Source organism: Ochotona princeps, chromosome 1 (genome assembly GCF_030435755.1).
Source record: "Ochotona princeps isolate mOchPri1 chromosome 1, mOchPri1.hap1, whole genome shotgun sequence".
Classification (NCBI taxonomy): domain Eukaryota; kingdom Metazoa; phylum Chordata; class Mammalia; order Lagomorpha; family Ochotonidae; genus Ochotona; species Ochotona princeps.
In genome coordinates, this window is record NC_080832.1 from 50,097,429 (window position 1) to 50,385,786 (window position 288,358).

At 41.8% G+C, this 288,358-nt stretch overlaps 4 protein-coding genes and 1 long non-coding RNA gene across 8 annotated transcripts; 3 read left to right on the forward strand and 2 right to left on the reverse strand.

Annotated features, from left to right (window-relative positions):
- Positions 1 to 9,198: 9,198 nt before the first annotated feature.
- LAMA4 (laminin subunit alpha 4) lies at positions 9,199 to 147,197 on the forward strand. Of its 2 annotated transcripts, XM_004580311.3 has the most exons (38): positions 9,199 to 9,744; positions 44,800 to 44,901; positions 52,274 to 52,398; positions 58,285 to 58,365; positions 69,684 to 69,898; positions 72,209 to 72,304; positions 73,691 to 73,842; positions 76,126 to 76,236; positions 82,026 to 82,137; positions 85,305 to 85,472; positions 87,228 to 87,421; positions 92,826 to 92,942; positions 94,669 to 94,817; positions 97,667 to 97,808; positions 97,967 to 98,063; positions 103,892 to 104,008; positions 106,148 to 106,327; positions 110,073 to 110,212; positions 113,615 to 113,788; positions 114,425 to 114,570; positions 114,933 to 115,089; positions 116,283 to 116,416; positions 117,151 to 117,322; positions 119,888 to 120,019; positions 121,353 to 121,495; positions 123,233 to 123,371; positions 123,824 to 123,961; positions 125,810 to 125,943; positions 127,361 to 127,525; positions 128,315 to 128,468; positions 135,322 to 135,509; positions 136,623 to 136,812; positions 137,763 to 137,918; positions 138,661 to 138,820; positions 140,439 to 140,569; positions 141,897 to 141,990; positions 142,434 to 142,553; positions 146,533 to 147,197. In XM_004580311.3, the coding sequence occupies exons 1-38, from the start codon at positions 9,535 to 9,537 to the stop codon at positions 146,676 to 146,678; spliced, it is 5,481 nt and encodes a 1,826-aa protein (XP_004580368.2). In that variant the 5' UTR covers positions 9,199 to 9,534; the 3' UTR covers positions 146,679 to 147,197. The 2 variants fall into 2 exon arrangements, with proteins under 2 accessions (XP_004580368.2, XP_058513125.1); XM_058657142.1 differs by lacking the exons at positions 9,199 to 9,744; positions 44,800 to 44,901; positions 52,274 to 52,398; ... (1 more) ...; positions 69,684 to 69,898; positions 72,209 to 72,304 and adding an exon at positions 72,342 to 72,357 and having other exon boundaries at positions 146,533 to 147,194.
- Positions 147,198 to 166,744: 19,547 nt separating this feature from the next.
- FAM229B (family with sequence similarity 229 member B) lies at positions 166,745 to 180,360 on the reverse strand. Of its 2 annotated transcripts, none has more exons than XM_012925568.2 (5): positions 180,227 to 180,360; positions 174,633 to 174,747; positions 170,024 to 170,174; positions 168,439 to 168,577; positions 166,745 to 166,970 (listed from the first exon to the last, which is right to left on the reverse strand). In XM_012925568.2, exons 4-5 carry the CDS (start codon positions 168,561 to 168,563, stop codon positions 166,853 to 166,855), a joined length of 243 nt encoding a protein of 80 aa, XP_012781022.2. In that variant the 5' UTR covers positions 168,564 to 168,577; positions 170,024 to 170,174; positions 174,633 to 174,747; positions 180,227 to 180,360; the 3' UTR covers positions 166,745 to 166,852. The 2 variants fall into 2 exon arrangements, with proteins under 2 accessions (XP_012781022.2, XP_058513400.1); XM_058657417.1 differs by lacking the exon at positions 180,227 to 180,360 and adding an exon at positions 177,510 to 177,528.
- A 16-nt stretch (positions 180,361 to 180,376) lies between these two features.
- TUBE1 (tubulin epsilon 1) lies at positions 180,377 to 195,589 on the forward strand. 2 transcript variants are annotated; one of them, XM_004580315.3, is made up of 12 exons: positions 180,377 to 180,511; positions 180,757 to 180,830; positions 181,201 to 181,253; positions 183,304 to 183,361; positions 185,107 to 185,222; positions 186,989 to 187,110; positions 190,182 to 190,369; positions 190,596 to 190,771; positions 192,171 to 192,311; positions 193,419 to 193,559; positions 194,188 to 194,362; positions 194,673 to 195,589. In XM_004580315.3, exons 1-12 carry the CDS (start codon positions 180,487 to 180,489, stop codon positions 194,829 to 194,831), a joined length of 1,428 nt encoding a protein of 475 aa, XP_004580372.2. In that variant the 5' UTR covers positions 180,377 to 180,486; the 3' UTR covers positions 194,832 to 195,589. The 2 variants fall into 2 exon arrangements, with proteins under 2 accessions (XP_004580372.2, XP_058513278.1); XM_058657295.1 differs by lacking the exons at positions 180,377 to 180,511; positions 180,757 to 180,830; positions 181,201 to 181,253 and adding an exon at positions 182,600 to 183,190.
- A 1,047-nt stretch (positions 195,590 to 196,636) lies between these two features.
- On the reverse strand, positions 196,637 to 212,988 carry CCN6 (cellular communication network factor 6). Its single transcript, XM_058671376.1, has 5 exons — positions 212,941 to 212,988; positions 207,660 to 207,954; positions 203,424 to 203,654; positions 198,316 to 198,509; positions 196,637 to 196,993 (listed from the first exon to the last, which is right to left on the reverse strand). Exons 1-5 carry the CDS (start codon positions 212,986 to 212,988, stop codon positions 196,712 to 196,714), a joined length of 1,050 nt encoding a protein of 349 aa, XP_058527359.1. The 3' UTR covers positions 196,637 to 196,711.
- Positions 212,989 to 218,911: 5,923 nt separating this feature from the next.
- On the forward strand, positions 218,912 to 225,458 carry LOC131481651 (uncharacterized). The gene is made up of 3 exons (XR_009246478.1): positions 218,912 to 219,119; positions 220,305 to 220,455; positions 225,114 to 225,458. It is a non-coding gene; the product is annotated as an uncharacterized LOC131481651 (long non-coding RNA).
- The last annotated feature ends 62,900 nt before the right edge of the window (positions 225,459 to 288,358 follow it).

The following is a 288,358-nucleotide window of genomic DNA, read 5'->3' on the forward strand; positions in this document are numbered from 1 at the left end:
TGATTTCCAGCTTAATTCTATTGTGTTCAGAAAACATACCCAGTATGAGTTCTATGGTTTTTTTTTAATTTGCTGTATCTTGCTTTATGCCCAAGCACAGGGTCTATCCTAGAGAATGTTTCATGCACTCATGAAAAAAATGTGTATTTTGTGGCTGTGGTAGGAAATATTCTATAGATATAAATTAAATACATCTGATTAATAGTATAGGTTAGCTCTGTTGTTTGTTGATTTATTTTTGCCTAGTTAATCTGTCTACTGATGAAAGTAGAATGTTGAATTATTATTCTGCTGTAGCATATATCTCCCTTTAGATTCACTAACATTTGTTTTAAACAGCTGGGTGCCGTAGCATTGGGTGCATATACATTTACTATATTTGTATCTTCCTGTTGAGTTGATCCATTAATCATTATATAATGCCCTTCTTAGTATCTTTTAATAGTTTTTGCCTTGAGGTATATTTTGTCTGGTATCATAGTAGATACTCCTGCTCATTTTTTATTTATATTTTCATGGTTCATTAAGCTAGTTTGTATATGTTGATTGGAGAGTTTACTCCATTTACATTCAAGATTGTTAATGATAAGTAATATTTTGTCTTGCTACTCTTCAATAAATATTTCTATTTCTCATTTTGGATCTTCTTTTTGCTATTGTTAGGAAAGTTTCCTGTTTTCACATTGTTTTATTATATTAGTTTTCTTTCTCTGTTTGTGGTATAGTACATCCTTAAGTACCGTTTGTAAAACTGGGCAGGTTGTTTTGATTTTCACTATAGAAAATTTAACTCAAATTGGCAATACAAATATTTCGCAAGCTATGCAATTGGAAATTTCAAATTCTATATCTAAAGAGTAACTTTCAGGCTCTGTTTTATCCTTTTCCTCCGCTCTGTCTTAGGCTAATTTATCCAAGATATAGCATCTTTTGGGACTATCAAAGTTTATCAATTACTCCAAGAATGGCAAAATTCCTTTTACACATACAAGGAGTAAAAACTGTCTATCTATGGAAGATCTCTTCAAAGAATTAAAACTATATTTTCCAGAAGACCCTAGCAAACATTTCTCCCATTTGATTAGATGTGATGCTAAATCAATAATTTTGCCAGGTGGGATTACACTGATCCAGACTGACCCAAATGTCCTAAACCAGAACAATGAGACACAAGCAGAGATCACATAGGAAAAGAATAACTAATTCAAGAAATATACTAATTACTTAGACTCGTCTGCTAAATGTTCACTAGCAGTCTCATCAGTATCACTAGGGTCCTAGCAATGTCAGCATAAGAACAAGACTAGCAACTGCCATGAAGAACTCTGGCTATATTCAAAGAAGAGAACTTATGTTTTATGCATTAATTTCCTACTAAGAAACTATTGAATTACAATGCTAAATGTCATCATAATAACACTCTTTTAGACTCACATTGCTTAATAATTACTCAAAAGAAAAATAGCCAGCCCAGCACGATGGCCTAGCAGCTAAAGTCTTCGCCTTGAACGTGCCGGGATCCCATATGGGCACTGGTTCTAATCCCGGCAGCGCCACTTCGTGGCTTCGGATCGGTGCAGCACCGGCCATTGCACTCACTTGGGGAGTGAATCATCTGGTGGAAGATCTTCCTCTCTGTCTCTCCTCCTCTCTGTATATCTGTCTTTGTAAAAAACAAATCTTAAAAGAAAAATAGCCTTAGGAACTGGTTTAATAGAAACTGCTATCTTGTGTATTAAATAAATGTAGTATTTTAAACATTTAGGTTGAGAGAAATGTAACTAAAATCAGTGTGAGATTTCTGAGAATACAAACAACCAAAGAGGAAGAAGAAAAGAAAAAAAGCAAATGTGGGAGGAAAAGAAAGAACCACTAGTGGGTCATTTAGAAGTAATCAAAGCAGTGAAAGTAGACCCAGGGCTAACAATTAATGAAAACAAATTTGGAATGAACTTCAGTAAGGGCTGAGTAGTATTATGGATAGAAACTAATCCACAGTGATTAGACAGGCAACATTTTCCACTAGCAGAACAGCAATATGTGGTAGCTTAGAAACTCTGCAAACCATTGGTTAGAAAACACACTACGAAACATTGCTTTCTTTCCTGTCTTCATTCAGATTTAAATTCATCTCAGCTTCAACAGAACAGTGATTTTACAAACTAAGTTAACCTTCCTCCATCTGGAGCACTGGTTTTCTCTCCCTCTCTTCTCTCCTCCTAACACCCCCACACACACCCCTCCTTTCTTTCCCCCTCAAGTAAGTGAAAGTAAAATCAATATTAAAAAGAAAAAAACTAAAGCTGCAACTGAAGTCTCACATCTAATGTTAGCATCCTGAACCAAGTTGCTACCATCCTCACCTGTGTTTTTACCATAGCCTCTGAATTACTTCCTCTGTCTTCGCTCTCCTCTTGTCCTACAATCTGTCCTCCACAGATAGAATAAGTCTGATCATGTCATTCCTACGCACAGAACACTTCAAGAGCTTCCCATCTCACTCAGGGGTCTTGTGTAATCACCTCACAGGGCCCCTTACCTTTCTGGCTTTATCTGCGGCCACTCCTCACCCTCCATCCCTTCACTCCAGCCTCTTCCTCAACAAAGCAAGCAGCTTCCTCCTTTCCCTTGCCTGGTTTCTGCTCTTTCTCTGGCCTGCTCCTCAGTGCTGACAGCTGCCTGGCTTGTCCCCTCACCTTCAGACTGCTCAAACACTCTCTTGACAGTGAAGTCTCCCTGGCGAACCAGTTTCCATCTGACCATATCCAGCTAACAAATCCTATTCTTCTTACTCCACATAATTTTTGCCATAACACTTAACATTAGACATGCTCTACATTTCTCTTATAAGGTCATTCATCTCTCTCTTATCCTTGCCTCAAGTAGACTATAAATACCATGAAGGTGGGAATTTTTATGATTCCTTCTTTACCAGACATCTTAGAAAAAAGAGAGAGGCGTCTGAAAAAGTATCTGTTGAATGAACGGATAAAGAAAGATTAATAAATCTTACTTAGAGTCTTCATTATTCAGAAGATAAGGAATGTGGCAGACAATGACTTGATCATTTTTATTCTAAATGTCTGAATCTGTACCTTTGACCTTTTAGAGCCATCTCAGTTTCTCACTTATCAGAAGAGCTAGAATTTCAAACCACAGAGCACTGTGAAAATTTGAAAGACATTATAGCTTTGCCCTGTTTCTGACTTAAAAAAAAAATTAATTGATTTCCTAATCAGAGCATGTCTACCATGCAATTTTGACAAATAACTCAAGATCATACAGACTGGTCCCCATAGCTGTTCATATAGACAGGACACAACAGACTTCAACCCTCCTTCATGCCTGTTCACCCACCACAGTGACGGCAACCCTTCTCTTGACCTTTGTAGTGCTGGGAATGAGGTGGGTGTGGATGCAAAAGGTCAGTTTATAAGACCTCCCTTTGTAACACTGCCCTGTTCTTCCTAATTATTTCATTATCAGGTGCCCAGAATTCCTATCTTACATTGATCTCATCACCGAGTGAATCGGTGTTGACACCTGCTATTCTCCATTTGTTTTATTATCAGGGGCATTCACCGTTTCACCTGAGCACTGATGAAGTAATCATGCTGCTGGACCAGAAATGTTGGCCAGAGCAGAGGCAGGTCCATCAGCCTTCTTAGGACCTTGCTCTTTCAAGTGTTTCATCCACGCGGTGGGACCATTTACATCAGAGCTCCTCATCGCTGTTATTGTTCTCACGTGCTTTCTGAGCCCTCTTTGTTCCAGGACATGGCCCTTGCCCTTGAGGGACACAGAGAGTGTATGAGAAGAAGGGGTTTCCTCAGCCTCCTAGCTGATGTTTCCCATTCCATTCAGCTGAAGTCCCTACCACACAAGATGACCCTTGCCAAATGCAAGTGCAAGCACTGCAAGCTAATCACTAATATATTAACATTACACAGATATGTGGAAAAGTCTAAATGGAATATTAAGACAGACTTGTCTTATAAAAAAAAGATGGATCATGCACATGTCTAGGAGATATGTGTAAAATACTAAAATTATAGAACTTATTGATATAGATTAACAAAATCTGAATATGATATTTGCACATAAACATTTTCAGTGTCGTTTTTGTCCTGAGAAGTATAATTCCTGAAATCATTATTTCATTCATTTTGATGTCTACAATGTTCAATGTTAGTATAAATTGTGTAAATTCTGTAAATGCAATTATAAGCATGCCATTTCTGAGCTTAAATTTCTTCACTTACGAAAGGAGGGGGAGTTTTATGATTCGCTCAATGATAGCAGCAAGCAGGAGCCGTCCTCCACCATGTCTCATACTTGGGCAACAAAACAGAAGGTAAGACAGTGTCTCCTCCCGCTGTTGCTCCTTTCCTCAAAGACTGAGCGTATGCTTTGTGGATGACCATGGCAAGAATTCCTGCTGGATGAAGAGCAACAATACTACTAAAAAATGGACTGAGACCTTTTATGAACTGTTCTTTAGTGTAGCCATTATTCATACTTAGGATGCCTGAGTTCTACATCAAAGTACCTTGTTCAAGTCCATTGGCCCTTGGCTTCCTGCAAGAAAGCAACAAATGACTGATTAATCAAATATCTGATTCTCAAATGACTATTGAGAAACCTGGAGGAAGTGTCTGCTTGCAGCCTAGTCCAGTCTTGACAGTTATAGACCTTTGGGAAGTAAACCAGGTAAGCGATTTCCCTCTCAAATGAAAACATAAATAAAGTTTATTTAAAAAAATGTTTCTCACATTAGTTTTCACAGGGTTTTGTTCAACCATCAATATTTCCATGAATAATTCCTTAATGTTCATACTTGTGTCTAGTGAGAGCCTCCGCTGGAGGGAATTGCTGAGAGGTCAGCAGGAGGCTAGGAAAGTCTCTTCATCTCACACAGACTCTGAAGATATGAATGGATGGATGGATGGATGGATGGGAAGACAGGGAAAAAAATGCAGGTAGGATATGCTCAAATGAGTCTGTAATGGGAGAAGTAGCATAGTAGATAGCATATACTATTTACAAACATCCTGAACAAAAACCTTAGAAAACAAAGAGTATAAATCTTACAAGGCCCCATTCACACTTGCTGCTGCCCCTCAGACAGCCTGAACTTTGCCTAGGGTAGTTCATGCAGAAGAATCTGTCTGCAAGAAAAGGAACAGTGGTAGGTGACACCAAATTTTACATTTTCTATTCTGTGCCTTGCGTATCGGCTGGAGACTTCTAGGTAAGGGAGATTTCAGCTTGCACATGCTTCTTAGACCAATCTCATCACAAAATTTTTGTCACTAGTCCACAGTCCCCCCAACAATCCTCTCTCTAGTTATGTCAAGATTAGCACCAACAAATCCAAAATAGTATCTGACGTGACTTTCTATTTACAGCAGGGCACATGGGATGTGTTAACAACACCCTCACTAGATCGCTGGATGCTGACAACAGGCCCAATAGCCAAGCATTGAAGTTAGTATGCTGCCCTGATATTTATCTGCTGATAACTACATTAGGGAACTCATAAGGGAATTCCAGAACTTTCTTTTGATAAAGCCTCAAAAACCACCAGATCTGCTGCTGCTGCCAAAATAAAAAAAAAAAAATAGCTCAGTCTGGTAGGGAAAGCATTGGCACGGAAGTTGGAAAGTGTAGGGTCCTTGTTTTGTATTCTTTGGCTTCAGAAAAGTCATTTGACTTCTCAGCCTCTCAGCATGTCCGTGTTTCCATCTGTGCATTGGGGATGACCAGCAGCACTCTCTTGATCCATAATTAGGTAGGAGTCCCAAAAGAGACAATGGCCATAAAGGTGCCTAGTTAACCCCCATCCCAGATCCCAGGAAAGAGAATAAAACAACAAGGGGCATGATAAGAAAAAACAACACTGAATATGCTCCTCAACTATGCTTGTAGCAGAAATAAAATCCTCCTAAACACACCTTTGATGTTCTGGGAGTAGCCCTTTGGTGAGGAGATGATTCTCTTTGTTCTGTTGCCTTGTAATTTGCTCTTAGATAGTCATCAATGCCCTCTCCTTGCCCACCTGCCCTCTTGTTCTGTGATCCATTACCGTTCTGCTCATGGTTAGTCCCAGGAAGGGCCCAGTGACTGTCAGAGCTGGGAATGACTATTCTCAGCACATGGGAGGTTACCTAAGCCACAGAATAAACAAACATGGTTGCCTTCCCTCTTTAACAAGTCATTTTGTTCTTATTAAAGATTTGAAAAACAACAGAACTAACCAGCAGTTACTGAGCATAATGTGCCAGATTTTGCGAGTGTTTTCTTTACATGATTTCACTTACTACTCCTAGTTAGTGACATAGGCCTCATCAGCCCCCTTTTACGAGGAGAAAAGTGACATTCAGAGAGAATACGTTGTGTCTCCATCTCCTAGAACTGTTTTAAACAGGACCAGCATTTGAATCCTGCTTTTATTTCATGTAAAACCCCAAGCACCTGCAGACAGTGAGTGCCCTGTCACCTTATAAAAAGCAATAGTACCTGCAGAAGAAAGATGAGGTGGGCAAGCTAGGAACATCTCCTTAACCAAAAACTGGAATCCCTCAGATCCTATAGAAACACCTTCTTTCCTCAGATGTTTCTGCCGATCCTGAACACTAGCCTGCGGGCAGTGAGAACAGGCACCAGCTGAATACAGAGTACAGCCAGTGAAGAACAGCCTGTAACCCTTCAGAAGCAAAGACGATGAGTCCCAGTGTGCTGAGGTGTTTGACACTGAAGTCCTTTTACAGGAAGTGTGAGACAGGAAAGTCCAGAATTACTGCTCTCAGGGTTTAATGGTCTTCTTTCTCAATGTAAGTCTCTGAAAGAACTGCCCAAATGAAATATACATTTGTTTAAGCTCTCCAATTTAATTTAGCAGGTAGGTCTATTATTCAGGAGAATGTATATGGAAGATGATGATAACTTCACCTAATGGTTCCTAGCAATACTATTTTGTATATAATTATTTTTGTTTGAAGATTTATGTATTTATTTTGAAACTCAGACTTCTATGGCAGGGCTGGTGGGGGAGGGGGAAGGGGGAGGAGAGGGGAACAGAGCAAGAGAAGGAAAGAGTAGAGTGTTGATCCACTCTCCAGATGGTCACAACAGCCATCTATTGCAGCCAAAAGTTTCATCCAGGTCTTCCACATGAGTGGCCAAGAGATCAAGCACTTGTACCATCTTTTTTTTTTTTAAGATTTATTTATTTTATTACAAAGTCAGATATACAGAGAGGAGGAGAGACAGAGAGGAAGATCTTCCATCTGATGATTCACTCCCCAAGTGAGCACAATGGCCGGCACTTGGTGCTGCCGATCCGAAGCCAGGATCCAGGAACCTCTTCCGGGTCTCCCATGCAGGTGCAGGGTCCCAAAACACTGGGCCGTCCTCAACTGCCTTCCCAGGCCACAAGCAGGGAGCTGGATGGGAAGTGGAGCTGCCAGGATTAGAACCAGCGCCCATATGGGATCCTGGGGCATTCAAGGCGAGGATTTTAGCTGCTAGGCCACGCGGCCGGGTCCCATTTGGGCCATCTTCCACTGCTTTTCATAAGTCTTTAAAAGGCCAGTGGACTGGAGGTTGAGCAGCAGGGACACTAACCAGTGTACAAACAGGACACTGATGTCTTAGAGGTTATACCACCGTATCACAGCGCCAGCCCCTCCAAGAGCGCTGCTTGCTTCTTCCAGCATTGGTACCTTTGCATCATATTTTCTCATTTAACATCAAGGGTTTTACAATTATATATACCTGAAATGTAGTAATACTTCCATCATTTTCCCATTGCCAAGTACATATAACAATACTTACCTACATTATCACAAAGACAAAATTGTTATCAAATTTCTGGTGCACAGGAGGCACTCAAAAACCAGAAGTGTTCTTCTCTCCTGCCTCTGACTTTGGGGTGTTCAACTTGCAAGTCTCCCTCTGGTGTAGATATCAGCAGGGCCTGGAATCAGGGAGACCCAGACTCAAACCTCAGTTCACTTTCTGCCAGCTGTGTGACGTTGGGCAGATATCCTACATTCTCAGAACCTTCTCTTCTTCTATAAAAAGAAAAGAATAAATAAATAAATAACAGTCTCATACCACAGGGACACCGAGTTTCATAATATTTCATAATATTTGCCAAGTATCTGGCACAAGATAGTACAAGAATTGCAAAATAAATAGTTGCTTTGCTCTATCCTTAAATACCATGACCTGTCCCAGGCAATGGAACTAACGATTAGATTTTGAGAAAATGCTTAATTGCATGATTGTGATTTCAGACACCTAGAAATGTACCTGGATGCCATTTTCTGATGTTTTATTGGCTCATGTTTAAGATGGGCTGGGGTCTTGTGGAAACACTCCATGCTCCAACACGAAGCTAATGTCAACACAAGTACCGCTCAGCTGTAGTGGCCACTGCTCTGTCTGCTGGGGTGCCCCTGGCAAAACTGTAACCCAGCTCCTCCCAGAGTTTTGGAAAGCTTTCAGCACCCAGATGCTGTAGGCATGAGATTACAGGCCAAGAGGAAGAGGTCGAGGCTGTGGGTAGTATATTTGACAGGCTCATACACTGTGCCCCTTGTTCCAGGTCCCTCACAAAGCACCTCTTTAGGACGAAAACAAGATGTTCTTTGTAAATAAAAGTTCATGCATTTGAGTAATGAAGTCATTTTCCAGCGCTGTAGTGAGAGATATTCTTCTCCCAAGCCCCCTGGGCGTGGACTGTGGGGAGGAAGAGGGATGCCCAGCCACTCTCCGGAGAGGAGACAGGCGCACAGGAGTGCACCCAGCCGTCTGCCCCCTCCCTGGCACATGGGAAAGTTTGCGCTAGAAAGCAGGCCTCAGAGATCCTCTGCCTGGGGCTCTGGCCCGGAACCCCTTCCACCCACTCTCCTGATAACTGGCGGGCCCACATAGAAGATTTAGATAAATATGAGACATCTGACACCTGGGAGGAAGCCACTGCCATAGCTGAATATTCATCTGGCAGCCTTGGGGGTGCTGGGGGTGGGGATTGGAGTGCTTGTGGTGGAGGGAGGCGAAGGGGAGTTCCAAATTGAGCTAGGCTGGGAAAGACCCACTTTGGAAGCTTAAAAGCCAATTTGGTGGGGCAGGGCCTGGCCCATGGAAGGTGAAAGGGAGTGGTGAGGATGGGCGTGGGAAGGAAGCCAGAGCGGCGCGGTCCGCAATTCTGAACCGGACAGCCAGGGAAGAGGCGGGCTAGAGCTGGCGAGGAACTCCCGATTCCCTGCTACATCTTGCTGATGCAGGCTTCAGCCTCCGTCTCTCAGTAGGCTCGGGAGCCAGAGCCACAAGGGTGGGGGTGGGAGAGTGGAAGGAGGCGGGAGGAGACTGAGAGAGACGCTTACTCACTCTACTCAGAGTTGCTGCTGGGCTTCCTACAACTGGACTCCGCGGACCCTGGGACGGTGACCCTCGCCCGGCAGCGCCGCATACAGGAGGCAGACGAAGAGCCAGGACCGAGCGCCTCCCTGCAGGATCCCGGCTGCCATGCACGGAGGGATGGCTTGGGGCTCAGCCTGGCCATCGCTACTTCTGCCTCTGTGGCTCATTTGGGGCGCCGGCTGGTCCAGCGCGGCGTCGGGGGACGACAACACGTTTCCTTTTGACATTGAAGGGAGCTCAGCCGTGGGCAGGCAAGACCCTCCCGAGACAAGCGAGGCCCGCGTGGTTCCGGGACGCCTGCTGCCTGCTGCAGAGGTACGGTGTCCCCTCTTCGGCCGCCCCTGCCGGGCCACCTGCACCCCACCGCAGCCCCTGCCACACTCGCCCCCTCTCTCCCTTGCCCACTGCCATGAGGGTTTCAGCCGGACTAACTAGATCAACTCAGAAACTGAAAAGAGAGTTTTACTTAGTTGATTTGGACATGGTGAGCTGAAAGTTGAGGCTTTAAAATGTGTCTGTTCAGAGTGGCGAAGTGCTGGCATACTTTCCTGCTACTCCCTCACCTGGAGAGCAGCAGCTGTCAGCGCCTTTCTGACCCATTTTGTCAGGTCACAGCACCTGGTGAGAGTGTGCCCACCCCGTCGCTGGCTACTGCTCCTCGCAGTAAAACCCAGTGCTTCTTGTTGAGTTAGAAAGTCTTCTGCCCCCACGCCCCCCGCGCCTCTTTGCCTGGGCAGACTGAGTCGGTGGGAGAAGCTATTAGGAAACCGCAAAACATAATTTACAGAGAAACCTGCCATCCTATGGCAGAGTAAAACTAACCGGGGTGTGCAACTGATGATATGCTCATTCCAAGAATTGCCGTTTGAATACTTCTCAGTCGCCTTTGAGTTGCAGACACAGCCACAGTGTAGAAACTTGGTGAAGGCAGTGAATCCAGAGTGATTTAAGAGTTCCCTGAACCCAGATTGACAACAGCAAGGCCAGGGCGTGGGAGATGCTAAGAAGGAGGAAAATGAAGTCACCTAAGTTCATGGGAAAGGAAGAAGCAATTGATCTGACAGTACACACACACACACACACACACACACACACACACACACTATGGCTCCAACAACCATACAACTGAAACAGCTATGTGAGTCAACTGCATTTGCAACATGCTGGAATGTTGCTATTAATGCTACTCATTATTGGTACAACCTCAGTTCATTATTAATGATTAGAAATAACATGGTTATCCTTTACAGTAAGGCCCAACCGTGTTCCTTAAACTGAAAGGATGAGGAGACCAGAGCTTTCCCAGCTGTCATCTTGGTGCAAAATGTAACCTCCATGAGAAAAAAGGGGGCATGGCTTCTGGTGGTCCTCCTACCAGTGAGGCTACACAATGCCAAGAGAGCTTTCACTGCAGGCAGGCATTGTTCCCACCTGTTGCTTTGTTCATGGGAAGTCCCTAAATGAAATACTTGACTTAGGACAAGGATTGGCAGATAATGGATAGGAGGCCCAACTACATTTGAATATTAGGCAGGTAATGAATTTGGAACATATCTCAAATATATCCACAGTAAAGATCATTTTATTTTTCACCTGAAATTCAAATTCCAGGCATTTTGTATTTTTGTCTGTTAAATCTAAAGATAAAAGCACACAAAAATGTTGTTGGTGGTGTTCAGTGAATAATTAAGAAAATAATTGTTTGCATTTTAGGGTACCTTAAAATGGATGTTGGCACCCTTTGCAGCTTCTTATATGCCCCTCGCCCCGCATTCAGTGGAAAACTAGGCAGATGGCACAGCAAAGTTTTTAAATGTCAGGCTTTTTCAGTTGTGTGGTCCCAAGTTTAAATGTCAAACTCCTTGACCTGGGCAAGTTACAGGTGCCTGAACTACAGATAAACAATTGAGAACTAGAGAAACTTTTGTTGCTTATTTCATACCTCAGACAGTTGTGACCATGAAATGAAATAAAACATAGAGTGTTTAGCATAGCATCTGACATGGTATGAGTGGTTTATACATGTTCAGGGCTATTATTATAAAATCATGTGGATTATGAAACTAAAAGAAACGTCTATTACTTCATTTTTTAAAAATGGTACTATTTTACTTAATATTGTTCTTACTCTGTTTGTCTGTATCCTTCCAGTCTAAAATAGCGCCCTGTAGAGAGTTGAATTTGTAGTGTTAGGTTCAAAGTGTTAGTCAGTGTCTTTGGTTCAGGGAAAAAGAAAGAAGATACTAACTGTTCCGGGAAGGCTGAAGTATATGGTTTTCAAAGGGTGGGATTGAGGTAATGATGTTCCCACGGCATAGTTTTGCATAATGCCTCCAGTTAGCCTGTGGTCCCCTAGCCTTCCCAACAGCCCACAAGCAGGTTTCTCATGCTGTTTATTGCCAGTAAGTAGACGTGGAACCAAATACATTTCTGAGACTTAATAACATGGTACAACTACTTTATTGGGTGAGTGGGTAGAGGGAGAGAGAGAGAGAGAGAGAAAAAACAGACTCATTATTTATGGGAGAGGTCCAAACTGTGGAGGATATCCTAAAAATAGACCGACTTTATTTGAATTGGATTGATATGAATGATTATTCCTCGGTTCTCCTTCAAAGGGAAGGAAGAAAAATACCAAGGCAGTTGTGGGACAGTGGGAGGTGTTTGACTGATGTTCTTCCTGTGGTTTTCCCAAACTCCTTGATCGTAGACTTTTGTCCTCTGCATCTCTGGATCCTCAGCCCTGAACTCGGACATGACTCTGACCTGCTGTGGGGCTTGGTAAGAATCGAGCCACAAATACATGGGACACACACAACATAAAAGCAAAGAGGAAGTCTCTCTTTTCCTTGTAAAACAAGCCCAAGCCTCCCCAGGAGGCAAAGAATCTGAAAGAGAAACACACGGGGGTAACTCTGGGCTAGTTCAGAGAATTTTCCCACCTTCTTTGTACTTTCTGACAAGCAATTGACTGTGTACACAACAGCTGAGTTTATGAAGAGAGCAGTTGTTCAGAGTGATGAGTGTGGACCTTGGGAATCTTAGGTGTTTTGATAACAATATTCCATGTTCTAATATTTCATATTCAAGAAAGAGGTGGCTATTCATTTTATCATGCATGACTACAGCAAGTAAAACTAGGTAGATCTCTTCTTGGTCAACTAAAAATGGCAACATCACTTAAGGATACATGCAGGAGTGAAAATAAAGAGCTGCCTGAGCATCAGGGAGCCAGTATCAGCATGTTCTTGGAAAGAAAGATTCTTGCTAATTGAGGAGAAGTAGGAGTTAGACAAGGTCAAGAGTACTAGGTTAGAGACCAACCCATGGTTGCAAAGGAGCCACTCAGAAACTCAAAAATAGAGTCGGATAAGGATTCCACTTGAAGGGCCAAGTGGGAGGTGATGGAGAGACAATGATGCTATTATGCTTTGATAGATAAATGAAAAACTAAAGAAAAATCACTGACAATATTGAGCAAACTCACCTGAGAGGAGAAAACAGGGCTTTATTTCCTGACAGTGAGTTTTGCTGCTACTGCTGTGTTAACATCTGTACAGTACCCTACACTGACAAACTGACTGCCTAAGACAAGGTACTAAGAAAACTCATTTTGTGGGACACTGGGACATTTCCTCCTAACTTCATTTTAGATATGCGCTCTCATGTCCCAAGACATTGTTAGAGCATCTGCCATTAAGGGGTTATAGAATGGTTATTGTTATTCAAAGACTTTTTAGATCTCTTTATCTGTGTCTTCTCTCTCTCTCTCTCTCTCTCTCTCTCTCTCTCTCTCTCTCTTCTCTTTCTCTCTCTCTCTCTCCCTCATTTTTTCCTCTTTGTCACCTACTTTGAGATTGATCCTGAAGCACCACCTCCAGACCTTCAGTTCCTGGCCTAGACCATAATTCTATACTTGTTCCAACAATTTCACTAGGAAATTTGAACCTCTCCCATACAGCCATTTTTGTCACCTTTTCATTTGGTGAACAAATTTTAATCCTTACTGATCAATAAAATAAGCACTAAGAGTTGGAGCCAGCACTATGCCTAGTGGGTGCACAGTTCCTGCAATGCCACCATCCCATAAGGGTACTGACTTGAGTCCCAGATGCTCCGCTTCACACCCAGCTCCCTGCTGATTTACCTGGGAAAGCAGCAGAAAGTGTTCCAAATGCTTGGGCCCCTGGGAGACCCATGGGAGACATGGGAGACCCAGAAGAAACCCACTCCTGGCTTGAGGCTGGCCCAGCTCTAGCTATTGCAACAATTTGTGGAGCATATAGGTAGATGAAGATTATCACTCTGACTCTGTATTTCTCCCTCTCTCTCTCCCTGTCTCTTCCTGTCCCCCTCTCTCTCTGTAACTCTGCCTTAAAAATAAAATAAATTAAAGCACTAGGAGGACATAAGAAAGGCACAGTCCCATCCCTACCCTCAAGGGGTAAGCAATCTAAGAAAGAGAAAATATTTAGAGGCACTGTATGATCAGAGTAGATTAACATTCAGTAAGTGTGGCTACTGACTGGTGTCATGTAGATAATACGGGAAGAGGATGACCACAGAGATGGATCAGGTGCAAACAACAGCCTACACAAAATATACTGAAGAAGGACTTTAAACATATTCCAGAAGAAATGGAAGACAGTAGTTGCGGTGGCTTACAGCTTTCACTGATTCAGTACTTTCCATCTGCCAGAGAGCAGTGTAAGCATTTCCCAGGAATTGCTTTTAACCTGATAATTATTAATTTATTACACAAACATGAAAACAAGGCATAAGCTCTCTATCTGCTAAGTAGTACAACCCAAAATGAGTATGGAAATAAATTCTAATGTGTGTCTAGAAAGGGGTGACCAGTCAAGTAGAAGTGTACCTAGGAAAAATTTTAGTTTTTGGAATTCCTTTAAAGGAAGAAATTTAAAATGCCATTCTAAAACTTTCTGTGTAGTGCTTGCTATTTAACTATCAGATGTTGAATAAACTCTTAAGAATATGAATTGAGATAACATGTCCCTTCCCCCACCAAGTCTAATAACCACTTTTTAAACTATTCTTGTATTCAAAGAAAAAAAAAAGCACTTACTGATTTATACTATGTCCCATGAAACTACCTGTATTATTTAACTTAGCTCTCAGTCTTGAAAATTATGCTCATTTTAGAGGTGAAAAAACTGATGTCTGGTAATGGCAAACTGTCCAGGCTTCGAAATTCCATTCTCTTTTCCAAGTGTCCTTTCATTAACTGTGAAATTTTCTTGTATCCTGTTTTCCTTTATAATTTTATAAAGGAGGCTGAAGCCTACATTAGAACCTCTTGATTTAGGTTAACAGAGATGTCAAAAGAGCACTCCTAAAGAGTGCATACTTCACTGAACCAAAGTTGTTCTCAAATTTCTAGAAAATAAAGAATTCCATTTCCTAGAGTACAGGAGTTTTGTAGTTCAACTAGAGGAAGTGATTTTTTTTTATTAAATAAAGCAAACATTTATTAAATGGAAGTGATTTTTTAATGTAATAAAACGTAATCACCATGAATGTTACCAATTTAACCTTCTTCAAGGACACAGTTCAATGACATTAAGAATATTCACGTTGTCATACTGTTGTAAGCACTGTCTATCTTTCTAATGGAAGCCAATTAAACAAGAGTTTCCTATTCATTTCCCCACCCAGTCCCTAGCAACCAACATTTTCATTTCTGTTTCTATGCATTTGACTACTCTAGGTGTCCCATATAAACCCAGTCATGCAGCATTTGTCATTCTGTGCCTGGTTTATTTCACTTAGCATAACATCTTCAAACTTCACCCTTGTTGTAGCATCTTTCAGAATTATACTCTTTCTACAGACCGAATGCCATTCTATGGTAGGAAAAGACATTTGGGTAGCAGTTAAGATACCACTTGAAATGCCTATATCCCAAATGATACCAGATTACACTTTCCTGCATAATGCACACCCTAGGAACTGGTTGGGACCCTGCCACTCATATAGAAGACCTAGATTGAGGCTCCACAACCTGACTTCAGCTAGGCTCAACTTTGGTCCTTGTGGGTATTTAGGGAGTAAATTGTAGAATGAGAGATCTCTGTCTCTCTTTGTCCCTCTCTGTCTCACTGACTTTCAAATATATAAAATTAAAGTAAAATAAAAATTCTTTTTTGAGACAAATATATTGCATTTTATTTATACATTCATCTATCAATGGGCATAAGACAATGGGATTTTATCTACCATTTGGCTATTGTGAATAATGGTGCTATGATGTTCAAGTATTTGAGTCTGTGCTTCCAATTTTTTGGCACAAATACCCAGAAGGAAAATAGCTGGATGGTATGGAACAGAGCAAGTTCTAAAATGTATATTTTTATAGTACTTTGAAAGAAATGCATCGTATCAGTTGTGGGTCCCTAAGTAACAGGAAAGGCAAGGGCTGCCTTTTCTGAAAGGATAGCCACTTCTCAGCATTGCCAGGTCTGTGGCTATTCTGTTTGTTTGTTGTTGCTTAAGTTGATTTATTTTTGTTTATTTGAAAGGCAGAGTAGCAGAGAGATAAAGATAGAAACAAAAATGGAAAAAGAGAGAAAGAGAAATCTTCCATGCACCAATTTACTTCCACAGCTAGGACTGGACCAAGCTAAAACCATAGGCAGAAACTCCAGCAGGGTTTCCCCTTGTTGTGGGGAATTTTCATGGAAAAAGATGAAAGCTACTTCAGTTCTTGTCTCACACAAAGGAAGAATTTGCATACAGACGATTTCAGTGTGAAAAGCAAAATTTATTAAAGATAGGAAGCCTCCTGGACAGCACCGAGAGGGAAAGTTCAAGAGAGACTCCAGTCAATGGTGAAGGTGGTGTTTTTTAAATGCAATTCGAGTAAGCTGAACAATGGTTAATAATTAACAAGAGGGCAGTGACACAACCCATCAGAAGACTACAATTGTAATCCTGTCCAGTTTGTTCACGATAAAACAAAATGCCACCCAAAGGGTGTAACTGGTAACTTCATTCCATTCTCATGAAGAATTAAAAACTCAGTAAGATGGGAAGGCACTTTTGTCTTACTGAAAGTACCTGCTTGGCAGAAACAAGCACTTTGCACACTTTTAAAAGAGACTCCTCCTTTGCTCATTCCAGCAGAGAGGTGACCCTGACTCCTATTAGCCTCTCTACCTGTCATGCCATCGGAGTGGTAAGGACAGAACCAGTATCTGCGGCCTCCCAGATACATCAGCCCAAAGCTGGATTGGAAGCCATGACTGGACTGGATCGCAGTTTCTCTGATATGGGATAAGGGTGTCCTATTCAGTGGCTTAACCCCTTGCACCACATTGCTTACCCTCTGATTTTATTTTGTTTGGCTTTTTTCGGAGGAAACAAGAATTTGAAATATTACATGAAATTGCTGGCTCAGGGTTTATTTTTTGTTTGTTGCATTTTTCTTTTTTTTTTTCTTTCTTTTTTTTTTTTTTTTTTTTTTTTGTGCTTTTAATTCCCTATAGGTTAAGTGTTAAGGTTAAGTAGGTTAACATACGGGGCAGATTCAACCCAATAGTTGTGCAGCTTCTACTTCATAATAGTTTATTTTAACCTTTTACCAAAGTCATCATGTGGACTTAGGAGAAAAAGGGCATGATGTGAGTTCTGCTTCAGCTCTTTGACTTGGTTGACTTAGTTCACCATTTAGAGGCTCAGTTCCTATCACTGTAAAAGAATAGAAATGTATTTGTTTCACAACATTGTGAAATTTAAATGAATATGTGTAAGCCACCTAAAACAAAGTTAGTTCTCAGTTTTCTCATTCTGTCTCTATTTCCTTCTTTTATTATCTACCTCTGGTATTCTGGTAAAGAATTGTAGAATGTTGTTTATAGTAGTTTGTTATCTAAATATCTTTGTCCTGTAAATAATTTTGACAGAGTTACAGACAGAGCTGTCATTCGTTGATTTACACCCGAAGTGCTGCCAACAGCCTGGTTGAGACTAGAGGTGAAAGAGGGGCACTCATTCCTGTCTCCCACATGAGAGCAGGAGCCCAAGGTCCTGAGCCATCACCACAGCCCCCCAGGGGTCACAGCAGCAGGAAGCTAGAATGAGGAGCTGGAGCCAGGTGTGCCAGCTCAGGCACTCCAGTGTGGGACATGGACATTCTAACTGGCAGCTTGATGGCTAGATCAAGTGCCCAGTTTGGTTTTCAATTTTTGCATACAAAATGACTGACTGTCCAATATTGGAGGAGGGAGGGAGCAGTTTAGCTACTCTAACCATTCTGTATAGTTATTCACGAAGCTGCCTTTCCCCAACAATAGAATAATCTGAACAGTTAAAAGAAATGAATGGAGTTTTCTAAGTCTCTAGAAAGACCAGACAAAAACCTCAACACTTTTGTTATGACAAGGAAAATAAGCCTTTTTTTTTCTTTCTGCAAATTTCTAATTGGATTTGTCACAGTTTCTTGAAATAAATAATGTCAAAAATATTGCCTACATTTAGGATTTTTCTTTATTTGTAGTAATCATACTTTATAATAGGAAGAAACAATTAAGACACTTGGTTAGGAACCATTAAAATCAGATTGCCAGTGTAAGCTTTGAGCTAAAAAAAAAAATCCTTGGCTAATTATTTATTTTCTAAAACAAGTAAATCTGATAGGTTGTTGAGATATAATGACCATATAGAACAATATTTAAGTACTACTGTATTTGAAAAAGAGCAACATTTTTTTTCTTTTTCTTTTTTTTTCAGCTAGTGTGGTCAAGTTAAATTCTGGGAAATGGTTTACTAAAGGGAAGTTTAACCACAGATGTTTGTAATTCCAACTTAAGTTTCCCATCAAAGTCTTAATGAAATTCAGCTGCCAGCAGTTCGACTCTGAATCTGAATCTTTTTATCATGAGAAACTTGGGGGAAATAGCATTCCAAGGCTGAATGGTAGTGGGAAAATTTCCATATTCAAGCCCAAATCCTTTGCACAAAGTCAAAGTATATAAAGAAACTAATCCTGTTATTTAAAAAATTAAGGGAGGTATGTGCAGATGTTCTTTGTATAAATTTCAAAATGATATCTTTTCATTCCCAGGACTTTATTAGGTTTCTGTGGTGTTTTGGTGGAAATTAGAAATGCTATGTTTACCTAAATGGAGTGAAGTATCTACAGTTAGGAGTTCATGAGAACTGGTCAGTTGGCAACATCTCATTCCGTCAATTGCCTGTGCATTAGCACATGTCTTTTGCAGACTGGGTCAGGAATGCATGCCACACATCAACTAATGGAACCCCTGAGCCAGATGCAGATTAAACTATTCCCTCCCTTAGCTGCAATGGCATATAGCATTAAAGGAACTCAGAAACCTTAGGGATCAAAGAGATCTTCAGTAAGGCTTGCTTCAGGATGTAACTGCTACAGGGAATACTCTTGTCTGTGTACAAAGTGCATCTCATTATGGCTTACCGCACCAAGTAGCTTTGGAAGACCAATGTCAGTCCAGTGATTGGGTCATACAGGTAACCAACTAGAGGCAAGAGACTTGTGTAATGCTGGGATGCTAAGGCTCTAGAACCATGTAGGATCACAGTACAATTTAGGGTTTTAAGACTAAAATCAAGGCAAGACACTTCATCCACAGCAGGGCTAATCTGTGGTGACTTTCGAGTTTTGTACCCATGGTGTGTGTGAGTTTCCCATTAATAAACAGTGATGAAATTTCACAAGCTTGGCACACTGTCTTCCTGCTAATTCTGTCATGAGTCCTGGTAGTAGCAGATGGGCTCTGTCAACCCTTGCAGTCATAATTATACTACAGAGAAAAAGCTCGAACCCTTGCTGTAGACTGGGTAGGACAGAACATTAGTCAGCAAATATCTTCAGTGAAATTTCTAGAAGCCAGAATTGTCAGTGTTGAGGTGTGGGAATGCCTTAATTGTTGTTGACTTCAGGGAAGAGGGCTCTAAAACATTACTACTTAAAATGTGGTCCAAAGATGGCAGCCTCAGCATGACCTGGGCATGTGTTAGGGCTGCAGAACTGCAGATTCCTTTCCAGAGTCAGCATCTACCTTTTATTACACCTCCCAGCAGTTCATATGCACATTAAAATATGATCCTGATCTGGTCATATTTCTCCAGAGAGTATAGAATGTTGTCTGTGCTCTACACTGGGAAAATAATGAGATATGGAAGGTCCAGTTTCCCAACATGAGAACTATTAAAGCTACTCCTCCAGTGGATGCTTTCAAGTGGGACTGAGACCTGCAATAATGTACTTTTGCATCATGGTGTGTGTCTCCTTCTATATTAGACCAGGCAACCTGTACTCCTAGCTGGCACTGGGTCGCCCTGACACAACTTCAACCTTAAGACTGCATAACAGCCATAAACAACCTATGGGCCCAAACCCATTCTGGTCAGGTAACCAACTGGCTCCCAAAATCTTTTCCTTTTTAAGATTGGTTTTATTTGTTTGAAAGGCAGAGTTACAGAGAGAAAGACAGATAGGCAGGCAGAGATATCGTCTGCTAGTTCACTCCCTAAGTGACAACAACAACCAAAGCTGGGTCAGTCTGACACTGGGAGCTTTTTCCGGGTCTCCCACGTGGGTGCATCGGCCCTAGCATTGGATCATCTTCTGCTGCTTTTCCAAGTTTATTTGCACAGAGCTGGATTGGAAGTGGAGCAGCTGGAACTGAAACCATCACCCTTTTGGAATGCCAGCCCTGCAAGCAAGGGCTTTACCCTCCATGTCATGGTGCAGTGCCCTAAAATCTTTTTAACTTGAAATATTGAACGCTCAATTAAGACTTGGTGTGTCTAGGGTATTGTTATAAGCATTTTATGAGTATTATTATTTATTCTTTAGAATAATCCTATAAAAAAGGCATTAATATTAACACTGCTGAGGAAACTGTATCATACAGCAATTGAGTAACTTAAACCCAAATCCGGCTTCACATTCTTTTATATATAGACATAGACATAGACATAGATATAGATATAGATATAGATATAGATATAGATATATTTTCTTTTGAATTTTGAATTATGTGGTACATTTTTGTATAGGCTGGGGTTCTCCCCCAAACTCCCACCCCCCATCAGATTTTTCCCATTGTATTACATAGTGTAGTCCTTCATAAGGAATCATAATTCTATTAGTCTCTTATTTAAGTGTACCTCGACATTGTTGATACAGACAATGTCAGACAGTCCAGCATTCCATTGTCTACACATGTCCAACAGTTTCATTGAGAATCCATCTTTCGTCTGGATGCAGGGATGCATGTTCCATTGTACCCCCACGTCTGTATATGATAGACCCCAGTACTCCATCACTATACATCATCATAAGTGAGAAGCCATGAAACAAGGTCAAAAACCGGTATGAGTTAGAATAGCCACAACAACAACAACAACAACAACATCAGCAACAAATTATAGCACCTTGAAAAAATAACGCGTCACTGAGTAATCAACACATGAGTGACAAAAAGGAAACACAGAAGTCACTTGGGAAAAATGATGCCATGGTATAGTTCATGAGGTGGCTTCATGTTCTTAACCACTATGTTGCAATTATCACCTCATATTTGCTTCAAACTTCAGAGTACACCAGCAGTAGCTCAGCACCAAAGTTCCCAGAACTAGCCAGGAAGGTCAGAGAGCTCTTATTAGAAAACAAACCTGTAAACAACATATAACTAGTGTTATGTCTTTCCTTTAAGTGTTGAAGTACAGTCACCCACCTGCCTCTACCTTCTGTAATACTTGGAGGCTCTTCCATGGACATTAGAGGAAAAAAATATGAGATAATTTCTAAAAGTGTATATAATTGTGGGACCCCAGCTATGCTGTAACATTAATTTTTCGGTAGTATCCCAGGTCTATTTGTGGATCTACAATTCAAAATAACTTGAAAAGGTTGAGGAACAAGTTTGAACTGCAGTTTAAAAAAAAAAAGGACCCAAGGGGAAATGATTAGACAAGTGCATCAATCACAGGAAATCCTAGTGAAGGTTTAGAAAGAGTGTGCCTTTTAAAATATTTCTCTACAAATTACAATAGCAAAAGAAAGGAAACTGGGCAACGGATAGACCTCAAGACAAACTAAGGGAAACATAGGTTGATAACTCTTTTCCTAGAAATTAGCAAGTGCTGCAAAGAACAACTTGTCTGAAATAAGCGACTTATTCATTTAGCACGAGACAGGAAGAGGCTGATTCTCAAAGGCACCATTCAACACATCAGTGATTCCAATGTAATGGACCCAGGCAGTCCCTCCTCCTGGACCAGGAGAATGGCTGTGGTATTGGTCGTCTGTGGAAAGCACTGTAACGTGGAACTGGGGATGGGAGGTATATTAGAGTCCCTTGAATTCACGTACTTTATTCTCTTCTTCCTCTACCTTGCTATGTTAGCCTGTGAGGGCTGCTAATTCACTAGAACAGGTTAGGTATCCGCAGCAGGCAGAAATTTGTTTTCTCACATTTCTGGAGCAGTCTAAAAGCAAAGTGCCAGTAGGGTAAGCAGGGGAGGTTCTTCTTGCAGCGTGCTTTTGTGACCTTGCCTCTGTGCACATATACAAAGTGACTACTCTTGTATCTTCCTGATCCTATAAAGACATCAGTTTTTACCAGATTAAAATCCTTTCTCTGTGATCTCATTTAACCTTTGTTACCTTTTCAAAGGCCCTACCTCCAAATATAGTTATACTGAGCTTTTAACATATGAAATGTGATTGCATCAAATCAGTCAATAGCATTTATTAATTGGAATGTGTTCAGCAATAATTTATTTTAAATGAAGAAAAATAATGTATAACTGCACAGTAAAACTTCTGATTAAAGAAGATAATTAGTGATAACACCATTTTAAATATGATCAAAAGTAAGATTTTTTCATTAACTTTCAGTTACACATTTTTTAAAAAAGATTTATTTATTTATACTGGAAAGTCAGATAGAGAGGAAGAGAGGCAGAGAGAAAGATCTTCAATTTGCTGATTCACTCCCCAGGTGGCCACAACAGTCAGAATTGAGCCCATCTGAAGCCAGGAGCCAAGAGCCTCTTCCGGGTCTCCCACACCGGTGCAGAGTCCTAAGGCTTTTAGGCCGTCCTTAACTGCTCTGCTTTTCCAGGCCACAAGCAGGGAGATGGATGGGAAGCTGGGCCACCGGGACACAAAGTGGTGCCCATATGGAATCCCTACGCATGCAAGGCAAGCGCTTTAGCCAATAGGCTATCACATCAGGCCCAGTTACACATCTTTATAGATATGTCACCATTACCTTTATTTTTTTAATTTATTCATTAATTACATTGTATTATGTGACACAGTTTCATAGATACTGGGATTCTCCCCTTCCCTCCCCAAACCCTCCCACCATGGTGGATTCCTCCACATTGCATAACCACAGTTCAAGTTCAGTTGAGATTCCCTCATTGCAAGCATATACCAAACATAGAGTCCAGCATCTTATTGTCTAGTCAAGTTCAATGGCTTCTTAGGTAGACCCTCTCTGGTCTGAAGACAGAGCCAGCAGAGTATCATCCCGATCAATTAAAAGCTCCAACATACCATCAGCAAAAATTTACATCATTATGGAATTAATTGACATAGTAATGAGTAACCAACATGTTAAAAATCAATGCGAGTTCTTAACCACATTCTATGACCACCTCATTGACATTTCAATTTTAGTTTATACACAACATATAACATTCAAAACATAACATAACATGTTGCACATAACATCATATCATCTTAAATTAAGGCAAACATGTGGTATCTAACCTTTTGGGATTGGCTCATTTCCCTTAGCATTATGGTTTCCAGTTTGGCCCATTTGGCCACAAAGAACTGCATTTTGTTTTTTGTAATAGCTGAGTAGTATTCCATGGAGTAGATGAACCATAGCTTTCTTATGAAACAATGCTCAAGTTCCCTGGCAATAAGGGAAATCCAAATTAAAACCTCAATGAGGTTCCACCTAACGCCAGTAAGACTGGCCCACATGAATAAAAACACCAACAACACTTGTTGGTGAGGTTGCGGGAAAAGGGAACCCTACTCCACTGCTGGTGGGGCTGCAAGTTGGTACAGCCTCTATGGAAATCAGTGTGGAGAACATTCAAACAACTCAAAATCAACATACTGTATGATCCAGCAATAGCACTTCTAGGAATATATCCAGAACACCTGTTTTATGAGAAACCAACATGCACTCCTATGTTCATAGCAGCACAATCAGTAATTGCAAAAACATGGAAGCAGCCAAAATGCCCATCAGCAGAGGATTGGATAAGAAGGCTATGGTTCATCGACACCATTACCTTTAATTCTGCATTTTGAAATGTGGAGAGTATTATGTCAAGTCCTATTCTGCCACCTTGTATCATTAGGTGTCGAAGTACACCTGACTGATCTGCACTAATATCTTTTATTATAGAAAAAGCTAGTGACTATATCAGCTTCTGCCAAGTATAATACGAAGATGAATGAAATACAGCCAAAGATGTAAAATATGTACGCTAATGATGTAATACTACTAAGTTGGTATGAAAATTCTTAGAGCTTTTTTATTAAAAGGAACATTTACTCCTGGTAGGAAGTACCCTGATGACTTCATGCAAAAGCTGGCATTTAGGTTGACTCTGAGGGGAAAAATGCAAACTGGGAGCACAGGATGAGTAAAGACAGAGCTATGAGGTTTCTTTTACCAAAGAAATAGTCCCAATTTGTACTGGGCCACAAATAAGAATCAAAGCTTACAAAGCAGACAATAAACTCGATGAGGATTGTGCTTTGTCACACAAACCTGGAAACAGGCTACTGAAGTGGGAGTAGGCAGAAGGGAACCTGAAATCAAGATACTTGGGTTATACATTGGTGACTATCCAACAGAGAGCAAGAAGGACCTGTATTTGGGTGATGGCCACAGGCTGGAAAACAGAAAAGAAATGTTGGAACCACTGCCAAGGGTCTACCAAGCTGGCAAGGATGAGGGAGAAGTCCAAGACGTTGCTCGTGTTTGTAGAGATTTATTAAATTATGGGGGAGGGGGACATCTGTACAGGGACCTTTTAGCGTAAGACCTTCTAAATGAGTAGTTTTCAGGCTGAGACTCTATGGACACACCTTGGATGAGAGAGGGAGGGTGAGCAGCAAGGGGTTGTGACCCTACTGCCCTCAACCAAGCTACCCACATCTTTAATGTTCTATAGATGAATTCCATATGGAATTTCACTTTAATTTTTTCCACTCTAAAATGATTGGGAATCACTATGCTGGAGCCTCCCAAGATGATATTCTAAATAAAGCCAAGTCTCCCAAATGTTATTCTAAACCTTATTCAAACTAGGGCCTCTTGGGTATGTTCCAGAGGTACACACACCTGCCTTGGACCAGTAAACATGACTGATTACACAGAGCTGCTTAAGCTCTGAATATCTCTGTAACAGCTCCAAACACAGCCTAGAAATACTTAAACAATCAGCGCTCTCCTGAGAGATATTTTTATGCTTCCTGTTCCCTGTCCGATGGTATTTTTGGCCATATCCTAGGAAATTAGGAAATTCCACTTTTGTCTTGTCATTACCTGGGAGTGCTGAGGGAAACAACAAAGGCGTTTAAAGAGAAGGTTTGTTCAGGGTTTTTTTTTTTTTTTTTCAATTGTTCTATGACAGTGAATATCATCTCATCATAAGAGGCAAACCACAGTCTCTTATTTGCATCCTGAGCACAAAACATAACTCTCTCTTATCCCTCTCTCCAGTACGTGCTTTATTTGTAGTCAGAGGCTATTTTTACAATCTCTGAAAGACAAAGGGCTTCCATTAAGAATGTTATGTCTATGGAAATAGGGATAATGATTATAAGAGGATTTATTTTTCGCCTGAATTTTAAAACGACCCTATAAGCATTTTGTAATGTCATTATAGCAAGCTATAGATTGTTTTATTTTGCTTTAGAAAGTATATAGGATACCTAGAAAAAACTGATCTTTGGTGATGGAGGAAGGATTCCTATTCATTTCTCAATCCATAACTTGAAGAGTTTGGTTTTAATATGATATTGGGCAAATGTTTTTCACTACTGCCCAATAAACTGTTGGTTTATTGCATGACTACTAACTCAATTGGAAAGTAATTTTAATACTTACAAAGCTTTTATGATTTACCAAGTGTTTGCCTACATATTTATACTTTCTATATTCTCAAACATTAAACAAATGGTTAGTAATTTAGTTTACAAAAAAATTGATATATTGAATGACTAGCTCAGGTATAACATGTAAACTTCCTGAGATAGGAGGAAGCTTCATAAAACCTTAGACTGTTAGAATAGGAAGAGCCTAGATAACTGTGCTGCTAATGCCATTGTAAAGGAGGAAACTAAAACCAGAAGTTGAGTCACTTCCTCAATGTCCCATAGAGAATGTCTAGACATGGAGCACAACTGAGTCTCTTGGCTTTTGAGGTTACCATCTTACCCTGCTACATCATAGAGCACGGATGCCATCAAAGGAACAAATAATGGTAGTGGGCAGCACCTGTGATTTGTGTATTAGGACATCAACAGCCTGTAGAAGACTATATTCGTCATTACCGTCTTGTTGTATCTTAGGTAACCATTTGGATCTGAGAACTAGAACATTAAAAGCTCATTTGGTCTTTGGTCATTATATTTACTTCAATTTGAACTTAATTTATAATAGCATCATTCATCCCTTTTCTATCATGTCAGAAATTTTGTACTTTGGCCTCATTGGTAGCCCGTCTCTTAATTAACCTATGAGCTCAACACCTCTTCTTAGAAAGTAAGAATTCAAGTGTAATAATATTTCAGAATTTCTGGCTAGAATTTTCTGTTTGTCACATAAAAATAACACATCTTCAATCTTTTTAAAAAGGAAGGCAAAATGACATATTTTAAAAGTGAATAATAACCTTTGTGTTATAACACAATTGAAGAACTAATTTTTTAAATTCCCAGACCATAACATGTCTGCAAACCCATTCATTGAGCCATCAGTCAAGTCTCCACTGCAAGAAATTTCTCCACCATGAAGCAAAATAATTGAAACATGAGGAATTAATCAGGACAATAAAATATGCAATAGCACTGAAGTGATCTCTTTGGCTGTTGTGTCCTACTATAACATTCCTGACCTGCCTTATAACAATTCTGAGCTTAGACATCTCCATTTTTGCTTGTAGAGCCTTCCTACTATGATTTCAAAGCCTAATCATCCAGTTTTTCCACATATTTACATATTCAGATGTAAAGATACAATGCACTATGCATCTCTACTTTCAAATCAAAGATGAACTCCCAATGAAACAGTTAAATACATCTTGACAATACGATGATGGACTCTCTACCGCTGTCCATACCTACAACGTCCAGATAAACTTAAAGAGCAGAATGATGGACTTAGGACTGTTTATTAAAAACTATACTATTGTAATAATATGGGAGGAATTAGTGATGGGGAGAGAAGAGAAATCCCAAAGCCTATGGAACTGCATCATAAAATAATAACAATAAAAAAAGAAGTTTAGTATTTAACATCCTTACATTTGAATAAATAAAGGCATGTATATATGTGCTATATATATAAATAAAGACATATATATGCTATACAGTATATATATATATATATATACATATATATATATATATATATAGTATACATTTACAGGGTACCATGTAATGTTCTAGCAAATATATATACACATTCCTTGGGTAATATTTAGCCAGAATAAGTATATTTTTGTCTTAAAAAAACAAATATTCTTGGCAGAACCATAGAGCATTATGGTATAATACAGAGACTTCTCTGTGAATAACTTCTCAGAGATAACCTGAACCCACTAGGGGACAAAAAATTATGGGAACTTCAAGACAAGGGGGAGCAGGTAGTCAGCAAAACAGAAAGATCTCCCAAGGTTCATTTTCAAAACCATGGGCACGGTCATGTCTTCCTCCATCCCTAGTCTTTTTCCTACTCTTTATTGTGAGGAAGATCCTTATATTGCAAGGAAAGTAAGTAATACTGAAACCCTTGCAAAGTTGGATAACCCCAAACTGTGTTCATAGTTATTTTATAAATGAAGTACGTTTTCCTGTGGCTTGTTTTTAAACCCATAGTGTGTCAACATGTTCAGCAGAAATAGCATTTGACCTCTTTTTCTATAATACATCATTTGGTCTCAGTTACCTGAAAATTCATTGGATTCTTATTTTAGGTTGTGTTGTGTGTGTGTGTGTGTGTGTGTGTGTGTGTGTATGTGTGTTTATCTCATTATCTAATCATTTGATTACAATTTTTTTAATGTGTTAACATAAAATCATCTAGAAAAAGTGATTTTTCCTCAGTCATGAATCAGCATGAATTTCTTTTTATGTTCAGATATTCTGAGAAATTTGTAAATTTATTTTTTAATAAATAAGTAAATAAATGGTTAGTTAGTTAGTTTGATTGGAAAGGCAGCTGAGCTGATCTGAAGCCAGGAACCAGGAGCTTCCTTCCTGGTTTCCCATGCAGGTACAGGGTCCCAAGGCTTTGGGCTAACATCCTCCACTGCTTTCTCAGGCCACAAGTAGAGAGCTGGATGGGAAGTGGAGCAGCTGGGGCACAAACTGGAGCCCACATGGGAACCCAGCCAGTTGAGCCAACATGCCAGCCCAAGAAATTTGTGTATTTGAAAAAAATGAGGGAAAAATAAAACTGAGGCTTAGCTTTATATGAGAACTATTTGCTAATTGAGCTACTCAATGACTATGCTACTAAGAATAGAATGCTGAGAACTGAGTGCACCAGGCTCTTTACTTACTTCTTGATAAGCACTAAGCCAATTGAGCCAACATACAACTACTCAAAGAGCCAGTAGATCAAGTATTTCTGCCATTGTGTCCCTCTGGGTAAAATATATTGGGTAACAGAATGAATAAGAGTAAAATTAAATTATTCTCTTTTTATAATTGAGTGACATCTCCTATGTATTAATTATCACTTCTAAAATTCCTAATTATTAAATCAGAGAAGAATAACTCCTGAGATCTTGGTGCCCACAAAGAAGTAACAAGACTTCCAGCTGTGCCTCCTGCTTATTTCAGGAATCAGGACAGGCCTCCGATGTTATCTGCAGCGTGCAGAGAAATAGTGGCATACACATGTGAGTAGCAAGCCAGACACTTGCTAAGTTTGATGAACGGAATTCAATCAGTCCTTGCAAAGAAAGTTCCAGCAAGTAGAAAAAAAGCAAATCCATTTGGTGTCTTTATTGAGACCAATTACAAGTGTAGAATGCCTGCTTTGAGCAATGGAACAACAAATACAATTTTGAGCCTTTGTATCCTGTAAGCTGTCCTATTATTTCCAGCTTTCCAGCTTTCCAGCTTTACACTGTCTTCCTACACAGCCCTGCACTCCACCAAAGACCTATTCCATGTTAAAAGTAATTTCTCCCTGTCTTCACTCGCTCAGCATTTCTTTGTACCTCTCATTTTATAAAACTATTTGCTCTTTCTTCCACATATTATAGTAAGCTGCAGATTTTACATACTGCCCCAAACTTCTGCAGGCCAACAGGGTCCTTGATTCACCTTCTAGTTTCCCCAGACACTTGCTCTGGTACCTTTGATATGACTGATACTCACAAGAACAAAATTGCTTATATATTCCTATTGTTTGTTGAATGTGTGCTTTGTGCTGGCCCCAAACTTAGCCCCCAATAATACTAGTACATGGAATTGATGAACTGTCTAAATGACCACAGCAAAGACTGAAAGTCAAAACCATGTCTAGTTTTCCCTTTGTGGCATGTATAATTGTATAATTGTCCAGTCCTAAAGGATAAGGCGTTTGGGGGCTGGACATCAAGAATGACCCACGGCACCCCTACACAGCTCATTCCAGGAGTTCTACACTGCAGGCGAGAATGCCTTTTAAGCTAAAAGCTTTGTCTTTTCTACTGTATATGGAAAAATTGACTATGCTGTTTCATGGAGAAGGTCTAGCTAAGAAATGTTTATATTGGAACAAGCCCCATCTCTAAATCTGGGCTTGTTGCTGAATGGTATTTTGTTTCCTTGGATCAGGGAAGGGGTCTGGAAACATCTGTGACTGAAGTATTGTTTCAAAATCAGCACAATTTTCCCCCCTCAAAAGACAGATAACGGAATTGCTTTAAATCAAACTTTCTCAGCCTTCCCGATGCATTTCCTTTCATAATTGTGCACCGTTTTGTTGTCATTAAAATGACAGTGCAGGGACTGGGTTTGTAGCACGTCAGGCATTGTCATGTTGCCTGCAATCATTTTGTTTTCACTTCAGTCTGTGTACTTATTCTTCCTTTTTATGTGCTTACCAAAGCAGAACAGCTATTGGATCACAACAGTTATTTGGGGGAAAACATTCCACATAGCAAACAGACAACAGACTGTAAAATACTTCTGAAACTATCCTCCAGAGTCACCCTAAAACAAGAAATGTGCCAATTACTTAAGCCATTTATGAATTAAATAAAAATATTAACTAAACAATGTTCCACATAAGGAAAGAAGTTAAGGAGAAAATTTGTAGGAGGTATTTTCAAATATCATGAAACAAACAGAAATGCTGTGCACATGTTGAATCTCATTCATGTCCTAAAAATAGAAGTAGTGTGTTACAACATGACCTTATCATTAAAATTTTGCAATAGATGCTTACCATTTATTGAGAAGATGTTTTTTCCACTTTGTTTTAAATTAGCTTCCAAGGTTATAAGGAGGCAATGTTCAGAAGGATAACACATTTGTTTTGCTCTCTGCAAGCAGTTGCTGCTTGGTATATTGATGCATGAACTGTTTGAATATGTCCCTGAACCAGAGTCCCTGAACCAGGCTACCTTTCTGAAACATTTCATCCTTAATTTGAAAATCCTTTCTTCTCCATTATTTAGGTGCTTGAGACTTGGTTGAAATTGGCAAATATTTGCTAAATTAATTCTACCACCATGTTAGAACATAGGGGTAGAGTCTCATTGCCATCTGTCTTACAGAAAAAACATCAATGACAGAGTAGAAGTTGAACACACTTCCTAAATTTGGAGTTAGTCACAGTCCCTCTGTGAGATCTGTCCTCTTTTACTGTTGAAGGGAAAGGTGTTGGTTTTGCAGCTCAGTCAAAAGTCCACTAATGGTCTTTTATTAGTACAATGTATGGCCCATAGTTTTCCTGTTAGGTACAACCAGACTAATGTCAAGCTCCATATATTTTGCCTGATCAGACATCTGCTCCTGATTCATGAGGGGAAGCACCTGCACACCCTGCTGTCTATTACACAAAGGGCATCCTTTCTCAGAGTTCATTGTCAGATCCCTCCAATGGAACATGGGAGGTGTCAAGAACACAGCTGCATGTCATACAGCCAGCTTCTAATGGGAGCTGACATCTCTAATGAAAAATCTACATTATTTGCTTCAGTCTATTTCTAGCTGCACTACATAAAAACTATTAAGAACTGACACAGCAGCTATAAAGTATTGTATTTAAATTAGCTTGTCATATGCCAAGCCAAGTAATCACAGAGGTTTCATGAGCAATGTTTCTTACCGCCGTTCAATGAAACATTTACGAAACAACAGCAAGCACCCTGAGTTTGTTTCAACGTTAGCCCCACTCCAATCCTAGCTTCTACTACACTCCTCCACCCAAAAAAAATGCTTGGAGGTGGTATAAAAAGATAGTTTGATGATAATTGCACTCCCCGGTGGAATAAGGGAGACATACAGTAGACTCTCTCCAGTGAGTAGAGTTGATTCTTACCCCATGGATCCTTGGTGAAGACAGAAATGGACAGTGTAGATTCATTTGAGGCTCCAGAAGAGATATGAGCTTCAGCAATACCCCAACTATCTTCACAACCATGTTCTTCCCCCACTTCATCAAGAAGTGTGGCTTCCTAATAAGAGGAAAAAGCACTAAAGGCACTGACCTGGTCCATGTAGGGGAGTTTGGATAAGCCCCTTTGCTTTGCCAGATCTGAATCTTCCCAAACTTAAAATGAAAAGATAAGTAAAATTTAAGGTCCTCGCCAGCTGCAGCATCCTGTGATTCCATAATGCCCCAGCCTTTTTCAATACATATTTATTAAGCACCTACTGCTTGAAAATTCAGTGGCAAATCAGACACATCCGGTTTTTCTTCACAGGGAGTTAAGTCTTCCAAGGCAGAAAGACAGTTAACCAGGACCTTCAAGCGTCCTAGCTGAGCCTTATGCCTTAAACAGAGGAAAAGCTGCAGCTTGCAGAGGAGGTGCCACTTGAAACAGATAGCCTTGGCACAGACAAGTACTAAAGGAAGACTGGAACTAATCGCCACTGAACTGTTCTCTGCCCTGATTTTGGTGTCGAAGTGCACACTATTAGTTGATCATCACAACCGCTTTGGAGAACTATAAGGAGACCATTCCCACTTTTTCCAGAACAAGAAACTGAGGTATAGATTTAAACTATATGGGCAAAGACTCTCCACCCCCTAGTGTGAGAATTAAAACTGGATGTTAAATGTCTCAAATATTTCCTCTTGCAGGTTGTCTCCAATGGATACAATCACAGGGAAGTGTGTCTACTATAACGAATAGACTGCAGTGTAGCCCATCAGTGCCCATGGAAGATGAATCAGTGAGGGGTAGAAGCTAAAGTATCCCTAACGCAGGGAGAGCTGAAGAGTGGACATTGGGACTTGTGCCTAGATATACAAATGAACATTTCTTAAAATGCAAATATTGGGTTGTCATCAAGTACTGGAAATTTAAATTATTAACATGAAAGAAGTAGCATCTACCTGTGAAATGCCCTTGCTTCATTTAATTTAATATTTAATTCACTGCAGTAAATTACAGAAAAACCTGTCAAATTAATTTATTGAGATGGATTCCACCTTTTATACCAACCCTGATCTATTTTGATCCTCTAAAGATCATCTGGACAGGAAGGAAATGTAACTTTTCTCAGATTGTTACATATTATCCAAAAATTTTTCCAAATTTGTGAAGATCCATCCATCATTCAATAGCACCATTTCAACCTCCAGAAGAATAGAATTCAACTTGCTAACTCTTTATATCCCTTGTTAGTTATTTCTGAAACATGTCTTATAAGAAGCCTTTCTAGCCATGTTGCTGCCTGACTATAGAGTCTAATGAGACCTCTTAAAATTCTGTTATCACCACCAAATTAATGTTTAGAATCATTACAGTTTAAGAAAATTTTCTACATCAAGAGAGAACAATTATCTCTCAAGAACTGATTAAAGTTTTATGACATGTAAAGTTGCAAGAGGATGTTGCCAGAGACCATGGGTGTTGCTTCGGTTTCAGCTGTTTTCAGAGATTATGTCTGACAAAGACTGAGGGAGAGGGCAGGGTAAGCAGCAGAAAACACAAAAGAATGCATAACTACCCCCACCCCAACAAAGACAGGAAAGAATGGGCCATAAACAAGATGTGATTGCAAAGAAATCAAATATAAATAATCCTAAATCTTTAACCTATTTCATTTCTTGTCCACACGTCACCATGACTTCTAATATTAAATTTCATAATTTTCCAAGAAGAGCTTACCTTGCTTTTGTTTCATTTTAAATCTATCCTAATATGTTAACATTTTTTAAAAGATCCTTTGAAAACTTGGTAAAAACATATTGAAACTCTGTCAATGAGATGTTGTTTCACACATGTATTGGACCATCCAGACTTAGTCCCTGCAAGAAGAGCTAAAAGGTCATGAGCTAGTGCTGCTTGAGAGCCTTCTCCTGCAGCAGTCCTGGGAAAAAGGGGTTGATGCTTACTCTGCACCTAACAGCCACCAGATTCAAGTTCTGCCCCTCTGGCCTTATTTGGCCTCTGGAGGCTGACCCCATAGGCTACAAATCAGCTCCCCTTTGGTAGCAGGAAAGTAGTAGAAAGAAGATGTTTGCTAGTTCTGTCTGTACGCCCTTGTCTCAGTCATGTCTCATAGGCAGATCAGTAATGCATCAAGACTGTAGCTGCCACCAGCAGGCTTTCCATGGCTCTGGCTTTCCCTGGGTTGATGCAATAAATTTTCTTTGCTCCTTGTGCATTATGGCTGGAGTAACTGAAAATTTCAGTTGCAAGCCTCCCACGCTCATCCATTCCTTGCTCCCTTAACGTGCCCACACTTGTACACCACCCATCTATTCAATACTCTTCGTTCTCTTCATTTGAACCCTCTACAGCAAGTTGTGTTTCTTGCTGGGCTACTGATTGGCTGCTTCAATACTAACCACTATTCTGAAATCCATGGCATTTTTTGTTTCTTTTCATCTAGGGAAATCCTCATCCAACGTATCTACCTCAATCAGCTGCTTTAATTCACAAATTATTTACCCTTCATAAAACATAACAGAGATTATGCTCCCCAAATTAGTATAAATGCTTAGATTCTCCAATTCATACTTTATCTGCTCTGGTTGCACAATCTTTTCCTGTTTCTCCCTTCAGCTCCAGGCCATCTAGAGAAGGTAACTTGAGCCTGGCTTGGGAATAATTGGTTATGCTCTGCCAATCTAAGACCAGGGATGATCCGAGCACCTACTACCAGCTGTGTTGGTCCCTGAGGAAGCAGAATTCTCTAAGTTTAGGCCCAAACCACTTGCCTTCCTAGGAAAGAATATCACCACGAAAACCTTTTCACATGGATTTTAATAATGCATTTCCTCAGTCAGGTAAAAAATGAAATCATTGTATACCACTTTAGGAATCTTTTATCTCTGCATTTGATTAGTAAGGTCCAACTAAAGTAAGTACACACTCTGAAAGTCCTCTACTTTGCACAGGTTGACATGTAATTTTACTACTACAGTGGATAATTAGTAGAAATCACGTTAAATAGTGATCAGAACACTAGAAGAATTTAAAGCTGGTGTGTGTGTTAACTAATATGCACATAAAAATATGTGCAAGGCAGCCACATGCTATGAAGCAGCATCTTGCAACATGATGAAAAACAAAGGAAGAATGAGTTAGGTAAGGAATGTCCTATGCCTATTGTTTTAACTGTGTATAATGGTAATGTCACACGAAATGAATAACCAGGAAGCTGGGAAAATTATACACAACATCTGAATCTATTGTCAAGACCTCATTAGTCACTTCCTAGAGATGATGTGTTAGATACTTCACCAAGTCTAAATGAGGAAATCCAATATCCAGCCAACCCAAGTAGGGTCTTTTGTTTTGCTTTATGTCTTTGCTTTGTCCTATCCTTTCTTTTTTTTTTCAGAAAATATATAAACTGTCCATTTAGCACAAGAAGTATAATATTGCCAATGGAGATAAAGTCTATGTATCTTCCCTCAACCTCATTTCCTTCATTTACCCTTTACTGGCCTGATTCTTAGATTCTCCTTCATTTCTTCGTACTTTTGCTTATGAGTCTATATTTCTGTCTTATGTACTAACTAGCATTGTTTTGCATGTTTTAATTTTTCAATATAAATTATGTGTGTGTACATATACTCTATATATTTATCATACTGTCTCTCTTATGACTGGATTTTTTCTTGAATATTTTAAAGATACAGTCATGATTAAAGGGGTCTTCCTTTGTGAGATTTGTCAAATTATTCTCTAAAGTGTTTGCATAATTTGCCCTCTCTCGGCCCATTCTTTATAGATTTAAATCCATTTCTCCCACTCACACTGTCAGAATCTCTTTCCTAATCACTGTGAAAAGTTATGATGTGGAAAGGATGAATAAGACACCACCTGAATTCTAATGGAGCTCATCGTGACTGCAAGGGAGGCAAGAATATAAATTAAAAATTGTGATGGCACTATCTCACTTGTTCTTGTGAGGCACCTGCAAAGTGCCATATGAATGACTCAGTCTCAGAGAACAGTAAAGGAGTTTCCAGATGATGCAGGTGACAGTCCCTCTAGGCCTTCATGACACTAGATGCAAAAACATCAGATAGGCAGGTGTGTGGTACAAATGGGGCGGACTGGGGATTGATTGATATATGGTTTAAACAGAGTAGAGTGAGCCAATGTTGACCCAAAAGAGGTAGTTTTGGACTGTAAAAGGGAAGATTTAGGGACCGGTGAGATAACATAGCGGTTAAAGTCCTCGCCTTGAACATGCCAGGCTCCCATATGGGTGTCAGGTCTAATCTCTACAGCTCCACTTCCCATCCAGCTCCCTGTGTGGCCTAGGAAAGCAGTTAAGGATGGTCCAAAGCTTTGGGACCCTGCACCCAATGTGGGAGACCCAGAAGAAGCTCCTGGCTTCTGGCTTCGGATTGGCTCAGCTCCAGCCATTGTTGTTGCTTGGGGAGTGAATTATCAGATGGAAGATCTTCCTCTCTGTCTCTCCTCCTCTCTGTATATCTGCCTTTCTAATAAAAATAAAAATTCTTTTAAAAAAGCATGCTAAGGAATTACATTTACTAATACAAGCAATTCACAAAGAGTCAGTGGGAGACTGGGACCAGAGAGTTATGTAATAAAATTTTTAAAAATTAGTACTGATTAAAAAGAACAAATAAGACAGGAGGAAGTCTTGTGATGGGGAGAAGGGAGAATTGTAATAATACAGGAGAAAAAAGCACCAAAGTCTGAACTAAACTATGGTATTGGAAACACAGACTCATTCTAGTAACATTCAGAGGTAGAATATAAGCTCCATGAGGCCACGGCTGCAAAGGGTGGCTGGAAGTGGAAACAGTGAAACTCAGGTGGGGCCAATAAGGGAGTACAGTATGTGTAGAGCATTTAAAAACAATAACAAAGTGTAGCAAAATTCATTCTGCTTTTTCTGCAATTTTTAATTTTTTTTAATTGGAAAGTCAGATTTACAGAGAGAAAGAGAGACAAACAGAAAGGTTTTCCATCTACTGGTTCACTCCCCAAGTAGCCACAATGCCTGGAACTGAGCCCATCCGTATTCAGGACCCAGGAGCTTCTTCCAGGTCTCCCACGTGTTGAGGGTCCCAAGGCTTTGGACTGTCCTCAACTACTTTCCCAGGCCACAAACAGGGAACTGGAAGGGAAGTAAAGCAGCTGGGACATGAACTGGTACCTATATGGGATCCCAGTACATGCAAGGCAAGGACTTTAGCCAGTAGGCTACTGCACCAGGCCCTCAGTCTGCTTTTTATTATTATTACCATGTGTCGACAATTCTGAACTGTCACTGAAAAAATTCTCATCTGTGAAAAATCTCTTCTTATTTAAGTTCTAAGACATTGCTGTGGTTACTGTAGAGTTTTGATAATAGAACAAATATGTAAGCTTCAAATTAGCACATTTCAACTTTAACTTTTAAGAACAATATTTTTCAATGCAAAAATTAATTTAGAAAACTTGTAGTTCTAAATTCATCCCATCACAGGTAGGGGCTACTGGTTCAGAGTTTGAGTTTCCAAAATTCCTAGCTATTTAAGGTTATAATAGTTCAGAATAATATAAGGTTACTTTACACAGGTAGGCAAAAGACCACGCATGAAGGCTTAGAATAAACAGTGATAGCATAGTCATTGTGAAAAGGAAGGGACAGAGGCTTGAGTACTTGGATTTTGTTATTGTATCTGCAAAACATTCTCCCATCCTTGCAGAGATTACTGTTTTGGAAACATTTCAACAAATTATTGCAAAATACATTGATGAAGCAAATTATTTATTACTCTTTCAAGCACTATAATTATTATTGATATATCCATGTATAGATACATAAATTCTGTAATTTTGTATAGAAATTTAAACTCTGATTTTCATCATTTACTAAGATACAAGGATACAATGGATTTACAAGAGGCTGTAGGTTAACAGACAAACAATGTCTCTACAAATGGAGGAAGACTTGACCTACCTAGTATGGTGTCAGTAAAGAGCAAGATCAGTAATATGGAAAGTGATTTGACAATTGCGAGAATACAGAAAATGCAATTATGGAAAAAGTTAATATCATCCAGCAAAAGCATATATAGTTAGAAGGAAGTTACCCTGGACGCAACAAGCAATTTGTGGGGAGTGGCCAAAGAAAAGAAGGAATAGATGCCCATGCTCCCCTGACTCAAAAAAGAAAAAAATCTAAGAAAGAAGGATAGACAGGAGACAATCCAGAGGAGAGTTATCCTTGATATGAAGAGTGTAGAGAATTTCAGTGACAGATTTTCAACAATATTGAGTACTAGAACAAGTAAGATGGGCAAGGAAAAGTCCAAAAGACATCAGTGGACATTTCTGTCATGGAAATTTCAGGATGCAATGGAGGCAAAGGCAGACAATGGGTAGAGGCATGGAAGGAAGAATAACTGGTGCAAGTTAGTTCACTTATGAAGATCAGCTGGACAAGAAATGAAAGCTTGGAGACATTCTTGGAATTTGAAAATGAATTGTTTTGTAAATATAATTCAACATTCAAACTTCTTATTAAGAAAAAGATAACTTAGACAGACATTTGTAAAGAACTGGACCACTAAATTGTATGATCAAATTGAATCACATGGGACACCTGCTTGGGATAGCAATTAAAATGGGACTTGGGACACCTACATCTCAGAGTGTATGAGTTCAACTGCAAGCTCTGTTTTTGATTCCACCTTCCTGCTGATGCTTACCCTAGGAGGCAACAGGTGATGGTATTTGAGTACTGGGTTCCTGCCACCCATATGGGAAACCTGGATTGAATTCCAGGTTCCTTGCTTGAAACTGAGCCACTCCCAGCTCCATTTCTCCCTGTCTCAACCTTCTCTCTCCCTCTGTTTTTTATCCCTCTCTCTCCTCAAATACTTGTTTTTAAATCTCTTATAGGCGTACAACTCTCCAGTCACTTCTATTTGCACTTATAGCAATCCCTTGTGGTCTGCATTGCTTCCTTTCTTGGAAATGTGTTCATGGCATTTGCTCCAGTAAATTAAATAAAACTGAGTCAGTTTTCAGATAAAAAAAAAAAATCTGGCAGAGGCTATGTTATGTAACCATAGCTCAGAAAACGAGGAGTGAAAAGAACAATCCAGTTAAGGGGTGCAATGTGAGGAGAATCTAGAGCAGAAAGCCAGATGTTAGCAGGAGATTTATTTCAGAAAAAAGGAATGGAAAAAAAATTAAACACCGAAACCCCATTATGTAGTATCAGTGATAATCACTACTATAAACAATTGAAAATTAGTGCTTAAAACTGCTTTAAGTAACTTTTCAAGGAAAAAAATTAATGTTCAGCAATATTAATGAACATAATTATTCCAGAATCCAGCTTTTTAAAAGGAAAATCTGTATAGCTTTAAGAGTGGTTACTTCCTTGCTTGATCCTTTGAAATTATACAAATGAAAAGGCTATTTATTAGCAAAAAATTATACATATAAATATTTCAGTATGCTCCATGTCTGTTGATATCTACAATCTAAACACATGTTTGATAGATTGGATTTGGCGTTATTTGAGATCTGGGGTTAGAGCGCTGAGAATACCCCATGAGAATATCCATGCAGCCCACAAAGAATGCTAAGGATTAGCCAACAAGAGGCCTGAGGGGTACCTACTCATTTGGTAACCATCTTCTCACTATTTGCAAAATTTAGGGACCTGACTTAAGAGTGGTCAAGACAACTCTGTTCTCACTGGAATACCTCAAGTTCTGAGTCATTGTCTCTATTTCTTTGGGGATTAAATTAAGAGGTAGCATATTTTGTGAGCTGGTGCATGTGGGTCCTAAGAAGTGAGCCCAAAGGTAGCACTGAAGAGCCAACTGGGAGAAACCATCATCACAGTGTGTGTTCAACTTGTCTTCACTTTGTTATGCCAAACTTAAGAAGAAATGCCCTTCAACTGAATCAATCTCTGAAAAATGTTGAAACCACTTTCCTAATGAAGCTATGTTGAAATCACTGGCAAAATAAAAAAAAAAAAAATAACTTTTTCTGATTAAAATGTGGGGAATTTCTTTACGCAAACAAGGGCTTAGAAGTATTCCAAGGAGAGAAAATGGGTAATTCTCTCCAGATTTAAGTAAAATCAACCAGGAAGCTAGCATCATGCTAACTGCAGCACACCGTATAGTGCATTTAACTCACTTTAGCACTTTGAATGTAGGTTTATGTATAACTCTTACCTGAGAAAATAGAATGCCAAAAAATGATCAATGGTTTAATTCAGGGCTTCTTTCTATTTCAGATATTTTGGTGTTTTTTTTTTTTAACAGATGCATAAAAAATGGCCTGTGACATGCCTACTCATTCAATAAATTTGTGTCCTCAGAATTCATTATTCCCCCAGAAAAAGCTAGATTGATATTTTTCAGCAGACTAAATTGTATGGTTCCCAATTAGAAGATCTTTGCATACTCTCTGATGATCACATCTGCCCAACTTTTAAACAGATAGAAATCAGCATTGTGCAGGACCCATTGACTCTTTAAGTTAGAGCACAGGACCCTAGTGGCACTCTTAGCCTTGAATGTGCCAACAGCCCATATGGGCACCGTTTCTTATCCTGGCTGCTCCACTTCCCATTCAGCTACCTACTTGTAGCCTGGGAGAGCATCAGAGGATGGCGTAAAGCCTTGGGACCCTGCACACGCATGGCAGACCTGGAAGCTCCTGGCTCCAGTTTGGCTCAGCCCAACCATTGCAGCCACTTGGGGAGTGAACCAGTGGATGGAAGATCATTTCTCTGTCTCTCCTTTACTCTGTATATCTGCCTTTCCAACAAAAATAAGTAAATATTTAAGAAAAATGTTAGAGCAAAAAGCTTGTCTTCTAAGTGAACATCTTCCAACTTAAGGTGACTTTCATTATTTACTAAAATGAAAAACAGAACTCAGTAGAAATAAAATGAAAACTAAATTCATTATTGCTTGAAAACTAGATAATCGAAGATGTTTCTTATAAGTTTCAAAAAAGCAGAAAGATAATTTAATGCCAACTATCAAAATTGATGAATATTAATTTGGAAGATTAAAAATAGATTCTGAACATCAGTGAAAGATTTTGAAAGAATATTGATATATAAATATAGACAGCTTTCTATTTTGAACCTTGGTAAACTTAAAGTAAAAGTTGGTGAATTAAATTTTGAAAGTCTAATTCAAAAAGTAAAATGAGTTGAGTCAATATTTATAAACGTTTAGAATCTCGTTGAAGACACAATAAGGGTACTTCAGAAACTTCAGGTAAAAACAAAATTTAAAGATGTCTAATTTGGTGTAAAAATGAAATTCATACATAGCTTTTTAATAATATGCATCTTCCATGAACTTTTTTTAAACTAATCCAATTATAGTTCAGATCCTATTAGAATAGGCACCATGGTTGTAGAATCAGCTCATTATAATAGAATTTCATCATAATTAATTCACTGTTGGAGTTGAAAGTTAGAGTCCACTTCCCTGTGGGATGTAAGTATCTAATCAGAAACTCTAAAGAGTGTATCATACCCTCAGACAGCAACTTTAGATTCTTTCTAACTCTCATCAATTTTTGACACTGTTTTATTTAAGTGAGAGTTAAGATGACTTATAGCTGCGTAAATGTTACTGTCTTTAAAAAAGTCATAATTCATTATGTCTTATGAAATAATGTCAGGATTACATGATGGACCTGTGTAAATAATGTGTTCTACAGTAATAACAACACAGACTACCATTCATAGCTCCTCTAAAGTGTTAAGTGGCTCCTTATACCACACTACTTCCCTCCTCAAATTCATCTGGTTCTAATCTGTGTAAGTGTGAAATTAAGCAATGCTGTGGTTTGCATATTCTGTTGGATATCCCTGAGGTTCCATTTGGTAAAGGCTTGGTCCCCAGAGTGGCACTCTTGGAAAATAGTGGAAATTTTGGGAAGTGAGGTCTTACAGGAGGCCATTAGGTCATTAGGGGCAAGTCTCATAAGAATGTCATTTTAAAAGTCCAAGTTTGAGCAGAACTTTTATGTCTTCTTGGCTTACCAAGTACAAGAGTCTCTGCACACACTCCACCATCATGTGACTTTTGTCAAAGCCTGCATAATACTGTTCAGACTTGCAATCTCCAGAAAAAGGAGCCAAATAACCCTCTCTTTGCTTTGTAAGTATTTCCTTAATGTATTTCATTGTCGGAATAAAAACTGACTAATGCAGGCAAGTACACATACACCGATTTTTTTTTTACTCCAAATTAAACCTCACACTACTCAAAACAAAGTGAGAATTTTTATGTTATTCTTCAAAGGCAAAATATTACTCCAGTCTTAACAATAAGGCAGGAAGCAAGCTACAATAATGGAACTAGTTAATAATGAAGAGCTACAACCAGCTTACAAATGATTAAGTTCAAAGCAGTTGGTCAAAATGACGATTTGGCTAAATGCATCATTTAAAAAGTAATTATTCTCATTCAATGCTTTTTATATTAGTAACTATATATAAACATATATATAAATATAATATAAATATATATATATTTAGCATTGTTCCTACTTTTCAATTTTTTCCCTGAGATTTAAATAATTTACATTTTTTAAATTTGTTTTCATTCATTTTAGCCTGTTTTAGAATAACATCAGAGATATGATAAATACCTGAATGTTCAGGAAGAAAGGCTTGGCTAAATATAGTAAAGATACAGCAGGTAGTTGGGACCTCAAGCTTGAGAGAAAAGCAAGGGGTCTAAGTCCGGGGCCCAATTTCTAAGCTGTGTTACTTTTAGTCTAGGTATTAAATCCATGCAAGTCTCAAAGTCCCAATCTGTGAAAATGAAGATAACAGAATCTACCTCGTAGGGCTTTGGCAGAATAAGCTGAAAGGATTATACACATGATCCGCATAGTTATTTACATGTAATGGTCATGTTCAGTTAGTTAAAGGGTTGAATAAATACGTTCTCTTTTTCTGTTCATGAGGGGCAGCATGACGCAGTGAAGAAAGAATAAGATCTGGATCACTCTGAAACTCAGAGTTATATGATGCTGATCGTAATAATAAGGAAGTTCAAAAAAATTTTTTAAATGAGTATTGTGAAAAAAGCATGGATTTAAAAAAAAAACTTGCAGTTAGATAACTTATCTTTGTGCTCTACCTTTCCATGAACATTCTGAAATCCCACAGAGGTTATAATTTTTCTCCTCATGGATATCATCCTTGTTATTAATAATTTTTAAAGCCATGGACACATCTCAGATGGTTTAGATTCTCTACGTGCTAACATCATTCACACATGATTTTGTCATTGCTTGCTACAGGATAATCGTCTCATGTGGGAAAAGAGGTTTGATGAAGCATCTAAAATTTTGTAGCACAGTTACAAAATTTTATATATACAGATATACAAAAGGCTTGGGACTGAACCTAGCCCCAGCAGAGAGCAGGATGAAAAGTGGGAGTCACTGGTTTTCAGATATGCTACCTTGGACCAACCCATTCATGTCACCAAGCATTCTTTGAACCAATAATATAAAATGGCACTGTGTGATGCTTTCCAAAGCTGTTCGGATATCAGAAACTTCAGGAAGTTTTTAAAGGTGAGGATCCTTCACAATTTTTCAGCAAGCATTAAGTTATTCTAAACTACCCAATGTATTTACTTTTAAAAATATAGTTCTCTTGACTTCATCATCAGAACTTTTTGCTCAGAAGATACCCATAATAACTGTAATATGATTAGAGACCTCAGAAGCCAGCATTGTAACAGCACCAGGATAATTAGTATTAAGACTCTTTGCTCATATCCCTTCCTCTTATAACTAAAACCCTGCAGCAATGTCAGACCTCAGGGTGCAATGTTCCTGAACCATTAAATCACTTCTATGGATTATGACTAAGATACAGTTTTAAATAAAAGAAAGGCATTTTAAGGTATATCAGACATAGTAATGTTGACTATTATTTTGTGAATCTTTTTCTGAGATACATATGTGTGTATATACTTATATGTGTAACCATATCAATATTTATATCTTAGAACTATAGATAAAATACTTACATAGATACATATCTGTATACTGCATCCCAATGAAAAACATGTATGTTTACTTTGAGACAAAAGCTGCAGACATGAAATTAGGTGAGCTAAATTGAATGTTTCCTACTGTAGTTTTAGTTCCCTACTGGAAACTAAGAAAAATGTTCACCATCAATCACAAATCCCCCATCATAAATCTCAGATTTGTTCTCTCTTAGCCTTACTTTCTCTCACATTGCATGACAGAATTTCTTTGCCTTTTCTTCTTGAACAAATGTTATTATTTACTATTAAATTTTCTTCAAGTGAACACACTAAATTTCAGTTTTAGGGCACAAACTTGTGATGGTATTATACTGTGAGTGGTGCTAGTCATTCTTTTCTCTATAGAGGGAAAAAAAAGAGGAAATGATTTTGCATAGAAGTCAGAAGGACTTTAGCCAGATATAAAGAAAAATTTCCTGGTAACCAGGATAGTACAAACCACAATAGGTCAATGAGGGGTGTGGTGTGAAATCTCATATTCTGTTAGTCTGTGGAAGTATTCCAGATTCTTATCTGTCTGGGAATTCCTTAGTCATAAGCCTGTCTGGTGGGCAGGAAGTAGAATTCCAGGCAGGTGGTAACATTGCTGCCCTGCATCCCTGAGACATTCCAAAGAAACACCAAACATGTCAGGTACCCAGCCTTGTATGGCACAGGCAGTGTCACAGCGTCTCCTCACTCAAGCACTGTTAACCTCTGGAGAGGGCAGCCCACTATTGTGCAAGAGAACTGGTGCCTTGCAGGATGACTGACATTTGCATGTGCCATTTATGCATCCTTGGGTCCCGTTATCGCAGCAGGAGGAGGAAGGAAAATAATAGGTCTCTCTGAAAATTAGGAAAATACATGAAATATATGAAAGGCACACAATCAATGCTCAACTGGCCTAAGAGCTTATGTGTATGAACATCCTTAACCTTCCCTTTAAAATGTTGGGATCTGAAGGAGACATTTTTAACAACGCAAACTGATGAAGGTCTCTCCTCTAAGTTACTAGCCCACTGCCAATAATTCTGAAAGCAGAAGTCTTTATCTATTTGAAGCATAATGCAAGTCCTTACCCCAATTGTTGGGCTTCGGTTTTCTTTGGGAATGGAAAGAAACATTAAAAAAAAATCCACTCTTACCATTAGTCTAAACACTTATTTTTCCTTACAGTGATGGGAAAATGCTAGTTATTCCTATTCCTTTGGAAAGTGAAAGAAGCAGAAAAATAATTTTGTAACAAAGGAGGTAGTACAGATGTACCCAGCATCACTCAGTAACAATACAAATAATTTGTTTTAGGATGTTTTTGTAACAAAATGTTTAGATAACCTAGTAACTATATCGTCTTCATATTCTCAGAAAATATTCACCCAAAGGGATCTTTTTTTTGCAGAAATGTGATGCTGGATTCTTCCGAGCTGTGTCCGGAGAATGCTTGCCCTGTGACTGCAATGGCAACTCTGATGAATGCTCAGATGGCTCTGGAGTCTGTATGGTACGTTAGGGGCACCTGTCACCTTTCACAGATTTTGCTGACCTTTGCATCTTGGATGGGGATAAGACTCTCTTGGAAGTTTCAGCTCTGTAGGCACAAACTGTTGATTCAGTTCATTTGGTGCTTTTTTTTTTTTAAAGATTTATTCATTTTATTACAGCCAGATATACACAGAGGAGGAGAGACAGAGATCTTCCGTCCGATGATTCACTCCCCAAGTGAGCCGCAATGAGCCAATGTGCGCCGATCCGATGCCGGGAACCAGGAACCTCTTCCGGGTCTCCCACGCGGGTGCAGTGTCCCAATGCATTGGGCCGTCCTCAACTGCTTTCCCAGGCCACAAGCAGGGAGCTGGATGGGAAGTGGAGCTGCCGGGATTAGAACCGGCACCCATATGGGATCCCGGGGCTTTCAAGGCGAGGACTTTAGCCGCTAGGCCACGCCGCCGGGCCCTGTTCATTTGGTGCTTTTCAAGTTTTTTTGTTGCACACATGGTGTGAAGTACTTTGGGTGTTCCACTGTTGGTACACCAAGTACCAAGGGGCCTCCCTGGCATGTGTGTGAATGTGCATGTGCTCTGAGAGGTTTCTCTCTCACGCCCTTGGCAGCTGGGTTCCTGCTGGAGTCCACTGGTCATGGGGTTGATCTTAACACACAGAAAAGGAAACCGTGGTAATAGTGTCTTAATCCATATGGTTGGCTTCCCTCCACAGAAAATAGAAGAATAGAGCAGGTGTTGTTGAATGGTCTATTTTAGAACATAAGGCCATCAGGTCTCTAGGTGAAAATTAGTTTAAAGAAAATTTTAAATTTGAACCAAACAGCCAATGAACATGAAAGCTTTGGCCTTGAGGTCTTTGTAGTTCTGTTTTCAAGCCCACAAGAGAGATTTTTCCTTAATGGAAATGAATTTCCCAATAGAGTGTTCTTCAGTGAAGCATGATACTGATGAAGGAGTCTGAGAGGCCCTTCAGCAGGTAAGTGCTGGCTCCAAGGATCCCTTTTTCACTGAATGCAGTAGCAATCATGTGAAAATGGTTACTGGAATATTTACCAGCAGTGGCTTCAGTGAAAGTCACAGGGCACACTTTTCTGTATGAGACAGCAGGAAAATTTAATTCTTCCAAGTTCCTTTTCTAGAAAAAAGGTTTTCTAAACAACGGCCAAAGTAGTTTTGCAAGGAAACATATTTTACTACATTCTTAATTAACATAAATTTCCCTATTAGGTGGATCATTTTGACTGTAAGTATCTGTAAGTAGCCTCTGAGGTATGTGCATCAAGCTGCTGCTCATTCCGTTGCTAAGATGAAAATTAGAACATTTGTATTTATCTTAGCTTTAAAAGATTCCATTTTCCTGGGGACAGAAAATTAAAGGGCACAATGTTAAGTGCTGCTTTCTCTTGATAGTCTTTGTGTACTCCTGATATTTCTGTTTTCCCTTCCCCCAGCCTCTTAAATAACCATAACATCCAGGATGTCCTCTGTGGCCGTGTAGGCAAATGCAGCTGCCAAAGTCTACCCTTCTCTAATACTTCCATCTCCGGTTTCCTGTTATTTTAATCCCCGTGACATTTGGGGGAAAAATTCCATGGATACATTTGGACTGATAAATGTACATCTCTGATAATTTGGCCAATTAAAGGCCCATTGTTTTCTGCTTGTTTAAAATATAAGGGAGAAAGGACTGTGGAACCCACCAACCTCTGTTAGTAAAAGCAGTCCGTAACAGGGAAGGTTGAAATAACTTAAGAGATGACACACATCTTCCCGCCTCCCCGCAACCACTAGCTCCTACTAAGTCACTGCTTTTGACAATGATGCTGTCAGGGTGAGATCGCTTGTGGTTTTGTCTATGACTTTGACAGATTGTGTCCCAGTCGCTGTGGTAGGACAAACCCCTATAGATGCTTGAGTTGAGCTAGTGTGAGGCATTTGTGTGTGTGCCCATAAGAGCTGCCAGTCTTCCTGCAATTGCTTTGTTCTGAGACAGAAAATTAAAACTAAGAAAAATAGCCATTCTATTCACCTTAATAATGGTTCCCCAATCACAGCTTACACATGGGACAATTTTTCCCTCCATTTAAATAACATATGTTCTGCCTAAGAAAATAAAACAAACAAAACCCAATTCAGAAAAACATTATATGTAAAATACAAAATAAAAATCGACCACCATCCTATCCCCCAGAATTATATATATAAATGTACTTGTATTTTTGTAAATTTAATTTTTTCAATTAACTAATTTATTATTTTTTAATAATGATCATATGGCTGATCAAGGGAAGGATAAAGGTTTAGGAAAAATTGGGTGAACTCATTGCTTCTAAATTTGCTATTTCTTCTTGTTATTCCTGGGGCAAGGGGAGAAACAAAGGGGAAAACGACTCATGACTTTCCACACGTCCCAATACTCAGGGATAAGGAACCACCACCTTGCATTAATCCAGAGTCTCAATGTGTACATGTTCGAAGGGTTCTGTCCAAGTGGTTTGGACAGTTCTAAGAGGCTGCCGATTTCACTGATCCAAAGATGATGTCACCCTCCCAATGTCCATTGGCTCCATTTCCCAGTGGAACTGCATGCTGGTAATAAGTTCATTCTCCATTCATCTTTCCTCGCCCAACTTAAACTCTCTCCTCCTCTTGTTTTCCCTGCTTCAGTAAATGATAAGAATGATAAGACCATTTTGTGAGGTCCTCATACTTACAGGTCCCAGATGCTTCATTAGGTTTTATTTCCTCTTCAACATTCAATTTAGCACTGAATCCTGCCAATGCGATCTGAAAGACAATCTCCTTTCTCTACACCTTGCTCTTCCTTAATTCACTACCCGTACCTCTTTCTCTGACAGTGTCCTTCAACCCTGATTCAGACTATCTTTTGGCCATCCATTCCCCACATGGTGGTGACATCCTTCAAAAATGAGCTAAGGAAGGCATCTTTCTTGCTAAAAATTCTTCAGGTGTTTCCACTGCAAGTGCATTAAGCCCGTGAACACCTCGATTTGGTCTATCTGACACACTCTGTACCTGAACTTATTCCCGTAGTCTCTACCTGGGATTTCTTGAAGGCTAACTTAAAGGCCTTGGTCAAATGTCATCAGCTACACTGAGGTTTCTCAACTTTCTCAGGAAGGGTTTGATGTTTCCAATTCCTGTCTATGTCCCAAAATAAAAACATATTTTATATGTACCTCCATCACAGCCTTGAGCACACAATATTATTCTTTCTTTATCTCTTTGTTTCTTTAGAAGCCCATGAGTTGCTCCAAAGCAAGAACTGGATTTTTCCCCATCTAATAATAGTTAAAGCATATTGTCTATTGAAATATCAATATAATCCAGGTTTGTTAAGTGAATGAATGCATCAGTCACTAAAATAAGCTAACCAAAAGGCAAGGCCCTTTAATTTCATAACGTATAAGATTCTTAGGTCACTGCTTTATTTGGGAAGATGTGCTGGTTTGTGCTAGAGATTCATACTACAGCTCCACATTGAGTTATTGCTAAGCACTACTGCCCATCCTAGATATTTCTATCACTACTCTTGCTTCAGAGTGTGGTCTAAACCAGAAGCGCTGGTGATCTTGGGCAGCTTGTTAGAAATACACACTCTAAGGTCCCATCCCTGATGCCTGGAAACAGAATCTGCATTTTCATCAGATCCCCAGTGGCATTCATATGAGACAGAGCAATTCTCAAGCCGTGGTCTCATGAACTTTTACACACACTCTTGAATCACTGACCATCCAAAGAGTTGCATTTACAGAGACTGTATCTATGGATATTTATCACATTTAAAATTCAAACTGAAACATTTGTTATAATACCTTCATATCAATTCACTTGAAACTAGAAATGATAGCCTTGTTGCATGTCATCATATGTATGTTTTATAAAACATGCACATATTTTTCTTAAAAGAGGAATACTCTGTTGTCCAATGGACAGCTTATTTAAAACAAAGGAATGAAGTGCAGGAGAAAGAAATGAAAGATAACTACAATTCTAACATAACAGCACATAAAAAGCATCTCAAGTTTAGAAAAGGAGTTGGGGACAGAGGAAAACATATACATATTTTTACAAATTAAAAGCACATTGAATGTGTGGAAAGAAACTGAATCCTCCGATCTGCTTCCTCATCAATCTGTGATCGTGTCTTTTGTCACATAATCTTTTGATAATTGTCGATGTTCCTGGACACTTTGCACTCTTGCCTAAAGCATACTGACATGTCATACAAGGCTAGCTTGAGCTTTCGGGGCCTTTGTCCCATGGTTCTCTGGTGCTGTGACCAAGCATATGACAGACACATCTCTCGTGGGCAAGAGACGCAGCTGATGTCCTAATGTCATTCCCAGTGCTTACCTGCAGTCACGTTCAGCGGTAGCTGTCTTAACCAATAAAGCAATGAAAAATGGCTTCTTTCATTTTTCAATGGAGTTTCCCCTCAAATAATACTTGTTGAGTGCTGTCATTTTTTTCATTTTCTCTTTTTCACATGGCAGAGCATCAAAGATGAAGGGGTATTTTGCATTCTCAAAGCAAAAGGCTTTCCGAGTGATAAGTCCTGGGAACCTGTCTAGTCTAAGTCTTCATTTTACAGATAAGGGAACAGAGATGCCTGGGAGATAAGTGAGAGATCAGTGACGCACTAAAACCAAACCAGCTAGAAAAACAGAAGCTCTGGGGACCTTTTCTCCCTGCCACCAGCACTCTCCTGCCCATCTCCAGGATGTGCAGCAGTGTCTTTTTAAGGAATTTCGCAACATATCCTTTAAAAAAAGGAAGTCAATATTTGTGCTCTGAGCATTTAAGTATCAGGAGAGATTTGGTTTTTGAGGGTAGTTCCTCTCTGGAGCTGCCCTTGCAGGATTAAAGCCCTGATGAAGAATTTGAAGCATTCCCCAAGCCATAAAGGGACAGAATGAGAAATCAGCTCATCTTTTCAGCTTTATGTGCACATTATATTTCACACAAAGAATGGTCCAAGATTGTACAATGGGCCTGTTTTCTTCCATACAAATGAGCTTTATCTGTCCAACCTCAGACAAATTTGACTCCAGTCAATGAGCAGCCCTGCCAGATTGCTTATAGCTTAGGTCTGAATCATGAGGTGGTTGGGTAAGGCTCATTAGTTTTTCCTGGGATGAGAGATTGTCACCATTTTTAAGTTAGCTTTGAGTTCATTTCCTTTATGAGTATTTGCTCTAGACACTAACTGATTACCTCTTCATTATTGTGCCAACAGCTATTTCCAAAAGTTTGAGTTAGAACAAGACACAGTGTCAAAAACTATGACAGAAATATTTTAGCCTCCTACCATCTGTACTTTACTGTACAGTTTCTCATTGATCTTTCTGGAAGTGTGTACTAGTTCATAAATATTATCCTGCTAATATAATTTTAATCAAGGGCAAAAGATTGTTCATAACTAATGTCTCATCAGTGCCTGAAGAGTGTTCCTCCACATTAGGACTGCCCAGGTTATTGTTCCACATGAAGATTCCTCCCTCTTAACTCACATGCTATGCTTCATTTGAAGCTCAAATGGTTGGTAAAATAGCCTGATAGCTAAAGCAGTCATTTGATAGTGTTTGGAAGACACTTTCTCTCTAGCGATATTAGAGAAGTAGCATGACATGGGAGTTAACAATTTTTCCTCTGGCACCAGATTTCCCGAATGTGAATCTCAATCTTTGCCATCATCCAAAGACTCAACAGTTCCTGGAAATCTCCTCCGTTTGAGTGATTGGCATTGTGTTCCATCCCTATGCAATGGATCTCTCAGCACTGGATTAGCATGAATTTAAATGGAGCAAAGAATTCCAGGGAGCCCCCTGTGACTCCCCCTAGAGAGATTTTGCAGGACTTTTGGAGTGATGAACAGGCATTCCAGGCCAAAGATCAACTGGTTTTATGCCTTTTTTCCTACTACCTTAATGCAAATGAAAAACCTATGCAAATAAACCTGCTTACTGTTTCTTCTCATCTCCCTGTTTATGATACTAATTCATTATCTAAAATATTCTTTATCTACCCTCTACACCACATATGCTACAGTCTGATATGTCTTGTTCTTTCAAGTTAATAAACCTTTTCATCCCTATTGTAATGGGCAAAAATCACAGATACTATTTGCTATTTTTTCGTATCATATTCGTTCCAACTCAGTAAGTTGATAGCTGATGTTTCTGAAACATCTAGAGTTTGATCACTCTGATTATCTATCAGAATTGAAGCGAGTTCATGTCCTATTTCTGCTCCCAATTCCAGCATCCTGGAAATGCACCCTGGGTGGCACCAGGGATGACTCTAGTGCTTGTGTCCTTGCCACTCACATGGGAAATCCAGACTGAGTTCTAGGGTCCCAGCTTTTTCCTGGCTCATTTTCCCTGGGCATTTGTAAACTGAACCAGCAGAAGGGAGATCTCTGTTCTGTGTATGTGTCTGTGTGTCTGTGTGCATCTTTCCTTCTCTCCTTCTGGCTTTGAAACATACATACATACATACTTTGGACAGTATGGAAATTCCTCAATGATCTGAAAGAGTTATTTGCACATGAGAGAGTTACATGTACCCCTATGTTTATTGCAGCTCAATCTGCAATAGCTAAGTTATGGAACCAACCCAGATGTCCATTAATTAATGACTTGATAAAGAAAATGTGGTACATATGCACGATGAAATTCTTAACAAAATCTTGTCTTTTACAATGAACTGGATACAATGATGGCCATTATGCTTAGTGAAATAAACCAAATATCATGTTTTCCCTATGTGGCATCTAATATAGAACACCAAAAAAGAAAATAAAGAAATGAAATGATTGCTTTGGGATATGATTGTTATCTTTAGCCTATATTTATATGCCAGAGATCTCTCTACATTATACTTGTTGAATGTTATCATTAGTGACTAATTAAGCCTGTGACTATAGAGTAGATTAAAATTATGTCTTTGCAAAAACTGAAGAGAGGGAAGGGAGGAATGTATGGGGATGAGGAGCAAGGGCATGAAAGAAGTGTAGTTGTCTTCCCAAAACTGTTCTCGTGGAACACATGAACTCTGTTCTGTTTATATTAATTTTTTAAAAAATTAACAAGAAATCTAGAATGAGTCTGTCCACCACTTAACCACATTTATCTGCACTGGTATCAACAGAACTTTATGCTGACCAATATAGCCACACTCATCTTCACTGGTATAAATAGAACTTTGTGTTGATCAATACAGGCACACGTCATCTTTTCTGTCAGGGCTGATGTCTCCTTTGGTATGAAGTATTGCTTAGCTCCTAGATTTTCTATCTATAAAATTTCTTCTGCATTCTTGTCAATTTTCTCATTCTTTTTCTCACAGCACTGCCTGCGAAACACAACAGGAGAACATTGTGAAAAATGTCTGGATGGCTATATCAGCGATTCCATCAGGGGCCCACCTCGGTTCTGCCAGCCATGCCCCTGTCCCCTTCCTCACTTGGCCAAGTAAGTTGTAAAGGAACATGATCTTCTAATGTTTACGTCTCTTGTCAGTCCTATCCAGAATTCTGAGGTTCACCCATGATAAAATTGAATACCTCACATTGGAGGGAGACTGGAAAAGATATAGTCTAAATACACTTTGAAGGAAGAAGCATAAGCATTTACAGGATAGGCAATAAAGCTATTCCTAAAATATTGTAATGCATCCTAAAGTCAATGAAGTCACCCAAGCTGTATAAGCAGAACTATTTCATGTTTTCCTAGCTAGGTTTTCAGCTAAAGAAGTCACTATTGGTAATGCAATGGATTCATTCAAATCAAGCATTTGCAACAGTATTGTTTCTCTCCTGCCTCTCACAGAGTAGTTATTTCCCTCCATGTGGCAGGCAAGCATGTTTTCTAATCAGTTAGAACACACATAAACAGAATGAATGCTTTTAGGCGAACCAGTAATGAGAATATATGCCAGAGATATATGCCAGATTCACAGTAATGACTGCGGAAAGTAATACTTGCTTCTGGCTATTTTGACCTGATTAAGAAATTAAAGAGAATACTTTTTAATGAAATTCTTTTCAGGCATATAATAGCCATAAATACAAATGTCAAATCATGAGTGCCCATTTTATTGACTTAAAAATGACAGTATGTAGAGTTTAAATGGGGAAGTGGTGTTTGGTTTTCTAACTATCAGACAATTTTCTGACACCAACAGGTATTCTAAAATAAATTCAGCCCTAGCAGTAAGTTCACAGGCTTAGTGCAGACCTTGCAGGTTAGAAGTTCAGTTCAGTAAGATTGCCTTTGTTTAGATGCTGCATGGTCCACAGGTCATCCACACATATGCGCAGAAACTACAAAGTTGTAGATTCCCTCAGCCCATCCCTTGGGTTAAGTTTCCCTAGAGTGACTCGCAGGACTAAGAAGGTGCTATTCTCATGATTATAAGTGTATTATAGAGGATATAGACCACAGAGAGTAAAGCAGACAAATGAACAGAGAAACACAAGGAGAAGAAAGGCTGGGGAGAGGGTGCAGAGAGCTCATTCTTGCAGAAGCATTGCCCTGTCAGCTCATTTATGTAGACACAACCCAAAACTCTTCTCGCCCCCAACTTTAATGTCCAAGAGTTGTTTTTCATTTTCATGCACTTAATTGAGTGATCATCCACCTGTTAATTCATGCCCCCAGATACCCACAAAAACCTGGTGGGAAGCTGGGAGAAAGGTAAAAGCTAGGAGCCAGTAATTCAATACAAGAATCCTTTATGGTGGGGGATCCAAGTGCTTGAGCCATCACCTGCTGCCCCACAAGGGAGTAATAGCAGGAAGCTGAACTGGGGCTCAATCTATGCCCCACTCTGATGACATAACCAGTGTCTTAACCATTATTCTAAACATTGGCCTCTGGTGTTCCAGAGTTTTTCTTGAAATTTCCTTCAAAAATAATTGAGTAAACTTTTGGCCATTGGTGACTTACCTCAATCTCGAAACCCTCTGCACTCCCCAAAACTTGAGAAGAGGGTGTTGAAAGTCCCAACTCTCTAGTCATCCTAATCATATTGTTGGGTCCTCTGGGGCCAGTTTTCACTCTGAAGCTATCTGGGTGTCCACCCACCGTCACCTCATGAGCATCAGCTACTTGGAAAAGCCCCTCTTCCCCTCTTTCTCACTTCCCATGGAGTTTGATGTTAAGGAGACCAGGTTGAGATTGTGTCTCTATTTCTTGATGCCTTTATCTGCTCTGGATCTTAGTGCTTTCCCTGGTAAATCAGGTTTGGATCTGAGGATCTGCATCAGACGTGTGAGACTAGATCAGGGTGATTGCACAGAACTTCTGAGTCAGTAGCCTGCATATGTCAACTTTGCCAAACATAGAACACTGTATTTTTTCCCCATTGTTATATTTTATTTATTCTATGTCAGGCACTGTTTTAGGTGTTTGAATGTAATATCTGTATAAATGATAGCTAATCAAAGATTAAATTAAATAATGCACACACACACACAGTGACTTTTTAAAGGCCCAAATAGCTATTATTTACATATATATACGTATATATATATGCATATACACACACTCACTTACAAAGAGAAAATATAAAATATGGCAAACAGATTTTCCCTATTTTTTCCTGAATTTTAAACCAATATTGATTAATATTTCACCTAATGACTTCTGATATGTTCAAATCCTGTGACCATTGTAACAACAAAGAATTCAGACATTTTACAGCCCTCTATTTCTTTGGAAACTGTTAAGCCATCTCAGATCTTCCTTGGTGATTTTTCATGTCTGATAGTATTAATAATGTGTGCAAAATGGATGGCACTATTGGTGAGAGCAGAAAATGCAAATTAAATGTTCTGTTATTTCACCCAAGGCTGCCCTGATTTATGGGCTCCCTTTGCCTCATCTAGATATAATCTTTAATTTTTGTCCATTAATTTTCTCTCTCGAACATTAACTGCATCTGATGAGCTGTTTAGCAATCTCTGCTTTTTGTCATGGTATGGAAATTCTGTTAAATATACTTACCTTCAACTTCCTGAGATAAAGGATTTCACTCATTCGCCCTTTATAAAAGCAATAAATTCTGGTTCTGGAAGAGGAAACGGTTTCAAAAGCATCAAGGGTTGCCCTTTCAGGGCCAGTATTGTGGCAAAGCAGGTAAAGCTCCTTGGGACACCTTCATCTCACACTGGAGTGCAGGTTTAAGTCCTGCCTCCTCTGCTTCCAATTCAATGTTCTGCTAATGTGCCTGAGAAAGCTGCAAATGACGACCCAAGTCCTTGGGGTCTTGCCACACATGTGACAGATACTGATGGAATTTAGGCTCCTGGCTTTGGCCTGGCTTAACCTTAATTGTTGTGGGAACAAAGATATAGGGAGTGAAGTAATGAATGAAAGATCTCTCTTTGTCTTTCTCTCTCTGCCTTTCACATAATAAGTGTTTAAAGGGAAAAGTATCAGCATTTCTATCCATGGTGTGTGTTTGTATGTGATATTTTTCTCATTAATGGAAATAGCTCTACCTCCCCAGTTTTGGGTTAAAATTTGTGGCCTAGGACTGAATAAATTTGTTGAATCCTGTAAGGTTTTAACCTTTGATCTGGCCTCATCCTTGACTAAATTAGCAAAGCTTAAATAATGATTAGATATCTTATCAAAAATCTAATATCTGATTGCCTGTTTTAGTTTCTTTTTTTTAAGATTTATTTATTTTTATTGGAAATGCAAATTTTACACAGAGAGACAGAGACAGAAAAAGAAGTCAACTGTCTGCTGGTTTACTCTAACAACTGCAAGGCCAAAGCTAAACCTGACCAAAGCCAGGAGCCAGAAGCTTGTTTTGGGTCTCCCATGTGGGTGCAAGGGTCTAAGGACTTCACCACTCCCTGCTGCTTTCCTAGGCTACAGGCAGAGCACCAGATCAGAAGTGGAGCAGCCGGACATGAAGTAGTGCCTATATGGGATGCCAGCGCTAGCAGGCAGAGGAGTAGCCTATTGAGTCACCACATCAGCCCTTCAGTTTCTTTTTAATATTCGCATTACCGATTTCTATCAAAATGAAATGCTAGGATTTTTTTTTTTAATTTTTTTAATTCATTAATTACGTTGTATTACATGACACAATTTCATAGGTACTGGGATTTCCCCCCCCTTCACCCCAAACCCTTCCCCCATGGTGAATTCCTTCACCATGATGCATAACCACAGCTCAGGTTCCGTTGGGATTCCCTAATTACAGGCTCACACCATACAGAGTTCAGCATCCCACTGTCCAGTCAAGCTCAACGGCCTCTTAGGGAGGCCCTCTCAGGTTTGAAGGCAGAGCCAAAATGCTAGGATTTTTCAAAAAGAAACCTCATTATGTGATGGGTATTGTATAACACAGCTGTTAAGGCACTGCTTGAGATGTCTGCATCCCATAGTGTGGGGTTCAAGTCCCTTTCCTGTTTTCTGCCCAGTTTCTGCTAATACACACAGTGATTGGGACCCTGTCACCCATGTGGAAGACCTGGAGGGCATTCTGTACCCCTGAGTTTAGTCTGCATATCCCTGGCTTTTGTGGGCATTTGGGGAGCGAACCAGCAGATAGAAAATCTCTGTGTGTGTGTTGTTCTGCCTTTCAAATCAATCACTAAATTAAGTGAAGACACCCAGCATGGAATTCAAATTATACTTGAAAAGTCCATGAATTGAACCAAAGATCCAGGGTTTGGATTTCCAATTACAATAGCCATATAATAAGCAAGGAAATAATGCTTGAAAGAGGGAAACAAACAAAGGAGGAGTCTATTTTCTTTAAGTTCTCTAAGAGTTTTTTAAGTAAAGAAAAACACCCTTCTACTTGAAGAGGGACATCATAGTGCTCAGGGTGAGCTGAAAAAAGTACTTTAATTTTCCTAGTCATAAACAGCTGACCCAAGAAAATATTAAAAGCTGATGCTGATGACAAGCAAGACTGAATCCTTGACAGCCACTGTGCAGACCAGTGCCTGTTGGACTGTTCCATGGACGATGTACATTGAGTTCATTCACTTATTTTGATACTGGCCGAGCTCCATGGCTGCCTGTTGGCTATGTCAGTTGCTTCTGTTAAGGAAAATGTCATCTGAAACAGAAGAGCATCAGTTAAAGGCAAAGGGCAGCAGACAGGTCCAGCAGGTATGTCATCCCTCTAGGCTGCCAGGTGGAGCAGCCTCAGACAAAATGCACTAGAAGGAGTTTGCTCACACTCTGCCTGCTTTCCTGGCACTGTTTCTTTAAGCATACTGAGGAGGAAGCAATAAAATCAAGAGCCAGATGAATGCATTTCACTGGAGTGTTTTTACCAAACTGTTAGAGAAAATAAATTGTGGTTATTGCCTTTCACTGGGAAACACATATTGTTTTTTGACTGATTTTATAAACATCTTCAAACAAAGCAAGCACATCCATTTGCTTCCCCCAAAAGACCATTAAGGATAAAATTGCTGATACATGCAGGAACGTGAGAACAGTAGGTCACACTCCATTGATTACAGAGTACCTAAGCCAAAACTAATTTCAGAGTTTCAAGATCTCTCTCTCTTTCTGTGTCACACACACACACACACACACACACACACACACACACAAGCATCCATACAACACAAGGCTCATGTGTCAATGTGGAGAATATGGAGAATGATATTCTATTTCCCTGTCTGCAGAGTTAAGACAGTAATTATGATACTGAACAAATTTTGATTATGATACTGAACAAATGCTGCAATTCTGTACATAGCACTCCTTTCCAAGATTTGATTTGTGACTTTGAACAAGCCTAGTCAATCCCAGCGCCCTTACCTTCAGGGATGCCAGGAGGAAATTAAGGTTGCATGGAGTATATAAAGTAAAGCTTAGGACTAATCATGGCCTTTAAAAATAGAGGTCTGCTACAGAGAAATGTGGGGTAACTTTCGAATGGAGAAAGCAGTAAGGATCAGGAAGCTTTCATATAAACCTCAAATTGCAGGTGACTTTTACTTATTTTGTTTCTGGCTTTGGAATAAGTATTTTAAAATTGTATGTGAAATACATGCTCACAGGTATGTATATTATGCTATACTACAAACTGCCATTGCTTCAGACAAAAGGAAAAAAGAAGAAGAAAGAAACAGCTCTATGGAGAGATAAGTAAGAATATGTAAGAGCTGAGAAATGTCTACATTCATTTCTGTCTGAGCCTGCTGGTTCAAAATTTCTTGAAAGATAAAGACTTAATTTAAATAAAAAAAGAAAATAATCACAGCTGTTAGAGCCTTAAGGGTGATTCAGACAGAGATGATATAACCAAAAGTTAAAGCAGTCATGCCAATGATGTGTGGAATGATTGCTGCTAATGTTTGCTGACAATTCTAGTTTTGCAGAATCCTGCTACAGGAAAAGTGGAGCTGTTCGGTGTGTCTGTAAAGAAAACTATGCTGGACCTAACTGTGAAAGGTAGGCTGATAAAAAGCTTTCTGTCTCTTACATATCAGTTCTGCATTGTTCCTGTTTAATAGGTCCTGAAATGGATGTTTGGTGGTGGGGTGGAGCAGGGTGGGACACATTTCAGAAACAGCAGGAGGAACTTTCTCCAAATCCCACGCCTCAGACATGGCAGTAACAAATACACTCTCTCAGGAACCTGGCTAGGGCCGCATCTCACATTATAGGGGCTAGGAAAGAGGAAAAGGATGCATATTCTGAGAGCATTGTCTAGGAAAATTTGGTGACATTCTTTTCTTTGTTGTTGAAAATCAGTACTGCGATTAATGATCTGAAAAACAAAACAGTGCAGCTTCCTGGGTCAATCAAAAGAGAATTCTCCATAAGTAGAGCAATGACTTGAAAAAGCACCATTTGTTACTTAACCTGTTCTGAGTACCATCTGTTGCAAAGCAAAGTCCATCAGAGTGGGCACGGTCTGAATCCTTGCTTGGTATTTACACAGAATGCTTTTCTAAATTGCTCTGGGCTTTGCTCACAGATGAAAGTCCCTGGCAATTCAGAAAGTTCATCCCACTTCCAGCTGCTCACAGCTTTCTGTGATAAAATGGCTCTCCCAAAGCAGTATCCCAGAGACATCTTCATATTTCTAACAGAGATGCCTTTCAGCGTGGCCTCATCCTTGTGTTTGGAGAGCAGAAAGAAGTCTGAAGGCAAGGAAGTAGTAGTGGTGAGGAGGAACTTCTCAGATGCCTGCCCACAGGTCTGCGGGCGGTTCCCCTCCATCACAGTACACCATCCGCAACCGGGAAGGGGGCTCACAGATCCAGCCTGGCTTTAAAAGATAAGCCTGAAGTTACAATTCTGTGCAGTCCTGTTTCCACAGGACCACCATCCATCTCTGAGAGCAGTTCTGGTGCTCTTTATAGAAGCGGCAGGGTCCCTGCTTTAGAGGAAATCTCTACATGGTTATGACTATTAAATGTGCGTAAGTCTCTAAAATGGTTATAGAATTTTCCTGTTGTTGTTTTGCCATAAGAAGGAAAGTGGGACTTGCGTACCACCTAACTTCCATCCATTAGGAGGGATTGATAAAGGTGATCAGATTACCTGGGGTTGATGGATGTTTGTGACAAACTGTCCTCTCTTCACTTGGGAACACAGAAGCGGGAGGCACTTGATGTACTCATCTTCTGGCTCAGTGGGGGTCTGAACAGATTGTTAATGGGCCTGAGATGGAGCTTTTCTCTCCTGAGAGTGGGAGGATAAACTCAGTTTAGCTTGATAACAACAGCACAGCACTGCTAATGGATGTTCAATGGCTCCCAAGGGGAGAGTTAATGGCCTTAAATAGAGTCCTGCTGACCAAACTCCCCCAGAAGTGAAAAGGCCTGGGTCTTAAGGGTGCAGTCTGGAAGAACAGCAGAGAGTACAGATGAGGGCTCTGTGGCCTCTTCCATGGCATATAACAGCATGCCCAGCCCACACGTGGAACTGAGAGGACAAATCCTCCCACCCACCTTGGAAGCTCATGAGATCTGTCATTTTCCAGTAAACCTCGGTTACACCAGGTCCTTATCCTGGAAAGATCTGGAAAAGAGCACTAGTTTGGGAAATGGCCATAGTGTTTAAAAAAAAAAAAAAAAGAAAAGCTTTGACATAAACCTGGCTGACTTTGTAGCACTTTGTGATCCTCCTAGGCAAGTTACCCATCTAAGTGCCAATTTCCACTTCCACACAAAGGAACAAATGGGGACACCCATCTTATAGGCCTATAAAGCCTATGATACAACATTGTGATGCTCTGGCATCTGACACTTAATAAGTGCCCAACAAAACTTAACTGATGGCAACACAAGACGTCCTGAGCATTGTTCAACTTCTACGATGCTGGGTCACCGACTCTCAGTTTCCTTTGCTAGGCAGTATGGCTTTGGATTGCTAATTAGTATCTCCTGTACCCTGTCTCAGCACCACCACCACAATGAAAAAAAGGCTGTCTTTTGTCATTTGGCAGATGAGACAGGTGATGGGAAGATAGGATTTAAAGTTTGGCTTCAGAGTCTGGATTCCTTCTGTAGTTGAACAACCCGAACTAGTTGGAGGTGTTGCTTTAGAACTCCCAAACTGGGCCCACTCACCTGACAAACTATTGTAGTGGTAGAAGAAAGAAGATGTTTATTGCAAAATACAGAGGGAGAAATTGGGCAGCTATTGTTTCATTCCAGGACTCCCTAAGGGGTTAAGGGTGGAGGTTGCTGATACTGAAGTTGGTCTGAGAGATGCATAAGTAGCTTGTATCAAAGTTCCTGGTTGGACAGTGGTGCTGGTGATATTTCTTGGATTGGTCAGTAATGCCATGCTCTCCGGGGAATCTATGGTGTCCAGATAGACTCTAGTTTGTTGGGGAGTTACATGAAGGTGATAGTAAAACTCTGCCCAGAGCTGGAATTATTTTAAATAAACCCTTCCTAACAATACTAGCCTCCAAGGTTCTTATCTGTTACAGAAGCAAGTGACTCCTTGACTTAGTGTTTAGAAATTTCCAAGGCTAGCTGGATCACACCTTTAAGTATGTGAATTCCTTTTGATAAAAGACAGGCAAGAACACCTTGGGCTAAGGGAAACCGATAGGAGGCTGGATCCTGCATTTATATCATATGGGTTCAGTTTCATTTCCTTGTACCAAGACTGTTTTTCACAATGGAATTCGTATGAATCTTCTATTTTAAATGGTCTTTTAAAATAAATCTATTAGATGAGCTCTACTATGCAGGGAACAATTATTGATCTACAAAGAGATTGTTGTCAGGAGGCTAAGTACACCAAAGGGCTGAAAGTAAGCCTTCCTCTTTGTGGGATAAGTCCTTTGAACAACTCTCTGCCCCTTCATTCCCATGTGTGTGTGTGCTCTTTCACTCCCTACCACCTTTTACAGGAATGTACTGAGGTCTTTTACAATCCAAGGTGGAGGGGAGAGGCATGCAACTCTACTAAGACACAGGCTTGTCTTTGAGGAACATCCAAGTAGGGAGGAGACTGAAAATGAGGCATCACTAGGCAGAGAAAGAAAGAAAAAGAAACAAATGGAAAGAAAAGAAGGAGGGAGAGAGGGAGGGAGGAAGAAAGAAGGAAGGAGAGAAAGAGAGAGAGAGCAGAAGAAAGGAAGAAAATGTAAACAGAAGGACAAGCAAAGTCTATGTAAGAGCCTAGGATTTCGGTCCCATGGAGGGGCTGGCTCCTCTAGAGGATGCTTTGATTTACACTTGACCCTGTGACTCCCAGGAGAGGGTTTCTCTTGTGAGTGTCACAGTCAAGTTGTCAGGTTGTCTGAATTAAGCTTTCCATAATCCATGGTTTCAGCGTGTTTGTGAACTTGGAGCTCTCCACCAGAGTTTTTCAAAATATGCGGCTGATTTGTCTGGCTATTTCAAACAAAGGTAAAACGTAGTCTAAACCAAAAAAGATTCTGAGTCTCCCTTAACTGAGACATTATGTCATCAACTTTGGTTTTTAGATTTGTGTGTAAGGATCTCCTGAGATCTTTGGATTCCAGAATCTTTCCTTAAGCTCCCTTCCAACACTCCCTGAAAAAGAACACCTGGGGTAAGATTCAGGGATATATAATTGGACTCTTGTAAATCTGGGCTCTCCCTGCTTTGTGAAAAAGCTGCCTTATGATATTTCAACCTTCAACCCCACAGCCACTCACAAAAAAATGTTGATCACACTGCAACCTGTCAACCTCTGTGTTCTCAGAAATATTCATGGGAATTCATGGGTTCTCAGAGAGTGTTTTCTTAGTTCCATGTTTAATTTCCGATAATCTTCAGGGACAACATGGACTGAAATATGCTCAGGACTCTATAACAGAAAGACATCTACCTCAGTGCTGTGGAGAAAACAATCAAGGAGACAGTGTGTCAGTAACACATTAGAGACAGCTGGAGGCCAAGTGACATGACATCAAGGCATTGTGAGTTGGTAAGAGAAATGAGTCATCAGACAACACGGCAGGAAATGCATGCAGAACTGAAACTCGTGTTGCAAGTGGCCATCACTGCCTTCAAGACTTTTGAAGCAAAAAACTTAGAGAAAGTGCACAAATTTGGGGGACAGAATTTGGCAGGTCTCATTTTCATCTCAATGTGACCTTCCCTCTGCAACCATGGATGAATTTTAAGCCTGAGGAGTCTGAGTCTTCGAGCTGTGAAGAAATCCCATCTCATGCCATACAGCTGATGAGTTGTATTTCCAAAACCAAAACCAGGACCCTCAGTTGACAAACCTTAATGGTCTCTAAGCCTCTGTGTTCCACATTACATCCCATAGCAATTCTAATAATGTGGTAGAGTGAGGGCTGTGCTAAGATGTTTTGATAATTTTTCACATGGATCCTGTCACTTAAAGAAAACAAGAGGGACCAGGGAGCACTAACTCAAGGCAACCTGAAAACTCAACAAGAAGGGCATAACAGAATATCATTAGAAATGAGGATGATGCCAATGATACTTATCTTTTTTATTTTATAAACCTTTTCCATTTTTTATTATACTTTTGATAATCTTTACATAATTAATTAGGGTAAAAAGGTTCAAGAGCTACAGGAAAATGGGTAAGACTATTATTTCCATATTGTTTTGTTTATATATCTGAGGTAAAGGAGGATTTTAAGGGAGAAGCCCCACCCAGTCTCCCACCCACCCCAGGTCCCTGATGTAGGGCATGCTCCGAGGGTCTTGCTCAAGTGGTTTTGATAGTTCACCAGTTACTAATCGCTGCCAATCTCACCACTCCAAGCACGATGAGGTCGTTGAAGAATCCACTGATTGACACAGTCCATCATAGAGTCTCCATTTGCCCAGTTTTTCACTGCCAACATACAGCTGAGGCGGTTGATTGACTTGTTCTGTCCTCTGTCTTTTCATGGTGAGGGTTCAGAGTCCAGCATTTCAATTGGGGGAATCCCCAAAGAAACTTTGTCTGAGGTGTTCCCAGACCAGATTCTTGTATGTACTAGCAAGTACAGGGCCCGGCACAGTCCATCGCCCCGATCATCTGGTGGTTGCAATTGCTGGGTTGGTTCTGTTTCCATCCCTGTCTTCCACTGGAACCAATGGGTGTTGCAGTCCAGCCTGGTTCTGCTCAACACACACTTGGCCCTCACACAAACCAGTGGGAGCTGCAGCCTAGTCAGAGTGACCCACTATAACCCCAACCAGGCCCGTCCCACCTTGGTTTGCCAGTATGTGTGGCAGACTAGTCCAGTCTGTCCCACATCCCATTCAGCTCTCATACATGTCAATGGGTATTAAAGCTTAGTTCCATCTAACCAGCTCAACTATCCAGCCCTCATGGATGTTGTTGGGTGCCTCTCTGTCTAGCCACCCCAGCCCCTGTCCTAGTTTTAGTGCCCTCCCACGGAAGTGGTAACCCAAAAGGGAAGAGCCCACTATTTCCCTCCCAGACATCTCCCACTCCCGCATTATACACTCTCCAGGTGGTTCTGTGGTTTGACTTGACAGAATTAGCCCCCATTGCCAGCTTCTGCCACCTAATGCTGTAGCTAAGCCCAAACAACCCTTACCCACTTCAGTTGTAGTTTGCACCAGTAGGAACAATCAGCCCAGTCTGGCTTTTCCCTGATCTAGTCCACATGAGGCACACAGGTATTTTAGCCCTGTCTAGTCTGGTCTGCCCCCATCCCAGCTCATGCTCTCCAGTGGGAGTAGCTGTCCAGCAAGGGGAGAACCCCCATATTCCCCTGCTGGCTCCGCCCCCTCCCTTCCTGGTTCTCACGTGTGCTGGTTAGGTGCTGCCGTCACATCGGTACAAGCAACCTCACCTTGGCATTCCGTATTGTGAACAGCTTTTGTCACAACCGGACCTGGCTCGACCCGCACTATTCTGGTGCTCAGATTCGCCAGTGAATGACGTGAACTGATTCAGCCTGGTTTGCCCCTGACCCATGCCAAATGTATGCCAGTGGGCAACTTAGCATGGCCTGTTCTGGGCTGTTTCCTATCATGCTTCTTGCGCTTACCTGCAGGGTCTGTGTCCTGCCAGAGGAGTTGCCCAGGCTTCTCCATCAGAACCCTCCCAGTGCTAGATTTTGTGCATAGCAGGGGGTCCATTGTCCAGCCCTACTCAGTTCACCTCCTGTCCTAGCAGGAACAGTGGCTTTTCCTAACTGGACTTCAACCCAAACTGGTTCTTGCTGTTGGATGTTTCAGCCCAGCAACAGCTCATCCATGCCCACATACAGCTCACACATGGCTCAGTAGGGGGTTGAGACCTAGCCTAGTCTGTCCCACATCTCCCCTGGTCCTCCAGGACACCAGATGGTGTTAGAGTCTGGCCTGGCTTGGTGCGTTCAGTCCCAGTCCACACTTGTGCCAAGGGAAACTACAACTGTTTCCTGATCAGAACACAGCCCCCATTCTAGTCCATGTGCCCCTTGGTGGGAACCTCAACCCAGCTAGGGTTGTCCCCTTAGCTCCCCAATTGGGCCTGTTGGCAGCCATAGATCACACGCCTACCAGTGGTTGCTCTGACTCAGCTTGGCTCAGCCCCTTACCTGTCCCGGCCCTTGCCTTAGACACTGTGGCTTAGCGTTCCTGACTCATGCAGACCAGTAGGTGCAAGAGCCTATTTCAGCATGACCTGTGCTCCATCCTGGTTTCTAATTTTACTTATGGGCTAAGGTTTGCTCAGTCCTGCCCGGTCCACCCCATTCCATTACCAATTGACACATTACCCAGCTGTTGGAGCTACTTTGCCCAGCTTGTCTGACCCCCAGGTCTGGACCACAGGTTCACCAGTGGGAGCTATGACTCGCCAGGGGCATTTCCCAAGTTCCTCCACTTGATCCACTCCCAGACCCAGTTCTCATACATGCCATTGGATTTTAGGCCAGTGCCCGGTGTAGTCTGACCTTCCATTTGGCCTTGAATGAGCTGATGAACATTGCAGCCCGGCCCCCCACCACACCCTATTCAGGATGCACATTCAGGTGCTGCTGCCTTGACCAGTCCAGACTGTTGTGGGTTCCTTTACCTGTGATTGATGGCAGGCTCCTTGGTCACACCTAGCTTAGTCCATCACCACCCCATCTCTTGAACTAATCAGTGGGGCTAGAATTATCACAGGGTTTGGCCCACACATCCCCCACAGAATCTACCCCGGATATGGTTCTCTGGCTTTCTGGTTAATGTCATGACCCTGCCTAATGTGACCCGTCTCCTGATCCACCATCATTTCAGGTAATAGGATATGCTCCTGCTAGGCAGGACCCGAGTTTTAGCTTTTGCATGGACTGGTGTTCGGTGGTCAGCATTATTCAGTGATTACAAGTTCTTCAAAGGAAAAGTTACTCTGCTATTGGGAATCTTTAGGATTGATTCACATTCCAGAAGCACAGAGGGTTCAACGTGAAGCTACCTAAGCAGCAATTCAAAGAACCAAAACCCCAGAGCTCCCCAGGTGGGTGGCCAGCAAGTGGAGCCTGGCGCCAAATGGCATGCTGGCCGCCTGGAGACAGCTCACCACATGCTTGAGGTGACTGGAGTCAGGGTTCCGAGCATGGAAATACCCCGACCTGGCACCTGCCAGCAGGTTGCCGGAAGTTTCAGCCCCAAGGCCCAAGGTCACGTCCCTCCCCAATCCTGTCCCCCTCTCAATGATGGTAATGCCAATGATAATTATCTTGATGATGCCCTTAATGAGAAGAATAAAAGGATAAAGGAGAGAAAAAAGAGATAACATTCAGTAAAGCTAACTATGATGCAGGAATTTAGTCTAATTCTCTCTGAAGACACCATGTTTTTAAACTTAAGCTATCAATCTGTTGTTTGCATTGAGTTCTTGCGATTTTTCTGCTCTGTGCCCTGCCGTGCTGAATTCTTGTTCTCTAATCTTAAATGGATTTCTTACATGTTTCTCTCCTATTTTCCAGTCTTTCATGAAGAAGTAAAGAACATTTTATAGCACCTACTTCATACCAGATGCTTTCCTTTTTTTATTTAACTAATTAAGATGATTTTAAGTGACAATGACAGATATAGAGTGACATCCCTTCTGAAAAGTTTCTGTGCTTCTCATGCCAACAGTTTATGCACCTTTAATAATCAAATAACCCTAGGTGGAGAAGCAGTGGAGGAAGAGAAGAGCTTCCCAAATTCCTAAAACCACAGCTTTCCATCAAAATCGAATTTTTTCCAAAAAACGTTTCTTTGGGTTTCTACTTTGTTCAAATAATAGAATCATTAACTGAAATGACACAGTTCAAATGGCACAATATTTTCATTTGTACTATACATTTATTGGCTCAATTTTCCCAAGGTACATCAAGTCATTAAGAAATTTAGAAATGAAATTATGGAAAAAAAAATAGGGCCAGTCTATTGGGCATCAGTGCCCCAGTCCTGACTCTAAATTCAACTACTTTTATATCCTTGTTATTAACTTCTTTAAGGGCAAGATTAGACACGTAGAGAGCATTTGACTATTCAACTGTTTAACTCATTAATTTATTAATTAGTTAGCTCATTAATGCCAGACCTACAGAGTGAAAAGAGTTCTAAACCATGTGTCCCAAAAGAGGTTTGAACCCTGCAGCAGTGTACAAGTCACTTAGCTTCTTTGCATAGTAGCTTCCCTATCTAAAACTTCAGGGGCTTTATAGGAGCTATCAAGAATCAAGCCCTTTATACTTGTTCTGTAAAGTCTAAGGAATTTGAAATGTGGATTGGAACTTCAGAATTGCCTCTGAACCTTTCTCAACACTCCAAGTAAACCGAAATAGGCTTCTGCAATAACTGTGAGTCCAACTTCCAGAGCAGAAAATGTATTTTTCTTTTGTGGGAAGTGGGGGAACAATCTATGGATATCAAATACGGTGGAATTAGATGGATAAAAGAAACTGGCATCTGGCCTCTGAGCCAGTCCCTCAGAGGCAAGTTCCTTAGAGTGCAAATCTGCAGCCCTGCCTTGATATGGTAGCTCTGAGACCCATGTCAGTGGGCTGAGTCTAACAATCTCTCTTTGGTGAACTGCAGCAAATGGTACGGATTCTAGTGAGCCACAGAGCAATGAACAAAAAGGCATGTTGGTCTGGGGACCAGAAGACCTATAAATCCCATGTCAGTGACATGAAAAAGTATGAATAGCAAAACTTGCTGAAATTTCTATCTCTTTGTGGCTTGTGTAGAACTTGCATTCATCTTCATCTTCTTCACAGACTCACGATATTGTGTGTAATTATGTTTAATTCATGTCCTGTTCTTTCTGAGCATGGGCTGTGTGTTTTCCTCTTTCTGTCTCCTATGCCTTACAGAAAGTGGATATGAATCGCCCCTCTGTTGGCTGAATCTACTCATTATAGCAGTTGCAGTGCGGTCCAGGGTGGAGTGAGGCAAAGAATATTGGGGTCAAAAGGTCTAGGTTTTGCACTGTGGCCTCCTGGCTATGTGAACCTGGAAAACACACATCACTTCTTATCTTCAGAACAGCAGGCCTGGGTAGCTTCCCTCCCAGGTGCGGCAACATCCAAAGCAGCTCACAAAGGTGCAGCTTTCAGATACAACGTAAGCAAAGGGCTGGGACTAAATAGGCACCATCCTTACAACTACCCCAGAAAGCCACAGCAGCAAAGGCTGCAAGGGCACAGGCAATGTGAGGTACAGGGGTGATGTGAGGGTCCCAGAATGACACATATGGATTTTTTCATTTTCCAAATTTTCAAGTATTCAGAATTTTAATTCCCCCTACTGTAAAAGAAAGCCTTGTTTTTCTTTCTTTCTTTCTTTCTTTCTTTCTTTCTTTCTTTCTTTCTTTCTTTCTTTCTTTCTTTCTTTCTTTTTTCTTCATGCAGTGTCTTATTATTACTGGCCAGGGATTTCTGATTTCCTTGGAAAATCCTCCCTTCCTTTCTACTGCCAAGGCCAAGTCCCAGCTCATGCCCTCTACCCCAGCCCTGCATTCCCATGCCAGCCTAAAGTCCATGCCCCACTCCAAAGCCAATACTGGCATCCTTCACTTTTATCACCTTCAATAACCTTCTCTGACACTCTCTCTCCTTTTCTCTCCTGAGCCAGCATAAACTCCTTTGCCTGGCCTTAAATCCCATGCGGTATAACCACACGTTCTTTCCAGCCACTCCCTGAATCTTCATCATGCCTTCTAGACAAGGATCCACAGCAAAGCAGACGCCAGAAACAATCAGCCAGCCAACATGTGCAGTTTGACCTTGCAAAGTTTAGGCCAACCTTCAGAAATTGTGATTTCACACAAAAATACAAATCTTCACTTTCTTTTTTTTTTTCAAAAACAAGAAGATCTGGGACTATGAGTCTTTCCCTCAAGGCCATTGTGTGACAGCCAATGACTAGAGCCTAGTGACAGCTGCCCCATTCGGTGAGACCCACCTCCTTGCCATCCTGACCAGAGCCTCTCATGGCCCAAAGCACACATTTGAGTAATGTGGAAAAAGGCATTTCTTTTCCCAGGTCAAGTCAACCCCACCCAGAGTGCAACTTGGCAAGGTAAGCCAAGACTAGATGGATTTCAATCTCCACTCAACTCAGCTGGGCTCCCTCCTTATGACCCAGCTGTAGAACCATGGACACTAGGCTCTAAAATGGCTATAAAAACCACAGTCTGTCCCCAGCTTGTTTTTTGGAGTGCTCCCAGATCACTCTGCTTTCTGCTTTGTCATAGGACAGCCACCAGGAGCTAAGAGGGCTACTCGCTGCCTCTTCTTCACCTGAAGATGGAGACAATGTCTTACTCAGTTCTCAGAGGAGACTCTGGGCTGTTCTTGGACTAAGTCATTCCTGAGCCGGTCCCTTTCTGCCAGGATAGTGCTCACACTGGCTGGCTCAGGCTTAGTTACTTGGACAGTTCGTTAAAGCAAGACAGCCGGTGATGTAAACTAGGATTTCTCAATGGAGGTGTTATTAACATTTTGGCCAGGACTCTTCTTAGCTGTGCTCCACTGTTACCTCTCCTTGCATTGCATTAACACATCTTCCCCAACCACTCTATGCCAGCCATGAGCAAAAATGCCCCATAGACTCATTCCATCCAGACCCTCCTACACCTTGGCATATCACTAAATTAAGTGACCTACAACACGAGACAGACAGAGAGAGAGAGAGAGAGAGAGAGAGAGAGAGAGATGGTTCCTTACAAAGCCTGGCAGAGAATGGAAATGAGTGACATTAATGACAATCTACAAATATTCTCAATGTCTTTCTTCTCTGTAGGAAAGAGGATAGAAAGGAAGAAAAACTATGAATGTTAAATGTTTAACTTGTGGTATTCCAAATCAGGTGTGCTCCTGGTTACTATGGAAACCCCTTACTCGTTGGAAGTACCTGTAAGAAATGTGACTGCAGTGGAAATTCAGATCCCAACCTAATCTTTGAAGACTGTGATGAAGTCACTGGCCAGTGTAGGAATTGCTTGCGTAACACAACAGGATTCAAGTGTGAACGCTGTGCTCCTGGCTACTATGGAGATGCAAGGAGAGCCAAGAACTGTGCAGGTATGGTACTATAAATCCCAGTCCTCTGTCAATTCTGAGTTTAAATAAAGAATCCATCCTTGAGAAATATTTAAAGTGCTCTCCCTATCATCACTTTTCCATGACAATGTACATTCCATGAATGTGTATCCAAAACTCAGCAGGGATAGAAATTTTTATCAAGGCTTCTAATTATGATGTTGGTTCATGGGTAGGATGAGCCATCAGAAATACAAATGAATTTTGATCTTATCACCTTAAATTTTTCCAATTTATTTGTATCTTTTCATTATATTTTTCCATGAGCTTTTATTCATTCATTCATTCACTTAAAAGGCAGAACAACAAAGAAAGAGACCAAGAAAGAGAGAGAGTGCATATATGCATAAATTTGTTTCTGTCTCTTGATATACTCCCTCAAATGGCTGCAAAAGCCAGGTTTGTACCAGGCTAAAACCAGGAACCAAAACTCCATCCTGGTCTCCCACATGGGCAGCAAAGATCATCTTTCATAACCTTCCCAGGTGCATTAGCAGGAAGCTGTGTTGGAAGCAGAACAGCCAGGACTCAAGCCAACACTGTGATATGGGATGCTGGCATCACAGCACTAATTTAACCCAGTGCACTGTATTGCTAGCCCCTGTCTTTTCAATTTTGATCAAAGAAACAAATCAGACTTCTGGGGATTATCTATTGTTGACCAAGGGACTGAGTGAAATGTTTCATGGTTTGAATCATTTTTCTTATTCACGTCTTTCAGTTACATTTGGTAAAACTGACTTCAGTGAAATAGATTGACAAAAGAAAGGTAAAGAAATAACATATCTCCCCATTTCCTCACACTATAAGAAATCTCCCTGGTGGAACTTCAGTTAAACTGAGGCATACACATTTTATTCATAATTTTTCCAATCTATTTGCCATGTCGAGGGAAGCTCTTTATAAGTAAAGTTCCATTGCTTTCTTCTGAAGTCAAGGGCCAGGAAAAATGGAATGTTTCTTCCCTTTTATGTGATTTTGAGTGGATCATGAGAAGGAAAGAGATACTGTCTTCCTGTGGATAGGAATTAGAATTTAAAAGATACTAAGCTCTCCAGGAAATCCTTTCACTGACAGATTCCCATTCGAAAGGCATGATAAGTGAGGAGTTTAAAATTCGGAAAATAATACATGTACTCTACAGAAGTCATAGTGAACATAAATATGCCTGCAAAACAGCAATGCACACAGAGGCATAACACCCAGAGCAATGGTGAGTGAGAAAGGAGCATGAGTCTAGCTGGAGTAATAGAGTAGAAGGAAAGAGAGATCATTAGGAAGCATGCAGGCAAAATCAAAAACTGAAAGGTTGATCAAAACATTTACTAGGCTTACATTTCAACTAGGAAGATATAGGTCACTTTGGAATAAAAACTAATATTAGAAGGAATAAACCATGATCCTTTCTGAATGGTATGATAAATTTGTATTTTGTGAACCATTAAACAGCTGAACTGTATTAACATCCCCCTTGAAGCTAATTTTTTCATGATTATTCTGTGAAGAAAGCTAAGAGGTGGAGAAAACATTCACACTTTTATTCTAATTTATTGCTAGCATAGATAAAGGAATTCTTCTTTATTACAAAATCATTGGAACATGAACAGTCTGATAAGATCAAGTTTTTGTTTGTTACCAAAGGTATTATTGTAAATCATCAGTAGATGAATAATAGGATCTCAGATCTTTTAATTCATGTAATTATGTTCTTAGTTCTTTCTGGGGTGTTCTCCCTGGCCATTCTACCACCCCGCTGTTAGCTATCATTTGGAAGCGTGGAGTCTGTCTTGGCAAGGGTCAAACACTTGGGAGCCAAGAATTGCTCCTGGACCTCCTCACTCACTGCCCTTGGGACTACTCCCTGCTCACACCTGGCAGTGACCAACCGTGGAGTTGGATTAAACTGGAACTCCCTCTACAGTGAGAGGAGAACTTTCCATTTCAAGTTAAACACTGGGCTCTGTGCCCATTGAGTGCCTTGTGAAATTTACTAGGATTTGTTTGGAATAAAGCAGCAATACAGTCACATCAGAATCCATGGATTTGGGAGAGGAATCTTAAAAATTTGAGGTTCAAATTTTCCCCCAGGATCACCTTTAAAAAATCATATTGATCTGGGCTGAGTGAATGAGGGATAAAATCTTTATGTAATGGATTCTGTCCCATCTTAAGAAGTAGTCTCCATTGAAGAACTATACACTAATAACCACTATTTCCAGAAACCATGGAAATGTGTCCATATTTGGAGTATTAAGAAATGAATCCCTGATCTCTTGTTTTTGTTTCCCACAGTGTGCAATTGTGGGGGAGGCCCATGTGACAGCGTAACCGGAGAATGCTTGGAAGAAGGTTTTGAACTCCCTAAAGGCACGGACTGCCCAACCATAAGTAAAAATAACAGAATATGATTGACTAACCCCACTTTCTCTAATGTGCTGCAGGTGTGGGATTAAGAAATGCTATGTAGTATCACTCTCTCTACAAACTGCTTCAACCCCAGCCCTAGATTTAACCCCATCTGCACCAAAACCAAATGATTCCCACGCAAAACTATTTGATGGCCCATTCGATTCCAATTGGCACAGCTGCAGTTTTCGCTTGCATAGCTCTGTTTTATAAAATGCATTCTATCAAGTTTTTATGTTTAGCATTTACCTAAAGGCAAAAGCAGAAAGGTAATTCCCAGTGACAGAGCTCATTTTAGCTGCCTTTCCTGTATTGACTCTTAACAGCCTCAGATAATACAAATACGCAGACAATGCTTGACCACAGCTGGGAAACTGAGATATCCAGAGACAAGTAGCTTTACCCAAATCACTCCATATCTGAAGTGAGACCAAACAAAAAATATCCAATCTCTAGAAAATGGAGTTGCCATTCCCACCCCACCTTACCCCGCCAGCTTGGTTTCTGTCATCCCTGTTAATCAAATCAAGAGAAATTATACTGAAAACCAAAGTTTTGGTTTAAAAGCCTGAGACAAAAGGATCTTGATCTCCAAATTCCTCTAATAGAAAGAGATTATTTCATTGGAGAATCCAATGATTCGCACAAGTTGGGTGACATATACACAGGTGAAATAGATGATTCTCAAGCAATGTCAATGTCAGGATGATGTGCTAACCCCACATATCTCCCCCACCAACCCGATGTGCCAGCTTGGAATTCTTGCCTCGAAAGAGTTTGTAAGCAAGACTGTGTTAAATTTCAAAGAGCAAAATAACACATTAACAATGATCAACACTTTAGTCTTACTTTATCAGCTCTCTACAAGGGAACGCAATCTAAGGAAAAGAGCCAGTTGCAGGGATGGCCAAGACAGATGTCAAAACATTCTGTGCCATTCCTGAGTGTGTGACAGAACTCTACTAGACTGAGAGAAGCAGACAGGAGAAAACGGCTGCCCAGAAATTAACCAGCTCTCCTGGAAAGTGCTAGGAAAATCTAATGCCTGATAAGGATGGTGCCATCCCAGAGGGCACACCCTCTACTAAGGGAAGGTGGGCACACCTTTTGAGCTTTTTCTTTCTCGAGGCAGTACTGGATGTCACTTCAGCCTTTTCCCTACTGTGAATGTGTAATTTTCCTTAAGTTCTAAGCAGGGAGAGTACCCAAGTTAAGCTGCCTCATTTTAGGCTCTGTGTCCCTCTGAGTATAAGGACTCGTTCTGCAACCCAGAACAGAACAGATAGGTGATGACCAGGGAAGTCTGCATTGGTGATCTGAAGTGGTGTGCTACCATGCTGCTTTCTGACTTGGCCTTTTCACCTCCAGGCTGTGACAAGTGCATCTGGGATCTGACAGATGACCTGCGGCTGGCAGCACTCTCCATGGAGGAAAGTAAATCGGGGCTACTGAGCGTGTCTTCTGGGGCTGCGGCTCATAGGCATGTGAATGAAATGAACTCCACCATCCACCTCCTCAAAGTATGCAGATGTTGTGCCTCTACAGTGCTCCTACTAACTCCTCTGTGCCCTTCTTGTATCTGAGCCCCACTTTGCAAATTTTAGGATAGTCCAAACAAACTTATAACTCAAACATGCCATATGTTAACAATTGAGGAGCAGAACAGTTTTAGGAGGAGTGTGCAGAGAAATCTTCAATACCTTAATGAGGAGTAACTAATCTTTGTGTCCTACCTAGTAACGTATGCGGGAGTCCAAGCTGGCTGCTTCCTGTCTGTTCTAAGCTTTCCTTATTGGTCTCTGATCTAATTTGGGTGGGGGTGTGCTCTGGAGCAGCCCTGATGGTCATTGCAAGAGAGGGTGGGGAGCCAAAGTTGGAACTAAGTAAGGACCAGAGAAAGCTCCTCTCCAAAGTCTCAAAGGAAGTTTACTGTTCTTCTGTTTCTGAGAACTGCTCAGGGATTCTGGCTGTTGTTCTAATGACATTAGATCCTGTGAGGAAGGATCTGGGCTTCTTCCAACCCTTGTGGGAGATCCAATAGGGAATGGATGGCCTCAGAGTTCTCGGCCTCCGAAGACAGTCCAATTCCCCGTGGTCTCCTTGGCAGTTGGGATATAATCCTTGGTACCCATATTGATAATCCTTTGTGGGGATCCGGGAGTCTCCAGGGTTGGGACACAAGTCTCCTCCTATCCTCCTGCACCACTCTGGGGTCCCCCTATGACAGCATAGACTTTGAAACCAGACTGATTGTGCTGAGTTCCCAGCTCTGACGTTAACTAGCTGTGTAAGTTTGAGTACATTATTTAACCTCTTTACATTTCAGGTTCCTCATCTGGAATGGAAGATAATTATTGTACCTGACTCATGCAAGGATTGCTGAGAGAATTCACAGATTTGATATATGTAGAAAACTTAGAATAGTGCCTGGCATAGTAAATCCTCATTGCTTTTTGGAAAAGCAAATGAGTTGCCAAAATGCACAATGTGCAAATAAAAAAAAAGTCATAAAATTGTCGAGCTGGATGGTATTTTAGAGAGTTTCTATTTTACATTTAGAAATTATTCTGGGGCCTACCACAATGGCTTAATTGGCTAATCATCCCCCTGAAAGTGCTGGATCCCATGTGAGCACCAGTTTGTGTTCCAGCTGCTCCACTTCCCATCCAGCTCCCTGCTTGTGGCCTGGGAAAACAATAGAGGATGGTCCAAAGCCTTGGGACCCTGCACCCATGTAAGAGATCCAGAAGAAGCTCCTGGTTCCTGGCTTCAGATTGGCTCTGCTCCAGCCATTGCGTCCATTTTGAGAGTGAACCAGCAGATGGAAGATTTTCCTCTTTGCCTCTCCTTCATTCTGTAATTCTGCCTTTCCAATAAAAATAAATAAGTATTTTAAAGTAAATAGATAATAATAACTAAAATAATGAAATCATCCTGATCCAGGCTTACCTGTTTGAAGGCTGCACTTAGTCTCTTGACACCCAATTTCAAGGTGGGCATCAACTGACAGGAACTCATTGCCAAGACTGAAGGACTTAGCTCCAAATAATTTAAGTAGTGTTACCTTTAGACCAAACTCCTCGAATTGCAAACAAGAGGTGCAAGCAGACCAAAGTAAGCAAATTGCTCTCTTTATACCAATACAAACTCCATTTACATTGACCATGTATCCAAGGCCTGACCAAACTGAAATGTTAACGCTCAGCCTCTAGCCTTTACTGTATCTATGCACAAATTAGAAAAAGATGCCCTGGGCCCAGCTGCGTGGCCTAGCAGCTAAAGTCCTCGCCTTGAACACGCCGGGATCCCATATGGACGCTGGTTCTAGTCCCAGCAGCTCCACTTCCTATCCAGCTCCCTGCTTGTGGCCTGGGAAAGCACTCCCAAGGCCTTGGGATCCTGCACCTGCGTGGGAGATCTGCATCCTGGCTTCAGATCAGCATAGCATTGGCTGTTGCACTCACTTGGGGAGTGAATCATCAGGCGGAAGATCTTTCTCACTGTCTCTCCTCCTCTCTGTTTATCTGACTTTCCAATAAAAATAAATAAATCTTAAAAAAAAGAAAAAAAAAAAGAAAAAGATGCCCTTTCTTTCTGTCAGTCCAGTCCCAACCTCAGGCCAGAGTGACTGGCCCAATAAGTGGAAGTCCCAGAATTTTCTCCCAGTTCCCCCTGCCCTACATGACAACCCACACCGGATCAGCCACAGAGGTGCATACTCCACTTCCAGGTCTCTCACCATGTATTTTTGAAACTATTGTGCACATCAACTAATTATTTTCAAAACTCTTTTGTTTCTTCAGGCAAGATTATCAGAAAGAGAAAACCAGTATGTCCTAAGAAAGATACAAATCAACAATGCTGAGAACACAATGAGAAGTCTTATGTCTGACCTAGAGGAATTAGCTGGAAAGGTATGTATTCAGTTCCTGGGATAGCCTTCAAAGAAAGGATTTAGCTGGCATACGCCTAGCTTGTCACAAACGACCAAGGCTTAATACAGACCAGAAAAAAAATGCAGTGACCCGGGTGTCTTAAAATAAAACAAAGCTAACAAAAATAAAAATAAAGCAACGTTAACATCCGTGATCTTCAGTATCTTTTCCCATTTTGATTGGTATTCATTAAAAAGAAACAAAGAAAGAAAACTATGTTTATGAAATTTTTCTATTATTTACATCTGGTTAAATGGTTCATGTATGTTTCCATTAGAATAGTCATTCAGCTGTTTACCTTGAAATTTTACAACTAAAACCTAAAGAGTACATGCTTTATTATAATAGAATGCAAAATGTAAGTGTTTGCTAAAGGATGCCTTAAATTATAAAGACAAACAAAAGGAATCATACTAAGAAAGTAATTTCTAGTTTAGCTGGAAAGAAAAATCACTTTTGGTGATCACTTTATGCCATTGACTGAAATAAATTTCAGACAAATTACAAGGTTGAGAATACATCTCAAATTCAGAAGAAAATACAACTAAATAATTATTGCATCTGAAAAAGAAAATAATGCTACACCTAAGTACAGTGTGAAAAATTACATTAAAAAAGACAATTGATCTGATGGGATAAAATTTCAAATATCCTGTAAAAATAAAGTAATAAAAAATTCAAATGCCTGATAAAAATCACTGAGGCAAATGTGACCTATGAAAAACTCTCACAAATTAAAAAGCATCAAATATGAGCAGATTTTGTATAATACACCATTTAGTATACTTCCTAAAAGCCTAATGGAATAGTATCTATTTATCATCCATTCTATTCAAAAAAATCAGAAGACATCATATTTAACAAAATAAAATGTTTAACACCCCAATCTACATAATACTTCACCAGGTCTGGCCAGCAAATTCTGGAATTGCTGCTCTCTGGCAAGAGTCTTTAAATGTTAATTTAGCAAACTTCAAAATCATTCTGATTTCCTATAAAGCATACAGGTTTCAATAACTCTGGTATTCTCTTTTGATCTGGCTTCTTCTAATTTTAGAAGACCATGCTTCTAAAATTGTAAATTATTCTAATTGTGCCCTTGGATGTATCCCATCCCTTAAAATATATATGAAAATACTGTCTCTAGTTCCCTTGCAGTGGTGCCTTTTTCCTCAGCCATTCACACTGAATGAGTAATGGAATCTCCTAATTTTTAAAGCAAATACCAAGAAAGAAATCCTTGTGAAAATTCATTGTTGCTTCATTTTGGTGTCTTTGTTATAACTTGTCACCAGTGTCTCAATCCTTAAGGAAAATTTTCACCAAGATGAGCTCTTCCCACAACTCACACAGCCTTACTTATCCTTTGGTTGTGCAATTTTCCCACTTCCAATGTAAGTTAAATGCAGGCGTTCATGGGGAGAAAATAATGTAAGCTTGAAAGTGACATCCCAGTAGAAAAAGCTCCTGGGTGTTAAGAACAGACCACCAAAGTCGGAGCTGGATAACAAAGGTGCTAGCAACTTTCTTCCAGCTGTTTCCATCAGTTCTTGTTGAAAATACCATTCTTCTGACCATAACAACAGCTCTAACAGCGTAAGAACCTATGGAGACATTTCAAAACAAATGCCAAGAGCTGGCTTTAATGATTTCTCAAGTATCCTTCAAGCCCTTAAGCTAGAAAAGTCTACCATTGATTCTTCCAAGGATTAGGGAAAGCTTTGCCTTCGAAAGTCTTCTATCAATAATGTAACAACTAGTATTTGAGTCTAAGCAGAATGAAGGATTTTATTTTATGTTCCCATAGTGATAAAAAGCACCTCAATGTTGTTTCTTGTATTTGAAAAATAATACCTTCAATTATAAGTTGCCATCATGTGGATCTCAGGTCGTTCAAGTCTAACATATTGCATTTACCTGGAGTCACTAATTTTGTGCTAATCTGCATATCTAAGCCTTCCAGCCTTTTTGGGGGGAAATTCCACAGCTCTTTGCAGTCATCTATTTCTAGCTCACAAATAGCTGGTACTCAAAAGGGTCTCCCTGAAACCATGGCTGATCATATATGTCATGACAATAACAAAACCAAGACCCCACTCTCCATCATTTCTAAGTCAAAGTGGACAAAGCAGAGGTCGAGATAGTGGCTCTGTCCCAATTTCAGTGGTGCCCTTCACCATCTGGATCTTGAAGACCCACTGTGGATCCCTGACTCATGTAACGCAGCCTCCAGCCATGGCTCAGGAGGTGCTGCACCACCCACTCCACCTCTCCTTCTTTTCCATTTCTACTCTCCTGCTTACTTCATCAGTCACAGAAAATTTCCTGCATACAAAAATGGCCATATGATGAAAGGAAAGCAGGTCATCACCATACATCAAAAGCACACGAACCTCATCACTGCTGAAGAGGACAGATGACAATAAATACATGCTTCTATTCCAGAAGCCTTACCGAACACTTCACAAGTAATGATTTTTATGCTAAATGTTAGAAATACTAAAATGAATCTAGTGGGGAAGCCCATACAAAAGATAATGTGGCACTGCATGTGGTAATAGAGGCAAGGAGTAACTCTAAGAAAGACATGGTGAACTCTTTTAGCAGGGTACCTTTAGAAAGGGCCAATATGATTTTGTGTATTTAGGAGGACTAGGAATTTATCAGGTACTTCCAAGCAATGGAAAAATATGACAAGGCAGAGAGATGTGAAATAAAAAGATGCACTCTTGGGGGCTTGGAGATGTTTGGTCTTGAATTTGCAGAAGATTAATTGTTAGACAAAGACAAGTAAAAAATGCTGAGGTTGTTGGAGGCCAGGTCATGCTCAGAAACACGTGTATTTTCTCCTGTGAGCTCTCAGATTTGCATCTCAGGAACTTTCCCCAGTGTGTGTCAGGGTGACAGTGGAGATTGACATGCTCAGTGACCTGGGTTAGGAGACTGAGCAGTAGTCCAGACTGAGTCACTGCATGCTTTCTTGTTTTAACTTTGGAAAGGATTTTCAGTAAACAGGGATGAACTGCAGATGTGGTAAGAAACACAGCAAATGGGGAAAAACATATTCTTGGATCCAGGGTGATAGCCTAGTGACCAAATCCTTGCCTTGCAACTGTTAGGATTCCATACAGGCACTGGTTTGTGTCCTGGCAGTTCCACTTCCCTTCCAGTTCCCTGCTTATGGTCTGGGAAAGCAGTAGAGAATAGACCAAAGCTTTGGGACCCTGCACCCACATGGGAGACTCCTGAATCCTGGCTTCAGTTCAGCTCAGCTCTGACAGTTGCAGCCCCATGGGGAGTTAACCAATGGATGGAAGATCTTTCTCTCTGTCTCCCCTTCTCTCTGTAAATCTGCCTTTCCAATGAAAATAAATCTTTAAAAAAAAATTACTGATGACCAGTTGGAAGAGCAGCAAGGAAGAAAGCATTGTCTTTGGGAAAGTGATGACTAGGATTGATGGTTGACATTGGAATATTTTAGCAGGGAGCTATCTGGGGATACCCAGAGGGCAATGAGAGATCTGAGTCTGCAGCTCTGAGATAGAGAGGTATTTGGAAGTCATTAGTATGTAGCGGCTAGGTAAGTGATGCCAGCAGCTAGCACTGTACAGATTCTGAAGCAGCATATTGGTGTTCTTACTATTGCTGTGTCCAGAGTAATCTGCAATCTCTCCCTTTCTACCCACAAAGTGTTTCAGTGTCAACACTGTAGGTAATAGTTACCACCCTCATTAAATTTGATATATTTCCTTCTAATTGCTCATCTAAACTACGCTTTATATACCGTGTGACCAAAAACATTTGTCATTTTGAAAATCAATGAGGTACAAGTATAATTCACTGTGAACAGTGAGTAAATGGTTAACCCATGTGCAATAAAAACCATTAACTAGTTTATAGTTATGAGGTGAGTTTTTTTTTAATCTCAGTTCTTCTTAAAGCAAAGCATATGCATTCTTCCACGTGTTCATATCACCACTTTCCTTTCATAAAAAAAATTAGAAATTAAATGTTCAAATAAGATCTCATTGTAACTTGTAGTATATTCAGTAATGTTGCAACATTTATATATAATATACATATTTAATAAAATTTCCTTTTTTACCATTAGTTCAGGTTTTTAAAATTTTATATATGTATGTGTGTGCATAGATATACCTATATGTTATGGTGCCCCCTGGCGTTTGTCATAAGGAAGGTACAACTTATAGGTAAGAGTTCTTGCAGGTAGGATTTCTACAGAAATAGTAATAGGCTTTTCCCTCAAAGGATGAAGCCATAACAAAAACTGAGCCTTATGTTTTGCCATAATAACTTCATTTACACTGTATCAAAAATCAGCTTGTTAGAATTTTTAAGTGTTTTATGCTTGTGCTCACGTTTTTTAAAAACAAGGAGGGATGACATCAAGAAAAAGATTCCTTTTTTTATGTGCCATTTAATTTTTGCATGACCATAAATTTTGCTTTTCTGGAAAGCATTAGACCCTGCGAGATGAAGACTAGAGAGAGTGAAGTGACTCAGGACGCAGGGTGGCAGCCACGTTGTGCTCTGCCAGGTCCTCCCTGGGCTACCAGCTCAGCTTCATACAGAAGGATTGTTGGCTTTCCTGGCAAGAAAGTTCTGGCGGTGCTTACTGTGTTATCATCTCTACGTTCTCCATCCCCGTCTTAAAGCACCAAGTGTTTAGGTTACAGCTGAGAAGTGTGAACATGTCCCAGATAAAATCATAGCATAATCCTCTGTGCAGAACCCTCGATGAAGGCAGACAGAAATTTGCAATGGTCTCTTGCCTACCTTATGCACACTCTACTGTGGGTCTGCCAACACTATGTGGCAAGTTATCCTGCAGTTTATGGAGGTGTTGCTGCACTTTGTTAAAGAGGTAAGCCAAAACAACACCAGACAGGCGACTGAGCATTTGCTAACTGCCAGAAACCCTCCTCCTCTTCTTAAATACAACCATGGCTTCCTAAATGCCAAAAACAAATACAAATTTCTCATGCTAAAAATACAGGTCAGTGTCCTGGTCTTGAATACTTTTGTGCTCTCAGAGCATCCTCTGTCCTTGATCTCTCTCTCTCTCTCTCTCTCTCACACACACACACCCTTTCTGCAGAACCTCATTAAGGTTACAATTTAATATTGACATACACTACAGGAGAACTCTGAATGGGAAGCTGCCAAGTGGAGAGACTAGGATCAGCTCCGAAGAGCTCCACCTCTGTGTGCCCAATGTGCTTGAGAAATTCTTGGTACACAGTGTCGTTAGTGTTGACAGGAAGTGGAATGAAGCCCTGACAACAGCACTAGCCCATGGACCAGTTTCAGCCATTGACTGCATGGATCAAGATCTACCTACTTTCTTAACTGTCTTCTCTTAGAAGCCTTAAACTCTTTAGTCAGTGTGAGATCAAGTTAATCTTCAGATGTGGATAATTCTGTAATCTGACATCTTGAGGTAGAGTAAAAAGTCAAAGGATAAATTACATATGAAAGCTGGTTGCTTTGTATTGAACTGTGATCAATGACACAGGAAAGCATCTGACTGGACAGCATTCTGATTGTGTAGCGTTCTGAGATTCTTCACCTGGTCATACCATCAGTCCGCATGCGTGATAGCTCAATAATGTGATATGTCATAGATCCTCCATGTGCCAGGGAAATTTACATTTATGGAATCCCTTATGTCTACCCACCTCCACATATATGTATACAGCATGCTTTTCTCACAAATTTAATCTGGCCTTCATTTGGATTATTTGCAGGAAAGTCGAGCCTCACAGAAGGGGCAACTGGTTCAGAAGGAGAGCATGGATACAATCAACCATGCAACTCAGCTTGTAGAGCAAGCCCGTAACATGAGAGACAAAATCCAAGGTAAACAGACACATCCTATTCTACTTCAGCTTGATGTCAGGGAAACGTGCAAGTTCCTAGCAACGATTAAAAACAATGGCTACTGTTAGTGCTTATCATGTGCCAGGAATCTGCTGGAGTATTAGAGGTTTAACCTTATGAAGGTCTTCATCTCAAGTTTATCAGAGATTTCTGAGCTCTCATTCCTCCTCACTAACTGTGGATGTTACAGAACAGATGTAAAGGGTGACATTGTGTGCGGCCATTGACAGGCAGCTTGTGATGCTTATGTCCCATATCGAGGTGCCCGGGTTTGAGTCCCCCCTATGTTTCTGATCCAACTTCCTGCTAGTGTGTGCCATGGGAGCCAGCAGGTGATGGCTCAGGGACTTGGGTCTCTGTCACACACATGCAAAATCCAGTTTGACTTCCATGCTTCTGCCTTTGGTCTAGCCCCACGGCAACTATTGCAGGCATTTGTGGAGTGCAGCAATTCATAGCTTACTCTAACTATCTATCTATCTATTTATCTATCTATCTTTTAAATAAACAATGAAACATTCTTTTCAAAATCCATTTGGAAAAAAAGAATAAATTCTCAAATTTTTTTCAGGCATTTCATGGAGATATAATGCCAAAACACCCATCAAGCAGAAAAAAAATTGATGTTAGAGTGTCCCTACAATACAAAAACTGAAGAGAAGTCACAATTTTCTAGGCTACTTGCAAGGGCAACTATTGCCTTTAGAATGAGAGCAAGCAGTCCAAATGCTTCCTAAACTCCTTCTTAGTTATATTTCCCAAGAACTGGACTGACAGCTTTCATATAGAAGAAAAGGAGGGAAATCTTGGACAAGATTCTTTGCCTTAAAGCATGGTGAGAGATCTTGGCTTTCTTCTAAAGGTGTACTCATTTGTGCTTGACTTCTGACTTGCATTCTGCAAGCTGAACACTATCTTAAGAGTACAATGAAAGTCAGCCTTCAATTTAATAGCAGAAAATAGGATACTTCATTTGCTGTAGGATTAAGAAAATTTCCTTGAATCAGAGTATGTCAGGATCTAATATGTGTGTCTCCAAAGTTCTTATTATACTGCATGTTAAAGTTGGATGACAACACCAAGTGCATCTCAGGATACAAGGACAGTTAGAGGGACCCATGCTAAGATTTATAGTATATTTATACTGAAGTATTGGGCGTTTTCCAGGAAAAGAAATCCAAAGAACCAAAATTAGTTATTTACTACGTTTCCTGTGTTGCCTAACATACACAATCTTTAAAAACCACACCTTCTTCAAACATTCCTTACTCTTATTCTATCTAGTACTTTCACATTCACTTATGAAGTATTCTTTCCTATAGTATTTTTTAATTAATTATTTTGCATTATGTGACAGTTTCATAGGCTCTGGGAATCCCCCCCACCCCTCCTCACACCCCTCCCCCCTGGTGGATTCCTCCACCTTGATGTAGTATTACAGTTCAAATTCAATCAAGATTCTTTCCTTGCAAACATATACCAAGCAGAGAGTCCAGCTACTTATTGTCCAGATGGGTTGAACAGTTTCTTGGGGAGACCATTTCTGGTCCGAAGTTAGAGCTGGTAGAATATCATCCCAGTCAATTAAGAGTCCCAACATAACATCAACAGCAATTTGCAACATTATGGAATTGACATGGTTTTGAGTAACCGGTATGTTAAAAAAAAAAAAAAAAAAAAAAAAGCAAGTTCTTAACCACAACCTATGATTAGCTCATTGACATTTCAATTTTAGTTTATATACAGGACCGGCTGCTATATACCTTAAAATGGCTATAAGGTACCATTCAGCTGTCTCGTGTCTATTTCATTTTTTTCTATAGTATTTTAGAATTATTATTATTATTGATTTGTTCAAAAAGTAAGAATGAACTTACATGCCTAGATCACCTCAGCCAGTCAAGAAATAAATGTCCCTCTAGTCACCAAAGCCAAGACCCCAGCAGCCATTTAGAGGAAAGCATTCATTCTTGTTTTGATGACCCAAATTTTGATTCTAAGGTATTTTGTTTGGGAAGAATCTGAACCTTCTTATTTGACCCTTTAAGCATAAGAAAGGATAAAAATTTTAACTAATAAGAAAAAAGTGTAAATAGGGAACAATAGTGCCCATCAGTTTTTAACTGATTATCAATATGAAATATTACTTTTTTCTAATCTATTCCAAACATAGCTAAAAATAAAAGAAGTAAAAATTACAAATACAGCTAGAGCTGAGGAGGAAATGTCATATTTAATAGCAACAGTTAATATTTTAGACTTGATTTGAAGAAACATTGCTTATCCCTTTATAGTTTTTAAAGGCCGTCATGATTTCCCTAAAACTCTCCCAGTAATATTATGGCGTTAAAGACTTCTCAGCTTATTTTTCTTTCTTCCTTAGAATTCATGAGTGTCGAACAACACCAATGGCAAATCATTCTTCATTCCCAACCACCTCTAAAATAGCTGTTGGTGACCTTCAAGCTATTATCCATATAAAATACAACCCTTTTTCCTGGTGTGATTTATGTGACATTAGTGTTTGTTTACCCATCTTATCTGGCCAACCACATAGATCATAGTAAACCACAGACATACGATTTCATTTATGCCAGGAAGATAAAATGCCTCCTCCTGAAGCCACTGTAGGACAAGGTAGCAATTACACACCTTCTGCGGATCGAGAAGGAATGGGTGAGTCAGAACTACCCCAGCTCTGTTAGTATGTAGGCAAGCTATCTCATTTCTGTGAGCCTTAGCAGTCCCTTCAGATCTAAAATTCTCACCCCTGCTTGTGGAAGTAAGGTACAAAGACTCAGAGTCAAGTGGCCCGCTTTAGCAAGCATTTGTAGAAAGCAAATGAGTAACAACTCACCTCTTAGCATAACAAACCCGTCTTTCAGATGGAGTCTATAAAAACAATTCCAAAGACTCCTTTGGACAACTACCAACATACTCTCACTTTGAAGTGAACTTCCTTGGGTTTTTCTCCCCAGTGTGATGACTCTGGTGCTTGGACCTGCATCACCACCAGGAGACTGCCTTTGAACCGGCCTCTCTATGTCTGAGCCAGCGCTGATCTTTGCCCTCCAGCACTCACTCACTTTCATGTTTGGTGACATCATCTCTCCTTGTGTCTTCCTTCACTGTCTTCTCCCTTCCAGAAATCAACAACAAGATGCTTTATTATGGAGAGGATCAGGAGTTTGGCCCTGAGGAGATCTCTGAGAAGCTGGTGTTGGCCCAGAACATGCTTGAGGAGATCAGACGCCGGCAGCCATTCTTCACCCAACGGGAGCTTGTGGATGAGGAAGCAGACGAAGCCCACGAACGTAAGTTTCTCAGCTCACTTCTGTCTGCTTTCTTTGTGGGGCCAAGAGAGGACACCAAGCTGCAGAGCCAAGCGATTCATTCTCAGCATTCATGGCTATTTGAAACCATTCAGGACAACTTGAGCCTGTAGCCAAACATGTTAGGTCCATGCCCAGCTTGAACTCTGAAGAAGTAGCTGATTTTCTAGAAGGAATCTGTACATTGGAGGAGGCAGGGTCTTAGCAATGAATGAGAATGTATGAAACAGGGAAAGATGGAGGAGAATCACTTCTTGAAACCACAGTCAATGAAATTGCATTGAGAACAAAGAAATGTTCCGAAAGACATACACGTTTCCTCTAATGATGAACATAAACACCAAACCATAGGGAGATGTTTGGATGTATGACCTGCATCGTTCATCAGTTACTGCTTAACAATCTACTGTAGACATACTTCTTTTTTAAAACAGTAGCCACTTATTTGCTCATGGTTTCATGAATTGGCAATTCAGACTGAACCCACTCTGGACAAAGACTTCATGTGCATGAGTCAAGCTTACGCACACGTCTAAGGCTAACTGGGAGGACTGGGCCTCTCTCACCATTCAGGGTCTCACCTTCAAGGCAGCTAGCTACAGGCTTGTTCACATAGCCTGTAGCCTTCCAAGAGGGCAAGAATGGAGTATGCAAGGTTTCTGGGGACCTAGGCTGGGAACTTAATAGCTTCACATGCATTTTACTAGTCAACACCAACCTAGATTCAAGAAGTAAGAGGACAGACAACTCTGTTCTTAATGGGAAGAACTGCAAAGAATTTGTGTTCACTGTAGCTTGAACAATAAGCATGAAATTACAGATTTGTATATGATAATTTAACCATTGCTGATATCTCACAACACTATTTAAATGCATTAGCAACTCGAAATGAGGATGGATATTAGATCCTCTGAATTTTACCATTGAATGCATTAATAAACAATATGCATTATGATATTACCAAGCTTTTAAAATATTGGCATGTTTCTAAAATGATATATACAATTTTTCTTTTTCTACATTTAAATTTACCAGGCTTCGAGTCTTCTGTAGATTGCAAAAGGATCAGCAGAACAAAGAGAGCTGCAAGGCACTACATTGTTTTTCTATAATTTTCGTTATCAGCTCCTACTGATGATTAACTGTCAAACCCTGGAGGAGGAACATTGCTGACATAAGGACTATTGTGGTAGCAAACGTGTAACGTCTTAAAACTAGTAAGAACCAAAAGGTTCAGGCCTCAGTTCTGAGTTAAGAATAGGTCCTTAGTCAAGAAAGGCAGAGCTCAACATCATAGCTAGATGCATCCAGGCTGCTTGCCTACACTGAAGTTTAGTAAGATTGCCCTGGGAGAATGGGACCACTCACATCTCCCACTGAGCAATTGAAATGCATTTTCAACCATTTTCTTTATGCAACTATGAGCTTGTGTCTTCTGCTCTCTGTAGTGGAAGAAAACACAAAGCCTCAACAAGACAGACTGATAGTCCCCAGAGAAAAACGGAATTAAGACATAGAGGCAACACATGTACCTTTGAGCAGAGAATACAGGACATACACAAAGTTTAAGAATATCATATCTATTGTATTTCCCATTTATTTTACCTGAACTTATGGTTAGAAACAGTTATATGAAGAGAATACAGTAAGTGCAACTTTTTCTGACTGCTAGAAGAAAAGTGGCAGGGGAGGGGAGACAGAAGCCCAGACTGAGTTTCTGTTTGCTCTTCTCTTTAGTGTTGAGCCAGGCTGAGAACTGGCAGAGGCTGTACAATGACACTCGCTCGCTGTTTCCTGTCGTCTTGGAGCAGCTGGATGACTACAATGCGAAGCTGTCAGATCTGCAGGAATCACTGGACCAGGCCCTGAACCACATCAGGGATGCTGAAGACATGAACAGGGCCACAGCAGCCAGGCAGAGGGATCACCAGGTAGAATAACTCAAACTCAATCCTTTTTAGATGTGGACAACTGAATGTTACACCAAAAAGTGACAGTCAGTATGAACTTTTTTTTATAGATTTCAGTATTCATATATTCAAAAAACTGGTGTGTGTTTTTTTTTTTTTTGGCTACAGCAAATTACTAATTTGAGTGGATATGTGTGCAAATGGGCTGAAACGATAATCACTGTTTCCTGCTTTGATAAGAATACAGTTGTTACAGTCATTAGAGTGCTTGTGTCTATGTGTCTGCATGGGTAGGCAGTGTGCTATTCTTATGCATATCTTTGTTTTATGCTGAAAGCACTAAACCAGCAAAGCAGATCAGCATGATGTATGCTGGATATGTGTGGCTTTTAGAATGGCACAAGATGACACATGACATGTGTAATTTTTGGAAACGTATGATAAGCAGATCTCACTTCTCAGCTGCTTAGGGAGACTGATTGAAGTTCAGATCATGCAAATACCAAGAAGTGAGGAAAATTCCAAGACCTGGCATCCCCCAAATAGAAACTTTGAACTGTGGTGGCTACCTGTCCACACCAAGGAACACATACAAAGCCACCACCCTCAGGAGGGGTCCTCTTCTGATGAGATGACATATGCATGTTTGGACATGCTTGCAAAGATTAGAGTGAACAAAACATGCCGATTTATAGCAAGCAGATTCACTAAATCAGCTATGTGTTTTTATTGGGAAAAATTCCTGATCTTCAGTCATTACTGTCCCTCACTGAGAATTTAAAAATCTCCTAAATTAAAAAAAAATGAGTAATTCTTACCATCATTCATTTCTAATAGGTGCAAACCCTTAACTGTTTTGCTGGTTTTTGTTTTTGCTTTACAATTACCTTGATCAAGACAGCATTCTTTCTTGAAACAATGTTTGATATCTTACACAGTAGAAATAAAACCCAAGATACTGTTACAAGAGTAGTCACTGGGATTCATCTTGCCTTGAAAGTTTTCTCTTTCCTTTCGTACACAACCAGCAAACCACAGGATCCTCCCAATTTTATCTTCTTGGTTTTCTTTGGCTCTCTCCTCTCTTGCATTCCTCAAATTCTCTAGCTCTGACCATTACCTTTTCTCAACCAAAACAGCCTTTTCCCTTCTCTCCTCCCCTCCTGCTCTCTTCTAGTCCTTCCTGCAGCCCTGAAGACTGTCTCATCTACATCACAGTTCTGACAACAGTGACAATTGAAACTCTCATGTCTTCCCCACCTATAGCAGTGGTTGTAACCCTCTGGCCTGTAAACCATTTAGTGGATTCAAAAATAAGTTTGATTCTTGCTAGTGTTTCCTAAAAATAATGTGAAAGTGAATAGGAATGTCAAAAAGTAACGCAAGTTCTAATGTGGTTTCATCAGCTTTTTTCACATGCATGTCCTAGGTTGCAACATAATTATGCAAGTTTGTGAGTCATGGTTAGTAACACTTCAGAAATACTGTCATGCAAGACACTCCATATTCCTTCATGTGAAGCCCTATTGATCTGCTGCTACCCATGATCCTCAGCCTCACCTTGTATCTTCCCCTGAGCCCCTCATTCAGTTCAGGGAAGATGTCACTATCAGTAACCTTCTAACCTACAATGCCTTGTGCATAGCTCTCTTTCTATATCATAATCATCTACTAATAGACATGTCCTCCCCATTGAAGGAGGGGCTCCAAGATGTCAGGGGTCATGTGTTCTTCATCAAGTCCCTATGTATTTAATTGGATGACTGGCAAGAAGTATCAGCTCAATAAACATTTGTTGGATTTAATAAAAATCTTCAAGGACCTTCCTAGTATGAGATACTGTAGTCATGTCAGCTTGGATCCAAATGTATTGATGATCTATTTTTGGCTGGAAGTGATTCTTCCCATCCTGATAATTAAAATCATGCTGCTAATTGGTATGGAACACTACTCTGTTATCAAGAGAGGGTACAAACTGTTTTAGCAAGAGAAAAATCACACTGCAGCCTCATACAACAATTCTCAGGGTTCACAAGACTCAGGGTCATGTTCAGTATTGAAGACGCTGAATAGAGAGGCAGACATGTCAACCTAGAACACTTCCAATGGGACAAGGGTGAACAACGGCACTCAGGAGCCCCCAGTCAAACCAGAACTGCCCCCACCAGCCACAGGAAATAAGGTTTCACTGCAAAGAAATCTAGCTGCAACTTGTAACTAACTCTACTGTTCTTCTTTGAGCTTGTTAACTATAACTTAACTTGTCTTAACTTGTCTTCTACTTAGACCTGTGCTGTGAGCATCTGTAGTATGTTAACATGTTGGCTTCTTTAATTATGGATTTGTAGGAATGGATCTTTGGTTAGCAGTGCTTTGTCAAGTATGAAATAAGGAAGGACAATGTACAATCAATACATTGAGGACCAAGCAATCTACATAGATTGAAACCAGCAGGTTTGCTAGTGATTGGTAAATATTAGTGTGTGAGTCAGAGCACAGTGAACTTGGTAAATGCAAAAAGCAGAGTGACTGGGCAGTGTCAGCCACATGAAGAGATGACTTCGAAAAGCGAGTAAATGTCAAGATGATTTGTAATTAAGATTTTATCAGTTTTAAAGATTGTTTATTTATTTGAAAAAGCAGAATGACAGATAGAGTGAGGAGACAGACAGACAGAGACATCTGCCATTTGCTGGTTCACTCCCCAAATGGCCACAACAGCCTGGGCTGGACCAGACAGAAGACAGGAATTCCACCTAGCCTCCCATATGGGTAGCAGGGACCAAAGTAATTGGACCTGTCTACACTGCTTTCCTAGGCCCATTGGCAAGGAGCTGGATCGGAACTGAGCAACCAGCACTATAGAACCATCATTCGGATATGGGATGCCAGCATCACAGGTGGCAATTGAACTCACTGTGCCACAGTGCTGGTCTGGTAACTAAACTTTTCATACACGTGGTTTTTAAACTTTACACATGTGCATACCAGGAATTTGGCATTTTAGTGATTCCAACAGATGGTGGGCCTCATTTTAGCTTAACAGTCTCTTCCTCTCATTGCCAGCAGAGCAATGAAAATAAAATCCTCAGAAAAGAGCAGTGCAGAGTTGAGGGTTTCAAAGTCTCTCTGGGTCTGCATTCTCCCTCTCCTAACTTTGCAACTGGCATCAGCCAAAGATTGACCCCTCTTGCCCTCTTTCCCACCCCTCCCCTCACTCAGGGACTTTACTTGACCTACCACGTCAATCCTTCAAAGGGATTTATGGGCCTTGATCTTGATGCGCAACTGAGCCTGTCCTTAGTGCAACTTCCATGCCAGTGTCTATGTGCTGGAATAGACAGGTAACTGTGGATTGCTACTACCTGCTAAATATCAGCTCTCTTTGCTCCAATTCTCCTTCCTAAACCTTTCCATGCTTATCTAGGTTTCTTTCTTCCCCTCCAAATCCCCAAACCCTAGGACTGCCCAGGCTCATCCAAGGGTCCACAAGCAGGGGTTGCTCCTACCCCTGGTGCCCTGGATCTGCCCTAGTTCCCCTGTGGTTCTGTGAGCAGAGATTGTTCTAGTCCTTAGTAGCTTGCATTTGGATATTTTCAGCTGCTTCCTTTGTAAACTCCTGGCTTGTCTCCCTATGGGATTACTGCTAGATCAAACTCTGGGTCTCTCTATAAATGTTTAGAAACTGTGATAAACCTTCCCCCAAAAGCCTGCATTGGCTCTCTTTTTAATAAAAGTAAATTGCCCAGCCATCTACAGTCTGAGCCCACCTGGCATGTCAGTGGTCTTTGCACCCTACGAAACCTGCCTCCCACTCACAGCAGACCACACATTTCCTACATGTTTCCTTTGCTCTTGGTTTGTCCTGTCTCTTCCCTGTAATCTGTGTTTCATCCTGTCTAGTCAGTAAATCGTCTCCCTCTGCAGAATTTCTCACCTACTAAAGGCCAGTGGTTCTCAGAATGCAGCAGTATTATACCATTTGAGACTTCAGTTTAATGTATCAGACACATAGCATCTCCCTCTTGAACAAGAAGAAGGAGGAGGAGGAGGAGAAGAGGAAGAGAAGGAGGAGGAAAAACAGGAGGAGGAGGAAAAGAAAAATAAGAGGAAGAAGAAGGAGGAGGAGGAGAACAGAAGGAGAAGAGGAGGAGGAGGAGGAGAAGGGATGCAGTACTGGCACAGTGGTATAGCACGTTAATCCTCAACCAATGGCGCCAGTATCCCATTTGGATGCCGCCCAGTGTCCCAGCTGCTCTGCTTATAATCCAGCTCTCTGCTAATAGTCTGGGAAAACAGCAGATGATGGCCTAAGGCCTTGGGCCTCTGCACCCACATGGGAGCCCAGAAGAAATACCTGGCTCCCAGCTTTGGACCAGCACAGTTCTGGCTTTTGTGGCTATTTGGGGAGTAAAAAAGTAGATGGAAGATTTCTCTCTCCCTCTGTCTTTCACTATCTCTGTAATTCTGACTTCCAAGTAAAATAAATTAATCTAAAAAAATGCACCTGTTCACATATATCAAGTTGACAGCCCAGGTCAGAAAGTCCAGTCCATCTTAACCCCAGTTTCAGAGCTGTGACTGCCAGAAATCTCTCCCTGCTCTACTGATGAAGCTGACCCGCTTAAATGATCATCTGCCTTCGTCACCCTCAGTGTATATTCTTCTATCTTCCCATCTAGAATACATCATTAACTGCTCAATAAAAAACTGGGCATCCTATGTGTGTTTATGTGTGTGTGCGGTTTGCATTTAGTCTATCCCCACTCAACTGTAAGCAGCGGAAGAGTAGTACTTTTGCCTTGCACATACTATATTTTCCTAGCACCTGACATAATGCCGTGTGTTTGTGACATTTCATGATGAACAGATGCATAAGCAAAAGCATAAGCACTCTTGAGTTGCACAGAGATGATTTGTGTATACTGTTTGTTCTTGGTTATATTTTTTTTATATCAACATGGATCTGTAAAGTATGAAATGATGCTGTTGGTATTCTTTTGCATATCCTTGCATATTTCAATGTCATGGACCATAAATGCTTCCAAAAAAATGTCAAATCCAAACCTTCCTTTCCAAGGGTAGGGAACTTTTTTCCTACCAAGGACTATTTAAATATTTATTTGCAAGTCTTACAAAATTGTCAAAAATTAGCCAGCTGTAGATTTATGGAATTTTATATGAGCATCGCAATCATAACTAAGTACTTCAAACCTCCCACAGTGCTTGCTCTTGTAATCTCCACAATATAAATGAGAAAACCAAACATCAGGATTGTAGTGCTCTCCAAGGACACCCAGAAATTAAATGATGGGACTGGGATAGGAGCCCTAAGACAGCAAGCTGGCATGTACCATTCTCCCTGATGCTCTCTCTAAAGATACTACATCTTGCTCTCTCCCTGGTTCTTTTTTTTTTCCTGCAGAAACAACATGAGAAAGTGAGGGAACAAATGGAGGTGGTAAACACATCTCTGAATGCATCTGTGGACTCTCTGAAGACACCTCGTCTGAGCCTTTTGGAACTTGATGATATAATAAAGGTAGAACACCTTTGACTTGCTTGGTTTTGTATTTGGAGCAGGTTTGAATAGCTGCTCCATGTCACAAAAGCAAAGAAAATTAACAGTTGTGGTGAATATAATATAAAGTGGTTGAATTTTCCAATTTCTTGTGCTACATAATGGCTAACAGCAGTATAAGGTGTTTGAACTGAAATTTTACATACCTCAAATTAAAGAACATGAACATTTTAACAATTCTTTAGTTACATTAGCCATATTACAGTCCTCAGCAGCCACACATGGCTAAGGGCTACTGCAATCACCAGCATAAGCCATACTGCAGAAGGTGCCCTTGTAAATACTAATCTGAATCCATATAAATCCTATTCATTCTTTACACATAATGTTTATGATTAATAAAACTAAAATGCAAAATAAACAAGCTACATTATTAAAATTGAAAAACTTCTAGTGAATCACACTGAACCAACCCCCTCTTGAAATGACTCTTAACTCATTCACTTCCATTGAAAGGACAACATTTCATTCTTCGACTCTCAGCACCAAGCTGTCTGCCTCTCCATAGGAACAGACATCACTGTTGTTGCTGACATCAAAAGCCCCACACCTGAGCCCACTGACATCTTAATCCCCAGCCCTCTGCACTCTGTCTCTCCAACAAGCTTTACCTCCATTCTGCTCTCCTGCCTCTAGCCACACCCAGATCTTGTCATCAATGAGTTGATGATAGTCACGTACTAACTCTATGTCACTTACTCTAAAATGCACATGCCAACAGTCTTACCACATCCAGACCTCCTCCACCTCATTCCCTTTATCCCTCTCACAGCTTCTCTTCCCTAGCCATTGAAGTTTTTGATTTAAGAATTCTTCGAAAACACCCCTTAAACTTCCATGTCCTCCTATTCCTTGTAGCATTCCTCAAGAAATGTCCTCCTGTATGACCAGTAAACACAAGTACCCTCAGCAGCATGGCTCCGCCAGCATGGCTCCCAGGAAGTCTACTTCTCCTTCCATCAGTTCTAGATGGTGACTTTGCTTCATTTCTCCTGAAAAATGAGAGACAAACAAGAGAACTTCTCCCCATGTTCTTCCCCCAGAGATTTTCCTATGAAAGGGAGAGAAAGCTAGTACAACGTCAGGGAGATTTGAAGTTCATGAAGAGGTTTGTTTTATTTTTAGATCAGAAATGTCAGAGCCTATCTGAATATTAAGAAAGCAATTTGTAGAAGGAGTCAAAGATGAGGAATAAATAGAATTAAATATCTATTTATGGAATTTTAGAGCTGTATGGGTCTGACCAAAGATTTATTGAGGAACAGAGATTATCTTTAGATGCTCTCTAGGGAAAATATTTCAAGTTCATCTAAATTTAATTTATGTCATCCTTTTTTTTAGATGCATTTACTTACATATTTACAAATATCAGAGTAACAGAGAGAGAAAAGGAGAAACAGATATTTCATCCTTTGGTTCAATCCTCAGATGGCTGCTATGGCTGAGCCAGGCTGAAACCAAAGAGCCAGGAGCTTTATCCAACAAGTCTCATATGTGGGTGGCGAGAGCCCAGATATTTGGGCCAAACTTCACTGCTAGGCCCAGGCCATGAGCAGGGAGCTGGATTGGAAGTGGAGCATCAGATACAAATTGTGCCCACATGGGATGTTAGCATCGCAAACAGCGGCTTTCCCCGTTGCAACACATTGAAAGTCCCCTTTTTAACTCTTTAAATATTTTTCCTTAGAATGCATCAGGGATTTATGCAGAAATAGATGGAGCCAGAAATGAACTGCAAGGAAAACTATCCAACCTAAGTAACCTCAGTTATGACTTAGTACAAGAAGCTATTGACCATGCACGTAACCTACAACAAGAAGCTGATGAGTTGAGCAGGTAATACAATAATGTTGGAAATGCAAATATTTTCATGAGCTAGGACGTTTTAATAAAATTCTACTAACTGAAGTTACTGAACTAAATGGTTAGCAGGTTGGTTAGAATTTGTTTATTTGTTGAGTTGGTTGTTGGTTGGTCCCACTCAGAGTCAGTCATTGATTGCTATTGTTTTGAGAGGATAATTTTTTCAATTTAACAAAATCTGTAAGAAAAAGAGGCCTGTGTTCTAGCTGTGAAGGAAGATTCTAGTTTATAATTATTAATAAGGTGACCTAAAGCATTTGGTTCAGGGTATAATTGCTGCATAAAATGTTGTATAAGTCAGATCATTTTTTAAAGTTTAATTCTGTCATCACCTTCTTATTTCATAGATAGCATAACCTTTCCACACTGAGGTTTCTTTTTTTAAAGATTTTATTTATTTTTATTACAAAGTCAGATATACAGAGAGGAGGAGAGACAGAGAGGAAGATCTTCCGTCCGATGATTCACTCCCCAAGTGACCGCAACAGCCGGTGCTGCGCTGATCCGAAGCCAGGAGCCAGGAGCTCTTCCGGGTCTCCCTCATGGGTGCAGGGTCCCAAGGCTTTGGGCCATCCTTGACTGCTTTCCCAGGCCACAAGCAGGGAGCTGGATGGGAAGTGGGGCTGCCAGGATATGAACCAGTGCCCATATGGGATCCTGGTGCGTTCAAGGTGAGGACTTTAGCCGCTGGGCCACGTGGCTGGGCCCCACATTCAAGTCTCTTAACGAAAGCTAAATGATCGGAAGTAGTACAACTGACTTCTGATAAATACACTAGTCATTCCACAGTGCCCAGCAGGAACTATTTGATTTCAACACTTGTTAAGAGAAAATCAATTGACAATTTTCCTTGCAACATCTAGAGGAGTCATGCACCCTTTGGTCACTGAATTAATGTTAATTGAAATGTACTAAAAGTTTGGAATTGAATTCATGACCCTGAAATAATAGACAAATAATGAGATCATTGTAGAGAAAGATTGCAGATCTGCCAGTTAGAAACAAAGATCAGCAAAGATCAAGAATAAATTAAGAATAAATATTAACTCTGTGCAGAATAAAAATTGTACTTTTACTCCTGATTATTGAAATGTTCAAACTCCTTTCCATACCTCCTAGGGTGGGTTAGAGTGGAAGATATAAAATCTTGGTGTATGAGGTAGCATTAGGTCTAGCTCAGGGTTATACCCCAGGAAATGTGCTTTTGAAGGCAATATATGGAATCCAGAAAAGAATACTGTATTGGTAGAATATTGTTTTTGAATTACCTCTTATGGCTCTCTTTATTCTTCTTTTCTCCATTTTAAATCATTATACCCCTTTGATTGGAATTCCAAAACACACCTCTAAGTATTTCTCTGCAGTAGACTGAGTTTTGGCAAGGTTTAAAGAGGTTCCTGTATGTGTTATAGGACTTGATGTATCAATCATTCTGAAATTCCTTCTGTGGTTTGAATATTTCTGAATGAATATATTCATGCAAACATTGAAATTGGTCTTTTTAAAAAAATATTTGTTCATTTTTATTGGAAAGTCAGATTTACAGAGAGAAAGAGAGAGAGAGAAAGATCTTCCATCTACTGGTTCACTGCCGAAACGGCCACAGTGGCTGACCAATCTAAAGCCAGGAGCTGGAAGTCAGGAGCTTCTTCTGGATCTCCCACATGGGTGCAGGGTCCCGAGACATTTGGCCAATCTTCTGCTGCTTTCACCAGGTCACAGACAGGGAACTGAACCTGTACACGACCAGCGCCCATACAGGATCCCAGCACTCATAGGGGAGCACTAGCCAACTGAGTCATCGCTCCAGGCCCCCAAATTGGCTTTTCAAAGCATAAATGTTCTGCCACATCTCCTTAGTGAACACAATCGTTTTCATATTGTGCTTAGAGATATGCATAATTGATCTAGAAGTTCACATTTCAGAAGCACATTTCTATTTTGATCTTATTGTAATATCTGCATGGTGCCCAGTTACAAAAACAAATACAATCTTTCTCTCAAGATATTTATTGCATCTCAGCTCTGTAGCAAAAAAAAAAAATGTAAAAACATTAAAAAGTGTTTGTAGTATTTTGTTTCCTTGTTCCTGTTTTTTGGAAATTTTTCTTATCTAGCTTCCTCAGGTTTGATTATTATTATTATCCACATTTTTTTTCTGGTTAAGACAGGGGAAAATAGTAACATTTTTGAGGACCCTCTGCTATATATAACGGGTAAGTCAAGCCTGGTATAGAGGAACTAAAATAATGATGGACTTGAACAAAAGAGAAGGAAACACAAAGGAAGTTGCTCAGAGCCTAAGAGAGTGTACAGAGAGTGGGACTGCGAGCAGCAGGCTGAGAGCTGGTGATCAAACTCAACAGGTTAAGTACTTTGAAGAAAGCAGCCAGCCCCATGTACCAGGTCACAGAGAAACTTCCAGAGATGACTTAATCAATGAAGTAATTCTAGCCAAGTAAATTTAAACAATGGGAAAGATGTGTCTATGATCCAGGAAGTACTCAAATCAAGCTCTGGGCCTTGAGCCCTAGCTACACTCCTTGTAATGTGTACCCTGGGAGGCAGCAGTTGAGGCCCTGCCACCTCTGTGGAAGACCTGGATGAAATTCTCAGCTCCTAGCTCCAGCTTCAGTCCAGCCCCCGCCAACGGAAGCACTGGGGAGCGAACAAATGGATGGGAATAGTTCTCCCTCCTCCCCTATCTCTCTCTTCCTTGTCTTTCAAATTGAAAATAATAATAATAATAACAAAGCCCTAAAAATAGTCACATTTCCAAGAAGTTGAAAAGGAGAAATAATGGCAGGTTTGTTTATTAACAGGAATTTACACAGTTCTGATATGAATGGATTGGTACAGAAGGCACTGGATGCATCAAATGTCTATGAAAATATTGCCAATTACATTAGTGAAGCCAATGAAACAGCAGAATTAGCTTTGAATATCACTGATCGAGTTTATGATGTGAGTATTTCTTGTTTTAAAGTGTATTCATGCTTGTATGCTGCCCCCTTACACTTTTGGTTGGTGTTTTGCAGATAAGCTGTGTCATTTAAATCCCAAAGCCATACATAACTGACTTTTTTTGTCAGTGATATGCTTTTCATCTAATTTCTTTGCAGGCTGTGAGTGGCATTGATACTCAAATAATTTACCATAAAGATGAAAGTGATAACCTTCTCAATCAAGCCAGAGAACTGCAAGCAAAAGCAGATTCAAGTAAATACCTTTGCTTTCCTATCTTCCTTTTGATTTAAAGCTGCTTTCTTATATACAGACAGAGATTTCCAAAATCTGGGATTGTAAGAAGTAGTACTACCACTGAATAACAAATCAGTGTTTCCTGCTCAGAGCCAAGTCATAAAATAGCAAAGATTTAACCTTTTTAGATAAATTGTGATTGAAAAGCTAACTTTCCATGTCACACAAATATACGGAAACATATTTATCTAACATATGGTGGATATGCTTGTTCATGAAATGGGCTTATTTGTAGAAACATCTATAAATACAAATTTTCAAGGGCATATGCCATAAACACTGAACACTAAAACTATATGGCACATAATTCAATTTTGCTTGAGCAATTAAGCAGACCCTCCCTACACTTTGGGAGGGGTCATCACGGTGCACATCACTTAGGGTAACAGGGGACCACAATGCTGTTATTTGCACTTTGTCATTGTCCCTGGCTGACTGCACTTAGAGCAAACCTCACAACTATCAGGAAAGAAGCGCTTTCAAAAGCCAGTGCTGTCATCTCCGAAGGCAGGCACACTTGACAGTAGGAAAAGGAAGGGAGACTAAAGGTGGACTTTAGTCAATTTTCCATATTGTACATTACTCTTAAATCAATGGACTAAGAGTTTCAATACACATTACTCATCTCGTAGGGAGCTCGTTCTTTAAGGATAGCGGAGCATTGACTAATGAGGTTGGAAATTCATTATCTGGCTAATTTCCAACTACCACCTGGAAGCAAAGGCCAGATTTGAAACTGAACATTTCTCTTAATTTTATCAAAGCTATTAATCTCAATGCAACCCTGCATTTCTTTTTTTCTTTTTCCTCCCTTTGGCAAAAACCCACTATTATGGAGAAAATGGAAGTACTTTGCTCATACATAAAGTATTAATTACCATAATGCTGCTGTTATTTTTATGTGTTCCAGGTGAACAAAGGCAATAAAAATGCTTAGTTTATCTATTCTAATCAATTTATTATGTAAATCTAATCCTGGAAATACTTTTTGGAAAATAATTAGCAGTAAAGAGTCAGAATATTAAGAATAGAGTTTAAATAAATAATGCCATATGCACAAATTGCTTTTGTTTCTTATATTGAAAACCCAAATATTTGAGCATTTGAAAGGCGGTGATTTCAATATTTTATTCTCCTTGATGATTTATAATGTATTTTCTCAGTTCTGCCATTATTAAATTATGGAACCTCGTGAAAGCAACTTTTCTATTCTGGGAATGACATCTCTTCAAAGTTCCGTATTTTATGACTAATAAATCCCTCTACATTAGCCTTTTTGAGAATTTTACAGATATGGTCACCTATTTCATAGCCTCTTTGTTAGAGCCCTTCCTGTATTTGTTTACAAAAAGGAAAATGGAGAATTATGGCTGTGTGGCTCAGAATTTTACAGGATTGCCTCCAGCTGATAATACAGCTTTGTGGTTTGAATTAAGGTTTTCGGCTCAAACCATTATCATTAACTGAGTTACATTGTAATTTCAGATTATTATTCCGTCATTCTCAGAAGACTTTCAGTGATCCGTAATCTTTATTTCCCAGCACTCCTTCCTTAATTACCTATGCCAAATAATTAATAACCTATAATAAATTTAGAAAGCCTGTATTTAAAGGGATCTTCTTCTGAATTCCTTTGTAAAATGAAAGCCATATATAATAATAAGATTCAAATAGGACTCACTTTTTATGAATAATTTCTTCATATAAGTATTCAACTCAATACATTTTCTTTCTGTTGTCATCAACAGCTCCAAACACAGTCAAATATTTTCTTTCTCAGTGTATTAATACTGTATGTCAGCACTCACAAGGCCCAAAAAGAAGAATTGAAAATTTTTATATCACAATATTTAGGAATTGGGCAGACAAGGTCAGATTTGTTTATTTATGTGTTTGTTCGTTTGAAACAGTTACAAAGAGGGGAAAAGACAGAGATCTTCCAGTTGCTGGTTCACTCCCCAAATGGCCCCAGCACAAGTCAAAGTCAGGAGCTTCTTCCAAGTCTCTCACATTGGTAGTAGAGTGCAAGCACTTGTGCCGTCTTTCTCTGCATTTCCCAGGCCAACAGCAAGGGACTAGATCAGAAGTAAAGTAACCAGGACTCAAGCTTGTATCTATGCAGGCTGCTAGGGATGCAGGTGGTGACTTAGGCCACTGAGCCACAACACCAGCCCTGATAGTCCATCTTAACCCAGGTGCTCAACCCCCCTAAAAGACAACCGATACCTTGAAGAATAGAAACAACAACAAAAAAGTAAGCTGATCCTTCAGATCATGAGATACTATACCATGACCTTTAGCGATTCACTCAAAGATAATCCCATTTTAGGAGCTCTTCCAGAAACACTTTCAATAGTATTCTGTAAGGAAAACACTATCAATATTGCTGTGAAGAGTAGAAGAAGCTGCCAGAACTGTATGCACATACAGACAAAATGTATAATAAATTCAGTTAAATTAAATCCTTCCCACAACGAACTCTCAAGACTTCCAGTGACTTCTTTTAAACATTAAAAGGAGAAATAACACCACTTTTATATAAGCTGTTACAAAAGACAGAGAATGTTTTTCAACTTGTTCTATGAAACCAATGAAACTTAAATAAGGACATATAAAAAATGAAAACACTAGCCAATTTATTTTATAAACAGAGATGAAAAAGTCTTAACTCAAATATTAGCAAAACATAAATGGGTGTTTGGTCTACGGGTTAAGACACCCAGGTGCCCATCGAAGTGCCAGGGTTGGAGGGCCATTTGGCTCTCAGGCCCAGCTTCCTGCCAGTGCAGATCTTAGGAAGGCTGAGTGATGGCTCAAGCAGCTGGGTCTCTGTCACCCACAGGAGAGACCTGGGTTGTGTTTCTGACTCCTGGCTTCAACCCCAGCCAGGTTCCAACCCCAGTGTTGTGGTATTTCGGGAATAAACCAGTGGATAGGAGGATAGAGTCAGTCTCTGTGTCTCTCTCCTACACACACACACACACACACACACACACACACACACACACTCCCTCCTTCCTTTATCCCTCCCTCTCAGTAAAAAATAAATCTATTAGAAAGCCAAGACTAGTGTACAGAAAAATGATAATATACATACATGATGGCCACCTTGAATTTATTCTAGGACTTCAAAGACAGTTTAACATTTGAAACATCAACTTTAATTGACCACATTTACAGAAAATTGGAGAGAATTGGTGCAATCATCTCCATACAGGCTGGAAAAGTCATTTAATGAAGTTCAATTACCCATTCATGCTTAAAGAAGACAAATCAAGGAGATTGTTTAGCACAGTAGTTAAGAGTCCACATGGGCACCCAAATGCCATATTAGAGTGCCACCTTCCTGCTAATTGATGATCTGGGAAGCAAAAGGTAAGTTTGAGTACTTGACCCCTGACCCCTGGATGGAGACCCAGCTAGAGTTCCAGGATCCTTGCTTTAGCCTGTCTTTGTTGCAGGCATTTGGAGAGTGAACCAGCCAATGCTGTGTCTTTGTCTCTGTGTCTGTCAGCTAAAAATATGAATAAATTAGTTTCTAACATTTAAAAACTCTTGCTAAATTATGATCGGAAGGCAAATATTATGATCTAATAAAAACTAATATTCAGAAAACATATTAATAATGAAATTGAAAGCCTTCCCACTAAAATTAGAAATAAAGTAAGGATAGCTTTCATTATAAATTCAGTGTCTGAAAAATTCAGTTTAATAACATATGTATATAATTGGAGATATTGAAAAGTCATGTTTAAATAACATCATTTTCAGTGACAGGCATTTAGATTAATCTGTTACCTGCGACTCCAGCATCCCATGACCCAGTTGCCCTGCTTTAGACGCAGATCCATGCTAACACGGGAAAGCAGCAGAAGATGGCTCAAGTTCCTGGGCCTCCCCCACCCATGTGAGAAACTGGGATGGAGCCCTAGGCTCCAGGCTTTGGCCCAACCCAGCCTTTGCTGGTGCAGGCGTTTGGGGAAATGAACCAACAATGGTAGATCTCTCTCTCTCCCTTACAAATAAATAAATAAATCTTCTAAAAATAACATCATTTGCAATAGCACCAAAAAACCAAGGATAAATTTGATGAAGGATACTAATCTATTGATGAAATGATCATACATTATTGAAAATATTAAAGAACATCTATATAAGGACTTGGAACTAACAAAGAATAATATTGTATTTGTTGAGTATAAGACTCGGATTTGAAAAACCACAATTCTTCCAAATGTATAGATCCACTGCACTGCAAATTAAATTACCATAAATCTATGTTTGCTTGTACGTGTATGTGTGTGTGTTTGTAGAATGAGTCTGAATTTTTTTTTTTTTTTTGGAAAATGGGATAAAACAGTCCAAATAAGTCTGAAGAATAGAAACAAGACTATATTTTTTTTGTAAGATTTATTCATTTTATTACAGTCAGATATACACAGAGGAGGAGAGACAGAGAGGAAGATCTTCCATCCGATGATTCACTCCCCAAGTGAGCCGCAACGGGCCGATGCGCGCCGATCCAATGCCGGGAACCTGGAACCTCTTCCGGGTCTCCCACGCGGGTGCAGTGTCCCAATGCATTGGGCCGTCCTCAACTGCTTTCCCAGGCCACAAGCAGGGAGCTGGATGGGAAGTGGCGCTGCCGGGATTAGAACCGGCGCCCATATGGGATCCCGGGGCTTTCAAGGCGAGGACTTTAGCCGCTAGACCACGCCGCCGGGCCCAAGACTATATTTAAACAAAGTATTAGGGGCTGGCTCTATGGCCTTGTAGACTAATCCTCCTGCCATGGTGCTGGCATCCCATATGGGTGCTGACTGGTGTCCTGGCTGCTTCATCTCCAATCTGCTAATGGTCTGGGAAAGTAGCAGAGGATGGACCAAGACCTTGGACCCCTGCACTGACATGGGAGGTAAAGAAGTTCCTGACTCCCAGTTTCAGATCAGCCCAACCCTGGCTGTTTCAACCATTTGGGAAGTGAATTAGCAGAAGGATATCTTTCTCTGTCTCCCTAAGTCTGCCTCTCTGTCTCTCTGTATCCCTCACCCCCTCTCTTTCACTTTCTCTTTCTTTCTCTGTAACTCTTTCAAGTAAAATAAATAAAATCTTTTGAAAAAAAGATGACAAGGTTTCAGAACTTAGTTACAACTCCTCAAAAATAAAGATAAAGATACAAAATATTACACTATTTCATCATGTCTTTTGAATGAAGTTTTAAAACAGGCATCATTAGCAAATGGATATAGATTTCCAAATAGTGGCATCATTAGGTAATGGTAGAGAGCCCAGGAAGTTTCATGGGGACCATAATGTTCAATTTTACAACTTGTGAGTGGATTCTATTTTGTGTTCATTTTGCGAAAATTCACCAAGCCATGAATTTGTGATGTCTGCCCTTTCTAGATGTGTGCTATTAATTAAAATATTATTGAAAGAGATAAGAAAAAAGAACTATCTTTACAAAAATATCCACCATCATCATAGACATAAAAAGATTTTTTTCCTTTCAGCTCTTTATCCAGTCACAGAAATGAGTCACAGAATTGCTATGAAATTCAATCAAGAAAATTAACTATTGTGGCATCTTCATCACTCCCCAGCAGCATTACAAGTTTTCTGCAATCCTGTCCGCCTTGTTCTAACTGACACTTTCAAGAATGGAAGAGCTAGGCTCAGATTATTGTGCGTGACTCCAGGGTGCAAGGCAGAGTTCTCCTGGTTGAAATCAAGAGTTTCTTAAAGCACCTTGCTCCGCTGGTATTTTTGTCTGCTTCTTTCCACAGGCAATCAGGAAGCAGTGGCTGACACTAGCAGACGTGTGGGTGGAGCCCTTGTGAGAAAAAGTGTCCTCAGAAACAGGCTAAATGATGCCATTAAACAGCTACAAGCAACAGAGAGAGGTAAGGGCTAAGAAAACTAAAATAAAAGGTATCTAGATATATTACTCAATAAATTATCCTTGAAAATAAATGCAGAAACTGTAATCATGCCACTTAGGAGTGACCTTTAAGGTGGAGAGCATTGTCTTCCAGTGTATATGTGTGTGTGTGTGTGTGTGTGTGTGTGTGCACTTTCATGGAATCAAACTGTTGGTACTGCTGAACAACCTGCTTCCTTGTGAACATCCTCCCTCATTAACAATAGAGCCTATTTCAAACTTGGAATTTTTTTGTCCCCAACTGTAAGCATTTTCCATCCATCCTTTCCTGTCAAGTCACTCTAAACATTTAAGCATGGATGCCAATGAGCCAATCAAGCCTAAATTAACCAACTCAAGCAGCCTAAACTGGGACAGCAATGCTGTGTTAGAAAGATGTGGTTGGAATCAGATGTGTTTTCCATCACACAGCAAAAGCTAAAACACCACTGCTTTAAGTGTTTTACTTGAAGAAATCCTAGCTTCACCGCTGCAGTACTCCGGAGCTATGGCTGGCAGAGTGGTCTGTGGATAGCAGAGAAGCCTAGTATCAGCATCCTCACAGCAAATGCTCATTGGCATTGTGCTAAGTGTTATACCTGCCTTATCTCTGGGCATAGGAATCCTGAGGCTTGTCAAGGCTAGGGAATTTGTGCCAACAAGTACTGCTAGTAAGCTGCTTCAAGATTAAAATGTTCTTCAGGAACCAGAGCACGTAAGTTTCAATCAAATATTTTCTCACTATAAAAATCGGAAGTTACAGGGCCAGCATAGTGACCTGTCAGGCTAATCCTCCACTATGTGGCGCCAACATCTGATGTGGGCACCTGTTGGTGCCCCATCTGCTCATTTCCAATTCAGCTCTTTGCTTGTCGCCCGGGAAAACAGCAGAAGATGGCCCAATTCCTTGGGACCCTGCACCCACATGGGAGACCCAGAAGAGGTTCCTAGCTCCCAGCTTCAATCAGCTTAGCTCTGGCTGTTGCAGCCATTTGAGGAATAAATCAGAGGATTGAAGACTTCTCTGTGTCTCTCCTTCTCTCTGTGTAAAATCTGCCTTTCGAATAAAATCTTTTTTAAAATAAAAATTTGAAGTTACAACATCACCATTAAGTGATATCTGATTATTCTTATTAGAAAAGTAATCCCTGACCCTTGTAGAAAAATTACAAAATATGGTAGCAGATGCAGTGACACAGCCTCAATGTTGTGCCCGTGATACTGGTATCCTGTATGGGTTCTGATTTGAATCCAGTCCAGTTCCTTGCTAATGCACCCGAGAAACCAGTTGAAGATGACCTAAGTGCTTAGGCTCCGTTATCTATGAGGGAGCCCCAGATGAAGGTCCAGATTCCTAACTGCAACCTGACCCAGACCCAGCCCTTGCAATCATTTGAGGAGTGAATCAGCAGATCAAAGGTCTGTCTCTCTTCTCTGTCTCTCACTCCTCTCTCTTTCTCACAAACTACCCCCCCAAAAAAAACTTCTATCTTTCAAATAACTAAATCTTTCTAAAAAAGGAAAATTAGACAATACACACAAGCAAAAAAGCAAAGAAAACTCCCATGATCTCATTGCTCAGACAAAATATTATGCTGTAAATATATATTCACTTTGCTTCAGATACAGGTTTGAGTATTGATATTATCTTGAAACTTATCTTCTAATTTTAAAATGTGTTTTCTTACTGATTTGATTCTGTACTACAGCATCATTTTTATATGTGTTCTATAGGAACACTTTTTTTTTTGTAAAAGAAAATATTTACAATGTATTTTGGACCCAAGCATCATGTGAGTTAAAATCACATAGGCATTTTTTATGGTTTTCTTACCAGGTATTTAATGGAGAAAATATCATCAATCTTCCTTTAAATGTACTTCTTAAGTTGAAAATGTTTTAATATACATTATTTAAATTTTCTCAAACTCACGTTTTGAAACTTTGCAGTAATCTCAAGCACCTAACTTACACTCTAGTTAAGTTGTATTTAAGAAAAATCTGTGCTTTGTTTGAAAGCCAACACCTTGAAATCTGCTTCACTGTAGTAATTAGCAGATGTGAATAACCCCTGACCAATGTCTGTTCCTCTGCTATGTGACGCCCTGTGTTCTGTGTGAAGGTGACACCCAGAAGCTCCTGGGTCAGTCCAGGCTGATCATCGCTGAAGCTAACAAGACCACACTGGAGGTCCAGCAGGCCACTGTCCCCATGGAGGCTAATATAACCAACTGGAAGCAGAATCTGCAAAGCTTCGACTCTTCTGTTTACAACACTGCAGTGGACTCTGCTAGAGATGCAGGTATCACTTAAGAACCTTCCAGTTTGTATCCATTTGAGGGTTAGACCATCAAGTAATTTTCTCCATTGGATTTTGGTTTAAAATATCACATAAGCTTAGAAGATAGAAATTTGCTTAGTTTACTAATCTACATATTTCTACGTATAATCATAAATATATATACCCACTTATAGATGTGTATATATACACACATTTATAAATTTCACATAAATAAGTAATAAATAAATTGGTATAGAATCATATTTTTGCTGTGTGAAGTAATAATACAAATTGTTTCCATTGGGCACGGCACAGTAGCCTAGTGGCTAAAGTCCTCGCCTTGCATGTGCTGGATCCCATATGGGTGCCTGTTCATGTCCTGGCAGCCCAGCTTTCCATCCAGCCCCCTGCTTGTGGCCTGGGAGGGCACACGAGGATGGGTGAAAGCCTTGGGACCCTGCACACATGTGGGAGACCTGGAGGAAGCTCCTGGCTCCTGGCTTCAGATCAGCTCAGCTCCAGTCACTGCAGCCACTTGAGAAGTGAACGAATGTATGGAAGATCTTCCTCTCTGATATCAGACTTTCCAATAAAAATAAATAAATCTTTACAAATTGTTTCTATTAATTCAGCAATTGTGTGTTCTGGTCCTTAAGGGCAGAAGGTTAATTGTCAAAATTATCAAAAATACTATTTATCCTTTTAGGAGAATAAAGGTTACCAAATGGCCTTACTTTTATTAAATAGCTTAGCTTTTTGCTTACCTGAGTAAAACAGGCTATTATTATCAAGCACTGAATGCAATTAATTATAACTTTGACTTTCCATTAAGAACAATGGCTAAGTTGCATGGACTCCTTTATGGCAATGAAAAGGAAATGTTTTAATGCCTACCTGGATTACTTTAGTGAGACACAGAAATTAATATTAAATCCTATTTAAGAAATTTCATTTTCCCCTTTTTACCTGTTTATTTTATTCTTTCATTCTATCTTTCAATATCATGACAAATCATAATTAAAACACCTGGTTCTCCAATATGGTTTTTTTTAGATTTATTTTATTTTTATTGGAAAGTAAGATATACAGAGAGGAGGAGAGACAGAAAGATCCTCCATCCATTGATTTACTCCCCAGTGGCTGCAATGGCCAGAGCTGTGCCGATCCGAAGTTAAGAGCCAGGATCTTCCCCCGGTTCTCACACTTCTCACACACGGGTGCAGGGTCCCAAGGCTTTGGGCCATCCTTAACTGCTTTCCCAGGCCACAAGCAGGGAGCTGGATAGGAAGTGGAGCTGCCGGGATTAGAACTGGCACCCATATGGGATCCTGACGCGTTCAAGGCGAGGACTTTAGCCACCAGGCTACCAGGCCATCCAACATGGGTTTGCAAACTTCCCCTGCATCTGAGTTAAGAAACAAATTGATGGGGCTCGGCAGCGTGGCCTAGTGGCTAAGGTCCTCGCCTTGATCCCATATGGCCGCTGGTTCTAATCCCGGCAGCTCCACTTCCCCTCTCTCTCTCCTCCTCTCAGTATATCTGACTTTGTAATAAAAATAAAATAAATCTTTAAAAAAAAAAAAAAAAAAAAAAAAAAGAAACAAATTGATGAATCCATATATTATCCAACCATCTTAAGAAATTTTACAAATATTCATTTCCATAGCAGGAAAGTAGTTACATTATAATAATATTTGTATGAATTGCTATCTATAACTACTCACTTAAGTGCTTTTAAAATTTTGTCTTCATGATTTGTCTATATAATATACAATATTTATTTACACATACAAAGATTTCATCTCAGGAATATTTATGAATTACATATTAAATTTCTTTCCTGTCTTTTTTTTTTTACTAGCTGTATCAAGTAACTCTGACATACACCCAGAACTAACTAGCATCAGTGGAAACTGTTTTAAGCTATAGTAGTTTTATCAAATAGAATTGTATGTTTCAAAACAAACAAAATGAGAGAGTAAACCATAAAATAAGAGATTCTAAAAGATTATAGTATACAGTGACTCCATTTCTTCTGAGAGAATTGGGATTGGAGAATAGTCATGTCTTATATAAGCTAGATTTCCATAATCATAATTTAATGTAATGCCTTATATATGCCTTACTACCCCTGATGTTTAAAGACTATTATACTGAAAATGATCCTATGATCAATGACCCAAGCAACAAACATTTACTTATGTATTAATCATTACAACAAACTAGTAGTTGCCATTATAGCACTTTCTTCCATTTATTGAGCTAGAAAAATACCTTGTTTCCAGGTTCAGAAAAGGGATGTTTTCCTGATCTCACACTGATGCAGCCTCCTGAAGCTGGGTCTGACTGGGCCAAGTGATTAATGCTTAGTGGTAACGGTCCCACCTTTACGTAGGCGAAAACATACAGACTGTTCATCCTCTAGTCTAGTGGTTCTCAAGCATTGCTAGACATCAAACTCACATGAATGACTTTTAAACAAACTCTTGTACTTTACTCCCCAAATTTTTGATTCAGGAATGGTCAAAGAATTTGCTTTCTTAGCAAGTCTCCTCATGGTGCTGATGCAAACGGTTTGAGGACTATACCCTCAAAACCACCCATTATGCCATTCTCTACACTTTGGCTTTCTCTCATTAAGTCACCTCTTTACTACTTGTGTTCTTTTCTATGCAGACAATGTGGGGAAAAAAGGGAAGGAGGACATAAGAAAGAGATCAGTTGCATGCCTGGGAAGTGAAGGGGGTAGACACCTATACTAGGCTGAGTCCAGAGTACTTTGCCCTGGTAACTTCCACTTTTGCTGTCCCCTCTGACCCTCCACACACACATACACACAGGTGCTTCTTTCTCCAGCAGAAGGCCCATGACTAAAAAGAAAAATTAGTTCAATGGGTTCTGCCTGTAACATCAGTCTTGGCTAGGCCCATAGGCCATGGCTGCCCACAACTGCCACTCTTCTGGATGCTGCTGATTCCCTTCATGTGGACCTGCCTCTGCCTGGACAGTAGCAGCAGCTGTGTGATGTGTGCACGAGCATCCTAGGACATGATCTTTCTACCGTCTTTTCCCAGCATTCCTCTTGCTTTGTTCTATTAGTTACCATTAGAAATAAAGTAAGAGAGCCCAGCACAACAGCCTAGTAGCTAAATCCTCCCCTTGCAACCGCCGGGATCCCATATGGGTGCCAATTCATGTCCCGGCTGCTCTGCTTCCCATTCAGCTCCCTGCTTGTGGCCTGGGAAAGCAGTGGAGGATAGTCCAAAGTCTTGTGATGCTGCACCCAAGTGGGAGACGCAGAAGCAGCTTCTAGTTTTGGGTCAGTTCAGCTCTGGCCTTTATGGCCACATGGGGAACCAGTGGATGGAAGATCTTTCTTTCTGCCTCTCCTTCAATCTGAATCTGACTTTCCAGTAAAAATAAATAAATCTTAAAAAAAGAGAGAGAGAGTGGGAAAGAAATGCAAGCAAGAACCATATCTACATGGCGAAAGGAATATTCGCACATTTGTCATAGATTCCTCCCCTTGAATAGTATACAGTAATATACACCAACATGTTTTGCATGCAACTCAGAAACCAAAACTTACTGTAAATGTCACAAAGTAGAAATTGATTCTACTTGGACTTACTATTCATTTTATGGAATTAAAAATAATTTCTTATGGTTCTCCCAGAATTATCTGTGCCTTTGTCATCTTTTCACCTGATTCCAGAAATTTACCCAGTATTTAGATATTCACTCATGTGATTCATTTTCTTTGCAGTAAGGAATCTGACAGAAGTTGTCCCTCAGCTCCTGGATCAGCTGCGGACGGTAGAGCAGAAACGACCTGCCAGCAATGTTTCAGCCAGCATTCAGAGAATCCGAGAGCTCATTGCACAGACCAGAAGTGTTGCTAGCAAGGTGGGTAACTACTGAACAGAGTTAAAAGTCACTCGGTGACAATGAGACATGAATAAGGACATGACACCAGAACTCTCAGGCAGTCCTAGGGCCTGGAAAGCTTCTACTGTTATCAAGTTCAGAAGTGTTCCACCCCAGGGGTTTGTTAGACTGTCATGAGGAGCTTTGCAAAATAAGTCAATTATTGGTCTTGGCCTGCAGAACTCCCTGGAGGAAGGGCTCAACATTTGTATGGTTTAACAGCTCCCAGGTTATTCCAATATGTAGCCAAAGTTAAAAACCACCAAACTGGGGCCAGCATTGTGGTGCAGTGGGTAAAACAGCCGCTTGGACACTGGTGTCTCATTCTTGACTGTTGCTGCTGTGACCCAGCTCCCTGCTAAGGTACCTGAGAAAGTGTAGAGGATGTCCCAAGCACTTGGGACCCCTGCCACCCATACGGGAGATCCTAATGGAATCCAGACTCCCAGTTTCAGCCTGGGGCAGCCCTGGCGGTTAAGGCATTTAGGGAATGAACCTGCAGATGGAAAGTGAATCTCTTACTCTCCCTCTCGCTATCTCACTTTCTTCCCAACTCCACCATCTCCATTCTCCAAATAAATAAAAACTATCCTTAAAAAAGTAGCTTTATTTACAAAGCTAACGTGGAAAAGAAAGCAAGCAAACCCTCCAAACAGATTTAATTCTTTTACTACTACTACTACTACTACTACTATTATTATTATTATTATTATTATTAGCTTAACAGTTCTTTCAGTGTAACTATCATGGGAAACAATCTTGTACTACCTCTTCAAGAAATTCTCTGACCAACTTATATTATGTGGAGCTTTTATCGACTTTGCACAGGCGTAACAGAGGAAGCAGAATCAATTCATCAAAGACCTTGCTCTAGAGACACTTCTATAGAAGTGACCTAGCCACACATTGGCTGGAGCCAGTATTGGTAGAAACAACAATTAGCATTTTCACTATAGCAAATAGGGTTTGTTCCTGTACTTCTTTGGAATTTGCTTCTTATTGATTCATACACCAGCCTCATTTTTCATCACCAAATTGTATGGTCTGATTTTCTCAATTAAGAATTGGACTGATGCTTACATCCCAGAATTATCAAAATTACCTTAGTAACACATTTGGAACACTCTCCCCCACAACAGGGTCTCTAGGGCATCATCAAACGGCCATCTCCCTATCCCTGGGTGATGATACAGTTCGATAGCAAGGACTGGCCCTTCTCATCCCATCCCAAAATTGAAAGTTTTTCTAGCTCATCTTCTTCCACACCTCAACTCAGCCCTCCCCACCCTAATCAGAGACCCACATGAGCATGCTTCTCTCTCAAGTATGTAAACAATGTAAGAAATAAAATTTTTAAATTAAAAGAATTGGACTGAACAGACTGTTGGCCCAGTAATGGAAAAGAAAGAAGAGTCAGAAATTCCCTTTTTGTAAAACAGATTATTCTTGGTAAATATACCAAATTTTTAAATGGCAAGGATAAACTGCATTATACCTTATCTAGATACTGCAGCCAACATTTTTCAAACTTGTTACTCATGCAAGAACATCAAGAAATAGTTTTCTAAAAGCCAGATTCCTAGGAATATTTTCCTGAAATATTATTTTCATAAAATATAACTGAATCTTGAATCATGGAAGTATTTTCTTTTTCAGATTTTTAAAATTTTTTTATTGGAAAGACAGATTTACAGAGAGTAAGAGAGAAAGAAAAAAAGGCTTTCCATCTGCTAGTTCACTCCCAAAGTGGACACAATGGCCAGAGTTGGGCTGATCTGAAGCCAAGAGCCAGGAGTTTCCTCTGGGTCTCCCACGCAAGGTCCCAAGGCTTTGGGTCATCCTCCACTGCTTTCCCATGCCACACAGCCAGGACATGATCTGTTGCCCATATGGGATCCTGATACATGTGAGGCAAGGATTTAGCCACTGAGCCATGACACCAAGCCCAAAGTATTTTCTTTTTCAAATTTTTTGTCTACTTATTTGAAAGAAAAAGAAACAAGGACAAACAACAGAAAGGAAAAAAAAACTCCCATATCTGGTTCACTTCTCAGATGTCTGCAAAGAGCAGCAGCAATAGGGCCTGGCAAAGCAATCCAGGTTTCCTAGGTGAGAGACCTGAATCCAACTATTAGATCCATCACTACTGCCTCCTAGGGTGCTGCATTAGCAGTAAGCTGAAATTAATAGCTGGAGCCAAGCATCAAACCCAGGCACTTCCATGAGAGCCATAGGCCTCCAACTGGCATCTTAATCACTAGGGCAAATGCTCATAGGAAAGGCTTGGCCCCACCTTTGGGAGCTTTCTGTTCAGAAATGTGCTTCCTTCTCAGACTCTGTCTTTGCAAGAATACCTCAAGCTCATGCACTACTTGATGATTAAGACATTGGATCTTTACTTAATTACAAACATATCTGTCTTTCTAGAAAAAAATGTGGCTCTCAGCTTTGTCCCCTACATTTTTGTATCTGCACCCTGGAAGGAAGTCCTAATTGAATTACTGTCCAGGATTAGTTAGATAAGCATACTTCAAAAAAATTTATGGAAAACGGAATTAAAATTAAATTGCTTTTGGAGCAATTATTAAATTCCATGCATATTATTCATAGTATTCTAATAGTTTTTGTATAAATCTTACCAAACTTTTAAGTTTTTGTTTTTGTTTAGAAGGCAGAGAGAAACACACGAGAAACAGGGAGGCAGAAACAGACAGGAAGAGATCTTGCATCTGCTAGTTTACTCCCCAAATCTCCACAACATTCAGGGATGGATAAGAATAAGGCCAGGAGCTAGGCCTCACCCACATGGGTAACAAGGACCCAAATACTTGAAGATGGCTTTTGGCCATTTTCTACTGCTCTTCCAGACCACAAGCAGGGAGCTGTATGTGAAGTGGAGCAGCCGGGACATGAACTGGAACCCATATGGGATCTTGACAGGGTCTATGTTGGCAGGAAGCTGGAATCAGAAGTAGAGTCAGTGCTTGAACCCAGGAAGTCTGATAGATGATCCAGGCATCCACAGCATCTTAAAGTGTTGTGTTAAACATTTACTCCTGGGCTTTGTGCCTCCTTCAAGATAACTCCTTCCAATTGTTAATCCACTCAATCAAAATACATTGTTCATTGTCATTTATCCTAATTTTGACATCTACTTTTATCATCAATTTTGCTTTTGTCTCAGTTTAAAGTTACACTAATATATTATAATCTTACTGAACTACTTTCTCCAACAAGGTGAGGCTATAAATAAAGAAAATTGTGGGTGAAAGCAGAGCTCAGAAGCCTGTATTGAGAGTGAAGGGAGACCATTTGAGAACCAGGGAAAGTACCTGCACATTTCCACAGAGCACTTCTAATTGAACACATTTCTAATTCTAGATCCAAGTCTCCATGATGTTTGATGGTCAGTCGGCGGTTGAAGTGCACCCAAAAACCAATATTGATGACCTAAAGACCTTCACCTCCCTCAGCCTGTACATGAAGCCCCCTGTGAAGCAGCCAGAAGAGGCTGGGATTGCAGATCAGTTCATCCTGTATCTCGGAAACAAAAACGTAAGCAAGAGTTTTTAAAGATGGAGATGAAATGAAAAAGGAAAACTACCTTTTCTCTTCCCCATAGCAAAGCTTCCCCATAGCAGAATTCCCATTCCAATAATTCTAAGATACATCATCTTCATAGCAACAAATTAAGTAGTGATGTAAGGACAAGTCTGGGTGAGATGGTTGGGATTGCTTAAGTTTAGCATCACACGGCTTTCTGTGGTAAGTCCAAACACAGAGTTTCAAAGACTCTCAGTAACACTGGCTGATTATGTTTGACGCTGAATTCCGTTTGAACAGGTGGAGTAGTCAGTGTCTCTGGGCTGCATTACATCCCTGGGTGAGCCTAACAGTATTAGCACACTCCTGGCAGCCATCGGATTTCCCCTGCCCATAGTTACTCGCCTGCTTGACCAGATGGATGGTCTCAGAGCAATTCGGGGAGCAGCAGGCTCCTTTGTGATAACAGAGCACCTGGGGAGTAGAGCCACTGTCCAATCTAACTGAAAATGATGGGTAGAAATTCAGATCAGAAGTCGCTTGGATACAGCCAAGTGTTTCGACTGCAAATTGCCTTTTAAAGAAAGGAAAGTAAAAACTGATATTCATTCATACGAATTTCATTCAAATGATTTCTTGACATTTCAGGCCAAAAAAGAATATATGGGTCTTGCGATCAAAAATGATAACTTGGTGTATGTTTACAATTTGGGAAGTAAGGATGTGGAGATTCCCCTTGACTCCAAGCCCGTCAGCTCCTGGCCTGCTCACTTCAGCATTGTCAAGATTGAAAGGTACTGTGAGTCCAGGGCATGCAGTATCTACACACATTTCATGAAGGACCTATTCAATCCTTGCTCCTCTCTTCCATTATTCCTGTCAATGCCTCAATGAAGAAAGAAAAGCTTAGGAAAGATTTCATCACTTCTAAGGAGTGATATAATTATTAGATCCCTTTGTCTAATCAACCCTGATTTAATTCCAAGGTGGAATATCTTCTGTCTCCTTCGCATGGATTGTTGATATTCTCTAAATGTGTTAATGTCACTAAATCAAGCCACCAACTGTGTGATAAGGGAGCATTAACATTGGACGTTAAAATAGTATTTTATACAAATTGCTTGGGTCATAAAGAGAAAATTCTTTGTTTCCACAGGGTTGGAAAACATGGTAAGGTGTTTTTAACAGTCCCAAGTCTAAGTAGCACAGCAGAAGAGAAATTTATCAAAAAGGGGGCAGGCGATGACTCCTTGCTGGACCTAAACCCTGAGGACACTGTGTTTTATGTTGGTGGGGTGCCTTCGAACTTCAAGGTAAGCCCTTGCTATCTTTGACTTATTATTTTTTTTTTAAAAAGCTTTATTTACTTTTATTACAAAGTCAGATATACAGAGAGGAGGAGAGACAGAGAGGAAGATCTTCTGTCCGATGATTCACTCCCCCAGTGACCACAACGGCTGGTGCTGCGCCGATCCGAAGCCCGGAACCAGGAACCTCCTCCAGGTCTCCCACGCGGGTGCAGGGTCCCAAATTCTTGGGCCGTCTCTACTGCTCTCCCAGGCCACAAGCAGGGAGTTGGATGGGAAGTGGAGCTGCCGGGATTAGAACCAGCGCCCACATGGGATCCCAGTGCGTTCAAGGCGAGCACTTCAGCCGCTAGACCACGGCGCCGGGCCCAATTAGACTTATTCTTAATCTCACTGATTTTTTAAATAAACCTATACAATCTATAATGATTATTTGAAGAACTTAGCTCAGTAGGTAGAATTCTGAATCAAAGTGTATAAATTTGGTGTATAGTGTTTATGCAACCCACATTTTCATAGTGTCAGATTCTTTCAAGCTACAGCTAACTAAAATAAATTCACTTCGTTCTGATGCGATGCATGTGTATGCAGCAAACTCCATCCCTACCCTGCTTCAGAAATGTCTGTCCATTGAAGTGTCAATATGGTTTGGAACTAGTTTTCAGCTTTGCAAATAACGGTTTCAAAAAATTCATTAATCTCAACTAATAGAGGCATGAAATAGAGCAAGCAGATGAGAAGAGGTGTACTCTACAGAAGAATATGAAACCTGATGAAGGACAGATAAAAGCAAAGTACAGGAAGATGGGAAGTGGATCCTAGCTTTCCCCCACCCCCAGATCTATTACCTCCTAGTTACAGGCATGTGATTGAACTTGTTTATCTGTTAACTTCCACTTCTCTATGCGAGAACAGGAATGCCTGTCTCACAGAGCTAGTGTGAGGACTGATTTTTGTCTTGAAGCTACTGCCCAGCATCTAACTGACACATAGCCCAGGCTCAATGAATCTGCCCTCTCGATTGAAATATGCACACCAAATCACTTTTCTAAATGATCTGAAATAGCATAGACACAAACTCAGGTCTTAGAGGGTGCCATATCAATGTGTAGATTGCCTTGATGAGCTCATAGTTGCATTGTCTGTTTTGAGTGAAATAGTACGACAGGGCAAATAATTTGACCTGATCTGTTGCACAGCTACCTGCCAGCTTAAACTTGCCTGGTTTCTCAGGCTGCCTGGAATTGGCCACTTTGAATAATGATGTGATCAGCCTGTACAACTTTAAGCACATCTATAACATGGATCCTGCCAAATCAACACCCTGTGCCAGGTAAGGGATGTTTATAGACACGGAAGGGTTTGACAGTCCTATAGCAGCAGCAGCAAGCAGAGAGGTGTGACCAGCATTCAGGTTCTCAGGAGTGGGTGGGTGCTGTGGTGTGGTGAGCTAAACTACCACTTGGGACGTCCAGATTCTTAATCAGTGTATCTGGGATCAATTCCAGCTTCGTGCTAATATGCCTGGGAGGCAGAATTTGATGGCTCAGGTGGCTGGGTTTCTGCCATCTACCATAGAAACCCAACTGGTTACTATCTCCTGACTTTGGCCTGGCCCAGGCACAACTGTTATGACAGTTTGGGGAATAAACAGCCATTTGCTTCATCTATCTCTGCCTTTCTACTAAATAAAATAAATCCTTTAAAAATTCAGTTTCTTAAGTTTTTCTTTAGGGAAGTCAGTTATGACACTGCATAATGATGGTAAGCCACAAAAACATTCTGTTTTATATATATATATATAGATTTAGAATGATTTAGAATTCTAAAGGCTGGGATTTACTCAGAGACTTCAGCCATCTCAGCAAATAGGGAGCAAAGAAATCCTTTAGCAACAGGTCCTTAACTTACCTGTAAATACTTGTCTACCTCTTCATGTAGACTATAGGACTTCATTTAAACGCCGTGAGGGTCATGGAAGATGTTCTGAGAATGGGTGAGAAGAGCTGAATTTGAAAAGCATCGCAAAGTCTGTGTGTCTATGTGATCGTTGTGTTTCTATTCCAGGGATAAACTGGCCTTCACTCAGAGCCGTGCTGCCAGTTACTTCTTCGATGGCTCTAGTTATGCTGTGGTGAGGGATATCACAAGGAGAGGGAAATTTGGTCAGGTGACTCGCTTTGACATAGAAGTTAGAACCCCAGCTGACAACGGCCTCGTGCTCCTGATGGTCAATGGAGTGAGTCAATATAACAGTCCTACTTCTCCTTTACTTCCCTTACTTTCTGCTGTACCCAGGAACCTACCCAGGTTGAGTGTGTCAGGCCGTCAATCGAATTTCTAGTCCAGAAAGCAAAACTGGATTTTCTCCCTCCTTCAGTGAAGTGATGACACCAGTAAATAAAAGCAGCTCTGAAAATGCTTTGCTTCACATGAAACTTTTTGAATGTATATTAAATATGCCTTTTAGCAAACTAAGAAAAACTTGAGAAAAAGAATCACCAAGATCTAAATGAGCCATATGTGTACAGAAATTTCATATTGGTCTCCTAATTTTCTATGTCATGTACCCTAATTAGAAAAAAAAAGAATTTACATCTTACACACATGTATGCATACATATATAAATATGTTTATCTATATATTTACATACATATATTCATAGCTGCATAATATTTTTATGAATGATATACATACAACATACACACATCTAATTATACTGTAAAGTATTACAAGCTAGAAAAAAGGCAAATTATATGAAGAGGAAATAAAATAGTAAGATAAAACATTTAAAATAAAGGTGAAATCAAATTAAACTAATTTTTATTTCTTAATTATACCAAACCTTTGTGCTACCACTAAAAAAACTATTTTTAATACCAGTGTTAGAATGATGTAATTAAATGTTAATACTTTTTGCAGTCTTGTTAACCTGTATGTGATATAGTCATTGAAAAGTCTTGTCATAAGTTCATCTTTTTCAATAGTAAGTTTGGTTGATTGTCAAAACTGATCATGACACTTTACAAAAGAAAAAAATGTAAGAAGTATACCACTATCTGTGCCTATCACGTCATACACCATATTTAGCCTCAAAATTTGTCTTAGAAACTTGGCTGGTATGTTTCCTGTTTCTTGATGTCACTTCTAACAAGTTAATCAGTCACTATATCATTTTGTAAACTTTAATAATAAAAGGATTCAGAGTCATTGAAAAATCTTCATTTGAAAGATTTTTAAACAGATTAGAAATTTCTTCCCACAAATGCTCAAATAATGCAGATATGGAAGTTTGCATAGATGATATATTATCATTGTTTTGAATAAATCACATACAATGGAAAATTTCCAAATAGCTTCTTAAAAAATCATCTTGCCTCTTATGGTTTTCTTAAAGGAAAAGAAAGACTACTTTCTTAGCAATTGTAATACCCTTAGTTTGGTATTTCAGCTTATTACTTACTGAAATGACTAATAGGTCTAATATCACCGATTGGTATTTGTCACCACCAGTAAAGTTCAACGATTAAGAAAAATTCACTTCATTAAAAACTTGAGAGTGCTGCTAGTAATTGCAGAAAGTAATCAACAAGTATGTCTGTATCCTGAAATACTGTCATACCTCTCTCACATCAATGCAAAATTATTGCAGAAGTCTTACATTATCAAGTCATATCACCCATAAAAATTCATGTAATTAGTCACATAAAGGTTTCAACGCATTGCAATAGGCTAAAAGAGAAGAATGAATACCAACCTGTACCCCTTGTGTGAAACCACATTTATATGAATATTATGTGTATCCTAGGAAAAATCTGGCAAAAGGAGGAAATGAAAACTTGGGTCCATAACCCATGTATTAAGCTTTAAAGATCAATTCCTTTGTCTAGTTTTTATTTTAGTGAATAGAAATAGAAGCTGAACTATTTTGTCTGTTAATCTCAATGAATCATTTTCCATACTCCCAGAGTAAACAAACTGCATGGGAGATTAGTTTCTGTACAAGAGGAACTTTGCTAGAATATTTTGTTTTCAAATCTATTGAATTCTGTTATTTTTGAACTATCTTCTGAAACAAGTAAACTTAACTTGCAAATTACTTGAGTGCTACAGAATTACATTGCTTTTCAAACAACATATTGTCCAGGTACATAATAATTCTGTATTTATTTGCATAAACTCAAAGTTCCAGGAAATACAGAGATAGCATTCTTTTTCTTTTAGCCATATTTTTTGGAGAATATGAGGGATTGTTTTCAGTACATCTTGAATTAATTTTTCAATAATAGCAATGACATCTTAAAATGAATGCAATAAATCCAATGTTTCAAAATAATACAGAAAGAGCTTTCCTTTTTATATCCATGTTTGCTAATAATAGGGGAAGTTCTTTTCAGCATATCCCAAAGTCAGTTTTCAATACTGTTAATTTTATTTAAAAATGAATGAAGTTGTATCTGTTAGTCTATTATAATTCTCCAAAGTTAACTCAAACAAATATCATGTATTGTATTGTTCTTAAAACTTCAAAGGATCTCTTATGTAGCCTGAAAATTTCACCTATTTATAAAACAGAACAAAAAACAACACGATAGTTATTTTAAGTCATGTTATATTAATACTTTTGTATAATTGTGTAAGAAATAGTTGCTGATGTGGAAATGATTTTGTTCCATTTCATAATAAAAATTTAGTGAGAATTCCTTAGTCTTAAGATAATTTGAGTAGTATAGAATACAGTATTTTCACATTTAACTAAATACGACTCCATTTTCCCATTTTATTGCTGCTTTTCTCTCCACAGAGCATGTTTTTCAGCTTAGAAATGCGCAGTGGTTACCTACATGTGTTCTATGACTTCGGATTTAGTAATGGCCCTGTGCATCTCGAAGACACGCTAAAGAAAGCTCTAATTAATGATGCAAAGTACCATGAGGTATGAATTATTCTAGTTTGAATGGCTTTGTTTTTGTCTTTATTTTTAGTACTCAAAGCTTTTGATGTAATAGAGTGGTCAGATGAAGTAGGCATGGTTATTATTAAACATGTTCACATCACAAGAGCAACAGAAGGACCCTCATCTACCCAAAGTCCCCAAGAAAACATTTGCTTTTACAAAATGAACATTGTTGGCATGCTAGTGTTTCTAATAAAACAGTCACTGCAAGGATCCTTTTCATGGTTTTCAGGCCAAAAGTCTCCTGTACATGCTAAATATCTTGAGGACAGTGGCACTCTACTCAATCTTATCAATCATTTGTTGGAAAATGGCAGAGTGTAGATACAGAACCACTTTGTACTTATCCTTTCAGAACCTCTAAATGTGAAAACAAGGGTACATATAAGAAAACAAATCTCTTTTTTAGAATTTGTGTCCAGAAAAATGTTAACTCGGGTTTCTTTATAAGGAGAACACCCAAAGAATGAAATGGGAATGCAATATACAGATATTTCTCAACTGCTTTTGTTAGCAACTCCTTTCAAATCTGTAATGTAATAAAGCATTATATCTTAAAATGTGAGCAGTGTTGGAGGTTTTATTTCCCTTTTCAGTTAAACATGGCCTTCAATAAAGACGTTATAATCAATGAAAAAAAATTTTATTCATACTGTGACTAGCGTTTTCACAGATTCATTAAAGCTTCACACTATTTCACCAAAAATAATTCCTGGTGATACACAATCTAGAGTCCAGAAGATTCCTGATTGAAATTATAATGGTGGTTGTCAGAGGGTGCCGAGATAAGATATATCAAAAGATGTCATTTCAAGGATATAAGGTTTCATTTATGCTAAATAAGTTCTAGACATGTGCTATACAACAACGGTCTCCCCATAGTTAGCAATAAACTAGTTAAGCAGTGGGTCTCACATTATGTGTTCTTACTACAAACACCCAGGTAGGGGAGTGACACAAGGAAACCCTGAAAGTGTTGAATAAGCCCATTTCTTTTCAGTTGTGATGGCATGTCCAAATCGATCAAACTGTACACATTAAATAGGTATGATTCTTTATATGATAGTTGTACCTCAGGAAGGCTCTTTTTTGAAAGAGTTCCCTTCCCATGTAGTCATACTTCCCCAATATATGTCAACTGCTTATGGTGGACAGCAAGAGTTTCCATGTCTGTGTGTAAGAAGGAAACATCTGTGCCTTTTGTGGAGGAAGAAAGCATAAAGACACTGAAGACCTACATTTATAGCCAGAAAAATTAAAATATATGCGTATTTAAAACACTGATTATTAAGCAGTTATATGTTTCTCACAGATCTCAATTATTTACCATAATGATAAGAAAATGATCTTGGTGGTTGACAGACGGCATGTCAAGAGCATGGATAATGAAAAGATGAAAATACCTTTTACAGATATATACATTGGAGGAGCACCCCCAGAGGTATTGCAATCCAGGTAAGATTTCTTGCTAAGCAGCTATTTGCTCCTAATGTACTGGGCTGTGTTCAATATTCAGGCGAGGCATAGTTAACTGGTTTCAGCATCTCCGTTTCCTACTCTGACACACATGCACTCAACGGGCACACACATTCCTGTACCCTCAGGCAGTTCGTATGACCTCCTTAAGTTAGTATCTCATGGCTATATTCTACTGATGCCTTTAATTATTGTACCACAATAACTATATAATAATCTTATAATCTAACATGCTGTTTGTCATCAACCAGAGGAAGGACAGAGTACATGTATTTTGTGAAGACAAAACAGAATTGTATTCCTTTATCTTTGTTTTAGCCTTAAGCACATTTTGAACTTACCAGTAACAATCTGAGGGTATAAAATGTTTAGGATCATCCAAAGTGTTGTGGATAATATATTGGGAGACATTATTCTAAAATTCTCAAAAATCTCATTATCTCATATTGCAATTAATTAACTAACTAATTAATAGCATTGGAGACCCTAAAGCTGAGAAGCAACTTCACAATGATCTAATTCAGTGGTTCCCAGCTATGGTCCTCATTGAAATAATCTAGAGATCTTTAGAAAAGCCATCACCCGCGACCACTTTCCAGAATTCTAATTAATCTGCTGGTAATATTTTTTTAAAAAAAGAATAAGAACAAAAAGCTTCTCAGATCAGTTTGATTTTACTGTGCATTCAGAGTAGGGAATTGTAGAATGTCAGTGTTCTTAGCTCTCACACCTGCCTTTAAAAAATATATATGTATTAATGTATATAGTATTACCTCAGACATAAAACAAAATCACTTAACCATTTCAGTTATTGGAAAGCTCTTTCTTAAGTCCAAACCAGTATATATTCCATTTCCACATTACTGTGCTGCATTTTTAAAGAGGGTTCCTTAAGCTTTCTGCATTACACCCTCTATTGTTCCCGCCAGAATGCCACCTGTGAGCTTTAACCGTTATAGTTCCCGTTATATGCATCCCAACTTGTAATTAGCACAGCCCTCTGGGAGTAATTATCCAGGGCAGAATTTGATGGGGACTGTTATCCTTTAATTTGACCAATGTTCATCTAAAATTCATTGATGCCGTTGCACTTTGGTCAAAACTACTTTACATTTATTCACTATAGGTATTGTCTATGTATCACTCATGACAGATGCAAATATTTCAGTATGGAGCAAATCCCCAATCTTAATAATGCTTTCCCATTAATCCAAAAGTCCAACATTTGCTGATACTTTCCTCCAACTTTAGGTGAATACAGTGCGACACAAATAAGAAGAAAAAGATGAGTTTATTACCTAAGTGAATTAGTGGGAGTCTAGTTATGGGTCCAAATCCTAATTTAATACATTATTTAGTATCATTTTTTTGGTTAAATTGAATGAAATTGCCTAGAGTTAACTAATTTTGACCCACACTGTGTCAATTCCATAAGATTCAGCCTAATATCTTTATAGAAAAATATCGTCTCCATCTGTCTCACTGAATTCTAGAGAGATCAAAGTAATGCAAATTAGACTTTTTAGGAAATACGCAGATTGAATTGACTCAGGACAAAACTCTTAAAATATGCAAAGATTAGGTATCATTAGTTGTTTATCAAAAATATCAAGAAACTATGACCCATTACCCATTACATACGACTGTATAAACTCAACTTCTGTTGGCAGTAGACACATCATTGCTGTACCAGTGAGGATTGATTTTCTTTTCTAGGACCCTAAGAACACATCTTCCTCTAGATATCAACTTCAGAGGATGTATGAAAGGGTTCCAATTCCAAAAGAAAGACTTCAACTTATTGGAGCAGAAAGAAACCCTGGGAGTCGGTTATGGATGCCCAGAGGACTCTCTTGTAAGTACAACTCAGTTTAAAGTTTTTGAATGAATAGATAGAAGACTTCTCACTCTCAAAAGCTGGAAAAGCTCTTTTTAACTTCCCTATGACGATTGGTAACACCTTGAGCTACTTTTGCTACTTACAGAAGGAAGAATCATTAAGCTAGGAAGGCATGTGGGTTTCCTCCATCACTGATCCAGTCGTTTCAGTTTCCTAGGACATTCACATAGCCCAAGGGTGGGGGGTCCTCATTAGAGGAGCATGGCCTGCTCAGCTTACAGGAAGTTGGAGAAGCAGAAACTCAATCTGTTAGAGGAGGGGCTAGCATGTCTGAATTCTAACATAAACCAGAAGGTTGGAACAATGTGTTTCCATAGCAATGAACTGTGCAAGGTCTTTTGAATATGAGAAATTGACTGTATAAGCGTTTGATATGATCAAAAACACTACCCTCACCTTTATCACAGATATCTCGCAGAGCTTATTTCAATGGGCAGAGTTTCATTGCTTCAACTCAGAAAATATCTTTCTTCGATGGCTTTGAAGGAGGCTTTAATTTCCGTACATTACAGCCAAATGGACTGCTATTCTACTATGCATCAGGGGTAAGTGCATGTTTATTCCCAAGAAAACTTATTTGCAATTCTTGTTTTACAACTAAATGTAATTCTTATGCATGTTAATAGTGACTTTCTGTATATATTTATGTTGACTCACATGTCAGTATGTCACACAGTAAACCTCATTTTGGATATTTTGTAAAACATATACATGTGGGTGTGTATTGTGTATATTGTATATGCATCAGGAGTGCTTAACCTGGGATCTATCAACCCACCCCTGCCTCTCTAACTGGATAGGTTTCAAAGGATCTGTGTATGGATAGAAAAAGGTCATACCTTTTTTTCTCCTCTACCTTAAGTTTGTCTTCAATCATGAATGTTGACAACAAACCACAGTAGCATTACCAGTGCTTGTGACCTTGTCATAAACAGGAATGACAGAGGTTCTTGTCTCACAGCATAGTTGTCACAGATATCTCAAAATGCCACTTATGCTCACTGCTGATTCTAAATTTTAAAACTTTTTAGATCTGCTGTTAAACACTATTTGATGTTTTCATAAAGCACATCTATATAAGGACATCAGAGATTTTTATTTTAATATTTTAAAAACCTCATTTGAATATGATTGATCTCCTTTACATCCCTACACTGTTGTTTCACACACCTGAAAAGATTATTTTTATGAAGGGATCTATATGTAGTACCACACTTGAAAGGCATATATGGCACAAAAAACAGGGGCTTTAAACCCCTGCTTGTATAATAAGAACAAACACAACTGTGATTTAGTTTATAAAAGAGCAAAAAGAGCATACATATTTTTCTGTTTGGGGAATTTCTGTGGAATACTTAAACTCAATTACAAAGATATTCTTTCAAAATTAAGCAAGATTTTTTTTGAAACTTTGTAACTTTCGTATCTACTGCTAGTTCTCTGAAAATATCATCACAAATATCTATATGGGCTAGGCCATAACATAATTTCTGAAAGTAGTTTTCACTTTTCATACATACAAAAGTACTTCAAAAATTTGGTGTAAAGCAGAATTAACATTTATTTCTATGCAAAAAATAAAAAGCTTGAAGTCCTCACATGTTTTTTCATAGCATGCATTTTCCATAAATTTTCAAAAAGAGTCTCATTTTTGTGCACCTGTCACAATTAAAACTATTTGAATTAAATCAGTTTCATGTGTGAGAACTTCTCCAAAGCACTTTGTAGGACTTCTACCTCCAAACTTGCCTCGGATTACGTTAGTTGGGGGAAATAACAAGTTTTTTGTCCACAAAAAAAGGAGCCGATTTTGAAGGTTAACTTAAAGTTTAATGTCCATATCAGGAAAGGAAAAAACAAGATTGCCACTTGTCAGTATTTTTAAATAAGCAATAAGCAGAATCAGTGGGGAAGATGCTCATTTCTGACCTTTAAATTTCTCAGCATTCACCATTGAAAAAGTGAAACATTTGAAAAGCGAAACTAGAAAAACAGCCCTTACCTAATTCATCTAGCTACCTCCCTGAAGAGATCCAAATACTGCCTTTCTTAAAAGTATCAAGGGAGACTACTGATGGAAGAAAAGTGTCAAGTTAGCAAGAGAATTGAAACTGGCACACGGGATCTCAGCATGACAAAATGCCAAAAATCTTAAGTTCAAAATACAGGCAACTCTTTTTGTTATCAAAATACATCTGATTGTATAAATGAAATCACTGAAAATGATTCAAGTTGTTTGAATTGTTGTTATTGTTATTCATAGACCTTGTTTTACTAGCAAATTTCCCGCACACTGTGCGTTCCTTTCAGTAACATCATTAAGTAAATATTGGAAATGTGTCCATCTTTTGCACCCCTGGGGTTCCTGCTTGAAAGCTTTGCTTGCATTTCAGTCAGATGTGTTTTCCGTTTCACTGGATAATGGCACAGTCGTAATGGACGTGAAGGGCACCAGGGTTCAGTCAACAGATAAGCAATACAACGATGGGCTGTCCCATTTCATCGTCACCTCTGTGTCACCCACAAGGTAAGCCAGTGCCCACTCTCTTCATCTCAGTGTACGTCTTTCTTTGTAGGACATGATTCTACCAAATGCTATTCTGAAGCAAAGGTAATCTATGTCTTCTTAGTGTCAGAAGTGATAGAAGGAATATCACACTGGGTTTTTTAAGCTATTCATGGTCAAGACATGCCAAATAAATCACTATAGAAAATCACTATTTATTGGAAAGGCGGAATTAAAGAGAGATCTTTCATCCACTGCTTCATACCTCCATGTACCTACAACGACCCAGGCTGGGTCAGGCCCAGACCAAGAGCCAAGAGCTTCATTTGTGTGGCAGGATCCCAGGTTCGTAGACCCACCTCTGTTGCTTTCCCAGACCTGCTAATCCAAACCATTAGCAGGGAGCTAAGTGGAAAAATGGAGTAGCTGGAACACAAACCGGCACCCATATGGGATGCCAGCATCATAGGCAGTAGCCTTACCTGCTTTGCCACAATGCTGGCCCCCTTATTTTCTTTTTACCAAACAATAAGCAATCTCCATGAACCAGTGCCTACCTACCCCACTTACTGAAAACAGTACAGTGTGTTGCACAAACAGTTCAAGAAATATTGGTCTTATTTAAATTTCAAATTAAACAATTGAGGATGCTACATTGAAAGCCGCATTTTAAAAGCTCTCAAGGCAGGTGTTTGGCTCACTGCCATATCCTGTTTTGGAGTGTTTGGGTTCAGTTTCTTTCTTTGGTTCCTATCTCTGTCTTCCTGCTGACTTAGACCCCGGTAGGCAGTTGTGATGGCTCAAGTAATTGGGTTCCTGCCACTTATGTTGTAGGAGACCTGAATCTATTTCCAAGCCCCTGGGCTGCTGTGGACATTTGAGGAGTGCGCCAGTGAATGGGAGCCCTCTCTTTCTTTGTTTCTTTTCCCCTCTCTGTCTCCCTCTCTGTAATTCCACTCTTGAAATAAACAAAAACCCAGTAACTTTATATTTCAGATATGTAATACAAAGTGTCTTATTCATAAGAAAGTCTTATTCATTGAGAAAAATTTGAAATAGAAATAATAAATAAATAAATAGACAAATAGAAATAATAAACAAATAATTAAAACGTTGTATTTATTTATAAAACGATCTCCCAGACATGTTATTCGATGATCAGCATGAGGTACGTTCTGTGTTACACACACAGACACACACATGCCAACAACCGGTCATCTGAAAGTCTTGCATTATGGGTTTCACCTTCCTTGGGGACTGAATGGCCCTTGGCGATAGCAATATTGGCCATTTCCCCTGAGCCTCGTGAAGAGTCTTGTGGCTCCTTGTGCTTTCATTCATCACATGTACCATTTTAACTCTGTGGGGAAACCTGCTTCTGCAGCCTAGAGTGGTCAAGGCTAGCTGTGGGGTGTGTAAAGAAATTCTTTCTTTGCAGATATGAACTGATCATAGATAAAAGCAGACATAGGAATATGAATTCTACCAATGGGAAAGTGGAACCTATGCAAACAGGTGAAAAGAAGTTTTACTTCGGTGGATCTCCAATCAGTCCCCAGTATGCAAATTTCACCGGCTGTATAAGTAATGCCTACTTTACCAGGTATGCTGCTTTTTTAACATCAATAAATCTGCATGATTCACAAAGAAGGTCAAAACAATTGTGAAAATACTGACATTATTAAAAGTGAGAACAATTACATTTATCTAAGGTATTAGAAGGATAGTAATTAAAAGTCTCCATATGCTTGAGCAACTCACATAATTGGGTTTGTGTTTGGGCCTTTTTATCCTTCAATTTCTGTATGACCTTGAGTAAGTAAGTCTTCATTTCTTCACCTGATAATAGTGCCTGCTTGGAAGGCTTGTTTTAAAAAGATAAATAAGGGAAGGCATGTGAGGGAACTGCACAGTTCCTGGAATACAACAAGATAAAAATACTGTTCTTATGATTATTTTAAAATGATTCTTGTGATTACTGCTAATAGAATAGTATGGAATAACACACTCAAATTCTTGTTAGAGTTTTAAATCTTCTTAATTTAAGGCATAACTTTAACCAATGCTATTAGTCTTGGTCCTTAACAAAGATAATATGGAATCTTTAGGTACAAGAACAAGTGAGGGAGGAATTTAATAGAGATTTAGAGTGTGGTAATGGAGAAGATGTCCAATAGGCACAATGTGTGATGCCAGATATTTGCTTATGAATCATTTGGTTGAATGATCATTTAAAGGATTCCAGTTTAAAATGACAATTGACCCAGCACACATGCACACTCGCACATACACGCACACAAACATTTTAGTCTGAAATCCATAGGTTTCCTCAGGTAGTTCTAATTAATATATTTTTTATCTGATCAGTATCCTTTTGTCTGTTCGAACACAGGCTAGACAGGGATGTGGAAGTGGAAGATTTCCAGCGGTACTCTGAAAAGGTTCACACTTCTCTTTACGAATGTCCCATTGAACCCTCACCATTGCTTCTCCTGCACAAAAAAGGAAAAAATTCCTCGAAGCCAAAAACAAATCACAACAAAAAGGTAAGAGATAATGCTGTGCCAACTTTCTGATGCCTTCATGTTGCATGACTACAACTCTAGACACTGTTACTTTATAGAATTGATTCTCATTCTCACTTGTTTGCATATGAAAAAAGGGGGTTTGCAGCCTCAGGTATTACGCTCTGCCAGTTTTGTTGCATCCATTCTTGTTCTCAGAGAAACCATTTGAATTAGCTGTTCATTCATGCCTCCAACTACTTCTCACTGTAGTTATTGTAGTTGCGCTGTGCCTAGCAACTTATAAATACAATGTGAAATACGTAGTGCATGAATTCTCTCCTATTATTTGCTTTCATGTAATGACTTTAGGCTTTTGTCACAATCACAGAAGTTCTGAAAGCATGTGTTCTTACCCTCATTTTCTGCTCCCTCCTTACAGTTTGCTTCATCCACCCACAAGCACAGGTGATGTGTGACGTCAGCGAGTGCTGCTCCATCAGCAAAACCTTAAGTTTCAAAATTTCCTTCTCTCACTACGCCATATCCTCTCTCATTTGTTTATTACTGGCCTGCATTATTGTTTCTCTTCTTTACAAAGAAAACACATCATCCCTTCACATTATTTCAGACTAACCTTCTCCACCCTTTACGTAGTTTTGTTTTAACAATGTGCTCAAGTGTCAGAGCCCCCATCCTCACACAAGCCATCAGCATCATCTCTCATCTGAATTAATGCAGTAATTCCTCCAAATACGTCTTCTTCCTTCCACCTTGTTCCCTGTCAGTCTACTCTCAACCTAAGTCAACTCCTAATAAATATAAATCGCATGTCAAGTCTCTACTAACTAGGCCCCTCCCTAAACTCAGAGTAAAAAGGTATGAAGGGCTCCTTTCCCTCTCTGAGTTTCTCACTTCCTAGCTGCTTGCTTCACTCTTCCCCCCCAGCTTCTGGCTATTCCCAGAGCAGGCCGTGCACATTCGTGTCTTGGATCACTCTTCTACGTGAATCATGTTTCTTTCAAATACATGCACAGACAATGTCTCCTATCTCAACCCTTATCTGGTCAGTAAGAGCAAACTTGACCCCAGTTTAATACCAAAGCCTGCCTCCTGCCAGGACTACTGATCACTTTGCCTTTCCCATTAGTTTCTTTTCCACATCCTCACATTTTATCACTATGCTTTACTTACTGTTTCCTCTGCTAGAATGCAAGCTCATTGATTGTGTTCATTGATGCTCCCCAAGAAACTAGAATAATGAAAATAACGACTGCTTACTAACTGTTTATCTGTATGATGGGGTTGTAATGAGAATTAAATGAATGAAATACACTTGGTAGAGTTTAAGGCAAATGATACACATTCAGTGCATATTAGCTGTTGTACCTCTACGAAGTATTGTGTTTCTAGAGGATTAATTTCTGGAAGGATTTTTAAGAGTATTCTATAAAACTCTAATGGAATTTGTTACCATAAAAGGTTTATCCTGAGCATTATTGCTGACCCATGAACTCTGGTTTTCCGGTCATAGGCAGCAAGTTAACATGATAGGCCGATAAAGATAAACTTTCCAAAGCAAACATGATTTACCCTTTATGTGAGTACAGTTTTCTAAATGAAGCTATAAGCATAATTTCAAGCATTCATTTTGTCAAGTTACAAATAACAACTCTATTAACAAACTTTTTTAAATCAGTGCCAGCTTTGTTATTTTATTAAAACAAATGACGCTTACTAACCTTTACAGTAAATAGTCTTACACAGAAACCCAACTGTGTAATAACAAGTTACATAAGAACTACATATTTCACTTATATTTTATAACTAGAACGTCAATGGTTTTCTAAGCTATTTACTCAGTTTTAGGAGTTTCTTAAATAGCAACCAAGAAATGTTTGTGGCCTTGGGTTTGAATTGTTACCAAGGTTGCATCAAAGTAATTGGAATTACAATAATTTATTTTCAAAATTGCTTTTAAAATTCCATTTTATTCATTCTTTATAATTTATTAAAACATTCATGTGCTTTCAGTTGTTTCCAATCTTTTCTTTTATATATATATATGCATATATGCATATATATATATACACATACATGAAACTGTGAGAATACTGCCAGTAAAGCTTTAGAATTGATTTTTTTAATTTTTATCTTATTTTTAATATTGTTTACATACTTGAGAAGGATGTACTCCTATGTGGGCCTCCGGGTACAGTGGGGAGGGGCAGGATATGGAGGAAAGCGAATGGGACAAATGTTTCAGTTTTTGGTTTTTTTCTCATGACTACAGGGGAGGGAGCTGCTTCTTGCTGTCCAAACTACATCAGTACCTGGAAGTGGAGGATGATCCTTTGATGACATCCTAGAAACCCTGATGTGGGGAAGAGTGTTCTAAGGGTGCTATTTATATGATTTTGTTAGTTCTGAGACTAACAAAATCGTGGGCTTAATTGCACTGGGATTGAGAAGAATCTTTCCAATGTCAATTGGCTGACCAAGTTAACCTTGGTGCAGCCACAGACCCACACACTTGCTTCTAGCTTGGCCAGGAGCCAAGAAAACATCTGCTTTCCATAGTAGACAAGGTGGTCAGTCCTGGATCTCATCCAGCTCTCATGCACACCCATGGGTGCTGCAGCATAGCTCAGCCCCACCCACCCCCAGGCCTGTCCCACACATATGCTGTTGGGTGCTGCCACCTTGACCAGCCTGGACTGCCCCCAGCTCTGGCTCTCATGCTCACCAGCACAAACTATATAGTCCGGCAGAGGAGTGCACACAGTTCTACCACCAGGCCCACTTCCAGCCCCGGATCTTACACCTGCCAAGGGGTACTGCAGTCAAGGCTGACATGACTCTCAACCAGTCCCAGAACTTGTCAACGGGTGTTGCAGTCCAGCCTGGTGAGCCCACACCATTCTGGCTCTCATAGCAGGCATGGCAGCTTAACCTAGCCTGGCCAGCCACCCAACACAGTCTACATGTCCCCTGATGGGTGCTGGAACAATGGAAGCTGGAGAGTTGCCAAAGTTCCACCAGGTCTGCTCACAGCTCCCTTCCTTGCACATGCCAGCAGGTGTTGCAGCCCAGTCTGAGGTGGCCCACCCCAGTCTCAACATTCACAACAGGTTCTGCAGCCTACTAAGCCTGGCCTACCCCCAGTGACAGATCTCACCAGAGGGTGTAGCATCCTAGCCCAGCCTGGTCCACTCATGTGAACTGGTGGGTGTTGTGGTCCAATTCGGTCTAGCTTGTATCCTGTCCTGGATCTTGCTTATGCCATTGCGTGCTATGGACTAGCCCAGGCCAGCCACCCTCAAACCCAAACCATACATATGCCAATGGGTGCTACAGCCCAACCTGACCTGCCCTGGCCCCAGCTGGCTCTAGCTCTGGTTCTCATGCTCACCAGCATGTACTACAGCCTAGCTCAGCCAGGTATGCACCCAGGCCCAGCTTTCCCATGCACCAGCAAGCAGCAAGCAATGCTACTTAGCCCAGCCCAGGTTTCCCATGTGGCAGAGTGCCTTGCCCTGACTCAGATATGCCCTCCAGTTTCCCCCTTCTAAATCACCCCGTCTCTGCTCCCCTACCCACCTGTGAGTGCTGCCCAGTCCATAGAAGCCCCCAGTCATTCATCCCCTGTCAAACATGCTCTTAGCTGCTCCCAATCCAACACATCCCCACATCCCCAAACCCGGCAATCTGCAGCCCACCTCTCCCCACCCCCAGGGGGAGGCTGGGATGACATGTCCCACCCTGGCATTCTCTGCCTTCCTCACATTTCATTAAAAAACAAAAAGGATAGGCAACGATGTTTGCATACTGATATAGTTAACACAAATTTGACATTAACTAGGCCCAGAATGTCCACCAGCTATTGGCTGCTATTCTCCCAGCAGTGCAACTTTTGCCGAAGTACAAAACAACCCAGACAGTTACCTACAGCTGGGGCTAGAACTGATTCTTACAGGCAGTTCCTGGATAAAAGTAAATTACTTTTCAAAACAGTAACAAGGATTTATATTTCTTGGTGAGTATTTAAAAATAAACTGCCTTATCAGCCATGGTCCAGCTTTAATTTTTTCACAATTTTTGTGTTTCAGGTTTAATTGGGGATGCAGGTTTTTAATTTGCTATTTAATGTCATAATGAGCATTTAATGTAAGCCAATAAACATCCCTCTACAGTGTCTAACCATACATTCTCTTCTCTGAGAATTGCACCACTGGATGTGTCTTGTAAAACACTAGGCAGACCCTGTGTTTTAGGTGTGCAACCTCACTTCCCTGGATACAGATCAATGGATCGGGATCGATCACATGAATTAACCTGAGCCTCCAGATTCTCCTTTTTTTGGAAACTAAGAATCCAGATGCTAGCCTGAGTTGGCTTTTGAATAGGAAACGTTACACCAATGATGCTGTACTAATGTACAGAGAAAGAAAGCTGTTTTATAGAAAAAGTAGACACAGAAAGCTGCCCTGAGGAAAAGAACAAAAGCAGACACTCTGAGAAATAAAACCGAGGTGCCAGAAACTTCCAGAAATGGAGTACCCTGATTCCTTCTGGCTCTCAGATTCTAGCCCTAACTGGAGCCTCGAAATACTATCATCTCTTGGTTGTGTACGATATAGCTGTATCCTGAAATTGTACTATTTTTCTTTAGTAGCTTAACTAATTTGGCTGTTACCTGACACAAAGAATCCAAAAATTGAAATTGGCACCATCAGTAGATTACAACTAATAGACCCTTAGAGAAAAAACAATTAGACTTTTAAGGTCAAGTGGAGTTTGTTGAGAAGCCCTATTCATAAACCCATTTTAGTAAACTGAGAGTCTGTATTATATAATAGTGAAGCAACTAAGCCATAACTCGTGTTTTTTTGTTATTAAGAACATATACAGAGCATTTGGTTGAGATATGTGCATCTGGGTGCATGGTTGAGGTATATACACATGCACACACAGATGGAGAGAGACCAAAGTTTATTGATTTTGTGATCAATGGGATTTAGATTTTGTCTAGCCCATGTATTCACACATTGAAACAGAATAAAACAAGCTATCCTGTTCTAAATAACTCTAAGCTTTGCTGCACCCCTCAAGTCTTAGGACATTGCTGCTCTTCTCCCACAGTTAAGTGGAAACACTGAAATGAAAGAAAAAAAGAAAATAACTTGTCATCTAAATAGAGAGACCAGTGAGCAACCGCAGCTGGTTATTTCCTCAGCCTCCTGCCATTCTTTACTGCATTTGCAGTAGAGTTCTTTCACCCAAGGTGGAAGCCTTGCTCTTGTAGTACTGAATCAGATCTGAGTCGTTAGGACCATGTGAGTGCAGGAAGATGAGACAAGGGAAGCAGGTGGGCATTATTTTAGTTTATGCGGTCTATGTATTCCCCTAAACCTCCAACCCCACCAATACCGGGATAGTCTCCACTGCCAGGATCTGATGCTAGGAGCTGCTGCCCAAGAACAGGGCACTGACACTCACATGGCTCATTTGTCATTTATTAATCAGCCTCAGGCCACCACATCTGAAGGATAGTTCTGGTATTTATTCAGAACACTGATGGATTGTTTGTGGTTTTGCTTTTTTTTTTTTTTTTTGCTTTTTTTTTTTCTCTTTTGAGGTCTTGTCTTTTGCCTGTATAAGATCAAAGGTTTTATTATCAGTACATTCTGGCCTGTACTATAAATTTGCTTTGTTCTGCTAGTAGAAAAATCTTACAAATCTCAAGAACTGTCGTGGATTTACTTTTGTGTGTGTGGTTCTTCCAATATGTCAGCAGGATTAGGAAACTGCATGCATTCAGTAATCTTGAACCAGAAATTACCTTTTCCTGTCATCTTTTGCGCTGTCTTGTGCTGGGCTCTCCAGCCACAGCCTACAGCCATGCTCCTGTCAGCTCTTCCCTTCTTTGCAGAGGACACTCCTTGCTTTTAAGACCTGTGTGGCTCCTCATCACCCAGAAAATAAAAAACTCAACTGTTACCCAGTCATCTAAGGGACCTTAGGAAAACAAAACCATTATGTTTTCCAGTTGACTATTTAATGCCTTTGTCTCTAAATCAATGGCCATTTTCCTAGAGAAGTGGCATCATTTCTCACTCATCTTACTGTTTCCCACCGTGTACCTCTTATGGAAGGCTATAGAACAATTGTTTCCTTCCTCTCTTCTTCAAACCATTCAATACTCCATGACATGTATGTCACTGTAAGCTACTAAAAGCTGATTTATTTTGCATTTACTTTTGATTTGCTTGGGAAATTAAGACAAAAATGATTATTAATATTAGCCTGTAATTTCATAGCTCTAAATTTTAAAAGTAGCAGTGCATTTCTGAAAACATGATGTAACATTTCTGAAATCCTGCTCTAGAATCTCACAGGAATTTGGTCACATATCCTGTTACCAAAAGTGTTCTTCACTGTTTGAAGATGCTGTTAATTGTGCTTTTTACACAACATGTAGATAATAATCTAGTGTGTTAAAGTGATCCTAACTGCCTAGAAGAAGGTTCTATTGATTGATCCTCTAGGTTTATTTTATTGTCAACTTTTCCATTATTCACTAATGTTTAAGATGTGCACTTAGTGTACGTAATAGGGCATTTATCTTTCTAGCTTCAGTTTAACTCTGCTTTATGATCAGAGTTTGACTTTGTTAACCTGCTGTGTTGCTGTATTACTGCTACTTGTGTCATTTTCTTTTGTTAGTGGAGAAAGGGAAGTGGGGTGTCTAATGCTCTATGAATGGAAATGCACAGAAAATATGCATCTTGTTATTTTTCATTGTTACTACTAATAATAGTGAAAGCATCATAAGTTAATTTTTGCTGCTGGTATGTCACTATCCCTTATTTTGATTATTTCTTTTTTTGTATAGGGAGAGAAAAGTAAAGACGCACCTTCCTGGGATCCTGCTGGCCTGAAATTCCCAGAGCAGAGCGTTCCAAGAGACTTTCACTGCCACCTCTCCAACAGCCCCAGAGCGATAGAGCACGCCTATCAATATGGGGGGACTGCCAACAGCCGCCAAGAGTTTGAACATTTAAAAGGAGATTTTGGTGAAAAGTAAAGTAACACACTACACTTACATAAATTCACTGTCATGGCTGGGCTCCATTTTTTTTTTTAACCACATTTCATCTTTTTTTCTTATAATGTCTTCTTTTCTGTACTGTCTCAATCTTACTTCATTATCACCAGAATAAATATCAGCTATTACCTGATTTGTGCCCTCCAAGAAATTATCATTTTTGTGACTACCACCAAATAAAAGTGCTATGCTGGACAAAAGGAAGACAATCAAGGGGAAGAAAGATGGGGGCAAGTCTCCAAAAAGTCTTTGTCTTTCCTTTGATAGCACTTTCCTTCCCATTGAGACTACTTTCTGCCTGTACATGAGAGGGTATCCAAGCCATTAGAAATTTAGTAACACACTGGAAAACAAACCTGTTCGTGCATCAGTGGCCATCCGGCTGTTTCAAAGCCCATCACCTTTTTCCAGTACTTCACAAGCACCCAGGTTATTTAATATTACTGGTGATTTATAACCTTCTAGTTTGTTACTTACCTAACAGACAGATTCAGTGTTTTGTACTCTCCAGAAAAAGTTTGGAATTAATCAATACAGAAGTTAACATAACAAATGTCTTATCCGTAGCTTGCATTCTGGTTTCTAGAAAGTTTTGTTCAATTTCTTCATACTCAGGTACCTACTTTTAGCATGCGATAGCTGTCAATTTTTACTGGAAATATAATCAATATTTTAGATGATATACAAATAGTATTAATTGTATGCAAATTAGCATATGCAGGATTTCCTTCGGTATAGGTAAACATGCATAGTATCTTTCCCACATGAATAAGTTTTTTTTAATATATACACTTTTCACCAAATTGCAAGCACATTTTCAAAACCAGATGTGGTGAGGTTCTTGATTGGAACAGTACTTCCATAAATGTGTAATGTATCTCAGTTTTATAGAAAATAGAGAAGAATATAGGATTTTGAATTTATTGTATTTACCCAGGTAAATAGAAATATTATAGTAATAATAATATTGCTTATGATTCAACAGAATGGCTCCTTATTTATTCTTTCTTATATTGTGTTGTTCTGAGAAGTTAAAGATTACCTTCAGTCTCATTTTACATATAAGCCTTTCTTTTTTCATTTATCAGATCTCAGTTTTCCATTCGTCTGAAAACTCGTTCCTCCCATGGGATGATTTTCTACGTTTCGGATCAAGAAGAGAATGACTTCATGACTCTATTTTTAGCACACGGCCGCTTGGTTTTCATGTTTAATGTTGATCACAAGAAACTGAAGATTAGAAGCCAGGAGAAGTACAATGATGGATTGTGGCATGATGTAAGTTGAAGACAGGGAGTATTGTCAGCAAATACGCACCAAAGTCCGAGGCACTAACTCCTCACCACTGGGTTCTGTAGAAATACCAATTTTAAAATTTTGCTGCTATGAACCCAGAGCTCAGTCTCAAAAATTAATTCCTAGTAAAAAGCTTGAAACATACCATTTGAAAGAGTTACAAGCTAAGTGTTGTTGTTTTAGTAAAGGAATAAGTGACATAAACTGAAGCTTAGTTTCTAAAGATGTTTCCATTTAGCTTTTTTCCACTGTGCCTATAGATTCTTAATTTTCAATAATGAATATTGAGCATCTCTTTTATAGACAAGGCTGTGGAAGATATCCACAAAAAAGTAAATCACTTAGGAAGACAGGGCATCACAGATAGGGAACACAACTTAATATAGGAAGAAGTGGTAGACATGTAATAGCAAGAATTAGCAGCATCAGATGCACTGTGAGGAATTATAAGTACTTATATAAGTACTTATAATTATAAGAAGGGAGAGCTGGGCAACTGGGAACAGCATCATAGAGAATCCTGCTGAATATAAGCTGTATTCAGAGAGTCAGCCTAGAGCTTTCAGTTGTTCTAGAGAGGTCAGAAATTATGTGGACCACTTGCTTTAGTATATAAAGTGGAAAACTCAAGGTGAGCCAAAAACAACTCCCACATGTGTCAAACAAGGAATCCCAGAGACAACTCACAAGAAACCCATATGCTGCACAATAAAGCAAGACCTAAAAAGAGGCAAAGTTCCTGTCACCCTCCAAAACTAGGTAGCCCGATGCCTATAAGCCAAGGAAGACACAAGCCCCAGACTCTCAGAGAAGAAATCACCTTTTAATTGAGTTTTCTGTAGATTTCCCACAGAGTCAGGCAGAGCAGCCACATAGCTTTTCCCCAGCTATGAAAGGGACTGAGATGTACTGTCTTGCTTCCCTCCATCCAGGTTATATTTATTCGGGAAAAGAGCAGTGGCCGGCTGATCATTGATGGTCTTCGAGTCCTGGAAGAAAGTCTTCCTCCTACTGGGGCTGCCTGGAAAATCAAGGGCCCCATTTATTTGGGAGGTGTGGCCCCTGGAAGGGCTGTGAAGAATGTCCAGGTAAACCAGGCGTGCCAAGGTATAAGAAGTAGAAGAACATGGTTGCTTGGTCTTTTGGATAAAGATCACTGAACCCAGGCCTTCATTTCTTAGATTAGGAAATTAGTAAAAGAGAACTTGTAGTTTGGTTGGAGATGGGCCATCAAGGGGAGTGTTGCCCCACAGGTTGTCTATGTCAGTGGCATTTCAAAGTCAGAAGTCATCTTTTGATTCTAAGGTAGAGGTAAGATGAAGAAAGTTCCAGAGGTATTAGTTTTCATGCAAAGTTTTGTTTCATGAAGATTTATTTGCTTAGCAAGTATCTGTACTTATTGTAAAAAGAAATATCAAAAAAATAAAGCAAGTCATTCCATTATGTTAGTGAATTAAAGAAGTTTCAGGTCATACTATAAAATGTAACCTCATATTTCTTATATACATGTATACCTACATGCTTATTTCATTCAGGTTGCAAGAATTTTGCTAAAATTATTTTATTCTTTTTATAGTTGAATATTATTCCAGTGTGTGTGTGTGCACGTGTGTGTGTGTGTGTGTGAGAGAGAGAGAGAGAGAGAGAGAGAGACTGAGTTACACTGTGGTATCATCAATGCCCTAGAAATTAAGGTGCAAAGAGCACTGTATAATAGATATCTACTGGGACTTGTTTGTTTGCTTGTCTGTTTTCAGATGATAGCCATTCTAACTGAGGTAAAGTAAAACCTCATTGTGATTTTCATTTGGAAATATCTTCTTCTTTCAGATTAATTCAGTCTACAGCTTCAGTGGCTGTCTTGGCAATCTCCAGCTCAATGGGGCCTCCATCACCTCTGCTTCCCAGACATTTAGTGTGACCCCTTGTTTTGAAGGTCCAATGGAAACAGGAACTTACTTTTCAACAGAAGGAGGATACGTGGTGCTAGGTAACAGGATTGATGCAAAAAAATCAATCATGAAATGTGCTTTTCCTGGTGATGAAGTGATGAGGAATGTTTGACCCAGAGTTAAAACTTGACCAACTAAACCCTAGAAGGTGATTTGATTCCATATGGACCACATTTCAGCCCTCCTGGCTCTCCATACCCAATGATGGTGCCCAACTGCTCTTCTTGATCAGAGCTGCCACAGGCTGCTATACTTCTGGATGAGAACTTTTAGAACTTCCTCTGCTACTCCACAGCCTGATCTGCATCAGCACTTGGCCATCTTGCTAGTCTGAACCTATGCCCCTTGTTGTGCCCCTTGCCCTGCAATGCCAGTAAACATCATCCTCAGAAATCCTATTTCTAGATGTTTACTCTCCTCAATCATTACTCTCTTGATCATTCATAAAGCAGTTCTTAAGAACTGGAAGTCGCTGATGGAACACCTGGCTCAGGGACTGGAAGACTATCTGCAATCACCATAAAATCTATTCCAACAAATGTTCTCTAGAGCAACCCTATAGGTGAGGAAGATACTGGAGTAGATGCTGGAGATATGCATAGGAAAAGGGTGTGAAACCACATGATCCTTAGCTTCAAGGCAATTAGGTACTCATACATCCCCCTGCATAAGGAAATCGCACTTCTGCCAAGTATATTTTCTTTAGTCACCACATCCAATAGAGTAACCAGATGTAATAGATAATCTCTTCATCTAGCTCATGATTCTATTTTCCCTACATACCCCAACCAACTTGACTCCTAACTCATGCACCTATAATCATACTTCTTAATATTTTATTGAATTTCAATGATGAGAACTCTAAAGGGGAATTTGAAAGACATAGCCAACTTCACAATTTATGTAACACTCCATGAACACGAAGCAATAACAAGAAAATTTGTTTAAGTTATTTGTAAGGAGATATGTCAAGTGAAGACTATCTAGCTGCCTGGGGTTGGCAGTGCGCCCCTCTGGAATGAGCATAACTACCCCTAATAGAAGTTTTCTTGGCTCAGTACTACAACAGCTCCTACTTGGGCTGCTCTTACTTATCTCTCCTCTGAAATGATATTCGACACAAGCATGATTTAGTTTTAAAATACAGATCTGAGCAAGCTGGCTCATGTGATCAGCGATTGTACCATCAAGTCTAACTTCTGTACTTGTACACAGTGGTTCTTCCATCAGTGGCTCTGTGTTCACCATACCTGCTCCCCTTGCAGTGGAACATCCATCCTTCACCATGCTTGCCAGGCAATCCAGCCTCCGTGTCTGTGTCCACACTCCTTCCTGTGCCCACATTGCTCTGTTCAAAGTACTAAAAGGTCCTGTGAGTTGGAATTAATCCATCCTCCTCTGAACTCCCACTGCATAGTATTTTTAGTGTGCTGTCCCAATAACCAGGCCCCATGACAATTTTGCTTAGTCCCCTAGAACTTTCCCCTGTGAGTTAGACAAGAAAAATGTCATGCTCTCTGTGTTGAAAAAATGTACCGAACTTCAAAGATAGATACAAAAAAGCATAGCTACAATAGCACATCATAGCTATAAACAAATACTAATAATGAAAATTATTCAGTGGTTCTTGAAAGCTTACAGTCTTTTTTTCCACAGATGAATCTTTCAATATTGGACTGAAGTTTGAAATAGCATTTGAAGTCCGACCCAGAAGCAGTTCTGGAACCCTTGTCCATGGCCACAGTGTCAATGGGGAGTACCTAAATGTTCACATGAAAAATGGACAGGTACTATCTTAAAAAAAAAGTTTTATCAGTCTGTCTCATCTGACCTTGAGTTTCAGACCAAGACAGATTTATTTCATAAAGTTGCCTCATCAGTCTTACCTAACTGGGGGAAAAAATGAGGCTGTAACATGAGATTTAAATGTGGGCAGTAATTAATTCAAATTAATATGCTGGAAGTCGGATGAGTACAAAGTCATGAAAGTATAGTAAAATTGCAGATGAAAACAAGATAATCAATACCATCACAAGAGCTAGAAAAGCTTTTATTAAATGAAAGGAGCAGATAGATCCAGTTATCAAAGTCAACAAACACAAAAACAGCTCTAAGGATATAAAATATGTCATATGTAACATATATGTGTCTCAGATACATGAATGTTTTATGGATACATAAATTCTGTTATGACTGAACATTGTTTTTACTCTAAGAAATTACTAAGGAATATTTTTGAAAGCATCAAAATAAATCTTACAAAAATTATTTTTCTTTGGCTTAAAATACACAAAACAAGCCATAATAATGTGTTCAAATATACTGCTTACTATTAAGTACCATTCTAAAAGCTTGGTTTGGATTAACTCATTCAATCCACAATGCTGGTATTATGATACTTGCAATTTTTCACAAATGAGAAAATTGAGGCAGAGAGTAGGATAAATGGGAGACAAGCCATATGACTTCCAAGTCCTTGGGTTAACCTGCTTTGAGCAATGTATCCCATTTTCTCTCTCCTTATCCTCTCTCCTATGTAATTATTTTGTTTTGTCTCCAACAACTGTTTAAACTATTTCTATCACCTACCAAAGAGTGACCCCTTGTGTTCAAATTACAAAGCTAAACATTTTTGGGTATTTAAGTATTGCTTCTCCATGGCAAATTATTTAAGAAATTCTGTTTTATATTGGTTACTCATTACTATGTCAATTAATTCAATAATGATGTAAATTTTTGCTGATGGTATGTTGGAGCTTTCAATTGACTGGGATGATACTCTGCTGGCTCTGTCTTCAGACCAGAGAGGGTATACCTAAGAAGCCATTGAACTTGACTGGACAATAAGATGCTGGACTCTATGTTTGGTATATGCTTGCAATGGGGGAATCTCAACTGAACTTGAACTGTGGTTATGCAACAAGGTGGAGGAATCCACCATGGTGGGAGGGTTTGGGGAGGGGTGGGGAGAATCCAAGTACCTATGAAACTGTGTCACATAATACAATGTAATTAATGAAGTAAAAATAATAAATAAAAAAAAGAAATCCTGTTTTATCATGACAGAAAGAAACAAAACTAAATTTTACAATGTGTTTGCATTGTGTCTGATAGGTCATAGTGAAAGTCAACAATGGTATCAGGGACTTTTTCACCTCGGTGACGCCCAAGCAGAGTCTCTGTGACGGCAGGTGGCACAGAATTACAGGTGAGCAAAGCCCAGTGTCCTAGGCTTCCATCACACACGTGAGCCTGCACACCCACTTGGGGGATGATGACCTGGCAGGGCTAACACAACAGGTCATGCTATGTCACAAATGACAGTCTAAAAGTAGCCAGGAAAGAGAATCATGTGCTAGCATACTAAAATTAGAATACTCCCAAAATAATATTAGAGGGATTGCCTAAATAATACCTAACTATTGGAACCAAAAGGTAGCACCAAAAGTGTCTTAAGTATTCTCCCTTTTCTCTTGAAAATGTTTCCTGATTGCTTGCTTCCACATTGTTAGACATTGTGTTTTCAGTGACAGGCAAAAAGCGTAGGATCTCCTAGAGTACATAGAAAACAGTTATGATAAATCAGGTTTTTTTCCATTTGAAAAGTAACAAGTCCAGTGCCATATATGACCTGTCTTTCCTGCATTTCAGTTATTAGAGATTCAAATGTGGTTCAGTTGGACGTGGACTCTGAAGTGAACCATGTGGTTGGACCCCTGAATCCAAAGCCTGCTGATCACAGGGAGCCTGTGTTTGTTGGAGGTGTTCCAGGTGAGTGTCACTTAACAGGGATATTTCCTAATCCAGAAACTGTGAGTTTTCATAATATAATAATAATAATAGCTATAATAATGATTCATATTAATAATAAGCATGTTATTAATTATAATGAATATTAAGAATTTTCCTAATTCATCCAACATTACAAAGATTTTATATAAATATCCTTTTGTAAGAAAATGTATACTAAATTTAGGACTCCTTATCCAATGATGAGGAAAAAAATGACACTAAATCCTAGCATTCTACCAGTAAATATTACTTTCTTACCATAGTGCTTATTTTTTCCTCTTTCTCCTAAGTATGTTTCACCCATAGGCACAATGAAACACACTCCAAATTAAGTCCCGCAACATTCATTCATTAATGCTGCTCTAGGACCAGAGACTCTTGGAGGATTAAATGCTAGCTAAAAATTGCCCCCTTCCTTGTCAGAAAACAAGGTTCATTGCATAGGAGCTATACCTGCAGGCCACAAGTTCTGTTGTTCTTGTGCATGGCACTGCAGGGGAAGAGTTTTCCAGCTGCAGTTCTGTAACAGGGGCAGTGTGGCTGCTGTCACCCACCAAGAACAGCACATAGACTAGGAGAGTGAAGGAAAATCGCGTACAGATTCCCCCGTGACTGTTTTAAACACCTGAAGCCTGGACTTGGTTCTTTGGTGGTAGAGAGGGCTGCAACACCTTTCACTAACTTGGAAAGCAGCATAGAATGCGATAGCCAAATTTGCACACCTGAAATTTAGTGGGAATTTTGATAGTCTCCTAACTAGATCATTTTAGATGGAACCACGTAAAGGTAGAAAATAATTAAGGAATGAGACAATCCAGGTAAAATTAAGCATCTAACAGTGGGAACTCTCAAAATAGCAGCAAGCAAGTGCTCCTGTCCTTCAAAGTGTGAATTTTTCAAACGCCGACATTGACAATGATATTAATTCAGTGCTAAGAAACATATTTGAGACCCTCCTTCGTGTCTGCCCATTCACTGCCGTCTCCACTGCCCAGTTCTGTCCTCCTGCTCCTGACTATGAATCTGAAAAGAATTCTCGCAGAAGACTACCAGGGCACTTACACGGGAGCAGCATGAACAATACCACACATCAGTTCCTTTAGGTCTACCTGTTGCTTCCTTCCCAGAAACCACAACATAGTTCAAAATATATCCAAAGACCTGCAGGACCAAATTCAACACAGTATGCAAGCTCTTTGATCATTTCTCTCCTCCTTCCTGCCTCCGGGGTTTGTAGATCTCTAAATTTCAAAGATGTTCTCTTTACTCCAAGGATTGGCACAAGTAAATAGGGCCTCAATTTCTAGCAAATGTCATTGTTCCTGTCCTTACCTAATAATATCTTTTCAAAGAACAACTTTCCCCCTCCTCCCCTAACCTAACTCCTACCTTTAGGAATAAGCAGACTCCTATTTACATACACATTAGTACATTCTTTGCTGGCAGGGAACATGGCTTTATTCAACCTATATCAAACATAGATTGAGTGCCTATTAAGCCCCATGCCATGCTCCAGGCGATGGATAAGAATGGCCCAGATACAGTACTTTTTCTTCCTTTTGCACCCAAAGTCCTTATGCATCTCCAGATGTTTTTCTTTGATTTGTTGTAAGCTCTGACCCAGCATCATACACTACCATCATCCCTCACTACAAGAGTGCACAAACTCTACAGACTAGGTGGACAAGATGTACCTAAAGTCTAATTGACTCTTCAGGATGATTAGCAAATTTTAGCTAATGAGCCTGTACATAAAAACTATAAGGTCTGAGGCACAAGGCAGTTAATCTTGAGCCCACTACCCCACTACAGCTTTTAGTTCCATGTAAAAGTTATGCAGTAAAACTGAAACTAAAGTAAATTATAAATCAAACCAATGTAATTAATTGTCTCATTTTGAGGTCTTTTATTAACTCCACTAAAATCACATCCAAAAACCAAGGCATTGAGAAGGACAACTGTGGCCCGGCATGATAGCCTAGTGGCTAAAATCCTCACCTTGCATGCGCCAGGATCCTACAGGGGCACTAATTCATGTTCTGGCTGCGCCACTTCCCATCCAGCTCCCTGCTTGTGGCCTGGGAAAGCAGCAAGGACGGCCCAAAGCCTTGGGACCCTGCACCCATGTGGAAGACGTGGAAGGAGTTCCTGGTTCTTGGCTTCATATCAGCTCAGTTCCGGCCGTTGAGGCCACTTGGGGAGTGAACCAGCAGAAGCAAAGTCTTTCTCTCTGTCTCTCCTCTCTGCAGATCTTTCCAATAAAAATAATAAATAATTTTTTAAGACAAAAGTGTAACTGGAAAAAGTAATCATAAATAAAACTCCTATATGCAGTGATTTCTCTTGGAACCCCAGCCAGTTCTGTAATAGAACTCAGAACCTACTGGTTCATTATTTCTACCAAAAATAAATTTAAGAAACAGTGAATATGTGAAGTTCTTAGAGCTATACATCCAAAAAGTCAAATTTTCTAAAATTATCATTTTAAAAATATCAGCATTAGAAATTAAAGAATTATTTGAAGTTAATGTGGTCCACACACAGGTATGACGATTCATTTCTTTACTGACTTATCCTGCATTTTTCAAGACAGCCAAACCTTCCAGCTGGGGAACTTACACTCTTAAAATCATGCATTGATTTCATTAATCCTCTGTCACTATCTATAATTAATTTTATGATAAATTATGCAGGACATAATTGCTATCTGAATCATTTCCTCTGGAGAGTTTTCTCCGTGAACCAAAGGGTAATAAGCTTGAACAGAAACATATCCATGTTTAATCTGGTCTCCAAAATAGGCAGAAGCCTTCTAAGTCTGAACCCCTGGTAATTTTTCTCATTTTCTTTTTTATTCTGTTGATGAGGTACACTGAACAGATCTGAGGAATATATACATTTCTACTAATCTAAAATTGATCATTCAAAGCCCTTACAAACCTAAACTTTATGATTATTGTCCTTAAACCATGTCATGGAAAATAATATCAATAAAAAAGAACAAAAAAGCTGAAAGATAATTTTTTTAAAAAGCAATGTGAAGAAAAAAAGAAATGCTTTTTCCATGACTTACTTCAAGTTCAAAATTTAGCATGCTCTCACTCTGTGTTGCTTAGAAAATGTATGATTATTCCCTGACGCTGTTTAATGTCCTGTCTTTATTATTTCCTGGTATCTGTTTTCTTATGTTCTGTTACTGATTTCTGCTACTGCTTATGTAGATGTCTGTACACAATAAACTGAATGGATGGATCTTAATTTCATATTTCTAACCTCTCTAAATTGCTTTAAATTTTATTATTTCTATAATCTCAACACATTTAATTATGTGTGTTCAATTAATCAGTACAGGCTTCTTTTAGATCGCTAATTAAGAGGAGAAAGCACCTCTGACAAACAACAGGGCACCTGGGCCCACACAAAGCCTAGGCGAGTTATCATCACCCTACTCATAACTCCGAAACCCTGGGCTCAGAAAAATTTAATTTTCACTTATTTGAATTCATTATTTTCTCATTAAGCTTCCTGAGTTTGGCCAAAATGTGGAGGCTTAAGGGTAAAGGATAATGATAGGAATGAAACAGGAACATTAAGCATGTCCAAAAATAGTGTCCAAGTTAAAGTATCTTTCCCCATTCTCAGCCACATGCACAAAAAGAGTGGGGTTCAAAACATAGGTAGATTATGAAAAATATTGCTACGGCTTTATGTACTGGTAAGTTTCAGCCCTGGAAGACAGAGTCAGCGTACACAGAAATATGACCACAGAAAGCGTGACGAAACATCGAAATGACCACACGCACATGTGACTTCAAATACAGAGGAGGTTCCTGAGAGAGGAGTCAATTCCATGTTTGACATTTTGAGAATATGCGCAATTATTATGCCAACCTTCCATAATGCTGGGGCTCAGCAAGCCCCCACTGCAACTTTGGGTTTTCCTTCTTTCTCTTTGCAGAGTCTCTGTTGACGCCACGCTTGGCACCTGGCAAACCTTTCACAGGCTGCATCCGCCACTTTGTGATTGACGGGCGCCCAGTGAGTTTCAGCAAGGCAGCCTTGGTCAGCGGCGCTGTGAGCATCAACTCCTGTCCAGTAGCCTGACATGACCAAGCACAGCAACCCTAGTACAAAGTTCTGCAGAGCACTGAAATAAACATGAAACCAGCCAAGAGGAACAACATTTCTTCCCTTCCCAGGGGAAACTTTTATTTGGTTGAACTGAACTGAAATGAATCATCAGGGACTGGATGCCCCATGTTTCTCATTTGGAATCTTACCTTGAACCCAAAGTGTCTGCAATGGACAACAATGAAGAAGTGGTAAACTTACTTGTATTGAGAGCACACCTGCTTCCCGCTGGCAAATTTACTGTGCCTGTTTCTAATAAAATAGAAGGGATTCTTAATAAACACTGGCACATATTTAAAGTACGGCTAGATTCTCAGATTTATCTTTCTTCCAGGGACGATAACTTTCAACATAACCCAAAATTTCTTTGTCCTAGGCTACCTTTATCTGGAAGAAGATGTACTCATTTACATAAAACCTAAAATCAGGTTTGTTGGTAGTGTCTTAATTTGGTCTATCAGTAATACTATTTTAGGTTTATAGCAGTTAGGAAGGTTCAATAAACTAAGTTCCTAACACAGTATTAGAAAATGGCAGTACAGGGCCCGGCGGTGTGGCCTACCAGCTAAAGTCCTCACCTTGAAAGCCCCGGGATCCCATATGGGCGCCAGTTCTAATCCCGGCAGCTCCACTTCCCATCCAGCTCCCTGCTTGTGGCCTGGGAAAGCAGTCGAGGACAGCCCAATGCATTGGGATCCTGCACCCGCGTGGGAGACCCGGAAGAGGTTCCTGGTTCCCGGCATCAGATCGGCGCAGCACCAGCCCGTTGTGGCTCACTTGGGGAGTGAAACATCGGATGGAAGATCTTCCTCTCTGTCTCTCCTCCTCTGTATATCTGACTTTGTAATAAAATAAATAAATCTTAAAAAAAAAAGAAAGAAAGAAAATGGCAGTACAATTTTTTGTTTTGTTTTTAGCAGTAAGCATTAAACCAACTTTAAGGAAGAGAGCACACCACCTGACAGACCTGGTGGACGTCTTGGAAAAGTGAGAGCCCAGCCTGCATTCAGACTGGAGTTTTTAAGGATACGCATATGGCCTCTATTTTCTCCTCCATCGTCCCTGTCTGGTATATCTAATTGAGTGGGGGACTTCCTGAAATTGCTCCCAGAACTCCACAATGGACCTAAGAGCGCCCCCTGGTGTAAGGTGGTGAATAGTCTCCTAAACTGCCCCCAGGTGAGGACTGGTAGCCACATTTTTTTCCTAGATAAGAAAAACTGAATTACACTACTGTTTTCCATTCCCTACCTCCTTAAAAGAAGAATAAGGTGGTAATGAGAATGAGAAGCATCAGGTATTATGCAGGGGTCACATGGGGCCATGACAGCAAAGAGCAGGACAAAAACCACAGAAATCAAAACAAAAACATTGAAGCTCTTTTATTAGAAGTTTCTCCCCTATACCTGCAATTGCCCCTACATACCTAAAAAAATAATCTTATTTCTAAAATTGTATCATCTTTTTTTCTAACCATCTATATTAATAAAGTCTAGAAGAAGAAACATAGGCTTTAATAGCTGGTAGGATATAAAAAACTGAAATAAAATTACATATGAAAATATAAGCAACTCTAAAGATAGAATGAAAGAAAACAGGCCTTTTTATTATTCTGTTTTGTTTTTAATTTAATGATATAATTCCATAGGAGAAAATAGGTCTTGATATCAATAGGATTGAGATGATAGAAAAGCAAACATCTGACAGGTATAAAATATTTCCAGGAATTACCAAATGGAATAAAACAATCTCTTGCCTCAAAAAGATTATAACGTTTCTATATAATATGTTCTCATTGCCCACCAGCTTTAAGGATATAAATAAAGATAATGTTGAATATATCAATAAAAACAGCCAGATATATAGCAGATATTCACTTTAGTAATGGCCAGTCACATGAAAAGCCACTGGCAATTATTTCATTTGCTCATTATATGGATCCTATGAGGAAACGCTAGCAGCTCAGGAAAAGTTGACATTTAGCTAAACTGAGAAGCCAGGCTTCAAAAAAGACCTCAAGTCACCCCACAGATGGTCTCTGAAGTAGGACACACATGCCCAAATGCCAGAAGAGCCAGAGAGTTACCACAAAGGAACAAAGCAGGACTGGGAGCAGAGGTGAATCCCAGAGAGAAAAGCAGGAGAGAAATTGCTTTGGCTTGTCTATAGGAGCACCAGTTACTCAGCTCAACCAACTGTCACTAGGAAAGAACACCAACCCACAATGGAATTTCCCAAAGAGAGAGGCTGGAAATACAAAATGGGAAAGGTATAAAATGACCTGCTCTTTCAGTTGGTAACCAAAGCAACAGCAACCACAAGGGGAAAACACAAACCGAGCTAAACCACCTGAGAGTAAAGAGCTAAAGATCCTAAATCCAAGAGTCTGGAGCAGTAATTTAACCAGTGCACTTGAATACACCAAATCCTTACAACATTCCCTCCATCCAGTGCAAGCAAGTGCAAGTTGCTCTAAAATAACCTGCCATTTTCTTTTCTTAAAGATTGTCTTGCTGCCTTCCTTAGAGGATGCTCTGTCCTCTCAGTCTTGGCAGTGGCAAAATATAAAAGCCATTCAAGTTGCACACCCTATCTGGCAACTTCAGTAACCCCAGCATGCATGCCCAAGCTCATGAATATATGCACCAAAACAATAAAAACAAATCTTCGACCAACTTTGTAATTCACAAGGCCAGCTCCTTACAGAGTTAGTACTTCATATTCTTATGTTCAGCAAATGAGAATCTACTGATCCATATGCCCCTGCTAAAACATATGGCGACCATCTAAAACTATGGGTTTACCATTGGTAAGAGCGTGAACTGGTTCTCTAACAGGACCACATCCTACTAGCTTCCGTTCAGGAGTGAAAAGTAGAATGCTTTTTCTTTTAGCTAAGCAGAGCATAATTTCACCATTTCATACAGAGAACTCTAGTTCAGTACTCATAGTTTTTGATCTAGTCATTGTAATCCTGAAATTCAGATCTCTTTCAAAACAAGATGCTCTGCAGCACCCTCTGGGAAGTGCTAAAACTGGGGCAGGCCATGCCAGGCTAGGCTGAAAAACGTGCAGGCATGTGCAAGATCAGAGTTGGGTGTGGGTCTGATAAGGGAAGTTCAGCAATTCCCCTGCAAGGCTTCAGTTCCCGCTGGTGAATGACAGAGCCAGAACTGGAGGCAGGACAGGGTGGATAAGGCTGCAGCAACCATTGACATGCATGTGGGCCAGATCTGGGGGCAGGCAAGACTGAGCTAAGCCACAGCTCCAGGGGTGCACATGAGAGCCAGAAAGGATACAAGAGTGGTTGAGCTATGCCACAGCACATGCTGGCACACACAAAAACCAGGGCTGGGTTCTGGGCCTAATGGGGGTTATTGGGAGTTACCCTGACTAGGCTGTAGTACCTGGTGGTGTGTGTGAGGGCCAGTCCTGTGATGGGCTGGGCTAGGTCAAAGCACCGCCAGTTCACGTGAGTGATGGGGCTAGGGGCAGAACTAACCAGACAGCTGCATCCATGGGTATGTGTATGGGCTGGGGTTAGTAATGGACCTAAACTGAGCCTACACTAGCTGGATCACAGAATAGTCAAGTATGAGGACTCCACAAGTGGTGTTTCTTGGGGGACACCCAACTAGACCACTGGGCTAAAATCCAGCCTCAAGAAAAATCACTATACATGTGGTCCAATCCTGGAGTACAAGTATTAGCACTGGGCTTCCTCAGTTGCTGACACTCATGCAATAGAGAACATACCCAGATACACATGAAAGGTATTACAGCCAGTTCATCTAAGCCAACATGGGACATCAAGTACTTCATCAAAAGATGGAAAGCAAAACAGGTTAAACACCTTTCCTGACCAGACTTTGCAGCAAATGTCTAGATCTGTGTATGCATCAAACTAGACCTGGTCAGCCAGTAAACCTTAGATTTTCTCAACCCTGCAGCAACAAAGCCAACATCTCAGAACTGTCAAGACCATTCAAACAACACCTTTGGAACATTCGTTCCCACGTTGGGGTCTCTAAGGTGACATCAAATGACTATCTCCATCCCAGGATACTGATGCAGTATGACAGGAAGGAACAGCCTCCTTCCACCATCCTCCCATGGATACAGGAAGAAAGAAAAGAAAAAAGATTGAAATATTTATCTCACTCACCTTCCTCCACACCTCGACCCTCTTCATCCTAATAAGAGACCCACATGGGTCTGCGTCCCTCTCATTATGTGAACAGTATTAAAAATAAAAATTCTTTTAAAAAAAGACAAAGATTAGGCCCTTTATAGACATCCCTGACTTGAAGAGGCAACCCTATACCTATTTGGGCCTCCATCTTGCCTCCTTCTATCATGGCATAGGTTATTACACAAAAACTATAACATGCCATAGCTTCCCAGGGAAGCACTATCTCATTGCCTGGTGTGAAAAGATGAGTTCAAACAATCAGGTATTTTCTCTTAAATTCTTTATTTGAAAGCATGGAGAAGATTAGGCATTCAAGACATTGGAGCTGAAGTCAAACTCTTATCTAAATTATTTTTTAAGTATTTATCACACCCATTTATAGAGATACCAATAAGAAAAAACAATGTGGTGTTTTCTATTCTATAGGCCTAGAATGATACCACCATCTTTCCTTTTCTCAATACTAACCACTTTGGTCCTTGGCCTGGAATTTATAGGGGAGTATCTCAGAAGACATAGGAATGGGTTTCTTCTCTGGTCTCCCATTTCCTTGTATCAGACATGATAGCATATGATGTCAATATGGCCTTTCCTGTTTCCCAAAATTGGTAACCTACAGACTGCATGTAGGAACATCAACAGTAAATAGATCACATTTTAGGAGTCAATCCCTTCTTCTTTTGGAGGGGTTCAAACAAACAAATAAAGCATTTCAGAACCATCACCAGCACAGCAACGCAATTCCAACACCACAGACACACACACAGGGTCTACATAAAGATCCAAGAAAGGTGCCTGAAGTGCCACTTTCCAGAATGTAAGCTCCATGAGTTTTTGTCTGTGCTACTCACCAATGTGTTTTAAGAGCCTGCAACAGTGCCCAGCATGTAGGTATGGGCTCAATACATATTTTTTAAATTTTTATTTTGAATTTGTGGTACAATTTCATATAAACTGGGATTCCTCCCCCAAACCCCCACCTCCAGAATGATTTTCCCCATTTTACTACAATGGTATAGTCCTTCATATGGAATCACATTTCCATCAGTCTCTTATTTAAGTGTACCCTGAGATTGTTGGTACAGACAATGTCAGACAGTCCAGCATCCATTGTCTACACATTTCCAACAGTTTCATTGGCAATCCATCTTTCATCTGGAAGCAGGAATGAATGTTGCAGTATACCCCCACATCTAGATATGGTAGACCCCAGTACTCCATTACTATATACATTTCCATAATTGAGAAGCCATGAAACAAAGTCAACAACTGGTATGAGTTAGAACAACATCAACAACAAATTACAGCACCATGAAAAAACGCACCACTGAGTAACCAACACATGGATGACAAAAAGGAAACACAAAAGTCTCTTGAGAAAAATGATGCCACTGTGTAATCCATGAGCCGGTGATGAAATCACCAAGAGAAAAGAAATTATTTGGAATAAACAAAACTGAAATAAAAAACAACAAAACACATGGGATACAGCCAAAACAAACAAACAAAAACAGTATGGATAGGATTATTGAAGTTACACTTTCCATGTTGGTTTCCTTATATAAGAGAGAACATATGGGGCCCGGCAGCATGGCCTAGCGGCTAAAGTCCTCGCCTTGAAAGCCCCGGGATCCCATATGGTTGCCGTTCTAATCCCGGCAGCTGCACTTCCCATCCAGCTCCCTGCTTGTGGCCTGGGAAAGCAGTTGAGGACGGCCCAATGCTTTGGGATCCTGCACGTGTGTGGGAGACCTGGAGGAAGTTCCTGGCTCCTGACTTCGGTTCGACACAGCACCGGCCATTGTGGCTCACTTGGGGAGTGAATCATCGGACGGAAGATCTTCCTCTCTGTTTCTCCTCCTCTCTGTATATCTGACTTTGTAATAAAAATAAATAAGTCTTTAAAAAAAAGAACATATGGTATTTGTTCTTTTCTGATTGCCTCATTTCACTGAGCATAATGGTCTCTGGTTGGGACCACCTAGTTATAAATAGTATAATTTCATTCTTCTTGGGCTCAGTATTTATTGAGTGAACTTTAGGAAAAGTTTCCACAACAGTTTTTCCCTCAGCTTACCTCTCAAGATAAATGCTATAAAGTTCGCTAGGAATCTGGGGGGAAAAAAACCTGATAGCTACGTCTCCATTTTGATTCCACTGAGCCCCAGAGATCACCAAATTATTTGGAAGTGTGGAAAGAAGACTTGGGGGAATGACAGCCGCCCATGAGAGATACACCCTTAAGTCTTTGGTGACCTTTTAAGTGTTGAAAAGGAGTGAAGAAAGTGGACTCATGTGGAAAAAAAACACATAGTTTTTAACCTTTGTAGTGCCAGAAAACACATTCCTGGATGAACCACTAATGAACTACCAAAACAGGGGACAAATGGCAGAAACAGCAAAGAAATGTAGCAGCACACCAGCCAGCAGCCACCAAACCTCTTTTTTTTTTATTGGTTACATTGCATTATGTGACACAGTTTAATAGGCAGTGGGATTCTCCCCACCCCTCCCCAAACTCCCCAGTCCCCCCTCATGGTGGACTCCTCCACCCTGTTGCGTTACCACAGTTCAAATTCAGCTGAGATTCTTTCATTGAAAGCATCTACCAGGCATAAAGTCCAGCATCATTTTGTCCAGATAAGTTCAGACTATCTCTGGTCTGAAGGTAGAACTGGTAGAGTAACATTTCAAAGGATCTGAATTGCTGCCACTTTCACCACTCCAAGCACAATGCGGTCTCTGGAGAATCCACTGATTGACATAGTCCATCATAGAGTCTCCATTTGCCAAGCACTTACATTGCCAACACATAGCTGAGGTGGTTGATCGACCTGCTCTGTCCTCTGTCAACTGATGGTTAGCGTTCTGAGTCCGAAAGCTCGACTGGGGAAATCCCCATAGAGCCTTTCTCCAAGATGTTCCCAGACCAAACTCCTGTATGTACAGGCAAGAACCGGGTCCGTCACAGTCCATCGCCCTGATCAGCTGGCGGTTGCAGTTGCTGGGCTGGTTCTGTCTTCAGCCCCGCCTTCCACTGGAACCAATGGGTATCCGCAGTCTAGACTGGCTCTACCCAGTACATACTTGGCCATCGCCCAAGCCAGTAGGGGCTGCCGTCCAGTTGGAGTGACCCACAATAACCCCACCAGACCCGCCCCCTGCCCTGGTTTGCCAGTATGTGTGTCCGATCTATCCCACATCCCCTTCTGCTCTCATACATGTCAATCGGCATGAGAACCATGTCCCATCTAACCAGCTCAACTACCCAGCCCTCATAGATATTGTTGGGTGTCTCTCTGTCTAGCTACCCCAACCCCTGCCCTAGCTTTCGTGCCCTTCCATGGGGGGGGGTGGTAACCCAAGAGGGAGGAGCCCACTGTTTCCCTCCCAGGCCACTCCCCCTCCCGGATTATGCACTCTCCAGGTGGTTCTGTGGTTTAACTTGACAGAACTAGCCCCCAGTGCCAGCTTCTGCCAGCTGATGCTGCGGCCAAGCCCCAACAACCCTCACCCATTCTAATTGTAGATTGCACCAGTAGGAACAATCAGCCCAGCCTGGTTCTTCCCTGATCTGGTCCACATGAGGCGCACAGGTGCAGTAGCCCTGCATGGTCTGGTGTGCCCCCCATCCCTGCTCACACCCTCCAGTGGGAGTAGTTGTTCAGCAAGGGAACCACCCCTTATTCCCCTGCCGGTTCTGCTCCCTCCCTTCCTGGTTCTCACATGTGATGGTTGGGTGCTGCAGTCACGTCTGGCTCAGGCAACCTCACCTTGGCATTCTGCATTGTGAACAGCTTTTGTCGCAACCGAACCTGGCTCCACTCACATTCTGTTCCAGTGTTCGGGTTTGCCAGTGGGTGACATGAACTGATTCAGCCTGGTCTGCCCCTGACCCATGCCAAATGTATGCCAGTGGGAAACTTTCCTTGGCCTGTTCTGGGCTGTTTCCTATCATGACTCTTGGCCTTACCTGCAGGGTCTGTGTCCTACCAGAGGAGTTGCCCAGGCTCCTCCATCAGAACCCCTCCAAGTGCCAGATTTCACGCATACCAGTGGGTCCATAAGCCAGCACTACTCAACTCACCTCCTGTCCTAGCAGGAACAGTGGCTTTTCTTAACTGGCCTTCAACCCAAACTGGTTCTTGCTGTTGGATGTTTCAGCCCAGCCACAGCTCGTCCATGCCCACATACAGCTCACACATGGCTCAGTAGGGAGTTGAGACCTAGCCTAGTCCTTCCCACATCTCCCCTGGTCCTCCAGAACACTAGAAGGTGTTGAAGTCTGGCCTGGCCTGGTGCGTCTTGTCCCAGTTCACACTTGTGCCATGGGAGACTATAACTGTATCCTGACCACAACGTAGCCCCATTCCAGCTCGTGCGCCCCTTTGATGGGAGCCACCACCCAGCTAGGATGTCCTCTTATTCCCCTGCCTGGGCCTGCTCCCAGCCGTAGATCACACACAGGCCAGTGATTGCTCTGACTCAGCTTGACACAACCCGTCACCTGTCACCACCCCTGTCCTAGACATTGTAGCTCAACATCTGGGTCTCATGCAGACCAGTTGGTGCAAAAACCTAGCTGGGCCTCTCCTTTGGTCCATCCTGGCTTCCAATCTTATTTGTGGGCTAGGGTTTGCTCAGTGCTACCCGGTGCACCAGTTCCATCGCCTTTTCAAACACTGACGAGCCGTTGGTGCAACTTTGCCCAGCCTGTCTGCCCCCCCAGGTCCGGACCACCTGTTCACCAGTGGGCGCTATAAACACCAGCGGACCTTCCCAGGTTTCTGCCCCTGATCCCCTCCCAGATCCGGTTCTCCTAGATGCCACCGGGCTTTAGGCCAGTGCCTGGCACAGTCGGGCTCTCCTATTGGCCCTGTCTGAGCTGGTAAAGGTTGCAGTCTGGTCCACCCCACACCCCACTCAGGATGCGCTCTCAGGTGCCACTGCTCCTCTTATGGGCATTCCCCTTCAAATCTTCAGGTCTCAGTCCCACTCTTATGCTAAAGTTACATGTTCCTATCATTGGCAATCGCCAGGAATTCATGTTTCACCTATACTAAAGCTGGTTTAATTCATGAGTGTCCCTAAGCAGCTATTACAAATCATAAAAACTCCAGAGCTCACCGCTGGGCGGCCAGCATGCAGAGCCTGGCACCAATTGGTGCACTGGCTGCCCAAAACCAAGGACTCAGCCACTGCCATCCGGGGTGGTTTTGGCTTGAGTCCCTAGCCGGATTCCACCTAGCAGGGACGCCTCCCCCACAGCTGCCACCCTGTGGAGTGGTTCAGACAGTCCCAGCCCCAAGATTGGAATCCACCCTGACTTGCCTGCCGCCATCTTGTGGTGGCAGGGCGGAGCTAGATTAGTCCAGCTCCCGGGTTGCCCTCATGGCTACAAACCTGAGGGATCGTTGCTCCTGGGCGTGGAGAAAACCAAGGGCTCAGCCACTGCCATGCGGGGTCAGCCACCAAACCTCTTAAGGAAGCCTGAAGAAAGGGGCTTGGTACGGTAGTCTAGCAGCTAAAATCCTGGCCTTGCATACACCTGGACCCCATATGGGCAATGGTTCTAATCCTGGCAGTCCTGCTTCCCATCTAGCTCCCTGCTTATGACCTGGGAAAGCAGTTGAGGACAGCTCAAAACCTTGGGACCCTGAATCCGTGCCTGGGAGACCCGGAAGAAACTCCTGGCTCGTGGTTCCTGGCTCCGGATCAGCTCAGCTCTGGTCATTGTAGTCACTTGGGGAATGAATCATAGGACGGAAGATCTTTCTGTCCCTCCTGCTCTCTGACTTTGCAATAAAAATAAATAAATGTTTTAAAAAAATTAAAAGAATAGAGAGAATTGAGGCCCGCACAAGTCCAAACAGACCATAGTGAGCTTACCACGAGCTAGATCAGCAACCTCAGCAAAACATGCTTCTAAATGCTGCTGATTCATGAGCAAATGTCAGCCTGGAGAAAAGCTATGAAATGTGATGTCAGAGTTGCCCTCAGACCTGTCTATAATGTTCTCTTACAGAAAACTTCTTCCTATGAAAGTAAGGAATGTGGGAAGACAATGATTCAAGTAGAGGCTTTAGAAGACTAAAGGATCCACAGTGCTAAAAAGAGCTGTTTATTATCCTTTTCTTGTCCTGAAAATCTACACTGACTCCCTGTCACTCCTGATATCAGTGAATCGTCTGCCCAGAGGTTTATCAGTTTTGTTGATTTTTTTTAAACAATCAGCTTTGGTTAAGTGATTTTTTCTATTGTTTCTTTGCATTTAATTTCATTGATTTCTGCTCTTATCATTACTTTAGGTTTAGTTTAATCATCTTGTATTTTCTTTAGGTGGAATCATGGTTTGAGGGTTTTTTTTTTTTTTTTTTTTTTTGGCTTTCATGTATTTTGATAGGCATAAAAACATGGAGAGAAAATTTCTGTCTGCCAGTTCACTGCTCCAGTGCCTTCAAGACCAGGGAACCAGAGCTAGGATCAGTAAATTCAACCCAGGTTTCCCACATGGGTAGCAGGAATCCAACCACTTGAGCCATCGCTCCTGCCTCCCAGGGTTTATATTAGCAGGAAATTAGAATCAGGAACATGAGCCAGGAATACAGTACATGCGGGACATGGACATCTTAATCAAAATTTCTTTTCTTTTTAAGATTTATTTGAAATGCAATTAGAGAATCTTTCATCTACTGATTCACTTTCCAAATGGTTGCAACAGTCAGGGCTGGGCCAGGCCAAAGCCAGGAGCCAGGAGCCTCTTCCGGGTCCCCCAGTGGGTGCAGGCACCCAAGCACATGGACCATCTCCTGCTGTTTTCTCAAGCACAATAGCAGGAAACTGAATCAGAAGGACAGCAACCAGGATTCAGAGCAGCACTCCAAAGAGGGATGGTATATTTCTTTTTTTTTTTCATTCTTTTTTTTAATACATTTTATTATTCTTCTTATTATTTTATATTACAGTTTCATATTCCCTAATCCCCTCCTCAGTTCCCTCCCCCCACCAGTTCCTGTATATCATTACTAACATATAGTTCTTCATACTCAGTCATATGTCCATCATTGCAGGCCTGGACAATGGCAGAGAGTCCAGAATCCTATTGTCAAGATATAGTAAACAGTTTCATTGTAAGTCCATCCTTTTCTGGAAGCAGAAATGCATACCACACTACATCTTCACATCTGAATGTTAGTCTCCATTTCACAGCTACTGTACATCCCCTTAAATGAAAAGTCATGTTTCAAAATCAACAATAGAAAGAAAAGAGGAAATTTACAATGCCATGAAGTTAAATGACATGTTACTAGATACGACAGTCTCCATTACACAACTACTGTACATCCCCTTAAATGAAAAGTCATGATACAAAATCAACAATAAAAAGAAAAATAGAAATTGACAATGCCTGAAGTTAAATGACATGTTAGTAGATATGACAGTCTCCATTACATAGCTACTATACATCCCCTTAAATGAAGAGCCACAAAACAAAATCAACAACAGGAAGAAAAAAGAAATTTACAACACCAAGAAGTTAAATAACATGCTATTAAATGACTAATGTGTAGCTGAAGAAATGAAAATCAAGAACCTTCTTGAAGAAAATGATGCTGCCGTATGATCTACGAGTCATTGAATGATTTAATCCGAAGGAAGTGTTTTGAGGAGATGAAACTAACAGAGAATAACAAAACCCATGTGATACAGTTTCCGCTAATCTTTGTTGAAGTGTGTCTCCTCCAGACAATAAGCAGATGGGTTTTGTTTTTTAATCAAGTGTACTACTCTATGATGTTTGATTGAGCTTAAGCCATTTACATTCAGAGTTTAATATACATGAGTGTTACATTGGTCCTGTCATTTTAGCAATGGGTTGTTCATTGGTTTAGTCTTCTGTTGTCATTTTACTGGGATGTTCTTCCCATTTGCCCTTGGTTTTGGTAGGTGCTATTCCTCTTCTCTGCCAAGAGAACATCTTGAAGTATCATTTGTAGGGCAGGTTTGGAAGAGGCAAATTCTTTTAGCTTTTCTTTACTGTGGAAGAATTTTATTTCATTTTCAAAGACAAAAGAAAGTTTTGCTGGATATGTTATCCTGGGCCGAAAATTTTTTTCTTTTAGAATCTGGAATATGTCACTCCATTCTCTTCTGGCCTGTAGAGTTTCCTGGGAGAGATCTCCTGTGAGCTTAATTGGCTTTCCTTTATATGTCAATTGATTTTTTTCACGTGCACATTTCAGGATCTTTTCCTTATGTTCAATTGAAGAGAGCTTGATGATCATATGTCGTGGTGAAGATCGCTTTTGGTCAAGCCTGTTGGGAGTTCTGTGCCCCTCCTGGAACTTGTTTCCCAATTCTTCCTCTAGATTAGGGAAATTTTTCTTTATTATTTCATTAAATACATTTGCAAACTCAGCTTCTCTTTCTGCATCTTCTGGGACTCCCATAACTCTTAGATTTGGCCTCCTAATAGTGTCTTTCAATTCTTGAATACCTTTTTTGGCCTGATCCAACTCTGCTTCCAGCTTTTTGTTTGCTTCCCCCTGGTGACAGGAAATACCTTCCAATTCTGAGATTCTTTCTTCTGCTTGCTTCATTCTATTTTGGAGACTCTCCACTGTATTCTTAATTTGCTCTACTGTGTTCTTAATTTCTGATATACCAGCCTTGATTTGCTTTATTTCTTCCTTAAATTCTTTGAACTCTTGCATGAGCTTCTCATTGTTGATCAGAATCTTTAAAATGAGTCTTATGGATTCTGTGTGCCCCATTTTCTCGATGTCTGCCTCAGTTAACTCTGAGATTGGCATAGGGTTTTGCTCCATTGCAGGAGAGTTTTCGGCAATATTCGTTGTGCCTTTGTCTCTTCTTTTGCTCTTGATCATTGTACTTCTGATTAGCAGTCTTCTCCTTGGGGTAGGTTTCTAAGCTGTGTCACCCACAGGTCTACAATGCGATTTTACTTATTGTGGTTGGTACACAACTTTTCTTGCAGCCACTTGTGCCACAACCTCCAGCAAGTTCCAGGTCTGGGTTCTTATGTCAGATTTCCACTGTGGTCTCCACAGCCCAGCTCTTGGCTCACCACTCACCACCTCCTGTGATACCATGGTGAGGCTGCACCGTTGTCTCTGCAACTTTTCTCCCACTTTCAGTTGGAGCAGGTCCCAGAATTAGAGAGACACCAGGTGTCCTATATAATTAGGTTATTGGTGGCACTAATCTTGTCGGAACCTGTTGGACATTCTGCTGACTTCTGCTTAGACCAAAATGGCATCGGGAAGAAGCAGGTCCCTTGCTTTTCCTCGATGCTAACTAAGAAGCTGCACTTCTTTCCCAAAGCTAGCAACTAGGGGCTGTTTTTTCTCAACATGTGTGTCCAAAATGTTTCCCTTTCTGTCACCAACAATTCAGATGTTTTAAGATTTAGTGTTCAACAGAAAACTTCATGGATAGCCCATGGTGGATATGGACTTAAGGGCTTGATATATAAATGGAAAAATAAATGCTCAGGACATTCCCAGGAAAGCCCACCAGCATTTGAATACTTAACCTTCTTAGTAAACTTTACTGTTACCCAGTTTTGCCCTAACACTTGATAATTATATTTTGTCAAAATTTTTTTAACTCACACACACACAAAAAAATAGGTGCCACACAGACCTATTTTGACCCATACGATGACACAGTCAGTATTATTTTCCTGCGGGACCAGTGCAGTCTCGGACCTCAGGAAGTTCTCGTGAGATCAGCACATGCACAGTTCACTGTTGTCCCCCGCAGTCCCAAAGCTATTGCCACAGTGCCCGAAATGGCGCCTGCCGTACAACCACTAAGGTACTTGATCTGCTGGCCGTCAGATCCAAGGGCTATCCCAGACCTGCCCTGAGTGGAACCCATAGAATGCCACGTTGTTGCAGTTCACCCAGACAGAAATAAGCTCACTCCCAGCTCAGCGCATGCTCAGTCCTCTCCCTCGCCCTTTCCTCCTTACGCAAAATGGCATCCAATTCAGCTCTAGGGGCCGGACTGGATTGTGAAATCCACTCTGTTCTCGCACTGTCCGTCTGAGATCTGCTGCTCTGTCTCTGCTCCTGGTCAAATCAAACGTACCAGTAGAACGGACAGTTCTTTGGGTTCACCACCCGAGCTCCCAGTGAAAGTCCCTTCCCACCTGGTTGCTGGTGGAGTTCCGGCTGCTGTGGAGTTCAGATCGCCGTGTTGGAATATCAGTCTCTGCAACACCACACTATTGTGTCCGCTGCTTTCCTGTGTCTGTCAGTCTCCAGGTACCCCTCTGCTGTTGTTCTGTCCTTTCCTATTTCCTGAAATATGTCCTCTCTACTTCATCCTGGTTAAATGTTTTTCCGTCTGTATAAACGCGTCCTTACCATCTTGATTCTCGGATGGTACATTTCAAACGATGACTTCACCTGCTGTGCCATGGCACCACCCCTGAGATATTTGCTCTTTAATTACGATTTATTTTCTTCATCTTTGTTCTCCCCTAAAGATGCTTAAACCATGTGGATCTATTTGTTTATAGTGTTCATCAAACCTGGACAATTTTTGACCATTAAGTTTTCAAATATTTTTCTATATCCCACCCTCCCTGCTTTGAGAAACCATTAGACTATCAATACGCTAAATAAGTTGAGCTACTTAGTAATAGCACACAAAATGTATGCTATTACTTATTCCTTTTTTATTGGTGCTTCCTTTTTGGTAATTTGGACAGCTATTTCTTCAAGTTAATCTTTTTTTTTTTACTGAATTTATTCTTTTATTTTTATATTGCATTTCATTTTATGACATCATTTCATGCCCTCCCCCCATGGTGGATTTCTCCACCTTATTGCAGTATTACAGTTCAAATCCCAGTCATGCTTCTTTCATTGCAAGCATGTACCATGCATAGAGTTCAGCATCTTATTGTCCAGATAAATTTAACAGTTTCTTGGGGAGACCATCTCTGGTCTAAAGGCAGAGCTGGCAGAATATCATCCTGACCATAAAAAAGCCATAACATAACATCAATAACAGTTTACAACATTGTGGGGTTAACTAACATGGTATTGAGTGACTGATATGTTAGAAAATTCAGGTTCTTAACCACATCCTGTGACTACTTCATTAACATTTCAATTTTAGTTTATACACAGAACCAGCAGCAGCTATACCCCTTAAAATAGCTATAGGGTCCTATTCAGCTGTCTTTTGTCTATTTTCATTTTTGTATTTAGCTGTTTATTGTATTGAAGCATAATTTTTACTGAACTTGGCAGATCTTAGGCTAGTCCAAACTGGCGTATAGTTTTAACAAGGCATAGGTCATCAGTTGAGGCACAGAACAATTTTAGCAGAGTGTGCAGAGAAATCTTCAATACCCTAGTTAGGAGTAACATATTTTCATGTCCTACCTAGTAAGGTATATGTGAGTCCCCGCTGACCATTTCCTGTCTGGTTCTAAGCTTTCCTTGTTGTTCTCTGTCTATTCTAATTTTTGCTGTTGTCGTTTGTTTGTTTGTTTGTTTTATTTTGTTTTGTTTTGTTTTGCTTTGGGGGAGGCTTCGGGGCAACCCTGATAGTCATTGCAGGAGAGGGTGGTTATCCAAAGTTGCAACTAAGCAAGGACCAGAGAAAGCTCCTCTTCCTAGTCCCGAAGGGAGTTTATTGTTCGTCTGTTTCTGCAGACTGCTCAGGGCTCCTGGCTGTTGTTCCAGTGACATTGGATCCTGTGAGGAGGGATTTGGACTTCTTCTATGCCATGTGGGAGATTCACATGGGAGTGGATGACCTCAGAGTTCTCGGCCTCCGAAGGCACTCCAATTCCCCATGGTTTCCTTGGCAGTTGGGATGTAGTCCTTGGTGAGGATCTGGGAGTCTCCAGGTTTGGGATACAAGCCTCCTCCTGTCCACCTGCTCCACTCTGGGGTACCCCCTACTCTGTGTATATGACCTCCTGTTAAGAGGTTGTCTTTCCTTTCCGGTGTCAAATTTCTTATTCAATGTCCATTTTTATTTCAGGTATTATAATTTTCACCTCTGAAAGTTCTCAGGTTTCTTATATATTTCCCATTTCTCTCTTCACTAACATATATTCATCAACTGTTTGGACATGTATATTTATAATAACTGGGCCATTAAAGTTAACACCTGTCATTTGGAGTCTGTTTCTATTGAATGAAAATTCTGACTGTGGATTGTATTTTCCTTCTTGCCATGAATGTGTGACAATTTTTTAACAGATGCTGATTGTTATAAATTTTACATTTTTAGGTCCTAGATTTTATCACGTTCTTGTTCTTCTAAATTTTGAGTCCCTCCCCACCACCTAGACCTCCTTTGGATGCTGGTAAACTCAGAATTCATCACTTTAAGTCTTATTCTGCTTACCCTTTGTAGGTTCAGAACAGCCTTCAATTTAAGGCTATTCACATTTCCCAACACAAATCTTACTCCTACTTTGATAAAGCCTTGCTGAGAGCTCCACAATCCATGTATTAAAAGCTCTTCTCGCTATAATCAAAACACAAATTATTTCCATTTTTGAATGGGCTCCAAGGAATTTTTCATCACTCCCCTCTCTCCTCAGCTTTGAGCAATTTCCTCTCTAGATGTCATTTTCTTCCTTTTAGGAGTGCTATTATTTTTTACTTGGCATACAAGTAGGTTACTTCTCTTAACGAAGTTGGCATATATGAGGGCACTTAAAAAAACTTGGATAAAATGGCAAAGCTGCTTATTTTGATGCAAAAAAGGCTTTTTTTAAAAAAGATTTATTTTTATTGCAAAGGCAGATTTACAGAGAGCAGAAGAGACAGAGAGGAAGATCTTTCATCCGTCAACTCCAGCCATACTAAGCAGCCACAATGGTCAGAGCTGCACCGATCTGAAGCCAGGAGCCCTGATCCTCTTTCGGGTCCCCCAGGCAGGTGCAGGGTCCTAAGGCTTTAGGCTGTCCTCAACTGCTTTCCCAGGCCACAAGCAGGGAGCTGGATGGGAAGCAGGGCTGCCAGGATTAGAACTGGTGCCCATATGGGATCCCGGTGCATGCAAGGCGAGGATTTTAGCAGCTAGGCCACCGTGCTGGGTCCTGCAAAAACCACATTTAATATGTGCATAGTTTTTTTGTGTAGTAAGTATTTCCATGAACTTTATGAAGACTTCTAGCATTATTCTTCAGTATAGTGCTAGCTTAAGACTATCCACAAAGGCAGCGACTTTTCTGACGTGTTCAGGAAGGGCTTTTCCTTTTGAATAGCAAGAATTCAAACATCTCCCAGGTGTGTGTTTTCATCTGAGAATTCATACAAAGTTTTTCTTTTTCATTTAATATAACATACACGTATCTATATACATGTAATTATGTTAATGAAGTTTTAATTCTAAAAGTCTTACGTGTTTAACATCAGGAGTGGTAAGATGTCCACCAAACGAACTAGGTGAACTGTATCTGATCCTTCATCTTTTGAAGAAAAAACACTCAATTGGGTAGATAGTAACAGTCAGAAAGAAGAGGAGGATATGGCTGAGCTGTGACTTGAGATGACTGCACCTCATATCCGAGTTCCAGGCTCCAGTCCCAGGCCTGCTCTCCATTCCAGTCTCCGACACGCACATCCCGGGGGCAGCAGCTAATGGTCAAGTAGTTGAACTTTCTCACTCTCAGCTTTGTCCTGATCCAGCCCTAGTTCTTGTAGCAATTGGGGAAGTGAACCAGCAAATGAGAATCAATCTCTCCCACCCTCTCAGTCTCTTTCTCTCTCCCTTTCAAATAAATAATACAATTTTTTCAAAAATCTAAAGGGGAAAGAAATATTTAAAACATTTTTTGAAGAGGCTGAGCTACTCAGGACAATTGTGAGAAAACACTTAGAGCTTATCAAGACTGCAAAAGTGATCATTAAGTCTAACCAAATAAGAAGATCCATATGAGGTTTCTCATACACCCAATGCACACAATTTCAAGATGACCATGAGGGACTTGAGAAACAGTGTGATACAGGGATGTCATTTTTCCTGAAGAACTAGGAGCTAAACCATGGCCTTGAGTTTATTATCAATTTAAGAGATAATGTCAGATCTCACATGGAAAAAATTTAAACACTTGTTAACCAGGAACTAAAACATTACTCTGTTTTGGGTATTCTGAAGTGTACAACCTCCAGGGCTCCATTTCTAATTCAATATAATTATTCCTTAACCCATTATTATCAAAAGACAGCAAGCGATGTTGATATTATAACAAAGTGAGTAAAGCCAATGCCTGCCATGCTGGTATCCCATATGGATGCCAATTTGAGACCCGGCTTCTCCACTTCTGTTCTAGCTCCTTGTTAATGTGCTGGGAAAACAGCAGAAGATGTACCAATTGCTTGGTCCCCTGTACCCCTATGGGAACCCAGAAGAAGCTTCAGGCTCCTAGATTGGACCTGGCCTTTCTCCCTTTCCCTGTCTCTGCCCTCTGCCTCCCCATCTCTCTGTAACTTTGCACTAAAAAAATAAATAAATAAAGGGATACCCATTAATGATTTGGAGTATACAAGGGAAAATGATTCGGCTACATAGCAACCCAATAATCAACAAAGGCAATCAGCTTGAAACATATTAAGCATTCAGAATAAGCCCCACCTGGTGAGTAAGATGGCTCTGCTTTCGCTGCACTTCATGGAAGCATTAACTTGAGCAACTATACATACACAAAAATACCTTCACAAGAGCTAGGGAAACCAGACAAGATATCAGAGAGTACCTGGTTTTTGAAAAATAACTAGAAACATTGAAGGGGATAGAAAGCATCATTCCTCAAGGCCCGGGCATTTCTGAAGCATGGAGAAAAACACTGTCTTCTTCGGGAAGGAGAGAGAAGCAAGCATGGCACTTTACCTTGGAATCTAGTATTGAGTGCACCACAGTAAAATCCAGCAGAGGCCCAATCCCAGGTCCCTGTCACCAGGCCAGTACTCATGGAAGTTATAGGGATTGAAGGAGTCCCTAGGCAATAATGAAAAACCAGCAAGAATAAACACATACTCCCTGAAAGAAGGGGGAGACAGGGGAAACATACAATGTAATTTTCATCTGTTACTGAGGCTGCCAAAAGAACCTGATTGAGAACTTCGCACACTTCTGCACAAAACAGGCTACTCTTACCATTGGCCTTTTTGGCTCAGATAGCATGCCTCATTAGCATACGCTCTCAGTTCCCCACTGAATTAGGGCCCTTACCATCCTACCTAATCTGAATCTCTAGAAAGACTGCTCAAAAGGCTCCCAAAGCCAGAATGGAAACACTGGGTTAATTACCTACAGCAACAAGTATCAATATGCAGAAAGAAAAATAAAAAATCAGCCAAGGAAACAGAACTGCATCAAATAAGCTAGTTACTAATCCCTAAAGACTTGGATGACTGCATGATAAGGAATTTAGAATAACTGTTTTTAAGGAATCACCTCTTTGTCAGTGACATTTGACAGACATACTGAAATAATTTGTTAAAAATCAAATAGAATCAGCACAGCATTGGCCATTGCGGTCACCTGGGGAGTGAATCATCGGATGGAAGATCTTCCTCTCTGTCTCTCCTCCTCTCTGTATATCTGACTTTGTAATAAAAATAAATAAATCTTTAAAAAAAATCAAATAGGCGAGGCTTCACCTGCATGATAACCATGGTAGGTTAAACTTCTTTTTGAGTTATTGATGTTCATAATCTCCTGTGAGCAAAATGATATCTAAAGTACTTCTTAACTGTGAAATATCGCTGCCTTATCTATCAGATATAAGGGATCACCAGATGTATTTTGCAGACTTTTCATAATAAAATCAGTACTTCAACTATTGTCATCATCCAACGGTGCCACACTTTTATTGCTTTACCAGATTATAAGATGATCCTTGCCCCATTACCCTTGACCTAATCAACCGTCTACAAAAGCCTTCATGGTGCTATTTCGGATGCATTTCCTTGCTGCTTTGTGCAGTCGGCTTTCTCATTGTTGCATAGACAGTGATGGGAACATCAGTTATTGTCAGGCAATGACTTCCAGGGCATCTTCGAAGTTGCCTGAATAAAAGAACAAATGACATGTGCTAAATCGGAAATATTTTTACAGCAACAAAGTTTGAGTGTATACCCAATTATTTTAAGTGACTTTGAAATCTTTGGATGTCGTGCCAAGTGGCGTGGCCTAACAGCTAAAGTCCTCACCTTGAAAGTGCCAGGATCCCATATGGGCACTGGTTCTAATCCCGGCAGCTCCACGTCCCATCCAGCTCCCTGCTTGTGGCCTCAGAAAGCAATCAAGGGCGGCCCAATGCTTTGGGACCCTGTACCAGTGTGGGAGACCTGGAGGAAGTTTCTGGCTCCTGGCTTCGGATCAGCACAGCATCGGCTGTTGCGCTCACTTGGGAAGTGAATCATTGGATGGAAGATCTTCCTCTCTATCTCTCCTCCTCTCTGTATATCTGACTTTGTAATAAAAATAAATCTTTTAAAAAAAAGAAATCTTTGGATGTCACAAAATAAGTATAACACAGTGACACTGACACAGTAGATATCTCAGACTTAGGTGCAAAGAAACTGTGGCTGTCATTTAATTACAGGGAAGTTATAAATACAAATATAATCCTCTAGACCAAGGCTGACTTTTTCCTAAATGGCAAAAAGTACGTGGCTAAAAGCACAAGTGATAATACGATGGCACATCGTTTCTCTAGGCACCGTAAAGTTCACTTCAGCTGAGTGGTTTTAAAACTAGAAAACCTGTGAAAATATAAATTGGTACTACTATTTCAGATAGTGGTCAAACCTTGATAGGATGTCAGATCTAAAATAGCTGTTAAATGACGCCTAGACCAAAAACATATCTAGTGTGTAAGAATTTCATTTCCAACATCACCACCAGTTACCCAGCCTTAAACTGTTCAAAAGAGAAGCTTATTACTCCCCAAAGTAGCCTATTTCATCCTTGAATAACTCTGATTTTTAAAGCACTGCTTTAACAAACTTAAATCCTTTCCAAATATTTACAAGCCATGCAAAATCAATGTAATAGTTACTGTTTTGAAATGGAAAATAGCAGAAAAGTAGAACAAATCTGACTTGGTATAGTTTTTGTCAATTTTGAAAAAAAAAGTGTTGCATAGACTCTTCTCTGTTATTGCTGACTTGCAGCCAAAGGTCAAGTCAAAGCCAAAACGATATTAAAAATGAGTGCAAGTTTTTGTTGTTTACATCCTAGTGCCTAGCACAGTGCTCAGGTACATATTGGCAGTGAACGTTTGTTAAACTAACTGTCATCTAATCTCAAAACTGTCAACAACCCAACCATATATATATCAAAAACAGAGAACTGATCTATCATACTTACACACAGACTCCATGTCAAAACAACCCAGACTCTGTTAACACTCATTTAATAACAGCAGTGCTTGGATTCCTGGATTTCTCTTCTTGCTAACATTAAACATCAGCTAAAGCATGTATCTACGATAACCAAGACCTATGTCCTAGGTTATCAGGACAAGATTACCTGGCTGGTGATATCTCTTTCCCGTTACAGGTAGCACTGGAGCTCATCCCCAATTCTGGCCCAACTGAAGAATCTCCTCCTTCCAATGGAAAGCTCCTTGGCTGCGTCCCAAACCGAAAAGGCATAATTCACCAAAAATCTAGATCACAAGGGAAAAAATGATTGGGGAGTGGAGGGATATCTTCAGAACTGTTTAGGACTTTTCATTTACTGTTTTGTTATAGGCATTTAGAAATATTTTGCAAAAAAATGTTAAGTAATCTATGACAGTGTTAAGATATTACCATACATAACCAGCCCTTACATCCATTTGAAGCCTTGCAACAAATGCATAATACTCACCAATACTCACCAGTTATAAAAGTAAACTATGCTCCATGGTTAACATAAAGCAAGTCCAGAGGCCTGCATGTTGGTGCAGCCAGCCACTTGCAATGCGCTTCCCGGATCAGAGCCCGGGTTCAAGTCCTGACTGCTCCATTTCTAATCTCCTCCCTGCTGATGCACCTGAGAAGGCATCACAGGATGGCACAAGTGCTTGGCCTCCTGTTACACATCCTGAAGACCTGATGGAACTCAGACTCCTGGTTTCAAACTGGAGCAGCTCCGACCATTAAGGATCCAGTGGGTAGAAGATCTCTGTTTCTGTGTCTGTCTCTCCATATCACTCTACCTTTCAAATAAGCACAAAATATCTTTAGTAAAACTGAATCAATAGGGGCCCAGCGCAGTACCCTAGCAGCAAAAGTCCTCACCTTGCATGCGCCAGGATCCCATTTAGGTGCCGGTTCTAATCCAGTGTCATGGCTTCCCATCCAGCTCCCTGCTTGTGGCCTGGGAAAGCCCTCGAGGGTGGCCTAAAGCCTTGGAACCCTGCATCCATGTGAGAGACCTAGAAGAGGTTCCTAGCTCCTGGCTTCAGAGTGGTGCAGCTCCGCCCATTGTGGCTGCTTGGAGAGTGAATCAGAGGATGAAAGATCTTGCTCTTTGTCTCTCCTCCTCTCTGTATATCTGACTTTGTAATGAAAATAAATAAATCTTTAAAAAAAAAACCTGTCCCCAAAGTTTTAACCGTTTAAAATGTTTCCAGGGATTACTAAACGTACCCTGGTGAGAGAGAAAGGCAAATTGGTCTCCTGCTGAAAGCCACTGAGCTGCTAGTGAGTGCTTTTGTTTACTACCCATCCAATTCCATGTCTGTGTTTGATATTAATGAATCCTTAATATCTAAGCAGCTGTTAGTATCAAGTGAACACTCGATAACTCATTGAGAGAATCTTCATGTCTTTAACTAATAACTCTCACAATATAAGAAAAATGAAAGATGTCTTACAACTCTTTTCTACATCTGATAGTATTCTGTGCCTAATGAGTAAATACTTATTGGTGGTGACAATAAAACTGAATTAATAAGGATTGAGCATTTCAATATTATACAATTATTTCTACCACCTGTGTCTGTTACCAAGAAAGAAGTGCTTTGCTCAATGATGCTTTGCCAAATCCATAGTAAACTCTGAGTGAGTAAACTACCTATCTACAAAAGTAAGTTTTAGTTAACTTGATCAAGGATATATGAACTTACCAAAATAGGCCAAGTCTGATTTTTGTAGAGGTGAATAAATCGACCACTTTTACTGACTGTCCATAGAAGGCACCTGCCGAAGGATGATGATCAAACGTTCCAGAGACACCCAGAAATTATGACATCAGAAGATTCTTTCCCATAGTTTCTTCTGTGCTAAAGAATCAAATGTCTCAGTTCATAGCTCCAGCAACAAACTGAAATTTTCCTAAAAATTAAATGTCTATAAAGCTTTTTGAGGGTTTTTTCTTGCTGTTGTACTTTCCAATATCAAATATGTTTACCTATGAATAAAGACCTTCACTAATCAATGCTCACAAAATCACACTTGCGATGCTTTTCATTTTACCATAGTCCACAGTGCTAGTGGAAAATGTAATTACAAGATAAATTCATTCTGATGCAAAACTGTTGAATTTTACTCACAGCTTCTTCATAATTCAAGTTTTTCATTAATGTTTGAATGTCCCTATTTACACGTCATCATCCTCCTAATAAGCTTTCCCTTTTAAAAACCCAAATATAATCTAATCTACATATATCCTCTTCCCACCTTGATCCTTCAAATCCTAACCGCACCTTTCCAACCTCAAAACTTCTAACGTTGGGTTCTACAGTCTGTCTAAAACCTGGACAACACCTCTTCTTCCCTGTTTCCTCAAATGAGCCTTAAAATCTTCAAATGTCAAGGATAATAACTCTTGCTAGAGGAAGAACACATCTTGCACTGCCCTCAATTTTCTGTTCTCTGGACCTGAGCTACTCACCGCTCCACTCATACCATCTTTGCACTCCTCTAGCTGCCTTTCCTCCAACTTATTCTTGGCTTCTATATCAACAGTTTACCTCACTGTCAGAATTGTCTTTCTACTTATAAATGACCAAGTTTAGTTCTCAAATAAGAAAATTACTTACTCTTCAGCCAAATAGCTTTTCAATTTTCCTGCCTGTGACATGTTAGTGAGCATTTTTGACTTACATCTTTTTAAACATTTTTTTCGAGGTTCCCACTCTCATGTTTTCATAAAATATATGTTACAGGTAATCGGCATTTTACAGAAAAATTAAGTTGATATTAAAATAAAAGCTTGCCTCTACCTCTTTTTCTTACTAGGGTGCTATCTGTGAAGACATGATCACAATTGCAGTATAGAAGAACCATTTAACTGTGTCACAGTTAAACAAACTGAAATAATCACTGGTCATTGTTAGCTAATGTATTACTAAGGCTGAAACATTTGGTACTTAGGATTACAAGTTACTTTTTTTTTTAAAGACTATACATGAATGGGAAAGAAAACAATGGAAAAAATTGATAGTATAGGCATCAGTTTGAATTTTGATGCCAAATTAGCTCTGAAATTCAGAGTAAATCACCAAATGTTTGTCTTTAAATTGTTGATAATCTTTTCAGTTGTGAAGAATAAAACATACAGCATGTACAGAGAGAGTAGTTAGGATACAAGAGTTCAACCAATACTAGCTTTCTTATCTTTTTGTACAATTCTTGATATTAGAGCATGGAGACATGAGTCTCATTCTATGTCATTACGGCTATAAAGTAAAATACCTACAAATGGAATATTCTTGTAGTTCATCTTCTTTTTTTTTTTTTTTTTTATATAATCCATTTTATTGTATTGTTGTTGACAATCTTTACATAGTTAACTATAGTTGAAGGAAAATCAAGAAAGAGAAGGAAAAAAAAAAAAAAAGGTTCAGGGGGATAGGGAGGTGGGCAATGCTATTATGTCCATATTGTTTCCATCATGTATCTGAGGTAAAAGGGGATATTGAGGGAGAAGCCCCACCCGGTTTCCCGCCCACCCCAAGTCCCATATGTGGGGCATGCTCTGAGATATGTGCTCAAGTGGAGTTAATAGTTCTCCAGTTATGAGTCACTGCCAGTTTCGCTCGATGAGGTGGTCCACTGATTGATATGGTCCATCATGAAGTCTCCATTTGTCCCATATTTCGCTGCCAACATGTAGCTGAGATGAATGATTGTCCTATTCTGTCTTCTGTCTTTTCTTGGTTAGAATTCTGAGTCCAGCAGTTCAAGTGGGGAGATCTCCAAAGATACTTTGAGGTATTCCCAGACCAGATTCTTGTATGTTCTAGCAAGCACAGGGCCCGGCACAGTCCATCACCCTGATCAGCTGGTGGTTGCAATTGCTGTGTTGGTTCTGTTTTCAGTCCCGAGTTGCACTGGAACCAATGGGTGTTGCAGTCCAGTCTGGTTCGGCCCTTACATCAACCAGTGGGAGCTGCAGCCTAGTCGGGGCGACCCACAATAACCCCCACCAAGCCTGCCCCCTACCCTGGTTTGCCAATTTGTGTAGCAGAAGACCAGTCTGTCCCCCATCCCATTTGGCTCTGGTACTTGTCAATGGGTATTAAAGCTTAGTTCTATCTAATCGACTCAACCATCCAGCCCTCACAGATGTTGTTGAGTGCCTCTGTCTAGCCATCCCAGCCCCCGTCCTAGTTTTCATGCCCTCCCACGGGAATAGTGACCCAAGAAGGGGGAACCCACTTTTTCCCTCCCAGGTCTCTCTGTCCCGGTTTATGCACTCTTTAGGTGGTTCTGTGATTTGACTCGACAGAATTAGTCCCCAGTGCCAGCTTCTGCCAGCTGATGCTGTGGCCCTGATCTTGTCCACATGCAGCGCACAGGTGTTGTAGCCTTGCTTAGTCGTGTCTGTCTCTATCCCAGCCAACACTCTCCAGTGGGAGTGGTTGTCCAGCGAGGGGACCAGCCCCTTAACCCCCCCGCCAGCTCTGCCCCTCCCTTCCTGGATCTCACGTGTGCTGGATGGGTGTTGCATTCATATCCAGTACAGGCAACCACGCCCTGGCGTTCCAGAATGTGTACTGGTTTTGTCGCAACCAAACCCGGCCCATTCCACACTCTGTTCTGGTGATCGGATTTGCCAGAGGATGACATGAACTGATTCAGCCTGGCCTGCTCCTGACCCATGCCGAATGCATGCCAGTGGGAAACTTTCCATGGCCTATTCTGGGCTGTTTCCAATCATGCTTCTCGCGCTTACCTGCAGGGACTGTGTCCTGCCAGAGGAGTTGCCCAGGCTCCTCCATCAGAACCCCTCCCAATGCCAGATTTTGCGCTTGCCAGGGGGTTCTTGAGCCAACCCTACTCAGTTCACCTCCTGTCCTAGCAGGAACAGTGGCTTTTCCTGGCTGGCTTTCACCCCATTCTGACTCTTGTTGTTGGATGTTTCAGCCCAGCCATGGCTCGTCCATACCCACATACAGCTCACACATGGCTCAGAAGGGGATTGAGACCCAGCCTAGTCAGTCCCACATCTACCCTGTTTCTCCATAACACCAGATGGTGTTGGGATCTGAACCGGCCTGGTGCATCCAATCCCAGCCCACACTAGTGCCTCGGGTGACTGCAACTGTTTCCTAGATAGAACGCAGCCCCCATTCCAGCACATACACCCCTTGGTGGGAACCTCATCCCAGCTGTGGCTTCCCAGATTGGGACCGTTCCTAGCTGTAAATCACACACCTGCACGTGGTTGCTCCGAGGACCATTAGGTGCGAGCCTGCTACACAAGCCGGAGCTTATTTTTTACTTGATAGGTGTTCAAAGCTCAGCATTGTTAAGGGATTGGAAGTTCTTCAAAGGAAGAGTTACTGGCATTGGGAATCTTTAGGATTGACTCAGATCCCAGAAACAGTGGGGTCACTCTAGAGCTATCTCAGCAGTGATTCAGATGTCCAATACCCCAGAGCTCCCCGGCCGGGCGGCCAGTAGGCACAGCCTGGCGCCAAATGGCGCACTGGCCGCCCTGGCCCAGCCCGCCATGAGCCATGGGCACATGGCGGACTGGGTTCGGGATCCGAGCTAGACGTCCTCTCCCGCAGCCCTCGGCTCGCCTCTGGCAGCCGGAAGTTGAATCCTGCAGGCCCGAGGTTGCGCCCCTCCCCAATCCCGTTCACCCACCACCCAATGAGGGTGTTGGGTGGGTCCCGGACATGCCCAGTCACGGAGGCCTCCCCCCTCGGCGTACTCACCCCAGAAGGAAGCAGGCCGCACCCAGGCATGTCCGGGCCCAGCCCGCCATGAGCCATGGGCACATGGCGGACTGGGTTCGGGATCCGAGCGTAGTTCATCTTCTTAACCAAGCAATTTTTATGTGTAACAGGTAAGATAGTGAAAAAAAAATAAGCACAGTTCCAATTTCAGTGGAGTTTTAGATGAAGGAAGAATTTGTTAGACCAAGCCATCAAATCTAGATAAAAAGGAGTAGGCAGTCAGTCAGTGAAAACAGGGAGGAGAGAAAGAAACTGGAGACCAGTTGGGGAGTGTGCAAACTGAGAAAACAGCATGCACAAAGTCATGTGCCAGTAGAGAAGATGGCAACGGCTCCAGAGCTCAGACTAACTGCATCACAGGAAATAAACAAGACAGTGTGAAACAGTGAAATCAGTGCAGGCCAAACCATGCAGAAACTCGAACCTAAAGCAAATATTTTTTTAGACTTTGTCTTATGAGCAAGGAAACCCACCAAAGGATTTTAACTTTTCAGGGCATATATTTAGGTCTCATCAAGCTTTCTCTATTAGGTTTTCTACTTACTTGATTTCCAATCTTCACAGTTTCCTTTCTTCTCCTGAGCTTGGGCTTAATTTGCTTTTCTGCTTCTGTGTTCTTAAGTTGGAAGCATAGATCATTGACTTGAGATTTTTCTTCTCTTAAAATGTAAGCATTTTAATGATATAAATTATAATCACAGTAGTAGTTCAACTGCCTTCTACAAATTTTGAAGTTTCAAATGTTTACTTTTATAAGTTAAAGGAAATTTGATTTATATTTCCTTCTTTGATATATTAGTTATTTACAACTATTGTTCAGCATTAGGAATTTGGAACTATTCTGGTTTTGGTAATTGATTTCTAACTAGATTTGTTTGTCAGAGAATATTCTTTGCAGAATTTAGATCCTTTTAAATATACTGACATTTGTTTTATGTCCATACATACTTAGTAAATGTTCCACATGTGCCTCAAAAGATCATTTGTCAGGAATAAATTGTTCTATATAAGGAATTATCTGGTTGGCAGAATTGTTACATTTTCAAGCATGTTTTGCTCTTTGCTTCTGAACTTGTACCACAGTTGATCCTTTCTTTTTAAATATTTTATTCTTCAGTTTCTGCTGGTTTTTATTGCTGTTGTTAAGATTGCTACTAGTTTCTTTGGCAATGTCTTATCTGCTTTTAAGTTCACCCACTTTTCATCTTAGACACTGTACTTCACTTTTTGTTTAAGATTTATTTATTTTTATTGCAAAGTCAGATATACACAGAGAGGAGGAGAGACCGAGAGAAATATCTTCCATCCGATGATTCACTCCCCAAGTGACCGCAATGGTCGGTGCTGTGCTAATCCGAAGCCAGGAGCCCAGATCTTCTTCCGGGTCTCCCACACGGGTGCAAGGTCCCAAAGCCTTGGGCCACCCTCAACTGCTTTCCCAGGCCACAAGCAGGGAGCTGGTTGGGAAGTGGAGCTGCTGGGATTAGAACCAGTGCTCATATGGGATCCTGGCATGTTCAAGGTGAGGACTTTGGCCGCTAGACCACGGTGCTGGGCCCTGTGCTTCGTCTTTTAAAGTTTATCTTGATTCTCTTTTTTAAATTATCTATTCAAGGGGCAAAAAGAGAGGGATGGAGGGACAAAAAGAGAAAGAGAGGTGGAGGAAGAAGGGTCCTGGCCACTACTTCACTCTGTAGTGTCTGTAACATCCAGGTCTAGCTAGTATGAATCAAAGGGCTGAGAACTCATTCCAAGCCTCCCACACGGGTTGCAGGGATCAACTACTTTAACAATCATTTGTTTCATGCAAAGATTTGCAGAGGCAAGAAGTTGAAATTGCAAGCAGAGCCATAAGCTGAACCCAGGCACTTTAAGATGACATGAGCATCTTAACCACTAGCCAAATGCCTGCTCCCTGGATCTCTTTTTTATGTTCCTTGATCTCTTTCTCACCTGCTCATTCTTCTACCTGCCTTCTTGAATATTTATAGCATATTCATGGCTGTTTGAATGTCCTTCCCTGCAAAGGATAGCTGCCTTGTTCTCCCATAACTGTCAACTCTATCTCCTCAATTTAGAGTAGTCATTGGTTTTGTTTGATAATTGTTAACCAGAAATTAGTCACTATGTGCTCCAGCCAGCAGAGCCAGTAACTTGGACAGGGAGAGGGTCTGGGGATGAAGCACCTACAGGAGACCAGTGATGGTAAGTCTCTGCAAAGTCTCTCTTTATGGCTCCTTCACCTCTCCTTATATACTCTTCCCTCCACATCCTCATTTAGCAGGATATTGGATACAGATAAGTCCAATTAGTCTAGGTGTTTTTAGCCACAAACCCAGTTCCTGTTCCTGTTTCTGCTCAGCCTAAGGAGCACTAATCAGCTCCTTAGCCCACAACAACTATGTTCAGCCCAAACTCAAGGAGAGGGGATTACACAGAATAAGAGAAAGAGATCAGATAACATTTTTGAGGATTCCATCTCAGTTGCTGTATTCTGATCCAACAGCTGAGAATCCTTGGGCAGAACGGATCCACGTGTATCAAAGACGTCAGGCTTGCTGCCACCTAGAAATCACAACTCTTGGTCTAGGTAATTAGTTTTAGTAATGAATTACGAGCAACAATTCAGTGTCATTGTAAGATCCTCAAATGTATTTCATATCAAACACAAAAATCAACCCAAAGGTAAATATTTAAACGTAAGACCCTAATAATCTAAAGGTACTTGAAGAAAACCTAGGATAGATGCGTCGCAACATTGGTTTGGGCAATGACTTCTGCTGTATGATCCCTGAAAGTACAAATAAATGTGAAAATAGACTAATGGAGTTGTAGCCAACTAAAAAACTTCTGAGGCAAAGGAAAGAATTAAAAACTACAGAGACAACCACCATGCATCTGAAAGACCTAAATAATTTATAAAAGAACTAAAAACTCAGTAATAAGAAAAAAAGTACAGTTTGAAAATTATCAAGGGACTTGAATAAAAATGTCAAAAGAAGACACACAAATGGCCAACAGATACATGAAAAATGTCAAGTACCACTAATCATCAGAAAAATGCAAATTAATATCACAAGGGCATATATTTCGATCTGTATCTATTATAATGAACATTATCCAAAAGAGAAAAAAAGTGTTCACAAGGATGTGGATAAAGAACATTCTTCTCCAACTTTGTCAGGTATATAAATTAATAAAACCATTACATAAAATGATATAGGATTTCTTGGGCTTGGCAGCGTGGCCTAGTGGCTGAGGTCCTCACCTTGATCCCATGTGGCCGCTGGTTCTGATCCCGGCAGCTCCACTTCCTCTCTATCTCTCCTCCTCTCAGTATATCTGACTTTGTAATGAAAATAAAATAAATCTTTAAAAAAAAATATAGGATTTCCTCCAAAAAAACTAAAAATAGAATCACCATTTTATCTTGCAGTCCCACTTTCCAGTACATATCCACCCTAAGGAAGTAAGCCTAAGGGAAAGAGGAGTAGGGAGATGTTTATGGTATAAAATTGTAATCAGGCAGAATAAACTTGATATATTGTATAGCATGATTATAGTTAATAATAATATATTACACACTTTAAATTATAAAGTGGCAGTTTTTTAAATGCTCTTATCACAAAAAGATATATTTGGTGATAGTCATTAGTTCAATTTAATCATTCCACACATGTATCAAAGCATCAACTATACCCTATGAATATATATTGTCTGTCAATTTAAAATAAGACAAACCATAATGAACCAAATAATGATAGCTAATCATCCCCAGACAGTCATCAATGGACACATACCACATGTTGTTTCACAGCATAGAAGAGTTTGCCCTGATGTACAAAGATTTAAGTTCAGAGTTAGGTTCTAGCATAAGAAAACCTAAAATATATCATTATCTTAGTTGACAAGTAACAGCTGACAAAGAAAGCATTGCAGGAAGTTAAAAGGACATGATGCCTGCTACCCAATCACAAAACTTTTAGAAAACTCTGCGATAACCCAGAAGGCAGATGATTTACCTAAAGAGCTTAAATGCTAAGGAGAATGTTCATTACTTACCGGTTACTGACTGTGCTTGTCAAATTACATGAGAAAGAGATGAGCAGCAGGTAGACACAAACAGTAATGGGCAAACATGAATCAAAATAGAGTGCCCATAAATTTGAGTCATACTTAAATGACAAGGTGAAAAGCTACAGAAGCATAATCGTCTTGGTTTGCGCACACTGCAGTCCTCAAGTGGCTGATCTGTAAGCTTCTCCCTCACTCCTAAGTAGAATCACATTTCAGCATGTTTCTTTCCAGAAGTGAAGTTCTCATGAGACTTGCTAGCGCTTCCTTGATAAAACTTCTTTTCCAAGTAGGGCTTTGGGAATAATGACTAGGAAGGACTAATGACTGCACATTATACATATAAGAGGTCAGACTACTGATGAACTGTCACTGCCGTCCATTGATCCAAATGCATGCACACCACTGCCTACAAGCTATATAGAGATTCACAAATGGTGGAAACTTCATAGAGACACTTCAACATCAAGTCCCCAAGCATGTGGCTGCAGCTCTTCCACTGACTGCTCAATAGTTAACACTTAAGAGTAAACCCAGAGGGTCCAGCATGGTGGCCTAACAGCTAAAGTCCTCGCCTTGAACACGCCAGGTTCCCATATGAGCACTGGTTCTAATCCCAGCAGCTCCACTTCCCATCCAGCTCCCTGCTTGTGGCCTGGAAAAGCAGTCGAGGACAGCCCAAAGTCTTGGGATCCTGCACCCGTGTGGGAGACCCGAAAGAAGTTCCTGACTCCTGGCTTCGGATTAGCACAGCACCTGCTGTTGCGGTCACTTGGGGAGTGAATCATCAGACAGAAGATCTTCCTTTCTGTCTCTCATCCTCTCTGTGTATATCTGACTTTGCAATAAAAAAAATAAATCTTAAAAAAAAAGTAAATCCTGAAATTGTGACTATTTTCTTCATCAAAAGCTGTTAGCAGGGGGCAATGTGGCATAGCTGGTTAAACCACCACTTGCAGTGCCAGCATCCCATATGGGAACCAGCTCAAGCCTTGGCAGCTGCACTTCCAATCCAGCTCCTTGCCACTATGCCTAGAAAGGAGAAGCTGGCCCAAGTATCTGGGACCCTGCCATTCATATGGGAAGGCCAAATGAAGTTCTAGGTTCCTGGCTTCAGGGCAGTCCTAGTACTTGCAGACATTTGGGGGGAGAACCAGCAGAGGGAACACCTCTCTCTTTCTCCCTCATCCTCAACCTCCATAACTCTTATCTTTTACATAAGTAAGTTTAAAAAAAAGCTGCATAAAAATATCAAGATGAGACTATTCAAATGGAAATCATTTCAAATCATTTCAAATTGAACTGCTACGTGAGATATATAATAACTACTATTTGTCTTGTCAAAGGAATAGTGCTCTAATCTATCAAATATCATGATTCACACTGCCACATTAATAGAGGATAGAACTTAACCTTGTATTAAATAGAGTAGACTTATTTTTTTATGGTCCTCCGGTTTGTTTAAGCATTAATTTCTTTAAAGAAATGCATACTTAAATCTGATCTAATCTGATGAAGAGAAGTTTCCAGACACTGTGTCCCCATTAAATGACTGGCTTAATCCCATCACTTCCACTTGCTATTTATTTACTCATTTACATCCTCATCCACTGAACCCTGTTTCACTTAAAGTCTTTGCCACACACCATCACAGTCCACTGATGTGTGTGGGGGGAGGGGGTGTCTAATTTGATTGTAAACCTCTCATAGTGTGATCTGGGTCGATTTCTTTGGACTCCTCCCAGAGGAACTGGAGGTTAACGGTGGAACTATTTCACATTCCCCAACCATTTTCATCTGAGTGTGTAACCATCTACTTTCTGCTGTGTTCGGACATGTCTGTCTGGGATTGCCTTGTGCTCACTGCCTTGGTTTTCTATCAGAATCAAGCACTGGTTGGCAAGAGATGTTAACGCGGCGTCCCGTGCAGCTATAATAAACGAAATTTGATCCCATGCCCAGGCAGCTGACACCGTGAATTAAATATTGGATATCACTTCCCATCCCCACGAATGACACACAGGTTTTAAATCCACTCCAAAATCTAACTAAGCATCCAGTTACCCTGGCCTCAGGAACTGCCGATACTCAAAGATGTTTACAAAGCCTAGAAGATCGGCGGTACGGAGGCCCAGTCGCTATGGTAACGGCGAGACGCCAGTGCACTTGCGCGGCACTTCTGACGAAAAACCCCAGCCGGAACCATGCGAGTGCTTAACGACGTCCGCGGCTTGCGGCAGCTGCGTGACTTACGGCCGTTCCCTAGGCGATACCCGTAGGTGGACCGGCTGGTAGCTACCCGGGACTGCTGCAGGCCGGGCGGGATGACCCAGTCGGTGGTCGTACAGGGTGAGCTGCCCTGGGCGGCTGCAGGCCGGGGGAATGACCCAGTCGGTGGTCCTGCAGGGTGAGCTGCCCTGGGCGGCTGCAGGCCCCGCGGGATGACCCAGTCGGTGGTGCTGCAGGGTGAGCTGCCCTGGGCTGCTCCTGGTTAGTGCTCCTGGTTAAGTGGCCCAGTCAGCAGTCCAACAGGGTGAGCTGCGCTTGTGTCTTGCTTACTGTCCATTCTCTTTCTCCCTCTCTCCTGCGGTCAGTCGGTCAGTGCGGAAACCAGATCGGCTGCTGCTTCTGGGACCTGGTGCTGAGGGAGCATGCCGCGGTCAACCAGGTACCGACACCCTGCTGCCCGGAGCCCCCTGCACCCCTCATCCCTCTTGCAGCAGATCAGCAGGAGATACCCGTGCCTGCGCCCTGATGGACGGACACGAGCTGTGTTAACAGAGATGCTGGTCTCAACAGTTGTCCTGCTTCTCTTGTGCATAGAAAACATTTGGTGCCCCGGTTTTACAATCTTGGGGGAGTCCTTAGCACCCTTTACTGAACTGGAAGACTGAAAAAAGTCAGGGCAGGCTCTTGGTTGTCAGAGCGACATCTTAGCTGTCCCAGGATGTGGGGTTATTAAAATTGAAAGGATTTGGAGAAAACTCACAAAATTGAAGTGCTGTAAATAGATGTGTTTTCCTTTGCTTTCTTTTTAGAAAGGAATTTATGATGAGGCACTCGGCAGCTTCTTTAGAAACGTGGACACCAGGTAAGGCGAAACAAAATCTGTCCTGAGGGCCCTTTGTATGTCGGTAGATTAGGACGGTGAAAAGTTGATAGCTAGGAAGTTCTCTGGGTTTTGGCTTCTTTTTCTCTTTTTGGTTTTCTCGTTGATGGCATCTTTATTCTCCTTTCCCATTAATAGTACATTATTTTAAGAGCGGGATAACCGGTTTTGTTTTCAGGCTATTTTAAGGTACAGAAAGAACCCGTAATGAGACTTCTTTAAACGTATGCTCTCGCTAAAGAAAACGATTAAATTTTACTGATGGTGTTTGGATTTCCTGACACTAATTGTGATCAAGTACATTTGCTCTAAGTGTAAAATATGCTTTCAAAAGAGAAACAGTTGTCAAAGTACTTTGTGTAATAAAAGTTATGTGTAAGTGTCTGAAAGAATAAATTGACATTTAGATTCTATCTGCAAACTTTCCACATGAAATCATTAGGTTTATATGCTTTCAAAATACTCCCTGAAACTGATGAGCTTGAGCTAATATATATATATCTATAGATGTATATAGATATACACACACACACACGCTTATTAGCAGGCTTTACTATAACGCAGTTGTAGTTTGAATTAGATGGCTAGGGATGGCAAGGCAGGTTATTTTCTGTAAGGGTAATAAATCGTCACCTTTTGGTGTATTCCATAATCTTATGATCAAGCTTGCAAATTCATAAACCTTGTTGGCACTCTGAAAATGGGTCCAGTGCGCTGCAGTACAGTCAGGTTAAGCAAACTCAAATGGGATTCAAAAGCAGAAAGTCTGTTTATCAGTTGGCTGTGGAAACGCTAACTCGTAAAGACTAGACAGTCATGTACCCTTGTGGGAAGTCTACCTGAACAGCTGTGTTCTGACCAGAAGGCTGTTTACGGACTGTGGGACCAGGCCAGGTACTAGCTGGTGGCTGTTGAGAGCCACCCCTTCGCTAAATTGAGATTCAGCCTGGAATCTTTTCTTAATAAACAGGCATTACATACCTAGACTCTGAGCTGTTCTGTTTTATGTTTGAAGCTGAGAACGTTATTTTCCTCATGCAAATGGAGGAAGAAGGAGAGTGGCATCCTGCTCTTCTTCCCATGTCCTGGCAACACTTGTCGCTGTTTGACAAGTAAACATGAACATTGTGTGTGTGTGTGTGTGTGTATATATATAATGCTTTTCCAAGTCATCACACCTCTGTAGTGCTATGATAATTTACTTACAGCAGAAATTGCCAAATCTTTTTCATAAAAGACCAAATAGTACATATTTTAGATTTTATGATTCGTGTTCCTTGTGGCATGAATAGGAAATTGGTAATTGATTGCCTTGGGTCTGAAGACTGAAGTTTATCAACCCCAGTGTATGAAACATCTCTGCTCAGGTTGCTTTCATGTGTTTTATCTTCTGGTTAACCCTTCGATTGTGTTGGCTCATAAATTTCATAAAAGTGATCATTTACAACTTATATGCAACATGAAATTGTAGAAACAGCCTTAGATAATGCTGTTTAACTGTCATATCAGTCATGCATATTTTTGGCAAGAGTAGGAAATCTCATTAACCTTGATATAAGCATTAAAAGTATCCATTCAGCTTGCAGGCCAAGAAATCTGGAAATCAGATGGTCCAGGTTAGGCAGGAGCCATGTGTCCAAGACCAAGATGCTGGGTTTTGTCCCACTATCCATGTACTGGCTAGTTTTCTTCATGTTTATTATTCCATGATTATACAATGGTAGTCTACACCCCAGGAATCGCCTCCAGATATATGTTTTATCCAGGAAAAAGATTGACATCAGTTGTCTCTGATCCTTTATATCGGAAAAGATTTCCAGAATACTTGCCTTTATACTCGTGGCTAGAACTGCGTTAAATGGCCAGCCCTAATAAAGACATACAGCGGCCAGTGCCTCGCTCTTCCAGCCTAACAGGAGGTATGCTGGAGCCAAGGAGGTAAGGAATGGCAGATGGAAGTTAACCTTATTGCCCAATAGCACTATCAGCTGTGGACAATGTTATGACTTTTTCTCATTTTCTTATCTTTCAGGGTGGCTGGTGATGGTGGCAATATTTCCAAGGGGAAAATAAGTTCTTTAAAAGCTCGAGTAAGATACACACTTGGATGCTTACATTGATTGAGTTCTTAAAATACCTACACTTAAATTTCTATAATGTGTCAATAGAAATAACCTCCCCCCCCAAAAAAAAAAAAATTTAAGCCATGTTTAATATAAAAATAGCTAGGCGGACACCTTTGTCCATCTGAAACACTATGAGTATTTTTTTCTTCACTGTTTCAAGAAAATTGATGTCTAAATAAGGATCCTTCATAACTCTTTTAGTCCCTGAAATACATGCAAGTAGTCTTCAGAAAGGTCGTCGGAAACAACCTACTATGAAAAGACTGTGTTTTGATTTTCAAAAATTGTTTGCACTAAAGAAAGTTTATTTTATTTCTTGAAAGACCCTTGTACTAGGTCCAATTTCTCATTGAAAAGTATTGCAAGATTTATTTACATAAGATTGCTACTAATATGCATGATGGATTCAGCTGTGATAAAATGATAAATGGCGTAACCATCTGATCAAGAGTCAGTAGCCCATACCTGCAGTCTTGATCTCATTGCAACTTTTCTCTAGTTCTGTGCAATAAGCTGCTTTTTGCAATTGTTGATTAGTAGTCTGACTACAACAAAAAGGGCCGTTTAAATACTGCAGGAAGAACCGAGATGCTAAGGGTGACACACACCTGGAACAGCAGCTGAAACACCAGAAGGCAGTGATGTTGTAACGCCTGGGAACCATGCTGTACCTGTGATCTCTGATGACCTTAGGAAACACAAGTTGGGACAGAGACCATGTGCTTTGGGGCCATTAGGATAACTGATTACCAGTATATTCCATGACCTTGCAGAGAGAAACTGACATTTTCTAGACCCCTCCCAATCTGAGCTCTTCCCCAGTCCCTTGTGTGTGGACAGGTAGGAAGTAGAGGATAAGTCCATCCTTGTGTGTTGCTGTAGCCTTTGCTCTTTGCTCTTTGTGGCCTTTTGCTCTTTGCTCTTCCATTTCTCTTGAAGAACTCTTGGTGTCATGTGGCTGTGATCATTGAGAAATCCACACTTGACGACATAACTTGGTGCTTAGAATGCCCTAAATTCTCTATACTTACATTTGGCTACATTTCCTACCTATGTATTTTTCTGGTTTTCCAGAATTAATTTTATGTATTCTATTCTCTTCCTAGTACTAGAAGTTAACTCCAGTGTCATTTTGTGTAATGAATGAGATCATAAATTACTTGCCAGGGGCAACCCGGTTGTCATTCTGACATCTTCAGAGCTTTGACTTTGCACATAATGACAAGTTTATGGTTTGAATTGGTTTGCATGGGATTAATAGAGCAGTGTGGTTGTTCTTGGTTAGCAAGTGCATGAGCTTACCCTTCACTTACTGAGAAGTTTTCAGGTTAAAGTTACTCCATCTAGATTTCTCAGACTCTGGAAGTTGAGCTGGGGAGATTTTTTCAGATTCTTTTTTTTCTGTTTGTCATTTTGTAGTTGGGTGAAAGATGGTTTGATTGAGTTCTGCCTTTCCAGCCAGATGAATTTGTTTTGTTTAATCATTTCAACAGATGGTACATAAATATCTGAAATATAAATGTAAATAAATATATGTGTATATATCTATGTATATACACACATATATATACATATGTATATACACATATACACATGTATATACACACACATATGTATACATGTATTTATATGTAGCTTTTAGCCTTAAATTCATTTGCAGAGTGAATACCGACAGGAAAATGTGGAAACTAAATTTTATTTCTCCTCAGGCTGTCTTGATTGACATGGAAGAAGGAGTAGTGAATAAAATTTTGCAAGGACCATTGAGTGATGTGTTTGATAACAAGCAACTCATCACTGATATTTCTGGCTCGGGAAATAATTGGTGAGAATATGCTGAATGTGAGACTTGAATGTCATCTGAATGAGCAGACTTTGCTTCATTGTGATAGGTCCTGCTGACTCAAGGGCAAGATGTAATCGCCACCCACAAAACTAGGCCTGGGTGTTTGGCAGTGCTTGGAAGCCACTGTACTTGTATTTACTCATACACCTATTTCTTTCTAACATCTTTTAAGAAAAAGGTGAATCATGGAAGCTTTAAATGCTGAATTCCTCTTTGTAAGTTGATTCTTAAATCCCACTTGGTAATGACAGAAGTTTTGAGTTCACTTATAAACTGTTAACCTTTCCTGAATTGTTTGACTCAGTTTTTCCATTTGGTCAGATTTAGGTAGAATTGATAAAGAGATGAAAAACCACACCAGCATCCCAGCATTCAAGGTGAACTCTGGGCTTCTATCAGAATTCCTTTAAGAATGATTACCAAATGGCCCCTGTTCTGAAATGGGGAAAGGCTCCAACCATGGTCATCTCAGATTTCATATTGAGACTTTTTCTCCTACTGGGTAAAAATTCAGTAGCTCCTTATTTGCAAGTCTCTTTATTTATGGTTCTAAGTATTTACAGCCAGCCCCTCAACATTCATAATGTGAAGTGGGATGTGCTTTTGCTAGAGCATGAATTTTAATCTTGATTTCAAGGAGACTACTTTGGGGAGAACATTAAATGACTTAAGAAGCCCAGCCCATCTGACTAACCAACTGGCTTTTCTCTCATTGTTAGATAACTTATTATATAACTGGGAGCCAGGAAACCATTTCATATATGCCATGTGGGTGGCAGGGATTGAATTACTTGAGTTGCTACCTGCTGCCTTCTCCCATCCCCCAAAACACACACACACACACACACACACACACACACACACACACACTCACTCACTCACTCACTCACTCACCAGGAAAGCTGGAGCGGAGGTGTTATGCAGGCATCCCAAACAGCAACTTAACCACTGGGCCAAATGCCTGCCCCACATTCTGCTTGGGTTTTGTTTGTTTAAAAATTTATTTATTTGTATTTGAAAGGCAGAGTTAAAGAGAGAAGAGGACACAGAGAGAAAGCTCTTCCATCCTCTAGTTCACTCCCCAGATGGCTGCAATGGCCAGAGCTGAGCCAATCTGAAGCCAGGACCCTCTTCCAAGTTTTCCACCTGGCTGCAGGGTCTCAAGGGCTTGAGCCATTCTCCACTGGTTTCCCAGGCCACAAGCAGGGAGCTGGATGGGAAGTAGAGCTGCCAGGACATGAACCAGCACCTGATGATGGCTCTGCAAACACCGGCCCCCACATTCTGCTTTTTAATATGCAAAAGGCACTCTAGTTCACAGTACACTTTAATTGGAGATTTAAAAAAAAAAAAAAAAAAGACAGCTGATACAACTGAAAGCTTGTTTTGTAATTGATCCTGAGAGGTTGCAAAGATAAATTTAGAAAAACTAGTTCCAGGTCAATAGTTTATGAGTTACTTTATCAGGACATTCGAGGAGTTTATAGAGATGAAGGGTCTTCAAACACTTCTTGGAAAATGCTTGTCATAGGAAGTCTGAGCATGTGTTTCAAAATGTCTTTGCATAAAAAAAACAAATTCCCATCAGCTTTTTAAAGTAACTTCAAATGTTTGTTATCTGTAGCATATTAAGGATACATTAACATTGAAACAAGAATAGATTTCACCAAATTGTTCTTGAATTTTTTTTTCAGTTGAGTCGGAAATCAGTACAAGAATTTTTCTCAAACGTGTGTCTTTTTCAGGGCTGTGGGTCACAAAGTTTTTGGCCGCCTTTACCAAGAGCAGATCGTCGAGAAGCTCAGGAAGTCGGCCGAGCACTGCGACTGCCTGCAGTGCTTCTTCATCATCCACTCCATGGGAGGAGGTAAGGTCAACGCACCTGCTCTAGGCAACCCAGCTGCAAGGCGGAACCCACTTTGCAAACACAAATCTTGTTTTCAGACCTATGCATGATAAAGACAGAGCTATTTGGTATGTATGCATTTGAAGTTATGTGTAGACCATCCATTTTTCTTGAAGCTTTATGAAATTGGTTGCATAACCCCCCCCTTTTTAATGTAAGCCCAGTTAATAGTCAAAAGAAGTATGATTTTTTTCTCTCCTACTTTTGGTTTCTTTATAAAATTTCCAAGCAGATTTTAGAATATGTGAGCACTTGAGGAATGTGTACTTTCTGAACAGTTTGCTGTGCGGTCCCAGATCCTAACTAGAGGAAAGTGTTGCTGCCGTATTCACACGTGTGCCACCCTTTCTTTAACCGTCATCACTCCTTATCTCCAATAAGGAAAAAGAGTAACAGACATTCTTCCAGCATGTTCCTTAAGATATTTCTGACACGATAATGGACTTGAACAAGAACTGAATAGCCTGCATTTCTTACATTTTTCTGGGGAAGTCTGTACAGTTTGTACCTTGGAATTGAAATACCTTACTTCCTTATTGCATGAAATAGAAACAATATGATTTACTAATTTCAAATAGGATTAGGAATTTTTTTTTTTTTAAAGATTTATTTTTATTACAAAGTCAGATATACAGAGAGGAGCAGAGACAGAGAGGAAGATCTTCCATCCGATGTTTCACTCCCCAAGTGAGCCGCAACGGGCCGGTGCGTGCCGATCCGATGCCGGGAACCAGGAACCTCTTCCGGGTCTCCCACGTGGGTGCAGGGTCCCAAAGCTTTGGGCCATCCTCAACTGCCTTCCCAGGCCACAAGCAGAGAGCTGGATGGGAAGTGGAGCTGCCGGGATTAGAACCGGCGCCCATATGGGATCCCAGGGCTTTCAAGGCGAGGACTTAAGTCGCTAGGCCACGCCACCGGGCCCAGGATTAGGAAATTTTAAAAGGAAAAAAAATTCTTGCAATTTTGTTCTCTAAATTCAGATAAAGATTCCCTGCTTGCTGATATATATATATATATATATATATATGATTGATTTTTATGCATTCACAGTGTATTGCACAGACCTATTCACCATCAGAGTATTTTAAAATTAGAGGCATAGTTGCATGTGACCATGCCTTGAGGAGACTGTCATAACCATTAAATTAAACAAATTGTCTTTATGGTAATATTATTATCCCACAGGTTTAGCTTAAGTTTTCCAGAAAAAATACTTTGATTTACACTTCATTATGGTGCCTGGTTTGGTTTGTTTTGTTTGTTTTGGTTTTTTTTTTATTTTAATATTTATTTATTAGAAAGGCACATTTACACAAAGAAGGAGACAGAAAGATCTTCCATTCGCTGGTTCACTCCCCAAGTGTCTGCGCTGGCCAGAGCTGAGCCAATCTGAGGCCAGGAGCCAGGATCTTCTTCCGGATCTCCCACTTGGGTGTAGGGTCCCAAGGCTTTGGGCCATCTGCTACTGCTTTCACAGGCCATAAGCAGGGAGCTGGAGGGGAAATGGAGCAGCCAGGATATGAACCGGCACCCATATGGGATCCTGGCGTATACAAGGTGAGGACTTTAGCCACTAGGCTACCGCGCCAGACTGGTGCCTGTTTTTAATTCCTCCATTACCCAAAACTTCAGGAAAAATATATTTTATTCATAATTCATTGAAAATGGCAAAAGGGCCTGGTGCAATGTCTTAGTGGCTAAGTCCTTACCTTGCATCTGCCAGGATCCCAGATGGGTGCTGGTTTATATCCTGGATGTTCCACTTCCCATCCAGTTCTCACTTGTGGCCCGAGAAAACAGTCAAGGACGATCCAAAGCCTTGTGACCCAGCACCTGCATGGGAGACCCGGAAGAAGCTCCTGGCTCCTGGCTCCTGGCTTCAGATCAGCTCAGCTCTGGCCGTTGCAGCCACTTGGGGAGTGAACCAGAGGGTAAAAGATCTTTCTCTCTGTAAATCTGTCTTTCCAATAAAAATAATTTTTTTAACAAAATGAAAGAAAATAGTAAAACATTCTTTAATGCTGACAGCTAAAAATATTTTTTTCCACATCTAATCCCTAGCCCCTCATCTCATGGGTAATCAAGTTTAAAGGGGTTTTGTGTCTGTTTAGATATTTTATCTGCCTACTACTTTGTGTCTATATACTTTTACATAAAAGAAGTCATACAATGCATTTTCTTCTTTTTTCCACTTTATGTCTTTCTTGAGCATCTTCCCCATCAACTCTGTCCCACAGAATTCAATTTGATTTAGTAAGTGATAAAAATGTTTAAAATATAATTTCTTAAGTCCTTCCATTGATGAATGGTGTTTATGGTGTTTGCATGGTACAAACCATCTGACATATGAACATCTGGTATATGAAGGTCTTCACAAAGTTCATGGAAAAATGTGTATGGTTAAGACTGGATTGTTTTAATACCAACACCAAAGTAAGTACTTTAGTTTAGCTTCACGTGAGCTTTTCGAAGCACCCTTATGTATCTGTGCATTTGTGCCACTGTTGGTGAGGCAGTAATCCTAAAAACGAAGAGTAGAAACCAAAGGATATGTACATTTTCCATTTGATACTACATTATTCATGTTCATATATAAGATATGGCTATCAATGTGCATATTTGGATATAAATACTCATTCCTTTACTATTGTACCAATTCATAATAGCATGATGTATTAGTAGTTTCCATTTCCCTATGCTGGCACCAACATTGTATGAAATGTGAATTTCATCATGTTCAAAATTAAATCTAGTTTTAATTTTTATTTTCTTAATTAGAAGAAAAGATTGCCTTTACTTCTGTTTGCCATTTCTACTTCTTTTATTGTAAAAGAATAATTTCCAATGTATCTCCATTTCCCATTTTTTTGGTGTGTGTCCCTCATGTTGCCTTCATTTTTTTATCTGCAGTTTCAATAATATGTAATCATAGAAAATAAGAGGAAGATTATTTCTACAAATAAAGCATGACATTCTAAGTTCCTCACAGTTGCTTTTGTTTTGTTTTGTTTTTTTGAAATTGTGATCTTTAGGAACAGGGTCTGGACTTGGCACATTTCTTTTAAAGGTGCTTGAAGATGAGTTCCCAGAAGTATACAAATTCGTGACCTCAATTTATCCTTCCAACGAGGATGATGTCATAACTTCACCTTATAATAGCATCTTGGCTTTGAAGGAGCTCAACGAGCATGCGGACTGTGTGTTGCCCATTGACAATCAGGTAAAGCTTCCTGTGGCAACTTTCATGTAGGTTTTACAAACATCTGACCCTGTGTTAACGTTTATGTATTTATTTGAAACTTGCTCTTCACTCTTCAGCCTTCTCATCTAAGAGAAAAACATAACTGTGAACCATTTTCTTCTTTCTCTCCTTTCTTTCCAAGTAGAATATCATCTATGTCCACCCTTCTTAATAGCTTCTCCCCCCGATATTTTTTGTTCAAAAGTCATTATTTGACATCATTAGCAAAATTGACCTCGCAGTGAGTTCTGGAAAGTTGGGCGCAACTGTGAAGCCCAAGAGTCTGCTTACTTCCAGTGCTGAGGTTGTGAGACAGCGGCACAAGAAGCCCTTTGATGCAATGAACAACATCGTGGCAAATTTGCTACTTAACCTGACAAGGTAATTCTGGCTCAAGACAGTCAAGAAGCTTTGCCATGTGTGTGCCCATTCTTTGACTTTTGTAGCATTTTTAGGTGTTCCAAGTTGTGGGAGCTCCCATTGTTTTTATTTTGTCTCATCTTGTATTTTCACCTCTTGGAGTAATCAGTCATAATTTGAACTTTCTGTGACTCCAAGGCACCATTTCCTTTAGTAAGCACATTCTGTGGAGTATTAATGAGTGTTAAATGATGGCAAATCTTGAGAAAGTCAGATTTGAGAAATACTTGATCATGATAATGCAAAGTGAAACAATTGTTTTATCTGTCAAGCCAGCTAAACTGTATCTCCTCATTAACTAGTTCTAAATATTTCTATGACCGGTGTCAAAGATTTCTTTAGCATTACTATATTCTCAGTCATAAGATGCACTAAAACGATCCTTAAGAAAGTATCTTTTTATTCAGCTTTTTGTTATTGTTGTCCAGCAGCGATGAGACTTGGTGCACAGAGGCTTTAGTAACACGCGTGGACTCTGACTAATGATCCTTTGCCGCGGTTTATTAGTGGCATCACATTTATAGACCGAGGGTCATATAGGATAAGAGAGGAGGTATTGAGCTTACCATCAATTGTTTCTGTACCCTTGTTTGGAACTCTTTTGGTTTGTATATCCCACCAAGTGCTATCCACTCAGTTGTTCTCATACAGATGATATCCAGTCAGTTACACAAAAGGTTTTCATTCAGTTGTTCTCATACAAATATTGTCCTATCAGTTGTAATCCTGTGCTTGTTGACCCTCCAGGGTCACAATGTCCTTCTACAGTGAAGATTTACTACTTATTTACTTATTTGAAGGTCTGAGTTGTACAGAGACTGATCTTGCATCCACTCTTTCACTGCCCACATGGACACAAAGGTCAAGGATGAGCCAGGCCAAAGCCAGGAGCTTCTTCCAGGTCTCCTACATAGATGGCAGGGCCCCAAGTACTTGGACCATCTTCTGCTGCTTTCTCAGGCCATTTAGCAGGGAGCTGGATCAGAAGTAGAGCAATCAGGCCTTGAACCGGTGTCCATAAGGGATGCTGGTGTCACAGGTGGCAGCTTTACACACTGTGCCACAGTATCAGCCCCTACGGTCTTTCTTACATGATATTTTATATGTGTAATGAGCAAATATAATAGTAGATTGTTATACTTTCAATAATCCAGAAATAACTGCTACAGATGTTTTGTGTTGTATTTTAATTATCTTTAAGCATGATTGTTTATTATACTAAATGTCATCAATGCAGAAAAGCAAGCATTTATTCTGCATTGGAGAAGAGTATGCAAAATTAAATTGAGAACATACCTGCTAAACAAGTTAAGCCACATTCAAAGTATTTAAAAGTTTTTCTCATTCTTGTAATGTTTAGCTCGGCACGATTTGAAGGATCTCTTAATATGGACCTTAATGAAATCAGCATGAATTTAGTGCCTTTTCCTCAACTTCATTATCTTGTATCAAGCCTAACCCCTCTGTATACCCTGGCAGATGTTAACATTCCCCCTCGAAGGTAAGATATGACTGAATTCTGATTTCTTGAGAACTTGGATTACATTACCAAAAAAAAAAAAAAAAATTAAAAGAGCTTACAGTAACTAATCATATCTTTATTTGCGCAGAATCTATAAAATTTTGGTAATAACAATCATTTTTCAGTGAAATGAATGCTTGTTGGAAGTAACTGTTTAAAAATGTAATAAACTGAAATTTAATCTAGTAGTTAAATTTTTAGGTTTGTGAAGATGTAATTGTTATGGTTCAGCTGTGATTTTATTAAATGATTTGAGTCCTTTGAGATTGCACAGTTGTATGTCTCAACGCTAATTCTGTCACTTAACAATGGGACTTGGACTTTTCTCCTCTGTAAAACTAGCAGTACCAGCTCCTACACTTGTTAGGTAGATTAAATACATTTTTAAGTTTCTATCACATGCAAACCAGTACTGTAGAAAGCTCAGACGTCACTCGATAGGACTCCAATTACATATTTCCAGAACACCTTATTTCCTTTAACTATCTGACATCATTTTGAAACATCGAGTTTATATCAACTTACTCAAAAGATGTAATGTTGAAAGAAACTCTTGTCGTATACAATGACTGCGGGAGACGATCCTGCCAGACTCTGTAAGAGCAGTGTGTATAAATGAGTAAGTGCAAGCTAAGGATGCCTCTCTGTAGATCACGTTTGGCAAGGGAACAGCTGTATGCTTCAGGAATTTCACAGGTGATACCAACATGCTTTGAGTCGGAGGCAGTTGATCAGTTGTTCCAGCTAATAGGTAGGACTCCTTTGTGCAGGCATCCTATGACCATAGCAGCAGGGAATATGGCAATTACTAAATGTTTACTGGTACCCACACAGCATATTAAATGTTAGTATATGTAAGTAGAGTTGTATATCTTTAGTGTGGACACAGGAATGTAAATTGGTGCCAAAATACTTTTTATATAATAGTGTAATTCAGGCATTCTTCTATTTTTATGTATTCTAGTTAATACTAGTTAGATAGTGTAAATTCCCTTTGTCTCTAGATGACTACCCTTTCATTTTATCATTATACATGTAAGAAATAAGTAACTTTTTAAGTTAATGGTAGCTATTTCCTTGTTCTAGGTTGGACCAGATGTTTTCAGACGCATTTAGTAAAGATCACCAGCTTCTACGGGCTGATCCGAAACACGGTCTCTACCTCGCCTGTGCCCTCATGGTCAGAGGAAATGTACAGATTTCAGATCTTCGCAGGAATATCGAAAGGTTTGGTTGCTCAAGATCATCTAAGTGCGCTGCTTGCAAGATGTAGCACGATAGTTAAGGCTGCTTCTGGTCCAGTGCTGGCATCACCGCTTACTACAGCATGAGCCTGAGCAAGCCGCTTCGCCCTCTGTGCCTTGTTTCCTTCCATTATAAAATAAGGAAGGTTTTCATTCATTATTGTTAAATGAAAACTACAATTTTCTGAACACTTTTGGGGTGGAATGACTTACCAACCCCAAAAGTGTTCAGAAAATTGTAGCTGATATTATTACTGTTGTAATTACTGCATCTACTACTATTCCTCTTCTGTTGTTTATATTGTTACTGTTTACCCACAATCTCTTTTTATGAAACCTACTTTATGGAGTTACAGAGAAACAATCATAATACTCTATTTTTTGTACTCAGAGTTGTTGTGTTGCTGGCTTTTTAAATCACTCTCACAGCCAATTCAATGTTATGTTACCAAACATCTCTGCACCATCAGTCTATGCTGTGACGCTGTTAGCAAGCAATTAGAATGATGCTGTTAGGAATGTCCTAGTGTAACTGTAATGTGTCCTGCCATAGCATGGCAGGCAGTTGTAGCACCTTACTTGGTTCTTACCTTTGCGTTTTTGCACTTCAGATTAAAGCCTTCTCTGCAGTTTGTGTCCTGGAATCAGGAAGGTTGGAAGACCAGCCTGTGCTCCGTGCCGCCTGTGGGCCATTCTCATTCGTTGTTAGCTTTAGCCAATAACACCTGTGTGAAGCCCACCTTCCTAGAGCTGAAAGCACGGTTCCTGAGGCTCTATAAGAAGAAGGTAATCCTAGACCTTTGCAATTGCATGTGTTGATTTTGGCAATTTAGGTGTATTAAGAATTACATAATTATAAACCAAGGTGATATCATCCATGACATTAGTTGTACTGATTATAACTGAAAGGGAGAGGTTTACTCCTGTTACCTTGACTCTTGAAGCGAGTTTGAAGATTCAGGTAAAATGTTCAATTTAACACAAATTCTCTTTCCCATTGTAAAGTTTTATTAAACCTGTACATAATATAGCCTTGTAAACAGTTTTGTGGATTGAAGTTCCCAACTTGGTCAATGCTACCTGATTTTGTTGGCAGGCTCACCTTCATCACTATCTGCAAGTTGACGGGATGGAGGAGGACTGTTTCACAGAAGCCATATCATCTTTGTCCACACTTATAGAGGAATACGACAAACTGGACGCCGCAAAAGGCATGCCTGTGCAGGACCTGCCTAGGCTAAGTGTGGCTGTCTGAAAAAAGAACCCAAAACTACACAATTTTTTTTTTAATTTCACAGTGTTCTGTCACATTTGTGTGATTCTGAAAGCCCAGTTTGTTTCTTAGAGTACTAAGTGTTTTTGTCTGGCACAGAAATGATACCAGTGAGTGAAATCAAAGAAGTCGTTACCATATCTTCAGACATCAGTCTTCAAAAAGGACCCCTGTCTGAGAGAAGAATGTGTTAACACTTTTTTACAGCTTCTAATTTGGGCATTTATCCACTGGTCTTTACTATAACTCTTACATGGCTGTAACTTTGTATTTACTTATAATTTATTGTATGATTTGTATTTTTCTATTTAAATTCTCATTCTTTATAATACAGGGACGCAGGGGTGGGAAACATACAGCATGGGTGCTTGAGGCCCATGCAGTCATTTGGTCTGGCTCTGCCAAGGCAGTCACTGGCAGGGCTCAAAATTCCATAAATCTATAGCAAGCTAACTTAAGTTTGTATGACCCACAAATGTTGTTACAAATATCCCAAGGGCCTTAGGCAGGAAAAGCTTCCCTAGCCTTGGTGGAAGGGACTCAGTGTTGGTAGTTCCATGTAACATCCACTAACCTTACAAATAAGCTTTCTTCAAACTGCTAAGAAGGCTTTATTTATTCTTTGGGTAACAGCGTGTTTGCACTCAAAAGAAACAGTTTGTACATTTAACATGTATTAAATTTTCAAATATAATTTTTGGTCAAGCCAGTTGGTTTTATAATAAGTATCCATGATTGAAGCAGTGGCACTTGTTTCATTGTTTGGCATGTCATCATCTATACACGTGAACAGATAGTCCTATGTTTAATGTGTTCTGCCAAACTTGACAGTAAATGGCTGTAATCTAATGACATTCTAATTACCCAATTTATTTTTGAGAGTTATTTATTTGAAAGTCACAATTACAGAAAGAGGGAGAGACAGATAGATATTCTAACTGCTGGTTAACTCCCCAAATGGCAGCTGTGGCTATAGCTAGGCTGGTCGAAAGCTGGGAGCTGGGAGCTTCCTCTGGTTCTGCCAGTTGGGTACAGGAGCCCAAGCACTCAGGCCATCTCCACTGCTTTTCCAGGCCATTAGCAGGTAGCTGGATCAGAAGTGAAGCTTACAGGAAGCTAGCACCATAAGCATATTAGCCCCAATGTCAATTTATTTTTAATCATAACTTATATTTCATATCCATGGCTGATTGACCATCCTAGGAAGTCATTTCAGGTATGCTTTTTTAGTATCTTGTCAAGTTTTTTTTTCCTTTGTAAAGTAATACTATTTGTCTTAGAAATTCATTTTTTACAGTATTTAATATGAAAATTTTCTAGATTACAGTCAATAGCTATAGACATTCCATTTTCTCTTCAAAAGAAAACCGATTTGCAATAGAGCAATAGAAATTATGCATATATTTATAGGTCAGACGTTTGTATTTAAGACTTACTCCAGCATCTTACCTGTGATGCTCATCACCTGATGGGAGCCTAGATTACATTGTCAGGTGTAGGTGGCATGAGTCAAATCCAGCATGCTTTGCTTCATGCCTATATGCAGCAGTGTATTCTACATTATCTTATAAAAATTCTCTTACACAATTTTTTATTATATTAGGGGTGCTTACATGGTGCCCAGTGTCTCCACATTACATAATTATATTTTTGAATTAAGAGGTAACTATTAAAGATTTCAAAGTCTTCATATATTTTAGAATAACTTCCTTTAAAAATTTCTAGTGCCTTAAATACAGTGATATAACAATAGGTCGGTATTTTTACTCTTTTAAACCAGTAATTGTAGGTCAGCTACCCTTTTAATTCTTGTTATTTTACTACATAACATGATTGCCCTAAATTTTCTTCCTTTTACACTTCTATAGAATCTTGAGCTCAGAAAATACATCCCCAGGTTCTCTGCAGTTTCTCTGACACACACAAGATGTAATCCACAACATCTCCCACTTAAATGACCCTTCATTTGGGCACTCAAATTGAATAGTTATCATTTTAGACTTATTAGGGATGCAGCATCTTTTATCCAAACATATTCCACAAAAAATGGGCTTGTAGCTCCGCGTGCTAGAGCATCCAGAAAAAACAAATTTTTCAGCTTTGGAGAGTTGGAATGTAGGTTGACAGGTCTTTCCTTTGGAAATCTGAAAGAAAAAAAAAACTTTTTAAATTTGATTACAATAGTTTAGAAAAATTAAAAAGAACATTTTATGGTATAAACATACAGATGTAGTTCTCTCTGGGACAATGATAGTTGCAATTTAGTCACTCCCAGGGCCCTCAACTCTGATTTTTAAATCTCCCATCACCAAAGAGCTGTCTCTTCCTGCTGCCATACCAGAGGACCCCCTTCTCAGTGTTGCTCATCTATCTTGTACCCAATTCTGCAATGGAAATTTCTGTACTTTGTTTAAGAGCCATGTTTCATCAACCAATTATTTCTAAATTCCTAAACACAGCTCAGACAGCTCTGGGTGGATGGATAGATGAATATCTGAATCCCTTTAAAACTGTGTTGTCAGTTTGCCAACATAATAGGGAATTACTTGGGGATGAGAATATTTTGTAGCATTTTAAAAGATATTCAATGTTGAGACAGTCACTTTGCCAGGTTATTACAAGGTAGGACAAGCCCTCATGATACCAGGCCATCTGAGGATAATGTGTTATGATGATCGTTGGACAGGTATACCATCCAAAGGCAGAACATTTTGGAAGTGATGCAGTCCCTCTCCAAGTTAGAGAGCCATAACTAAGATTGGAACTTAACTACTCTGATGTGTATATCTGTTTTCATAATTGTAATATGTCCAAAATCTTTTATCCATTGGTTTAACTATATACATTTGATGTTTGAGAAATAAAATGGAAAAGGTTCTGTTTTTATAATGTACCTGGAGGAGAACAACAAATCAGGCTCATCAAGATCCCATGAACTAGAGGCTCCAGGAGCAGCAGGTTAACACAACCACTCTGCTTGGTAAAATTTGCCCTACAGAACTTCATTAAATTAATGTTTCCCACTTAGTATAACTTCAGGAATTAGAACCAAGTTATTTTTTCAAGGATGGATTTATCTTCCATCTGCTGGTTCACTCCCCAGTTGGCCACAGTAGTCAGGGCTAGACCAGGCCCAAGGCCCACAGCCAGGTGCTTCATCTGAGTATCCCAGGTGGGTGGCAGGGCCCAAACACCTGAGTCATCTTCTGCTTTTCCCAAGACGTTAGCAAGAAGCTAGATCAGAGTTGAGTAGCCATGACTGGAATCGGCATCCATATGGGAAGCCAGTGGGGCAGCTTCACCCACTATGCCAGGAAAGGCCCAAAGAAGTGATTTCATAAGAACCAAACATGATCCCTCCCTCCAAAACACAACCTGTGCACACGTGAGCACTTAGCATGTGCAGACACACACATCAAGAACTTTGTAGTGAATTATGACGAAATGACATACAGTTAGACTTTACCTTTACGGTTTGTAATGTGTTTCTGCCACAAGGCCGAATGTAACACAGTCTTCTCTCTTTTTTCATTTCACACTTGCTGTTTTCATTGGTTACCCTATTAGATATTCCCATCCCACATGTTCTGGAGCAAGGAGTCCACTTTGTTGCTTGCACAAGACATTTTCTTTTCCAAGAAAGTGGGAGGTTCTTATAAGCTAAATGCAGGGGAAGAGTGCATTTGTGTTTACAGATCATTTCAATCAAATTGCCTTTTAATCAAGTGTTACGTCCAGTTTTAGGAGGAATTTAGATACCTTATCTTTGAAAAACTAAGTAAACTTCATTATATTCATCTTTGTGCTTAGCCCATCCTCTGATTATTGAACATAAGCTTATGTTCTGATTAATGTCTGTCTTCTCTCTGATTCTGCTTCATTCCTGATATTATTCCAACCAGACAGTGAAATGAACACTAACAGGATTAGTTAATTGGGAGATATTGATCATAACAGTATGATCTTAATATCAAATGTCACAATATATTAAACTCTGAAACACAACAATTATATTTCAAAATTAAGTTATCAATGAACAGCATTCCTTTTTTAAAAAAATCAAATCTAGAAAATTCGCTAGTAAGTGGGATATTACACTACCTTCAAATATTTAATCATATTGTAAGTGTATAAGCTCATTTATTCGGTTCTCTCTGTAATTGGGTCCACACTACTTTCTCTATTGGCTAACTATTCCAAACCACTACAAGAAAACATAGGAGTGAATGGATCTAGAAGGGCAAATGAGCAGGTGGATTGATAGAGCCACTGCGGTATTCATTGCTTACAAGAAATGGGAAGGGAAGTGGGTAAATAATTCTTCCATCTCCATATATGTGCATTGGGAGATTCCCATTATACACAGGAATAAATCAGGCCCTTGGTTCATTTTAAGCAAAACTGCGTATTGATTTTATTTATCCAGGTATTCCTTAAAATTTTAGTGAATCTTGAAATGGATGTGTTAGGATTAAAGTAATTGGAGTCTGCACTTGAGCGTAACAAGTTTCTGGCTCTGTCACTTCAAAGTATCAATCTTAAACTCAAAAAGACCCAGAAAAAGCCTTCTTGATAGGAAATGCCAATCAACTCTGAAGTATATGCTGTCTTAGTAGAAAAATGATAGCATGATACTACTTCCAGTGCTCCTACAGGAACATCTTGCAATTGCACATAGAACTGAGGGAGAGGAAGCAGAAACATGAAGATACCTGGAAGGCAGACAACAGTGTAAAGATCTCAATGCAGGAAGCAGGTTAGAAACCTGACACACATCTGCAATAAATAAAGGTAGGTTAGATCACCGCATTGCCAGTAACCATCCTTAACGTGAAACCAAGAGCTGCTGCTCAGGGTAATTGCTCAATTTCCATTAAAAAGCAGGAAAGCTAGAGATTTTTTTTTTTTAAAGGAAAAGCCTAGGGTTTGGTAAGCATTATGAAAAGCATGAGGGTGTTATGTCATTCTGTGCTACATACTGTCCCAGCCATAGCCCAAACGTAGTAATTACTATTACAAATCTCAAAATATGTTTTTGTCATGGAAGCCACATTCCTCTATGGCTCATAAATACACTGTCACAACTAAGCAGAGAAGAGACAGGAGACTGAGCATATACTTCTCTGAAACAAATCCAGATTTAAATCTCCAGCTCAGAGAGCACTGGGGAGATTCTCTCACTTCCTTTAGCAATAAGAAACCACAGAGAAGGACCATCCGATGCCTCCTCTAACCAGTCTCCAAGTGAATCCACTAAAACTGCTGTAAGTCCACAAACATGAAACTCATCCAAGGAGCTTGACCATGGAAAGTTACTGCTGTAACACAGTCTCCCCAAAAAAATCCACACATGGGTACTACAAAGAGCCTTGCATGCACTCACTAAGAATCAATGGCAAAAACTAACTGTTCCTTTATATTTTGAAAGAACAAGTTGGCTTATAGTTTCAGAGGTTTCAGAGCATTCATTATGCCATGCTGTTAGTTAAGTAACTGCGCCTAACAAATGCAGATTCACTATAGCCTGGCTTAAAAAAGGGGGGGGTGTTTCTGTTACATTAAGTGGCATAACAGGGTCCTGTCCTGGAATTTTTAAATACATAGAATTCATTTCTCTATCAATAGCTGCTTTTATTAAAGATCTACATAATGAAAATAAACTCGGGAGCTCCTAGCATGTACAGATGGCTTGTATTGCCATGACATTGTCACTAAGCCCTAAATTTCAACCAAAAGGCATTGTTGATTTCTGCTTAAGAACATGGATGGGAACAGTTTTGTTCCTTTGAAGTCCTTCTCCTGTGCTTCACTTGTGTGTTTATGAAACACTCCTGTCCTCAGAATACCCTGGTACTTAACACTTGATCTTAGCCAAAAGGCCAAGAAGCGATCTCCTGGTACTTAACTAAGACGCTCACAGAAGTCCAGAATTCAAGGTGTATGAATAGATTTAAGCTAACTGCAAGAAGCCAGGTCCTTGAGATCACAACTAATGAATCCTATCTCATTTTGCTGACCATGTGTACACATGAGTAATGTGCTTCAAAAGTCTGTGCGTCGCCTATGTTCATAGCAGCACAATCTACAATCACAAAAACCTGGAAGCAGCCAAAATGCCCATCAATAGAAGACTGGATAAGAAAGCTATGGTTCATCTACTCTATGGAATACTACTCAGCTATTAAAAAAAACGAAATGCAGTTCTTTGTGGACAAATGGGCTTGACTGGAATCCATCATGCTAAGAGAAATGAACCAATCCCAAAAGGTTAAATACCACATGTTCACCTTAATCTGAGATGAAAAGATGACAACTTGGAAGATAGTACCTGTATATTGTAATATTAGTGCAATCTCTAACAACCTGTATCCAATGCAATAAGATAACGCGGTATAATCTATAAACCAACAATTAATGTCAGAATATTTAAGATCTACATCGAAAAACTGTAAAACCTACTATACCCTCAATACGCTATGTTAACCGGCAATGGGGAGGGAGTGCAGGGAAATCTTTCAGGACCATAAAAAGAGTGAGAAAAAAGTACAATATAGCCTATCAAGATCAAATCTGGTAATTCATAGACAACAGACTCAAAGCGGCACTAAACAACAATAAAACTACTATACCAATGCATGAGGGGAGAATCGGGTGCGATCCTCACAACCTCTTAACAAGAGGTCATGTGTGTGGAGCAGGGGGGCACTCCAGAGTGGAGCAGGTGGTAAGGAGGAAGCTTGGATCCCAACCACGAAGACTCCCAGACCTTCACCACAAACTATTAATACGAGCAACAAGGACTATATCCCAACTGCCAAGGAGGCCACAGGGAATTGGATGCCCTCGGAGGCTGAGTACTCTGAGGTCACCCACCCCCAACTGGAGCTTCCCCAGGGGATGGAAGAAGTCCAAACACTACCGCGCAGAAACCAACGTCATCGGAAAGACAACCAGAAGCCCTGAGCGGTCCGCAGACACAGAAGAACAATAAATGTCCTTCGGGACCAGGGAGGAGAGCTTTCTCTGGTCCGAGCCTGGCTCCACCTCTGGACCCCCGCCCTCCCTTGCAATGACCATCGGGATCGCTTCGAAAACCCCTCATAGCAAACAATCATACAAACTAAAAAAAACCTAAAATAAATAGACAAACAACAGAAAGCAGAGCTTGAAATCTGACAGGAAAGAGCTGGTGTGGATTGGCTCATGCCTTGCTGGGTGGGACACAAAGATTAGTCACTCCTCACCATGGTGTTGAGGATTTTCCTGCACACACCCCCCAAAAAAAATGTTCTGCACCTTAAATGTCGACAAATATCTTGTTAGAGTTACAAGCCAGTCTGGATTATCCCAAAATCTGTCAAGATCAACAAAATTATACTTCAACACAACAAATGGCTAAATATGAAAATGAAATAGACACGAGACAGCTGAATGGTACCCTATAGCCATTTTAAGGTATATAGCAGCCGGTCCGGTCCTGTATATAAACTAAAATTGAGATGTCAATGAGCTAATCATAGGTGGTGGTTAGGACTTGCTTTTGTTTTGTTTTGTTTTGTTTTGTTTTTTAACATACTGGTTACTCAAAACCATGTCAATTCCATAATATTGCAAATTGCTGTTGATGTTATATTGGGACTCTTAATTGACTGTGATGATATTATACCAGCTCTAACTTCGGACCAGAAATGGTCTCCCCAAGAAACTGTTCAACCCATCTGGACAATAAGCAGCTGGACTCCATGCTTGGTATATGTTTGCAAGGAAAGAATCTTGATTGAATTTGAACTGTAATGCTGCATCAAGGTGGAGGAATCCACCAGGGGGGAGGGGAGGGGTAGGGGTGGGGGGATTCCCAGAGACTATGAAACTGTCACATAATGCAAAATATTAATAAAAATATAAAAACAAATTTTTAAAAAAGTCTGTGCGTGCGTGTGTGGTGTACAGGGAGAGGCATGTTTGGAGAACAGAAGTGGAATTGTTAAACTTCAATTTTAGAGTGAATGAAAGTTTTATCAGTTTTCTAGTTCTAGGAATAATGAAAATTTTAAGACATGCGAACCCTCAAATTTCTGCTTATACTGTACAGAAAATGTGCCTTTGAAATTCTGGGGCCTTACTATACTTATAAAACTGTATCATGGTAAATAATAAACATATTTGAACGATCAAAAAAAAGAAAGTTTGGGAAACAGGATGATGAAGATTCTTGCCCTTAATAGAATAACGCCACTACAAGTGTTTCCAGGGCACACATAAACAAAACTTACTGAATTTTTTCTGAAAAGAGGTTGGCAATAGCTGAGGTATACTATTTTAACAGTTTCCTGACCAACTAAAATTTTTAAAAACTGAATTACTGTACTGGAAAAAAAGCCTAATGCATTATCATGTTTCCTTTTCAGATACTTAGTCTAGGCCTGCCTCAAGCAGGCAGAAAATGGTGGAACACTCAAACTCAATCTCCCTCTGAGCCCTGAGCCATAAATATTCACAGAATAACTGGATTTTTTAAAAATGGAAGTAAACCACCAGAAGTCGTGTAAGAATGATAGCTGCACTTATGAGCACCTGGCATGGTTGCGTAGCTTGCTGAGAGCTGCTGCTGTAAGGATCTCAGGCCACAGCGGGGCTGGTCGGACTCCTTTCCACCGCAGAATTGGTTAGCCAGCTGTGGGATGAATAGAGGGGTGCATCCGATGGCCCCACTCACACACAGGCAGCTAAACAGGGGGTTGGGCTGAAATACTTGGCCATTCCGATAATGGACCCTGTTCAGCTCACATCCCACAGCTACAAGGTCTGAAAAGGAGAAAAAACAAAATCACCAAGGAGGTCACAATTTGCGATGATGGTCTAGTTTCCAATAAGAACCCATAGAAGAGATAGCTGTGTATCTGTGTAGAATACAGTCATGAATGTCTTAGACCCCATTTGGAATCTCCTTCCTAGGATAGCCATGAACATCCAAGGTCACTTCTAAGGAAGAGAATACAAAAGGCTCCATTCTGGGATAATTTTCTGTGTTTAAATAAGTCGCTGATACTCTATCAGTTAGGTGGGGATTTTCCCTCTGAAAGATGAGTCGAACCCTGATGAGACTGAGGTCTCCCCAGATGGCTGACAGTAGGGTAGGGGACATTCCTAGGGAGATAGGGTTTAAGTGAAAAAACCATGAAGTATTTAACTCCTGTCATGCAGTGTAAGGGAGTTCTTTTGTTTATTGTAGTCTTTGCAGGAGACTTTCACTCCCTCAGTGGGGAGTTCTTCCCTTCTGGTTCAGCGTCCTCCAAACATGGTCCACCCACCACTTGGCAGCATCTGATGTGTTTTCAGGGCATCTGCACACTTAGAATTTCTCCCAAACTACAAATAGCTACTCTGGAGGTGTTTGCACTGGCAGCACAAAGCAACAGTGGTTAGAACAGCTGGACCTTCGTATGGAACAAACCAGACAAGCAGTTATTGCGTTTTTCCTTGCCGTGCAGTTGTACATTTAAAAAAAGTTTTGAAGGCTGGTTTTGCCTAAGGGTGTCCTGAATGATAGAGAAAATGCTATTAATTCTATTAAATCAGACGGCAAGAGCATACTGTCTTCTACTCAGTATGACAAAACAAGAAGGACATGTAGAACGTTCTAGAGGCTGTCTGGAAGGAAAGCACCTGTGCTGTTTCCAAGCTATGAATCAAACTAGCCTCTTTGTAAGCAGGTCTTTCACTTGAAGAAGATGGCAGACCAACATGGGCCTTCAGAAAACACTGCCCTGCAAAAGCAAGGGAGACTATCACATCAAACAACTGACAATATTTGTTGCCACTGGTAGAATTCAAGCTTTCAAGAAAATAACTGAATTTGGGGAGCTTCTATCCACCACCGAGATGTTTGTAGTTAACCAACACATAGAATTTGCTGATAGAAGTGATATTAATTTATGTACTCTTAAAAATATAACTAAATACATCAATATCTGAGCATCTATGTAATATAAATATTTTCCAAATAATCAATACATAAAATGACAAGATTATAGACATTTATGCATTTCAAATGAGTTTTTAGATGGATTTATATGTCCTAATGTCAGTGTCAAAAATTCATTGATGTGACTTTTAATTCCGTGATGCAGCTAATTTTAAAGCACTATCACTTGTCATGTTTTAATATAAAAAGTATATTCACAAATATCTGAAAAGCCAATGAAAATAATTATTTTTTTTCCAGTTACATACCTGTGTGAAATCAGATTATCTTTAGCTGCACTATTTCAACCAGAAAAATACACACAGTAACAGGCTGAGCAGAAGCAGGTAAAGGAATTCAGCTGCCCTCCACTGAGCCAGATATCAGAGAGATGAACAAAAATGTGAACTCTTCTCACTAAATGTCTCTTTGCTTTAGGAAGTACGTTTTCCATAAAAATTACATTCTTGTTCATTTGAGAGTTGGTTATTTTAAAATAATATGTATTTTTTTAAATGTCTAAGCTATTGAATAACAATCAATAGAACTCACATAAACAAAAGCTATTCAGTTCCTCATTAATTTAAAGGGATTCTCAGACCAGAAAAAAAAATTAGGACCAAGCATTGTGGCTTACTGCATTAATCTGCTGATTAGGACATTGATATCCTATACTGGAGCAAGTTAGAGTTCCAGCTATTGTGTTCCAGTCCAGCTTCATGGCAGTGTACCTGGGAAGGCAGTGGAGGATACCTGCGGTACGTGGGCCCCTGCACCCAAATGAGTGACCCAGATTGAGTTCCTGGCTCCCGGCTTCAGTGTGGTCCACTCTTGGCTTTTACAGGCATTTAGGCAATGAACCCACAGATGGAAGCTCTTTTTCCTTGTCTCTCAATCTGTTACTCTACTATCAAATAAATCAGTCTCTTTAAAAAGACAGAAAGGAAAGTTTTTTCTAGATCAAGGATTAGCAAATCCTTAAAGAGCTACATAGAAATGTATCTTCGTCTTTGCAGGACATAATTGAGCCTGCTCAAACCACTAAATGCCCTTGGAAAGAAACTGTAGATTTTGTAAGTGAATGGGCTGTGTTCCAATGAAATGTTACTATCTATTAATATCTAAGGAGACTATGAGCTGGATGTGCCCCCTAGCCCCAGCTTGTGACCCCAGGTATAGATGACTCCCAACCCGAGCTTCAAGGCAGGTGTCATTAAAAGTCTCATCATATTTTATATGAAATTATTTCTGGAAAGATGTGCCTGATACAGTGGACTTGGGTTCTGGGAGGCCAATGTCTTTTTGTCCCTATTGTGTCCCCCTCTTGTCAACCACCATTTCTGTGATATTGATGAAGTGACTTGCCCAATTTAGGAGAAAAGGGTGTGCTGAATGGTAGAGTCATTGTTGGGTCACATTTTCCCACCCACTGAATTCTCCCACTAAATAAATGTGTTTGAAAGCCTACGGCATACAAGAGGTTATGCTAAGTAGTGTAGATTCTGTATCATTATTTCATCCTCTCTTCCCAGCAACTCCACAGGCTAGGAGCCACAGATCATGTGAACGAGGCTCTGGGAGATTAAACAAGTTGATGCATGCCACCCAGTGGAGCAACCAGGATTCGAACTAGATCCCACACTCTTAACCTGTATAGCACGGCACCAACAGGCAGCAAGAGGCCCAACAAGCAGCTTTACAAACTCAGTCCAACTACAAAGACTTACTCTTATCCAAGCAGCCTTACACAGTACTACTAAGATTCATTCTTGTCCCATGCTCACAAGGGAACTGCTGGTGAAAAATCACATCCCCACTTAAGAATTTTTCATGGAATAGTTAAACTGCCTTGCAGACACAAGTCCTTCTCTTCTCTTAGGAATTTTGCTTTTTATCTTTTTATTTAAATTTATACCTTGAGTTATTGCCAATGTGCTATAGGTTTAGATGAATCAGTCACCAGAAGCTGGAACTCCATGAAGTCTAGAATCAGATTGTGATTTGGGTGACCCTGTTTTGTTTTGGTTTGGTTGTTTATTGTTGTTTGGTGTTGTGTGTGTGTATCTATTACACAAACAAGCACACAAATTCAATGCATAATTTAGACAACTGGGCTTCAAGGAGTACTTCTGAATGCAGGATAAATATTCTGATATGTTTAAGCAAGATTATTTCACTGTTACAGAAAAGGATGACTGGAGATTGCTTTTGACAGACCTGAAAGTGTTCCTGTATGTCACTTTCAGAACTTGGGCTCTATTGACATCATTTATTTTCTATCATAAAAAGCCTTTCCAATTAAAAAAAAAAAAAGCAAGTACCTAATGGGCCTAGTGCAATGACTCAGTGGTTCAATCCTGCTCTTATATCCACCAAGATTCCATATGGCTGCCAGTTCATGTCCCGGCTGCTCCAGTTCCCTTCTAACTCCCTGCTTGTAGCATAAAAAAGCAGTAGAGGAAGGCCCAAAGCCTTGGGACACTGCACTCATGTGGGAAACCCAGAGGAACCTCCTGGCTCCTGGTTTCAGATCAGCTCAGTTCTGGCTGTTGAGGCCACTTGAGGTGTGAACGGACAGAAGATCTTTTTGTATCTCCTTCTCTCTGTATATCTGCCTTCCAATTAAAAAAAAAAAAAGCAAGAACCTGAAAATATCATTACAAGACCACAGCAATTAAAACAACAAGTTTTTAAGCATATGGTATCCAATAGAAGTGAGCCAGTCCTACTGGAACATTAAAGTACAACCCACTTCCTATTTAGCCAACCTACTCAAACTGCAAACCATCAGATGCAGAAAACACCTGTGTTGGCCTTTGTCAACAGGCCCAGACAGAGACACTTACATGCACACACTCCAGTCTCGTACCTAGGCCTGTCAGCCGAGTAGTCACAGTACAGCCCCTTATGTGGGTCACACACATCCACTTCGGTGCAGATGTCCCCCGGTTGCTTGGCACAGGTTTTGCAGCACCCGCAGCCATCCCTCACCAAGCTCACTCCAGGAGGGCAGCTGGGCCTCGGAGCCGGGCATTTGCATGGCCAGTGACAAAACTGCTTCCGCTGATGCGCCTCGAGTGCTTCTCCAGGTGTGCCTCCAAGTGCCATGTCTGCTGGCCCAACACCCTGGGCCCAGCAGGACTGCATGTGATGAAAAAGCAAGGTTAGAAATGGATCCTTGAGTGAATTCCAGGGCAAGTCCCCTAGATAGAATGTAGATTAGGGAGTTATGACATCTCAGGATTTGACACAATTACTCCCTCCAACATGTTCACTCAGCTTCTAGGACTCGGCTCTTCTCTCCCATGAACTTTGCAGGATCCTGTTAACACTGCATTCCTCTTAGATCTAGGCTTATTGGTGTTCCCTGTCCTTAGCAGATTCCTGTCCCTCTTCACAGGCTCATGGTGATGTCAACCACCATCCTAGACAGCCTCAAAACCAAATTTCCAACCGGGACTTCTCCACTGAGCTCCATCCACATAGCTGGCTGCCTCCTGGACATCACCGCCCTCAATGCCTCATTGGGAACAGGTCCAAAACTCACCATCATTTGGCCCCAACAGTTTTTTCCAAGTTGGGGGCCAAGAAGCTAGGAGTCTCTCAGGTCATCTTCCTCGCCCTATCCATCCACAGCCATTCGGTTACATCCTGTTGGTTCTACTGTCTCTGCATTGCTAGCTTTTGTCATTCCTCCCCATTGTACTACTCTAAGCACTGGTGTGATTATTTCCTGCCAGGCCTTCCTCCTTATGAGAATGGCTTCTTAATGGCATCTACAACACAACCACTGGAGGGATCTCCTTAGAGAACACATTTCAGGACAGCTGTTTGGCACACTGGTTATAAGACATGGCTTGGGACATTCACAGCCCATACTGAAGCACCTGAATTCAAATCCTGATGCTGTTTCCAAATCCAGCTTCCAGCTAGATTGAACCTTGAGAAGCAGCTGATGATGGATGGCTTAAGTACTTGGGTCCCTGTCACCCATATGGGGGACCTAGATTAAGTTCCAGGATCCTGACTTCAGCCTGACCTCAATCTTTGCTGTTTTGGGCAATTGGGGAAAGACTTAGCAGGTGAAAGATTTTCTCTCTCTCTCTCTGTCTCTCTCTCTCTCTCTCCTTCCCTCCCTCCATTCCTATCTGTTTCTCATTCCTTCCCTCTTTTTCTCCCCCATCCCTTTGAAATAAATGAAATGAAACAGTCATCACTTTAAAAAATAACGGAACAATGCATCCGGTTGATGTATTTCTCTCCATAAAGCCCATCAGTGCCCCCTGGTGTCCGCAGTGTGTTTGAACTTTTGCACTTTCCCTTGCTAACTGCTGTTGTCTCTGCAGGTTCTTCCACACCTTATCATTTATGAGATACCCCATGCTGGGGTTCTCCACTTTTATTTTTCCCAAGTTGCTCCCTAACGAAGAGTCCACACTTCAAACTTCCCACCTGGCGACGCCTGCTTGTCCTTCTGTTCTTGAAGCATTTCCAGGTTATCTCTGAGGTCAAAAGGTAACACTCTTGAAATCTGACAGCAAAAAATAAAGCTGTCAGAGGGAAGTACCACATTCAGGAGACCAGGAAGGAGATCTGACTTCCTGATCCAAGCAGGGGGAAAGGGGCCGGTGTTTTGGAGTTCTGGAGTACAGGGTAAGGCTGCCACTGGTGATGCCTGCATCCCATGTGGGCGTCGGTTCTAGTCCCTGCTGCTCCATTTCCCATCCGGCTCCCCGCTAGTGGGTCTGAGAAAGCTGCACCTGCACACATGTGGAAGACCCAGAGGAGGCTCCTGGCTTCTGCCTGCCTCAGCCCTGGTCACGGCAGCCATTTGGGAAGTGACCTAGCAGATGGAGGATCTCTCTCTCACTCTCTCTCTTTCTCTCCCCTCTCCCTCCTCTCTCTATGTAATTCTGCCTTCTAAATAAACACATCTCTTAAAAGAAATGAGAGAGGAGAGGTACCCAGAAAGAGTGCTGAAAGAAAAACAAGCAAAAACGTGTCAATCTAGAATTCTATGAACAGTGAACTCTCTGTAAGAATGAAGGTGAGCTGGAAACCATTATGCTTAGTCAAGAAGGCCAGTCCAAAAAGGACAAATACTAGATGGTCTCTCTGATATAAGACAGCCAATATGCAAAGTAAATACACACACACATATATACGACTCTATTTATATATGTGAACTGCACAGGGGGAACCAGCACATGGGACAGTGAAGGTACTCTGCAGCAGGCATGTCCACTCCCAAATAAAAGTAGGAATCTCAATGAAACTTACAAATACACCTCTATATTATAATACTGGGTTTTCTTCCATATCAGGATACACTTAAATACTATAAAGTAAAACTTGTAGCTTGTACTAAGGGACTACTGTGATAACAGTGGGGAAAATGGCAGGATGGAACAATGGGGAGGGAGAAAGGAGAGGTGGAAAATGAACATCTGTACTTACAAAACTGTATCATGGAAAACAAAAGTTGTTTTAAAAAAAGAACGAAAGTGAAGTGATACATGCATTGTGGCATAGCCAGTTAATCCTCTCTTTGATGCCCTGGCATCCCATATGAGTGCTGGTTGTAGTTCTGCCTGCTCTAATCTAGCTCCATGCTTGTGACCTGGCAAAGCAACAGAAGATGGCTCAAGGCATTGAGACTCTGTTCACACATAGGAGACCCAGAAAAAGCTCCTGGCTTCATACCAGCCGAGCCCGGGTTGTTGTGGCCATCTAGGGAGTGAACCAGTGGGTGGTGGATGTCTCTCTGTGCCTTTTTTGTCTCTCTCTCTCTGTGCAACTCTTTCAACTTAAATAAATCTTTTTTTCAAGATTTAATTCATCGGAAAGGAAGATTTACAGAGAGAAGATACAGAGAGGAAGAACTTCCACCTGCTGATTCACTCCCTAAGTGGCCGCAACAGCCAATGCTGAGCAAATCTGAAGTCAGGAGCCAGAGGTTCTTCCAGGTCTCCCATGCAGATACAGGGTCCCAAGGCTTTGGGCCGTCCTCCACTGCTTTCCCAGGCAACAAGCAGGGATCTTGATGGAAAGTGGAGCGGCCAGGATGCAAACCAGTGCCTATATGGGATCCCTGTGGTTGCAAGACAAGGCTTTAGCCACTAAGCTGTTGCGCCAGGCCCAGCTTAAATCAATATTTTTTAAAAAAAGGAATGAAGGTGAAATAAAAGGCCTTTGCAGACAAACAGAAGCTGAGAGAATGTGTTGCTACCAGAGCTGCTTCCCATGAAACACTCAGGACAGTCCAATAGAAATTCAGGCAGCAAACAGGCCCAGAAATCACACAACTGTGGGTAAATACAACGAAGGAGGGATCTTCAAAAGTTCACAGAAAACGTGTTTTATGAAAAAGCTCATAAATTTTGAATTTCTTGCCATTCTTCATATTTTGATGGTTTCCAAAAGTCAAGTCTCTAACCAAGAGAGCCATGCGAACGGTGCAAGAGAAGGAATGAGCATTTGGATGGCTGTTCTGAGCTTCCTTATCGCTCTGTGGTCTCACTAACTGGCTGTCATTTGACCTTTGAAGCAGTCCCAGCCCTCCCCTTTCAAACGGGACTCACAGGGACAGGCTTGTGGCACAGCAGCCAGGATGCCACTTGGGACACCAACATCCCCTATTGCAATTCCCATGTAAGTCCTGGTACTACTCCCAATCCAGCTTTCTGCTACCATGCATGTTGGTAGGCAGCAAGCCGCGGCTCATCTGCTTGGGTCCCTGCCATCCTCATGGGAAACCCAAGCAGAATTCTAGGCTCCTGGCTTTGACCTACCCCAAGACTGGCTGTTGTAGGCATTTTGAAAGTAAACCAGTAGCATCTTTCTTTCTCTCTTTGCCTTTCAAATACACAGAAATTTTCAAATGGAATTAACAATCCCCACCTTTGAGTTGAGTGTTGAAATAATGACGAACCTGCTTGGCACATGGCAGACACTCAAAAAATAGGAGATATTATTATTAGACGCCTCAAAAAGTTACGGAAGAGAAAAACACAACATAGTGCTTTCTTACTGTTCTATGTAGGATACGTGTGTACGTGTGTATGTGTGTGTGTGTGTGTGTGTGTGTGTGTGTGTGTGAATTCAGCCCTCTCGCTCCCAGAACTTTAGCTGCTACTCAGAACATGCAACAGCTCAGAACCCTTCATGGAGACAGGCCTTTTCTCAGAAAGGCGGACGGGGACAGGCAAGGCCCAGTGCCACCTGCCCCAGCACATCACAACAGGCCCACACGACCTAATCCCTGACACTCCAGTCCTTCGGGAGTGGTAAATCTACCCACAGCAGCTCAATTCCACTTCCACGACTTCTGAGCCACACCCTTAACCTACAGCCGGAAGCCACAGTGGTTCTACATCCTCTGACCTTCCAGAAGATCTCCGCTGCGCCCACTGGGCCAGCTGTCACCTCCGCCATGTACTTGCCTCCCTAATGAGGTGTTCTGCTTTCACCTTACATGGAGTTATACTCAGTAATAACTTGCTCAACGTTCAATCCAACTGCTTTTCCGTCTGCAGCTGGAATTCTTTCAAAACTTGCGAGGACTGCCTCCCTTTGGGGAACAGTGAGAAAAACACCTGAACCATGCAGAGACCAAGGCCGCTTTGTGAATGAGCCAAACCGTCTGCCTCTCTCCCCACCATCCTCTCTCAAACGAAAAAGGTTTCCTAAAACCATACTTAGGAAATGTGTGTTCTGGAAATTTCCTTGCAAGCAGAACAGACTGAACTGAATACAAGTTACTAAAACACACTTGGTAAGGGGCTCCTTGCATCGTTTTGCAAAGAAGGCCAGCAGAGGCCTGGCCTCGTCCCCCAGCCCCCCCACCCCCGCTCCTAGGACAGACCCCGCCTGCCAGGTTAGACAAGTGGCAAAGCTTGGAGTCTGTGCAAACACAGGAGGTTGGCTTCAGCGCCGAGACCCGAAAGGCATATTGCTTGCCTGAAGCTGATGTACTCAAACAAGACTTGATCCAGAGGGGAAAAAATGGTTGCTTATTTCTCTCTCCAAATATCTGCACACGGAACGCATCCCCACTGCTTCCCATTATTTTTGGTTCGGGAGCACTCGGGACGGCTCCGGCGTCTGGAGTAAGGGGAACGGACTTACCTGTGCCAGCTCACTGAGCAGGACAGAGGTGAAGAGCAGCGCCTGCATGGTGCGGGGGAGCCTGTTGCGGCGTGCTGCGCGGAGATGCAGCAACACCAGCGCCGGCCCCAGGGCGCACAAAGCTGCCGCTGTCTCCCAGGCCACCCCCACGCCTCCGCCTCCCCAGAACACACGCGGCCACAGCACTAGCCTGCACACTGAGCTTTTTTTCCCCAGGATCAGTCTTAATAGCCTGTTGACTTTCACGAGGCTTTTCTGGAAATCCTCCTTTGGCAGTGCTTGGCAGTGAGCGCGTCTTGTGCATCTGGAGAGGGTGCGTGTGTTCTCTCCAGAAAACGCCCTCCGCGTAGTGAAGCTGCAAACCCCAGCCTGGCCTGTGGCCTCTGCCCTGTTTGTTATCCTGGGGGAAGGCCTTCTTTCAGCTCCTTCACCCTCAAGCCAAGTGCTGGCCAGTCTCCAGTCCCCCTGGTGCCCATCACAGCCTGACCTTGGTCAGCAGCAGGAGGACCTGAGCCCGCCCCTGCTTCCCACTCTTCTCCCAGGTTCACCAGGCTCTCCCTGTGCCCCTGTTCCAGTGCATGTGCCAGGCCAGCTAGACTGCAAGTGGGACAAACCCACACGGATTCTGGGTGGACTCCTGCAGGTCCTGGCCTGAGAGTTGCAGCGCCACCCACGTAGCAATGGCATTAAACTTAGCCCGGATCTTCCTCGGCCCAAGACCGCACAATTACAATGCTAGCAGCCGTTCATTTCAAGATGAATATTTTAGAGTAAACTAACAGACTGCAAGCTTATACCTACTTTCCTTTTCATTGTCACCTGCCTGACATGGGGCCACTGGCTCCACTCCTCAGTGTCTAATTGGGTGTGACCTCAGCTGCTCCCGCTGTTTCAGGCTTGGTCTTTGCAGTAGGACCTGCAGTGTCCTGTACAGCGTCCAGCTCCCCATCCTAGGGCCTGTTCATGATCCCTTTGACCTGTTCTGCTCTCGCTGCGCTGCTCTCTGTTCAAGGCAATCAGAGCTGTATTAGGACACTGTAAGTCACTCCTCACTCAGGCCCGAGCTGGGGGTCTGGAGAACATGATCAATATTCCCCAACCCTGAAGATGTTAGTGTCATTGGAGAGCAAGGGATGCCACAGCATGTGCAGACAAGTGTTAGCAAGCCATGTAGCCAGTTAAACCGAAGTTGTACCCCTATGAAAAAAGAATATCATGGAGCATTGTGACCGTGTCTGTACCTGACTCTACCTCCGTAAGTGAAGAAAAACATGTCTCAAATTGACCCAAGGTGACTTAGCTCATTTTTATCTTCCTGGTTGAGCATCACTGGTCTTTGGGCTCCCAACCTCAGTGCTTCCTGCTGCACACCGGCCATGCAGAGTGCATGATCTGCTGTCTGCTGGCTTGCCTGTCAAAAGCAGAGGAGTGGCAACCCGGGACTGCTGTGTGCAACTACTGCACCCCTTCAGCTCCAGCTCACCCTGCTCCTTATGCAATGCTACACATATTTGCTGAGTGAGAATGAGAGCCGTGCTCATCCTATTCATGCTCCTTGGGATGTGGGCAGCAACAGTCACTCTTCTGGACTCATCCTCCTTCCCTCTGCAATGTTACCACTGTGGAGCAGGGCAAGATACCATGCTGACCATCCTTGCATCTGATAGGAAACGGACATCCTGGGCCCAGAGTGGTAACCTAGTGGCTTAAGTCCTTGCGTAGTATATGCTGGGATCCTATATGGTGCCTGTTCTAATTCCGACAGCCCCACTTCCCATCCAGCTCCCTGCCTGTGGCCTGGGAAAGCCATCAAGGACGGCCCAAAGCCTTGGGATCCTGCACCCATGTGGGAGAACAGGAAGAGGCTCCGGGCTCCTGGCTTCAGATCAGCTCAGCTCTGGCCATTGCGGCCACTTGGGGAGTGAACCAATGGATGGGAGATCTCCCTCTGTTTCCTCCTCTCTATATATCTGATGTTCCAATAAAAACATAATAGTTTTTTTTAAGACTATAAAATAAGAAAGGGGCATCCTGCTTGAGAACTAACTTGTCTGGGGCACAGAGCAAGGAGCTCTGGGTCATTCACTATGGTGGTGAATAGGGAGGCTCACCTTGACTGAATGCAAGAATTCCAAGAAATCTAGAAGTGCCTTGTCTTGGGGTATGCCGCAAGTGTGTTTCCAAACCACATGTGGCACCTGGGTCCGTGTGGACTCTATGGGAAGGCTCTGACTCCATGTCAGGTGGCACTATCATTTGGCTGGGACTTTGTGGAGAAGAAACATTGAAGGCAAATTTGTCTCTGTCTCCAAGAACCGGGGTACACTCTCCCCCTGTTTTGGCTCTCAATTGCTAGCCTCTGGACTCCAGGACATGCCTCAGCAGGACCCCTCCTGTGCCTGGGCATCCAGTCTTGAGCTCAGAGCTACATCCTTAGCTGCCTTGCTTCTGAGACCCCGGGCTCAGCCTGAGCCACACTGCCAGCATCTCAGGGTCTCCAGCCTGCAGACCACATGTTGTGGGCCAATCCCCCTAGTGCGACCCCCCTTCCTAACTTTATCTGCACATCCTATGAGTTATGCCTCAACAGAACCCTGGCTGCTACACCAGCCATAGGTACTCCTGGAGTCGCTGGAGAGAGAAAGGCAGGTGGGGGCTCACTTAGGCTGTGGATGGACAGGTATCGCCAAGGCACTGATGGCTAGTGAGGTGCACACCAACTCAGGTAAAGAACGTAAGACTCCTGGTCCAGTGCTCCTCACACCAGCAAGATGGGCAGCTCTAATGGTGACCAGCTCCATTTGCAGAGGTTGCATTCCCCCCAAAACAGCCCTTTAGGGACACAGTCACAACTAAAAAAACTGCCTCCTCGCAGGTAGACCAGAAGTCCAGGCCGGCAGCACTCTAAACCCACAGGTCTGGTCAACAAGGTTAGTACAGAATAAAGCTTCCCTTCCGGTTCCCCTCTTCTTTTTCTCTCCATTGGGTTGGCTGTGGAGAGGGAGACATTGTCAGCCTGGAGAGAACAGCCAGCCCCTGCTGGTGCAGTCACTCAGGATAAATGTGCTATGAGGGAGGGTGGGTAGGGCCTTCAGGGATGCTGGAGCTGTAATGGTAACTCAGGCCCCATGTAAGCAGTACTCAGAGTCTTAGTACTCCGCTGCATGCTGTGGAGTGAGTGGGAAGCTTGGTCCTCGCAGCCACAGTGCTGTATAGGTGCTGTTACATCAGCTTTGTTTCATTGATCAAGAGCCTGGGCCAGGATCAAGTGCATGCCAAGAGGGAGAACGAAGACCACCCCCAAGCCCAAGTCACTGTGCCCTGCCCCCTCCCGGCGGGCCTGTGAATTGCACAACCAGGAGGCATTATGGCGATACTTATTTGCACTGAGTTCTCAATCCTTTTACTCCCTCCAGCTTCCCTCCCAGATTTGAAGATGTCAGGCACTTGCTTTCTTTTATATTCCCCACTGACCTGTCCTAAGGGCAGAAAGTGGGGGCTGCCGGATGCAGCCTCCGGCCTTTGGAGACCCTCATGAGAAGCCCCTCATGATGATTCTGGAGGCCAAGCCAGGGTCCCCGTCAGTGTTGGCACCGTTCCCCAAAGCGCCTTGTGAGAACACATCTGTGCAGATGTGGAGCTGACTTGGTAGTGTCAGAAACCTTAGCCAAGGGAGGTCAGAGGCTCTCTCTCCCCCCTCCCCAGGGAAGTCAGAGGCCCTGAGGGAGGTCAGAGGCCCTGAGGGAGGTCAGAGGCCCTGAGGGAGGTTAGAGGCCTTCTCCCCCCTCCAGAGAGGTCAAAGGCCCTGAGGGAGGTCAGAGGCCCCCAGGGAGGTCAAAGGCCCCAGGGAGGTCAGAGGCCCCCAGGGAGGTCAAAGGCCCTGAGGGAGGTCAGAGGCCCTGGCCCAGAAGGGCGCCTGCTTTGTTGCTCAACCTCCCATCCTGTTGCTGCTGCTATGGAGGGAACAGAAAGGAATGCACCCATGAAAGCTTAGAGTCAATCCATCGGTCCATATAGGTGGGAGAAAACAGTGAAAACGAATTAAAGAAACTGAGCTGTGGGGTCATATGTAGACTTGCCAGAAATGCCATTAAGACTTCCTCAGTCAGGGCCAGCATGATAGCATAGTGGGTTAAGGTGTTACCTGATACTGGAATCCCATATGGACACCAGTTCAAGTCCCAGCTGCTCCACTTTCAATCCTTCTCCGTGCTATTGTGCCTGGGAAAGCAGAAGATGGTCAAAGAGCTTGGGTCCTTGCACCCACATGGGAGACATGGAAAAAGCCTCATACTGGCCCAGCTCCAGCCATTGTATCCATTAGGAAGTGAACCAACAGATGGAAAATTTCTGTCTTTCTCCTTCTCTTTCTAACTCTACCTTTCAAATAAGTGAATTTTTATTATTTTTTCAGGAACAATGTTTTCCTGGTTCCAGATACAAGTGCAGTGAGTCCTCTAAGGAGGGAGAGACCAGCACATGGCAGGTGGTCATGCTGGGGTTTAAACACTGGCACAGGTGATCCACGGTATCCTGCCCCGGTTAGCAGGAGGCCCCTTGACAGAGTAGCCGGTCCACTGCACCTGTCCTTACCATGATTCCCTTCCAAGACAGAGATCTTCCTTCTGCTGGTTTACTCCCCGGAAGGCTACAATGCCCAGATCTGGGCTGGTGTGAAGGTGACAGCCAGGAGCTTCTAGGTCTCTCACATTGATGCAGTGGCCCAGGCACTTGGCCCATCCTCTGCTACTTTCCCAGGCCATTAGTAGGGAGCTGGATGAGAAGTGGAGCAGCCGGGACTCAAATCAGTGCTCATATGGAATGCTGGTAACACAGAGGGTGGCCTAGCCTGTTGTAGTGCTCGCTGTGTGCTGACCCCGAAGCCTTGCTACTTCTGTGACTTGCTGAACTCCAACGGTCTCCCGTAGGTCTCCTAGCTTGTGTTTCTTACTGCTTCTAATCCATTCGCAAGCATAAATGTGCATTTGCTGTTTAAAAGAGAGATGACAAAATTACAGAAAGGAAGATACAGACAAATCTTCCTTCCATTCATGGTTCACTATCTAGATGGCTGCCAGACCATGGCCAGAGCTGAGTCAGGCCAAGCCAACAGCTTATTATGGGTCTCCTACCTGGGCCATCCTCTGCTGCCTTCCCAGGTGCATTAGCAGGCAGCTGAATCAGAAATGGAGCAGCTGGGACTTGAACCAGTGCCCATACAGGATGCTGGTGTCACAGGCTGCAGCTTAACCCACACGATTGTTCTTGCCCCTCTCTTCCAGACTTCTCTTAAGCCCCGCTGCCTCATGCATGTGGTTCCTGATAGCACAGCCCAGGCCTGCCAGGCTCACCCAGGTTCCAGGAGCACAGCCGCCAGCTTCTCTTTGCTCTGCGTTTGTCCTTTGGCTGGGACAGCCCTGCCTGTTCCTGGGTGGCCCCTACCTTTAACCCTTGTAAAACCCGAGTCACCTGTTTTAATGGAGGAATGCAGGATTTAACTGGTATAAATAACAGTCAGTAGCACAGGACACCCATAACCTGAGGTGCTAGTTTAATTGAGCAGGTGAGTCTTTGGCTTTTTCTTCCCAAACTGGGTCCTCTGAGAAGTGAGACTCAGCTGCCTCTTCACAGTCTTGAGAAAAGAAAGAAAGGGAGGGAGAGAGGGAGGGAGGCAGGCAGGCAGGCAGGCAGGCAGACATGGAGCAGGTGCATGGCAAATTGCTATTTCCTGTAAGTTCAGCACTTGTAACTTCTATATTTGTAAACGATTACTCCAACAGGCAAACGAATGGGTAGCAAGGCTAAGGAGGGGGCGCACACCGCAGCCCCCAAACCGGGGGTGTGGAGGAGGTGTCCGGTTCCCCAGCCCTGGCTTTTCGGCTGCTGCCTGCACTGACGCCTTGCGGACGCTGGGTGGCGCCGGGCGTCCACGTTTCAGCCTCCGGCCCGGCGCCGGCCGCCCTGCAGGAAGCGAGCCGGGGGCTTCCTGTGCCGCAGCGCCCTGCATTATTGATCGCGACGCTGCCGCAGAGCTGGGAGGCGCCCGGCGCCATGGCGCCCAGCCTCCTGCGGCGACGGGAACGTCGATGGGCGGGGGCGAGTCGGCGGCACACCGCGCTCCCGCGGTTCTTGGCAAACCAGAGCTTTCCGTCGACTGCATGGCGTTTAGTTGAAAGCAGGTGTCTTTCCAGGAAGCTCTGTTTGGAAACATTCCCAGCATCCCAGAAAGGCCCAGAGTGGAGGTGGGCGGGGCAGGGATCGTGACCTCCCTGGGGTTTCTCATTTACCACGCGCGTGTATACAAACAGGCCGGCTGTGTGTGCGCGTTCCTGAGCATGGCTGCGGCCCGGGCAGCCGTGGGTGGGGCCTCCAAGTGCCCGGGGCCGGCGCTCCGCTCCCTGCCGACCCGCAGAGGGCGCGCCCAGGACGCACGTGGACCTGGAAAGCCAGCCTCTGCAACAACCAACTACAATGGGCGTTTACTCCCGGCCCTCTGACTCGCCAAGGTTTTGTCTCTGAATGTGGAGTTGCTGGACAGAGTGTCGCGTGGTCCCCTCTTCTGGCCAATGCATCTAATGCATTTTCTCCATTCGAATCGCCTTAGTGCCCTAAGCGTGCAAAGCACCCCAGATCCTGGGCTGGTAACCATCAGAGAGAACTCAGGCACGTCTGAAAGAGGTTTTCCTTTGTGGAGTCCCTCCAGAGCATGATGTTTGTTTTCGTTGGGAACACGGCCCTTGTTTTTATGTGCTGGCCTTTCGCTGTTGTTTTGTGAGTCCTGCTCAAGCTGTGTGGTTATTGGCATGTAAGCAGATGGAATGAGCAGGTTAGGAAAGAAGCAAACGGCGTGATTGTGCCATGAAGAGTGGCCATCTGTCCTGCCATGAACTCTGCTGGCTCCTGGGTGTCCGATAATATCTGATTCCCAGAAGGAATGGGGAGTTTATCCTTGGGCCCCGCTAGTTACGTGGAAGCGCATCCACAGTGGTGTAGTGGTGTAGCATTTAATCCTCCGTCTACAGCGCCAGCAGTCCCAGCTGCTCCCATAAGACAGACACCCCTGGCTCTTTGCTTCCAACCGGCCCAGCTCCAGCCGTTGCAGTCATTTTGGGGGATAATCACCTTTTAAAAAAAAAAAAAATCCCGAGGCCCTGTTGTTGGCACCTCAGGCTGGAGGCATGGGGGTCGTTAGTGAACTAGATGAACCCTCACGTGGGTTCTTGACCAAGGTTGCTCCTAGGGATGTCTGGCCACTTGCCCTCACATTGCCCCCCGTGTTGAGCAGCTCCTCGGAGCAGTCTGGAGGAAGGGACAGGAATCTCTCTCTCACCACCTGTCTGCTCCCCTCTCACCTCCCACTCTAGGCCAGAACTTACTGCAAGCAGCCGAACAGCCGTAAACTGCTTTCCAAAAGGAGCATGAGCCCTCCGCTCTGCCACGGAGCCTAACAGCTGTCGACACTCAATGTGTGGACGGGCACTGTACAGGAATAGTTACCTTCTAATGGAGTCAAAAGTAGCTTTGAACAATACTATTCTCTTTCATTCAGTCATAGGAAAGAGAAGGAATGGATACCTGGGCACCATGGAAAACAGGGGAAACTCTGGTTTGGGGTCCTTGAAGCCCTCCCACACTGAAACATTTCCTTGTGTTAACTGGCACCTCTAGGTCATGCTTTCCTTCAGTCCCATTTCTAACTAAGCTGGCCCATTCCATTTGCAGGCTCAGCGATACATGACCCTGCAGCCCAGAATGTGTATATGATGGCTGTATGCCTTTTCCTCTATGGACAAGTATTAGCTCACCTTTATGGGAGGCAAGTATTGGCTCTGAGAAAGCAAATATGGAAACAAGTCAGGAAGCAATCAACTGAAAGCCAGCCAGGACTCAGGGTGCCTGGGAGCTGTGGGGTCATTCTCCATCAGCCACTCCCCTTGGGCAGCGCATTATGTCAGAGACAGGCCAGGACGTGGTTGGAGCTCTCTGCAGCATTAACTGCCCAGTGGAACTTTCTACAACCACGAAAACATTGTGCAATGTAAAACTATGCTGAGCCTTGGAGCACTTAAAACATGACCAGCATGACTAAGGAACCTAATTTTCTTTTCTTTTTCTTTTTTTTTTTTAATTCTTTATTTTATGACATTGGGGTTCCCCCCCTCCCCAACCCACCCTTGTTCTCCCCTCCAGTCTTTCAATATATCAGACACTCTTGCACCACCCTAGCGTCACATTGATACCCCTGCTATGAGTTCGACAACACCATGGAGATGATGACTCGCTATATTATTTTATTTAAAATTTTTTTCCTTCTCAACCCATGGTGGACTGTACTTAAGAGGAGGTATTTTGAAAGCGCAGTGGAAATAAATATGTCCATAGGCAGAAACAGAGAGAGGTATATCCCTATACATGCAATACAAGGATAGTCTCACAGTGAAATGACAGATAAGCCGCTACATTGTTGGGAGACGGGTCAGACACTAGCATTCATTTCTTCAGGAACTGGATTTTCAAAATCATTTCATTTGCATTTTGTTTCAATTTAAATATTCATCTGTGGCTAATGGCTACCAGGTTGGACAGCTGAACTCCGCATTCTTTCTTACTAATTTATGATTTTTACTTCCCTGATGTCCATCCACATTGTGTGACAGCTTACAGCAGAATCAAGCATAACAGGAAACAGGAGAATTGAAAGGGTTTCTGGTGATTAAAAAATAATAACAATAACAAAAAAGAAAGTTTTGGAAAAGAGACCAAAAAAGTAAGATGCTCTGAAACACATGAAATGAGTTAGTCTGGCCTTTAGGAATTAATTCTATTTCTAGATTGCTGAAAAGTAAGGCAGCAATGAAGGCAAAGTTGAAATGTGTAGTTGCCCAGCATCCCTCAGCTGTCCCTTGCCTCAAGCCCTCAGCCCTCAGCCTGCTACTTCGTAGGCAGGGCCACTCTGGTGGCCAACCGTAAGTCCTTCTTGTGAGAGACTGGACGGAGGCCAGGAAGAGCTGCCATCTCCTGGTTGGCAGATGGCACGTGTGACACTTAGCATCTGTGGGACAAGAGAAGGTGGTTTCCATGGAGGCAAGAGTGTGAGGAAGGGAAGGTCCAGGCCTAGCGTTACACCTGCTCCCTTCCTTCCTAGCTGTGGGATGCTGCGCCTTCACTCCTCAAGGCTCCCTCCTCTGAAAAATAGAAAAACTTTACTTCAGATCTGATAGAGCTGTTGTAAAAATAAACTTAAGGGCCTGGCACAGTGGCCTAGCAGCTAGAGTCCTCGCCTTGAACGCGCCAGAATCCCATATGGGCGCCGGTTCGTATCCCGGCAGCCCCACTTCACATCCAGCTCCCTGTTTGTGGCCTGGGAAAGCAGTTGAGGACGGCCCAAAGCCTTGGGATCCTGCACCCGTGTGGGAGACCTGGAAGAGCTCCTGGCTCCTGGCTTCAGATCCACGCAGAACAAGCTGTTGTGTTCACTAGGGGAGTGAATCATTGAATGGAAGATCTTCCTCTCTGTCTCTCCTCCTTTGTATATATATCTGACTTTACAATAAAAATAAATAAATTTTTTAAAAAAGAATAATATCGGACCAAGCAAAAAAAAAACAGTGACTGGAATCTAGCAAGTGATCTGGAAATATTATTATTAATTACAATAACCATAGAAGCGAGTCCTAGCATTCAGATTTCTGGATTCATTTCCTTTCCAGAATGTAAGTATGGATCTCACCAGATTCCATGAGACATGGTTGCCTCATATTCTTTTTCTCTGGACTGTAACTGACAAGCACCTCCCATAATCTGACCATAAGGTCTCCATTTTTCTCAGTCTTCAATTCAGTTCCTATGAACTGCATCCAACACAGTGCTAACTTGCTAGCCCACTTTCATTGGATGTCAGCTTGTCTTCACACACATGCTATAGGCACACCTAGCCTTCCACCAACCCATGTCACAGGCTGGCAGCCTGAACAGGAGAACCCAGAAGGACACAGCCTTGAAGGTCCCTGTTTTGCTGACATGTGCTATGCCCACGGGTGCCCAGCACCCACATCCTCTTCTTACTTAGGAATAAACCTCCCGGCAAATGTGTCTTGGTAGAAGGTAGTGCCTCATTTCCCCGTACAAGACCTGGGAGTTGCTCAACAACAGTTTTCTCCACCCCCAGGGCAGCCAATGGCATTGAATGTGATCTAGGCTGAGCTCATTGAGTATTCTTTGTTTTTTGTTGTTGTTTCATTTTGTTTTTAAGATGTATTCATTTTTGTTGGAAAGGCAGATCAGATTTACAGAGAGAAAGACAAAGGCCTTCCATCTGCTGGTTCACTCCCCAAATGACCACAATGGCCAGAGCAGATCTGATATGTAGCCAGGATCCAGGAGCTTCTTCCAATTCTCCCATGTGGGAGCAGGGTCTCAAGGTTTTGGGCTGTCCTATACTTCTTTCCCAGATTATAGGCAGGGAGCTGGATGGGAAGTGGAACATCAAGGACTCGAACCGGTACCCATATGGGATCCTGGCATATGCAAGGTGAGGATTTAGTGACTGAACCATTGCATCGAGCATCCTTGAATACTTTTGATTGGGCCCTCAGAAGGAATGACACAGACATGTGGTTGCAATGACTACGGCCACGCTGATGTCAATGGTGAGCGCTGATGGGGCAGCACTTGTGCACTGTGTGGCCAGGTAGCTCCTGCAATGCAGGCCTCACCCTGGGCTGCCCTACTTCCCTGCTTGATACTGCAACCTTTCTGTTGTTTCCATGAGCATCACAATATGTCTCCAGAAACTAGTCAGAATCTTTTGTTTCTTTCTCTTCCACTCCTTGTAATTAAGAGGTAAAAACTGAGGCCCAGCACAATGACTCAATGGCTAAATCCTCAACTTTCAAGCACTAGGATCCCATATGGGCACAGGTTCGTATCTCAGCTGCTTCACTTCCCATCCAGCTCCCTGACTGTGGTCTAGCAAGGCAGTGGAGGACGACCCAAAGCCTTGAGACCCTGTACCTGCATAGGAGACCCAGAAAGAGCCCCTGGCTCCTGGCTTCAGATCAGCTCAACTCAGGCTGTTGCAGCCACTTGGTGCATGTACCAGCGGATGGAAGATTTTTCTCTGTCTCTCCTTCTCTCTGTAAGTCTGATCTGCCTTTCCAATAAAAATAAATAAATATTTAAAGAGAGAGAGACAAAAACTGGAGGTAGGTGTTTGGTCTTGCAGTTAAGACGTGGGTTAAGCCTGTACTCCATATCAAAATGCCTGGGTTCTCTATCCAGCTCCCCCTGCAGCTCCTAACTTCAGCTTTCTGTTAGTGGAGACCCTGGGAGGCAGCAGTGACCACCCACATAGGAGACCTGGATTAAGTCCCAGGCTCCCAATTCAGGCCCTGGTCCCTCGCGAAGACCCTGGCTATCCCTGGTTGCTGTTGGCTTTTGGAGAGTAAGCCAGTGAGTGGGAGTATTTCTGTGTCTCTCTGTCTTTCTCAACTGTTAGGCCAAACATTCATTCCAGTTTGGTCTTTTAATTTTTTTAAAAAGTTTTATTTATTTTTATCAGAAAGGGCAGATATATATAGAGGAGGAGAGACAGAGAGGAAGATCTCCCATCCCATGGTTCACTCCCCAAGAGGCTGCAATGGCTGGAGCTGAGCCAATCCAAAGCCAGGAGCCCGGAGCCTCTTCTGGGTCTCCCACATGGGTGCAGGGTCACAGGCTTTGGGCCGTCCTCGACTTCTTTCCTAGATCACAGGCAGGGAGCTGGATGAGAAGCAGGGCCACCGGGATTAGAATCAGTGCCCGTGTGGGATCCCGGTGCGTTCAAGGAGGGGCTTTAACCACTACACTATCTTGCCGGGCCCTGATCTTTTAATCTTTTAATACAAAGTTCTTCCTGGAAGTTTTTAGTTCTGTAATCTGCCCTGCTATGTGTTCCTCTCTATGCTTTAGCTAGATATGGTGTGGATGTATATGCTGCTTATGGGAATCAGTAGATACTAAATTTCACAGCAATAAGTCAGAGTATGCCAACTTGTGGGCACAGGGAGGTCGGGTGTTTTCCCCGAAACCACAGCCCTTCTAGGATCTTGAAACAGGAGAAAGAGCAGAGCTGATGACCCAAAACATACTCAGCACAGAAGTCTGAAGCTGTTTGGGCTGTTCGTTTTTGACAGGGTAACTCCTGATGAAAGCTTCTGTGGATATTTTCACAAGCACAATGCACAAGAGAGAGATGGGAGTCGTCACGCATCTCTGCCAGGCAGGCTGTGGTCCTGTTGGATGCTGGAGCTCCTGGGAGCCTCAACATCAACAGCACTCCCCTTCCCTCCGGCAGGTGCAGATCCCTGATTGTCCCTGGCTCAGCACTGAGAGACACTTGGCTCATAGATGCTGGGAGGATGTTGCTAAGGACTCAGAGCCTACATGTCCAACCCCACCTCTCCAATTGATGTTTTGGTCCAAGAGAAGGAAAGTGTGTGTTTCTGACACCATTTATTGCCTATGTAAAGAATGTCATATTTCCAGTTTGGCTCTTTTACTTTGGTGTCTTATTGCATAAAAAAAAAAAAAAAAAAGCAAGGCATATTTTCACCCATTTGGAATTGACTCATTGGTCTTTGAAAAAGTGAGTTGAGTGAGTAGGTGCCCTGGTGTAGTAAGTTAAGCTTTCATCTGTGGTGCTGGAATCCCAACTGCTCCACTTCTGATCCAGCTCCCTGCTAGTGTGCCTGGGAAAGCAGCAAAAGATGGCCCGAGGGCCCAGCATAATGGCTTAATTGGCTGATTCTCTTGCAAGGGCCAGGATCCCACATGGCCACCAGTTTTTGTCTCAGCTGCTCCACTTCCTATCCAACACCCTGCTTATGATCTGGGAAAGTGGTAGGCAGTGGCCCAAACCTTGGAATCCTGAACCAGCATGGACAACCCAGAAAAAGCTCCTGTCTCATGGCTACTGGGTTTCCATCAACAGCTCTGGCTGTTGCAGCTATCTGGGGAGTGAGTCAGCAGATGGAAGAGCTTTGTCCTTCTCTCTGTAAATCTTCCTTTCCAATAAAGATGGAAGGAAGGAAGGAAGAGAGGAAGGAAGGAAGGAAGGAAAGAAGGAAGGAAGGAAGGAAGGAAGGAAGGAAGGAAGGAAGGAAGGAAAGAAGGAAGGAAGGAAGGAAGGAAGGAAGGAAGGAAGGAAGGAAGGAAGGAAGGAAGGAAAGGGAAGGGAGGAAGGAAAGAAAGAAGGAAGGAAGAAAAGAAGGAAGGAAGAGAGGGAGGAAGGGAGGGATGAAGGAAGGAAGGAAGGAAGGAAGGAAGGAAGGAAGGAAGGAAGGAAGATAGCCCAAGTCCTTGTCCTCACATTGGGAACTAGAGGAAGCCCCTGATTCCTGGCTTCAGGCCCAGATCCATGTCCCCCACCTTGGACTTGGGGAGATGACTCATCAGCTCACTAGTCTGCCCACAGGTCCACCCACAGGTCACCTGTGACTCAGAGCTGATGCCAACTCCAACACAGCCCCCAGATTATCTTTTGCATGGCACAAATTTCACAAGGATGGTAATAGATGCCACTGAAAAGAAGGGCATGAATGCCCTTCTAGATAGATAGATAGATAGATAGATAGATATTGATTGATTCAAGCAAAGTCAACCACATTCGCTTACCACAGGATCTCTCAAATGCTTTAATAGGCCAGGTGCTCTTGCCCATAGGTAGCTGCTGTAGGGAAGCTTCTGTTTAACTTGAAAATGTTCGGACACGCATGCCACTTAGTACCTAGGATACCTAACTCTGTCTACTTGCCCCAACTAGTGGTTTTTGTCAGAAACCAAAATCAGATTTTTTTTTTTCTGTATGGTCAGCACTGACCACTCAGTATGATACATACACGCGGTAGGTCACAGCAGGAACCTGAATTGCCGTTCGTCCTTTGCATTGACAGGAGCCACAGAATTATTAGACACCATGCTACTACCTCTCTGGGCCTAGTCACTGTCCTTGATCTTGTGACCATGGGGACCCCTCGCATGGCATTTTCTGTTGTCTAGAGTCCCACTCTTAGCACACAGCAGGTTTTCTATAAGGCTGTAGGTCCTGACTGAAGGGTTAGCTGATTGATTGGTTGATTGATTAGGACTGAATATAGAAATCCTGGCTTCCAGGGCAGCTGTTGTGGCACAGCGTCTTACACGGCTGGTTACTCTATTTCTTTCTGATTCAGCTTCCTGCTTATGTGTCCTGGGAGGCAGCAGGTGATGGATCAAGTGATTGGGCCCTTGCACCCACGTGGGAGACCTGGGTGGAGTTATGGGCTCCTGGCTTTGGCCTTGCCCAGCCCTCATTGTTGTGAGCATTTGGGGAGTGAACAAGCCAACACAAGATCTCTTTCTCTCTCTCTGTCTCTCTCACTGCCTTTTAAGTAGTGAAAATAGAAAATAAAATATAAGAAATCTAGGCTACCTACCAGGCTGCTGGCAAGGACACATTCCAGAGTTTCTCCACTGTGTGCAATCACCTGGGGGATCTCATTAGAATGCAAGCCCTGGTCCAGCAGGGCTGGGGCCTCCGAGCCTACATTTATAATCAGTTCCCGTGGCAGTGCTGATGCTGCTGATGGAGCAACTGAGTTTCCTATAAAGGATAGCAGTGAGCCACTGGGGGCACACCTTGCCAAGGAGTGTGGATGCACATGTTATATAGATCAGTGAGATTCATTCATGGTGAATTCAGAAAAGCCTATCAACCGGGACTCCAGGGCCAGGTAGACGTGATGTGTGTGATTCACCTGAGGAGCCCGATAACCAAGGTGTGGATGTGGCATGGGCTGCAACACGACAGGGAAGCCAGCACAGCAAGCAACTGTCAGTCAGATGCCTCTCCTGTCTGTGGGGACATGGAGAGAAGGGCCGGGAGGTTGGCAAGAAGGGGAACTATTTTATTATGAAAAACTCCCTAATTATGCAGTTAGAGAGCTGTGTGTGGCACATTCCAGAGCCTACACTGCTCTCATAAGGATTCCACTGTTAATTTTAAGAAGAGAAATAGCAAGGCAACTTTCTCAACTCCCACACCATTCACACATTGAATTTGTGTGCCAACTCCGAGCATACCCACTGGAGAGCAAAACAAAATGAAAGCCAACCCCTCGCCCAAGCTTGTCAGGCTGCAGCCTTGCAGGGAAAGCACTGGGTCTTCTTTCTCTCTTTTTCCAAACAAATTTCCCTCCCTGCCATTTTTACACTTTTACATTTGATCTACTTGTTAAATCTCAAACACCATAGCCCAAGTGGCCTGACATAAGGTCCTGACATTATAGGCATGCCAGCAATGTTTCATTGTTATGGGAGCAGGCTTCAATGCATGGATCCAACAAGCAGCAAACATTGTTGCAAGTATCCCCACACCTGGACCTGTCCCAAGCCAGCTTCTCAGAGGGTCCCACCTTTTGGAAATGGGAGCAACAATAAAGAACTAAGAAATCAAAAGATGTCACTAAAGCAAATGAAGTCTACAGACTGAAGAGGTGATGAGTCTGGCCCTGTCCCTAGCGCTAGCCTAGTGGAGCAACAAACTCCACAGGAAAGGAGTTCCAAGTCTCCTGACTCTCTCTCTCTCTCTTTCCCTCCCTCTCTCCCTCTTTTTTCTCTCTCATACACACGCACACACACAGAGAGAGGGAGAGAGAGAGAGTCACCCCTGTGTCTTAGATGATGGTCTCTCCAATTCCCTATACCAAAATTTTATTTTATAGTTTCTTGAAAAGATTTATTTATTTTAATTGGGAAGGCAGATAAGATTTACAAAGAGAAGAAAAGACAAAAGAGAAAGATCTTCCATTTGCTGGTTCACTCCCTAAGTGGCCACAGTGGCTGGAGCTTAGCCAATCCAAAGCCAGGAGCCAAGACCTTCTTCCTGGTCTCCCTCGTGAGTGCAGGGTCCCAAGGCTTTGGGCCATCCTTCATTGCTTCCCCAGGCCACAAGAAGGGAGCTGGATGGGAAATGGAGCAGCCAGGACCAGAACTGGCACTCATATGGGATCCCAGCTTATGCAAGGTGAGGAGTTAGTCACTGAAACATTGTACCTGACTCATTAAGTTCCCTTGACCTAACTGAAAAAATACATGACAGCTTTTCTGTGATCTCATGATACTGCAAAGCACCATTGTAAAACTTGCTTTCCTTTATCTGTTTCCTTCAGTGCATGGCTTCTGTTTTCCCTCTGTTTAGTCCAGCATTTTATTCTTGTTTTTTAAAGCCCATAGGTGCTGTTAGCATGAGGATGAGCTGCACAGACTCTCTCTCTCGCCACCTCTGGGTGAGCTGAGTTCCTCAGCCCCTCTGTCAGCTCCTCATCTGTAGAAGGGGGATGGCAAGAAGACTGTGAAGATTTCACATGTTAATATAGATAGAGCAGGAGGCAGTTGCCCAGCATGGAAGAAGCACCTGCTACAACTGCTGCTGCTGCTCTTATCCCTCTGTCCTGCAGGGGGCGCCCACCTGATGCTCCCATCAGGTGGCCATTGAACCTGAGCAATTTCCTTTCTCATTTGTTGACCTTCCTGCTATGGGCCATCTGCGATTTTTTTGTTTGTTTGTTTATTTTGTTTTGTTTTTCTATTTTGGTCAATAGAAATAATGTTTACTTATTTAAGAAAGGCAGAGAGAAAAAGCCATACAGACAAAAGCTCCCATATGCTTGTGGTGACCCTTCAAATGCCTGCAATGGCCAAGGCTGAGCCAAGACAAAACCTGGAGCCAAGAATGCAGTTCAGGTTGCCTAAGTGGGAGGCAGAGATGTGATTCCTGGAGCCTCTAGCAGGAAGCTGGAGTCAGGAGAGAACCATACAGAACCCAGGGACATTGCAATACTATCCCCTAAGTTTACTGCTTGTTCCTATAGTGACTGTTTTACGTGTGCAAATATCCTTGCTTTGTATTGCCTAACACATGTGATCACAGAAGATACTAAGTCTGCTTCAGACCTTGGTCACAATGGCCCGTTTTTACGCTAGGCTGGATTACCACCCCACCTCTGGGATCCACCCTGGTCCCTTTGCCAGGATGCTACCACCTCCGTTTGCCTCCTCATATCTGCTGTGGGACTGTGAGCCCAGAGCAGCAGACTTTTTAAATGAATAGGTGAATTCCCAAGGGTACATAGATTCTATTAATGAATTCTTAATGAACAAAAGGCGTGCACTTTGGTGTATACATTGGGACTTATTTTCTGCTGATTGTGCTGGGGACCCTGCTTTTCAACTGTACCCTTACCCAAAAAGGCGAAGTGAGGACTTGTTCTACCCTCTTCTCACGGGTACTCACAAGTGTTCACAGCCTCGTCCTAATCTCACTCTACACAGCGAGCAGTGACTGTGTTGTTTCACTTAATGTACTCCTTCTTCCAACAAACAATTACCAAGCACCCGAGATTCCAGGCACTATGCCAGATGATGGAAATAATACCAAAGGCACATGCCTGGACTACAGAACTGTCGGTGTGCTTCGGGGGTAAATCACTTCATTGATTCCTCTAAACAGCTGCGGGAGGCAGGTGATCTTATTCCCACTTTACAGCCCACAGCAAAGGACAGGGGAGGGGATAATGCAAAAGCGAGAGCAATGGAGAAAGAATGGAGTTTTGGAGTGTGTCCCTTCCCCATTAGTGTTTATCAAGGAAGGCGTGCCCAACAGCCAGGGGCTTTGAACTGTGAACTCAGCTGGCGTGGGTCCAGCCCAGCTCTGCCCACAGAGAGTCACTAAACAAATACTTCGGACAGAGATCATTTGGATGTTGTTGCGATCTCTCAAACCCTCTCCCGACAAGGCAGAGAGTGTGGTAATAAAGTCCAGGAACTAGGAGCAAGGAAAAGACTAAAAGGCATGAGCCAAGCAAGACCTAAAGGAAAGGAATGAAGAGAGAAGACAGGCCAAGAAAAGGCGGTGGAGGGGATCAGAGGGAGTCCTCGGAGTGCTGACAATGGGGCTTAGGCTCCAGGGACCGGTCCCGAGATGTCATGCACTGGCCACGAGGAGAGGACGCATGCTGCTTCATGCTCTTACTAACAACTTCCAACCTACAAAATGCTTCCAGATTTCTGGCAGCTTTTTAAATTAGCTTCAGTTCTAAATTGGAAGCAGAAACTGCCCTAGATTCCCCTGTCTCTCCAAATGTTCTTTGTCTGTCAGCCAGGCAGCTCAAGATATCTCTCACTGATGGTCTTGCAGGTGTCCAAAGGTGATAGCTTCAAACGACAGCCAAGAACCAAGAATTTGTTATAGACGTGACGTTTGCCGTACAAGGGGTTGGGGAGCAGAATCCATGACTTCATAGGGGAGGGCCTAGCTGGCAGCAAGCGCGCATGCGTGCACGATTTAAAAGCAGTACATTGTCCCAGACCCGGGTTCAAGTTGTCTCCCCGAAGTCACAAGGTCCTGGGTGTCACAGTGTGACAAAACGCCACAGGATAGTCACATGTTTGTGAAACTGTTCTAAAGCTATAGTTGGATAGAGATCTATTCTTTTCATAAGGGCAGTGGCTTTTTGTCAACTATTTATTAACTATTGATTGACTGAGTTGAAAATTAGAGAGAGAGAGCAGGTTCATGGCCATAAAAGCCAGGGCTGGACCAGGATAAAGTCAGGAGTTTCATCTAAGTCTCCCATGTGGGTGGCAGAGCACCCAAGCACTTGCGTCACCTTCCTCTGCTTTTCCAGGTGCAATAGCAGGGACCTGGATAGGGAGCAGAGCAGCCAGGACAGAGTTGCCACCCATAGGGATACCAGCATCGTTTAATCACCGGCCCCAACAGTGACATTTTGGATTCCCAGAATTCATTTGGTGACTTGAACACAGGAGAGAAGTCTGGAAGAGAGTAGGGCTGAGGATGTACCACCCTCATCACTGGAGAACAGGTGACGACACAGGGAAAGCGCCAGTGACATCACTCAAGCCTGCTGAGCCCTGCTAGCTGCGCTTTCCCATAATGGACCACTGATATCAATGCCTGTCTTTTTTTAACATTTATTTATTCTTATTGCAAAGTCAGATATACAGAGAGGAGGAGAGACAGAGAGGAAGATCTTCCGTCCAACGATTCATTCCCCAAATGAACACAGTGGCTGGTGCTGCGCCGATCCAAAGTCAGGAGCTCTTCCAGGTCTCCCACGTGGGTGCAGGGTCCCAAGGCTTTGGGCTGTCCTTGTCTGCTTTCCCAGGTCACAAGCAGGGAGCTGGATGGGAAGCAGGACCACTGGGATTAGAACCGGCGCTCATATGGGATCCCAGCGCATTCAAGGTGAGGACCCTAGTCGCTAGGCCACCGCGTTTTAAATACCCCAGTTCCTTCTGCTTTACTAACCCTAAAGTACTTTTTGGTATGTTTTGTGCTTTGTTTGTTTGAAGACACAGTAAGTGTGTAGGGCATCCTTACCACAAACAGTCAAGTCGCCGGTTTCTGAAAGTGCCAGCTCTCAGGTGGTGCTGGTCTCTGGGGACGGACACTACCGGTCTCCGACACAGGGAATCAGCTAGATCATCCTCACAGGGAGGAAAACCGCAGGTGTATTGTGTTTCTCTCCTGTCACGCGCCCTGTCTCTGGCTGACCTAGACCAGCACACATTCACCTGACCTGAGATCAGTCCTCAAGCAGCTGTCACTTTGTTCTAAGTCCAACCATAACCACTTGTTCATTTTTAAAAATTATTTATTATTTAACTTCATTAATTACATTGTATTATGTGACACAGTTACATAGATACTTGGCTTCTCCCCTCCCCTCCCCGTACCCTCCCACCATGGTGGATTCCTCCACCTTGTTGCATAACCACAGCTCAAGTTCAGTTGAGATTCCCCCATTGCAAGCGTATACCAAACATAGAGTCCAGCATCTTATTGTCCAGTCAAGTTCAACGGCTTCTTAGGTATACCCTCTCTGGCCTGAAGACAGAGCCAGCAGAGTATCATCCCAGTCAATAGGAAGCTCCAACATATCATCAGCAAAAATTTACATCATTATGGAATTAATTGACATAGTAATGAGTAACCAATATGTTAAAAGTAAATGCGAGTTCTTAACCACCTTCTGTGACCACCTCACCTATACTTCAATTTTAGTTTATACACAACATATAACATTCAAAACATAACATGTTATACATAACATCATATCATCTTAAATTAAGGCAAACATGTGGTATTGTTCATAATAAGAAGAAAAAGTCGACTGGGCGCCGAAAACGTGGTCTTCGTGTACAGGTGGTTTGTGATGAGCACCAGCAGGGGGCGTTGTCCATAAGTCATGTGGTGAACGGAGCAGCAAGCACATGACTGGTAGACTCATGTCTTGGATCCCTTACGTTGCTTTCCACACACTTCATCTGAATTGTTATTACCCTGAGCTGTCCAGGATGGTGAGTCATTTCTTTCACAGTTCTTCCCCTCTCCACACAGTGAGATTGCAGCAGGAGGAGCCTGGACCAGATATGAAGGCCCCGTGCCTGTGTGTGCTCTTTGTGCCACTTGGTTAACTTTGGGGTAAGCTTGTGGTTTTCCTAGATTCTACACTTTTTACCCATCCCAGTTAGCTTTACATTTTCTTTTTTGGTCAACATAAATAAAGGTTACTAGGAGACACTTTCAAACATACTCAATAACATCTAAAATTGATGACTCTGCATTTCATTGAATTTGTTGCTTAGGTTTGTATCCCGGAGATCATCAATCACACAAGCTCATGCTTTTTTGGATTTATTTATTTATTTATGGAAATGCAGAAGTACAGGGAGAAGAACTTCTTCCAGGTCTCCCATGTGGGTGTAGGAGTTTAAAGATGCCCAAAAGGGATGCCAGCAGTTATGGGCAGAAGATTAGCCAATTGAGTTGTTACACCAGCCCCACAAGTGCACAGTTCCTTAAAGTGAGTTCTGAAGGCCAAGCAAACTGGAAAATGGATTGAGGGCAAAGGAAGGAAAACCGAATGCAGAGTGAAGCCGCCTTCTCCTAGTTTTGCCTCTTGGAGAGCAAAACCAAAATCTTCACCTGAGATTTCATGACCCAGGCACCTGTTGTTTACAGCTTCTGTTAGGAGATGGGACTCCTCTGACCTTTGAACTGAGAATTAAAATCTGTTCCTTGATCTATGACTGTGTCCTTTAATCGGGGAGATTAACTCTGTGTGTCACGTATCTTTCTCTTCACGATGAGAGATCTTGTCCAAACTCTGGTTTGAATGCTGAGACTTTTTCCATGACAGCACTTTTGGAATCTTCCACTATTTTCTGGAAGGATAATCTTGAGGCATACCTGATATCTAAATAATGTCTGCAGTAGATCTCCTACTCTGGAGGGAATTACAGAAGGTTATCTTGGGTAATCTGTTATTACTTTAGACTTCAGTAGAGTCTTTGCTTTTGCAAGCCTTTGGCTGCAAGTACTAGCACACAACAGGATGTGGCTAGAAAATCATACTGCATATATGTTGATAGCCTTTTGGGGGCAAGATGTAGCATGATGTTTCAACTCTCCAACGAAAACTATGCAGGGTTTATTGATGATGTTAAAACATTGTTTAATTCAGCATGTGTTTGTTTAATGCTTGACATGTACAAGATATGTGTGGTGTATGGAGGCAAATATTATCCAGACACAGTTGTTGGTTGAAGCAAGAGGTGCAACAACTAACAGACTCAAACTAGCAGAAATCCAGTTTTAGCTCCATTCTGAACAAGTTCAATTTTCTTGCTATGGCCACTGATTTTAATTATTACATACAGTCAACCTCACCCAGACAATCATAAAGTAACACCTAGAGAATTATGGAAGTAAGGATGTCAACAAAGCACCCAAAGCTTTCAACTGGAAAAGTCTGGGCCAGAACACCAGAATGAACACTGTTTGTTACAAGTGCAGAAATTTTTAAATACACAATTTCAGATGGTGTACATGGGATCCTGAATTGTCTCTCAGTAGCATTCAAGAATCAGAGAAAACCATGTTTGTCATCAGTTGGCTGGAGTCCTGGTGAGTTCAGGTGTCTCTCCCGGCATTGACCAGGCATTGTCACCCCTCCTGTGACTGCCAGCCTTGTTCCCCATCTCTGCTTCCAGGATGAGCCTCTACCTTTTGCCTGCTACACACTGTACTATGCCGATGCCTCCTGAGTCTTCTTTCCCTCCCAGTTGGGGACCATCTTCCCTCTCCAAGAAGAAATGTCCTGAGTGTGTTCTTAAGCCCTCCATGCTCCCAACCAAACATGCCTTTAGTAAAAATAATGGAAGGGACGAGTATAACAAAAGGAAGAAATTTCCAACGGTTCCAGTCATTCCCAGGGTGGAGGGAGTCACCCTCCACCCACACCTCCTCATTCATATTGTCTCTATATAGGTGCTAAAATCCTAAAGGAATTGCCCAGACTGTCAGAACTATGCTTGAGCAGCACATAAAATCTGCTGCATCCAACAGTTTTATTCTTCTACACTGCTCGTATTTCTCCCTATGAAGATAAAAAATCAAAGCAGATAAATATCCTGGGTTTTTCTCTATGAAGACAGAAACTAGATAAACATCGTGTGTATCACACAATGGTGCCACCTGCAGCCACCCTAACCACCCCCAACCCCGCATAGCTACCTTTGTGCTGTACTCTGTTTATTCTTGGGACATAGACCATTGCATAGTAAGTCCTAATTTATGACTCATTGTTGTGTTGGAACATTTCATAGTTTAGCTTCAGTATGGAGCCTGACTTAGGAAAAGGACTCAGGTCAGTGACAGCATGGAGGGTTTGGGGCTGCTTGCAATTACCAGTATTTTTAGTTACCAGATGCTAATGGAGCGATTTTGTTGTGCCTGATGTGAGTCACACAGAAAAACCATTATACATTTTTAAAAGATTTATTTATTTTTATTGGAAAGGCAGGTATATGAAGAGAAAACAGAGAGAGAAACAGGTCTTCCATCCATCCCCTGGTTCACTCCCCAAATAGCCACAATGGCCAGAGCTGAGCCAGTCTGAAGTCAGGAGTCAGGAGCTTCTTCTCGGTCTCCCATGCGGATGCAGGGTCCTAAGGCTTGGGGTCGTCCTTCACTACTTTCCCAGGCCACAAACAGGGAGCTGGATGGGAAGTGGAACATCTGGGACACAAACCAGTGCCCATATGGGATCCTGGCAGATGCAAGGCGAGGATTTAGCCACTAGACTATCATGCCTGGCCCCATTTTATTTTTTTAATATTGAAACCTTGAAAACAAAATGACCCTACATTTTCCTCAAATTCACCTGAGCCTATCTATCTTTCTTATAATTTATACAACTCAAAAAATTCAAAAGAGCAGGAAGACTTTAAGAGGAATAAAATATATTTGAATGAAAGACTGAAGCAGCTATTGCGGGGAGTGGCTCAGGTCCAATTTTTCAGAAAATATCATTCTTTTCTCACTGTGAAAAAGGATTCTCTGTCATACCCATATGACTTCTTCATTACAGACCAACATTTAAAAAAATAAATTTATTGATTTCACTTACTTATTTGAAAGACAGAAACAGAGGGAGAGAGAGAGAGAGAGATCTGCTGGTTCACTCCTCAGACGCCCACAACAGCCAGGGTTGGACCTGGCTGAAGATAGGAGCTAGGATTCAATCTGGGTCTCTTATGTGGGTGGCAAGAACTCAACTACATCAACTACATGAGTATCATGTGCTTTCTCCCCAGGGTCTGTATTAGAAGGAAGCTTGAATTGGAAGCAGAGCCAAGGCTTAAACCGGGGCAGTCCAATATGGTATGTGAGCATCTCAAGCACTGTCTTGGCTATTACACCAGAGGCCAGCATTTGAAGTGGGTTATGTAGCTCCATGTGACACCAGCATCCCATACAAATACCAGTTTGAGTCCTGGCTGCTCTACTTCCAATTCAGTTCCCTGCTAATACTCCTGAGAAAAATCAGATGATGTATCAAGTACTTGGACCCTTGCCATTCATGTGGGAGACCTTGATGGAGTTCCAGGCTCATGGCTTCAGCCTTCCCTGCCCTGGCTGTTGGAACCATTTCAAGAGTGAACCAGTGGGCAGAAGACCCTCCCTCACTCATGCATTCTGTGTTTCTACTATCCCTCTCTGCAATGCTATCTTCTCAATAAGTGATTTTTTTCAAAACAAAACAAAACACCAGTACCAAACACTCAAAACTGGATTTTTTAAAATTAAAATTTATATATTTGTCTTTGAGGGCAGAGTTACTGAGAGAGGCCCTCTTAGGCTGCTTTCTCAGTGCATTCGCAGGGAGCTGGGTCGGAAGCGGAGCAGCCAGGACTCAAATCAGTGCTCCTTTGAGATGGTGGTATCACAGGTGACATCTTCACACACTGCACCCCAGCAGTGAATCTCAATTAATTAAAATGCATATGGCCTTTGAGGAAAGAAGCTCAAATATCTGTTCTCCTGGCCAAAGAAATCACTAGAAAATTCATCCTGTACTCATTCAATAAGCAAAACTGACATGAGCTGGAAAAGTCAGAAAAAACTAGGCAGCTTCCAAGAGCTAAGCTCTGAATGGTTCTGAAGCACCACAGAAACATCTACTGCATCCAATACTTCTGATGGGTCAAATAGAAAGAGATTCTGTGCACTAGACAAGGGCCTGTGGAGGCCACTGTTAATCTTGACAAAAGCAGTTTGCAAGCACAGGTGGAACAAAAGTCTAATTGCAGAGATTCTTGACGAGAAGGAGAACTGGTGACAAGATCTATTGCCAGCTTCTCAAGGCAGCGACTACTCAACAGACTCTCACTTTCTGACCCAGCTTCCAGAATACTAGAGACAATGGCCATTGGAACTGTGCTAGCTGGACTTCTAGGATCCATTCGACAGAAGATGAATCTAAAATTTGGTCTCCTTGGTTGCTTTGCCTGAAATCAGCCTTGTAAGTCCTTCTTCCAAATGCCAATGCTGACTACACACTGACAGCTCCCAATAGAAGACTTGTGCTATTGACAAAATTGGATAACAGCCTGCAGAAGTAAGAAAAAAGATTGCCACATCTCACCTTATTAAGAAAAATCAGCTCTAAATGGACCAGGAACCTAAATCAACACCCAGAAGCCATGTAACTGTTAGAGGAAAATACAGGAAGTACTCTACAAAATACAGGAATTCGGAAAGACTAAAATCATCAAAAGCACAGGTAGCCAAAGCCAAAACAAACAAATGGGACTACGTTAAACTAAGAAAATTCCGTACAGCAAAGGAAATGAAGTGAAGAAGCAACCGACAGAATAGGAAAATTTTTGTATACTACATAACTGATAAGGAACTGTTATCCAGGATTTACAAAGAGCTTCAGAAACTCAACAACAGCAAAACAAACAACCCTATGAAGAAATGGGCAAAGGAAATAAGCAGTAATTTTTCAAAAGAACAAATTCAAATGGCTAACAGACGTGAAAAAAAATGCTCAGGTTCCCTAGCTATCAGGGAAATACAAACAAAAACTACATTCAGATTGCACTTGACTGCAATGAGATCGGCCTACATTCAGAACTCTACTAACAACACCTGCTGATGTGGATGTGAGGAGAAAGGTACCCAACTTCACTGTTGAATGTTGAAGGTGGTGTAGGCTAGTACAACTACTATGGAAGTCAGTATGGGGGTGCTAAGAGAACAGAAAATTGCTCTACCATATGACCCAGCTGAGAATATGTCCAAAGGAAATGGAATCTGCATATGAGAAACTGGTCTGAAATCCTATATTTACAGCAGCACCATCTGCAATAGGAAGACATGGAAACAATCCAGATACCCATTGAAAGAGGAATGATTAAAGAAACTGTATAGAATACTATTTGACTGTTAAAAGCAATTCATCATTTGCAACAAAACGGTCCCAACTGGAGATCATCATGCCCGGAGAAATAAGCCAATACTAACAGGACAAATATCATATGTTTTCTCTAATATAAGGCAACCTTTATGAAAAATACAAAACAAATAGATAAAAATATATGTGTGTGTATAATATAAATATTTCTTTATATTTATATTCTCATTGAAGAACTTTAAAATGGAGACTAGCATACTGGGAGGTGAAGAAGACATGCTGCATTAGGCATCTATAAACCCAAATAAAAGGAGGACTCCCAGAGAAGCTGTTAAATATATCTTGAATATATATATAATATTAGACTTTCTACCTTTGTCTTTACCTACAATGCTATAAAGGACCTAAGTGCAGAATGTTTAAGTTGTAACTCTTACTAAAGGATTATGCTATTGTATTAATAAGGGGCAAAATGGTGGAAGATGAAAATAGGGAGGGAGGACGTGGAGGGGAAAGGGGAATCCCTATACCTGCAAACCGTATCATGGAAAATAATAGGGCCCAGTGTGATGGCTCAGTGGCTAAATCTTTGCCTTACATCTGCTGGGATCCCACATGGGCACCAGTTGTATCCCAGCTGCTCCACTTGCCACCCAGTTACCTGCTTGTGGCCTGGGAAAGCAGTAGAGATGGTCCAAAGCCTTGGAACCCTGCACCTGCGTGAGAGACCCAGAAGAAGCTCCTGGCTCTTGACTTGGGATTGGCTCAGCTCTGGCCATTGTAGCTATTTGGGGAGTGAACCAGCAGATGGATGGAAGACCTTTTTCTATGTCTGTCTTCTCTCTGTATATCTGCTTTTCCAATAAAGATAAACAAATCTTTTTTTAAAAAGTAAGGAAATGATAACAATTAATTAAAAAAAAAAAAGAAGGCTGTGCCTAGAGTCAAAACCCTTAATCCTCCATGGTCAGATGAACTACACCCTCACAGAAGTTCCACATACCAGCAGGGATGCTTTGATCCTTACAATTGTGCCACGTAGCCCCTTCCCCAACCCGAGACATTCTTCACATCTCAAGGCTGGTAAGCTGGTGGGAGTCAATGCACTTTTGCAGGCACACTCCACAGTGGGAGAGCCAACTAACCTCAGATAAAACAAGTTTCCAACTCTTCCAGAAAGGCTTCTCTTTGCTTCAGCTATCCTAAGGCAATCACTGTAACTTCTGGTTTTAATTCCAGGGTTGAGACAGGGTTGAGAAGAGGCATGGGTGAATTAGCACCAGCTTGTTAGGATCTGAAAAAAAATCTTTAGGTGATCTTCTGGAGGGCTACAGGATACAACACTCTGCTTACTCTTTCATAACTGTGAGATTTACAAAGAGACAAGACTGTCCTCCAACATGATTGGACAGGGATGACACTCACTGCAGTTGATTGAAGTCTTACTCATCGGTAAGCATCATTAGTTAATCTCAAGAATTCCCAGAAGTCGGTGCTCCTATGAGTTTCTTTTTACAACTGGGGAAAAACAATGAGCCTCGGGGAAGCTGCAGAGGTGAGTGTTGTTGCCATGGGAACTGTAGGTAAAGATGGGGTGGGAGATGGTGGTGGCAGAGTGCCTTCCACCAGGGAGAGCTGTCTGCAATGCAGCTCAGCAGAAGGAGTAGATCCAGGGTCTTGGGAAGAGGTCTGGCATGCCACAAGCAGCCTGCTTCATTGTCCTGCATTCAAAAATGCCGTGACAACAGCCCTTTAAAATGCTCAAGTGAAAAAGGAGCCAAAATGCTTCAAGTGTGAACCTAGAATCACAAAAGATGTAGAAGGTATGGGGTAAAGGGTTCATACATACATACATACGTGTGTGTGTGTGCGCTTGAATGTACTAGTTCATTTCTGGTCAGAACAGTTCCCTTCATTATTGAAAGAAGCTGGGGTTGGGTTCTTTCTGAACTCTTTGTGATACGCATGTTAAAGAAGGGAGAGGAACAAAAGGGGACTTTGCCTTTCCCGTAGCCCACCATGCCCAGTGGGATTTCTTTATTATAGTGGTGTTTTTTAATGAGCTGAAGTTTAGCACAGTGTTGATACTAGATACCCCAATGCATAAATGCTGTGGGAGAGGCTAAGATTTGGCATATGAAGATAAGAATTGTGGTTTTCCAGAACCTTAACAGGTTGCCCAGTTCTAAGCAGAGTTGTAAAGTCAAAGTTTTGCGCCTGGTTCTTTACATCGTCTTTGTTTAGGTGTTCCAGGACAACCTCAGGGACCTGCTGTTTTCCAATAATCCCAGGCACTCAAGCTCTCCCATTCCCAGGACACCCCCCCCACACACACACACACACACTGGCTGCTCCTTCTTGCTCCCAGCAGAACTTGACCCTTGGATCTGAATGTTCCCCTGCTCCATCCTAGGGCTGGAAAGTCCAAACTGACTCATTAAAGCCGAGGACTGTTCTTATCAGAGGTAAAAAGCGGGCTGGGTGCCATGCCAGCCTCTGCCAATCTGTCTTCCTTTCTCCAGCCCTGAACCTGTCTCTGAAATCTTCTGTTTTTCTCAGTCCCTGTAGGATCTGGTGACAACCTGGCAAAGGGGTGCTAACCATGCATTCAAAAAGAAAACCCATCCATGGACTTGTTGGCTGAAAACCATCTTCATGGGTCTAGTCACAGTTGAACAGGGGTTGTTTTCCCGGGTCCAAACGAGGTGCTAACAAGACAAACACTACTCTCCAAAAAGTTTGGATTTTCCTACTCCATCCCAAACAAAAGGGAGAAGGGTACTAGCTGATGTAGCCTGGAGTCTGGTCAACTTTATGAGGGACAGCCAGACCAAAGACATCCACAATACACAATGCCCCAAAGATTTGTTTGATGTCAAAATGTTTTCTTGAATGAGATTCACAAGAGGAATGATTGTTGTTTGACATTCCTTCAAGTTCACAAGGCCACAGTGACGTGCGTGGCGCTATGCGTGGGGCTTGGCTAGCAGCATCCATAGCTACAGAGGGCATTGATTCAACTGTGTGAGGCTTACCACTCCAGGCTGACTGCTACTGTGCCTTGAACTTAATTCATTGTTATTTAAACTTGAGGAAGAGCAGAAGGAGAGAAAAAAAGAGAGAGAGAGAGAGAACACTTCGTGGAGATTTGCCCAGTATTTTTCTCAGTAACTTTAAAGAATATTTCCCAACTTGTGATTTCTTTAAAAAAAAAAAAAAAAAAAACTTCTGGTCTCGTAAGTATAAAATCTCTGTAAAATTGCAGCAAAAGATCAGTAAACCCTTGAGACATACATTCCAGGGTTTCGCAGAGATAAAGCACAGGCTGCTAGCAGCACATTCCCCACACAAGAACAAAGGCCAGAGCCTTCAGCGGCTGCCCTTACGGGCCCCAGCCAGGGTCCGCAGCATGAGCATAAGGTCTCCAGTTTGTATTTGTGAACCTGCCTGTTACCATGGGGACAGAAGTCCTTCCGTGGGGACAACTATTGTTTTCTGCCAGTAACAGTGTGTTGGGAAGCACTGTTTTTCACAAACAACAAACTCTGATTCTCTATAATCACTTGAGAGTCAAAAGGAATGTATGAATTGCCTTGTAGCTCCTTTTCCCTTCAAACTTTCTTTGCAATTTTCCCCTTTGAGGAAAAACGATAAATGAAAAAGTGACTTCTCAGTTCAAGATGTAAGCCAACTATGGAACTGTGTGGTTGCCAGTGTGGGAACTAGAAACTCCTTTGGGGGGTGAATGGAGGCTGGCAGAGAGCTGTGTGAGATTTGTGAAAACCATTTCCCTGGTGATCTTAGAGCTGGGAGGGATTGTGCTCCTCGCTGCTCGCTGTGGACCTAGCTGCCCCAAGGCAAGCTTCCTGCTTACCGTCAGCCCAGGACTGGGCCACCACCTCCACCACTGCCATCACCATTGCCATGGCCACAGCCATGGCCACCCCCAGCTCCCCCTGGGAGCTGACTTCCTAAACTCTCATTTCCATTCAGGCACAGACACCCACAGGCTGATGGACAGAGCCTCACCATGAATTGCATGATAAATAATACATGCAGACAAAGACAACAGCAGCACTTATTTGCAGATGAAAGAACACTAGAAATTAATGCGGATGGGAATATAAAAGATTAAATTCAAGCAGGGAGTGGGGGAGGAAGTATTTTTTAAAGCTTCCTAAGAAACAACCTCATTGTTTCCTTTTCAAAAGAAAAGACACTTTTCTCTCTGGAATTGGGAATTCAGTGGGCATTGAGAACTCAGGCCACTAAAGACAGAGTCCAAGGCCGTGGAAATTAAGTACCAATTTGAGACAGGACACCTGATGGCAAAGGAGCCCAGGGATCTGCCCCTCCTGGTGATCTACTGAGGCACTGTACCTTTTCCACTCTCACTACATTCTGCCTCACCAGCTATCCCACTGTCCTTCATCTACAGAGATGGGGGAGTGCCAAACTCAGCTGTCCTCAAAGTTAGACTGCCTGGCATTTCAATTCCAAGAGTTAATTAATTCATTTGGTACCTTAGTCAGTGTCCCTAACTTTTAAGCACTCAGCAAGGTTGATGGATGTTATCAAATGGCACCCCAAACTAGTTGTAGGCATTGTTGTAGAACCATCAAACTTGGTTCACCCACCCGACATAACAGAAAGCCAGTTATTGACAATAGAGTGGTGGAGAAAGCAGGCATTCATTGCAAAATGCAGAACAAGGATCCAGGCAGTTATTGCTTAATTCCAGGTTCCCAGAGGAGTTGGGTTCTTACAGACTGAAATAGGGAATGAGAGGTGTGTGATTGGCTCATGTCAATGTCTTGGTTGGAGCACGTGACCTTCCTTTGATTGGTCAGTGCTACCATACTCTTTAGGAGCCTTATGATGGAACTCTTGGGCTCTGGTTGGTGTAGGGGTTATGTGATGTGGGCAATCACCTGCTACCTGGTGGGTGTGGCTCAGAGCTTCCCTGCTGATGGCCTTGAGGCACAGGTCCCATGGAGTGTGACCTCTGACATGGCTAGAAGGTCAAGGGAAATACACGTGGAACATGACCTCTGACATGACTAAAAGATCAAGGAAAATAGATGTGTCATATAGCTAATTAGAGTCTTTGGTGGGTGGGGGTGGGGGGGTGTCTGACGAAAGACACCTTCCTGCCCTCCCATTTCTTACACTTCACAAGCTGTAACCTGTGCATAATAAAGTGGACATTCCTTACCAGCTTGCCTCAGGTGCATCTATGGCCAAAGAGCACCGTTGCCTCACCCTCGGTGACCTTGGGGTCTGATGGTAAGCCTAAACCCTGAAAATGTGAAGGTGGCAGTTACATTCTGCCCAGACTTGGAATGCCCCTACACAAATCACTCCCCAGATCGAGGTTCTTATCTATTGAAGAAGCAACCGACGATTTTAGTGTGGTGAGTAGGAGAACCTTGCTAGGCCAGTTGACTCACTCCCTTATGCCAATGAACTCCTTTTGATAAAGGGACACCTTGGCTAAGGGAGAGAGGCAAAAGCCTGGGTCCTGCTTTTACATTGTGGGGGTTTAGTTTCACTGATAGCTTCCACTCAGATGGCTTGGGTAGCATCACAATGCTATAGAAATGGGCCTGAGTGGGATTCATGAATAAGAAATAACGGTAGATTATCACCCTTCACCTGGAGAGGCAATTGCTAAACATCAGGGTGTGGCTGCAGCTTCACCTGTGATAATAAAAGTCCCAAAGGGAAGGGAACGAGTACTTGCTCTGATGAAACTGTCAGGATGTCAGGACCCTAAAAGACTTGCTGATGAATTCCTGATTTAAATTGGTAAATGTGCATCACATGTATTGGCAAATACACGTGGGTGCATATGTGCTGATCAGTTGCTAATATGAATGCGTTCTCAATCAGTATTAGAAAGTTTATCTCACTACAAGCCAAAACTTACGCAAGAAGAATCTGGGTCTATCAATGTATAAACTAGGTAACCATAATATGTTAGAGATTACACAGACTAACTGCAAAGAATGAAATATTATGGGCCAGAATTGTGGCACAATGGGTTATCTGCCACTTCCAGTGTTGGCACCCCATATTAGAATGCCTATTTGAGTCATAGCTGCAAGCTTTCAAATCAACTCCCTGCTAACACACCTGGGAAGGCAGCAGAAGCTGGGCCAAGGCTTGGGTCCCTCCACGCACGTGTGAGACCCAGATGGAGTTCTTGGCTCCTAGCTTCAGGGAATTCATTTGGGGAATGGAAGATTTCTCTGAGTCTCTGTCTTTCTTCCTCTTTCTATCACTCTGCTTTTCAAATATATGACTATATCTCTTAAAAAAAAAGAATGACCTGCCAGAAAAAGCCTCACCTGAGATTGGGGAAACAGTTCAGAGAAGAAGAATTAATGGCCTGGAAGACACCTCAAAAGATGGTTACACCAGATCAGATGCTACTTTAAACATGCCAGTGAAAACAAAGGGAGAACCACACAAGAACTGTGAACATTGTGGGAAACACTTTGTGGCAAGTGCATGAATCAGAAAGACATCCTCAAAAATTACTCCACACAAGGGTGCTGATGGCCAGCAAGGAAGAAGGAAACTGATGTCACTTGAAAACTGTTACTGTCTAGGAAAATTCTCCATGGGTAGAGGCCAAGACATACACATATGCTGGCCCATGGCAGGAGCTGCCCTCCAGCAGAAGCCAGGCTTGGCTGATGAGCTGCCAGTCTGACAATGTTTGTCTCTTCACTCCTCAGGCAACCCACTCAGTTTTTGTGGTCATACCCTGAAAATACAAAAAAGAGCTCCTTCTGTATCCAAAGGTTACTGATTCTAGGATCCCCTAGAGATACCCAAACCTGGGGATAAAGTAGAAGACATTTGCATAGGATCCACACACAACCTGATGGGTACTCTGTTATCTCTAGGTAACCTAACATCTAATACAACCTAAATACAAAGAGTTGAAGCGTGGCCTAGTGGCTAAAGTCCTCGCCTTGAATGCCCCGGGATCCCATATGAGCGCCGGTTCTAATCCCGGCAGCTCCACTTCCCATCCAGCTCCCTGCTTGTGGCCTGGGAAAGCAGTCGAGGACGGCCCAAAGCTTTGGGACCCTGCACCCGTGTGGGAGACCTGGAAGAGGTTCCTGGCTCCTGGCATCGGATTGGCGCGCACCGGCCCGTTGCGGCTCACTTGGGGAGTGAAACATCGGATGGAAGATCTTCCTCTCTGTCTCTCCTCCTCTGTATATCTGGCTTTCCAATAACAATAAATCTTTTAAAAAAAAATAAATGCTACCGTCTAACATAGAAGTGTTGCCGTTCTTTTTTAATCTCTTGCAGGGCTCACTTTTGCATATAGTAGACCTCAAAGATCAGTAGCTGTCCTGAGCGTATCAATGAACAACTCTGCAAAACCTTGGTTTACAGGCAGTTGCCTAGTTTTCAGTCCGATCTTGGACCAAAGCATAAAGGTGTGCAAAGTTGAGCCAGGAGAAGCAATTTGAACATGGCCTTTAGATTGCTCATTGAAACTGACTCCAAATCCTCATTGTTGGTTCTGGAAGTCTCATTTTTTTTTTGATCCTTTGGATTGAAGACAGTCATTGCTGTTCCCCTTCCTTCTGGGCTCATGAGGTTTTTCCAAACGTGATTTGGCTTTTCTCTGACCTCTCCCAGAGCTTTCATGACCAACCAGTCTAGATATTGATATGTTCTTTACAGCTGTGGACAGAGACTGATGCTCAGAACACATAACATAGGAAGATCATGGCACATCAACCAGAAGAGGAAATAGAATCAGGGAGTAACATTTCTGCCCCTTCTGTCAAATGGAAAGATCAATGAAAACCTCAGCAGAGATATATCAGCATTCAAATGATCATGAAGTTGAAAGCAATCAAACCTTTAAAAACAGGTTTGCCTGCAAGCGCCAGCATCCCACATGAGCACTAATTCGAGTACTTGCTGCTCCATTTTCAAACCAGCTCCCGGCTTATGGCCTAGGAAATCAGGAAGCTTTCCCATGTATCTGCATGGGATACCAGAAGCAGTTCTTGGACCCTGGTTTCAGATTGGCTTTTTGAAGCACTCTTGACATAGGAGAGGCTGGAGGAAAGGTTATTTATTGGAAACAAATAAACCTTTATTGATAGCTTGCTCTGAATTTCAGTCATACCCAAGAAGTCATGAAGGCAAGTCCTTCTTTTGTATATAACAAATTTGTTTTATTTATGAGTGAAGAAGTGAAGAAGACTGTGCAGCAGACTGGTCCAGTCCATCGCACATCATACGCAGCTTTTGTACACGTCAATGGGTGTTGGAGGCTAGCTCAGCCTGACCAACTCCACTATCCAGCCCATACTTATTTCGACAGGTGCCACTACCTGTCCAGCCAGGACTGCCCCCAGCCCTGGTTCCCATGCTCACTGGTGGGAGCTACAGCCCATCAGAGGGGTGCCCACAATTTCCCTACTAAGCCCACTCCCAGCCCTGGATCTTGCACTTTCCAGATGGTTCTGTGGTCTAGCCTGACAGTTAACTGAGAGAAGAAAGCTGTTCCTTGAAGCCAGGGCAGTTCATGTCGCACTGTCTTCACATTCTCCCGTAGCCTTGCAGAAAATGGTATTGCTGTCATTACTGTCAGTGTGAATGAGTTAGTGTAAAGTTTCCTTTAGCCAAACTAATACCTAATAATAAAAGATGTGATTCCTGTGAGACATAAACATCCATGATGAAGGATCAGGATGTTGTAAACAGCGACCTATTGTTTGGGGGAAGATGATCATATCCATGAATCATCAAAAGCAGGAATCAGGCTCCAGTCATTAAAATGAGATTCAGTAAAAACATACAAGCACACACGGTTGTCAAGCTGAGAACAGGATTGTTGGTCTGGCTGGGCAGGAAAAATCACAGCTGTTTGGAAACCCACAGAGGACCTGCAGAGGTCCCGGTCTTCCTTCTAAGGTCAAATAAGGTTGTGCTTCTTCCTCTTGATTTTGCCTTTGCCAACTACAGAACTGGTAGGGACATAAAGCAAATTGTTATTCAAGTTCTCAATTTCAAAATTGATGCAGACTAGTCAAAGAAGTTTCAGAGAAAAAAATGAGAATGATTAAACTTTTGAAAGCTATGTCTTAGGAGAAGATACAGTTCAGATGGACCATGCGTGGTTTGTAAGGGAAGAGGTTGTAGGGAGTTGTAAGTCTTCATGTGCACAAAGCCATGTTACAGAGAGAATAAAAGTGGTTAATTCGGTTCTTACCTAGTGGACAGTTAAAATCATAACAAGGGTTTGGTGCTGACATTGCTTCATTAGTACTGATGAATCCGTAAAAGAGGCCAATAAGATAACCACAGACACACTCTGTTCCACCTTGGCTGTCTTTGTTCAATGTGGTACTCAAAAAGTCCACAAGAAAAACAAAAACTGCCCTCTGTGAATTCTGTACACTTTAATTGATATGTCCTGGTAGGCCTTTCCAGGAAAAGAGATGCTACCAGGTGACAAGTAGCCTAATGAGGAAAAGGAGATGGAACACACCACTATGTGAAGTCAGAGTGTTTCAAATTTTCACCTTTCCCTAGCACCGGGGATAATAAAGTCAAAGACCCCCATCAGCACTGTACATCCTCAAGGGTACAAAATGGAGCAGGTTTGCTGTTGAGGGAGAGAAGGCATACAGAGAAAACATGAAACAATCTGGTTGGAAAGTTCAATTCTGAATGAGGCCCTAAAAAACCACTTTGAGTCTATCACGTCTGGCTCTACTCCTAAAGCACACACATAAAAAGCACTGCAAAGAAATTGCACACTTTGGAAATGATAGGACTCCTTGAGACTTAGGTACATTATGGAGATATAGAAAGGGTGGTGGGTTCTGGAGCTATCTGAGGGCCACAACTGTTGTGATGATGCTGGATTCTATGGAGAGGTTTTTAAAAAAATATTTATTTTTATTGGAAAGGCAGAGTTCAATCTCTAAATGGCCACAATGGCCAGAGCTGACCTGATCCAAAGTCAGTAGCCAGGAGCTTCTACCTTGGTGTGGGGTCTTCAGGCTTTGGGTTATCCTCTGCTGCTTTCCCAGGCCACAAGTAGGGAGCTTGATGGGAAGTGGAGCCACTGGGATACTAACTGGGTGCTGGGGTCTGTGCAGTAGGTGTGGATGACACGAAGGTGTGAAGAGAACAGCTCCCCCTGTTTGGCAGGGCCCAGGGAAGCTTCCAGCTGTTTGGCAGGGCCCAGCAGATTTCTCTCTGACCAGCTTGATGCTGTTTCATCCCCTGTTTGCATGGACACTCAAGCACCCCACTAAGAATTCTGTAATCTATTGAACCATTGTTTTTTGCCCCTGTGAGATGGCTTTTGCAACCAACATGAGCTTGAGAGTTAATGTCACTGATAATGTGTTGGTGAGTGGGCCTTTGACAGCTTACACACAGGAGCACAATTAAGCCCATGCCATTTCTGGACACCCTATTGTGTGCTAACCATTGCCTCAGAATCTGGCCCAGACATGTAACATACCTCCTGGGAAGAGACTTGGTATATATCCTAAATATTAATGCAAGTGATGGGAGTAAGAGCTGAAACTGCTATGGCAATAAATATAGTTATTGTTATCTCAAAGGCTAGCCTGTCTTTGCAATTTTTTTGGAGCATAGAAAATGTAACTGTTTTAGCAGCTTTTATAATTTTTAGTTAGAGGAATTAAGGATGCTTTTATTAAGGAAATATTGTTTTAATTATTGTTTTATTGTTTATGGGATTATAGAGCCTATAGTTGTAGGGGGATTTAATACTTGAAACTTTTGTTTTGGATTTTATGTTTTTTCCCTTGTAACCTATTTTCCCATTAAATAATGGGAAATTGTAAAAATAGAAATGTGGTAGGAATGTAATACTGATTAGCAGGTAATCGCATATGCCTTGAGCTTGGAGTCCTGGCTGTTGCTCCATGATTACTACTAAAGAATGAATAATGGCTTGCTTTGAAGAATAAGAATATAGTATTTTGCAGAATTATCTTTAGGGGCACCTGCTTAGCCCTGAAGTGCAGACAGAATGACCAAATGTCTGTACATGCCCTCTTAGTCTTTAAGTAAAAATAGAACAATTAGTTGTTTGTGCAGAGGCTTGTAATGTGTCTGAGTAAATAGAAAGGACAGTTTCTTCTTGAGCTGTAGCAAGAGCGCACGAAGTGACAGTGTCCTTGTCTCTTTATTGCCGACTCCACACACCCTTCTTGAGCTCCGAACTCAGCTGGAGCTGGACTCTGGCAAATGGGGTCTGTATGGGATCTTGGTGCTTGGAGAAGGGGGATTAGCCATTGAGCCAGCCCCACAGATTCTTTCTGATGAGTATGTACCAAAGAGCTGTGCTGCAGCAGAAGCTGTGAGATCATTCAGCATGGTCCTGTACCCCAGAGGACCTCAAAATCAAGCAGTAAATCAGGCAACAAACTCCATGACGAATGTGTGCAAGGCTAGGAGGGAGGCAAATACTGCTCATAGAGGAGCCTGGGGGTGTCAGAAACTGTCATGCCTACTAGAAATGGGGTGTGAGCTCACTGGAAGATGGAACTAGCAAAACAAATGCATCGCCAGAGCTAATGTTTGCCTGGCATTGTGACAAAAACTCCACACGCATCAGCTCATTTCCCCCTTTGAGGGAAGCTTTGTTTTAGGCCCGTTTTGTAGAGACACTCCAGGGGAGGCACAACCTGGCAGCTCTGGCCCCCTGGAGGTGGCCTCTTGCTGCCTGCTAAGGGGAGGCTAGAATTAGACTTGTAAGTCACTCGCATAAGATTTCTGAGCTAAAATGCACCGTAGAGCTCATCCAGTCCAACTGAGCCACAGAATGGGGACAGTTGAGCCAATGCCTTCAAGAATCTGACATTTCAGTATTGTCCTCCACCCTCTGAGACTGCAAGACCATCCCACTATAAAATCAAAGGAAACCAGTGTTGACTAATTGGGAGACTGGGGGTTCCTCCAAGCCAAGTAACAATCCCTAGCTCAGTTCCAGAGCCAAGCCAGTGTGTGGACCTGGAATTTATTAAATGAAAGAAATTGGGTCCTTAGGAGGAAGGACATGCATCATTGGGAATGTACCCAGTAGTAATTCATTCAGTTTTTCCCCAGAGATGGGTGGCCATTTGCTACAGGCATTGTAAGAAAGGTGAACTATCCAAACATTTTGAGGCCTATTAAATATTTGACATTGACAGCTGGAGACCCAAAGTATTATCACCTCTTGTTAGAATGAGTGCCAGAAGGCTCAATGTGGGCCCGTGGAATGCATGGAACCATGCTATAGTCATGTTCACAGTCTCCTCAAAGCATATAATTGGGTGCATTGATTCACCGCATTGGTTCACTAGCCGCGGGTATAGGTAAGTGGATGCAATAAGAATTGCTGCTCATTAATGGCTAGGAACAAACAAGGATGGTCACAAATCACTCAACCCAAATACATTTGTACTGTTCTTTCCCTCACCAGGACCCCAATATCATCCAGCACAAAGTGAGCTAGAGTTATCTTCAAATTCTGTCCAAGTGAACAAATTGCAACGGCCCCTCCCAGGTTCTTGGGTGGGATACGTGCAAATAAGGGACCTTGGGACTTCAGTAACATAATTTTCCAAGTCAATTCACCCAGAGCTGCCTGCCAAGAAAATAGGAATGTCAGTGGGATTGAGGAAGGAGCTGCAATGGGGTGCTTTACTGATGCTGCACTATCCAGAATTTCTTTCCTATTTCTCCACAAACGTTTCCACCCTGTAAAAAATGCCAAAAGCTTTTTTTTGTTTGGTTACTTTATCAAACTAGGTTCCATCAAAGACTCTTGTTTTTAGGAACAGTTTGTGAAATGCAGACTGGGAGAGGTACTTGGCCTTGACTCAAAAGAATACTGGAGACCAACAGTCTGTCTCTTTAGCTGCTGCTCTAGATGAGAATTAGAAGGATCTAGACATTCTTGCCATAATCTGAAATCCAAAAGCTTTAGACCAAGGCCCGGGAGCTTGCTGCTTCACTTTCCTCCATGTGCAAACCAATGATATTTACCCATCAGTGACATGCTAGATGAATGGCACTATTGAACTGCCAAGTATTAGTACTATTGCTTTTCCTCTTTGATCTCACGGGGCATGACAAATTTATGATATCGTAATTGTTTCCATGGCAGCAAATCATATTGTCCCAAACAGGGGACTTTGTGACTTCATGGCTGGATTGAGAAGAAGGAGAAATCGGATTGGGAATGAGAATTCTGCTCAAGCATAAATATCTTCGATGATAGCAAAGGGAATAGAGCAAATTACAGACAGGCAAAATTGCTTTGGGTTTAAATGCTCTTCTCACAAGTTCATCCCAGTGCAAAAGCCCCTTCTCCAGGCATGTAATTTGTGTAATGATGCCTGCTTGCTTGAATTCACAGAAGGCTAATGGTGAAATTCATCTATTTCTGGAAGCTTTAGCAATGTGAATGCTAATTGTTTGCAACAAAATTCTGGGTTTCTGTTGCATGCAGTTTTGTTTATATATTTTTTTCTGTTTCAATTGTGTGTGTATGTGTGTTTAGTCCTTCAAGGTTGTAGCTGCACAAATGTATTTTAAATAACTACCTTTAGATAAAAAAAATAGGCTTCTGTCATCTGAAAATCTGTCAAGAAGACCCTTTCCCCACTAGAAGCATCTATTTCATCTTAGATTCCTATTGACTTTATTCTCATATTTTCAGTAGTGTCTCAATTTTGAAAAGAAAGTAAAATACCTTTGTAATTTTGAAGGCATTTAAATCTACTTGCTTTGGTTTAATCATAAGCAACAATGACCTCGGATTTTAAATTTTCTCTCTCTATCCCATCCCTGTCTTCTTATACAGTTATATCCAGTACCTTCTCCTAGTGATCTCTACCTCTCTTTCTTTTTTTTTTCAGATATTTATTTTTATTTTAAAGACAGAGTACACAGAGGAGAGATACAGAGAGTTATCTCTCATCCACTGGTTCATTCCCCAAATGGCTACAATGGCTGGTACTAAACCCAATGTGAAACCTGGAGCCAGGAGCTTCTTCTGGGTCTTCCATGTGTGTGCAGAGGCCCAAGCAACTGCACCATCCTCCATTGCTTTCCCAGGATGTAAGCCGGGATCAGGATGGGAGGTGGACCAGTAGACACAAGTACTGGTGCCCATCTAGGATGCCAGAGCTGCAGGTGGATGCAGAGGCCACTATGCCATGGTATTGTCCTTCTTCTGTTCCTTTAAAAAAATTTATTTATTCTATTATTTTATGGTGCAGTTCCATAGGCTCAGGGATTTCCACCTCCCTCCCCAAAGTATCTCCATCCAACTGATTTTTCCTATATTGTTATAATAATACAACTCTTCAGCAAACAGTCCAAGTCCATCATTCTGTTGTTTAAGTGTATTCTGACATTTTAGGCGTGGACAATGGCAGAGAGTCCAGCATGCTATTATGAAGATATACTTAACAATTTCATGGGAGTCCATCTTTGATTTGAAAGTAGAGATGCATACTGCATTGTTTCTTCACATCTGGATATGATAGTCCCTAATGCAATTACTTTACATTCTCTTAAGTGAAAAGCCATAAAACAAAATCAACAACAGGAAGAAAAAAAACCAAATTAACAACACTATGAAGATAAATAATATGCTAATGAATGACTAATCTGCTGCTGAAGAAGTGAAAAAGAAAATAAAAAATCTTGAAGAAAATAATGCTACTGTATGACCTATATGTCACTGAAGGAATTAATAAGAAAAAAAAACTTTTTTGAAGAAATGGAAATAAAAACAAAACTAGCAGATTTTGCCATTTCTTGCTTGCTTTTCACTTTTTTCTTTTTTTACTAAGTCCTTGAGATGCATTAGATAATTTATTTGAAATATTCCTATTTTTTTGTAAGTACCTGATGTTATAAGTGTCCTTTTCAATACTGTTTTTGCCACATCTCATTGGTTTTGATATTTTTTTGTTGTGTTTTAATTTCTTCTCTTTCTTTTAACATTGAAATTTCCAGAATCTTTCTGTTCCTATTCATGCATAAATTGCTTGTGCAGCTTCTTCACGCAGGGGTACATATGCAGCTTCAATTCTGTACCCCTGAAATTCAATGTCTCTTTACCAAGTTCTCTCTGTGATGTTTCTGCATCCTTATCCCACCTTGCTGAATCCTGCACAATCAGTTATACCTCAAGATGAGTCTATCAATAAATGCATTACAGTAGTTAGATTTATGCATTAGCTTGCGGAGAATGTATTATCCAGTTACATAGTGACACATGGACTCAGGTGTGCCTGTGAAAGTGCTATGTGCATGCAGCTAGGATCTGCAATCAATGGACCTGAAGTAAGAGCCTCATTTAATCATTTAAAGGCCTAAAGAGCACAAGCTGATCCAAAGAAGAAATTATATCCTAATCCTAACTATGGGACATCATTTCTACTTGAGTTTCCAAATTACTACCTACCCTTTGTATGTGGGACCTGCATGACTCCCAAAATCATCATATCATCTGACTCACTCAACTGAAGTGCCCTCTCTCTCTCTCTCTGTCTCTGTGTGTGTGTGTGTGATATTTTTCTCAGAACTTTGACTTATGCTGCACAAACACATAAAGAACACACTGGGTGTTCAGTGACACGCTGAACACAATACCACATGATCTGTCCATTTGCCTAAAGAGCTTATAGGGATTAATGGGAACACCCAAAGTAACTGTGCCTGAAATAATAATAACTTATTAAAATAATAGAAATGGAGTTTTGGTGCCCAGGGATCCAGCAGAAAGACAGTCCCTGAAGGCTTGGGGAGTCAAGGATTATTTCATCATTTGAGTATTTGCATATATGCACAGCACCTTTCAGAAGCTTCCAAGCAAGAAAAACTAAGTAACTGAACACTCAAAGGTGAGAATGGGTACAGTCTGGCTCTAGCACTAGAAGGCAACCTGTCTGGCTGTTAGCATGGCACATTTGGGAAGCCTGGAAGGCAAGATTGGAGAGTCAGATTGAGAATGGATTAGGGGAAGCCCCACGGAAGACTGGGATAAGTGTTACAACTTGAAGTGGAAGGAAAATATTCTGAATTTTGAAGAATAAGAGAATGCAGACATTGACTGAAACTCAGGTACTTGGTTCAAGCACCCATAGCAAGTTAGTAGCACACTCAGAGAACAGATCTTCTGGCCCTCCTCTAACCCTGTTCCCATGACACAATGCTGCCTCTACATAGAATAGGGATGAGGTCACGAAAATGAGGTAATAGATTGTTGGTGAATTCTAGGAGCAGGGAGAGTTTAGCAAGAAGAGGCAAGCTAAGATTGTGAAATGAGGGCCTCTACTATAACCAAAAGCTTAGTTCCTGTCCCTGGTGCCAAATCAAAATGCCAAGGGTAATGTTTGAGGGTAAAGGAAATAGAAGGTCTAATCTATTGATAGAGAAGGGGATTGCCAACTTCTGTACCCCACGAGCAACTGCCAAGCTTAGTGAGGACAGACTGAGGCTTTCAAAGAGGCTACAAAGGATGTTGGGCTGTTGAGTCAAGGGCTGAAGCCAGGGGTGGGTCTGATAACAGGGTATCTCAACAGTGCACTTCCTTGAGGAGCTTGCTTGATCAGGGAAAAGCACACTCCAGGACTAAGCAGCTACACATCATTATTTGGCTGAGACAAGAAAGCAGCAAAGTATGTGTTAGGGGGCTTCAGTGTTTCATTATGTGGATGAAGCCCACTCAGTCAAGGCTCCACGCTTCCTGTGCTCTTTGTTATTGGTTCCCAGGTTTCATTCCATTGCAGTAATTTCACTCCTGTGGTCACACTGTCCAGGGAGAGCCAGATGACTTTGCAGCTTCAGCTGCTTGGTCAAGGACAGTTCCCGGAATTTTCAGGCAAGCATCAATTATCTATTTAAGCAGACACTTCATTCAGTCACTGCCCAGTAGTCTGCCTATGCTCATCAGAATATGAAAAGGAAGACACACATTGGGTTCCATTACACAAGCCAGGATGGAGAACTGAGGGACTCTATCAGAGCCATAAAGCTGAGAGCAGGATGAAGGGAGGGTGTGAGAGCGCTGAGAGGGAGAGAGAGAGAGAGAGAGAGAGAGAGAGAGAGAGAGAGAGAGAGATTTTCTATCAGCTGTTTCACTTCCCAAATGGCTGCATCCGTTTGAGGTAAGCCAGTCTGCAGCCAGGACCTCTTCCACACCTCCCACGCAGGGGTAGGGGCCCAAGCACTTGAATCATCTTTCTCTGTTTTCCCAGGCACAGTCGCAGGGAACTGCACTGGGAGTGCAGCAGTTGGATCTTGAACCTGCACCCACATGGAATGTTAGTTCTACAGGAAGGGCAGCTTTACCTCCTAAGCTGCGGTGCTGGCCCCCAGATTCCTGTGTTTAACTATATAATAGAGCTATTAACTACTCAACTGCATGTCCCACTGACACTTCTAACTCACCATGATTGAAGTTCAATTCATTACTTCCCTTCCTAATCTGATCCTCTGCTGTTCCCTATTTCTGCCTTTGGGTCAGAGACCAGCCCGACAGCTGAGCATTCCATTTGTTCATGCTGACTCTGTGGTCTCTGTTTGGTTGCACACCAAGCTCCACCCATTCTCTGTGCTTTTGCTTCCACTGCCCAGGTTTGACCTGCAGTCTTAATGGGCTCGAGGGGTTATACCCTGCTTTGCATTTCTCAGTTACAACCCACACCAGAGGCTAGTGAAAGATAAACATTCCTGAAACTCAGCCCTGATATTTATGTATTGCTCAACATTCCCGAGTCTCTTCCCAGTGAAGTGAAATGCCCCCACCACTCTTCTCCACTCTGCTGTCTTGTGGAGGTCTAGGCTGCATCTAAACTCACCTCAGAATTGCACCTTTTCCACCCTGGCTGTCTTGCTTCTGCTGTTCTGACCAAGTCCAAAAATCACTTGATTCCTTCAAGTCTTCGCTAAGCAACAGAAGCAACTTTGCCCTCTTCTACATTCTCACAAACCCTAACGTGTGGCTCAACACTTTCCACCTTCAAGTGTAACTCCTGTTCATGTTTTCTCTTTCACCCTAAATTATAAACTCCTTCAGGACAGAATATAAATCTACAAACTTTGTCCCCTCAAAACATTTAGCACAGTTTCTCGCATGTATTAGGCAATAGTAGATCTTGGGCAAGAGACTGCAGGACTTGATAAAGATTGGAAAAATGAATTGGGGAGTGTTTTATTGTTTACTCTTTTTTTAAAAAAAGGTTTATTTATTTTCATTTTATCAAATGGCACATTTACAGATTTACAGAGAGAAGGAGAAACAGAAAGAAATATCTTTTATCCACTGGTTCACTCCCCAAGTAGCCACAATGGCCAGAGCTGAGCTGATTTGAAGCCAGGAGCCAGGAGCTTCTTCTCCGTCTCCCATGTGGGTGCATTGGGCCATCTTCTACTGCTTTCCAGGACACAAGCAGGGAGCTGGATGGGAAGTGGAACAGCTGAGACATGAACTAGAACCCATGTGGGATCCCAGAGTTTGTCAGATGAGGATTTAGCCACTAGGCCACCATACCAGGCCCTATCATTTACTTTTTAAATTTTTTTTTTAATTTTTGTTTGAAAGATAGATTCACAGACAGAAGGAGAGAGAGAGAGATCAGCTTGACCACTTCCCAAATGGCTTCCATGGAGGCCACAGCTGAGCTAATCTGAAGCCAGGAACCATGTGGGTGGGTGCAGGGACCCAAGGACCTGAGCCATGCCCTACTACTTTCCCAGGTCACAGCAAGGGGCTGGAGTTAAAGTGAAGCAGTCAGGACTGGCACTGAAACCCATATGGGATGCCAGAGCTGGCAGATGGAAAATTAGGCTATTGAGCCACCATGCCAACCCCGAATTGTTTACTGTTAATAATTAATTTATTTTCATTTTTTTGAGAGACACAGAAAGACAAACATAATTTGTCAGACAGAGCTCCCATATACTGGGTCACTCCCCAAACTCCCCAGATTCCCCTAACAGCCAGGGATCTAACTACTTGAGCCATCGTTGCTGTACCCCAGGTGCACGTTAGCAGGAAGCTGGAATCAGAAGCCGAGCCAGGACATGCACTGAGGCACTCTGAGATGGAATGTGGGCAACTTAACCAGGGCTCTAACCAAATCCTACCCGTGGCCAATAATTTTTGAGAGAAGACCATAAAGAACTTTGACAGCTTCAGGCTTTGCAAGTGAGGAAAAGAATTACATTGGTGGGGTTGATGGCCCTGACCATGGGAGTGACTTGAGAATTTAGCTGAAAGCAAGATGTCAAAATAGAAGTGGGCACCAGGCAACTATAAAAATGGTATTAAAAGTGAATTTGGAGGTGAGAGAGAAAGCTCTGAGAATATGTTTGATTTCTGGTGAAAACTGTAGAAAGAGAAAAGTAGATATTAAAGACTGGAGACTCAAAATCTGGAGCAGAAACCAACTACAAGCAGAGAAGGACAGACAAGAACTAAGACCAGGAAAAGGCAGTGTTTCCAGAGATGTCAACTGTGCAACATCCAGAGACATCCAGAATCACTCAGTGAGCAACAGAGAACCTCTGGAGACCTGAGCTCCCTTCTGCTCTTTGCTCTCTTGTCCAGCCTCTCAGTCAGCCCTTCTCTCTCCTTTCTCTTTTGGTGTTTTGCCTTTTGCCTTCACTGCCACCAGGCACTGGGGACCCCATGGGCTCCTTCTCCCTGCTCAGACTTCTTCCCGCTAATTCTGTCACCTCCTCCACTGACCTCACCTCCTCAGTCGCATTCCTTCCCTGTTGGTATTTCTTTTCCATCTTACTATAATTTTAAAGTGTGTTTGTTTATTTTATCTGAAAGACAAAGAGAGAGACAAACTGAGAGGTCTTCTTTCCCCTGGATTGTTCCCCATAGGCCCTGTGATAGCTGGGGCTGAACCACGTCAAAGCCAGGATCAGGGAATCCAATACGGGTCTCCCACATGGGTAGCAGGAACACTACTGGAGCCCTCACCTATTGGCCCCTGATGGCACACATTAGCAAGAGGCTGGATCAGAACAGAGAACTCAAATCCAGGACCCTGGCATGGGACTCCAGCCCCTCAAGCAATGTCTTCACTGCTGTATCATCTGTGCTCTACCACCACCCCTGAGTTATTGTTATCCTTCGCTTTTTCTCATCCTTTTGGGACTTGGCTTTGAAATGCTTCCCACACCTCACTGAAGATAAATCAAGTCCAAGATGTCAATCCTTAGTTTCGAAGACAAGAGAGCTCTGCTCATCTTAGTCTGTTCCTTTCAGCTGTCCTCACTGACCTGCTGAATGTGCCCTTGTCTTTGCCCCCAGACGCATTCCCCAGCCGTGCCATCCTCAGACCAGTCATCTGGGAGGGCTTGCTGAGACCATGAGGGAGTACAGGCCCCTCTGGCCCTATCTAGCCATGCCTCTTGCCTCTGTGTGTGAGAGCACCCTCACCAGGCATTCCCCAGTCAGGACACACACAAACATGCTGCAAGTCTAGGTTTTGGTTTGTCAGCTCTGAGGATGCCACTTGTAACACTCCCTGTCTGCTACTGAAAATTCTAGACAGTTTAGGGATTGTGTCGTGATGCTCTGTACACAGGGATGCCATAGGGTACCCATGTTGAGACTTCAAAGATTTCACTTCCAGCACTGATTGTAGTGAACAGTGCCCAGAATGTGTTGATCATTTATTGAATTTATTAAAGGCAGTCAAAGCTGGATACGAAGCTGGTAAGTCATATTTTAGTCACTAATAACTATTGCAATAGGGGAAAGAATTCAATATCAGTTACAATTAAACTCTAGGGACCTGGAGTGATGGCTCAATGCCTAAATCCTCACCTGGCAAGCACCAGGATCCGGTATGATCCCCGGTTCATATCCCGGTCGTTCCACTTCCCATTTAGCTCCCAGCTTCTAGCTTGGGAAAGTAGTCAAGGATGGCCCAAAGCCTTGGGACCCTGCACCTGTGTGGGAGACCTGGAGGAGGTTCCTGGCTCCTGGCTTTGGATTGGTTCAGCTCCAGCTGTTGTGGCTGCTTGGGGAAGTAAATCAATGGACGGAGGATCTTTCTCTCTGTCTCTCCTCCTCTCTGTGTATTTGACTTTCCAATAAAAAGCAAAAAAAAAAGAAAGAAAAAAGAAAACTGTAGGAGGACATTGTGACCGTAGAAGGTCAGTGAGCACAGGATTACAGTTGGTTGGATATTTGGAGGAGAATAACCAAATGCCTACCTTTTGTATACTTGATGAGATATCATTTGTATAAGAACAGTTGAGTGGGAAGTAATATACAAGAGAAAAGGACTTCCAAACAAAGGCATAGAAACAGTTGATGGTTTTGTTGATGAATTAAGTATCTCTACCCTAATCCTGTATGACCCTCAGTGTATAAAGTTTGATGCCACTAATAAACTACGGCTTTTGACCATCAGTCAGGGTCCACGTGTGTTATTATCGGCTCCGTGCACCAAGTCCATCGCTGCGGGACAGCGACAGAAAACCAAGCTCCTATCTGAGCACAGACTCAAAGATGGGGACCCTGTCTTGGGCACTGGAAGCACTCAACAGGAAAGCACTTTGGTAGCCCTCGACATTCTCAGGAAGAAGCCGTATGGGGGCTAAGGTCATCTGAGAGATGCAATACAGACAAATTCTAAAGGTGACCCAGAAGCCAGAGTTGACTGAAAGTCAGCGGCATCGCCATCTCAAGGCGAGTCACGAAGCATTTGTTTATTGTTGGCTGCAGTATCCTGTCTGGCCATTACCCTGTCCTGTGTTCTTATGCCCTCTATCTATCCTTGAGTTGCCGGGAACGACGTCATTTGTTCAAGTCCTCAGAGGTCAAGGCTCTGCAGAGCCTGCAGGGAGTTTGGCCTGGGAGAGAATCTTTGTTAGGTCCACAGGTGTTGCCAAGAGAAACCTAACAGAAATCGGACAAGGGTATGCTCGTGTCATGTTTCTTGTATCTGAATGTAGCTTTACAAGCTTCTCCGAGACTGTGTCTCTGTGCTTGTACATTAACAGAGCAAATGGGTGGGCCCTAAGAGTTGAGGCTTTAATCAAACGCTTAGATCCTTAATCCAGGGAGGGACGGAGGACACAGATGAAATTGAGAAAGCACCAAGTACAATTGTGTGTCCACAGCTCAAAAGACAACAGCCAAACAAGTGGCGTTTCTTAAGGCAATGGCAGGCCCAATCCTTAAACACGACATGTATGTACCATGAACCTGTGGCTTTAAATTGGTTGAAGTTACAGGAAAATGCCTTCCCTCGATCCCCATCCCCCCAACGATCTCCTATTCCCATTACAAACTAGCAAAATCATGGGCCGGGAACTGTGATTTTAGCCTTTCTCCTAAGGAGCTCCTGCTGGCTCCAGACAGAAGGGAGAGGTCACCTTCTGGCCCCACTCTTCCCTGGAAATGAACACCAGCAGTCTGAGCTAACTTGGCGTGGACATCACCCTGGAGACTTCCAGACCGGCTCCAGAAGAGTGGGAGGGGCCGGGGCAGAAATGGCAAACAGAGCCCGGTCCAGAACCCGCTGTAAGTGTCCAGGGCAGGAAGTCTTCAATCTTAGGCAGCCCCTGCAGACTTGCTCCCAGGAGAAGCAGGAATCCTGGCCTTCTCCACGTCCCCCAGGGTCAGGGGAGGGTACCCCTTCGGGGCTCCCCCTCTCTTATCCTCCTGTCCTCAGCGACGCACAGGCGCGTGTGCACACACATAGGCAACCTTTCTTTTAAAAATCCATCTCAGTGGCCCGGTTGGGACGAGATCTGCTGGAAGAAAAAAGGAGAAAGCCAGCGTTTTGAATAACCTCTCCAGCACTGACAGGAGAGGGAGTGGCACACACGACGTAAAGTCTTCAGTCATCCGCGCTGAGCTTCTGTACACTGCGTAACAAAGAGGAAAGCCGTTCTTCCCTTTGTTCCTGGGAAACGTGAACCAAAATTCCCACTTCTGCGGTTTTCGTTTAGAGCGCCTGATCAAATGCAAGGCCCGATGTACACGCTAGGGGTCGCTGTGCGTCACAGGCAAATCTCACCTCCCTCCTGTGCGAGGGAGGCCGATTGCCCAGGCTTGGGTAGAACGCAGTCACACCCAGGTCAGCCGGCTACAGGGAGGCTGACATGCAAGGACGCTGGTTTCCATAGCACGGAGGACAGAAAAGGAGGAGAAAGCACATCAGTACTTCCAAGTGCTTACAATTATAGTGAAACCTGTGATCTGGCACCACATACCCTACTCTTGCATCTTCCCTCTGCCTCAGTATCACTTCTCCCAGGTGATCCATCAAGCCATTTCAGAAATGCACAAGAAAGGCTTAAAAGAAAGCAAAGGCTTGAGCAGAGACCACGCCTGCAGCTGGCCACTGCCGTGGACTCTGCTGCTAGGTTTGTAGCCTTCCTTGCTGGACTTAGGCCCAGAATGTAAAACTGCTAAAATTCAAACAAAACAGCAGAGCTGATAAGGCTATGAGCAATGACAGCCTTTGAGAGCTGAGATTTCATCTTTCTTTTTAACCTATGAGATTTTCTTGAAGACTTATTTTTAATTGTAAAGACAGAATTACACAAAGATAGAAAGATTTCCCATCCACGGATTCACTCCTCAAATGAAGGCAAAGGCTGGAGCTGAGTCAACCCAAAGCCAAGAGCCAGAAACTTCTTCCAGGGCTCCAGTGGAGGTGCAGGGTCCCAAGGCTTTGGGCCAATCCTCCAATGCTTTCCCAGGCCACAAGCAGAAAGATGAAACAGAAGTAGAGCAGCTGGGACAAGAACTGGCACCCACATGGGATCCAGCACTTGCTGGAAAAGGATTATCTAGTTGAGCCATCACGCTAGCTCCTGAATGTAGAGATTTCTAAGGCTGCTGCTACTGACCGAGGAAAACGCCGTTTGTTAATTCACATGAGCTTTACCTACTGAGTCCTGTTCTTCTTCTGTCCCTTAGTTCGTCCTTACTCAAAAAATTGCTTTCCACAGAGACCAGTCCCCAAAGCCATAGAGAAGGCCATGTGGACCTGAGAGTGGTCATCCCACTCCGAGGCAAGTCCTCCACAGTGTGTATCTAACATTTGCAGCCATCCCAGGTCTGTCCTTTACTGTCGATCTGAATTAGACTCTAGGACTCAAGAAACGTTATCTGACATGCAGAGACCGATACAAGAGGAAGGTAAAACTCGGCCTTGAGTGCATGGTGTGATTCTGAGTCTCAGGGAAAAGTGTGCGAAGATAGACATCAAGGCACGAGTGTCAAAGAGGCAAAGGGCTCTTGATGGAGCCTGGGGCAGGCAGACGTGGCCCAGCTCCCACGTGGAGCCCCGCCTGGCTTCTTACGGGAGGCAGTTCACCTGTTGGTCATGATCTAAGCGTAGGAAGAGAACCCTAAAGATGCGAGAGTCAGAGAGATATGACACCTGTGACTCAGGCAGGAGGACTTGCCTGTACCTCTTGCTCATGGAAGAACGTCTGGGCTCTCTCCCCAGATTCATGTGTGAAGAGGTTAAAATGCAGAGGCTTTAGGGAGTGATGTATTCTTATAGCAGAGGCTATGTGAGAACACATAGAAGGTGCTGCTTGTGAGACATAGGGCCTCAGAGCTATCAGGTCTGATGGCACTGTGCTCACCGACTTCTCAGCCTCCAAGAACTGTGGAGGATTTTTAAGTTATTTATAAATTATCCCATCTAAAGCATTTTCTAATAGCAGCCCTAACTAAGACAAGATACATACTTAGATACATACACCCGCATTAAATTGACTGTATTAACTTTTATACCTCAGAGGCACTGAGTATGTTTGTAGTGTTGCGTACCCATCACATCTCTGTATTTCATCATTTCAAGCTGGAATTCTATGACCATTAGATGTTTCCTTCCCATTTCCCTTCCCCTAAGTCCTGGCACCTTGTATGAACTCGCTCCATGAATGTGTACATTCCAGGTCCCTCCTATTTGTTCCTTTGTGCCTTGTTTATTTCAGTTAGTGCATTTCCAAAGTTCATCCACATGGAAGAGTTTGTCAGGATCCTGTTCCCTCCGAAGGCTCAATGACCTCCTCTCATGTCAATTTGCTACACTTGGTTTATCCATTCTTCTATCAGTAGATGTTGGGGTGTCTCCACTTGCTGGCTGTTGTGGACAGTGATGCCATGAATACTGCCTTGCAAGTGAGCTCCTCATTGCAATTCTTTGGGAAACTGTAGAATGAGTGTGATAGTTCTTTCACTTGGTGAGAAGCTACCTCATGGCTTTCCACAGTGACTGAGCCATCTAGCATGCACACCAGCGAAGTACATAGGCCCCCGTTCATCACATGTGTCATCTTCGCCCGCATGTGTCATTCTCCTTTTCTGTGCATAGGGGTGTATTATTAGATAACGGATGTGATGTAATAGCTCATGATACTCTCACATGCATTTTCTTAATGGCAACAATGTCTGGGCTTGAGGGTTTCTTGGTCATTTATGTGTTTCTTCCAAAAAAATTCACAAGAAATGCATAGTGTTGAAAAATTATGCATGGATTTCACATATTTTTTGCACCAAAACACATTTCATTTGCCCATAAGCTTTTTTTAAAAAAAGATTTACTTGTGTTTATTGGAAAGGCAGATATACAGAAAGCAGGAGATAGAGAAGGATCTTTTGTCCGCTGGTTCACCCCCTAAGTGGCCACAATGGCCAGAGCTGAGTTGATCTAAAGCCAGGAGCAAGGAGGTTCTTCAGGATCTCCCACGTGGGTACAGGGTCCCGAGGCTTTGTGCTGTCCTCCACTGTTTTCCCAGGCCACAAGCAGGGAGCTGGATGGGAAGAGAAGCAGGCGGGATTAGAACCGGCGGCCACATGGGATGCCAGTGGGTAAAAGGTGAGGAATTTAGCCACTAAGCCACATGTCAGACCCGCTGTCCATAAACTCCATTTCAGGATTAAGTGAGTTTGTATCTATAATGTACTTGGAGTTACAGATACTGAGCACCACAGCAGTCAATCAGTAAATGTTAGATCCTTCATTATTATTATAGTTCCATAGGTTTTCCCCTTCTTCTTTTTTAAAGATTTATTTATATTTATTGCAAAGTTAGATATACAGAGAGTAGAGACAGTGAGGAAGCTCTTACGTCCAATGATTCACTCCCCAAGTGACTGCAATGCCTGGAGCTGGGCAGATCTGAAGCCTGGAGCCAGGAACTTCCTCTAGGTCTCCCACGCAGGTACAGGATCCCAAGGCTTTGGGCCATGCTCAACTATTTTCCCAGGCCACAGCTGGAAGCTGGATGGGAAGCTGAGCTGCCAACATTAGAACCGGCACCCATAAGGGATCTTGGCATGTGTAAGACAAGGACTTTAGCCACTAGGCCACTGCGCCGGGGTCTTGTTTTCCCCTTCTAATCTCCTCATTCCTCCTAACCCTCCTGTTCCCCCACTCCCATATTGTTACAATAGTGTAGCTGTAGCTCTTCAGCAAACAGTCACAAACAGTCACAGGTCCATCACTCTGCTATTTAAGTGTATACTGACATTGTAGATACAGACAATGGCAAAAAGTCCAGCATCCTAGAGTCAAAACATATTTAACAGTTTCACTGGGAATCCGTCTTTCATTCAAGATTAGAGATGCCCACTGCGACACGTCTTCACTTCCCTACTTGCTAGTCATCCTTACCCAGTTCATTTACAATATGTGTATGTACATGTTTACCTGTATATTTATTGATCTTGCATTTTGCACAAAGGTTGCCTTATATCAGAAAGAATGCATGATATTTGTCCTGTTGAGAGTGGTTTATTTCACTGAACATTAACCATCTCTAGTTGGGAACATTTTGTCACAAATGGTAGAATTTCATTGTTTTTAATAATGTATTATTACATGTTGTATGTTATATGTAATGCATGTATTATATGCATATATAATATATTATGTGTAAGTAATGTATTTAATGTATCCACATATGTAATGTTCCATGGAATAGATGTACCACCACTTCTTTATCTATTCCTATTTTGACAAGCATCTGGGTTGTTTCCATGTCTTTGCAATTGTAGATTGTACTGCTATAAATGTAGGAGTGCAGGTTACTTGCTATAAATCTTTTTAAAATGCATATATTGAACATATGTTTAACAGAAAGAAGAGTGAAGATATAAGCAAAGATAGGTTTTGTGACACTTTTGATAAAAAACAAATTGATACATTTGTTCGGGGTTCACAAATTAAAAAATAAGCAAGAGAGATGTAATCAACAGCTTACTTATTCACTTCTGCTGGATGGGCACATTTGCATTTGTTCCCTTTTTTAGTTTTTGGTTTTACAAATTTGCAGTTGTGGACCTCCTTGTAGGAACATCTTGGTGAGCTTCCATGCCTATATCCTTAAGTTAAACTCCTAGAGTTGAGATGGCTGAGTTCAAAGGTACAACGTAAAAATCATGGTAGGGTACAGCTCCTCTTTAAGAGACAATTACTCCAGGCAAGAGCATTTTTCATCATAATACCTTGAAGGCTTGGTAACATTGTCAGTGGGCTATGGGTTAAGGTAAAGTGCAGGGAGGAGGGAGCTCCCACCCTAGGTGCCAGCTGAAGGTAGCTGACAGAGAGGTTCGTTCCCAAGTCTCTCTGACTTGGATCTGCCCCATTCATTGGAAGTGTTCAAGGTCAGCGTGTGGAGCTGGTTGGTCCCTTGTCTCTAAGCTTGCCTGGACTCAGAGCCACCCTGCTGGAATGGAGAGAGGGGACTTAAACCCAGATCTCTTTTGTTCTTCACTTGCTCTTCCTCCTTCGGTACCTCTGTATGTAGTAGTTAATCATTCTTTCCTATCGCAGTGGGCAAGTCCCAAAGCTCGTGACTCCTCCCTGCCATGAAATTCTTGGGAACCCTCCTTCATGCATGGGTTTCCTTAGTCTCAAGCTTGGGCCAAGAGGCAGGGTGGACATGAAGGTAGGGCACTGGGGATGGGGCCTCTTCTTTCTTGGCAGGTTTGCCTGATGTGCTGCCACAGACAACGTGAATTAGACACCAAGGTTACAGAAATGCACTGTTGAGAGCCTCCAAAGACAAGCGGAAAGTGTAAGGAAGATGAAAGAAGGCAACCTCTTTAAGATGCACCGCTGTCATCTCCCACCCCTGGTAGCCTTGGCAGAGCGGCACTGCTGCTAAACTGAGGAGGGAGATGAATAGTTCAAGGCCGGGCGCACCCCGAGAAGATGGGAACATATATCAGAAGCCATGCCTCTCTCTAAAGGAAACCAAACAGGAAATTTGGTGTGAGTCATCAGAGAGCAGGTTGTTCAAGGGAGGTGTCACGTGGCGGTTTAGTTGGTGGTGAGGCTCGTGCTGCATTGTTTGGGGTAATGGGAGGGAGAAATCCCACCAATCGAATTTCAGACAGAGACGCAGAGCACCAGGTTTGTGCGTCGCTGGGATTAGCCAATGCTATTGCAAAAGTGAGGGCAGCTGTTGCAGAAGTGAGGGCAGCTGAGAAAATGGGTAACGAACTTTTGAGCTTAGGCCCTTCTGTGTTGATTCACCAGTGAGGCCAGGTGCTTTTTTCAGAAAAACCATACAAGCTTGGGGCAGACTGTGCAGTTTCAGTTATCTGTGGCACCTGCAGGCATGGGGGAGGTGAGACAGTCAGCATTATTACACTCATTGGCAGCCATGTACTAAAGGAAATTGCATAAGATAAACTGGGTCCACTCACTGAAAGCAGCGCCCCCAAGGGAAGGAGGGTGCCTGCACTTCCGGGAGCTTTGGGACAGGAGTCCCCAGAACTGTCTCTCTCCAAGAAAGGGTCTTGTCTCAAGTTTCCACCCCAGTTGCTTTCCCCAGTGTATGCAGGAAGTCGGGGTGGTGTGTGTGTGTGGGGGGGTGGGAACAGAGTGTTCACAGCCTTAATGCAAACCACAAAGCTGGAAAGCTTGGTCGTTTAGCAGGTTGAAGCCTGTTTTTTTCTGACAGGAAGTAGTGGAGGCCACTTGCTCATACCAGCTCCTCCTCCAGGTTCATGGATACAAGCTAGTGATGTTAAGGTGGCTTTAAAAGTGTGCAAGTCAGAGCCCACCAGGGCTAAATCAACACAGGGTTGCAGTCTGAAATGGAAGTTACTGGAGAGGAATATTTCATGTTTCTCCTTCCATGGAATACAAGGGACTTCCCTGGAAGGACTCTGAGACCATTCCCATTGTTGCTTCCTTGATATCCATTCTCTTCCCTCTCCCAGCCATCTCGTGTAGAAATGAATCTAACCAGTCCCCTTTAAAATAGCAGAGAAGAATCTTAAATACCTTGGAATAAACCTAACCAAAGATGTCAAAGACCTCCGTGATGGAAATTACGAAACCTTTTTAAAAACAAATAGAAGACACTAATAGATGGAGAAATTTACCGTGTTCCTAGATCACCAGAATCAATTCTCAAAGTGTCCTAATTACCGAAAGTAATATACAATTCAATGTAATCTTGATCAAAATCCCAACAGCATTTTCACACATGGAAAAGGTGATACAAAAGTTTATCTGGAAACACAAACCATCACAAGTAGCCAAAGCTATCCTGAAGAACAAAAATAAAGCTGGAGGAATCACAATTCCAGACCTTAAGACATACTGTAGGGTAGTGCTAATCAAAACAGTCTGGTACTGGTATAGAAACAGAGAAGAAGATCAATGGAACAGAATAGAAACTCCAGAAGTAAGCCCACACATGTACAGCCAACTGATCTTCGATAACAGAACTGAACATAATCCAGGGAAAAAGCCTGGTCTTTTCAACAAATGGTGCTAGGACAACTGGATAGCAGCCTGCAGACGTAAGAGACAAGGTCCCCACCTGTCACCTTATTTAAAAAAATCACCTCTAGGGCCCGGCAGCGTGGCCTAGCGGCTAAAGTCCTCGTCTTGAAAGCCCTGGGATCCCATATGGGCGCCGGTTCTAATCCCGGCAGCTCCACTTCCCATCCAGCTCCCTGCTTGTGGCCTGGGAAAGCAGTCGAGGATGGCCCAAATCTTTGGGACCCTGCACCCGCGTGGGAGACCCGGAAGAGATTCCTGATTCCCGGCATCGGATTGGCGCATACCGGCCCATTGCGGCTCACTTGGGGAGTGAAACATCGGATGGAAGATCTTCCTCTCTGTCTCTCCTCCTCTCTGTATATCCAGCTTTCCAATAATAATAAAATCTTTTTAAAAAAATCACCTCTAAATGGATCAAGGACTTAAATCTGCACCCAGAAACCACCAAGGAAAACATCATTAGAGGAAAACATAGGAAGTACTCTATAAGATATAGGAGTTGGGAAAAGTTTCTTAGAAAGAACCAAAAGCACAGGTAGTCAAAGCCAAAATAAACAAATGGGACTACATCAAACTAAAAAGCTTCTGTACAGCAAAGGAAATGATCAACAAGGTAAAGCAGCAACCAATGGGATGGGAAAAAATCTGCATACTGCACAACAGACAGGGGACTAATATCCAAGATTTACAAAGAGTTTCAGAAACACATGACAGCAAAACAAACAACACTGTGAAGAAATGACAAAGAAAATTATCAGGCATTTTCAAAAGAACAAAATCAAATGGCTAATAGGCATGAAAAAGCACTCAGGCTCCCTAGCTGTCAGGGAAATATACATTAAAACCACACTGAGGTTCCACCTAAGTCCACTGAGACTAGCCTACATGCAGAACTCTACTAACTACACCTGCTGGTGTGGGTGTGGGCATCAAGGTATCCTACTTCACTGTTGGAGGGAGTGTAGGCTAGTACAACCACTATGGAAGTCAGTATGGAGACAACTAAGAGAACTACAAAAAGCCTGCTGTATGACCCCACCCCCATGAAGACTCCTATCCTCACACAGCCCCCATTCCCTCTTTGCTTGTGTAGATGACAGGTGGGAACTAAACACCTAGCTTATTTAGCATATGGTGTGACTGACTGTCTGACAGCCTGATAATCTTTTCAGAGAAAGCAGAGATTGGACTAGAGTGTTCTGTGCACATCTTTGCTGAGATAACAAGTCCTCTGCATTTCCTTTGCTTCTGACCCAACCCAGCCCTGAATTCAAGCTCAGTCTACAACCTAGGGTAGGTGTCCTGGAGCTGGCAGGATTTGAGTTTATCAAGAAAAAGGCAGCATCTTTCCCATGAACTGTGAGTCCGTGGTTCTAATCACACTGTGCTCTGGGCATCACACATTGTTCACTGGCCCTATGCCTTCTCATTCTCAAAGCTCGGGGTGCAACGCCCAACAGGCTGCCCTCTTTCTTCATTTGGTGGGCAGTGCACAGGCATTCTTGTGCTGGTTACTCACTCACTTTCAATGCTGATCCCTCTGGCAGCTACCCCATCACCATGTTGGATGCCAAACTTCCATGCACAACCACATGCCCTCAGGCTGGTGAAAAGCATCTAGCATGGAGGCTCAGAGCCCCATCTGTGAAACCATCATTGCCACCTGTGGAAAACTCCTAGCTGTCATGGAGGTGCTCCTGGAGCAGTCACGGCCCATCTCCCTTTCTGTTTCTCTCCAGCATCAGGGTTTTCTGTGGGAGGGTCTCTCTGCCTCCTAGAAAGCTGCAGCTCCTGCAGTTGCTTTGATTTGTGTTCCACTGCATCACAGCCTTGCTCTGAATGGCAGTGTAGAGGTCAGGACCCTCCTCCACTGCTGCTAAGGAAGCCTTTATTAAGTATGAAGTATGAGACAGCTGGGCCTACTTAGTGGCTTGCAGCTGCCAATGGAATCAAGTTTTCATTTGAGTAAAATTGTTATCTTATTAAATTTCCCTTTTCCTTGGAAATTGGCACATATCCTCTGGAGCAGGAAATGTTGTAGAATTCAGATTGCACAAAACATCACAGAATGACCTATTGATCATTTGAAGCTCAGCCTGGTTCTTCCAGCAGCCAACAAGAGCACCGTTGCTTCTTGGAGGTGTGGAAGTATCTCAGAAAAGGGAGGGCCCGGAAGGTGGATTCACTGAGATTTCAAGGTCAGGTTTAATGCAGGTCTTTTGATGGGGGGAGTGTGTTAGGATGGCCAATAACACTATACTAGGATTTAGGATTGGTGGACAAAATGCAGGAGTCTTACAATGCAAGCTGCCATTTGATGTTTTTTTATTCAATAGCTGATAGGCCTTTCAGCAAGTTCCTACAACGATCAATAACATGATCTACAACTTGTATATCTCCCTGAGCAATAGTTTTCTGGAATAAGATGGCTATATTGACAAACATGGTGTGGGAACAAAGATGTTTGTCACAGAGAGCTGTGCAGAAGGCTTCATTCTCATAGTAAGGAGATCCATTCCTCTGTGAGATCCTGAATTCCATACCTTTAAGGGGTCCCATCCAGTCAGCCTCATCCTCTGCAGCCTACACAGACCCAAAAGGCTTCTTCCATGGTAATGATTCCTTCCCCATCGTATTGTCAACCTCAGCCCAGTTTCCCACTAGATGTGTCTCCTTGGAGCTCATCAGCATGCCATGCCCATGGAATCTCTTTCAGCCTTTCGAACAGGCCCTGACATGCCCAAGCCCTCACACAATAAGTATGTTGAGTGGATTCTGGCTCTGTGATTTTCACAGATGTAAGTAGGAGAAAGTTAAATGAGGGCACCAAATATAAAAATCCTATGGACAAGACCTCATTTTCATTACCTTGATTGCTAAAGGAAATAGGGAAGAGAGCTAGACATCCACCAATACTTTCATAGGTCTCATACCCCTTTTGCTAGTCTAGAATTGTTGCTAAGAGGCCACATTCTCAGCTTTGCTTGTCTCCAAGAATGACCATGAGGCTGGATCTACCTAGGGGATTATGAGCAGACATGACCTTGGTCTTCAAGTCAGGACTTCCTGTTCTCTCTCTCCCATTTGGTTGGCATGATGCAAATGATGGTAAAGTCAGGAATAACAAGTACGACAGACGCACTTTGAGTCACAGAATGAATACGTGAGGAAGCCACCTGCCATGTGCAAAATAAAGGAGAAATATAAACTCCTATTATGTCAACCACAAAAAATGCTTGGCCTGTTAGAGCAGCTAATAAAGGCAGTAAAAAAAATCCTGAACCTCCCCTGGGTGTCAGAAGACATTGACCTCTTTCATTGTTTTGACCTGTAGAGCCACACCCCAGAAAAAACACCAGACTCATGCTTGGGCAGCCTTGATGGAAAATCAGAACAAGTTAATTTGGCTTTTAGCATATTAATAAAGTGGGAGGTATTTATAGAATGTGTCATTAGCTGATCATCCTTTGAGAACCAATTTGCTTCTTGGCAAAGGTTTTGGCTGCTGTGAATAGGCTAATGGTTTGCATTATTCCTCTCTTTATATTAATACATTGTGACTATTTTTATTTGCATATTTGAGATGGAAAGAAAGACAGGAACAAGGTCACATCTGGGCTGGAATGCCCTCAATACCCAGGTCATTTTTCCTGGAGCTGGGTTTACTGTAAGTCAGAAGAGTAACCTCTCTCTCGGGCTTCCTGGAGGGGATCCTCTTGGCATCGGATGAACTAATTCCTGATTGAAAAGGATCCCAACCTTTCAGAAACTGCCTTGCAATTTTCCTCCCTCAGTACAGGAGTTCAGGCTGGGTAAATAACATAACATAACATAACATAACATAACATAACATAACATAACATAACATAACATAACATAACATAATTTATATATATATGTTCTCCAAGGATAGGCATGGGCTTTCTTCCTTCTGCTCCTACCATTCCATAGAAGAGGTCTTCAGTGTTGATTGAGGTACCCATACCAAGTTAGGGTACCTGGACTAGCAACTCTAAAAGGGCTTAGCTGTGTTGGTTTGAGGTGAGTCCCAGCTCATAGTGAACATTAGCACTGAGCAGCATACCTTCTAATTCTGACTATTTGTGGCCATCTGAGCCACATTAACACATTTAACCAGCTTCTCCACCCACGTCACCATTAACTGTACAACAAGAATGAGGAAACTGGTCAATTTCATGGGGGTGAGGTGGGGTGTAGATGTTAAATAATGACAAACTATAAATATAAAAGGAAAGCAGAACACTACAAATTAACACTACATGATGCTAATTAACCACATTTCTTTCTACTGCAAGGTAAAAAGAACCCAAAGGGTAAGAAAACCTTTTTTTTTATTCTCCTTTCTCAGTAAAACATTTACTTGGAAAATGAATGCAGCAGTTGGCCCATCCATCTTGAGCGCAAGCACAAAAGGATTCTGCAGGCAAAACAGTGTTCTTGGATGAAGCTGTCCAGCTCATACTTGTTCATTCATTCTCGAGAGCTTGAGAGCTCTCTGGAAAACTGGTTTTGTGGCATTCTCTCCTGAGGAAGTCACGTGGGCCCTTGCAGCACTTTAAGGCATGTCAATCCTGGCTTGGGTTGAGTTATTTGTGGGCAAGGCCTGATGAAATGGTTGAGTTTGGGAGCTTTGCCTCGAAGAGTGGGGAGAAGCCTGCTTTAGGGAATGGTGGACTTGGAAAACTTATTATTTTTACATATTCTTCAACTATACTGACATGATAAATGCCAAGTAAAGCAAGATCCTAATGGAAAGGGCCTGATTTAGCCACCCAGTGCAGCCGAGAGTAGTAATTTTAAAAAAATTCTCATCATAAAAGATTTTAAAATAAATAACGCCTCAGTTTGTTCTTGGTTCAAATATACTTTTCATTGTAAGGTTTCCAAATAGAAACTAAAAGGCTCACACACTTCAAGGCTTTCCTAAGCCAGAGGGAGATATTACCTCACACAGATTTTGTGACAGCCTCCCCATATCTCTGTTAAAAGGCAGATATATAGAGAAATAGATCTTCCCATCCACTGATTCACTCCCCCAATGGCTGCAAGGTCCAGAACTGGTTCAGGCCAAAGGCAGGAGCCCAGAACTTCATCCAGGTCTCCTCTGTGGGTAGAAGAGTCTAAAGTTCCTGGGCCATCTGCTGCTTCTTTCCCAAATTCATTAATAGGAAGCTGGATACCAAGCAGAATAGCCAGTGCTTGAACAGGCATTCCACGAGATGCTGAGATGCCAGCATTGCAACCATCAGCTCACTTTATTTGTGCCAACAAATACCATTCCCCCCATCTCCAGAACTGAGGCAAAGAGCAGCCCAGGGGCTCCGGCTACCCACTTTGCCTGTTTGCCTGGGCAAACATAGAATGAGAAAGAGTTTCTTGTTTCAATTGAGGAACAGGCTTGCCCATGGGTAAGAGTTAATGAACCTTCTCACACCCACAGCTTCAAGATCTGCTGAACATCCCATTTAAGGTCATGTCACTTCTCTGCTTAAAATGTCCTAACATCCGCATCTCGGGGACAAAGGCAAATGTCTTGCCAAGACCCAGAAGCCCCTCTGATCTCCCCCTACCTCGTTAGTCACTTTGCACTGGCCATGCTGCCTACTTCCTAGTCCAGAAACATTCCTACTCTAGGATTGCTCGTCCCTATATCTGGAATGCTTGTCCCCAAGTCTCTGCCATCACTACCTGTAAGTATTTGCTTAGGGAGGCCTTGCTCCTTCATGTGATCTCTAAGCCCACACCAGCAACTCCTACTCAATTCATCTGCATTCTTTTGAAAATGTTTCATCAGGAAAATTTTTAAACCTAATCAGAAATATTATCTATCCTCTATAACTTCCAGCAGCCTGTTAGCTGCTGGTGGTTGCCAGGCCGGAGCCATTTCCATGCTTGGAACCCTGATTTCAGCCACCACATACACGTGGTGAGCTGTCCCCGGGCAGCCAGCACGCCATTTGGTGCCAGGCTCTGCCTGCTGGCCCCCTTGCGGCGAGCTCTGGAGTTTGGGTTCTTTAAATTGCTGCTTAGGTAGCTCCATGTTAAGCCCACTGCACTTCTGGGATGTGAATCAATCCTAAAGATTCCCAATGACAGAGTAACTTTTCCCTTTGAGGGTAAGCGAAGGTAATGAGATCTGGTAGGTTGGAGGAGAGAGACCAGATGATCTTTATGGATAAGACTGATATACCAAACTCCTTTAAATCCTGTGTAGAAATTGTAATAACTGAACAATGATGACTACCTAACACCAGTCCATGCAAAAGCTAAGGCTCAGGGCTTGTCTAGCAGGAGCATATCCTATTACCTGATATGATGATGGATCAGGAGATGGGTCACATTAGGCAAGACCATGACATTAACTAGCACTCGAGAACCATATCCGGGGGTAGATTCTGTGGGGGATGTGTGGACCAAAATCTGTGGAAATACTAGCCCCACTGGTTAGCTCAACAGTTGGGGTGGTGATGGACTGAGCTAGGTGTGACCAAGGAGCTTGGCATCACTCACTGGTAAAGGAACCGACAACAGTCTGGACTGGTCAAGGCAGTAGCACCCGAATGTGCATACTGAATAGGGTGTAGGGTGGGTCGGGCTGCAATGTTCACCAGCTAATTCAAGGCCAAATGGAAGGCCAGACTATGCCAGGCACTGGCCTAAAACCCACTGGCATGTATGAGAACTGGGTCAGGGAGTGGGTCAAGTGGAGGAACTTGGGAAACTCCCCTGGCGGGTCATAGCTTCTGCTGGTGAACATGTGGTCCAGACCTGGGGGTAGGACAAGCTGGGCAAAGTAGCTCCAACAGCTGGGTAATGTGTCAATTGGTAATGGAATGGGGTGGACCTGGCAGGACTGAGCAAACCTTAGCTCACAAGCAAAATTAGAAATCAGGATGGAACGCAGGTCATGCCGAGCTAGGTTCTTGCATCTACTGGTCTGCATGAGTCAGGGATGCTAGGCCACAGCATCTAAGGCAGGGGCCGGGACAGGTGAGGGGCTGTGCCAAGCTGAGTCAGAGTAACCACTGGCATGTGCACGATCTATGGCAGGGAACAGGCCTGGTTGGGGACACCCTAGCTGGGTTGAGGTTCCCACCAAGGAGCACATGGGCTAGAATGGGGACTGCTTTCTGATCAGGATACGGTTGTAGTCTCTCTTGGCACAAGTGTGGGCTGGGACTGGATGCACCAAGCCGGGCTAGACTCCAACACCTTCTGGTGTTCTGGAGGACCAGGGTAGATGTGGGATGGACTAGGCTAGGTCTCAGCCCCTACTGAGCCATGTGTGAGCTGTATGTGGGCATGGACGAGCTGTGGCTGGGCTGAAACATCCAACAGTAAGAACGAGATTGGGTTGAAGGCCAGTCAGGAAAGCCCACTGTTCCTGCTAGGACAGCAGGTGAACTGAGTAGGGCTGGCTCATGGACCCCCTGCTATGCACAAAATCTGGCATTAGGAGAGGTTCTGATGGAGGAGCCTGGGCAGCTACTCTGGCAGGACACAGTCCCTGCAGGTAAGCACAAGAAGCATGATAGGAAACAGCCCAGAACAGGCCATGGAAAGTTTCCCACTGTCATACATTTGGCATGGGTCGGGGGCAGAAGAGATTGGACCAGTTCACATCAGCCGCTAGTGACTCAGAGCACCAGAACAGAGCGTGGGTCGAACCAGGTTCGGTCACGACAAAAACCAGTGCACATTACAGAATGCCAAGGTGAGGTTACCTATACCGGATGTGGCCGCAGCGCCCAACAGCACACGTGAGAACCAGGATGGAGGGAGAGGAGCCGGCAGGGGAAATATGGGGGTTCTCCCCCTGCTGGACAGCTACTCCCACTGGAGAGCGTGAGCTGGGATGGGGGCAGATCAGATTATGCAGGGCTACAACACCTGTGCGCCTCATGTGCGCTAGATCAGGGAAAAACCAGGCTGGGCGGATTATTCCTACTGGTGCAAGCATAAAATAGAGTGGGTGAGGGTTGTTTTGGCTTAGCCGGGGCATCAGCTGGCAGAAGCTGGCATTGGCAGCTAATTCTGTCAAATTAAACTCCAGAACCACCTGGAGAGTGCATAATCTGGGAGTGGGAGTGGCCTGGAAGGGAAATAGTGGGTTCTTCCTTCTTGGGTTACCACTCCCACTGGAGGGCACAAAAACCAGGACAGGGGCTGGGGTGGCTAGACAGAAAGACACCCAACAGCATGTGTGCAAGCTGGATAGTCAGGCTCGTTGGGTTGAACTAGGCTTCAATGCCCATTGACATGTGTGAGAGCTGAATGGGACAGACTGGACTAGTCTGCTACACATACTGGCAAGCATGGGAACCAGGATGGGGGTGGGCCTGGTGGGGGTTATTGTGGGTCGCTCCAACTAGGCTGCAGCTCCCACTGGTTTATGTGAGGGCCGAGTGTGTGCTGGGCAGAACACTTATTGGTTCCAGTGGAAGACAGGGTTGGAAACAGAACCGACCCAGCAATTGCAACCACCAGCTATCGGGGCGATGGACTGTGCTGGGCTCCGTACTTGCAAGTACACACAACAACATGGTCTGGATTCACCTCAGACAAAGTTTCTTTAGGGATCCCCTCAATTGAACTGCTGGACTCAGAACCATGAAAAGACAGAGGACAGAACAAATCAATCAACTACCTCAGCCATATGTTGGCAGTACGAAACAGGGCAAACGGAGACTCTAAAATGGACTATGTCAATCAGTAGATTCTGCAGCAATTTCTTCATGCTTGGAATGGCAAGTTTGGCAGCAATTCATAACTGTTGAACTATCAAAACCACTTGAGGGGCCCGGCAGCGTGGCCTAGCCGCTAAAGTCCTCACCTTGAACGCCCCGGGATCCCATATGGGCGCTGGTTCTAATCCCGGCAGCTCCACTTCCCATCCAGCTCCCTACTTGTGGCCTGGGAAAGCAGTTGAGGATGGCCCAATGCGTTGGGACCCTGCACCCATGTGGGAGACCTGGAAGAGGTTCCAGGTTCCCGGCTTCGGATCGGCGCATACCGGCCCGTTGCGGCTCACTTGGGGAGTGAATCAACAGACGAAAGATCTTCCTTTCTGTCTCTCCTCTTCTCTGTATATCTGACTTTGTAATAAAAACCTAAAAAGAGAAAAAAAACAACAACAAAAAAACCACTTGAGCAAGACCCTCGGAGCATGCCCCACATCGGGGACCTAGGATTGGTGGGAGACTGGGTGGGGTTTCTCCCTTTATCTCCCCCTTTATCCCAGATATAGAAACAAATGTGTGTGGAAATGATAGTCTTACCCACTTTCCTGTACCCTTGAACCTTTGTGCCCTAATTAACTATGTAAAGATTGTCAAAAATACAATAAAAAAATGAAAAAAAAGAAATACTGTCTATACATTGTCAGTTAGATGTCTAACCTTGGCACATTTTGTTTTATCTCTCCCTCCTTTTTTTTCTCCCCACACATGATTTCTGGCTCTCCCTAGCACTTTGAGTACTAACACATTTCTTTCCTTTCCTTTCTTTTTTGTTTTTTGGTTGTGTTATGCCACCACCCCCCCTACTAGAATGTCAGCTTCATGGTAAGTGTCTGCTTTTCTCATTGCTCTCTCCCTTGGAAGTTGAGCGTGCCTGGGTCATAGTAAGTGCTCATTAGCAGATAGTAGGTGTTTAATAATAACAGCCAAGTGGATGCATGAAGCAACGAAGCAGTTAAACCTCAAGATCCCTTTGCTTCTCTGAAAACCTCCACCATCTGACCTCCTCTACCATCTGAGCTCCACAGCTACAAATGGCCTAGGCACCTGCATCCTGACTCCATCCAATAGCTGTCAACCACAGCAACCACTCATCCCTGTAGCAGAGTCTCAACAGTTCCTCAGTCACATTTCAAAGAGGTGACTCCAACTGCTTCATCTCTTGGTCTGTAGGCCATGTCACAATCCTCTAGTCAGTTTGCAGACTAACTTCCTTAGTGACTTTTGGCCACTAGTGGTTTGTGATACCAAGTGGACACCCAACAGCAGATGTGGGTGGAATCTTTGCCATAAAAGAGGCATCAGGGAGTCACATCTGCTAATCATTCATTAGCAAATTAGATGAGGTTGCGCTAAATGTATTTCTCAGTGGGTAAGTAGCCCTCTAAGCAGCCTTTAATGATTCTAGCTATCCTTGCAGTTACTGTTTATCCCATAGAAAAGATACCTGCTTTGGCCAGCTTCCATCTCTTGGGGGAATAGATAATGCACAGCAGTTTACCTTGGTCCAATTTCTTCCACCAATTTCAAGGTTATTAACCAGAAAAGCCCGTCAGGCATTAAACACACTACAATTAAGCCTTCAGTAAAAGCCAGGGGGTGTTGCCAGCCATGATGACAAGTTATGAACCTGCAGGACCAGTAGTATGTTAGCACCTCAACAACCACAACTAGGATTGCTGGGCAATTGCTCCCCTCCACAGCATTTCCTGTCTACCTGCCAAAGGGGTGTGTCTTCTGTCTTGGCCAACTCCTGTGTAAACTAGGTAATGATCAGTCAAGAGCAGACCCAAAGGAAAGCAGCCCCACATCAAAGAACATCTGAAGGCTGCCATATTCTTTTGCATAAAGACTTTATTTTCACAGATGGGTGTCCTTCTCCACCTGCTTGCCATTTAGGACAAATTTGAAGGTCATTTTATTTTTCAAGTAATCTTTTTATGTTGTAGAGGCTCAACAGCTATGAGTTCTTATCCACATATATCAGTAGGTCCCTAGGTTGGCTCTTTAATCAGTAAGACTTGATTGAAACCTCATAGAAGCATATCCTTGCCCTAGAGTCTTTGAGCAGTAGCATTGATGTCCATCTGGTGTTGTTTGGGACTGCCATCCAATGGTTAAAATACTGAAACAATTCTATCCTACTTCATAAATAGCCATTGTCCCATCTACCCCCATTCCGGAAATTCTGCACATTATCTCAGCTGCCTCAATTTGTCTGCCTCAGATCCAAAGGGTTAATGTTAGCACATTGGAGATTACAGACACCCATTTGGGTTGGTCAGTACTTGTGTTATACCAGCTGCTAAATTTTTTTTTTAAGATTTATTTATTTATTTAGTTAGTTAGTTAGTTGGAAAGGCAGATATACAGAGAGGAGGAGAGACAGAGAGGAAGCTCTTCTGCTCAATGATTCACTTCCCAAGTGGCCACAATGGACGGAGCTGAGTCAATCCAAAGCCAGGAGCCAGGAGCCTCTTCCAGATCTCCCACACAGGTGCAGGGTCCCAAGGCTTTGGGCCATGCTTGATTGCCTTCCCAGGCCACAAGCAGGGAGCTGGATGGGAGGCGGGGCTGCTGAGATTAAAACTGTCACCCATATGGGATTCTGGTGCGTGCAAGGTGAGGACTTTAGCCACTAGGTTACCGTGTCAGGCCCTGTTAAATATATTTGATATCAACCTTACCTCTAAGTTAAAATTGCCAACAACTACCTCTCATTCCAGATATTGACAGTCATTATAATCGATAAGGAAAGGGATGCAGTGAGATTGAGGTTGGATTACCATATTGACCCCACATAGATCTAGGACATCTGGAAACTGAATGAAAAATCCAGGCAGGGACGCTCTGAGAGTTTTCTTTTGCTTTGGATGTCTCTCCAACACAATGATATCCAGGAGGGTAAGAATGTCAATCTGTTTTGCTCATGGCTGCATCAACACCCAGAAGAGAGCTTAATGCACAGAAAAAGTGTTCAATAAATCAATACTGCTTGTGAGAGAATGCATACATACCCTAATTTGATGGCCCAGTTGTTGCCAAACTTGTTAAACCAGGGAGAATTAAAAACTCATCAGGACTACTCTTCTGACTGTTTCTCCTTAGCAATCAAATACCTTGACACATCCAAGCATAGAAGGAGTCACAGGCAGGGAGTACAACATCGCTGAGGTCTCTCACAGCCAGGTGATACGAACAAACTTTCTTCAGGATGAAGCAGCATAAGGTCTTCTGGCTTCTCCAAGAGGCTCTGGCTTCTGTTTTCAGAAAATGCGTCTCTCATCTAACATTGTTTTCCCCACTGCAGAGTCTCAGCCAGTGCAGCTGACACAAGAAGAGGCAGGCAGCCTTTTGCCTGATGTGACTAGTTCTGAGGGACCTCAGGGATACGAAATGGAGCTGGAGGCCAAGAGGAAGTGCAGGCTGGCTACAGGCCTTTAAGAATCAGGACAAGAAGTACACCTTTTTTTGGTTTCTCAGGAAAGGCCATTAAGGATGTTGGCAAATAGTCCAGTTTTGGTTTTTTGTTTTATTTTTTGTTTTGTTTTGTTGTTTATTTTTTTCTCACCAAAATGTCCCTACCAACCAAATATTTCTTAGCCACGCTTATGCTTACCTGGGAGGCATTTTCTGTCACCAGGTTCTGAATGGTGAAGGTCTGAGGGAAACTTAAAATATATGTCTTTTCAAAAGTCACTCTCCTCACTATGTGCAAAACTATATAGCGAAAAGTGCCAGCCTAAGTAGACAGCAGTCCTCATGCAAATCCATATTTGCCTCTTGACTTGAATTTGGGGGCTAACATGGCTGCCAAGGCATGTTCCCCCATTCTAAAATGGATTCCATCTCTCCACTTCAACTCTAATCACACACAGGCCTGACAAGGGACACAATCGCCCAGGGCTCCAAATTATGCTTTTGTTTCTCCCCCCTTTCATCCCTGCATTGCCACGCAGTTGCTGGCTTTAATTAGTATCCCCTCACAAAGTCACAAGTATTATTATCCCATGTTAAGTTTTGAGAAACCGAGTCACCCATAGGCCACAGACTGAGTCAGGGCAAGAGAGAGAGTCAACAATTCTGACCACCAAGTGCCTGGCCTACAGCCTGGCCTCACACCCACTCCAGGTGTATTTGAAACTGCTCTGAGCCAGGTGCTTGCCCTCAGTGGGGTCTGATTCTCTCTCTGGCTGTTGCAATCCCAGAGAAGTAAAGAATGGGAGAAACAGTGTAACAAGCCAGCAGACAAGTGCTGATCACTTGAGATGTCATCAATGCTTTGGCTCAGACCTGGGAGTTTTTCTCTGGGGAATGATGGAAGCCCTACTTCTACTCTGAACCCAGCTGGTGCCACTCTCCATCCTTAAGGCACCTCAATCCCTGCCTGCTGGAGCCTCATTTCCTTCAACATCACTCAATCCTGTATCTTCTTCTATAACCACTTCCATCCGCCCTCCCCGCCTCCTCCAAGCCCCCACCCTCTCCTGCTGGTCAACTTTGCTTGAGCAATGCTTCCACAGGGACAGAGCAGAGGAGAGCAACAGAGACATTGGAAGCAGGTGTGGCCACTCAGACCTCTACACTGCAGTTCTCCTAGTCTTACGCAGCTGGCCCTCTCCAGGACAACCCTTTCACATTCATGATTCCAAAGGAATGAGCAAGTGATCAGAGCCTTGATCCTTCACATTACCCCGTGAACTATCAATTCCCTCTTTTTTCTGTCTTCCTTCCACTATACATGCCTCCTTCCGCAAATCCCTAGACTCACAATCTTGGCCTGGGAAGCCCATCCTTTCTATGGGAACTCTGTAGAGAGAAGGCAGGAAGCACTTCCCTGGAAGCTATCTCTCAGAGCATGGGAGATTATACTTGGTTGAAATGATCCACTGGTATCTGGGAGCATGTGTTGATGGAGAGTGGGGTTTATGGATGTTACAAACAAAAATATTGTGATTGAGTTTTTTTTTTTCTCCTGGAAGAAGAGAAACACAGAAAAAAGAGGAGACTGGAGTTTTCACTCATCAAGCGTGCTGTGGTATAGTAGCTAAGAGAAAAAAATAATCAACCTTCCAGGAAAACAATCTTAGCTTCAAGGTGCACACAGGCAGTACATCTTGGGCCACATCTCTGGAATCTGTTCTCTCAGCAAGGTGACACTGTGTAGGGAAATACCTATGCAACTGTACATGGTAGCATCAACAAAAATCATTCAATCTACACCAGCAAGAAAAGGGAATGGATCAGAGATGTGTTGGAAGGGAGTGGTGCCCAAACGGATTCTGGTTAGGCATGTATTCATCAAAATGTGCAAGGAAGATTTGAGGTGGCATGCCAGGTGGAGGGAATAACATGAGCAAGAACCAAGAGCCAAGGAAGAGCACATTATATCCCGGGTATCCCAACAATGTGGTTCCACCTGGAACTTGAGTTGTGAAGCAGTAGTCCATGAAGTAGGTAGGAGTTAGGTAGCATAGGAGTGTGTCCTCCATGCTTACACCAGCCCCATTATTCCACTCCATACAAACTGAGAGGATATGCCAAATGCTTAACTTTCTAGAAATATTTATTTATTTATTTATTTATTTATTTATTTATTTATTTATTTAGAAAACCAAAGTTGCAATGAGAGAGGGATAGATGGAGAGAGAATATTCCTCTACTGATTCACTCATTGGATAGCAGAATTTGTGGAGACTGGAACAGGTCGAATTCAATAGCTTCTTCCAAGCATCCCATGTGGATGACAGGGACCCAAACACTTAGACCATTTTCCACTGCTTTTCTCAGGTCACTGGCAGGGAGCTGGATCAGAGATGGATCATTCGGAACACAGATTGGCACCCACTTGCAGATTTTGGTGTCAAAGGCAGCAGCTTTACCCAGTGTACAACAAGGCCAGTTCCTGACTTTTTGAATACTGAATCTGAGTTACCGACTTGGGTTTGGTTTTGTCTCTCCCTCCTCTGCTCCTCTCTAGGGTTTCAAGGAGTGTGGCCAACTGTTGGCATCCTGGCCAACTGTTGCCTATCTATCCTTCCTGGCCATTGAGATTTGATTGGGATCTCATGTCAGGAAAGAATTTGCTTGTTCATCAAAGACCCTCTATGGAAGCTTCATTTTTTCCAACTTCTTTTGGCTGATGGCTTCCTCTGAAGTCATAGGGGTAGCTTTTCTCAGATGACTTCAGTGAAAGAAGAAATGATCTACTCTGAATGAACCCAGCATGACACTATGCATTTCCTACATGGTGAAATTCCATGAGACATGAAACACAGTTTCATGACAATGTGGGCACTTTCTTCATTTTTTTTTAAGATTTTTATTTATTTTTATTACAAAGTCAGATATACATAGAGGAGAGACAGAGAGGAAGATCTTCCATCCGATGTTTCACTCCCCAAGTGAGCTGCAACGGGCCGGTATGCGCCAATCCGATGCCGGGAATCAGGAACCTCTTCCGGGTCTCCCACGCGGGTGCAGGGTCCCAAGGCTTTGGGCCGCCCTCAACTGCTTTCCCAGGCCACAAGCAGGGAGCTGGATGGGAAGTGGAGCTGCCGGGATTAGACCTGGCGCCCATATGGGATCTTGGCGTGTTCAAGACGAGGACTTTAGCCGCTAGGCCACGCTGCCGGGCCCCAATGTGGGCACTTTCAAGTGTAACTTAGCCTTGGAGTATTTTATCAGTAAAGTCCCATGAGTTCAGTGAGTATTTGTTTTCTCATTTTAGAACCAAGGAATACTTAATGAATCTACATCCAAGTCAGCAATATGAGGTCATATCACAAAAGCATAACTCTAGACCTAAAAGCTTGATGTGCTCAGTCTAAAATTTTTATTTTGGCTCAAGTCTCTTTCAATCACCTAATTCAATTACTGAATAAGAACTCTTTTTTAGATTTTTATTTTATTTTTTTAATTGATTACATCGCATTATGTGACACAGTTTCAATTGTTGATATATGTCTTGTTAGAGTTATAAGCCAGTCTAGACTACCTGAAAAAAAAAAAGCCAAGTTCAGCAAAATTATGCTTTAATGCTATATAATGCTAAATACTATAATGTAAATAGACACGAGACAGCTGAATAGTAATCTATAGCCATTTTAAGGTGTATAGAACCCGGTCATGTATAAACTAAAATTGAAATGTCAGCGAAGGAGTCACAGGATGTGGTGAATAAGGACTTTTAAGCAATTATTTAGGTCATGAAAGAGAATGCTATGAGATTAAAATCTGTTAGAGAAGACCAAGATTTATTTTTTATTTTTTTATTGCATTTCATTTTTTTAATTAATTACATTGCATTATGTGATACATTTTTTATGCACTGGAATTCCTCCCGCCCCTCCCCACACCCTCCCCCCACGGCGGATTGCTCCGCCTTGTTGCATTTCCATAGTTCAAATTCAGTTGACATTCTTTCATTGGAGGTATTTACCAAGCATAAAGTCCAGCATCTTATTGTCCTGGTAAGTTCAATGGTTTCTTGGTGAGACCATCTCTGGTCTGAAGGTAGAGCCGGCAGAGTATCATCCCAATCAATTAAAAGCCCCAACATAATATTTCCAACCGTTTACAACATTGTGGCATTAATTGACATGGTATTGATTAACCAATATGTTAATAGGGAAGTGCAGGTTCTCAACCACAACCTGTGACTTCTTCATAGACATTTCAATTTTGGTTTATATTCAGTCGTGTTCTATACACCTTAAAATGGCTTAGACTGCTATTCAGCTGTCTCATGCCTATTTTAATTTTAGTATTTAGCAGTTTATAGCATTGAAGTACGTTTTCGCTGAACCTGGCTGTTTTTCAGGTGGTCTAACTCTATAATTCTAACAGGATATATGTCAACAGTTTAGGTGAGCATGTTCAGGAGGGGTGTGCAGAGAAATCTTCCATACCCCAGTGAGGAGTAACTAATCTTTATGTCCCACCCAGTGAGTTATAAATGCATCCCCGCTGACCATTTCCTGTCTGTTTCTAAGCTTTCCTTGTTGTTCTCTGTCTGTCTATTCTAGTTTTGTTTGTTTGTTTATTTGTTTGTTTTGAGGGGTTTCTGGAGCGCTCCTGATGGTTATTACGAGAGGGGGTGGGGACCCAAAATTGGAAGCAGACAAGGACCAGAGAAAGCTCCTCTCCCTAGTCCTGAAGGAAGTTTACTGTTCTTCTGTTTCTTTGGACCGCTCAGGGATCCTGGTTGTTGTTCCAATGACCTTGGATCCTATAAGGCAGGATTTGGGCTTCTTCCATCCCATGTGGGAGATCCAATTGGGGGTGGGTGACCTCAGAGTTCTTGAAGACCAAGATTTAAATGCACATAAATTGTAACACAAGATGATCGAATAAGGTGCTAGAACAGAAATATGGGCAAAATATATGGGAATTAACAGGCTAACTTCACTGGCAGAGGGAGGCCTTTGATGTTAGTAGTGACCTTTCAGCTGTTTCTGAGAGGCTGAAAGGGAGTTTCTTGGAGAAAGTGGAGAACATTTCAGATGCAAAATGATACAAGCTTTTGAAAGATGTTAGTGTTTCAGAAGACACCAAACTCTTTCATCAGAATGGCTGTGGTGTGAGGATGGGAGTACCAGAGCCAAGCTATTGTTGCAACTTGAAATCAAATAGAAGTGAGTCTCAGAGTCATGGTCAAGTTTGCTTTTTACAGGGACATTTCTAGTTATAGTACATCTCACCAGAGTTGGTTTGAAACAAAGCACTTTAAACTAGATAGTCTATAAAAATAACAAAAATACATTTTCAATTTCTGGGATGTAGAAAATCCAAGATCCTGGTGGAAGTAAATACCACATTTGTTACAGGTTCATTTCCTGATTCGTAGTAAATGGCATCTAGCTGTCTGCTCACATGGGGGAAGAAGTCAGGTACCTTCCAAGAGCCACTTTTATAAGGACACTAATTCAATTTGTGAGAGACCCATTCTCATGATCTAACAAGACTGGACCCACTTACTAGCATTATCACATTGGTAATTAGGTTTCAACATATGAATTCATTGTGAATACAAACATTTATACCACAGCACCAGTGTACAGAGGACTCACAATAGAGTATAAGAAAAAGCGGGAATTCTACAGGCAGAGCCACTGCAATGCTGCAGGTGAGTGAGAGGGCTGGTCTGATCTAAGACAATAAATATGGTGGGGATTATCTATGGGATGGATTCTTGGGTTTTATGATTCATTGACTAATGGTGAAAATGAGGAAGAGTTTGAAAATGATTCTGAATTGTCTCACCTGGAAAACTGAGGAGAGGGTGGCACCATAAAGTAAGATCAAGCAAGAATATTTGTAGTAGATGAAGCTGAAGTTTTCATTTAAGTTATCTTAATGTTGAGATACCTAAAAGTCATATGATTAGAAACATCCTGCTTATTACTGGAAATGCTGGTGTAAATACAAAAGCTGGAAGTAGCAACATGAGAATTATTATTAGAGATTGAACCACATGAGGTGGACCACATTTGATCACAGAGGGATTTTATTTGGGCTCTTAGTTCATGTGGGAGAATGCATGCAACAAGAATAAAGAATACTGAGGGTAGGAGAGAATCCGAAAAACATTGACTTCCAAAGATGATGAGGAAATTGCAAAGAATTGGTGGGAGGTGGAACTGTAGAGGAAACTCATGAAGGAGGAAGAATATAGAAGCCAGAGCAGGCTTCTCAGAAAAGAGTGGGTGTTCCAAAGCCTTCCATACTCCAGAGGATACAGACAGGAGGATGGGAAACAGAACTCGAAACCAAGCAATAGGGAGATAAATGTCACCTTAACAGAAATTTCCACTGAAGGATGTAAAATAGCTCAAGAAGTCAGAAAGAGAAAGCTGATGACAGAGTTTTATTTATTTCCATGTTTTTCCCCCTCCAGAAGTGCTTGGGTATGCATAACAGAGATAACAAAGTGAGTCTTTCAGGAACATATGATCAGTTCCTAATCTAAGAGAGTGAAATCAGTGGAAAACAACAACGAAATCACAGCAGATTTTCATTATGTATGCCCGTGAATATGCACACATAAACACAGATGCACAAGGCACACACAATAACCATCTAACAAAGCCAAGGAGAGGTGCAGGCTTCAGTAAGATGACTGTTTAGAGTAGGATGACCTTGGGCTCTGAGAGATGATGAGAAGAGTAACACAATTTATGTGTATGAAAGGAAAAAGCCAGAGGAAAAAAAAAGAATTTAAAGGCATGATGGACATGGGATAATTGGGAGATCTGGGTCCTGGAGAAGGCATTAGGGTGGACTTCCTATATAAAATACATATTTTCTCCTGGAGAAAAGAGACAGCAAGGACTTAAGCAAAGAAGTCTTTTTTTTTTTTTTTAAAGATTTATTCACTTTTTATTACAAAGTCAGATATACAGAGAGGAGAGACAGAGAGGAAGATCTTCCATCCGATGTTTCACTCCCCAAGTGAGCCGCAACGGGCCGATGCGCGCCACTCCGAAGCCAGGAACCTGGAACCTCTTCCGGGTCTCCCACGCGGGTGCAGGGTCCCAAAGCTTTGGGCCGCCCTCAACTGCTTTCCCAGGCCACAAGCAGGGAGCTGGATGGGAAGTGGAGCTGCCGGGATTAGACCTGGCACCCATATGGGATCTGGGCGTGTTCAAGGCAAGGACTATAGCCGCTAGGCCACGCTGCCGGGCCCATAGCAAAGAAGTTATACATCCTCGGTGTCCTCGCACCTTCAGCCACACACAGGCAGGTGACTTGTATTAATGCTATATTTGGTTGTCATGGGATAAAAATCCTCAGAAAGAGGGTCAAGACTGATCGCTTTTCACATAGGTTGGTTCTGATGCTTTTGATACTTTCTTGAGTACACCTGGAAGGCTGCATCATCACAACTGATGTCTCTAATGACCATCATGGCCCCACCCACACAAAAGGACTGTCCCCTTACGGAGACCTCCTATCAGGCACATTGTTGGGTGAGAAGTGAATGAGGGAGTCTAGATTTCCTGTGGCTGCCAGACTTTAG

Coding starts and splice junctions, on each gene's coding strand:
- FAM229B (XM_012925568.2), bottom strand. CDS start 168,563: ATGCCTTTTCGGTTTGGGACGCAGCCAAGGAGCTTTCCATTGGAAGGA. Junction 166,971..168,438: donor AAAGAGATATCACCAGCCAG/GTAATCTTGTCC, acceptor TCTTTTATTCAG/GCAACTTCGAAGATGCCCTG.
- CCN6 (XM_058671376.1), bottom strand. CDS start 212,988: ATGCAGGCGCTGCTCTTCACCTCTGTCCTGCTCAGTGAGCTGGCACAG. Junction 207,955..212,940: donor TGCTCAGTGAGCTGGCACAG/GTAAGTCCGTTC, acceptor CATCACATGCAG/TCCTGCTGGGCCCAGGGTGT. Junction 198,510..203,423: donor AAGCTACGCAACCATGCCAG/GTGCTCATAAGT, acceptor CCCTGCATTTAG/CTTATAAGAACCTCCCACTT.
- TUBE1 (XM_004580315.3), top strand. CDS start 180,487: ATGACCCAGTCGGTGGTCGTACAGG. Junction 181,254..183,303: donor TTTAGAAACGTGGACACCAG/GTAAGGCGAAAC, acceptor CTTATCTTTCAG/GGTGGCTGGTGATGGTGGCA. Junction 194,363..194,672: donor TGAGGCTCTATAAGAAGAAG/GTAATCCTAGAC, acceptor TTTTGTTGGCAG/GCTCACCTTCATCACTATCT.
- LAMA4 (XM_004580311.3), top strand. CDS start 9,535: ATGCACGGAGGGATGGCTTGGGGCTCAGCCTGGCCATCGCTACTTCTG. Junction 98,064..103,891: donor GCAAGCAAAAGCAGATTCAA/GTAAATACCTTT, acceptor TTCTTTCCACAG/GCAATCAGGAAGCAGTGGCT. Junction 123,372..123,823: donor GATGCCCAGAGGACTCTCTT/GTAAGTACAACT, acceptor CCTTTATCACAG/ATATCTCGCAGAGCTTATTT.